Here is a 265,028-nt window from a genome sequence, read left to right as displayed (position 1 = left end):
GTGCCCGATACTGAGTTCATGTACTCGTAAAAATGCTCCGATACCAGGCAGCGTTTGTACACTCGTGTCCAGACAAAGAAACACTGACAACAGAGAGTATAATGGGGATAAAAAAGAAGGCTGTCTATGAAGTAAATGTATCTTATTAGTGGAATATTAAACTAAATATAGTAATACCTATATAGCTGTGGTGCACGAGCTGATAAGAGGAAAACACTTTCTATAAGAGAGAAAGAGCACTTCTGTTGAATGCTCTTGATTGCTGATCGTTCACTCAGCACGTGTCATTTGTATTAAAACTAAATTGTATATGTAAGTAAAACATGAACTGGTACCTGATTTATGTATAACGAGTGATTCCCTACATTATTACAGGAGGTGTCCAAGTCAAGAAGTTCCATGAACGCAAACATCCAAAGTGCATGCCCCGAAAACCAGCGTCTCAGCGCACAAATACTGGATTGAATTGTCTTTCACCGCTCTTGCTTGTACTGACGAATTCAAGTGAACGTAGACCGTATATTCAAGTGGGGTCCGTGCGTTCGGCCTTAAAGGGGCAGCAGTCTTATAAACCTGCTGCTGTTTTAATGTTAAAGCTGCAGTCCGTAGCTTTTTTAAGTTAAAAATAATCCAAAATAATTATATTAAAAAAAAATTATTCTGCCAGTGGTCAAAACTATCTGCTTGCCATAGCTAGATTCAAAACGGTTAGCTTGTAATAATGATTTTAATTCCAGTGGTACTGGTGGGTTTCCGCGGGAAATTCGAGCATGTCTTTGCGTCATTACGTCACACCCGTACACATAAAGAAGGAGTTTCGGCTAGCCGGCTATACTGCGCGTGACGAGATGTTTAGATGTATAGGCTTTTCTCGCAGCACTTTACATAATTAAACTTATGGCATCCAGAAAGATCCAAACAACAATCATCAGTGTCAACTGGAGATTCAGCAGTTATAAAACCCAAAAGACTTCGTACTTCGGATTTAAGGTGGCTAGAGAAAGAGAAAGAAACCGTCTCATGCGAACACAATGGATTTAAACATCGGCGGGGCTTTTGAAAAGTGCGTGAACTCCGTGTTTTGAAGGGGTTCAAAACGGAAGAAGAGACGGCTTTTTTCTGCTGAACAAGTAAGACATTTCAATAGTTCAATCGTGTAACAGTACGTTTTCTTAATTCACACAGTTATGGAGTTTCCTTTGTTGTGCCTTTCTCGTTTTGCTATTATGGAGAATATGAATTCTGAACTACACAGGTAACCATAAAACACATTAAATTTAACATTAGTCACGCAATGCTGATGTTGTTAACATGAACAATTTGAGAACAAAGTAGGCTATAATTTGCACGGTTGCTGTAAATCATGTTGATTAAATCTAACGAAGCTTATCATGTCGAATGCTTTTTCCCCCTTAGTTGGTCAGAACAAAAATGGATGTTACTTACTTGTTCAGAAGACATTTTCTTATGAACATTCTTATGTTGGTCAAACTTTCAAAAAGTGAATCTGTGATTCTGTATGACAGTATCCACACAGCGCGGTGACTGACCGCAGCACTCGCCTCAAAGCACTGTGTTCATCCGCGCTGTTTCATGCCGATTTACAACCCACGTAAAGATGATAATTCCGCGAATCACTGCAGTTACAGATTTCGAACAGAGAGATGGCGACAAAGAGGAAAAGCTACGGACTGCAGCTTTAATCACACAAAGGAATCAATCAATAAAAAACCATCGCACACCTGCAGATAATAGGCATGCCTGATGAAGGTCGTGAGAACGAAACGTTGCTAATAAAGAGTTTTTAAATGCAAGTTCTGATAGTGTGCGGGAGTTTCTCGTTTGCAAATCAAACAAAGGACAAATACATTACTCACTGCTCTTGACTACCTTTAGGCTACCTTTTGTAACTTTACAAAAAGATCCATCTATATTTAATTTATATGCATATGTAATGAATATGCAGTGTTTTTTCACATTTGATTGATTACTGTAGTTTTTGTTGTAGTATCAAAATTGGAATAAAGAATAAATATTTCACTGGTGTCTAAACATTTGTAGCACTGAGCACTGCTGGAGCTGCTCTAAATATGTGCTGTGGTATTAAATGAAAGATAAAATATGATAGAGAAATAGAATGAAGAGTGAAAGTAAAAGAAGCTCATACAATGCATTTTAGCAGTCTTAATTAAGCATGAAAATATTTATTTGATGAACAAATTAAGCCAACTAATATGATTTATTTTATTTTTGTTTCTCTACCAATACATTAAAAAATTACAAATGCAGTGAAAATACAGGCATCGGTTATATGGTATCGGTATCGGCGAGTACCACAAATTAAACTATCAGACTATAAAGTGGTATCGGTGCATCCCTATTTTCAAGATTTATTTATTCTTAAAAGGGCAAAAGCAAAACATTAAACAGCAGCAAAGGATATTTTTAAAAACATTTATCCAAGTAATAATATACATAGTGTTAAGAAATATAGAATGTAGTATATAAATAAACATTGTTTATAAACATTTTATTAGTATTAGTATAGTGTATTGGTTTATAAAGAATGTACAACATTTAGTAAAGGGAAAGTAAAAACAAAAATGAAATTGTTTTAGAGAACTACTTCATTTAACAGATTTTAAACAATTCTGTGAAAAAAATTGTAAACCCCCTACATTAAGAAAACCCTTAGCAGTAATAACTCAAATTATTACAATGTTTTTTCTTAACTTAAGTGATTTGGGCACTGGTCCCTAAGACAACACATGCTTAAGACATTAGTCAATCAGAAGTAAAGAGTCATTTTGAACAAAAAAAAAAACCCCTCTGAATCTCTTTCGTAACTACTGAACAAGTTAGGAAATTGTGAACGTAAAATATGAAAAAAGGAGAATGACGTAAGATCATCTGCTTTTTCTGCCGTTTGCACAATGCCAAACCTCACCACGATGTCATAAAGACGTCAGGCGTAGGCGGTGCCAGGTGGGTGGAATGGCGGAAAGCTTAATGAGGCAATACTTAATGGGCTGTAGTAAGAGAGGCCCATTGAGTAACAGTAGAGCTCTGACCTGTCTGCTTTCAGAATCGCATCCCTCAGCTCTCACAACTCTAAACCAGCGCCTCCAACGCTGAACCTTGTTCCACGAGGTCTCGGAGCTTCACACAGTGACCTCTTTCTGTCTTTCCCCCTCTCTGTAACTCATTGAAGGCCTTGAATTCCTGCTCAGCTGAGTACAGTGTGTTTCCCTTGGGGCTGTACTGGCAGCTTCCATAAAGGAAGACAATGGCTCTACTTTTCCACTACTCTGGCCCTCTTCCTCCTCAACTCTCTACAGAGCCTTCTAGCCACAGCATTTACACTGAGAAGGCAGTTCACTCTCTTTAAACAGCCTTTCTTCTTTTCCTTTTACAATTCTGTGGTTTTGTATTTTATTCCTTTTCAGCAGCTCACAACTATTTTCCCAGTTGCGGTGCAGCCTTTGTTAAACGGTACGGCATGACGGTTAGTTTAATTACTCCTCCAAAAGAGCGAAATCATGCTGTTACTATGAGGACTGTTTTAATTGCAAACATTTGGGTAACAAAACAGCTTGTTTTTAGCATACTGGGCGTCTGAGATATGAAGACTGATTTTGCAGTGTCAGTCTCAAAGTTGCTGACATTTTTATTTGGAGAAGTAATGAGGTAATTAATGGTTAATTAATTTGAGGTGTAAAGTAAGTAGATAAATGAAGCTGTGATGTTGCACTATTAAATTCTATTCTGAAAACCAAGGAATTAACTAAGGAATCATTTTATTTGAAAACGTATTTACTTTTATCTAAAGAATAATTATATGCCGTCAAGTGTTTTTTTCTTCTTCTGTATTTTGGTCTGTATAGCTAGCTGAAGGTGTATATTGAGTTGTTAAAATGTGCTTTGTGTTAGATGAGAGAAGCAGGGATGCACAGAACAGTACTGTGTTCTCTAAATAGTAAACCAAGTTTGCACAGCACATATATATATATATATATATATATATATTTCAAATTAGTAGTACATGTAATAGTATATATCCGGTCATGTGCAAGTATGTAACATCCTGTCTGTGGGAGTTTAGAAACGACTGCTCTGAATTTCTGGCTTTGCACAGCAGTTAATGTTAGTCAGTGTGAGAGTGAATGTGTGATTTCCTCTCACAGTGAAAGTATTCTGCGCTCTCTCTCTCTCTCTCTCCTTACTGAATGATCAGAGGGTCTTCCTCCTCATAGCTGTCCTGGAAAAAGAGGGCAGGGGCACAGGGTCGGGAGTGGCTGAGGTTCAGTGAAGGGCGAGGCATCTTGTTTAAAGGAATGGACGGCAGAGGGGCCACAGTGGCTCGCGCACGGCTCTGAGACTGCCGACCCTGCGACCAAAAATGACAGAACAGGAAAAATGAGAGAGTGAGCAAGAACAAGAAAAAGCATAGAGCCAGATCATGTCAAACTCTCCACCACAGGATTCAAGTTTGCACATTAAACAAAAATTCGTATTCAAGATTCAACCAAAGTAATGACTAAAAATTTCTGTTTGCTAAGAAATTGTAAAGGAAAATGTAATTGTGTTCCACCTTCTCCAAGCCGAGCTTTAAGTGTCATTGTGACTTCTCTGTATACGCTGCTTTAGCAAAATGTCCTGTATTGCACAGAATATTGGTTCAAATCTAATTGAAAGTATTTTTAAACAAAGAACAGTATTATGTAAAAATGATTAAGAAATGCATAGGAAATGTTTCTAGGTCACTAATCAAATAAGTACATTTGCGACATTGATCATGTGACTCTTTGTACTAACAGTCGGATGTTCCTTTTCCACTGAAGCTCAAGATGCTCTTGCATGCTCATCTCAAATCATGCTGGAGAATATAATTCATCAAGCTTGACACAAAACTGATGGAACTAACATGCTTTATTTAGAACATAGGATCCGCTTGTTACATCTATTTTTCAGTGCACTAGAAGAATGACTATATTTTTGTTTTGAATTTGCTAAATATCTTTCTTCTATTTATAATGTGTGACATCACAAAGCGCTTGAGGTTGGAAAATTGGTCATGTTGAGTCGAATTGTGGCCAGATTCAAAATAGGAACCCATTTATTTGTATTGCTCTTTATCTCTCTCATTCTCCCTTTACTCTTTTTGTCTTTCCCCTTTGTGTGGGTGTTTCAGTATTAGGCCAGTGCTTGGTTTCGTTTTTGCTCTCTGGGGCAATACATTTCCCCTTCCAACATCACACACGCAAAGAATTTCTCAATTCAACCATTTGCCATAGTTTATGTCTTCGTTGATAGATGGTTAATAGAAAGATATTTCCTCTCTATTTATTTGCATTTTAGTTTGTTTTCTAAAATGTCAGATTTAGAGCTGAACATGTTGACATTTTAGTTTAAAAGTTGCTGAGGTTGACTGACACACGCCTCTTCTTTACTTTAACCTGATTACATCAAATCTATTTAGGTCAACTTAAGCCAACACTACTGGCACAATATCAGGTTTTATGCCATATCTTGTCATTATGTTTTTATAATGGAGGTATGACAAAACTATTTCCTCTAATTCCCTAGAACATTAACATGTTACTCAATACTCATCATAATAATACGAATAATTCTACAGCTATCAACTCTAACTTACTGTCCAAAACTGTTTAGTTATAGCAAACTGCAGATCAGTAAAATTCTAGAAAACACAGATCTATAAATTTATGTTCTACTCGTTCCTGTGTTGCACATACTGTATCTCAGACATTTTGTTCCATTCTACTCCTCTAACCTGACGCTGTGTGGAGCCCTCTGGTGGTCGACTGGCACCCCTGCGATGGCCTCGGCCCTGGCCTTGTGCTCCAAATGGTTGTGATGTGCGGGTGAGCAAACCTCTAAATCTCAGGTGCAGGTAAAGGTTGGAGTCCAGACAGAGAGGGTTAAAAACAGGGTCCTTCTCAAGCTGCTCTAGGGAGCTCTGGACACAGTGATCACATGATCATCATGGAGGTGTAACATGATTATTTTGTAAAGGGTTAGTAAACTCTCTTAAAGGGAAACAATTCTATTATCATTTACTCTTAAAGTTATTCCAAACCTTTTGTGGAACACAAAATAAGATATTTTGTATGTCTTTTGAACATTGTATACAATAAAAGTCAGTGGTGTCCAATGTTGTTTGGACCCCAACATTCTTCAAAATTTCTTCTTTTAAAGAAAAACAATTCACACATTTGCAGTAAATGATAACAGAATTGTCATTTTTGGATTAACTATCCCTTTAATACTAGTAATTGCACTCATTACAGAATTCACATAACCAGTTGTTAATTCTAAATGACTCAAGTTGAATGTGAGATATTCAGTGTTTTTCAAACAATGTTTGTTCATTATGTCAGGGCTATGCATTAGATGTCTGTCTATGTAATGGCACCTCCACAGTGGCGAGTGCAGGAAGTGGTGGGTCCTCCATTGAGACAGGCAGACAGCAGGGGAGCATCAGTTCTCGTGTCAGCACAGGTTTCAACAGCAGAGAGAGAGAACCAGAGGACTGAAGTACATAGTAGGAGAACACACCAGAACCTGATCCTGACCCTGGCTCTGAGCGTACCAACAGGAACCAGTCACGGGTCTGACAAACAGATTTATATATAGTGTAGCTTTTCTTTTTTTACAAAATTTTAACATCCTTAAAGCTGCAGTCCGTAGCTTTTTTTGGGTTAAAAATTATCCAAAATACAAATTTGAGAAAATACATAACCAGCCAGTGTTCAAAACTATCTGCTTGCCTTAGCTCGATTCAAAGCGGTAAGCTTGTATTAATGTTTTTAATTCCAGTGGTACTGGTGGATTTCCGCGGGAGATTCGAGCATGTCTTTGCGTCATTACGTCACATCTGTACACATAAAGAAGGAGTCTCGGCTAGTAGGCTATATTGCATGTGAGGATGCTGGAGGTGGAGATTTATAGCCTTTTCTTACAGCACTTGATATAATTTAACTTATCAATTTGATGGCGGATCCAGAAAGGTTCAAACGACAATCACCAGTGACAACTGATTCACCCGCTGTAAAATGCAAAAGACTTCGTTCGGACTTCGGAGTGGCTACAGAAAAAAAGACTCTGCAACCGGACCCATGTGAAAACAAGGATACATATCGGAAGGACATTACATGTAGTCACGCAATGCTGACGTTGTTAACATTAACAATTTGAGAACAAAGTATCGTTTGCACGGTTTTGCATGATATAAGCGATTTTTAGATTTAATCATCGCGATTTACTGCAATGTCAGAACCAGAACAAAAGTGGATGTTTCTTACTTGTTCAGATGACATTTTCCGGTGAAAATTATAATGTTGGTCATACTTTCAAAAAAGAATAATCTGTGATTCTGAATGCCAGTATCGACACCAGCGTGGTGACTGACAGCTGCACACTCTCCTCAAACATTGTGTTCATCCGCGCTGTGCCGTGTCAAGGTTGTCGAAGTACAACTCACGTTAAAGTTGATAATTCCGCGAATAACTGCAATTGCAGATTTTGAACAGAGACAAAGAGGAAAAACTGCGGACTGTAGCTTTAAATAACAGATTATCACACAGCTGTGCTCTATGAACGAACACACACACACACACACACTGACTTTAAGTATGTGGCAGAGAGCATGAAATGTCTGGTGGTTTGCTTCTATTTCATCCCAGTCCAGCTGCCAGCATGAGGTTGGTCTGATGACGAGCGGTAGTCCATACAGCACAGACTGACAAACTCCATCGGCATGAAGAACTCTGTCACACACACACACACACACACACACAACAGCTAGATCTAAAGGTGTATATCTTTAAATTATTTTTTTATTATTGATTAGATATTGCTGTATGTTATTGGTATAAATTCAGTTATTATTAGTTTATCTTGTGGAATGTAAACACCTGTTATGTTGTGTGAAATAGTTAATCATTTAAACCTTTTAATCAAAATGCAATATTTATGATTCCTCTTATTTTTTTTAAATGTGTGTATATATATATATATATATATATATATGTGTGTGTGTGTGTGTGTGTGTGTCTGCTTTTATTCCCACCATGGTTACATTTATTTGATCAGAAATACAGTTAAACAGTAATAATATTGTGAAATACTAATATTGTGAAATATTACAATTTCAAATAAATATTTTATATTTTAATTTAATTGAAGACTTTTCCGCAGCCATTTCTCCAGTGTCACACGATCCTTCAGAAATCATTCTAATATGGTTATCTGGTGCTAAATATATATATATATACACTCACCGGCCACTTTATTAGGTACACCTGTCCAACTGCTCGTTAACACTTAATTTCTAAGCAGCCAATCACATGGCGGCAACTCAGTGCATTTAGGCATGTAGACATGGTCAAGACAATCTCCTGCAGTTCAAACCGAGCATCAGTATGGGGAAGAAAGGTGATTTGAGTGACTTTGAACGTGGCATGATTGTTGGTGCCAGAAGGGCTGGTCTGAGTATTTCAGAAACTGCTAATCTACTGGGATTTTCACGCACAACCATCTCTAGGGTTTACAGAGAATGGTCCGAAAAAGAAAAAACATCCAGTGAGCGGCAGTTCTGTGGGCGGAAATGCCTTGTTGATGCCAGAGGTCAGAGGAGAATGGCCAGACTGGTTCGAGCTGATAGAAGGGCAACAGTGACTGAAATAACCACTCGTTACAACCGAGGTATGCAGCAAAGCATTTGTGAAGCCACAACACGCACAACCTTGAGGCGGATGGGCTACAACAGCAGAAGACTCCACCGGGTACCACTCATCTCCACTACAAATAGGAAAAAGAGGCTACAATTTGCAAGAGCTCACCAAAATTGAACAGTTGAAGACTGGAAAAATGTTGCCTGGTCTGATGAGTCTCGATTTCTGTTGAGACATTCAGATGTTAGAGTCAGAATTTGGCGTAAACAGAATGAGAACATGGAACCATCATGCCTTGTTACCACTGTGCAGGCTGGTGGTGGTGGTATAATGGTGTGGGGGATGTTTTCCTGGCACACTTTAGGCCCCTTAGTGCCAATTGGGCATCGTTTAAATGCCACGGCCTACCTGAGCATTGTTTCTGACCATGTCCATCCCTTTATGGCCACCATGTACCCATCCTCTGATGGCTACTTCCACCATGTCACAAAGCTCTAATCATTTCAAATTGGTTTCTTGAACATGACAATGAGTTCACTGTACTAAAATGGCCTCCACAGTCACCAGATCTCAACCCAATAGAGCATCTTTGGGATGTGGTGGAACGGGAGATTCGCATCATGGATGTGCAGCCGACAAATCTGCGGCAACTGTGTGATGCCATCATGTCAATATGGACCAAACTCCCTGAGGAATGCTTCCAGCACCTTGTTGAATCTATGCCACGAAGAATTGAGGCAGTTCTGAAGGCAAAAGGGGGTCCAACCCGTTACTAGCATGGGGTACCTAATAAAGTGGCCGGTGAGTGTATATATATATATATATATATTGTCAATGTTGAAAAAAGTATTTTTAGGTTTATTTGATGAATATAAAGTTCAGAAAAGAACAGCAATTATTTGAAACAAATCGTGTAACATTATAAATGTATTCCTATCACTTTTGACCAATTTAATGCATCCTTACTGAAAAAGAGTATCCATTTCTTAAAAAGTGTAAGCGGAAAGGGAATTATGTAAGTGTACGTCAAATTGGCCCATAATGGCTAGGTGGGGACAAGTGGTATGATTGTATCACAGTGCCCGGAAGAATGACCTCATGTGCATGAAAATCATATGCAAAACACTCAAGGGGAACACAATGTATGACTGTGTTGGAAACAGAGGACTCAAACAGAGCGGTCTCCGTCATATTGACTTTTGCATAGATTTTTTTTATCCTCTTCTCCCACACACAGTCATACTTGTACATTAACTATGTTTCAGAGGCCACATACATACTGAGTTTTTGTGTTCCTATTGAATATATCTGAACATTAATAGCCATCAAAACCACTATTATGGACTTTCCCAGGTATATGATGTATTATATTATGATATAAAACATCACAGCACTCTGAGAGCTCTGTGGCAAAACCCTATTCATAAAAATAAGTTGCGCTAATGGCTAATCTATTGTCATTTGCTTGCAGTTTAGCTCCTAAAACAAAATCTAACTACAGATGAGACTGTACTTGACAACTCGTAGGCGCTGTGGCGAGGGGTTGGCCAGACTCTTGTTTGGGTGCTGGAAATCTTGAGTGCTCTCAGTCTTCACTCCAAGGTCAGGATTGCTGGGAAGCAGGGCTGGACTGAGAAGTCTCTCCTGCATGTCGCACTTCAAACAGACTGCAGAGGGGGACATGAGCAAAAGCAACATCACATACACCTACTAATAAGCAGACACACAATACACAACAGCCTTGCAAAAATATTCATTTTGGAGCTGCGTACAGCAAGAAATAGATTTTCGAATACATATTTTAGTAGATAAACCTACATCTAAATCTGAAATAAATTCTTAAAATTCGTTTATAAACTGTATACCTGGGCTTGGCCTGTTGTTGGCAGGATGTGGTGTAGAACCCTGTGCTGTGAGAGAAGCGGGTAACAACAAGTGCAGTTGTTCTCTGTCTCCACCCTGGTCATGAAGCCACATTTTCAGAGCACTCTCCAAGGCCACAACTGTGCCCTCCACCAGCTGGAGATCCATCTCTGTCCCCAGCATCAGACTTTCTACAGGAGGAAGGAAGGGAAATACATTACACCATTGAATTTATGAGAAAAAAAATAACTAAGATCAAGTTATCCACCTTAGTTTTCAAAACAGAATGAAGCTATTTCCTGTGAATGTGCAAGACTTCTGATTCAGTAGCCTCTATAGGTAGTGCGGTAAACAGTAAAACTATTTGTTTATGATTACAATAATAAATTAAAATAATATAATAACAAATACCAGTTTGCAATATCAAGCAGAATAGCATTATTTTGTACGGCTAAAATAAATGGGAGCAGCTGAGACTGGAAGTTCAAAATGGCTGCATCCACTCTTACGTTTAAAATAAGGTGGATATCACACTCCCGTTTACCTTGATTGATTCAAACTAGTAGCATCATTTTTCAGGGGTTCATAATAAAAAGCCTGTTCAAATCAAACCAGTGTTAATCCATGACCTTTCTCCTTTTTCTTAATTATTAGGGCCCTGTTATGACGTTTGATCCCTGAACTTCATTCTTTAGATAAAACAACAGCTGGCAAATATGGGTGCTTCTCAAATGGAAGGCTGCCTCATGAGACTGTGTCCTTCCAAATCCAGTTCTTCGGAGGCTTGTAGGCGAGAGTCTTCCTCAGCATTAAAAGCTAAAATGAAACAGTGTAGTAATTCCACATGGCTATGTCACATGTTTACTTTTGGAAAAATACTTTGTATCTTTCTATTAATGTAATACAGTGAATGACAACTGCCTATGGTCTTCCAGTAGCTTATATTATTGGCAGTTTAGTGTGTTAAGTGATTAATTTACACAAAAACAAATAATAACATGTATGCCTTCCTCTCATAAAACATTATTTTTGTCTTACAGACAAGCTCAGTGCTGACTCGTTTTCCATCAGTTATTTTTCGTGAATTGGAATTTGTGCAAAAGATTGTGGGTGAATGAAGGACGCAAAGAATGCATCCTTGAAAATGAAGGATGTGAAAGAAAAGCCCTATTCGGACGGGACTAGTTTAACATGGAGAGGTGGGGTAAAGTAATAATTACCAGAGCTTCTCTGTGATTTTAGTCCCGTCTGAATGTGCCATCTCAGTAATCATTACGGACAATGTCAGTAAAGATTACAGCAACTTTTCCCTTTAGTAAAAAGGTCCGGAAAAATTACCTCTACTAATCCCGTGCGAATATAGACCCGCTGTAAATATGTACATAAATATTTTGTCATTTCCTGTTTAAAATTAGTTTTCCGTGGTTTTTCAAGTATGGAGACGCTTAAAAATGCTGGGACAAGTCTGTGGCAAAACTCAAGTGTTTTCCACATACCATTCAGATCAGAAAGAAGATCGAAAGCACTTGTTAGAGGCACGAAACATATTTTAACGTTAGGTAAGTGCCTGTTACCAACACAATCAAATCTGAAGTTAATTAATACATCGTTCGACCGGACATAACTGTTTTATATATATGTATATATATATATATAGGTTATATGTGGTTGCGCACGTGATATCAGGAAGCAACATAATACGCACATGACGACAGCAGGGTGACGGCGATGCGCAAATCGAGTTACCCCTCCCACTTCTGCTAGTTTTACTGAGTTATCGTATCCCGTGCGAATTGGCCATTAATATTACAGACGTCCTAGAGTAAAATTACATTACTCCATCTACCCTTGTAAAGTTAATCCTGTCCGAATAGGGCTAAAGACTGCCTTCCAAGGAACCTTCAAATTGAGATGGCCTTCGGCTGCACTTGATGTAGTAGCCGAGATATACAGCCTTACTAGGACACAGCCTTCACAGCATTTGAGAAGCACCCTATGTCCTGTGAGACCAATGTTGGAGTATTCAAAACAACCAGTAGAGGATGCTGTTAAGCCAATTCTGTATCTCATCAAGAATAAACATTCCAAAGACAGCTTGAAATTTCTCAAAATGTGCTTGTGCTGTGTGATATTTAATCTTGCAAATATTTTCATAATAAATTCTTGCTATGTTAGCTGTTTTATGCTCGGTAAATTTGTGATGTAAACCAGAATCCAGTTACCCCTAGCTAAAACTCTCATTTCTAGTTAAAATGATTGTATAGTATTCAAAGTCTTTGACATTTATGTTAAGTTCAGAAATATAGTTAAATGTCTTAAATATCTTAATTTATTATCTACTCATTCACTATTTTCAACTTTCTTTAGTTAAACATGAGAGGAGACATTTTGAAGAACCAAAGCATTAAAAGGATGCAGCTGTGGTAGATTTTTTCCCCTACGCAACTGACTTCGGTTGAACCGAGTGTCCTTGACACCTGAAAATATTATACTCAGTTAAGTTGCCTCTGAACGCACAGGTTGATGCCTAATAGGCTGGGAGCCAGGTCCACTCCTCAGGAGGTTTTTTGCTACCTTTTTTCACTATTATTTCCTATTATCTTATACCTTGGGCCATCACAAGTTGATAATGACCACCCCCAACTCGGCCCCGTTTGGTCTCACTCTCAGGGGCCAAAAAAACACCCTTTTTGGGAAAAGCTTTTGGCGGAATGATGTAATTGTGAATATTAAGGTACTGCAGCTACATACATGGTCATATAACCCTAATATTTTGCATGGTGTATCCTGACACATTGGGCAAACTAGCAGAAAAAGATTCTGGGTATTGCTGCCTTTTTGCTGTCAAATATCACCCTCAACATACCCCAAAAGACAAAAAAAAATATGTCTGTCCGCCTGACAAATTGTCATTAAAAGTGATCATTTTCAAGCATTTTATTATACATATCACTGCCTAAAAATATACATGAAAAACTTCCCAAGTTTATAAGCTTCAATTTAAGTCTAAGATGACCTTTCTATCTAGAGGATTACAGCTGGTATAACCAAAGTTCTCCACTGTACCTCAAATCAGAGAAAACAGAACTTTCAAGCATTACCATTCCATATGGGATTAAGCATATTTTTTTGCATATGAACAATATTTCTAAAAAGAGTTGAGACTTACTTTTCATGCAATTCACTTCATATAGTATAGCAGTACATGAGTAATGTTATGCACATATTAGATATTGTAAAATGGTCATGTCTGTGCTGATTGGACATAGTTGCAATAGTAGCGACAGATCTTTCCTTCTGTATTGTGGTTGTGACTTGGTTCTATGCATTGGTTATTAATTGGATTTTGAAATGTGGGATTGTGGGCATTGCACTCCAAAGCAGAGGCAGATGGACGTGAGCTTGCAAGGGCAGAGTTTAAGTGGACAAAATGATTGGAGACGTCCAGCATCCGTCAACAGAGAGAAGTCTTTTTCACTGGAAGTTCCACTTATGACATTTTGATTAAACATTACAAGGTCAAATATATATAAATATATATACAGTATATATATATTTTTTATTATTAAACATATGCATGGATGAATTGTTCACAACAAAATCTATAACATGCATTGAGAAATAAATTTAATTTCATGCTGACTTTACATGTAATGTGCTGCAACCGTTAGAGTGGAAACTGAAATGTATGTGAACAATCATGGCCACTCTCTCTGGACTCCGTGTCTATCTAAATTATTTATGTGTTCTCTAGAGTGCTATAGGAGGGTCTTAAGAGGGTAATGGGGTTTCACAGTACATTTTTATTCTTTCATTCCCAAACAAACTCAACTGGGAGAAAACCCTGATAGCTGGAGTAAGAGAAGGAGAAAATGAAATCCATATCAACCGTTGACAATCAATAGGGCACAATTGTACAGTTCTGGTGAACATACATTCTGCACAGAAGGTTAAACTTAAACTCTCTGGGTCAAATAGCACCATTTAAATCAATTAGATACAGTGTATATAAAGTAATTGCTTATTCCTATGCCTCCAAACAAACTGTCAGCCTACATTGGAATCAGTTTCTACGTATCATTGAGTCAAATGTGCACTAATGAGGTGCAGAACAGATTAGGTCAGCAGTTCTTAAATTTAAGTACTGAATAAATACATCCTATTACAGTGCATCTCAGTGCTCATACGCAGTAGATGTGGCCCAGATGGAGAGGGTGAGAAAAACACAAGTGTGAATGGAGAGTGTAAAAGGCCTAGAGTAAAAGGCAAATGACACACATCCCCCGTATCACTTCCTTTTGACACATAAGATTGGATCTCCTGATGCCACTTGTCATAATCCTTTTTTTCATATAAAACTATGCCTTTTTCAATTTCATTACAGTCCTATTCAAATGTGCTGTACTGTTCCTCTTTTCAGATCCTTTCATTCACAAGTTTATAAACTGATTCATGCAGTTGTAAGAGCTCTGCTTAAATCGATGTTTTTGAGAAGTGCTGCTGTGCCTATAAGCTATGCCTTTACCAGTTCTAGGGGGTGCTGTTGTACTGATAGCTTATTTTAATTGATACAGATGGCAAGGGTTTATCAGGCTATATACACTGAGGCAAAAAAAAAAAAAAAGAAGGTAAAATAAAACCACTTTGCAGCTTTGGAAATAAAATCTGAAATGAAGATATGAAACATGTGGTGCCTTATTACATTTTAGAGGCTTAGTTTACTTAAATTATTTTGACAGAAGTGTTAGGATCACAAGTTTAAAAAACAAGCTTGAAGGCTTTACAAAGTATATTTTGCTCTGTAAAGTAGAAACATATGATTTAAAAATTAGAAGAGAGTCAATCATCAATGTAATGCAGACAGGTTTTTATTTTATTTTTTAAATATTTTTTTTTATCAGTTTAAGTAATAGCTTTCAGTGAAGATAACAATCTGTCAGACCATGGACTGGACAACTCATTCATTGGTAAATACTAATGGGAGGTAATTTATCATTTTAAAGCTAAGTGAGATCAGGCAAGTCTTGACTTAACATGCATCATGCCCCAAGTACAGTTAATTAGTCTTTGAGATAATTGAACAAATCACCTTAACTATTAAAGTGTTGGATTTCTTTCAGAAAAGATTATTTCTCTGTGTCCATTATCACAATAAATGATGACAAATGGGAAATGAGTATTAAAGGGTGATGAGTAGCCTCCACCTGTACACACACCTGTTAATATTTTTGATGGAATCATTGCCATACCAGTTATGACTTGCTGTGACCTTTTCCACTGTCAGCACTGAGGGTAATTTCCTGAAATACAGACTGCTGAGTTCAGCCTCTGTACAGGATGGATACTCTTCCAGCTTAGCACAAATGGAAAAACAACATCGAAGATTTAAGTTGAAGCTACTCTTATTCAAGAAAGGGAACACCTCAGACATTTGACACTGCATTGAGGAGAAAAACTATATATATATATATATATATATATATATATATATATATATATATATATATATATATATATATATATATATGTGTGTGTGTGTGTGTTTATATATTTATTAAGCATGTTAAAATACACAGGCAATATATGTGCCAACACACACAAACACATGCACACCAGTTCCCTTCCAGTCGAGAACGTCAGACGTAGTCGACGTCGACTGAATGGGGATCACACCATGGAGCCAATCATCTTCGAGTACTATTGAACGAGACAATGGGAATTGCCGTGCGTGATGACATCACATACGGAAGTGGATGCACGCACTAGTTGCCTTTCGTTTTGGAGCCGAACATTTGATGTCTCTGAAGAGTGCTGTTGTTTACAACGAGCGAGTGTGTCAGTGTTCTTCTGGAAGACTCCCAGTGCTGGTGGTTTCTACAGCGTGAGTGCTAGGGGTGTAACGGTACACAAAAATCATGGTTCGGTACGTACCTCGGTTTTAAAGTCACGGTTCGGTACGTTTTCGATACAGCAAAAAGTAAGAAATGCCAGAGAAATTTCCTATTTGTTAAAAGAAAAAATATTTTTTAAATAAGTTGAGTTTTCCTACATCTTGAAACTTTCAGGTTTATAAATGGGTGTCATCTTTGAAGGATGAACAAATAATGTTTTGGTCATCACATTAAAAATAACATTTAAATATATGAAGAGTTCAGATGCAAAAGCCATTTGAAATTTTCTTTATTTTTATCAAGCTTGTATATTTAAGTTCAGTAATTTCACTTAAATGGCAATGAAGATTACCTATTAATTGTCATTTGAGTGAAATTACTGAACTTAAATATACAAGCTTCATAAAAATGATCATTCTAGAAGAAAATTTCAAATGGCACTTAAAGGCTTTTGCATCTGAACTCTTCATATATTTATTTATATAATATTTGAGTTTTGAAGTGCTGGAAAAAGATGTGTGAAGTACTTGAAAGCATTTCACTATTCCAGCCAAACTGGTTACAGTTATGGTGAATGTTGCTGGTCTGTGGACGTAAAGTATTACTAACTTAGTTCATTCACGGCACAATATTTCTCCTGGTGTCCACGTCAGCGCTGTTTGATCTAATAGAGATCTACGGTTAATAACGGAGAAATGTGAATGCTTCTCACTAGATCTCGCAGCGATGTTATTACTTCAGTGGCGAATTCAAATGTTTTCTTTACTGGATCTCTTAGCGCTGTGTAGTAACAGTGTCGCTTGATCGAGATCGGCTCGCGCTGCACAGATGTTGCTGGTCCGAACTCCGAACTGATAAACGATCCGTGAAGCACATAATGAGTAGCGCAGTTTCGTTCCGCTTTCTTTACGCTTGCCATTTGATGTTGCGCAACGTTGTGGTGGTCACGCCAGCGCAAATTTTGTCGGTAGGAAAAATGGTCCAAGGAATCGTCTGGTTTGAATGCGTACCGAACCGGAAGCCTCGAACCGAAACGGTTCAATACGAATACATGTACCGTTACACCCCTAGTGAGTGCAGAGGTGATCTCAGAGGTGAGCTCTCAACTGCTGTTTTAACAGCAACAAATTTCTAAAGGTTTGTGTGTTGACGGCTGGTTAGAGGGGGGAAAAGTGAGTGCTTCACTGTTTCAGTTCACTGTTTAGTGTTGCCGCGGTCATTCCCCTGTATGCTCCGGCACTGGTGATGGGTCCTATTTCCTGAAAGAGTAACACGGGTGCATTTGCATCTTTTTCCAAGATGTCATCCCTGTGCGTCCCTGTCCTCCACCTCGCTGCCCCACCTCGGGTACGTCTGTGGTTCCCTGGCCCCTGGCACGTTGTGTGTAAGCCTAAAGATGCTTCCTACCGCTCCACCTGGCCCCAAAAATACCAGCAGACTCGGCTTGCGATTGATTTCGCTTGGCTGTCGCCCTGGCTCAGTGATATTTATCACACCTACGTGTTGAGCACTGCTCCTGTCCTGTGTGCGGACGTCGCAGTCCTCCTGGCGAAGGACGCGATGTGGCCTCCCCTCCAGCCGATATGAAGACCTGTTTCTATAAACCCGTACTTCATTGTACCCTAGATATGTGGTGGGTTATGGCCATCTTGGACCTCTGTCAATTGAAACAGGCCCTTTTTCGAAAGCCTCCGTTCAATTACTAACACAGAAATGCATTTTCAAATGCTCCGTCCCCAAGGTTGGCCTGCAGCGTTCGACCTGAAGGACAGTACTTCAGATCTCTATCCTTCCGCTCTCTTTTTCAGTTCAGGAGAAGGACTCGGTCCAACACGTCTCTTCAAGAAGAGTGTGTTCGGCTGGTGCTTGAAGTGAGAAAGGGTCCCACTGAAAGAACTTTCAGAGGGTCCTGGGGCATATGGCAGACCCTGGGGCAGAAGCATATGGCTTCCTCCATGTAAAGACCGCTTCAGCACTAGCTTTATGATAGAGTCCCGAGGTGACCGTGGCAGAGCGGCACGCCCTGTGTGACAACAGATCACCCCGGCCTGCCGCCAATCCCTCAGCCCGTGATCAGACCTTTCGTTTCTCCGGGCCAAGCCGCTCTTAGAACGAGGTCCACTAACACCGACTGAGGGGCCATGTACAAAGGGCATGCTTTAACGGAGGCCTGGGCGACCTCCGACTGCATTGGTATTTGTTACCTCCTTGCAGTTCACCTCGCTTTGAGCCACCGCTGCTCAGCGAGCTGGTACTGGTCTGAAAAGACAACATCGCGACTGTTGCGCTAAGCTTCCCTCGCAACTCAACTCACCGGTCACCTCCTCCTTGGAGTCAGAAGCTTCTGAGGTCGCTTCATTCCACTATTTCTTCCGGCCTGCTCAATCGTGCCGCCAACGAGCCTTACGACAGCTGTGGCCAGGGAGAGTGGAGACTCCATCCCCTGGCGGTCCAACTGGGCAGGGACCACTTCGGGGCCGCACAGTTACATCTGTTTGCCTCCGGACTCGTCCCTCTGCCAGTTGTGTTCCTGTCTGAGCGGACAACCCTTGGACAGACACTGGCTTTCAGCTGACCCCGGGGCTCCACAGAAATGTGTTCCCCAGTGAGCCTTCTAAGAAAGCGGCTATGCGATTCATGACGCTTGGCGCCTGCTCAAGTTCAGTGATTTTTATCACTCAGGTGTTGAGCAGAAATGCTCCTGAAGCTCAGTGAAATTCATCACACTCAGGTGTTGAGCAGACATGCTCCTGAAGCTCAGTGAATTTTATCACACTTAGGTGTTGAGCAGAGCTGCTCATGAAGACCAGTTCAGACCAGTTACGGAAACCACCAGAAGGGAAGGCTGTTTCCAAGCAGAGGCTGGCCCAAGTGGTTGCCTTCATCTTGGTGAGAGAGTTTTCCCAAGGTGCACGTGCCCACCTGGGTGGTGAGCTCCTCCTAAGTGAGGGTATTGCTCCCTCCTAGGCATTGACACAAAGTGCCTCGCTAACAGATGTTAAATAGAGTTGGGGGCTGGGCGACACCCATCATGTTCGCTAGAAAACTAGCATATGTGTCGAACCGTTCACATGAAGCCAGTTTCACTGTAAGCCCGGTTCGTTGTGTCGGCTTGCTGCGCCATTCCCCTCCTATGGACTGGATACGTGCGCAATTCTTGCTCCAGTTGAGTTCCTCGTTTTTTAGCCGAACCCAGTCGAGTTCCTGCATACCCTTCGGCAACGGACGTGGCGGAACGTCCGAAGCCAGGCCTATCACTCGTCCCTTGGCAGAGCCTGCTCTGCCGTCACTGTCCGGTTGAGTCTCCCCCCGTCATAGGCTGGAGCCACCCCAATGACATTCCATATGTTTTACTGCCCGGTCATCCACCCAGTTCATATGTGTATTCTTCACGTTACCTCCCTTCGGGCAGGATGTGGCTTCCGCAGCGTCCCTTCCTTCCATGTACAGGGAACGCTTTCCCAGTGGTCCTGTAGGAACAGCAGTGACTTCCCTGGCCTAAGCCCTGTCCCTTCCCCAGGCTTAAATTGCGGGGGGATCTGGAGGCTTTTGTCTAGGCACTGGAAGGTCGCAGCTTTAGTAGCATTTTCAATGGTTATCCCCATTCAGTCGATGTCGACTACGTCTGACCTTCTCGACTGAAAGGGAAAGTCCTGGTTGCGTATGCAACCCCCTGAAGGAGGGAACGGAGAACGTAGTCCCCTTGTCACTACCGCTGGACCACCGCTGACTCCGAGTTACTCTCAGCTCCTCAGCGAAAAACAAACTAGTGCGTGCATCCACTTCCGTATTTATACCCGCGTCGTGGGGACGGAGTGTGTGATGTCATCACGCACGCCAATTCCCATTGGCTCACTCAATAGTACTCGAAGACGATTGGCTCCCTGGCGTGATCCCCATTCGGTCGACGTCGACTACGTCCTCTGTTCCCTCCTTCAGGGAATGGTGGGTTGCATACGCAACCAGGATGTTTTTTGTATTTCAAAAACAACATTAGATCCAACTGACTTTCAATGTATGAAGAACATTTTATAGAACATCTTAATGTTCCACAGAAGAAAGAAAGTTATACAGGTTTGGAAAGACATGAGGGTGAGTAAATGATGACAATTTTTTGGGTGAACTAACCCTCTAAGGACTATCAGTCGGGTGATTAATAGCCATATTTCTGTTGGTTACAGTCTTGGCATATGTAAAATAACCAACCACAGTTTGCTTTTTATGTGACGTTTATGGGGCAGTCTTTGTAAAAGGTTTCAGGTACCTCACATTCATCATAAAAAAAAATGGCACATCCATAGCCATTTTGAAGATTTAACCCTCTGGGGTCGGCGGTCTCGCCGGCGATACCAGCTCACTTTTTTCCTTATCAGTGCAAAAGAGACTCAAGTTACTCTGTTGATTTTGATCTTACATATAAGTGTTGTACATCATTCGATCCTGTTAAGTTTGTATTTTTTTTGTGGAACCTCACAATAAAAACAAAGTGTTGTGCTTTTCGCCTAATAAAGAAAAATAAACATGATGCGCGTTCTGCGTTCTCTCTGTCAGTGAAGTCCATTCTGAAACGCGTCCGAAAAATGAACTGTAACTCTGCAAATACTCAGTCAAACAGGTATACAGGCACACAGGCATGAAGCCTGAATTATCTTCTTTTAAATGAAGTAATTTATATAAAAAACAAATTTTCTCATTTTATGTAATCTGTACGAAAAGAGAGAGATGATAGTCGTTCTCGTCTCAGGTCATTAAAGTTAATTTGACCACGCCCACGGAGCGCGCGCTCTATTCAAACACAAACGCTCTGAGGCGATCAACGCCCACATCAGCTGGATAACCCACCGAAAGAGACTCATATTTACGACGCTGTGAGGAATAATACTATCTTAATAATAATCCTGGAAAAAATTACCTCAGAACAAGTGCAGGTAGTTTCATTTTGAGGAGCAACGGATCCAGGTGAGGAATAGGTAGGCTACATTCTTTATTTTCAAGTGCTTTGTTCTAATCGCGATATGAAATAGTGTCTGTAAACAAAAAGACTGTTTGAATATGAATCGCATTTTTGTGTGTGAATGAATGAACAGCTTTTACCTAACTATATTGCAATACTGAGATGAGTAAAAATCGACTGAAATATGTTGAAATAAAATATTTTTGTATAAGCAACGTATTAAACTGCAAATTAACATTTATATGTCCTAATAAAAACGATATGTTACATATGAAAGAGAAGATGTAGTTTTTACTGTAAAATACTGCCACATCAAATAAGCTTGTTTGCTAAGATGTTATTATAGTGTTTGTTCATTGTAGGCTATATTCAAACTAATTAATCCGCAACTGTGAAATATGTATGATAAAATGTATACTTTAGTACAGTGGTCACCAACCTTTTCAAGCCTAAGATCACATCCCAAGTCCAAATGTAAACCAAGATCTACCACTTGCAGAAAATTATGAAAAAACAAGGCCACAATGTAGTTCTACTTTGACATTCTTTGTTGCCTGTTAGTCACTAGGAAAATATTTATTTAACTATACAAATAGTATATAACTATACAAACTGTCAACTATAATTCAACATTTTCAACAGTAATATAACATTGTTAAGTATATATCCACAGGCTTATTACTCATATATAAACACAATAATCAGTCAATTACAGGCCTAAGCCAATAATGTACTGTTTCATTTTCCCTTTTAAAACAGGCTATTTCAAATCAAAATGGTAAGTGCAACTAGCATACAAAATATTATGACAACAGTCATCCTTCAATTCTTCAAAAATATTTTCACACAAATTACAGACCTTCTACTATTCATTACCTCAATAATCAATCAATTACAGGCCTAAAACAGTCATGTTGTCATGAACTGCTCGGTGGAAACAGACAGTGGTGATCCAAATGCAGGCTTTATTGAGAGGACAATCCAGAAACAGGTACGAGAGAACAGGCAGAGGTCAAAACCAGGTAAGCAGTCCAGATCAGCAAACATATAATGCAAGGATGAGGCAAACGGGAAGACCAGAAACAGGCAGGGAGTCCAGGAACCGTGAAACTAGGAAACACTAAGGAACTAGGAGACACTAAGGAACTAGGAAAACGCTTAGGATGCAGTGAGACACATACAATACTGAGCAATGAACCAAGGGAAAACTCAGGCTTAAGACAGGTGCGCTAAACAAGATAATCAAACACAGGTGCATGAAATCAACCAAAATCAGTCCAGGGTGAAACCTAAAGGAAACAATAAACTAGGAAGGAGTGCCCCCCAGAGGCTCAAGCGGGCACTCCAGCCGCAGATCGTCACATAACCCCCCCTCTAAGGAGCGGCTTCCAGACGCTCCTAAGAGCTCCGGAGGGAGGTTGACGGGGGATGGGATGGAGGGCCAGGCCCGTGGAGAGGCAGGGGGCCAGGCCCATGGAGAGACCTGGGGCCTGGAGACCAGAGCAGGGCAAGAGACCATGGGTGAGCACACTTGGAAGGGGACCAGGACGGAGCAGACTCGGACGGAGACGAGGGAGGAGCAGACTCAGACGAGGGCGGAGCAGACTCGGAGGGAGACGAGGGCGGAGCAGACTCAGACGAGGGCGGAGCAGACTCGGAGGGAGACGAGGGCAGAGCAGACTCAGATGAGGTCCATGTCAGCATCACCTCCATGGCCCTCACAGAGTACCTACTGCCCCCCCCAAAAAAATACTTGGGGAAATTCACAGGTTCAAGAAAGGCCTCCCGGAGCTTGAAGGGTGCAGGCAGGGCGAGGCGCAGAGACGGGGCCGGCAGGGCGAGGCGCAGAGGCGGGGCCGGCAGGGCAGGGCGTCTGGATACACTCACCGGAGCCTGGCGAGCCGAACGAGTCCTCCTCCTCCTGCGACGGCGAGTCACTGGGCTTGATTCAATCACTTGGTCTGAATCACTCACTTTGCTAGATTCAGCACTGGACGCACTTGACTCGGCGGCACTTAACTCGCTTGATTCGGCGGCACTTGACTCACTGGAAGACTCAGAAGACGATGCACTTGACTCACTGGAAGACTCAGAAAACGATGCACTTGACTCACTGGAAGACTCAGAAGACGATGCACTTGACTCACTGGAAGACTCAGAAGACGATGCACTTGACTCACTGGAAGACTCAGAAGACGATGCACTTGACTCACTGGAAGACTCAGAAGACGATGCACTTGACTCACTGGAAGACTCAGAAGACGATGCACTTGACTCACTGGAAGACTCAGAAGACGATGCACTTGACTCACTGGAAGACTCAGAAGACGATGCACTTGACTCACTGGAAGACTCAGAAGACGATGCACTTGACTCACTGGAAGATTCAGAAGACGATGCACTTGACTCACTGGAAGACTCAGAAGACGATGCACTTGACTCACTGGAAGACTCAGAAGACGATGCACTTGACTCACTGGAAGACTCAGAAGACGATGCACTTGACTCGGGATTCGGTTCACTTGACTCGGGATTCGGTTCACTTGACTCGGGACTCGGTTCATTTGACTCGCTAGACTCGGCGGCACTTGACTCACTTGATTCGGCTGGCACGCGCTCAGACTCAGTAGAAAACTCTTGAGGCAGGAATATAACAGAGCTTACGTGAAGTGTTAGAACGTCGGGATTCACATGTTGCGTGGATACGGCGGACCCTTTACGAAGCGCTGGTTCAACTGGGCTTCCATGTAGCGCAAACTCGGCGGAGCACGTGTGAAGCGCTGATTCACCGGGAGACACTTGATGCGTGGATTCAGTGGGTACCTTGTACAAGGGCAAATCGTCGGATCTTTTGTGAAGGAAAAGTTCCAAAAAATCCACAGTAAAAAGTGAACCGCTCATGGAAAAGGCCAGGTCAATATATTGAGTAAGAGTCCAGCTTGAACTCGGAAACGGTATAGCAGAGCCGAGTGGTTCAGACAGTCCTCCCCGAAAGAACATCATCAAACAGAAATCATTCAAGTAGGACTGACGAGCGAGCTTCAAAAAATCTGTCACAAAAACCTTGAGAGGACGTTCTCCTTGACGGAGGCTTACGATCTGCGCTGTGGGATCCATAACGAGGTCCGTGTTCCTCTCAGCCGCTGGATCAGAATTGGCTCAGTATTCTGTCATGAACTGCTCGGTGGAAACAGACAGTGGTGATCCAAATGCAGGCTTTATTGAGAGGACAATCCAGAAACAGGTACGAGAGAACAGGCAGAGGTCAAAACCAGGTAAGCAGTCCAGATCAGCAAACATATAATGCAAGGATGAGGCAAACGGGAAGACCAGAAACAGGCAGGGAGTCCAGGAACCGTGAAACTAGGAAACACTAAGGAACTAGGAAAACGCTTAGGATGCAGTGAGACACATACAATACTGAGCAATGAACCAAGGGAAAACTCAGGCTTAAGACAGGTGCGCTAAACAAGATAATCAAACACAGGTGCATGAAATCAACCAAAATCAGTCCAGGGTGAAACCTAAAGGAAACAATAAACTAGGAAGGAGTGCCCCCCAGAGGCTCAAGCGGGCACTCCAGCCGCAGATCGTCACACATGTACAGCACTGATTCTCTTTCCCTTTTCCAACAACATAAAACACAGATCTCCTTTTAACAATAGCCAATACAGTGTTTTTCCTGGCTCAAAATGATGGTAAAGGTGGTAAAATCGGAACACTAGGGGAGTCCGGGGGCATGCCCCCCCGTGAGAAAAATTTGTACATTTTAAAGATAAATTCATTAATCTGGTGCACTTTGAGTCACTCGAATCTGTTGTTAAAAATAAATAATAATCCACCCGCCAACCACCCATATTCTTTGATTTAGATATCTGCATCTGATCATCACATTACAATTATTCAATTAAGCATGATAATATGGTAACATATCACACTGAAGTAGGCTGATTTAAAATTAACATTTATTTAAATTAAAAGTTCTTCTTTTGGCAAAATTACATTTCCTTTATAGCCTAAACAGAGGCTTTAGCCTACTCCCTTTAAACTTAAATTGTCAATGTTTCATTTTTGAAAACACTCTTATCGGAATAATTTTTTGTACCTTTATAAAGGCCATTTTCCCCCTAATTTTATTTAATGTACTGGTATGCTCTAAATTTCATTTCAAATTCTTACATTTTATCAATACATTCAATTAAAATAATAAGACAAGGCTGTTACCAATCAAATTTAATAATTTACATTGAAAAATTATAACTGTGTTAAATGAGATGAGATTGTTTTGAATATTTTTTGAATATACAAATAAGGAATGTTGAAAAGAATGATACTTTGAAACTAAACCGCCAGTAGAAGCGGCAGGCGGCCGTCTTAATGAGCGAGTCATTGAGTCATTCATTTAAACGATTCGTTCAAACGGCTGATTGATTCAGAATGAGGCGGTTTAATAATGGGTAACGTTAATTGAATCTTTGACTCGAGCGATTAGGTCAAAACGCTGAATCATTCAGTAATGAATAATGGATGAGTGTTGCTGTGAGATGCGCTGATTCTGTTGTTTGGAACTATTTTCGCTGCTGAAACAGAACAAAAACAGTAATTACGTCTAAAAATGTAAGTAACTTAATTTTAACTATTTGTTTATTGACCTGTTATGAAATCAATATCTTGGTTTCAATTGTGCTTGCATTCAGGAAAACAGCACTCTGGTCGTGTGTAGTCTATAACGTTATATTGTTTCTTAACTATAAATTTGACGTAGGCGGCCGCCTCATAATTGTCTATGCAGGAAAACCCCTGCAGATTTCAAACTAGCAATAGCCTACTCCCTCACCGTTGTGCCATCGTTTCGTTAGCTTGCGTATCGTTAGCTTGAAGAGCTTGATGTGAGCGTAGTGTGAAGTGGCTGAACTGGTTAAAGCGTGAAGCCTTGTTTATACTCGACGCGTCCGCATGAGCCAAAATAGACGTCATTGTAACGGCGCGCGCGCCTCCGCATCCCCTAGACACCATTTACTACACACAGAAGGCTCACACATGGTGCATTTTTAATTAATAAATAATAATGAATACAAATATTAGTGTTTTTTCTCTGATTTTGAAAACTCTTCGCGATCGACTTAAAATGCTTCCAAGATCGACTTGTCGATCGCGATCGACGGGTTGGTGACTCCTGCTTTAGTATATACAAAGAAAGATTACATTTGAAATATAGTTAAAATTTTAATTGTTGTAGTAATTGTAACCTTTTTATTAAAATAGCAAAAATATATGTAGGCTACATATAAATAAATCTTAGGTAAATCTTAAAAGCTCAATATAAGCCTCCTCTTTAAATTATTTGTATTGTGTTTTATTAGTGACACATTTGGGATATATTCCCAAACTTTCTGTCAAAACAGTATGAGAATTAACTGCACAATTACTAGAAATGTTTACATTTGATATTATACAATTTACATTTGATATTATACAATAATTGGAACTGTAAACCAATTTTGTATTATATAGGCATATATATATATATATATATATATATACACACTCACCGGCCACTTTATTAGGTACCCCATGCTAGTAACGGGTTGGACCCCCTTTTGCCTTCAGAACTGCCTAAATTCTTCGTGGCATAGATTCAACAAGGTGCTGGAAGCATTCCTCAGGGAGTTTGGTCCATATTGACATGATGGCATCACACAGTTGCCGCAGATTTGTCGGCTGCACATCCATGATGCGAATCTCCCGTTCCACCACATCCCAAAGATGCTCTATTGGGTTGAGATCTGGTGACTGTGGAGGCCATTTTAGTACAGTGAACTCATTGTCATGTTCAAGAAACCAATTTGAAATGATTAGAGCTTTGTGACATGGTGGAAGTAGCCATCAGAGGATGGGTACATGGTGGCCATAAAGGGATGGACATGGTCAGAAACAATGCTCAGGTAGGCCGTGGCATTTAAACGATGCCCAATTGGCACTAAGGGGCCTAAAGTGTGCCAGGAAAACATCCCCCACACCATTACACCACCACCACCAGCCTGCACAGTGGTAACAAGGCATGATGGTTCCATGTTCTCATTCTGTTTACGCCAAATTCTGACTCTAACATCTGAATGTCTCAACAGAAATCGAGACTCATCAGACCAGGCAACATTTTTCCAGTCTTCAACTGTTCAATTTTGGTGAGCTCTTGCAAATTGTAGCCTCTTTTTCCTATTTGTAGTGGAGATGAGTGGTACCCGGTGGAGTCTTCTGCTGTTGCAGCCCATCCGCCTCAAGGTTGTGCGTGTTGTGGCTTCACAAATGCTTTGCTGCATACCTCGGTTGTAACGAGTGGTTATTTCAGTCACTGTTGCCCTTCTATCAGCTCGAACCAGTCTGGCCATTCTCCTCTGACCTCTGGCATCAACAAGGCATTTCCGCCCACAGAACTGCCGCTCACTGGATGTTTTTTCTTTTTCGGACCATTCTCTGTAAACCCTAGAGATGGTTGTGCGTGAAAATCCCAGTAGATTAGCAGTTTCTGAAATACTCAGACCAGCCCTTCTGGCACCAACAATCATGCCACGTTCAAAGTCACTCAAATCAACTTTCTTCCCCATACTGATGCTCGGTTTGAACTGCAGGAGATTGTCTTGACCATGTCTACATGCCTAAATGCACTGAGTTGCCGCCATGTGATTGGCTGCTTAGAAATTAAGTGTTAACGAGCAGTTGGACAGGTGTACCTAATAAAGTGGCCGGTGAGTGTATATATATATATATATGTTGTCATTGCATTCTTGTGGCTCAGTGACACACCTGAATGAAAGGGTCATTAGTATGCTCCATTATGCGCTCATTATGCGGGCCCATTGTCTTCTCAGGTGTGAATCACAGCAGGTCACACCCCTGCGCATATTGCCTTTCCAAACAAAAAGTGTCATTTTTAAATTTAAACTTATCTATTGTTTTATGTGAATGATAAGGCATGATGATTTTCAGATCATTTTGAAGAAAAAACTCTAGGCGACAACATCCATTAGTCAAAAGTCTTGTGGACACATATTTAGTATGTGTTTTGTGGCCTTATTTCAGAAACTTTAAGTTTTAGTTTTTTCAATAACCACGCATAAACAATATTCTCTCAAAAATACAAACATGTACATTAGTGATCGACCGATATATCGGCCAGCCGATATATCGGGCCGATATTTGCGGTTTTTACGTGTATCGGAATCGGCCGATACGCGGCTGCTGCGTTCGCCGATAGTTTTTTCCCGGCATTATTTATAGACAGGCGTCCACAGGCAGCTCTGTGCTGCTGGAGACGCTGCAGTTCACGTGCAGACCCTGCACTGTCCCTCCCCCACTAGCAGAGTGCAACCTGCGCTTCAAGATAACGGTAACTTTTAAACTTTCAAAGCATCTTTTAACTGTTTGACTGCTGAAATATTGTCAAACACTTTGAAAATGGAAACACGTTGCTCTATAACTGTTATGTGGTTGCAACTATATAGCTAAGCAAGTTTGTGGGTCCAAATGGAAAACGCGAATGACTCGTCTATAAAACTGCTTGCTTGCCATTGTATTTAGGGAGCTGCAAATAGCTGTAGGCTATCCGTTCAGTATGCATTAGGGCTGTCAATGAATATTCTAAATACGAATACCGGTATTTATTCGAATAGTTTAAAAAAACCTGAATTTTGAAGGTGAAAATTAATATTCGAATGTGGAAAAACACGCCCGCGGTAGCAGACTAACGTTACCACAGCACAGCTCGCTCGGAGCGCTCAGTGTCGGTTCTATGTAATGTTACTGTGAAACTTCAATTAATGTATTTGTTTCAATCACTGAATGAAGCCTGCTATATACCTTAAATTGCTTGCACAAAACTCTTGATCAGCACTCAACATTTGTTTGTTGTTGTTCATTTAAACCGGTATGCGCGGAGAGCGTGAGGGTGAGTGCGAGAGAGAGAGAGAGAGAGAGAGAGAGAGAGAGAGAGAGAGAGTGCGCCTGCGAGTCCGGGCGAGCCAGAGTGAGCTCTGCGGTCTTGGCCATTAGTTGATTTACTCGTTTTTTTTTTGTAGTAATACGTTGTCAAATATGTTTAAACTCAAATAAGCTACTTAATACTAGTAGTTATGTCTCTTTGTATTAATTTGTCCTGTTATTGACGTAATGCGCGTCATTGACCAAATGCACGACGATGTTCAAATATGTTTTTTAGAGGGAATATACAAACGCCATTTGAGCAATTTTGACAGCCCTAGTATGCGTACGGTAGCTGTTACGAACACTGGTCATAGGATTAAGTAATACCAACGTTGTTCCGTGCTTTTTGTGGGAGATTTATTCAGCGACCACCTGGCTGAGGTTTGGACGCGTGTGGTGTGTGTCTCCCTCGCCATCGCAGTGATATTAGAGACTAGACATGCTCATTTTATTTTATGTAGAAAAATTTAAACCATGGCAGTAAATAGTTCGTTACTTTTAAAATGAAGTACAGTGTGCACTGTGCACTTTATTATGCTGGTTGCTACTGTGTGCAATAGTGTAATTATTTTATTTATGCTTAAATATTTATTTTCAGCAGTGAACTTTTTTTTGTTCTACCTCATGTTTTTAATATTTGTTAAATATTGTTTATCTACTTGTTCTTGTTCTACCTCACATGTTTTTACTATTTGTTAAATATTGATTTTTTTACTTTAAATAAATGTTACTTTTATTAAATTGAGACCTGTAACATTTGTTAACATCATGTCATTTTTATGATGTAAATTGAGGGAGCAAAATGTATCGGCTCCAAATATCGGCTCAAGAAAATCGGCAGCCCGTATCGGTCATCGGCTAAGGCTGATGGGAAAAAAATCGGTATCGGTATCGGCACTAAAAAATCCATATCGGTCGATCCCTAATGTACATACATGTTGATAACATATTATGGTAGCCCTGTTTGTGCTAAATAGAGTGTAATTACACCTTTGCCAGTAATTTGTTTATAAGCAACTGAAAAAAGCACAAATGTCAGAGTATGTCAAAACATCTCAAGGACCCCAAAAACACCTTGGACCCCAGAGGGTTAAGCCATGTGCACATTTTGAAAGAGAGAGAAGACGGTGCTGAATCACTCTCGCTGTTTGTGAAATTATGTCTCACAGAAAGTTTTCAAATTACTGATTTGATCTGATAATCTGTGTGGATTAATTTGCTCATTAACCAACAACCTGAATAAATGCAATACCCACAATCCCGCTCCGAAATTCAAGCCCTGCTAAGATCTTATTTTTAAGAAATTAATACTTTTATGCAGCATGGATTCATTATATTGATCAAAATTGACAGTAAATACATTTAGATTACAATAGATTTAATTTTTACATAAATGCTATACTTTTTAACTTATAATCCTGGAAAAAAATGTATCACAAATAATTTCTAAAGGATCACTTGACAATGAAGAAGGGAGTAATGGCTGCTGAAAATTCAGCTTTTACATCACATAAATAAATTACATTTTAAAATATATTATAGAAACTGGTTACTTCAAAATCTAATAAAAATTTCACAATATTACTGTTTTTACTTTATTTTTGATATAAATAAATGCATCCTTGGTGAGCGTAAAAGACTTCTATTAAAACATTTAAAATCATACTGCCCCCAAACTTCTGAACGATAGTGTACAGTTTGTATAAAATATATGACAATACTGACAGATACTCAGAAATTTGGGTTAAACAAATCAGTTACTGGCATAAAATGCCTGCTCGGCATGGCATTTTATGCATTTTATAAGCATGGCATTTACTGTACCAAATTTAACAAAGATGTCCCTTTGTTGTGTAACAATTTCATCAATTGTCATTTACATTACAGGTACAGACACATCAAACTGAAAGAGTCAACAAACGGAGCCAAGCATAAAGCCCCTCGCTCTTTCATCTCTACATTAAACAGGTAAGACACAAAATGAAAGACTACAAACTCAAAATAGCTCTCCTGTTTTTAAGAAGAGAGAGAGTCAAAGACAGACCAAGATCAAAAGCACAGAAAGGGAGAGAGAGAACATTTTACTTTTAAATCCTCTACAAACAGAATCATCACCATAGTCTCACATTCTCATGGGAAATGCACACTAAGTGATGAAACGGAGTGTGAGGACAGACCACCGTGCCAGCCAGACGCTCCCGTACACACACACACACCCACACACTCCTACACACATCCATCATCTCATTTCAATGAGCTACATTTTCTCCATTTTGGAAAGGGACAAAACAGAGAGGGAGGCAAATCTAAATGTCCGAAATGCTTCTGTTGCTTTACAAAAAACAAAAATGAGAGTCGCTAGCCTTGGCAAGGCAATATGATAAATTAGGTCTTTCAAATGTTATACTAGCACATAAAAACAACATGCAAGAGAAAACCCCAATTAGTTTCAAGGGCATGCGTTTTTTTAATCTGTCTCTCAGGGCAATGCAAGAACAAAACCTCCATCCTTTGACTACAAATGATTTACAGACATGCTTGTAGTAAGTTTCATATGTAATGTCCTTCTGATGTTTTGGCATGTGGGCAGAGGACACCGATTCTACATGACTTAAGAGAAGAGACAGCAAAAGACTCCTACTGATGAGTCACAGTTAATCTGTCATGGATGAATGGGAATTTATGGATATTCTTTGTTCTGAACATTCGCTGCAGGCAAAATATGTTTTTGACATCATCCTCCTTACCACATTCTGTTTCCTTATATTGCTGGCTTAAGTTAGTGCACCATCCTTCATGCTCACACTTAGGATCTTGTTTTTTATGTGTCTGACATCTTCCTTTCTCCGATTTCTTAATTCTTTTATTGTGCACCTTATTGTTTTTCAGCCCTACATCTTTAATACCCCTTTTTTCCTCCATTTCCCCTTTTCCCAGTTTCATCTACTCTCCTTCGTCTCCACTGCCTCCATTGTTTCTTTCTCACCTTATAAGTGTTTCTGCTCTATGGATTTTGACCTCTAATAATCTAATTTGTCTCACCTATTAATCCCGCATGAACATTTACAGTATTCAAAGCGGCTTATAGTGCATTCACACAAAGTACTGTATGTGTATTCTCTGTGAATCAAACCCTTGACCTTGGCTTTTGAGCTCTAGGAACAGAGGAACATATTCAGGTTTGCGAACTGAATAATACATGAATTAACTAGCCATCTGTAACCTGGGCTTATCCACCTTATTTATAACTTAAGAGCAGGTGCAGCCATTTGTACATTGAATGTGCAATGCTTCCAGTGTCATCCGCTTCCAGTTATTTTAGCTATACAAAAACATACCAGTTTGCAATATCAAGCAGCATAATGGACTTTGTTATTTTAATTTATTATCATATTCATAAACACTCAGTATTTTTTAGTGCAAACAGTTTTACCATATACTGCACTTTGTTATTCTTCTGATTCATTAGGCACTGTAGTTAAATGAGTAGAAGTCTTGCACATTCACAGAAAATAAGGTAGATAAGGAAAGGCTCAGATTGAGAAACTATGGACCAATAGATGAAGCAAAATGCTGTGGATTCAAACAAGCAAATCAGACCTTACTGAAAACTTGTTTCTACAACATGAAACTAACCACTAATGAAGTCAGATGAGGATATCTCTTAAGAAGTATATCTGAGACCAGCCCTGACTGAGAAATGAAAACAACATCGAATCCCTATGGATTGATGAAATTATATTTGATTGATGAAACAGCATGGTGTGTTTCCAGAACTTGGATAAAGTGTTTACATGGCCTCTAAAAGATTACAAGGCTGTCTTTATTTCTCTGCACTGATGGGAAGTTCCGTCAGGATTCTGTAAGCATGTGTGCGTTAGAGAAAATGTGTATGGGAGAGACTGTATCACCTGATATAACTTAAGCCACTCGTATTTAGACTCAAAAGTGACACCAAACACTCCATAGACACAAAAGTGATGACTCACAAAACTCACTAACCGCTACAAACAGCCAGATAGTAAAATATGTAGCATGTAGTATACTATGCAGTATACACAAGATCTAGAGATGGTAGGTGTACATGCACACTAAGAAAATGTAGGCAGCCTTAATTTCACTACTGTTGGTAATGTTTTTGAAAGAAGTCCCTTATGCTCATTAAGGCTGCATTGATTTGATCAAAAATAGCCTACATATTATACAACAGAAAATATTGTGAAATAGTAGGGGTGTAACGGTACACAAAAATCACGGTTCGGTACGTACCTCGGTTTTAAAGTCACGGTTCGGTACGTTTTCGATGCAGCAAAAAGTAAGAAATGCCAGAGAAATTTCCTATTTGTTAAAAGAAAAAATATTTTTTAAATAAGTTGAGTTTTCCTACATCTTGAAACTTTCAGGTTTATAAATGGGTGTCATCTTTGAAGGATGAACAAATAATGTTTTGGTCATCACATTAAAAATAACATTTAAATATATTAAGAGTTCAGATGCAAAAGCCATTTGAAATTTTCTTTATTTTTATCAAGCTTGTAATATTTAAGTTCAGTAATTTCACTTAAATGGCAATGAAGATTACCTATTAATTGTCATTTGAGTGAAATTACTGAACTTAAATATACAAGCTTCATAAAAATGATCATTCTAGAAGAAAATTTCAAATGGCACTTAGAGGCTTTTGCATCTGAACTCTTCATATATTTATTTATATAATATTTAAGTTTTGAAGTGCTGGAAAAAGATGTGTGAAGTACTTGAAAGCATTTCACTATTCCAGCCAAACTGGTTACAGTTATGGTGAATGTTGCTGGTCTGTGGACGTAAAGTATTCCTAACTTAGTTCATTCATCACGGCACAATATTTCTCCTGGTGTCCACGTCAGCGCTGTTTGATCTAATAGAGATCTACGGTTAATAACGGAGAAATGTGAATGCTTCTCACTAGATCTCGCAGCGATGTTATTACTTCAGTGGCGAATTCAAATGTTTTCTTCACTGGATCTCTTAGCGCTGTGTAGTGACAGTGTCGCTTGATCGAGATCGGCTCGCGCTGCACAGATGTTGCTGGTCCGAACTCCGAACTGATAAACGACCCGTGAAGCACATAATGAGTAGCGCAGTTTCGTTCCGCTTTCTTTACGCTTGCCATTTTATGTTGCGCAACGTTGTGGTGGTCATGCCAGCGCGAATTTTGTCGGTAGGAAAAATGGTCCAAGGAATCGTTCGGTTTGTATGCGTACCGAACCGGAAGCCTCGAACCGAAACGGTTCAATACGAATACATGTACCGTTACACCCCTATGAAATAGTATTACCATTTAAAACAATTGTTTCTTATTTTAATATATTGCGAAATGTAATTTATTCCTGTGATGGCAAAGATGATTTTTCAGCAGTATTCAGTGTCACATGATCCTTCAGAAGTCATTCTGAAGGATAAAGAAACATCTCTGATTATAATCAATGTTAAAACAAAAAATTGTGCTACTTAATATTTTTGTGGAAACCATGATACATTTTTTTTCAGGATTCTTTGATAAAAGTTCAACAACATTTATTTGAAATAGACAACTTGTTTGACATTATAAATGTCTTTACTGTCACTTTTGATCAATTTAATGCATCCATGCTGAATATACTACTTTCTTCTTGTGTGTTTTAGAACCTAGTGGTACGATCAGAGAGGGGCACAAAATCAGTTAAGGGGAATTTCGCTTGCACTGTTCTGTGCTGGTGTGGAATGATATTCCCTAAGTCACTTGCAATTTCAAGAAACGATACAGATTTTTCATACCTAATTTTTCTAAGAGGAACTTTTGAATCCTAATGTACTGTACCTCTCAAGTTACTGCCTCCTTAGGATGATCGCTTTGTTGTATTGCTCATTTGCAGTTACTTTGGATAAAAGTATCTCCTAAATGAATAAATGTAAGTGTAAAAAAAGAGATTATGAATTGCTAGGCAATGAATATTTAGCTGCGGTGTGATGAATGATTTAGCATAATTGAAAATGTACAAGATGAAACTGTAAATGAGAAAATTTGCAATGGCAACAGATGGTTGGTGCACACACAGAGAGCTAAGCCTTTCAGCACAATTCACAAATATATATAAAAAAAAAAAAAATTCATTCTGTCTGTTGTCGAGGCCAGTCCAGCCACATGGGGCTAATCTACAGACCTATTTTGCTGTGAGCTTCCTAACAACTGGCAATATATCCCAAAATTCCACCCACTCACACTTTATCTTACCAAACAACAGCCTGAGTGACATTAACATAAGTCCTGCTTTTCACATCAGCATGTTACCCTAATCACGCCATGAAATTACCATGGCAACACTACAGACCCAAAGGAGGGGTGAGTTGGAGAAAGAGAGATGGGCATGGGTGGTACGGCAGGACCCTTCTGCTCCCATGACTCTCCCAAACCACATCGCTAAATCTGTCACTTCTGAAATGAATAAAAACAGGGTTGCAGACTGAGAGGGGGAGAAAACGAGACATGGAATAAATGAGAAAAAGAGTAGTTGAGATGAAGTTTAGGGGGAGATCGAGACAGACACCGAGACAGTCTAGACATGATGTGTCTTCTAGCTGGCCAGTGGTGAAACCATGACTTCAACAGAGTGAAAGACATTGTCTTTTCCATATGTAAAAGAAATATAAAATCTTATTTTTTGGACTAGGTTTGCACAGTAAACAGTTTAACACCGGTATCAATCAAACCATACTTACAAACGAGAATAATTTGCTGCAGTGTTGCACTGAACCTATTTTAACCTAGTGAGAAGCAATTCCTTTTGAGGTGGAGTTGATAATATATGCTTGATAATAATATATATTCTCATAATAATCCTGCATTTTCTGTTTATATCTGGAGAATATACCACAGAAATAAATGCCTAACTGGCCTGCTAAAGATTAATATGGCAGCTGGGAAAAAGACCATCACAAAATATTTGCACAAGAAAAAACTGAGCATGTGTGCACAGTCCACAGCTCTGAAAGACATGCTTTGTAGTGATGTAACAGAAAGTGCATTTCTAAGACTCCCTGATCTATTTTGTTTCTTTTTAAAATTGGATAAAGATAAAGCAATGCACTGTAGCATATTTGTTATGCATTAAAGATGCATTCCTCTTTTTGCAGATTATTCACTTAAACTGCAGTACCATAAAATCAGAGGTCAAGTATCCAGTGGCTCCAACAGTCTCAGAGTGTGTTCATTGAATATACATAAACTTTAATGTTATGGTAATGTAGTCACTTGAGAGAGCAATTGAAATCTCTTCAGCTCAAGAGTTTAACCACATACTGCAACAAGACTCCAGATTGTGGTTACGAGAGCATTCGTCATGATAACAGCAACAATAGCTACAGTTCTCCAGCAAAGGGTATAAAAAAAAAAACAGGGTTGATTTACACAGGGTTGATGAACTGAGATTTATATGCAGCATCTGTCATGGGAAAAATGCAAGTATTGTTATCCAAACTTCCAGAGTAATCTTCTCTTCCAAGTCCTTTGGCATGGCCCACCCTAACTTCTAGGTAATGTCAACACTACGCTCGTCAAAATATTTAATGGGGTCTTAAAGGGTTAGTTCACCCAAAAATGAAAATTCTCCCATTTACTCACCTTTTTTTTTTTGTTCTTCTGTTGAACTAAAAAGATATTTTGAAGAATGTTGGTAATCAAACAGTTGACGGTAGCCACTTACATAGTAGGAAAAAAAACTACTATGGAAGTCAATGGCTACCGTCAACTGTCTGGTTACCTAGATTCTTCAAAATATATTCTTTTGTGTTCAACGGAAGAAAGAAACTCATACAGGTTTGGAACAACATTTGAGTGAACTATCCCTTTAAAGGAGTGTTTGCATTACAAGTAATATATGCATACGGTAAATTTTACCTAAAGAAATAATAATACATGATGATGCTTTACTATTTATGGTGTCCTACTTTATGTGTTAGCCTGGTGATGAGAGGTAGCTGTTTTTTCCAATCAAAAGAAAAGGGTTTTTGTATGAATTTTACACAGGAGTGGCCTCCATTTAGCCACTGAGATTTATTTGATGGAGTGCTGCACAGATGGTTTTTCATCCCACAAATTTTTCCATCTATATATTGGAAATGAAAAATCCTGTCATCATTTATTCACCCTGATGTTATTCCAAACCCGTAAAGACATGCTGGGCAGAATGTTCATGATATTCTTGTCCATGCAGTGAGAAAGGAACTGCTCTCATTTTGATCTATTTCTTTAACCATAATTCAATATGGAAATGGTGCAGAGGAGTTCAGGCTTGTAACTTAAATAATTATAAAGTATGAACACATAAATTAAACATGACAAACAACCATGAACCTGAGAGGTTATTCTGTCACAAATAAGGAAAAACAGCCTAAAACAGACAAAAATATATAAGTCAAAATTAATATATGTTTGTGTTTTTGTTTTGTTAAACAATGATTTATGCGTCACCTCCAAAGCGTCTCAGTGTCTAATAAGTGAATTTGCAAACTTGTTTTCATTCCCTGGTTCCTCATATAATGAGCTATGTGGTTTTACTATGTAGTGCATAGTGAATATATGAACCAGTGATAAACTTTAAAAAAGATGGCTCTAGATTCATTCATCATTGAACATTTTGAATGGAGAATTTGAATACTGATAAGCACTTAAAAAAAAAACAAAAAAAAAAAAACTTGGAAATATTTAAAGAAACATGTATTCTTAGTTACCATGAAATCAAAATTGACTTATTTTTTAATGGAATGTTGCCGTGTTTATTATAAATGATTTATTAGAGAACTGCACGTCATCATTATTTTTTATTTAATTTTATGTGCCCTCGTTATCTTTAACCCTTTCAACCCGAAGTGTACACCAATAAGTAGAATACAACAACCATAATTGTTTCAGGCTTTTACTAAACTAGAGCGAGTTTTTGTACATGAAGCCCCTCAAGACCCAAATCATACGGATGCTGAATTTGACACATTTCCACTTGTAACTTCATGAAACATGCTCCGATTGTGGAAAATGACACATTATAATCGTAAGCATCTGCTGTAAATAATGAGTCCAAACTCATCCCTCAGAACTAAAGATATTCTTCATTGAGTTCTAACACAAAAATCCCACAGACGCACGTAGCCAAACAAGGTAGCTTTGACTTGGCCTTTTCACTCGTATCTTCATGAAACATACATCGATTGTGAAAAGTCGAACATCGTTATTTACAGCAGGAGCTCACGATTAAAAAGAGCCTAAACTTAATATGATCCATTAGATCTAAAGATATTCTTCATGGAGTTCTAACACAAAAAATCCCACAGACGCACGTAGCCAAGTACTGATGAAGCACTCGCGTTGCGTTTTCGCTTGTAACTTCATGACGCATGCACAGAAGGTAGAAAATGGCACATCATTATTTACAGCAGATGCTTACGATTATAATGAGTCCAAACTCATCCCTCAGAACTAAAGATATTCCTCATGGAGTTCTAACACAAAAATCCCACAGACGCACGTAGCCAAGCAAGGTAGCTTTGACTTGGCCTTTTAGCTCGCCTAAATTGTGAAAAATGGCACAAAAATATGCAAAATCAAAAAAAAAAAAATATATATATATATATATTTTTTTTTTTTTTCTGATTTTGCATATTTTCCTTATTTGACATGGATTAACTCAGGAAGGAAATAAGGTAGGAGCAAAACTTTTTGGTGAAGTCCCTCTACATGTGAGCTGCATCTGGATCAAATTTTGTGGTGATTGCATAAAGTTGTCAAAAGTTACATATATACTGTATATATATCAGGGCTCCAGACTGCGACCAAATGGTCGCATTTTGCGACTAAAATTTGAGAGTGTGCGACTGAATTTTACATCCAGTCACCCGGCTGTGAAAGCCCCCTCAATGGGCAAGCGAACTCGTAAATCAAAAACATTGACTTCCCCTCCCCCTCACAATGACATCTCATTCTTGATAATACTATCGCAAAAAAAGGGCAATAATCCCTCCCCGCCAGCATCCCGTCACTCACATGAGACACAGAAATTAGCAAACGACAATGATCCAACGAGCCAATCAATTCCCGATGGACAAAATCAAGTCCCATCCTACATTTTTTCTTGTTCGGGAAGTCGTGTTTACTTTGATATGTCACAAATTCACAATAGGGAAGAAAAGATGATCGCAAGTGTTCACACTGACAGCGATTAAACAGGACCAGAAATCTATTTGAGTTCAAATGCCCCTTTCCTGTCAACATTGCTTAAAATTAAATTAATTTGCCATTTTTTGTCAATCAAATCAATTCCAATAAATTAAATGGTCACTTTAACATGACCAAGATACAAACAGAAACAATCTCAGCCAACTGTACAGTATCTTTCTCTCACACACACAGTCTTATTTCCTTCCACAGGCACACAGTGTCAAAATGTTAATTCTGAGGTCCTCCTCACACTTGAGTTTGTCCGTTGATAGTTAAAAACAGGATGTCAGACAGGGAGGGACGCTAGACCTCAATGTCGGTCTAGCTGCTCACACCTAAATTTGTGGGGCAGCTATATCAAAACAGAGTCAGTGTTTCAGCATATGTGTGTGTATGGGTGAACTGACATAAGGTTCTTATCCCATTAGCTGCTCTCGATCAATAATAAAGCTGGTATGGACTTGATCCAGCAAAACACAATGGACTACATGACCTCAAAGTTCCCTTTACTAGACATATCTGTCGGACTACAACAGCCCAGTCAGATTAGTGAACCGTCTGTGACTACATAGAACAGGGGTGGGCAACTCTGGCCCTCGAGATCCAGGCTGAATCCAGAAAACGCCTCTTAAACCCTCAATCACTATTCCCTATGTTAGTCCACTAATATGATTCACTTGAAGGAGTGAATGAAAACGAGCCGTTCGAACAGCCGTTGAGTGTATATCGGCTGTACACTCGTTATTGCAGTGCAATGTGGGATAGAATGAGTTCACTCTATAAATGTCCACTATGGTTTCGGACACCACTACAAATGGCAGCCCCTTCAAATAATGCCCTATTTAAGGGTATAGGGGGCAATTTCAGATTCAGCCCCACTTTCCTGCAGAGTTTAGCTCCAACCCTAATCAAACACACCTGAACAAGTTAATTATGGTTTTCAGGATTACTAATAACAAAGCCACTGTAGGACAAGCCTTAAAGGTTAGCAAAAAAAAAAAAAAAAACTGTAAAGCTGTAGTACACAAGGAGACTAGAGGCCTTTTTTTTTTTAAAGGATGTCAATGGAGGAGAGGCCTCACTACACTGAATAAACTGCTTCTGTGGGAAAACAACTGAATTGATTTATTGAATTGACAGTCTATCAGCTAATCTTCGAGCTAAATTAATCATAACTAACGTTCCTTTTTCTTGCAGGATTTACATTTATATGCTTTTGAAAACGAATGTCCCCAACAATTAGTTAGTGTGTGTTGAAATAACGGATGCAGATGGACAAGACTAGATGTCTGTCTAAATATATAACCTAATGACTTGAGTAACAAGCTGAAGTAATCAAGAAATCCATATTTGCTTTAACCTAGTAACAGAGAAGGGTTTGCTGAATAACACATATGAAGAAATGATGCAATGAATAATGTGACCTTTGCCTTGCACTATGTTGTACTCTTTTGTTGTGGGGATCCTCTGTGATTGACATGAGGTCCTCCTTGCTGTGATTAAAGTATTTCAAATGCAGGTTAGTGCTCCGCAGCAGGTTAGTGGAACACAAGAGACCTTATTCCCAAGTGATAGTGTTCATAGGGGGCAAGACGTCGTCCAACTCATCTGATGTCGATTAGGAGATGCGCTAGAGCAGGGGTCGGCAACCTATGGCACGCTTGCCAACACTGGCACGCTGAGGGTTAATCGCTGGCACTTGAGAAAAAGTGAGAGAGATGTATGCATTTCATTCAGATAAAGTACCTCGTACCTGCATACAGATCTACATTTTGAGGTAATCATTCCTCATAGTAACACAGCTTGTTATATTAAAGAACAAGTTTGGTATTTTACACTTAAAGCCCTGTTTTAAGATTGTTTCTGATGAAATAGAACGGTTGTCTTGGGACAAAAACTACAATAAAACCTGTTGGAAAGCATATTTTGCAGTGATTTTTGTGTAAGCATATCAGTGAACACCCCAGACCACTCGGTGAGTTTCACGTCTTTGTAAACTAAAGTTTAATGCGTTTTATGAACGATTGTTCCAGTGCACCTATGCAACCATTGTGGAGGTGGGGGGGGTGCAACCACAGAAACCGAAAATTCTCGGGCCAGCAGCATGTGTCCAAATTTTAATCTTAACCATTCTATTTCACCAGAAACGATCTTAAAACAGGGCTTTAAGTGTAAAACACCGAACTTGTCCTTTAAAGGAGCAGTAGGACATCTGGGAAAATGCTAACTTTAGCCTGATAGCACTAAAAGCGTACATCCCACCCTCCCTGCAAATCGCCGTCCAAAGCCACGCCTCAAAGCATGAACGCGCACAGCACAGAAGACCGGAGACAGCGTTACAGCAATACATCATGCGTCATTCACCGGTGAGAAAACTTTATAGTACAGTTAGTAACAGTACTACAATACCAAACATAAACAAATTCTTAAAAATGGAATTTGATGCAAGTTTTCGGTTTGTTTAGCTAGCAAAACTTATTTTTTAATATTTATTGGATGCCAGGGGTTTCACGATGAGAGTCTGGTTGTTGTCCGACATGAATGGCTTGCCTGCCATTCTTGCTCTGTCCGTACAGCATACGTGAACGCGCTGATGACTCATTATGTCTGTGTGAATAGCCAGCTCAGTGGTATGCAAACACACATTGACCGACAGCGAACGCAACGATTGAACGAACATTCTATGGTCCTATGCCTTCCACAGATGACATACATTTATAAAAATACATTTAGACCGCTTAACAGAGTGATTGCTATCAGGATATGAGGAGACTTTCAACCACCATAACAAAAAAAACTTTCTGCAGAGAATCACCTATGGCACCTTTAAGATAGGAGTTATACATACTATTAAAGTGTGACAATTAAACTGCGCAAATCAATAAAAGCACACAGCTTTGACAAACCATTAGCGCGACCACTGCGCATCACACGCACAAGTTACTGACTGACAGCTTACAGCTCGCTGTGCATAGTCAATGCTATACATTTCTGAGATATTCAGTAAAGGGTCCTTATTAAACATTTCACACATCGAAATGAATGTGATGCATCGTGGTAACAGCGTTCATGTCTACCTGGTTGCGTCATGCGTTTTCTCTGATCAGATAACTATCCAATCATGAAAAGACCAAAAGAGGACATTTTTCACATTCCAGATGAAACGACAAAATGCATCTGGTTGTTGAAGCCACAAATGTAAATTTTACTCCTCCTAAAATGGTAAAAACTAAACCTGCGAGAGCGATAGATTACAGCTCCCGGTACCCAGATATGACTATGTGCTGAAGTAGCGCTATCAGTGCAGAGAAGTAGCTGAGCATCTCTTCAGCAAGCCAACGCGCAAACTGCCGCAAATGAAACAATTTCGGCGTCTCATCCTGAAGCTCAACACACAGTCGGCTTCATTAAAAGTAATAAATTATCTTACCTCTCTCTCTCTCTCCAACTGTGGTCTTTGATTTTGATCTTGCTTTCTTTGACGTGAACGCCGTTAAATTTGCCTAAAGCGCAGGAATTGAAGATTAGATTTATATTCGTTTTGCGGAGAAACAGTTACGTTGCCCAGTAAATGGAACAGTTTTAACAAAACGGATGGCTATTTGATCATTTAAAACGAATGAATGACCAGGTGTAAACAGGCCCATTGGAAATCTGTTACTCAGTTTAATTTAAAACTGGAAAAAAATAAGGATTTTGACTAATGTAAAACAAATTAGGACTATTTAAGGTTCTGCACTATTTCTGTTAGCCATTGTGAATATTTAAAATATGTATGTGTATTTATACTGGGGTGGGGTTATGGTACAGTGATAAACTCAGAAACTTAAAAATGTCACGACAAAAAGGTTGCCGACCCCTGCGCTTTAGGATAAATTTGTATGCATCGATTTAGGAGCAGTTTTTAATGGGACACTTTTATGGCACTTGGTATATGAACACAAAATAAATTGTCTAATAGCCTTTTCAAATCATGCCCTGGTCTAAAAAAAAACTTACCGCCATAGGAAATGAATGGGAAATGGGCAAAAAATATAAAAACAGAAAATTTTTGTGTGTACAATCTACAAATGCAGGATGTATCCACGATGCAGAAAAAAAGGGCACAGGGGTGAAGAGGTGAAACTCTCAAGAGTGCAAAACAGACACACCCACTCACACACACATTCACAATTATACTCACACAAATGAACTGGTAGGGCTATTACCATACAGGAAAAACTAGTCAGAAGGCTAAAGTAAGAGCTTAAAATTAGATGAGATTCAGATGGATTAAGCTGTGATAAAGCATTCCTTTTCATTTTGGTTACATTTTTTTTTAATTTTAATGTTAAGTAAGTGTAACAAAATGTTTTCTCTGTATTCAGGTTTGACTTAGGTTTGACTAGTAATTATAATGTAAAAACTTGTACACAAAATAACAAATTTTTTAAAGGGTCACTAAACCCTAAAATAACTTTTTTTAGTTAATGGTCTGTAAGACTGGGGCTTTATTACTGCTGTTCATTGATTTGAGTAAATGTTTTGTCATTTGGGTATAAAGTGTTTTAATTCTACAATATATGGTGTAAAAACCTCTGAGTGCTGCCCTCTTCGAGTTAAACGGTGGCTACTGCAGTTGAATTTTCCTATTTGAAGTTGTTTCCCTGCGTGACGCATGCAGGCTCTGCCAACGGCTCACTACCCATGCCCCTGGCACGAGCTCACCACGCCCTTTGCTAGCATCGTCGGCATCGGGAGTTAAGACCGCAGTTTGAGCCAGCGGCTCGAATTGATAAGGCTCTGGCCCTGTGTCCTCAGACAATTCACCCTCCTCCACTTCAGGTGAAGGTGGGGGAGAAAAGTCCTCTAACTGTCAATCAATCAGTCACTGCGAGTCACTGCGGGTCTCAGGTGCACGCCCCCCACTCAGCCCCGCCCTCAGTTCGTCCCCTCTGGGCTCTGCCCACTTTTCCTGCGTTTTTCAAAGATTGCCAGTGGGTGGAGTTAGGCTCTGACCAGGGGTTGAGTGGCACTTTAAATAAACCTTGACTAAAGGTAGTATACAGTAGAGATGCGCGGATGGGCTATTATTTCATCTGCAACAGCATCACAAAACTCATCATCCGTCCGCCATCCATCCGCACCAACGTTTTTGACCAGTTTTCAAAACCGCACCCGCCCGCCATCCGCTGATTGGGCGATACAAGGCGCTGCTGATGACAGCCACGAGACTAGAAAGCTCTCAGAATATCAGCAGTGAACTCCTCTCCGATCGGCGCGCAGGGACAAAAATAAATAAATAGCCTAAATTAAATGCACTTCGGCAAACCTGACCTTATCTGATAGGGTACTGTACAATATTTTTATTGTAGCCTAATAGAAAACGCATTTTGGCACATAATTTCAACATGCTGCTATTGTATGGGGCGCCAACAATGTTACGTGACAGTTCTCCATTACGGACGCGAACACTCAGAAAGCGGCACTAAAAGACTTTCAAACTTTCACAGAGGCCTCAAAAAAGCACAAAGCCTTTCTTTAAAGCGAATTTCGTTTTGTATTAATTGTATCTTCATTTTAATCCATGTTTCATTAACCAGTTTCCTGGATTTAATAAATAGGCTAAAAAGTAAATAGTCTATCTTGATTGTGTAGGCTATTTTTCATTATAAAATATTAGGCTGTGTATACCGACATGGATCAATTATTAATATTAGATTTCATCTGTCTTTTGTAGGCATAGCTGATGGCGCACCAACGAAAAAGCCTAGGAGTGACTTCGGCGTTTCTTTAATATCGAGGCTCTATAGTTTATTATATGATTGTTAGGCCTGTTGATGGTATAAAATGAATTGCACTGTGCCTGAAAAAGACGCGCTCTCCGCTCTCTTCCCGTGCATTCAAAATTAACGGTAGTCTTCAGAACAGGCTCGTCCCTCGTCAACAGCACTGAACTTAGCTCCAATGTCAATCAACGTCTGGGCCACTTGGGGGAATCCTTTACCAGAAACAATATCGAACGGGCGCATATCAAGAGAGCGCACAACTTATTCCAGGCAACACTTTTCTGACCTTCTATTTCCTTTGTTTTTAATTCTCCTTTTTTGAGTTTGTCACGTACCTCCCTTGCCGGCGTTGCCATCTCTGATAACAACAAGCAGTCTCTGCATAGACTCAAGCTGATGAAAATTAGACTATTTCAAAGTGTGCTCGATTTATTTTTATTTTTTTGGATGTATAGTCAGATAACAATATATAACAATGTATATTTTTCATTTGATTGGTTCAACCGCCCGCCACCCGCCCGAATTTAATAATAAAAAAAAAAATTCGTCCCGTTATCCGCGGTTTATCCGCGGAGTCCGCGGCTGTAACCACCAACCGCGCATCTCTAGTATACAGGCATCTAGTGGTTACACCATAGAATTACATGTTTATCTTTTTTTTTCTCGCCAGATGGCGGTAATCTGCCTTCAAAAATTAGATTTCAATTAATCTGAAATACTGCATTAATTGAAAAACAATAAAAAAAAACTAGAATTGTTTAATTATTTCAATGGGAAAAATGGACCATAATTAATGCATAAATATTAATTAGTCCCATCAAATTCTCTCAAAATACATTTCGTTTTCAGGTGTCCAGTCACTTTTCAACGCGAAGACCACAAGTGTGATTCCTAAATGAGGAGCACCAGAATAATATACTAAAAAAAGAATATACTGTGCAAACAATGTTTATACAGGGATCGACATTAAGCCTTGTCATGTGCTTGTCCTTTGGACAAGTAAATTGGTCATTCACTTGTCCCAGTAAAAAAAGTTGCTTTCCAGAAATGTTCTCTTTTTTTTTGTGGTGTAAATATAATTCACTCTGAAGCAATTTTCTCATCAGTGTTTTATCAGCTTTCACATATTAAAATCTTCATATTTGTGATATTTACCCTGAGGGCATTCCCCTTAACCTTGTTAAATTGACGCTTCATCTTTCAAATGCTTAAATTTGAATTTTCAATTAATTAAATTAGAAACATACACTATAGGGCTGTTACCAATCAAATTAAATCATTTACACTGAAAAATTTAAAGTCCCCGTGAACCGGAAGTTACAAACGACTTTTCTCCAGTGTTGTGACTTATTTCCGAGAGAAACGGAATACTAAATGAGGCAAAATGGTGGGCGTGGCTTTTTTCCCAACTAGCACCTGATTGGATCTAGAAAAGTAGGTGTTTTTATTCAGCCTGTCTACTGTCAGTTAGAGGGGCGTGGTTACGGATGTTAAGCAGACACCCAAACCGTGAAACCTACGTCATCAGGCAAGGTCCTCCAACGCAGAGGGGAGGGGAAATTTCAGATTTTGATTAAAGATCAAAAAAAAATTTGTGTGGATTGACTTGCATGGATGAATTGTTCACCACAAAACGATCAATTTAGGCAAACAAAGTAAGTATGGTCAATTTTGAATTCATGGGGACTTTAAAACGGATTAAATGATGTTATGAGATTGTTTCAAATAATTTTTGAAAATACCAAACAAGTCAGGAAAAAAAAAAAATGTTTAAACATGAAACTAAACCGTCAGTAGTTGGTGGCAAGTGACTGTCTTAATGAGCGAGTCATTCATCCAAACGGCTGATTCATTCAAGAATGAAGTTGTTGTTTATAAATGGGTCATTGAATCTTTGACTCAACCAATTTGTTCAAAAAACACTCAATCATGCAGTAATGAAATACGGCTGAGTGTTGCTGTGAGATGCGCTGGTTCTGAATCTGTGGTGATCTTTGTTTGGAACTATTTTCGCTTTGAAATGGAACAAAAACAGTCAATATTGCGTCTAAAATATAAGTGAGAAAATTTGAAACTAAAGAAAAGACCTAAATAGGTTTGCTCTAGATTTACTCTTTTAAAGAAATAGAGCACTCCACTCTTTCAACACACTCAAGGCACTTAAGTATTCAGCTTAGAGAAGAGGAAAACTGATATATTTAAACTAAACAGGCCTTCTGAATTCCAAAGCTGCCACACACCAACTAGAATTTAAATGAACAATCTTACATTCCTCACTATGCCTCACTATAATGACAGTCTATAAATTATTGTGTTAAGTATGTGCCACCCAGATTTTAGAAGTCATTAAATGAAACCAATACATTATAAAGCAAAGATATTTGGAAAAACTAAATGTAAATGAGATTGCAGATAAGGACACAATCGTTCTTTAAAACCAACTGGTCAACAAGTCGTATAGGCAACTCACTTACTAGTCGATTTACTTTAAAGAAGAGGAGAAAGAGAGATTCCTTAATTTTAAGCAAAGATATAATTTCATGTAGTTTATAAATGTGCAGACATAAACTTGCCTATATTTGAATCATCTTCCCCTGCTGCCCTCCCTTGATTTCTAAATTACTACCTATCAGATCACACAGAGATTTGAATGTTTGGCACTGTTTTTTGAATTGATGTCTGGTTTGCTCTCTCACCCTGGGAATCTCATTTTACACAGTCTGTGGTATGAAATCCTGAGACTTTCAACTGCAAAACCTTAATTAAAGTAATTATGCAGAAAACAAGAGAGGGCTCAGAGATTTGGCAGAAACGTGCACACAGTACAAAGCATCACCCAAAACCCCTTTTGAATTGAGATTTGTTGTTTTATGTAGCCGGTTTTTTTTCTCAATACTGAAAGTATTAAATATGTCTGTTTGATTGTTGACCTCTTCGTTAATCCAATGGTTGGCAGATGTTGTAGAACACAATGACCATATTTGATGAGTATAAAAGCCAATGCTCATCCATTTTCTCACTGACTAAGAATATGTTATGACTAAATATGTCCTCCTACCTTCCTGGTCATCTTCTGAAGATGGTGTCTCAAAGCTACAGGCCAGAGATCTGTCTGAGAGACTCTGCTGTAATGTGATGTGGACCACCAGAAGCCTGCGCAGACTCATCAGATCAGAGTTTTTCAGACCCTGCTCCAGCTGTTTGAGGACTATCTGTCCTGACTGACAGGTTAATACAGTCACCTAGAAAAATGTAAATCCTTCAGTTAGAATCTAGTTGATAAGTCAAAACTCAGCTAAGCAGGCATGTCTGTTTGTAATAATTCACTTTATCAACCCAATTTTTGGTAAATGGATTCAAGATTTCAATAGCCAAAAGAAAGCAATTTTGAGGAAAATATGCTACATTTCTTTCTCTGTAAATCGCAAGTCATGCCAAATTTCTGCTGACATTTCCAAACAATACTCACACAGTGTACCCAAAAGGCTACGAAGCCAATGCCCCTGTTTTTATGATTGTACGGATGAAAGCTGATTGTGGTCATTAGCTGTCTCTCTTGTTGATATAAATTCCAACTCAGAATGTGAGGGAAATAACTCACAAACTACACAGCACAAAAACATCTTCTCTGAGGTTTAATTGTGTGTAGAATATGAGACCATAGAACATATTCAAGGATACAAATAAATCAGTCATCAAAGCTGTGCCCTGTGCCACATAAATAACTTGTACAAATCATTGCTACATGATCTGTTGCATATTTGAACAGAGAGCGTCGCGAAGAGAGTGCTACAATCGCATACATCAAAGCTACTGTCATTTCTCTCTTCCTATGATAGACATCTCTGGCATAATTATAAACAGCTCTGTTGTGTCACAGCAAAGTGAGACCAAATCCATATACACCATATAATCCCATTTAGGGCACAAAAAAATATTCTGTATAATCTGATTAAATGCACTTGTCCTCTGCTGTGCTTCCTGTGGTGGGGCATTAGTGCTGGGTTTTAATGGAGCCTGCTGAGAGGAGAGTGGCTGCTGAGGGCCATGTGGTCTGTGTCAGTGCGCCAACATCTTCATTCAAGGCTAATAGTAGAGGGTAAATGAGCTTTGGATTCATTGGTAGGAAATCTGAATGTGAATGCCTGTGCTTTGAAGAGGTTCAATACAGACGAGACCATTTCTTTACTTGTTATGTGAGGTTTAAACAAAGCAGCGGGGTGAATTACTCTAAAATGAAGCCAGGAAGCAGATGCATAGATCGAAGGGCAGTGAATGTTGATTTGAAGGATAAGTAACCAGGGCAGCAAGACTGATTACTGTATAGGAGATTAAGGCATTTATGGGTGAAAATCAAAAGAACCCATTATTGTGACATTATTTTTAGGACAACTGAGCACATTTCACCCCCAAATTTTCATTAGTGTCAGTCATGGATTAGGTATTTTAACTTTTTAATGATTTTCATTACTGTAATACACAGGGCCCTATGAAATATGTCCCCCAGCCGCCACATCTACTGATTTTTGGGTTAAATGTGACCAAATTGACCTCTTCATGAGATTCCCCCATATTTAATAAGAAATTAAATGTTTTGCTTTACTTACAGATACACAATTGAAAGCAATTTAAGTTTTAGCAGTGGAAGTTCTCACCTCCACACAGTTGCTATTGATGTCCCCATGAGCTGTATGGCACATGTATTGTTTAAACTGCTGCAGGCTGTCCAGCACTGCCTGTTTAAGGAGTGCCCCCCGTTGCCGAACACAGCCCTCCTGAGGCAGAGAACGCAGCTCCTCTACACAGGACAGCAAACGTGTCAGATTTCCCTTAACTTGCTGGTGAAGAGAATGAGATGAATGAATGAAAGGTTGGAAGACATTAGAAGACAGATACTTTTATTTGTCTATTAAACACATAGTACCTACTGCATCTCACCTAGTCAAACATGGATACAAATACACACATACTCATCCTCACCACAAAGGGTAGAAGGCACTCCAGCTGTACACTGATGGCAAACACGCTAAGCAGTGGCACACGAACAGGTCCTGCCAGACTACTGGCCAGAAAAAAGAAATCTTCCAGGGCCTGACACAGAACAGTGCATGTCTCTGACCACCAGGGCGGCGATGCATCTATGATCAACACACGAGAAGGCTGTCTAGTAAAGGATGATGAACTGCATGCCTGGAGGATGGAGGAAGAGCAGGATCTGTTTCTGGCACTCATGGTTCTCCTACATAAGAACATGAATATGGATGTAATTATACTGAACTGAAATCAAATCTGGAAATACCACAAAAAAATTACAATAGGCATTAATATTCATTCACTGATTGCCTAATTTACAAGTTTTCCAGGTCAATTGTCAGTGATGAGCAGTGTATGTGGGTGTTTTGCTTTTTTTTTTTGGTGATCAATCTATCCCCACATGCATAGGTAGAAACCTAAATAAGAGCAGACTAACTTTGTTCATCAAAACCAAGTAACACATGAGATCTAAAAATTGAATCAATTAAGTGTTAGGAAATCCTTCATTAAAGGGATACTTCATCCAAAAATCTAAATTTTGTCATCATTTGCTCACTCTCAGTCTCATGTTGTTCCAAACCTGTATGAGTTTCTTTCTTCCGTTGAACACAAAATAATATATTTTGAAGAATGTATATAACCAGACAGTTGACAGTAGCCATTGACTTCCGTATATATTTTTTCCTACTATGGAAGTCAATGGCTAGCGTCAACCGTTTAACATTCTTCAAAATATTTTATTTTTTGCTCAACAGAAGAAAGAAACTCATACAGGTTTGGAACATATTAGGGTGAGGAAATGTTGACAAAATATTCATTTTTTTGTGAACTATCCCTTTAATTTCTCAATGTGGGAAAAAAGTGAATGATACCTCTAATACAAAGTTACATTTCATGCTGGAACACAAAATGAATACTTCAACAGAACAAAATGTACCGTAATGTCACCGCAATAACTTAAGAGGGAACATTAGAATTAATCACATTCAATATGAACAAAAATGTTCTTCTGAGAAAAGAAGAAAGACTGTGAAAAAAGAGACTCCTTATAAGTTCTTTTTCAAAAGAGGTAAAACACAAAGAGTGATATTGTTAACCATAGCAGGGCAGATGGGGCAAATTGGTTAAATAAGGCAGCAGCTCTCTGCAATCTAAGGACTCATCAATGCTATCCCACTTGACAAGAGAGTTCTTTGAGCGCACTAATGCTGAGCCTCGGGCCTTTCCCGCCGCTTAAGCACGACACAGGCGACAAAAGGCACTTTGTCTGCTCTAAAAACAGCTCCACAGACTCACTGCCCTGAGATGAGCAGCAGATAGTGCTGATGAGAAAGCTGACGAAAGAGCAAAGCAGGTGTTACTTCAGTATTCATGTACAGTTCACTACAAGTAACGTTACTGGCAAGATTCAGTGATACGGTCGGGCGGCTTCGTTTCAATACAGGGCTTCGTTTGTTAAGCACTGTGACGTAAAGTAACAAATAACTTTTTAATTTAAATATGTATAATTATTCATTTTCAAAGGCTGTATGTTGCAAATATTTACCTGTCCTCACTAATGTGACCTACAGTTAACGTAAATCCCGCGCTAGCGAACTTCCAAACTTAGTTAACGTTACTGGAGGCTCCAGAATAAAGGCCTCGTTATTATTCTGATTCGAAGACTGATTAAATTGTCTACAGGTACTTTATATTTACCCTCCACTCGTTTTAGTCCGCGAAATAACTAAACGACGAACGACACGACATAATCCATTTTTACTGTTGGCTTTGTCGCTGAAGCTTGAATCCCCAAATAGCTCTTTTGAGTCGGATGATTCGGATCTTGTAAATTAATGATTCAAAATGGTGTGATTGAATCGGTCCTAGCGGTTCTCAAGTGAATCGGTTCATTCATATCAAGAACTAAACTCATACCATGCGCCTAGGTATATAATATAATATAAAATATAATATAAAATAATATAATATAATATAATATAATATAATATAATAATAGTTTTTATTCCCTTATTTTATTACATTTAAATTTTAAATTTAAATTTACGGACACTTTTAAAATTCTCATCGCCACTCCTCAGGTGCAGTTTCACAACTTCCATGTAATGGGGCAAGTATGAAGGTAAATTATGAAATCTAATCTGTGCTGTTCAGTTTCCTGCATGAATAAAATCAGTGATTTGCACAGGGATGGATGCAGACTCACTTACTGAAGCCTTAAGAGGCTTTAGCTGAAGGCTGTGTTGTGAAATCAGTACTGACACATGAAGACACATCACCTCTTCGTTATAGGGAGGAATCAGCGTGAAACTCCCACATCTGTTCATTGGAGATAAGGGAAAGCAGGCAGAGGCCTCAATCCCAGTAGTGACGTTGTTGCCGAAATTGGCAAAACGGAAATCCAAGCTTTGGAATGCTTGGGGACATTTCATCTCAAAACAGAGTGACTACAAGTTAAGAAGGAAATGGGAACGCAAGCCATTTAAACAGTTTGTTGAGATGTTTTGCATTCTGGGACTTACTTTGCCACTGTAACATGTGAGCAATTACCAGAAACAATTTAACATCTCACTAAGCATTCCAGACGCCTCTCTATAAATCCCACCAGAGCCGAACTCAGGTTCCCATGGCTTTAACCAATGCAATTTTGAAAGCACATATCTCACTTATTCAGAAGAACATCCTCTAGACCCAACAGTGTTTCCAGAGAATTCAAACAATACTCACCTCAACCTGATGACTGCAAAGTCTGAACCTGTTTACAACACATTAAAATAAAAGCTTCATCCATGATATTTGTGTTATTTCCAGTGTTAATTTCTTCTGCAAAACCATTATTATTATGGAACAGGGGATTAAAACGTCATGCTCAAAAGTTACATTACAAAAAGTTAAAAGTTACAAGTAAAAAATTCTTTAAAGAAAGCTAACCTGTTTGTTATAATGAATTTGATTAATGTCTAGGGAGAATAATGTGCAAATCGTGCTTCTTTATGCATAATTATGTTTATAAATTAATATACGATACCGTTGTTGTCTCGATGTAAACCACCAAAATGCGAATTTGTGAAAACACATGAGTATTACAGTACGTGTTCAATCTGTTGGCATGTGTTTCTTTGTAGTGTACAAAGTGACATCGCCAACTATTGGCCCGGCATGCATGATACAGCATTTTTAGTCATTTCTGTGGATCCGTGAACAGGGATCATTTTGACAACATTGTTGTCTGTACACAAAACCTTTCAAAAATGCAAAGGAAAAACGTTTCAGTTTTCATCATTTTTGTTTAAGCGTACCCTTAGTTTGTTTCACATTTTTTCCCTTTGTTCCCAATGTTCCCGCTCTTCATTTGTTTCCATAGCAACCCATTGTGTTCACCTGTGTCTCGTTTAGCCTCGTTGTTTGGCCTGTGTCAGTTATTTGTGTCTTCAATGTTAAAGGCTGGTTTGTTGAGTAGTTCTCCTGTGCCAGGGTGTTTTGTTTTGTTTTATTCAGTTTAATAAGACTGCTGCTAACAGATCCTCTAATACTTGCCTCATTGTGGAACCAATGTGACAATGACATTTACTAACTAATGTAGCTAATCCATATTTATGCGTCACACTTGTATTTACCTTCAACTGTTTATCTTCAACATTTTTTGGCGTTCATTCACATGACTCGTGAAAGTCTCGCTATTTGCCTTTTTTGTGTTTCCATTTTTTGCTGAGCTGTTTGTTCTCTGGTACATAAAAATGCATGCAATGTATGTTTGTTAAACATATAGAGCAGAATTTAATGTACGTCATCAGAGATGATATCACTACTGGTACAGCTGTGAAACCATGATGGGGTCATCATGCACTTTCCTAGTCCCATTTCCCCACTCAGTCATGAACTTAACCCTTCAGTATAAGATTTACTGTTCTTTGACCTCATTTTCTAGCCTACTGGATGGCCTTCTGGGTGATTGCATCAGCTCCAGATTGAGCCTCTCTCTGACAAGGCCATGGCCTTGCCAAATATGTCATTTGGGTACAGATATCTGGGGTGGATTTACACTACACTACTTTTGGCATTTTTTGATATCTTATATAAATAAAAAAATAAAACATATATATATACTTTGGATTCTAAAAGGTGCAGTGTGCTTATGTGCAGCCCTTTTTACTTCATCAATTATTTCTGTGAGAAAATTAGATATTAAGAGACAAAAGTGCATTACATTTTGCTTTAACTATCTGTTATGTAGTTGTGGGGCCTGTTTTTTTCTGAACACATATGGAATACTGCATTAAAATATATCAGATTGTAACCTTGCTGCTTTGAATGGCTCTATATAGAGTGAAAGGAAGCGCTAACAGGACTGCCATACAGCTAGGAAGCTAAAGGGGTTCCCCTCATTATCCTATTCATGAGTCCATTGCATGCTGCTTGATTATGTTGTGAGAGAATGGAGGTGAGAAGGCAGAACCAAAAGGAAAATGGAAAATCTGCACACCTCTACCAATAAAAAAAAAAAGAGTAGGCCTACTTCTGTATGACAAAAGCTTTTGGGACTTGTCTTGTTATATATTGTCTAAATGGAAAAGACATGTAAATACAGTGCTCAAATTTTATCCCGAAATTGCTGTGCTCTGGTTTTCCTTTGTGTTTCTTTTTCAGCCACTCTGTTCACTCCCCTCAGAAATCAAGTGCCTTTGAGAATCAAGGGTCTTCACAATTGCAATTGGTGCAAGTATTTTTTTAAACCTAATCCAGTCCTGTTGTCATGGAAATGGTCCTCTCAAATAGAGCTTTTGAAAAGTCTTGCATGAAAGATGATTTTGAGGGGGTTGGATTTGAGTCGTAATCTTCTCAAAAATGACGGTGATAAAAGGTGTAAAACCGACTGATGATTGGGGCTTTATTTTTGAAATGTGGAATTTGCATGTTCTCACTCAGAATATAAAAGTCTCATTTTCCCCAAAAATTCTTTTCATTTAGTGAGATGGCACTTGAGTTCAGAATGATTTCTGAAATTCTAAAATGTCATTCTGAAATATGTTACTGTACTTTTAAAATTAGTAATTTGAACAATTTGCTCCAATTCGAACAAAATCATATAAATAAGCCAGAAGTTTTGGGAATCTGTTCTGTGGACAAAACTGGAACTTTTCGGCTGTATGGATCAGTGGTATGTCTGGTGGAAAAAGACGAGACGGGGTAGAGACGAGTGAGATTTGTTGACGGGGGGGGGGTCTCGCTCGCGCAAGGTCTCTCGCTCGCTCTACGCGGTTTGGAGCACAATCTCTGTCTCGCATGCACGCTCGCTCTAGATAACGGGAGATTTTTAACGAATTTGCGGTATAACTAGTCGATCACGAGTGGCTCAACAGGTAGATATATAGATAAACTCATCTTCCAGGCATTTGACCGCCCGGGTTGACACTTCAGCGTGAGAAATCGGGAGTGTGGCGTGTGAGCGTGTGAAACCAATCAAATGCGGGTGTCTCACGGCCAATGCGTGAGAGTTGGCAGCTATGCAGAAGTCATTAAAAGTTGCATTTTCAGTTGAATTTGGGGAAACCATGAAACAGTTGTTGTGTTGAGCTATTTCAATTACTTTTGTTTGATTTGCTCATTGCAAACAACTGGAAGTCTGTAAATTTTGCAATGGGGGTTGAATAAAATAAATTCGTTCTAAATGAATACAAATACTGGTTTTATGTGAGGATCTATCCTTTAGAATAGATACAACATCAGTATCGATATTTCAGGATCGACAGCAGCTTTCTGTGATTAATTAATTAGCCAATTAATATCAATTTCCATTGACGTTATTGACCACAGTAACGTTAACAGCACCATAGATTAAAAAGCGCCACAGTCTTCATACACACAAGTATAACGTTAGGCTATAGCAACGTATATTAAATGACAGCACCGTAATACAAATATAGCTTTGACCGACCTGAACGACGCGGGAATTTTGGAGAATGCACTATATCGCTTCTATTTGGTCCGTGGAGAGTTGTTGGCATTGAGGAAATTATTGCCCCCTGCTGGTACTCAACCTTCATTCAACCTTCATTCATGCGTGTCATGTTCACGCCTTGAGGAGGCAAAGCGTGACCCTGACACGCATCCGCTAGTGGACCAGCGTGTGTATTACACGCTTTAGCGTGATACCGGGTTGCAACACACACACACACACACACATATATATATATATATATATATATATATATATATATATATATATATATATATATATATATATATATATATATATATATATATAAAATCTTTGTAATATAATTTTAGTGTTTCACAGAAGAAAGAAAATCCTACAAGTTTGGATAAAAAGAGGATAAAAAGTCAGGTGTTTTGGGGTAAACTATCTATTTAGTACTGTTTCCATGATCTCACTGACATATTGTGCCTTTGTACTTCTACTATCATTACATGAAATTGTGGAAAGATCTTTCGAAGGGTGTGTGATTTTTCCACAGCTGTTTTTCTGGTAACCTGGTTTCTGTAAACAGGGCCAAACCAGTGACCACATGGAACAGCACCCCTGTGGACAGGAAGTGACATGGTTGACACAGGAAGTGTGCTAGTCATTGCTCATGACGTAGACCGATGTGTTTGTTTTTATTCACTGAAATATATTACTTATTTTTCCTCTTAAGAGAAAAACAGAATTGCATCATCAGTTCAGTGTTTTATATGATGTGCTTTTTTTATCTCGACTTTCATTCGTTCTGCTTAAAATCAACCAACAGCTCTGGGGTCCAACGGTTCAATCACTTCGCAAAAAGTGTTGCTTTAATGTTCTCTATAATTCATAGCCTTATCTGCCATGTCTCCTGAGGACTCTAGAAGCCTGTCTCAAGAGATGATAAGAAAATGTTGGCTGGGGAACCTGACCTCTGAAGTCCTTCTTTTGTTCAAACTGTGTTCCTTATTGAAATATAGAGAATGAGAGCAGCAGGGCATGGCTAATGACTAATTTCTTTTCTGAAATAGGGCATGACATGTGTTGAATGCACTGCAGGTTCAAAACACAACGCAAAGCACATTTGAAATAGACATTATGCAAACTAGAGATACGGAATGTGTTCAAAAAAGTCTAAGTGCCTATGATATTCGAGTAGTACTCTTTCTGAATGAAAAAGTAAATCTCTCTTACTCTGTGTGTTTCTCTCTGCTTTCATTTCCCCCACCCTATTTTAAAAGAGTAGCCCTGTTGCTTGAGGTTCAGGAAGCAGGTAGCGGAGATGTGCGGCCTCAGGTCAGGAGGAACAGGAACAGGATGTAAAGTCCTCAAAGTGGACTTTTCCCTCTGTAAAAACAGTGGAAAAGAAGTGAAAATGTACTGCCAGGAACACTAAATGTGCCAAACTAGCACTACTATAGAAGGTTACAGGTTCTTGTTGTAGCTATATGGACAATTTCACTTGAACCATAAAAGACCATTTGAACATCAGAGTGGCCAGTGGACTTAATGTGCATTGTCTAAGATCATCATGAAAAGTTTTATCGTAGGAAGCTAATTAAGCTGAATATAAGGCACTGACAGGTGCCATACACTGACGAAGTGTTCAGTGCACCTCTGTCAGGGTTTCATATGGCAGGCATTTGGGCATTTTAAAATAATATTAAAATTAATTAATATATTAATATTAATTAATATGGGCATTTAATATATATGTAAAATATTGTTGTCACGGTTGTCATTGTTATGCTATATGTTTACTTTTTATTTTCATGGACTTCTAGTTGTTTCTCAGTTACCTGTTCCCTTTGTTCTAGTTTCCCGCAAATCATGGACATTCATTAACGAGCACACCTGTCTGTAGTAAGTTCATCACCATGTTTATTTAAGTTCCTTATTTCCTTTTATTCATTGTCGGGTATTGCTTGTGTATGATTCACAGTTGCATTTGATCTTGTTGGACTACTGCTTTTGTTTTGTGTTAGTCAAGTAAGTATCTTTATTTGAACTTAATCATCATTTTCTTCATCCTTGGTGGGAATACCCATGACATAATATGGATATGAATATATATATATATATATCCTTGAATATATATCAAAAAGAATATGGATATCGCGTCCATCAACTTTGCGCCAAGGGCAGCAAGGAATGTAAAGGTGGGCGTAGTTTAGTGGACTTTGTTGAGGAGTGTTTTGGTGTGGACGATGACATCTGCTTCCTGATGCCCAAGGGGGGCACCGGCTGGAGTTTAGAGGATTACATCAACTTTGCTCTGTGGGTATCCTTTGTCACTGTAGGTAGTAAGAAAAACCTAAGCATGACAGAAGGTCAGACCAAACAAGATGAACACAGCAGGATTTTTCAATTACTCCCCCGAAGATTTTCTCCTCTCCTTTTCACAAGATAAACGGTGTCGTGTTAGCGTCCCCTAAGTTAATAACTAATGATCATTGCGACAGAAGTGAATCATTCAAAACTAACTTTAGCTGGAAAATAACTTTATTCTAGAGCTGCCATAAAGCCAAAACAATCTGTTACTTTAATTTTCTATTATCACTGTAAAGCCGCTTTGGAACAATCTACATTGTTTAAAAGCGCTATATAAATGAAGATGACTTGACTTGACAAGATGGCTGTCCCCTGGAAGACTATGTGAAGGAGTTCCTCAAGCTCTGCCACTTGGTGTCCTGGAGTGTTGGCCAAGATCTGCAAAGCCCGCCAAGGTCCAAAAGGCCGAGCCCATCGCAGACCCAGTGCCTGCAGAGTCTGTCAAGGAATGTGAGCCGGACCCAATGTCCACCCCTTCGGCTCCATTGGGCTCTTCCTTCCCTCTGGCTCCATCATTGTCCTCACTCCCACTGGTTGCACACTGGTCTGCTGAGTCCCATCTCCACCTCAGTCCGACGAGTCTGTGGTTATGCTTCGACCATCCAGTCCATCAGTGTCACCCTGAATCTTTGGCTCCGCCTGTCTCTCCACCTCAGTCAGGCAGGCTCCTGGCTTCACCTGGCTCTTCCCTCCATCAGTTTCGCCTTGGGCCTTCGTCTTGCTGGCACTGCTCTGAATCACTATGGCCCCTCACTCCTGCATTTCCTCCCTGACTCCTCCACTCCCTCCACTCCCCTCACTCCCCTTTGGTCTGTTCTGTCAGCCCTCTCCTGTCATGGCGTCGTGAGCCGCCGTACAGGAGAGAGTAATGTCACGGACTGCATTTCCAATCATCCTCCCTGGCAACTAACCATGTCCACCTGGAACTCATCTAGCCCTCATCTAGCTGGTGCGCTATATAGAGCACACACACTCCCAAAGTCATTGTCTGACCTTGTCTGATGCTACAGACTGCTTAACTTGCTACCTACTTGCTTGATGTTCCTGACTACCTTGCTAGCTATCACTGACTCCAGTCATCCTCCAGTCATCACGTTATCCAAGTTGTCTTCAAGGCATCCTTCCTCTCAATGTTGTTCCCTTGTGTGTATTGTTTTGGATATTGATATTGCTATTTATTGGATATGTTTTATGTTTCATGTTGTACTATTCTTCCGAACACAATTCCTAGTTTATGAAACTGTTCACTAACAATGGTAGTAAAACCAATTCTGATTGTACATGTATCTAGCTTACGCTAAAGCATTACACATTTTACACATCGTCATTTGTTGTCATACATATTTTGGCCGTATCAAACATTAGAGACTGGGCTATATCTTACCGTTTTATCAAGAAAAAAGCCAACTGAGGATCCTGTTTGAGACCAAGAGCAGACCGGAGATCTCTCCATTTGTTGAATGCCTTCCCGAGGTTGACTCTCGTCTTACTCCAACGCCTGTCTGACTCCAATTTGGACCTTTTGGTGGCACTAGACAAAATTTTTCTTTTCTTTACTTTACGTGGAGTTTGCGTTGGGGTTTGGAATGGACTACAAGACCTCTTTGAAGGTCTTCACCTCTTTGAAGGCCTTCACCTCTTTGAATCCATCTTCTACCTTTGACGCACGAGTTGTCTTCGCTGATGCTAAGAATGGCGGCGCCGGCGTATACACAAACCTGCGAGACATAGCCTGGTGAGCGTGAACGCGCATGACGTCACGCCCAGTCTCAAATTCGAGCCCGAATCCCTCTTATAAATTTTACTGTACAGGATAGAAAAACAGGTATTTTTAACATGAAAAATTGCGCAATGCACCTTTAAGGTAATGCCATAAATGCTTGAATATAAAATGCTTGAATGCTATGTGAGTGGAAAGTACCTAAAATACTTGCATTAACAAAACCTAAAATATTTGCAAAAAACAAATGCATTTGGCTTCCTTTGTTTATTAGAGTTAAAACCACAAGTGGAGGTGAAACTAATGAAGGCTATATTGAAAAGGAAAGAAGCTTTAGAATAAGAATAAGACAACAGCATAGGTAACACCAGAAGGACCTCCGGATGATTAAACAGGATTTACAGAGTCTGATACTCCTACAACAGGAAGATTGGATCATACAAGACATAGATGAGTTGATGAATTAAATGGAATTGGAATTTCCAAAAAAGTATAAAAATACTGAGGAGAGAAGCACCCACCTGGTACCCTATCGAAGGACGCTTAACAGCATCTCTAAATTTGCTGATTGGAGTTTGACTAGAGCTTTAGTTTAGCTGATTTTAAGTTTTATTTTATTTTGCATTAACTGCTTTGTTGTAACCAATACAATACTGTAAGTGTCTTTATTGATACAATTGCCTCCTGTGAGACTTTACTTATAACTACAAACTGAGCCTCAAAAAAGAACAACCACAAGGGAGTCTTCTACGTCATTCCTGAAGAACTTCAACCTGTGGGCGGGTACACTACCTGAATAATCATTGGGTTAACGGGTGTAAGATAAAAAGACACAGCGAGTAACAGTATGTGTGTGTTCTCAAGTAAGACAAAGACTCAAAGTTAACAATTCAAGTCTATCGCATCTGCCAACACTCTCAAGTATAATCGCTTACCTGTTTATGCACTGTGTTCTCTTACGAGAGGTTCTCTCGTATTGCGTGAGTTTAGCTTACTCTACGGGTAAAGTTCATCTTTGCTCGAGATATTGAAGCCAAAATTATCCTTAATTTTGAATATATTGTCAACGCAGTGCAGCAGCTGCAGACCTAGAGCAGGCTATCTAGCGTGCTCATTGGCTGCCTTGCGGCAACTGCAGCAGCCTACCAGTGAGCCTGGCGTGACGTCACGCCCAATGGTGGTGCTTCGCGCCCACTACGCGTCACAGCCCGCGCAAGGGGGTGTGGCTTAGTGTATAAAAGCGGGGCTCAGAGGCTGCTTCCCTGATTTTCATCTCTTCAGCGAAGCTCTTCATACCGCTGGATCCGAGAGAAGCCGCCGCCGTCGAATCCAGCGACTGCCAGCAGAGGAAAGCGCCTGAGGAAGCCGGTCGACTTCTCCCCGCCTTCAGCCTTCCGTGCCAGCAACGCTATCCGGCGACAATATCCTTTACTGCTCTTTTCACTGTATTTACTGTGTGTGTGTGTGTGTGTGCTCGCCGCTGCGACACACACTTTACTAAAAGAGCGCGAGCGTTCTTGTAAGAATGCCTCGCACGTCCTGTGGCTCGTGCCGAGCCCCGCTCAGCATCGGAGACCGCCATGTGTTTTGCGCTCTCTGCCTGGGCCCGGACCACGCAGCCCTCGCACATCGGGAGGCTGCGTCCACTGTGAGGAACTATCTATGTCGACCCTGCCGCCTCGTCTAGACCTCTTAACGGCAAAGCTGTCACTCCGCCATCTGCTGGACCGCGCAAGAAGAAACAGAGACTGCCGGAGCCTGATGTGGCACTCAAACGCTCGCCGGAACGACTCCCTCGAGCATTTCTCTCTCCTTTCCCGCCCCCCCTCCCGGACGCGCAGCCGCCGGCTCCCGCCCGCGCTGCCGCCGCCTCAGGGGACAAGGTGCTTGATATGGATGAGGACGCGCCGCTAACAGCTGTTCTAATCGCGGCTAGCTTCTCTATGTACGAGAAAGCTATCCCGCCCCCGCGCCCCAGGCGCATGCGCATCTCACCGGCGGAAAAGGGAAGATTGTTCTAGTCCCGCCGAGGCCGGACTAACCCCTATTTCTCAACATTGCAGCTATGAGCCTGTTATATAACGCCGACACAAAGCTGTGATGACGCTTTCTTATCTGCTCGCGCTAACTTAAGCTTACATTGTTTCCCCTGTGGCTCACTGGTGAAACCCTAAGCTTTCGCGCCAGAGACCCGTGTTCGAATCCCGGCTCTGGCAGCAGATAAAATTTATGCGGCTCTCCTCTCTGAGCTCGCGGACAGTTTTTCTTACGTACAGAAAGCACTGTTTAAAGCCGCGGCCGGACCGCCATCAAACTATCTCGCCATGTCAAGCTTACGCAATAAGCTTACGCAATACTCGTTCCCTCTCTAGAGAGAACCGAGGTTACGTTAGGTAACCGAGTACGTTCCTGCCATGTAAATAAACCTGCTTGTTTGAGTTTTGCCTTAGTTCTTGTAATTGCATCCAAGCCTGAGTGTGACAGGTTTGTTATTGCATGTGTGCAGCAACTCTCTCAAAATGCTTACTGAAAGGGAAACTGCTCTTCAAGTTATAATGCTCTTAAAGAGAGACTACCTTTGCCATAATCTCTTGCTTCTTTTCTTTTTTCCCTATTCTTTTTAAAATGCAGATATCAGCAGATTACCAATGTGGTGCAAATATAATGTGCAACCCTAAATGTTATTCTTGATGTAAGATTTTAATTTTCCTCTCTTATAAAATGATATTTTGAAAGACCAACTCTTAATCGCCATTTCCATGGTATATTCACCCCTGGGAGTAAGCAAAACTGACTGTAAAAGACTCATCATTAGCCATGTGCTTCAGGCAAACATTTATTTCCACAGAAAACAGATGGGCCTCTGTGGTGCTCTGGATCATTGAAAAAATAGTCATGCCTGCAAACTTAAATGTTTTCTTTATGGAAATGAACTTAAAAGCATGCAATAATGACAAACTTCAGAAGTTATGCCCTCACTTCTGTCATGTGCACTTGCAGAAATAAAATGGCAGAGAGAGAGACTGGTACTAAGAATTCTAATGCAGTGTCACATCGCACCGTTCTGCCAGCAAGCTGTGAGGCCTTATGGTTCTTTCAGAGAGATTCATGCTGGTACTGTAGACGTGTCTGGTCAGGCTTGGCTGCACAGATGAGGGAGGCAGTCGAGCTTCCTCTCCTTCCTCCTCCTCTAGTGACTCTCACCGAGACGTCTCCCTGTAAGGGTCTGTCAACTTTACCTGCCCTAGATATATTTAGAGAGGCCTTTTTAATATTGCAGTATTTTTTTCATATAGGCTTAGAGTGGATTTCTTCATTGTATTCAATGTGAAATTGAATGCTGTGTTATTATTCCTCACTCTCTGTGTTTATAGTTACTGAAGTCTTTAATTAATTTCCTGCCTATACCCTGAATACTGAGAGCAGCTAATTCATGAGTATCTGTTTAGTAATCTCTTCCCTTGCACCCTCTTGTAGATCTACAGCAGTGCAGTCATTTGATAGCTATCACAGAGTGGTTATAACTCTAGCAGTGGTTCTCAACTTTTAGGCTCCAAGGCCTCCCTAAGAAAATAGACCCTTTTATGCTGATTTGTCCCTCTGGTATGACTGTTGTAATAAAATAATTAAACTCAAAAATATGATACCAGTTTAATGTTGTACATCTTTATTTTAGTGGTTTATTTTTAGCATTTTAATATATATTATATTCATATAAGACATGTTGGGGGCCCCCCTGGATGTTTTCTGAGGCCCCCTAGTGGGCCCCAGCCCCTGGTTGAGAGCCACTGTTTAAAGGGGTGGTTTATACCACTTTTTTTCAGTCTAAATATACTATAATATCAAATATGAATATGTATATAGACGGTGTGCTATAAAATATCAAATACTTCCAAGGCCAAAATCATTTATGCAGTAGCAAATGCTTCTATTAAAAGGAAAGTTGTTGGCCTTTATGATGTTTAAATAGGCCATTAAAGCTCATGATTTTATTAAATTTTAAAGTAAATGATCAGACTTTACTAAAAATTACAGAACACAATCAATCTTTTAAAACCTTTAAGGTACTTGAATAAAGTATTACAAAATGTATTTATTTATTTATTCAAGACTCGCTTTTCTAACAGATTCAATCCAAACTATTCAATTCAGTGACTTTGGAAGTCATATTTATTTATTCATTTTTAAAATCATATTATTTCAAAAAGCTTTTACTGATGATAACTAAATTCAAGCCACAAACAATACCAAATTAGAAGAGATAGGGAAGCATTATTTTAGCAGGTAATAAGCTAACGTTTTTGTTCAAATCTGTGGCTAGTAAATTAGATCTGGAAAATGGGATGTCCTCATTCAACTAAATGATACAAATTCACAAACTACACATTATCACAGCGATAAGCGCTAGCCTGGTACCTCTCTACAATGTTGTATTATGAGTAATCATCTGACTGACTGCAAGTCAAGGATTCCACAAGAAAAGTGTTACAATTAGCTGTCAAGTTTTAAATAATTAAAGTTATGTAAATGATAACGTTCAATGTATAGGAACACCTACTGTAACCTATCTCACCAGACAACGATTTATCAGGAAAATTTTACAGCAAAACTTTACAGGGGCTTGTTGCTTTGCCCCATTAAAATTGTACTGATAAATAAAAGGGTCTAGCAACGCCCCGGGGTCAATTCACCTATTGCCCAGACCCTATTAGGATGTGCTGCCCTGCTACCCACTGAAACGTCCACTTTTATGCAATGGATCTATTGTTGTAAGCTTGTGGCAATTGTAGTAAATGGATATTGGCATTTGGTTATGTATCATCTTATGCCTTGCCATTACTATTTAAGATAACAATAGCTATTGTCACTTTCTCAGATAAATATTAAGGGTATCATAGCTTATATTAAGCTATTGTCAGGTTTCCCAGGTATTTTTAAATGCCCTCACTGGGCATACATTGTTTGATAGCTCACTAAAGTTGCCAGCGATGATGCACTCAGTCATCTGTGTATTTACAACCCCAAGAGCTGTTCAATCATTTAGCTTCACCCAGTGTCAGCGAGTACATCTCTCTTCTCTTTTTCTTTCTCTCTTTGTCCCTCTTCCTCATTTGTTTTTATATTTATTTTTTTGCTTTAAAGCTTGAGATGTTTATCATGTTGTACTCTAACAATAAAGCATGCAGAGTGACACTTGTAATTGAACTCTTTTAAAGAAAATCTTTAGGAGAATATAGGCGCAAACACTTACCATAATCAAGACTATGGAAACTATTAAATAAGTTTCATAAAATCTAATTTCGGGCTGCCTTAATTCCATTAAATACCCAAATTGATTAAATTTAGCCTATATATTAGTGCCAGAAACAGCAAGAGGGCATTGCATTGCTTGGATCTCTAAGCCCATATGGCCAGGAGCCAGTCTCGCTGACGTGACATCATAGAGTCACAGCAGTGCACAAGCTTTTGTGTCTGTTCTAGCTATACGTCTCCATGGCTTCATTGTCATGTGCTATTATTTGAGTTCTCCCTGTAGGCTTTGGCTTTTTACCATTGAACACTGCACAATGGAACCTGCTGCTAGGACCAGAAATGTATTTTCGTTTTCTCTTTATTTACATTGTTTATTCTGGGTCACATGCATAATCTCTTATTTATACCACAAATTGTGAATACCATGAAATCAACAAATATGTTCAGTTTTTGGTTTGGTTTTACTGTGGATGAAGCTTTACAAGGTGAGAAAACAGCTCAGACCCTCCCTTGCCAATTAAAAAACCTAGGGCCCAGTTTTAGGGTCCTGATGGACATACGGTTTACTCAGCATTGAGTAAGTGGATTAGTTACCTCCCCACTTGGAAAAGTAAAAGGAGGGAAATAGAAATCAGGCCATTAATCCTATTGTATGAGAAGAGGAGTGAAAGAGAGAGGAAGAAAGCACGAAAGAGCGCCTTTGTGTCTCCATCAGATAGAGAAGGTCAGCTTTTCAAGGAAAAAGTGCTGCACTTCACTGTCTCTGCCTATGAGTTACAGAGGATTGGGAATGCTTTTGATAATCAGAGAGAGTGAGAATAAAATTTCCATTATTATGCCTCTATGGGTGGTTCAATTATTTCTTCTCTCCAACAAAGTGTTTTTCAGATTCCCGCTTTCTTTCTGCTGTGATTCAACTACCACAGATGTCCTTCCCTTCGTTTGCTCTCTCAGTTTTCATAAACTTTCATAAAAGCAAAAATGTTCAACGCAATGGGGAGAAGAATTATATCTTAAAATGACTTTAAATGAATGGGACATTTTCCATTGACAGAAATGCTGTATTTATTGTAATGTTGTGGTGATATTGTCATTAATGAGATTAAAATGTATTATATGTATCAAAGCCATCATACTGACCTGATTTTCTATCTCAAAACTTTTTAATCGTGATTTACTCACCCTTGTGTTGTTCTGAGCCCTACTTATTGAAAGTTCAGTGATAATCTTTCCCTTCAGTGATCTGCTAACCGCTGTGATTGGGTTTTTGAGTTGAACTCAAGAATCAAATCAGTCTGACTCATGAACGAATCATTCAGGCATACATTAATCTGGATACATTTGAAAAATTACTTTTTCATTTCAAAATGGTTTTCCAAAATGTACTCGTGCACACTGAAACGTCGGAAAATGCTAAAATCATCTTAATGTGCATGTGTTAAACATAATCAAAGCTGAGATGAGACCACGATCATTTTTTCTGCCACGATCATTTTATTAGCAAAATATTTCACCACTTACTGGTGCGTTCGAGTGAAACTCAATTACAATTCCATGTCTGGTAAAACTCAACTGCCCTCATATTTTGCTGCAGGAATTGTGAGTAAATTTCCAGTCATCTTTGCAGGAATGAAATATGAAGATCAAACAAATTAACATTTATCTTTAGCAACACTAAAAGTGAATATAGCAGGCACATACAGATATATCTATCAGTACATTATTTGTGACATTGGTAAACATGTTACCGGTATCAAATACCTTCATTTTCACAGGCCACACTACAATGCGAAAACTGCATTTTAAAATTTTCGCCAAAACAGAATCTTCAAAAAGCTCAGTTTTCTCAGAAAAAACATTGCCTCGGTGTGGATGGAAGGCCAAAACGTAGAGAAAACCTTTGTTTTTTTAAATTTAGTAGGCCTTTATCTGGATAACTTTATCTGTAGACACAGCCTCAGACTCACTGTATGAAACACATCCACAATACAATTAATTGAAAAAATCTAATTCAACCAAAAAACTAATCAAGGAGAGTAAGAGTGGATGTCAAGATTCAGTAAGTAGTGACTTAATTTTGTATTTGCTACACAAAGTCTGCCTCGAGGCGATTACGATATGGTGCGTTTGCATCCCTTTTTAACTTGATAGCTCCATTCATTAATTGTATGGAAAGAGCAGTTTGGTTTTCAGAATTTTTTTCCTTTTGTATTCCACTGAGGAAAGTCATATTGGGTTTGGAATAACAGGAAAGTGAGACAAAATTATGACACAATTATGGGGTGAATGTTCATTTAAAGTGAGAATCTGGACTGAAGGAATCTGATTGTGACAAAACAAACTTTCATACACAACCATAAATAAAATGTTTTGCTTGGTAACTCTGGTAATGAATATCTGTCATCCTCATATTGTGAATGTAAACATTTATGTAAATCGCGTTGCACAGAATGATGAGTTCCATATCTAATTGTTCCATCTGTGTGTCTTTTTTTACGGATGTTTAGAAGGAAATACACATATTAATCATACAATGTTGATCCACAGCCAGTGCTTTGTCATTATTTTCTATCCGAGACAACAAAATCCATAACTTAGTGATCATTTGAACTCAAATGTCATTATTAATCTGACAAATCCCACCTCTAAGACAATATAATACAGCAATGTCGAGGAAGAGATTTGAAACTATTTGATGGAAAGACTGACCTGATCTTAAATAGATTCTTATTTTATTTTATTGATACTTCTTTTTAGAATGCAAATATTGAAGCTAGTTGTCAACAAGTCCAATACATTCCTCAACAAAACAAAATACATAACATGCAATCACAATGCAAAACGCCTTTAAAATGAATCTCTTTAAAATGAACTTCGAAAACAGGAAACACCTTTCCCGTGCCTGTCAACATACTTTTTTTGTGTGTGTTATGGATTAGGCCACCATATAATCAACTGTCTGTATAGGTCACTCAATATTTTGTGAGTGATGTCCTCGCTCCAGCAGTGAAGCCGCTATCTCTAAACACATTCAGAATGTCTGAAAGCAATAAATGCCAACAGGCTTTTTATCATGTGATCGTTCACAACACCCTGTAGCACTTTACAGATTAGCTCTTTACAGGGAATTTGTCTTTTTGTCAGGGATTTTGTTAAATATTGTATACAGAAATGTAGTTATATTTGACAGAATTGCACTGATGAAAGGGGTATAGGCCTAAACAGAATTTCAAGGTATGACTTTACGATGCTGAGGCATATATTTGGACAAAGTCTAAATTAATTAAACATCACCTTTGTTTAAATGATAATCCTGGATTTACTAGTCTTAATCCAAAATAGAAGTGATCAGTACTGTCTGGATGGCCTAGACTGTCTGTCTTGTCTCATTACTCCTGTTTTTTTTCTTTTTTTTCTTTGCACAAATTAAACTGTTGTTGACATCAAACATATCACCAGTTGATCATTTTTGGCAAAAGGAAAAATAAAGGCTGAAGCAAGAACGATCAGTATAAAAGTATATAAATAGAAATCTTTTAACATTTAATGTGCCATTTATTGTGGTTGTTAGTGGTCACTACTATGGTCCCATTTTCTTTGGCAATCATCCTGTGACATCTCTTAATTTTTCCAATGGGGATTAGAGATCCCTGCTGAGGCAGATCTTAGTTTAAGCTGCATGATCACCAGCAAGACACTTTTACTAGATTTAGTGTGGAATATCTGTCTGGTACCCTAATCTTTGTCTATGATAACAGCTTTACTCAATGTTATCTTTGATGTCCTTAATATTCTGTTAACATGCATAACATTCATTGTTTACATCCCCATTAGCCCTCATGTTCTGTTTGGGGTTTGAGAGACAAACACAAAGAACATCCTTAACATTGAAATATCAAGTTGATTCGTCATGACTTTTCCTAATCCTATTGATTATTCATAATATTTCTACTTGAAAATATGCATCCAATGTCCTCTGTGAAACATTTTACATTTCTTATGTCGGAGAATAAAAGTCAATCTCCAGATGTTTTTATCTGCTATAACAAATAGATTAAAGCTTCAATCATATCTGATGAAGGTTTTGATTAATAAAAGAATTTAAAGGCAAAATAAAGGTTTATCTCAAATACAGGATTAGGTCTTGAGCCCAAACACAAAGAACATACTGTAGCCTACAGTCAATCTAAAATTAATGTTGTTAAAGTAGAACTCAAGAGCTCTTACTGAGCAACTAAAAATGAGGCAGGTTCTCACATATTCAGCCGTTCTGTGTTTTACTCTCACGGTGCTTTGCTTTGATCTGAACCAAGAAGAACAAAGACAAAAATTAGGTCAAGTTGATGGGGAAAGAGGGACATTAGATCTTTGTTTGTATGTAAACATATAGCCTACTGCGGGAAATGGTTTACAGTATTTAACACTACACAGCTGTATAATTTGACCACACACGTCTAAGCCCGGTCACATTTATCATTTGCCAAGTCATTGCTTTGTATAGGCCTACCTTGTATTTTGGAACCAGAATAGGGTTAATTAACATGAACAGAAAAGATCATAATAAAGACAGCTAGCTGGTTGTTGTTGTTGTGCTAATGCTGATATGTCCTTTTATAATGTAGCCTACTTCCAAAAGCGCTAGTCTCTTTTAAAATCTCACTTCTTATTTTATAATTCCTTTAAATACGATCCATCATATCTCACAACATATGCCTTGAGGTCAACATTGCCAAAAATATTCCCCACAGAATCAAGACATCAGCAGCTACCACATGTGCTAATGCAATCATCCCGTCATACTGAGTGGCAGCTTGCTCTCCCAGCCCCACTCACAGCCAGACAGTCTCCATATGATGCCATAGCTACGCAACACCTGATGCCCCCCACCTGTGTATTTGCAATGCCTTTTGTGCGATTCCGCCATTTTGGCTCTGCAGGGGGTGGCCTGCAGTATTGGCTTAGAGCCAACATGGTGGCAGATGGATCGTCTGCTGCTGGCCTTAGGGTCCTAAAGCCTCTTGGATTTGACACATTCAAGGCCAAGCAGCCTCTGGTTAAACATCTCACAGTTTACAGTGTGTACATGCAGTTGCCACGGCAACCAAGAGATCAGCCATGCTGAAGAAAAAGAAACGATTTCTCTACATGTATAAAAATGTTTATACCAGCTGTTAGGATATGAGGGTGGTGGGGTGATGGTTCTCAATTAAACCAGCATCTTTAGTCATTATTTAGAAATTATGATATTGAAGCATAGTGTATTTCTTTATTGATTTTTTTTTTTTTATAGCTTGTCTGGCATCTTAGCCTTATAAGATTATTTTCATGAAATTAACTCAGTCTTGGCTCTCTGAGCTAAAAACATTACTTCAGTTGAATTGCAGTATTGCAGGAGGACTGGCATGAATTGCCATTATTCCTATCGCTGTCTTTCTCCCATTTTTACACTGTCTCTTTTTCCCAAAAAAATGGCATGTTGTTCATGGCAGAAGATAATGAGGCTTTGGGCCCAGTTGATGTCTTTATGATTTCATTGGCTTTTTGTGATTGCTTTTGGCAGAGTAGCTTTGCGCAATGGTGTATAATTGTTTTTGAGTATTGAGTATTTAATTAATACAGATTGGCCCAATTAATTTACTTTCATTGTAACTGCATCACTGTAACCAAGATTTCTTTTTTACAAGGAATATATATAATATACATATACAGTTGTAATTGAAATTATTCACCCCCATTGCAAATCAGGTTTATTGGCAAAATTTACACTTTCAGCTGTTTGCAATGAACAAATTAAACACAAGGAATTGAAATAGCTCAACACAACAAATGTTTCAACTGGTTTCCCCAAATTAAACTGAAAATACAACTTTTAATGACTTCTGCAGTCTCAGAATTATTCAACCCCCTGAATAGAATCCCTTGCAACAGCACAAATCTGCAAAACAGGTACATTTAGCCAATAAACCTGATTTGCAATGGGGGTTGAATAATTTAGATTACAACTGTATTATATATATATATATTTTTAATAGGCCTATATTTGGTAATCAAAAATAGGCCTATATTTGGTAATCAAAATTATGCCCTTAATTTGTACTGAACCCAGAATATTCCTTTAAGCAGTGATGTCCATATTGATGTGATATGATATACGATTTTTGTGGCATGTGGTCAAAGTTATGGTGCTTATACCCATTCACAGTTGATTTTGGTAAACTCATTTAAAAATAATTCCTTACATGATCCTTATTTTTGGAATAGTTCCCATGATCCCAGATGCATCATATTCTATATGTATCCATCATATAGAATTCATCATTAGTACCAGCATAACATCACGCATAAATCAGTAGTTTATTGGATTGGAGTTGCAGAACTGTTTTTGAGGACTAGTTTGGCTTCATTTGACCTGTAATCAGAGAGAATCATGACCAAAGCCGCTTCAGGGAAGGACTAGAGTTTTTTCTGGAGCGTTCTGTCATCTTGTTTGCAGCATTGGGGAGTGTATTTGTGGAAACATGATCCCAAAAGCAGCCATCTGCCCAAATCCCTTCCTTATGGGAAAAAACTTTTTTTTGAAAGTTATTTATTTATTTTTAAAATGTGACGCATAATTATATATTCATAACCCCTATTTATTTCATGCTTGTGCTCTAGTTTACCGGCAATCTTTTGCCACATTCATATTTAAAGATATGGAGTATATCATCCTTCCTTACGACTCAAGACATTGATTCTCTTTGTAGTGAGTGAAAAAGTAAACAACATTTCCCATAAACTTATCCACCCTCTTCTTTGGCATACCTAGCTGTTCTGCCACATGCATATTCATTACTTAAATAGTGGGGGCGCAAACTGAAAGTATAATATCTGCCCTTTGTTGAATTTCTAGATCAGGTCTTTCATGGTGGATTAGTACTAATGACTCATTGTAAAGAGTATGTATGGAGAAAAACTACTGACTGACATCTTGTCTTCTTTAAATGTGCTCCTTAATCTATGCATATCACCTGCTCGTACATATTCATCACTGCTTATAAGGAGACCTGGTTTCTGAGACTGCTTATCAATATGTTTTATGAACATGTCAGATAAAATAACGAATAATACTCTCTCTTATTCTATTAAAACATGTTTTTTTATATAGCCTATATATATATATATATATATATATATATATATATATATATATTAATTTTTATATTTAGTGTGCTTATTCCGAACACTCAGCTATCCCATAAAATTTTACACAAAAGTTCATGTGCTAATTTGTGTTTTGAGCCTCTTATGACCAAAATCTGATATAAACAGCTGCACAAAAATTTCCCATCCTCCCTTTAATTATTGTCACCCTTCCTTCTTTTAAGGTATGCAGATTAGTCATGAATATTCCGGCTTGTTTAGTGAGGGCATGTTTAGTAGTTCCTTAGAGACCTGTAAGACCCTGATGTTTGCTCAGTAATAATCAGACAGTGATTTGTTGGTGGATGATTTGATATTTTCTGTGGCAGTCTAGGCGTGAGATTACTACAATCCCCTTGTCGCACCCCCTACTGTGGATTTCTGTCCTACAAATTATGGTATAAAGAAATAAATGTCTCGGATTTTAAAAGATTGAAGCATTTTATGACTTTACTGAATTCAGTCATGCCCTAATTACTAAGGCATTTTAGTTTCATTTAATCATCTATTACACATTTGTACATTCCATAAACTCGATCAGGGAAAGTAGTAGAATCTAATTTCACTCCGTTTTCTCTGTCTCAAAATGTACTTTTGCTCTCTCATTGTGTTTCCTCTATTTCACTCCATTACCACCTTACTTTCATTGTCTCAGATTCCTTCCATTTTTCTGTCCATCATTGTTATCTAATTGAATTAAATGGGGGTGAAATGTAGAAATGTGCATGAGTGGGCAGCATGTATGGGGAGACTGAAAGAAAGAGAAGGCAGAAGCATGTGCATTAGGTTTAATGGATAAAAGCAAGATTTCTATATGAGAACACACAGTGGAAATGAGTGTATGTGTTCGAGTGTGTCTTTTTTAGGTGTGAGTGTGTCTACCTGTCTGAGTAATTGGCTAATTAGTTTTAATGGAAAGCTCATCTTTATAATTGAGCAAATGGCTCTTTGGTAATGTGCTTATTAAATCAAACAGTCTTCTCAGTAGAAGAACATGCTGCAATACACTAATGATATAAACCAACATTAGAGGTGATGAAGTTGTGTTGGCACAGAATGGCTTGACATTTCTTTGTTTGTGAGTGTGTGGGTGTAAATAGTCCGAGGTTGTCTTTTTTTAAACCCATGTATTTTGACTACTTGTTAAAGTATATCTGACGACAAGTGACTGTCTTTATGTATGATTTATTCAATAATTCACTGAACCGATTCGTTCATGAAGGGCTGCATCTGAAATTGCACTCTCACTTCTGAAGAAGTAATTACTTTCAGACAGTTAAAAAAAAATATGTTCTATACCAGTGGTCTCAAACTCAATTCCTGGAGGGACACAGCCGTGCAAAGTTCAGCTCCAACCCTTATTAAACACACCTGATCCAGCTAATCAGGATCTTCAGAATTACTAGAAACCATAGATATATATACCCAGATCCCACATTCGACCACTAGATATGTCGACACTGCAGAACAGTGGCCCTCCGGCAGCTGAGTTTGAGACCTGAGACTTCTGTTCTATACAGTATGAATGTGTGTGGTATAAAATGAAATCCAGAAGTCCTACATTCCTCATGTTGTCATTGTCATGTGACCCACCAGCAAATGTAAAGGTCTTCACACCAGAAGTGAAATACATATGACTCAGGCTGAAGAAATGTAAATTCACGTCTGTACAGTAGAGGGTGCAGCTCAAACAAACCTTTCAGATGTGCTGCCATTATGGACTGCAGAAGAAGGATGCAGGAGAAGAAAGTTCAACACTCTTAAATCAGCAAAAAAAAAAAAAAAAACGTTATCTTGCTTATTCGTATAATTGAATTGCATTTCACTGTTTTTAATCATTTTAAGGAATAGTAAATCTGTTTTTGTGCAAGCGAGATGAGTAATCGCATGCTCACATTCAGTCTAGAACTATATTATAACCATCATGTTCACACAGCGCACACAACACCTCTGCACCTCACTCCTGATTTCCCTCAACATGGGGACAGGAGAGGTGGCAATAAATGGGGAGAAAAGTGTGGCATGCAGGACCAGGACGAGGGCCATGAGAGAAAGGCACGAGGGCAGTGGTGTGATTGATGATGAGCGACACCTGCGCGCTGCACCAGCCTCGTATCTCACGGAAGAGCAGAAGCATAAAAGGAGGAGCGACGACAGTGAAGGACGAGAGAGGACAGGCCTGGACTTTACGTTGTGTTATGTTTATGCTTTATATATGTGTGTGCGGCAGTCGTCCGTGAGGGGCTGCCGCCTTTACTTTCGTTTTGTGTTTGTTTATTGTTAAAGTTTGTTTGAACGTTTGCCGGTTCCCGCCTCCTTCTTCCCATAACAACTTACTCCGTTACACTGGTGCCGAAACCCGGGAGGAGGGAGGAAAGCGCTGTCAAAGAGCCCTCGCTGCTATGGGGAATCCGCTGTGCCATCGAGCAGGGCTGTGCAGAGGCCGTCCACCGAGGGCTATCCAGCGCCATCGCCAGGCACCGTGGAGAAGATCACTCAGCTGGTGGAGTACCAGATGGCAGTGTGTTTTGGGAACCGGACCAAGATTTTTTTTTCCTCTCTCTCCCCTCTGTCGCTCCTCATGCTTCCGTCTCCCATTCTCTCGCCTCGTCTGTCCTTACCCCCAGGTGCCGCGGCCACTGTGACTGGCCCCTCTGGTGGGGGTTGGGGGGGGGGCTAGAGCGCAGTCTCGAGGGTACCCCCCGGCCTGCGAGGGGCGATGGGGGTATGTGGCAGGGCAAGCAGGACGAGGGCCGTGAGAGAATGGCGCGAGTTTATGCTTCTCGTATCTCACGGAGGAGCTAAGGAAGCATAAAAGGAGGAGCGACGACAGTAAAGGACGAGAGAGGACCAGGCCTGGACTCTACGCTGAAGAAAGAGTGCGTAGAGTGTTTTGTTTATGTTTTATTATAAAATCGTTCATCAGGGGCTGCTGCCTTTATTTTAGTTTTTTGAACGTTGGCTGGTTCCAGCCTCCTTTTTCCCATAACAGCTTACTTCCTTACACAAAGTAACTTGAGTTACTTATTTAAAAAGTAACTCAGATATTTTGTTTTACATTTAAAAGTAATGTGTTACTTTATTAGTTATTTGGAATAAGTAATCTGATTGCATAACTTGCATCACTTGTAATGCGTTACCCCCAATACTGCCTACCAGCATCAGTTGCGTCTCTTTGCTCCCATTCACAAATCCTCTTCCATGGCCTCATGTGATAATAAAGTCTCCGTTAGATGTGCACTTCAGAATCTTGCCAGAAAAGATCTTTTCACTTTCTGTTTTATGAAAACCTTGAATTTGGACATACGTACTCAAATACTGCTTTTCGCCTGCTATATAGTAGAGAATGCATATTTAGACGCAGCCACTGTCTTTATGAATGAGTCAATAAATCCATTCCTCAACTGATTCATTCAAAACATTGAATTATTCAGGAACGAAATACTGTGTGTTGCTTGGAGATGCAATAGTTGCAATAGATGGTTTTAGTTTTGTTTTCTTTGGCAAAATAGACCTACATGTTCATTTCTTATCTAAAATACAACTCCTGACTAATTTTCAGTTGCAAAAGTCCATCAAAGAAAGACCCCAACATTTACTTTATAAATTATTATGTACATTGAGAATATTCCATAATGGTGTCAATTTTTCCTTTAGTTATGTCATTTTTTTAACAATAATTCTGAATAATAGCCTAATATATATGTTCTCCCTTATAATTTTATTGCATAAACTCACAATACATTGAATCTCTTCTTGACATTCTCAGTGATTCCTTTTCTTGTCACGGATGGGGGATGGAAAACATCCATGGTACATGTAACACCATACCATCCCCCTCACCGAGCACCAGCACAGAGCTAGAAAGTCATCGTCTGACATGTCTGTCTACTCAGGGGCAACTAACCAGATTGGCCATTTGGAGATGTGGACCAGAGATAGTGAACAGATATCTCTAGAGATGTTATCACATCACCTGTGTCCTGCTGGTCCAGTTGCCTGAGGTAAAGGAGTGAGTAATACTGTAATAACACGGGTGGAGAAGACCACGGGGTGAATGGCAGGACCGCTTAATGATCTGCAGTTTTGCTGCTGATGACTCAACACGCTCCTTCAGCCAGTCAATGAACAGTGCTGGAGTAATGAGGCAGAGGAAGGTGAGGACTTATTGGAAGTGAGGTGTAAGGTCTGGGGGAGGTTTAGAGGTGGCCAATGTACTGGAATACACACACATACTGATGAAATGGAGAAATATTTGGCTCTGAAAATGTGCGCCCACATTAAAAACTCTATGATTGGTGCATCTGGTTATGGACACATTCATTTGTGTTTTGATGATTTTCTGATTTGCTCTTTTCTTTCCACAACTGTTGATATTCCAGGATTATTATATGCATTGGCTTGCACACTTCTATCCGTGTTCGTACTACAGTATAAACCAGTTTGACCTGGTGCATGCTGGGTTGGCTGGTGCCTGCCAAAGCCATCTTGGACAGCTTTTGGTCACGAAGCATGCTTATGCACTGTCTGTTTTATAGACTTACAGAATATTCTGGGTTCAGTACAAGTTAAGCTTGTTTATAAGCACAAATATTTTTTTTGACTCGTCACTCGTTCTCTTAAAAAAATGAGGTGAGGCACTTATGAAAGTAAATAGGGCCAATTTTGGGAGGATTTAAAAGCAGAAATGTGAAGCTTATCATTAAAAACACCTTAAATGCATTATTCTGTTATGTGTATTATCTGAGCTGTAAAATAGTTTTTGTCATTATGGTCATTTCAGGGGTTTAGGCATTACATTGTCATAGCTATGGCATTGTAGAATTATATATAACTTTACACAATTCGAGGTTTTTAAGTGTATAATGTTAACATGCATACAGTATAGTACACATTTTGTGCTTTTGCAGAGCTCCCTCTATTTTGGAAGACCAACATTCATATATTCCTATATTTTTATTATCACTTATATTTTTGAACTCTGTGAATTGTTATCCTCATAATAAATTACTCATTAAAATGTGCTAAACACTGACCTCAGTGCACTAACACATTATCTGGTAGTTTAATGATACATATGCACACATCTGATTAATGAGGATTTGTATGCTGCACTATCCAGACAAACATTTAGTCCAATTGTGATTTGTCCACTGTTTGCCCTGTTTGTCCTGAGCTGTGCCTGTTTATGTTTTCCTGCAAGGTCATCTCACAGTCCATGACTGATGGGGACTAGCAGACACATAATTAAAGAGCTTGCTAAATGATTTCCATTTAACTGATCACAAAGCAATTCATTCAGTCTGGATTTTATGCCATAAATTCTTGCACACATCCATTGATAGTGACACATATTTTGACATACATTTTTATTTATTTTAAAAGTTAACTCCTATCACACACACACACACACACACACACTCCATAGACATTATACTGTACAAATTGTATATTCTACCCTTAAACCTATATGCTACCCATCACATATGATTTATAAGCTGTTTTCCCCCCAAAAAATCCCAAAAGATTGTGGACATTTTGTATAATATGTAGGCCATACCTGAATCACACACTCTGTACACACACATAATTCCTCCACTTCCCCCCATTAAGATATTACATTGTGGATGTGACCCTTTAGAAATCTCCCAATCTGAGGTCTCTGTAGGGGTCTCTATGTAAACCGCGACACTTCTTTCTTCATGCTCAGGGGACAGCGAGACCTCACTTCAAGGGTTCAGGCCCCACACTGTGTGTTACCCGCTCAGCTCAGGGGAAGAATAATAATGTCCTCCACCAGATAAGTTCCATGACAATCCCTTTAAGGTCTTTTCAACATGTCATAGCTGATTGGTCTTTCTATAAATGACCTTTCAATAAAAGACCTTAGAAGCTGATCAGAGATCAGTTGTTGTATATAATCTGTGATGACGAAGGCATGGGAAGCTGATATGGGAACAGTTATTAAAAGCACGCAGCACATTTGGGCCTCCAGGAATTCACCTATGCCTACTTCTGTTCTTTTGTTTGGTCCATAAAAGAGTTTTTGGAGTTCAGGAAGGTTGAGTGGAACTCATGTCCAGCTATATGAGAGTTTAATAACATAATGCAGGCAGAGTAATTAATTATAGATTGGTTATTTACGCAATAGCAAGAAAACTGGAATGAATAATATAGCCATTGTTAATGACAAGTTAATTTTTTTTTTTTTTTTTACTTTTATTAACATTCACATTTCTATAATTTTACAGAACTGGTAATAACTACTTTTGCGCATATTTAAGCTGTTTTATCACCCAAAACTGACGTCACTATGGAGGATAATGTCATTAATGACCCGACTTTTAAATTCAAAAGATAGGCCTATTACAAATACTAACAGGACGGAAAGTGAAAAAAGAAAAGACATTTGAAATGATTACTAATTAAAGTAATGTTAACAAAATGTTCCTTTAATTAGAGGGGGGGGAAAAATCATGCACATTTATCCTGTAGGCTAAATCAGGATGCTCACCTGTCCAGAGGGGGGCGTCGTGAGGAGTGTCAATAGGCCTAATTATAGCCTAAAAAATACTGCGTATTATGACACTTGCGCATAATGCCGAAACGATCGTTCAAACAAACGGCAATCATCGAGTATGATTTGTTTTTCAGTGAAGGACCTGTATGTTGCTCAAGATATTGCCTCAACAAACCTTTATCTTCAACTTGTTCCTCCGTCACCTTTGACCGCTCGCCGCCTCTTAGCTTCGCTGGCCTTTGTCCTGCTGCCCCGTGAAATCCAGAGAGTGCTGAAGCCCTCAGATGTCGTTGTTCTTGCGCGGATTACAGAGAGGCAGATGGACAGCGGGTCGTGGCCTGCGCAAATCCGCCCTCCCCCGTGCTTTTGTCGGGAATAAGAGTAGATTTATCAAAGCAGCTCCCTCCCCAGCAAACAGGGAACGTTCCCAGAACATTCACTAACGTTCTTTAAAAGTTGTGTAAATGTTAGTACAAAACGTTATTAAAATAATGTTTTCGGAACGTTCATATAACGTTATTAACGTTCTTGTAACGTTGAGAGAAAACGTTCTTAGAACAATGTTCTTGGAACGTCTTTATAACGTTATTTGTGATTGATGAAAGTTCTCATTACGTTGATAGAAAACGTTCTTAGAACAATGTTCTTGGAACGTCTTTATGACGTTATTTGTGATTGATGAAAGTTCTCATATCGTTGATAAAAAAACGTTCTTAGAACAATGTTCTTGGAACGTCTTTATGACGTTTTTTGTGATTGATGAACGTTCTCATTACGTTGATAGAAAACGTTCTTAGAACAATGTTCTTGGAACGTCTTTATGATGTTTTTTGTGATTGATGAACGTTCTCATAACGTTGATAGAAAACGTTCTTAGAACAATGTTCTTGGAACGTCTCTATGACGTTATTTGTGATTGATGAACGTTCTCATTACGTTGATAGAAAACGTTCTTAGAACAATGTTCTTGGAACGTCTTTATGACGTTATTTGTGATTGATGAAAGTTCTCATATCGTTGATAAAAAACGTTCTTAGAACAATGTTCTTGGAACGTCTTTATGACGTTTTTTGTGATTGATGAACGTTCTCATTACGTTGATAGAAAACGTTCTTAGAACAATGTTCTTGGAACGTCTTTATGATGTTTTTTGTGATTGATGAACGTTCTCATTACGTTGATAGAAAACGTTCTTAGAACAATGTTCTTGGAACGTCTTTATGACGTTATTTGTGATTGATGAAAGTTCTCACATCGTTGATAAAAAACGTTCTTAGAACAATGTTCTTGGAACGTCTTTATGACGTTTTTTTGTGATTGATGAACGTTCTCATTACGTTGATAGAAAACGTTTTTAGAACAATGTTCTTGGAACGTCTTTATGATGTTTTTTGTGTTTGATGAACGTTCTCATTACGTTGATAGAAAACGTTCTTAGAACAATGTTCTTGGAACGTCTTTATGATGTTTTTTGTGATTGATGAACGTTCTCATTACGTTGATAGAAAACGTTCTTAGAACAATGTTCTTGGAACGTCTTTATGATGTTTTTTGTGATTGATGAACGTTCTCATTACGTTGATAGAAAACGTTCTTAGAACAATGTTCTTGGAACGTCTTTATGACGTTATTTGTGGTTGATGAAAGTTCTCATAACGTTGATAGAAAACGTTTTTAGAACAATGTTCTTGGAACGTCTTTATGACATTATTTGTGATTGATGAACGTTCTCATTACGTTGATAGAAAACGTTCTTAGAACAATGTTCTTGGAACGTCTTTATGATGTTTTTTGTGATTGATGAACGTTCTCATTACGTTGATAGAAAACGTTCTTAGAACAATGTTCTTGGAACGTCTTTATGATGTTTTTTGTGATTGATGAACGTTCTCATTACGTTGATAGAAAACGTTCTTAGAACAATGTTCTTGGAACGTCTTTATGACGTTATTTTTGATTGATGAACGTTCTCATTACGTTGATAGAAAACGTTCTTAGAACAATGTTCTCGGAACGTCTTTATAACGTTATTTGTGATTGATGAAAGTTCTCATAACGTTGATAGAAAACGTTCTTAGAACAATGTTCTTGGAACGTCTCTATGACGTTATTTGTGGTTGATGAAAGTTCTCATAACGTTGATAGAAAACGTTCTTAGAACAATGTTCTTGGAACGTCTTTATGACGTTATTTGTGGTTGATGAAAGTTCTCATAACGTTGATAGAAAACGTTCTTAGAACAATGTTCTTGGAACGTCTTTATGACGTTATTTGTGGTTGATGAAAGTTCTCATAACGTTGATAGAAAACGTTATTCTCATAACGTTGATAGAAAACGTTATTAGAACAACATTCTCAGAACATACTTATAATGTTATTAGTATTTTCTGAATGTTATATTTAGGCTATCATAAAACGTTCTGGGAACATGTTATTTGCTGAACATTCTCATAATGTTAAGTACACTTGTTAACAAATGTGCGCTTCTTAACATTAGTTTACAATCACTAGATTTGTATAATATGACTAGGCCTATATCCATATAAACATTTTAAACATCACAATAGTTTATAACACCACCCCAATAAACCAGCACTTATATAGCCTATTAATAAATTAATATTAACTAGTGCAAAATGCCGGTGCAAAATCAGTTTTTGTGTGTGTTTTTAGTAATTGTTGTTTTGGTGTGTTTGAGTGCTCATTGTTACAATTACACAGCAGAAGTTCAGTGAGATTTTTAATTGTGTAGAAAGCAAATACTGATCCTGAAATAATGACATAAAATAAATGTGGAAAATTGAACTACACGATGCAGGGAGCAGCTACACAGTGAACTCTGAGAAAACGCTACGCTTGAGCAAAAACTGTTTGTGAATAGGCTACTAAAAATGATGCCTGTGAATGCATTGAATATGTTTTGTTGTAATAGCATTAACAATTAAAAGCTACTATTACGATAACGTTAAGCGCACCAGAATGAAAGATAATATTCAGAAGTAAACAGCATAGCTGACTTACAGATTCAGTTAACATCCACAAATGAATAAGCGCGACGATTCAGGGAGCAGCTATACAGTGAACTCTGAGAAAACGCTTGAGCAAACAGTGTGTGAATTGGTTACTACAAATGATGGCAAAGTGCCCGTGCAAAATCAGTTGTTGATTGTGTTTTTAGTAATTGTTGGTTTGGTGTGTTTGAGTGCTCATTGTTACAATTACACAGTAAAAGTTCAGTGACATTTTTATTTGTGCATGGTATAAGCAAATACAGATACTGACATAATGACATACACATAGTTTTTGTCAGAATGTTTATTTTTAACGATATCTTTTGCATTTCTAATCCAAACAATGTCAAACTTGACACTGCACTTACGCATACCCGTAGCAAGAAACCTGTCAAGTTTGAAATCCATTGGACAAACGGTTCGAGAGATGTGTGGTTAACAGACAGACAGACAGACCTTTCTGTAATTTATAGATATGCTATTCACATTATGTGAAGCACTGTTAAATATATTGAAATACATTTTGAAAATATATTATTTCAAAAATACATTGAACATAAATCTTTTAAATTGTTCCTCATGTTACATCTGTAAATGTGTGTACATATTGTGTATTTTCTTAAAATATATCCATGCCTTATATTAGGGGTGGGGGAAAAAATCGATTCTTAGATGCATCGCGATGCGGATGTGGACGATTCTGAATCGATTCACAATTGTCAAAAATCGATTTTCAAAAAAAAAAAAAAAAAATTTAGATATATATTTATAATAACGTAATATTGACGGAACGCGAAAGACGGAACTCTGAAGCGCGGAAGTGCAGTGGCCGGACCGTCTGTGGCGTGCACATAACAGACGCGGACGCGATGGCTGAGCGCCAAATCCAAACACCCTCCTCGTTAAAAGCTGACGTGTGGAAATATTTTGGCTTCTGAAGTTGAAGGGGGAAAGGAGCTGGACAAGAGCCACACTAGTTGTAAGCTTTGTAGAGTAAAACTAAAATATTTCGGAAACAAGACACATATGAGAAGCCATATGACACGTTTCCAGCCAGAGGAGGAAAAACACTCGGCTGTAACGTTACCGGTCGTTGTTATATTATTAATTTACTACAAATATGCTGCTGCTAGTTCAGACACACATGTATTTTCCTGTTGGTTCTTTGCAATGTTAATAAAATATATTGTACGTTAATTCTTTATGGGTCATTACTTTGTACTTTTAAAGCAAAGTATTTATAGTCACACACACACAAAAAAAAGATTCTGATAATCGATTTAGCATCGAATCGCAGCCCTCTGAATCGTAATCGAATCGAATCGTGAGGTGCCTAGAGATTCCCACCCCTACCTTATATCATGTTTAGTTTTTAATAAATGTTTTTTTGCAATTTTATTTCTACACCACGTTAACCATTTATATAAAGCTATATAATATTATAGCCTATTATAACCTATTATATAAATGACTTTGTGGTAAACATTGTTTTACACTCAATGCCTCATATTCTCATTCCGTTTACAGTTTGGTGATGGCCATGAGCCTATACACTTAATAATGTTAACATCACATTTCAGGATATTTTATCTGATTATCAAATAATTCCCTCGATCAAATCTTCTTTAAATGCAGCGTGACTTCTACATTTTTTAATATGCGCGCGCACTGAACATTCGAGTTGCATTTGAACTGGAGTTACCATGGAAACGGGCGGGAGCTCAACTTTGGCTCAACTGACGACAAGCAGCAACTCCGTCTCTCACTGTTGGTTTCGCTAATTTCAGGTAAGTTTAGTCCCCAAAATTACACAAATAGTACATAAAAATGTTTCAGACACATTCTTTCATGGAAATAACACGCTTCCGTTGAATATTTACTTTACAGAAATGGTTTAGTGTCTTCGGGAAACGTCCGTTAGCATCTCAACTGTTAGGCTAACGGTAAGTTAACTAACTTAGAGGTGACGTTAGGTTGACTAGACTTTAGCTGTAAGTTTAGGCTTTAGGCTTTTAACCTTGATTCGAGGTTTTGTAAAGGTTTTAAATGCCATTTATGCCTAGTATTAACATCAATGTCACGCAACCGCTTAATTCACAGGTAACGTTAAGTTAACGTTAGTTTCAAGTCAGTTGAATCAACGTTTTATATGAATATGCTCTTTTAATTTGACGTTAAGCATACAGCCGCACACACATACGTTACACACAGATGAATAACCTTACTACAAAAAATGTATATTCCTTGTCAAGCTACTTTTTTTTTTTTGATGGAAGTTTTAATTTTCAGGTGTAACGTTAGCTAATCCTTTACAATGTGTTATTGAACCTTTCCATTGTATAACCTTTCTCCATTGAAACAATCTCCATTGTTAAAAGCGCTATATAAATGAAGATGACTTGACTTGACTTGACCTTTGTAAGCTACATTTTAATATTGTGTGGTTTAATATTTATAGTACTCAAAGCACAGCCTAAATAACTTAAGGGTTAACATTTATGGAGTAGCCACACTGTTATTATTAAATGTTTATGAAATAATAAATCACCATTAGTAACATCAGTCAATCTGTTCACTTTACAGACGGGGCATGAAGAGACTGGACCACAGAGACAACCACAGTGCTAGTTTGGCACCCCCACACTACTTATATTTAAGGGTTAGTTCACCCAAAAATGAATATTTTGTCAGTAAGTATACACCCTCATGTTGTTCCAAAGACTTCCATTCATCTTCAGAACACAAATTACGGTAAGATATTTTTCTAGGCAATTTCATTCTGCCAGCCCAGGAAGTTAGTAAAGACATTGTTAAAATAGTCCAATGGCGCTTTTCCACTGCATGATACGGTTCGGCTCGGCACGGCTCGCTTTAGCTCGGTTTGCTTTTCCACTGCAGTTAGTACCACTTCAAAGTGGGTGGGATTATAAAGACTGATCGTTTATAGTTTATCCGCTCCTCGGCAACCAACGAGATGAACGTCTGCACTTCGTCCACTGAACACTATTCAGCTATTTTATTTTTTGGAAGTTTTTTTTTCTTTCTTTTTTCTTCAAGCAAGTAGTTTTAAAACAGGTGCTACAGCGGTGACTGTTACTGGCTATTTAAATCTAGCGGGTTTGATGTCTCGCAAATACAATGACGCTGGTAGTGACGATTCTGTCTGACCAATCAGTGATCTGCAGTGTTTTCACGTCACATTTTAGTATCGGTACAGTATGCTTGGAACCTCAACAGAGGTGGTACCATTTAAAGCGAGCCGTACCATGCAGTGGAAAAGCGCCAAAGCGTGCCGTGCCCTACCATGCAGTGGAAAAGCGCCACAAGTGACTACAGTGGCTCAATCTTAAGTTTATCAAGCGACGACAATAATTTTTGTATGCAAAAATAACAACTTTATTCAACTATTAATTTTCTTATGTGTGGGCCTCTGAGTGAGTTCTCAAAATTGCCGCACTACATCGAGACCCATCTACGTCATCTTCTCAGTTCTCGCTGTCTCGTGAACTCTAGGGCTGGGACGATACACCTATCTCCCGATTCAATACTATCACGATACTTGGGTGCTGATACTGCTGATATTAGGATTTTTTTTTAAGAATTGCGATTCGATATTGCGATTTTTATTTTATTTTTAACACTAGACCATCAGAAAAAGTTAAATCATACACTTATACAGACTGTACAGGCTACATGATGTATAAGATGAGTCATATTTACAAAAACAATTCATCACATCTCTCTGACTTATTTCAGAAGCATCATACGATAGTACTACATTCTCTTAAATAAATGATTCAATAAATACATTTTGTAAGTCACTTGTTAAACAATGTAATCGATAATTATTTTATGCGTTATTTTAAGCTGGTTTAGGGGCCGATCACACCTAAATGCGTTTTTGGCAGTGAGAGGCGCCTTTTTTCAATTGATTCCCTATGGCAGTGCGCGTTCTGTACTCTGTTTATACACCCCAGGCGCCTCGCGTTTAACCGCCGGTTGCGCCTCACGTTTTTGGAGTTAAAAAAAAATCAACTTAGAGCAGTAAATGCGCTGTCCTATGTTTTTTTTCCACTGTCCAATCGAATGAATGGAGAGGCGGGTAGGGATGGCTCGATACCACAATTTTGGCTTCGGTACGATACCAGAACCTAATACCTCGGTATCGATACTAAATCGATACCACAGGTAAAAAAAAAAAACGGTCTCAAAATTTAAGTGACACTTAAAAAACACTGCTTGAAACTCTCCACCAAATGTGAAAAGATGTATCAAAATGTAAAAAAAATAATAATAATTCAGTCAGGGAACATATAGTAGGTTAAATTTTGATTTTGAAAAAAAAAAACCTTGACATTATACATTTAAAATAGGTTAATATCTATAATAATAGATTAACATATAATAATAATAATAATAATAGAATAATGAAATGACATGTAAACCATTAGCTGTCATGCATCAACAGAGAATGATCAACATTTATTGCATTTATTCATCTTGGTTTGATTACTCTTTGGGTTCATATTAATGCATTGCATAAAGTAATGTTAACATGCTAAACATGTATTAGTATATTTAATTTTCTAGGTCATTTAATTACTGATTGATATAGATTAATAAATGCTATAATACTGTTAGGTCAGGTTACCTAATGAATGTTGACAAATGTAGCTTAACTGTAATATTAGTAATATTCATATTAATACAATTCCTCTTGCTCTCTCTCTCTCTCTCTCTCTCTCTCTCTCTCTCTCTCTCTCGCGCCAGAGCGGCACTAATATGCCATTCATTTTACGATCACTTAATACTAAAATTAATATTATTCAAATTTGTATTCTTTATTCATTCAAATTCAATTAATATGTTTGTTTGAAAGTGCAAAAATGATGAGACCTAAACTAATTGGTTCTGGCGTGTCATGCAAGCAGATTTGAGCTTTCGTGTTTACCGTATCATATATAATTGATAAGCTCTTATGTGCGCTGTTCAGTGTTCAATAAAAGTTAAAAGTCTAAATTAAATCAGTTGAATGATGGACTAACCTGTCGATCTCTGAACTCTTTGAACAAGTCAAGATGAGCAACTGATAAGTCAAGTGCTTCGGCAGATTTGATGTGTTGCCTCCCCGTTTGCAGAGTGCTGCATTGAGATCTGTTTCTTTACTTTTCTCATTACTTTTGTAGGCAAAGTAATGCCTTATTTCACTCATACTGCTCTCTCTATTTATTAATTTCGGGCGTGTAGAAAAGAAATTCGAATGAGCTTCGTTTGATCCATCGTCTTCTTCCGTTGTCACCGTTTGCCGGTTTCGCGTGACCCGCGTCAGTTTAGGTAGCGCACTGCCGCCTAGCGGTGAACTTCGAAACAGCAGCGCATTAAATACCGAATTGAACAAAATTATGATATTGTACCGTTTGAAACATAATATATACCGGTATTTTTGCAGTACCGGTATACCGCGCATCCCTAGAGGCGGGTCTTCCGTTGTAGTTTTGAAAGCTACTGTTGCTTTGAACGCCGGAGAGTGCGATGATGGAGGATAAACTTGTGGTGCTCTCGGGGGTTACCAGGAGCTTAACGACTTCACAAATCATAACTACCACAATGTTAACAGAAAGTAAACAAAGTTAATAAAAGGCTGATTTGACGTTTACTTGACTGACAGGACAGCTGTTTCTGTGTTTGCCTACCAACAAAAAATGCAGTTCACTGCTCGTTCGGTTTGATTGGGTCAGTGCTGTCGCCTCGCGTTTTCGAACCGGAAAAACATTAGGTGTGATTGGGGCTTTACTCTATTTTGATCGCTATCATAGACATCAGTGTTTATATTTTTTAAATTTAAACTTTTATCCTAGTACTTCTATTAGGGCTGGGTGATAAAACGATAACAATAATTATCGTGATATAATTTTTCTCGATAAAACGATATCAAGAGGTCGATAAATGTTCGATAATGTGTATGCGCCAAAAGCGGAACGAAACTCATTTGAACCGCGCGCCACACGGACCGTTTATCCGCTCGGCTCAAAGTCCAAATGGCAGCGCAAGCTCACTAGAGCAGACGTGTTTACTCCGTTCGTCTCGCTCAAGAGATCCAGTGAGAAACACTTGAATTCAGCGAAGAACAGTTTAATGTCCAGTTTAAATCAGTTCAAAGGCAGATGAAACACCGCTGACAAACAGGAGAAACACTGTGCGCAACGATATAGTCAGAATCTGAATTGAAACTGAATCCATTTAGCCTAGCATGGATTTACTGTAATGTTAGCCTAGTAATATTAACTGCACCATGAAATGTGGGATATACATATTGAATTGTATGATATTATTAATGTAGACAATGTATTAAATGACTAATGGAATATAATTACAGTATTTAATAATGTATTTAACTGTTAGGCTACTGTTTTTCATACAAATACCATAGAAACCATAAAGTTACATTTTGCCATGATAGTGAGGTGCTATAGGCTGTGGCTTTATCTGTGGTTATCATGATCTAAATGCACGATACTGGATGACCAATGGTTAATTTTAATAAAACTCAAACAGTCAGAATATTACATTTTACCAAATAAAAATGTGGTCCTTAAATAAAAAACAAACAAACAAACATGTTACTGTTTTTGTTAATGAACATAAATTTAACATAGTCGTATTAGCTTGAGTTAGGATGTAGATTTACTGTCAACTAGGGGTGGGGGAAAAAATCGATTCTTAGATGCATCGCGATGCGGATGTGGACGATTCTGAATCGATTCACAATTGTCAAAAATCGATTTTCAAAAAAAAAAAAAAAAAATTTAGATATATATTTATAATAACGTAATATTGACGGAACGCGAAAGACGGAACTCTGAAGCGCGGAAGTGCAGTGGCCGGACCGTCTGTGGCGTGCACATAACAGACGCGGACGCGATGGCTGAGCGCCAAATCCAAACACCCTCCTCGTTAAAAGCTGACGTGTGGAAATATTTTGGCTTCTGAAGTTGAAGGGGGAAAGGAGCTGGACAAGAGCCACACTAGTTGTAAGCTTTGTAGAGTAAAACTAAAATATTTCGGAAACAAGACACATATGAGAAGCCATATGACACGTTTCCAGCCAGAGGAGGAAAAACACTCGGCTGTAACGTTACCGGTCGTTGTTATATTATTAATTTACTACAAATATGCTGCTGCTAGTTCAGACACACATGTATTTTCCTGTTGGTTCTTTGCAATGTTAATAAAATATATTGTACGTTAATTCTTTATGGGTCATTACTTTGTACTTTTAAAGCAAAGTATTTATAGTCACACACACACAAAAAAAAGATTCTGATAATCGATTTAGCATCGAATCGCAGCCCTCTGAATCGTAATCGAATCGAATCGTGAGGTGCCTAGAGATTCCCACCCCTACTGTCAACTCACTGTCAAATATGCATTTCGAGACAAAACATGTAATTTGAATATTGCAGCCTGCACTGCAAACTGCTGAAGAAATATTTTTCTTTTCAGATATTTATTTTGTTAAGGAAAAATGACAAATGTTTGAATGTTCTACCTCAGATTTTTAAAACCACAACGCTCTGGTTTATACAACTTTCACTTAGGAGCAAAAATCTGCCTTTAAACTTGAAAGAAATAAAGATTTGACATTTATCGTGATAATTATCGATATCGACTGATATAAAAAAAAATATCGTTTGTGATAATTTTTTTTGGCCATATCCATAACTTCTATGATAATTTGAACTATTGTATTACAGAAATAATGATACTATTAGGTTGAAAAGACAGTTTGTGAAGCTGTTTCATGACGTCTCTGGGTCAGCACAGCTTTAAAAGTTGCGATATGATTTTGTCAAAGGTTTAATAGACAGACGAAATGGAAACAAATCGCGTGGGTGTTTGAATCGAGATCAAGTTTTTTAAAGATGAATCGTGCAGCTCTATTGTCTTATCTCTCTGTATATGAGTAGCGCAAGGGCTTTTCAATGCATTCAATCTCACGTCGCTTTCACGCGTCCTCTTGAAAGGGATATTACGTTACTCAAAGATAACGACACATTTCATTCTCTGTTGGAACGGAAGTGACTTACTTTGGTCAACCTCGTCTATAAGCAAGGACAAAAATAAATTTAATTTGAATTAATATCGATTCTTTAATAATAATAATAAAAAAAAAATAATAAAAAAAAAAAAACGTGATACCTAGGTAGGGCTGGGTATCGTTACAAAATGTTCGGTACCGATACCGATACCTTGACTTCGATACCGGTTCCTGAACGATACTTTTTTCGATACCAATTTTATGTAACCAGGTTTAACAATATAACATTACCTAATTTTTTTTTCAGTTTGTTGACTTTTTTACACTCATATTTTGAGTATGTAAAAAAGCACCAATGCTAAAGTTTTCTATGTTTCCTAATCATTTAACAACATGTATTCTTTACTTCAATGAGCTCATTGTTTCTGCTTAAACTTAATGCATTAATTAACGATGAAACTGAATGAAAATTAATTGAAATGCATTACACTGTCACCTCTGATAACAGATCACTCTAAATTGTAATTTAGACATGCATTTTCTGTAAAGCTGCTTTGAAACGATATGTATTGTGAAAAATGCTATACAAATAAATGTGAATTAAATTAAATATAGGCTACTGGGGGGCGGGATATATACCTGCACGTGAAGCTTGCAGCAAAGCACTGGCAAAAGTAGCCTAATGATTATGGATGTGGAAACAATAGCAAGGAGATATTTTAATTATTTATTAATGAACAAGTGTTTACTAATGGTGTGTTCACACCGAACGCGAATTTAATTATTTGTGCGAGTAGATTACATACATAGTCAATGCAAAGACGCGAATAGACGCATCATTCGCGCCGGGCGTCGCGAATGACGCGAATTGGGTGACGCGTTTGCCGCGAACGTCTTCCGCGCAAGTTGAAAAATTTGAACTCGAGCTGAAGATTCAAGCGTCGAACTAGACGCGATAGACGCGTATTTGACGCTCTATTCGCGTTCGATGTGAACACCATTACTCTCAAGTGTATTTTGTGCGCTTCAGTGCCTAGATTTACCGTGTTTTGCGGTCTTGGCAGCAATGATCTTGTCGAAAATATTGCATCGCGTGCATCTGGCATCGAGTCTGGCACATGACATAGGTACACTTTGGATCATTTCCACATCTATCTATCTGGGTTGGGACGCACGCTTACACACACACACACACACACACTGCAGCCTCACGTGCGACGAGCCGCGTCTCTGGGCAGCCGCGTAAACTAGTGTTTTTCCGCCACAGCCAATCATGCTGCATGCTTATTGTTTCACTGACATTGACGAGATTAACCACTTAGGTACCGAAATGTGGTACCGAAAAACAAGACATGTTTCGATACTCGGTAGTATCGAGGCAATTCGGTCGGTACCTAAAAAGTACCGAACTCGGTACCCAGCCCTATACCTAGGTGAATCTATTTTTTTCTCCCAGCACTAGTGAAGTCACTCAGAGGCCCATACGGAAGAAAATGAATAGTTGAATAATGTTGTTATTTATTTATTTTTTTTTGTGCACAAAAATGATTGTCGTTGCTTGATAAATTCGCCAGAATGAAATTGCCTAGAAGCCTACGGAGGAGTGAGCCAGCTTTCAGATTTCATCAAAAATATCTTAATTTGTGTTCTGAAGATGAACGAAAGTCTTACGGGGTTGGAATAACATGAGGGTGAGTAATTACTGACAGAATTTTTGGGTGAACTAACCCTTAAAAACGGTTTTCATTTCATTTAAATGTTTATATGAAAATATTTGTTGTTGTTTTTTTAAGCTATAATGTAGCGTTTAAAATGTATGATAATCATGAAATGTTCTACTTTTTGATGTGCTGTAAAAGTGTGTGCTTATAATTCACATGGTTGTGTTAATAAAAAAAAATTAAGTTGAACGAATGGTGCAGAATTTTTTTTCTAACCTTAAAATGTAATTTTAACATGAAAGAAAGTGGACATTTTAATGTTCTTTGATTGTTGTATTGTTAATAACATTTTTGGGGAAAGAACGCTGCAGGAACGTTATGCTTACCTTAAGATAATGTTCCAGCAACGTTATGTCAATGTTCCAGCAATGTTAAGATAATGTTCCATGAACGTTATGCTAACCTTAAGATAACGTTCCATGAACGTTTTGCTAATCTTAAGATAACGTTCCAACAACGTTTTGCTAACCTTAAGATACTGTTCCATGAACGTTATACTAACCTTAAGATAACGTTCCAACAACGTTTTGCTAACCTTAAGATACTGTTCCATGAACGTTTTGCTAACCTTAAGATAACGTTCCAACAACGTTTTGCTAACATTAAGATACTGTTCCATGAACGTTATGCTAACCTTAAGAATGTTTCAGCAATGTTGTGCTTGCTAACGTTCCAGCAACGTTATGCAAACTTTAAAATAATGTTCCAGCAACGTTATGCTAACCTTAAGATAACGTTCCAACAACGTTTTGCCAACATTAAGATACTGTTCCAGCAACGTTATGCTAACCTTAAGAATGTTTCAGCAATGTTGTGCTAACGTTCCAGCAACGTTATGCAAACTTGAAAATAATGTTCCAGCAATGTTATGCTAACGTTCCAACAACGTTATGCTAACGTTCCGGCAACGTTATGTTAACCTTAAGATAACGTTCCAGCAACATCATGCTAACGTTCCAGCAACGTTTTGCTAACATTAAGATACTGTTCCAGCAATGTTAGGCTAACCTTAAGATAACGTTCCAGCAACATTATGCTAACGTTCCAGCAACGTTTTGCTAACATTAAGATACCGTTCCAGCAACGTTAAGCAAACTGGACATTTCAACGTTTTTAGAACATTTCAAACCAACGTTCCCACAACGTTCTTAGAACATAATTTTGTTAGCTGGGTCTATGCCCTTCTGCACGTTCCCGTCGCAACTTGCATTAATCATAAATAGCCTAATAGAAATATGACAGCTCCTCGTGCCATTTAGGCTATCATGGGAGTGGGACATTTTTTATGGTTTAATTTTCAATTTCAATTATTTTAATATATAATGAATAGAAACGGATTAAATTAATTATCTAATTATAAGAATTACTTACTGAGTTTAGGCTATAGAGATTTATATTTTCATGGCTTAGCCTATAGAACCAGTTCCATTTTGTAGTCCGATTCCTGCACACATTTTATTTTAAGTGAATCAATTTTATAAAGAACGAATGCATGAAATAGCTATATCACTTCTTTTTTTCTTTTTCTTTTTCTCAATCGGCTATAAGAACATTGAATTGCATTTTCATGCTGCCCATTAAATAGCCTACACATTTAAAAAATAATTGTATTGGTTTCTGTTTGAAATCTGAGGATTTCATCATTTGGTACAGGCTAACAGACTGCTGAGGGCATCAGCCTACATTCAATATTCGTTTCCCAAGTATTTCAACAAATTCCTTGCGCTTCCTTTGAACTCGAGACGCTTTACCTGTTGTGACGTAGACAATGGGGCGGGACACGGAGAGGACTTGACTGAAGCCTGTGTTGCCTATTAGAGATTACTCAGACGGCTAGAAAGCGAATTCACGCTTATAGTTTTGTTTCTCAGGCGGGTACATTTAGCTCTATGTTGTATATGATTTTGGAATCCCACATTGGACATATTCAGATATCATTTACTCGGACGGGAATATCCGGTGGTCATACGGGACAATTGAATTTGTGTTCAAGCCAGTGCTGGAGGATTTGAACGCCAGGCTTCACGCGCTTCAAGCTTCTGACAGCGAATGTATTTCACATCGGATTAAACTTCGGGAAAGTTAAACATTTTCTCGGAAGCAAGCGGATTTGGTTTCTACTCATATTGTGCGATGCGCTGAATTGTGCAGTGATTATTTCGAGACTCAAAGAAAAAGAGCATCGTGGACGTTTTGAATTTCTGTTCTGTTGCGGACAGCAAGAATGTGCTTACTTAAAATTAGTTAAGTAAATATAGCATCCATATTTTACATATTAACTATTTAATCAATTTAAACTGCGTAGCCAAATCTACAATCTTTCTCGTTATAATGACCTGGAGCTGAGACTCGAAATAGAGGACTGTCTCCGAACTAGTAGAAGAGCGGTTCCTGTTGTTGGAACATGAAGTCAGTTACTGGTCTGTTTGCTTTAACTGTGTTGCTGTGTTACACGATCTCATCCTGGAGCGCCACTATCAACAGCCATGGAGGTGAGTTCAGTTCCATTGATGCAGGAAATAATAATAGCTATTAGAATGACATCACATCTCTCTTTGAAATGTTTGAAACGCAAAGAAGTACTCACATAAAAGGCTGGTTTAAAACTCAAACAGTTAAAGTGTTATTTGACACTTTTGGTGTGTGTTAGCTTTTGCATTTTCCAAAGCAACGAAAAGTCGTGTGAACGTAATAGGCGGGAGGCAGGTGACAACCTGTGCGCGCGCGCACATGGAAGCTATGGAAAAAAAATAACCATGGAAATAAAACACATCAGTGGTATATTTTAATTTGTGGCAGTTGTCGATTCAGCATTATTTGTGTCGTGTGCGTGTTTATGTGTAATCGTAAGCTTTATGCATCTTTAGTGGCTCTGTGCTTCACGAGTCCTAATGATTGACGTATTGATTCATTGATTGATTGATAGATAGATAAAATGTATATAGCCTAGGCTAGAAAATGTCATAAAGCCCATTTTCAAGGGAGAAATACATGTATAAATATGTTTTTGTGTGAGACAAATCATTCCTGGGGACAGATCTTCCCTCCAACATTGTTTTTTTCTGAATTTGTAAAAGTGAATGATGTTTTCACTCGCTTGTTTAACTTTATTTTGCAATACTCTCTCATTCAGCAGATGCAGTCAGACCTGCACATTTAAATGTAGGCTAGCATGAAACAGCAGTTGACAGTTTTGGGCAGACTGCATAATGCATAGGTAGCCTACTAGACAGTGATTTGGGGCTTTCCATAAGCATGCTGGTGCTGAAATTATGTGAAATGCCACTCTGAGGAAAGGAAGATTTAGCTACTTGAAAACACTAAAGCACCCAACTCATCTCCCCTCCTCACCTGAGCACTCTTTGAACAGAAAGTCCATTAACCGACACACTACAAATGACACTAAACTCTGTCACACTGTGCAAGTCTGCTTTAGTGAACTTTTTTTCATCAAGTATATTCTGTCTACAGTTACCGTTATTTCTGACATTTTAATGTGATTTTAGTGTCTTATGTAAAAAAATATTTACACTTGCAATTGGGTTGTTGTATTGAATATCCACACATCACAACATTTTGGGAATGCCACACAGGCAAGCCGAGTGATGTTATACTAAATATCAGAAACTTCATTTGATCCATTAAAGGGTTAGTTCACCCAAAAATTAAAACTATCCCATAAATTACTTCCCCTCAAGCCATCTTGTATGTGACTTACTTCTTTCAGCCAAACACTATCGGAGTTATATTAAAAAATATTCTGCCCAATATCCTTCCAAGCTTTATAATAAGAGTGAATAGTAGGATTTTGAAGCCCAAAAAAGCGCATCCATCTATCATAAAAATAACGGCCGTACGCGAGTCAAATTCAGGCCGAAGAGTGAACTCTGACCCCACGCATGACATATTGACGAACACGGAAGTGCAGAGAGCAAAAAACAACGGTCACGAATTAGAAGTCTAAACCAATCATTTTTAAAGACATGTGTCGGACGAGCTTGAGTTTGTTGCCCAGCCCTATTTGTTTGAACAGCGAGAGGCGTCTATTCTCACCTAAGCTTATTTACGCTACGTCTAAGTCCTACGCCATACGCCGGAACTCAACTCTCTCGTGAACCCGTGGATGGATGTTACTGGAAGCTAGTCAATACAGTTTATAAAGTTATAATTATTGATATTTTTCTTACAAAAACACATCACTTCGCTTTAGAAGGCCTTTATAAACCCCCTGGAGCCGTATGGATTACTTTTATGATGAATGGATTTGCCTTTTTGGGCTTCAAAATCTCAGTTACTATTCCCTCCCATTATAAAGCTGGGAAGAGCCAGGATTTTAATATAACTCAGATTGTGTTTGTCTGAAAGAAGAAAGTCATATACACCCAGGATGGCTTTAGGGTGAGTAAATGATGGGATAATTTTCATTTTTGGGTGAACTAACCCTTTAAATTAGAGAACTGTTGTATGAAATATATCATACGGTGAGACCTGCAGATAGAACATTTTTTATCTGTCTAGTCTCTTATGTTTTTGTAGCTACTGTGGACATAGTGATATGGGTAGCCATGATCATAATACTTATCTTTACTCCTGTGATAATCAAAATGTGTTATACTCTAGTGCAGTCCATGTGCATGACCTCTTTGCCTGAGTAAATCCTTGGCTCATATGGGTACCCTCGAATAGTGGTGTTTCTAATTCTACTCACATGAAAATGATTAGGAGCTCAAACACAATGGTCACCGTTTCACACGTTAAATGTGATGTTGTGAAGCGTGACTGAATCAAAATCTCCTGTTTTGGAAACATGCTTTATACAATGGCGAGCAATTTGTAGAATTCAGGATTTCTATTTAAACGTTCAGGGCTGGTTGTTTGGTGACATGGAATGAGCAGATTCATGCTGGCTTCTTGGCGTTAGTAGAAAAGGAGTCTCAAAACAAACGTCAGAGCAGTAGTTTGAAACATGAAATGGAATGGATAAGGAAACATGGAGGAACAGCAGTAATAAATAAAGGAATATATAAGTAGACAGGTTTAATAAGGTGGATCTTGCGCGTTGGTTTCAGATATTTCTCTTCCACCTACACATGGTCATGACTTTTGCATTCTTCTCACAGCTCACTCCTACAGCGTTATGGGCTTCTGTGCATCAGCAGAAAACCTCACAGACGGTTTCTGCTGCATTCCTAACAGAGCGGCAATGGTTTTTTTGTGTTAAATGTCATAGCTAACGTAAGCACACTGGTGAGAGCTGTATTAATTGCGTGGGATAACAATTTAACTCTGTGTGAAGGGTTTGTGTCCTGCATTTTGCAAATTCTTGAACCTTTTGCATAGTCCCCCATAAATATACCAAATGTTTTCTGTAACACAAGGTGCACGATTTATCTGATCCTATTTTCTTGAACATTGTATTTTGCCAATGTTATTGTTTAGCTATCTGAGAAGGGGAATCTTGGGAATCCCTCTAACTTAATTTCATGTCTTTAGAAACACTTTAAAGTGCAGTGTTGATTAGATTATCTCCTTTCAAGGGTATATTTATGCAAACTTAATAGAATAGAAACAGCACAGCAGGCTAACGGTACACAAGGTCTAATAAAGGTCCTTCCTGGCGTTGGAGGGTAAGACCAGTGTGGCAGACAGCTTGGGTCAAATGTCAAAGGTCGTGCTGCATTTGTGAATAGATTGTCTAGTCTGTTTAAGGATATGAGCTTTGCATAAGCTTTCTTGTTTTTCTCTTACACTCTTCCTCTCAGTCTCATTTATTTAAACCATGTTACAAAATGAATATGAACTGATTAATGATCAGACAGATTACCTAACAACCAAGCCAAGACAACACAAATCCACGGCCTTCTCCTTGTCCCGACCGATTCTCAGACTGGGACACTAAATCCGTCTCTGAGAGAGCCAATACGGCATGTCAGTCTGTTTGCCGTCTGTCTGCTTGACTCTGTAACACAGACCTGGTGTAGATTGTAATGATGAAAAATGTAATGAACAGTGAAGCCATATTTGATGCATGCCTGTGTGCATATAACAAAACATTTTTTTTTGTCCGCTTTACTTTTCTCATGCGTATGTTTGAAAATGGCCAGATTTTCCAGCTATGAAGTATTTGTTTTGTTATTTTAACTCTTTCAGTAAAACCTGAATAAAGTATTTAATTCAGAATTTCATTATTTCGAATTTGACCATTCACGTTTTTTCGATATTCATCTTTATCTTACTCTAAATTCATATTTAATAGTTATAACATTCATAGTCTGTCCTTTTTAGTTAAAGATGCATAGTTTGGTGCAAATTTAAAATGTTTTACACACATACACAAGAAATAAATTGTGTTTTTGTAAAGAGTATGTATGTGTGGGTCACCCCCGTCAATGTGTTTCATCATGTGGAGAGAATCTTCACGCTCATTAGCTGCTTCCTCTGTAGATACGCTAGTAGTGTATTGTAGGTTGGTGATTTAAAGAAAAAAAAAATTGACAATTAGAAATTAGACACACTTTTTGGGCCCTATTTTAACGATCTAAGCGAATGGTCTAAAGCGCACAGCGCAAGTGCACTTAGGGCATGTCCGAATCCACTTTTGCTAGTTGAACGACGGGAAAAAAGGTCGGCTCGCCCGGCGCATGGTCTAAAAGGGTTGTCCCTATTCTCTTAATGAGTAATGGGTGTGGTTTGGGCATAACGTGCAATAGATCAGAGTCTCATCTCCCATTCCCTTTAAAAGCCAGTTGTACTTGCACCATGGCGGATTCGCTATTTACATGGCGGAATTTGCAAGCGGAAAAACTGAACGCTTCTCTGGCGAGTAAATGGATCTGCTTATGCGCGAGGTTAAGACCATATACCTGACAAAGTGTACGTGCGTTGTGGACATGCTCTCTTTAAATAGCAAAAAAAAAGTATATTGCGCCATTGACTTTAGACCAGGTTTCAGTTTGTCAATGGCACAGTCTATTTCAGTTGCCTCAAAATAGCCACACGCCAACAATGCGCCTGAACACACCTCGTTTTCAGACCAGCATGCCCATGGGCGCACAAATGGCCGCAAATGCATTTGCTATTTAAACACCGTGGCGCAGGACGTGAAAATGATAAGAAAGACAGAAGACAGAAAGGCTGAAAAAGACAAAAAATTAACCTCTCATAGTGTCAGTTTAATTTACATAAAAGACGATCATGCAGATCAGTCATAGATGGCAGTGCAGCGTCTAACACCGTTGTGGTATCTGTACTTAAAGTAAACGAACAACAGCAATCCAAAGAACTACTGAATGCATCTTTAAACTAATATGAATGGGACTGTAAAAGCTCTTGAATGCTCATTTTTGCTTTTAAATAGGCCTACATTGTTTGCTCATTATTGTCATATTTTGCTCTTCCCTCCAGTGCCTTTTACTAAATGTGCTGACGCACATATCCTACACAAAGGCTCAGACCCAATAAGACACACGGCACGGCTTCATATAGTGCTTCCAATCCATTAGTGCTCAAGCTAAACAATCAGATCAACTTTCTGCTTCAAAAGTGTTTTGTGTTGCAGGAGGCTCCAAGTAGATCTTAAGACTTGATATATCAGAAATACAAAGACAGATGTCTCTACCAGCCACTCACACACCCTCTGTTCTCTGGCACACATACCCGGTCAATTGTCCCCAACAGAGGATGAGTGGACAGTAATGCAGTGTCCTGACTCATCATCAGTAAGTGCTCAGTGCTCACAGACTCCTATAAGCTTACCGGGATTTCACTAAGTAGGGGATGGTACTAGATCAAAATCCTTGTTGGTCCTGGAACAACTATCAACCAAGCAAAAGAACACCGTTAACAAATGTTGAGGTCCTTGGTATGCTCTGTATTATGACGCAGCAGTTGACATTATTGCTGAATTTTTTATAGCTTATAATCAAATTGCTTCAGAGGAATAACTGATTTGATTTTATCTGCCCCAAGGCTGTGCAATAATGTAGCTACTGGATGTTTATATTAGCAGACCTTTGAGCTTCTTTGTGCCACACCTGGAAATGTAATGACCTGTTTCTGTGGTGAAGTGTGACATACACACACTACTGTATGTGTGTGCTCCCTCTGGGGGAGGTGTGACGGTCCCTACTGTGGAAACCTTCGCTAGAAGAGCTGAGTAAAGGCTGCTGCACCCTCAATAAAACTCACACTGCAGGGTGGTAGGAAACAGCTCTCTGTGTCTCATTAAATGTTTCATGTGCTTATTTTAATGAGTGTCTATCTGTTTTCCTCAGCCTGGATCTGTCTGGTACAAATATGCATTCGGTTGCGGTCTTTGCATTAAACTCTTAGGGTGGGTTCCCACTTGGTAGGTTTGGTTCGATTTAAACAAACTCTGGTGAGATTTCTCTGTTACTGCAAGTGCTTTTGGATAAGTGTGAACGCTTCCATCCGAACCCTGGTGAGATTGCTCTGTTACTGCAAGTGCTTTTGGATAAGTGTGAACGCTGCCATCCGAACCCTGGTGAGATTGCTCTGTTACTGCAAGTGCTTTTGGATAAGTGTGAACGCTGCCATCCGAACCCTGGTGCGCTACAAACAAGCGGACAGATAATCTAAAAAGCTCAGAATGCTCAAGCATACCTGTTTTTTCTCGCCATAGAAGTGATGTTGCATATTACAGTTTGGTACAGGCATCGGTAACATCTCATTGGAGAAGATCTTCATTTGTGTGTAACGGAGGAATTCCTGCCACTGTTTTGACCCCTTTACACATTTATAAGCTCTTTGCAAGTTATCAGCTGGTAAAAATACCATCATATGTACGCACATAAGCACATTTAGCCCAGCATTGTTTTGTATTTTCAGTAAGTTCAAGTTGCCATTGCAAACAAGTATATGCCATAAAAGCAGGTTTTGTTTTGTTTTGTATATTTAGGTTCGGTGTTAAAAATGAGTGTGAATGCTAAGCGAATCAGGATAAATGTATAAATTGGGAGAATCAAGAGAATCAAACTACAAGTGTGATCCACAACCTTACACCGTGTCTACACCAGACACGAGCAATGCGACGCGACAAAAGCACGTAGAACCCATTATAATCTTTGATGCCGTCTACACTGGATGCGGCACGACACAACACGACAAATTCCCGACAGTAAACTGATGCTCCGTTCTATTTCTGATGTACTTCAAGCGCTCACGCTACTTCTGACACAAAGAACAAATGGATTTGCAACAGTCTTTTCCCCCCAGGATTCTTTGATAAATAGAAAGTTCAAAAGAACAGCATTTATCTGAAAAACAAATCTTTTGTAACTTTACAAATGCCTCTTCTGTCACTTTTAATACATTTAATGCATCCTTGCTTCTTTAAAACAAATTCTTACTGATCCCTTGGGAATTGGAATGGTAGTCTTGTATATTTGTCAATGGAACACATTTAAAGGGGGGGTTGAAACACTCAGGTTCAGTCAATCTCATGTTAATCTTGAGTACCTATAGAGTAATATTGCATCCATCATATCTCCAAAAAGTCTTCAGTTTTATTATATTTATAAAATAAAGATAGGCTGTACCGAGTCTTTCCGGAAAAAGCCGAGCGGGTGGAGGCGTGCCGTGTGGGCGGAGCTAACACGCCGATAGACACACACAGATATTTGAAGCAGTTCTACTCACCGCCTGCGGTTCCAACGCAAGACCGTTAAGCTTTAGTGTTGGGACTGCTCCATCCTTGATAACTAAACGATTAGTAAATCCGGCTTCGAACTGGGCCTTGTTTATAAAAAAATCATCCTCGAAATGCATGGAACAAACAAGAACCCTTGCACAACTGTGTTGATGTTCTGGAAAAACAAACTCCATCCACTGGTCCCTTAACGCTTGATTCTTTGGGAATCTGTGCAGTGTTGTCTTGCCTTGGCAACCGAAAACACACTTCTTTGGTGACATATTGCAGCGCAGCCGATGCACAGCGCTTTGATGGGCATAGGTTACGGCTATCGCTCTACAGCTGCGCGCGCGCCCTTCCGAGAGAAGTGTCCTTAGGACCGTGTCCTTAGGAAATTCCGGCGCATCTGACGTCATACTCGAAAAAAACTTTCCAAAACTTGTGACAACCAGGAAGGAGTATTTTGAGAACAGAAATACTCAATCTTTTTAATTTTTGAAACTTTGTCCATGTTTAGCATGGGAATCCAACTCTTTAACAGTGTAAAAAACCCACTATGCATGAGATAGCATTTCACCCCCCCTTTAATGACCTGGTTTCATTGGCCAGTGACTGACTCAGCTCATGAATATCTGATAAGATGTCATGATTGATGAAGAAGGTGCTGTGGGTCAGCGGGAAGGGACAGAGTCAAGAGCTGCTGAGCTCTGCACTGATTGGAAAGTATTGATCTGAGGGAAAGATGGGACATGAACACAGTTCAAGGAATATGCATGTATTGATCTGCTCTTAGATATCATTGAGTTAGTTCTGAATGTCGGCCCTTTCTTTTGGTTGTGTGATGCACTCTCTGGCACACTGTTACTTTTTCACCACCTTTTTTTCTTTAGTCGAGCACTCACCACTCATACTTAAGGATAGTGATTTTTTTAAAAACCCATTAGACTTTACTTTCTTTGTGCCTCCTGTTTCTACTATGGACAGCAAACAAAGGTACATGCAGCGTGTTGGAGAGAAGTGTGGTATTACTAGGGCAGAGTAAAACATTTTTTTTCTTCTGATTAATCACAATGTTCTTTTGAACATTGCCAGTCCCTCTTGCAACGTATGCTACTGCTGAATCTATAGCCTTGATTATGATTGACAGTCTGAGCTACATTGTAAGCTGTAATAAAATACTCTATAAACACACACCTGTGACCTCATTACATCTGTATTACTGTGTCTATGTGTTGCTTTGCAACCATTCTCTTAAACATTGCTAAAGAGCTACATTGCTTGGCCGAATAATTATATCATTAATAAATTATTACATTTTTGTTGCTCTTATTTTATGAAACCTCGACAGTTATATGTAGTAACCGTTTTATCAAAGTATAAGCTCCGTCAAGCCATGGTTTACCATAACTTATTATTGCTTTATCGTACTATATTGAACTAATTTATATCAGTAACCTATAGGACTCTATATTATAGGCTAGGACGTTGAGATCGTCGGATCAAATGTTGTTGGCTTTCCCTTCTTCAATGAAGAAGTCAAAGGGTGAACGAGCTTTTACAGTACTTGCTCCTAAATTGTGGAATAGTATTCCACTTCGGCAGGCTCCAACGCTATAGAGGTTTATAGGTCTCAGTTGGAAACATAACTTTTCAAAAAAGGCTTACATTGAAGGATCACTCTGGTAACCATATAGCGACACTCTGGAAGCAGTGTTGGCTGTGTTGTTTTTGGGGTCTGCTCCAACCATGACTGTGCCAGCTAGGAAACCCGGCAAACCTATTCAAACCCTTAATGGCAGGATGCAGCCTTGAGAGAACAAAGGAAGACTGGAGTTCTCTCTACACGCATGCACACACACATACACACACAAACATGTATACGACCCTCCCCTGTTTCAATCAGAAAAGGCCTGACTAATGGAAATCACTGATTGTGCTGTGGAGGTGAAGGTAGAAGATGTAAAACCCTTGCCTTTCTCTCTTTCATCCCTTTCTTTATTGCTGGCCTCTAATTGGCCACTGGAGGTGGTAATTAAAACAGGATGGCTTGTGAAACACTGAGGAAGGTTATTTTGTCAAATGGAGGTTTTCCCCGACGGGTCTCGTTGCAGGTTGCCTGTTTAGGCCGATCTAGGACCAGACCTTCCAACTCTGAGCCTGAGATCTGATCAGAGCGCAAAGAAAAGCACTAAAGACTCCCTGTCGTGGCCATATGGGGAGAAGTGGATGCTGGGAAGTCCAGACGCAGTCTGAGCTTCTGTGTGGTGGATGCAATATAGGAGGGAAATGAGAAAAAGATGCGGAATGATTTTTTGCATATGTTTCGGGTGGCTGTGCAACAGATGCCACCCTCTTTCTCTCTCATTCTCATCAAGCTAAAAGGTTGAATTATCTCTTTCGAGCGAGCAATAATAAATCTCAGACAAAGAAATGATTTTGATGCATGTCTCTCTGGAGAGATTCTTTCACAAATTGAAATGATTTGGAATAAAGCCAAGCAGGGCAAGGAAAGAGTGTTACAGGAAGCAGCGTGTGTATGTTTCCTGCTCTCTCTCTCTCTCTCTCTCTCTCCACCCTCTGGTGCATGTGTTCCTCTGGTTTTGGTAAAAGCAGCAGCCTAGTAGAAAATCATTACTGCCTTGTTCCATTATGGTAATTCAAGTGTTGTGTTTTTGTAACGTAAAAGGGGTTCTGAGTCGGGCATGATCGCGAGACGCATAGAAAGAGGATGAAACTCTAAAAGCTCACACAGCCTTTGATCTCATGGTTCGACTTAACTGAGTGAAAATATTAACCAGGCTGAAAGCTTTGTGATATGATGAGAGTGACTGGAGTTAAAGAACACAGAGAGAAAACAGAATGGAGGGATGAGGCAGATGAGTGTAACGGAGAAGAATGAGAGTGTCACCAGAAGCGAAGTTCTTTATTATCCACTAATAGGATTGCATCAGAGGGGTCTGTGTCAGTGTGATACACCAAAAAATTTACCAAAAATTATTTCATGTGAATCCCACAAAACCTGTCAAGAACATATTTCACCCCAAATTCAAAAGAAAGAATATGAAATTATATCAAGTAAGTTTATTTTTAGGATCATTAAGATTTTTTTTATTGTGACACATTTTCATGATAATTCTCATTATTGTAATGCAAAACAATCTTATTTTCATTAATGTGAATTTTTGTAACATGAAAAAAAATATATATTTTTAGTATTTTTACTTCATTTAATGTATGCTATATAAATATATTTACATATATAATATATAATACTTTTATTCTAGCAAATGGATCAAAAGTGACAGTAAATGCTTTTTACACTGATACAAAAAAATCTATTATAAAAATAGATGCTGTTCTCTTACTGTTCATCAAAAATGTTACTTGAACACCAACATGTGATGTGACACTGAAGACTGGAGTAATGGCTTCTAAAAGTTATATTTAAACCCTGAAAATTAAATGCATAATTTATTTTAAATTGTTATTTAAATGTCAAATATAGACATTTAAATTGCAATACTGTAATTGTAATATTTTTTCACAATATTGTTTGTGCTGTCAAAAACATTTCTAACTCTTACAGAGCCCAAACTTTTTGAATAATAGTGTAGTAATGATGCATTGAAGAATATAATATCACAGTGTGAACTATTTTAATGCGATTTTCTTGTATTTTAAATGTTCCTTTTATTTGTGGGAACATTTGTGATGTAGACATGTCTTCAAGAATTGCACACAGACAGACCGTTATCTGAGAGATTAAGAGTGTGATTTTGATTTCAGTCACTCTCAGTTTTGATGGAAGGGGAAACTAGCAATGCATCACAGTGAAAATTCAGTTGGTTTGCATGGGGGTGTGCCTTCGATTCTGCATTAATGTTCACAGTCAAATATTCCAGTCAACATGTAGGTCACTAAATAATGCATTGTTTTCCTGGCTACAGTTTAAAGCTCTTACTGATTCATTGGATTTTCGCCTCATTTCTTCTTTTATCATTACACAGACCTATTTTATTTTATTGAGCTTTCAATGACAATGATTCATCCCATAAACCACCTGTTACACATTTTCAACAGCCTGTTTTTGTCTGTCCTCAGTGCACAAAACTAACACGCCGCTTCACTGGTTCAGTGTTTCAGTCAGACGGTCTGTGCTGGCTGGTTAGTCATTTAGTTAGCTTTAGATTTGCATAACAGAAGCTTGAAGGTTCTGTCATTTGTAAATTCAAGAAAAACGTCACTAGACATTTAAATTGAAATGCGTCAAACACTCAAAAGCTTTTGTCCCAGGGAGATAAGTTATACAACTCACTCTCTCTATCACAGTCCCTTTCATCGGGGCTTTCGAAGACAGGAAATGCATTCAGGATGTTCTTTTACAGCAGGAAATTGTTTTAGGTCTCACCTTCTGCCGAAGAGAAAAGGCATGTTGGATATAACTTTTGTACACATTGACATGAATAGTATCAGGCTTCATAAAAATATAATAGTCATAGGACATCTAAGACAAAAGATCATAAGCAGCTTTGCAAACACTCTTAGTCTGAGAGTGTAGGTGTGTTTCTATATAATCATACATTCTTCCAGGTAGACCTTTCTGTAAAAAGCACCCGTTGGTTTAGTTGACCTGTTTCTCTAGTCGACCTCCCTTTAATCCGAGACATGTAAATTGAAGCATAATTCAACCAAATGGAGAATTGTGGCTGCATCCAAAATCTCATACTGTCTGAGTAGGTACCACATTTGATGAGGAACTTACTTTATGACTGTTATAAAGTATGCTCTATAAAGTATAAATGTGTATAGTATGAATGAAATCCGGATGTACTGTATCCATCCGGATACAATTGCGATAGTAAAGTGTCCATCAGATGGGCATTTCGAAACCTTGGCAAAATAGGTGATCTGGGTACTTTTTGTCTACTGTTTTATGAATACCGTGAATTTGGACTTACTATTTTTTTCACATACTATAAAGTAGGGTAGTAGGCAATAGGCATATTCGAATGCTGATTATGTCTTTATTTTGGGGGATGGTCATGAATTTGGTCAAACACTTAATACCACACAGCTTTAAAATAGGGGAGGCCATTGTTGTCACATGAGAATGTTTTGCAATATACTGTATCTGTATCAGAAATAAGGATGTTTTCTCTATCAGTGGTTTTTGTGTGTTTTTTTTAGCAGTGGTTTTGTGTGTTGGTATATTGGTCCAAACCTTCATAAATTATAATTCTTTTTGTGAATTTTATCGTCAAAACTATATGTCAATATCGTAATATTTTTGCTATATAGCAAGTGAACATAACTGAACATAATTCTGCTTATTATATAGTAGGGTAGTAGGCATGTTCAAACCTTTGTTATGGATATGGTCATGAATTCCACATAAAAGATATCTCAGAGAATTGAATGTGGATGTAACTCTGTCAGTTTTGTTCTGTTATAGACTTAAAATTAAGAGATTAATTTTAAACTTTAGCTACTGTAACTGACACTTGCTATCATATTCTACAGAAATACAGACAATTATGTATTTCATTTCATTACTTAGCAAAATGGTAGTTTCCTAGCACAAAGAGATTTTTATTATTCAAAAGGTCTATCAGCGCAATACTCCCACTGTAAAAAAAATCATATTGTTTTTACAGAACATAACTGGCAGCTGTGGTTGCCAGCATGATTCTGTAAAAATGTATAAACTTACAGAGCAACCTGTACATTTTACAGACTGTTATCATTTAAAAAACAAAACAAAAAAAAACAGTAAATCCAACAACCCTTTATGAATTATCAAGGCCAAACTGTTACAAAAAATTGTTTAGTAACTACCATAACTACCTATTTTTTTCAACTAAATTATAAGATGATGACGACTTAATTTTTACACCATTTTACTGTAAAATTACATGAAAGATCTGTTTTTTCATTATATAGTAAGGTAACTTACCGTTAGCTAATTGATGTGCATTGTTACAGTCTTTGAACATGACTTTGTAAACATGACTCTTTCATGAATTGTAGTTGAAAACCATGTTTGCCTAATATTAATAAAGTGAGTGACCCCCTTCAACGTTTGTGACCTCATCACATTGCTAGGACATTAACTGACACAAAGTAACATTCGTTCAATAAACATTAAACCACATGCTAATGGACTGTAACCAGAACACACCATATCCACACAGAGACAGAGGTCGATAGCATCAGTTTATAAATATATAGCAGATCAATTTACAGATGTATAGTGGGTGTCCATACGCATATGTGCGGTCTAAAGTTGAGCATTGGTGTATAAGCTGTGATGATGTCACTCTAAAGATGTACAGTAACATAGAGTCTAAAATAAGAATAAACCAGGTAAAAATTTGATTGTATCGTCTGTTATGACATTTGGTCAAACATTTTAAACAGTGCAGTTTTATTTTAGCCACTAAACGACTAAAGCATATTAGAGTTTTGACCATATATAGTGCTGTTCGAAATGACTGAATGCAGACAATTGTGTTTGTTTTACATGTAGAGTTTCAAAGGCTGTGTTGATAGTGGACACAGGCAGCTGTGTTTTACTTCACTCTCTCTCTCTCATTAGTCTTGAGGGCTCTCAGTGTAAGACGTACGAGCTCATGTCCAGAGGTACCAGGCAGCCATGTCTGACAACAGTCAGCTGAGATTTGTTTCTGTGCTTGTTTGTTTGTTTATGTGTTATAAATATAGACTCTGAAATATAGCACAGCTTGTTTGCTTGAATGTTTTTGTTTGTTTGTTTACATATGACCCACATGTTTGAGAAAGAGCATAGGAGCAAGAATTTAAACTTTAAAATAGATAAGGCTATAGGGCTAGATGTCACATGAGAATGTTGTTGCAATAAATGTCAAAAATGAGGTTTTGACTTAAAAGTCCAGTTATACAAATGTGTTTTCTCTAGCAGTGGTTTTTGTGTTACATTGGTAAACCCACATAAATTATAATTGTTTTGGTCAATTTTACCCTCCAAACTAAAATCTCAATATCATCATAGTTTGATGTATAGATGTTTACTCAGCATCTATACAGCTGTTGAGTAAACAAGTGAACACAGTACAATTAGGAATGAATTTAAGGGGCAATTTTCTTAAGGGGTAATTCACAGCTGCCAAGACTGGCTTTTAATAAATTTACTACATGACTAGGGAAAACCGAGAAAAAGGGCTGTGTCGTTCAATTTAGCCAAAAACTTTGATACCCAAAATGGACTTTGGCGTTGCCCAATTTTAGCGCTACCCCTCTGTTGATCCAACTGTCCATGGGTGAGGATACAAAAATTGGGAAGTTTGATATGTAGTAACAAGGAGAAAGACTTTGTTTATTTATATATACTACTGACATAACAATACAACACTGGTTTAAAATTGGCGATCTTATCCTTTAACTGAAAGGAAATGAAAGGGTATTTTTTAAAGCTGCAGTCCGTAACTTTTGTCGCTCTAGCAGTTAATAAACAGAAATGCATGCGTCTTGCGGAAGAACATTGTAGCCGGTGCTACTTCTCTCTGTTTATGTCTATGTAGTCACGCAGGTACTGGGATACTCCGCAGTGGTACGACCCGTACCAGTCTAAAATAGTCTGAATATAAACACTTATTATAGGTGTACCTTGGTGATTCAGAATAAGACAAAAACACGGTTTGGAAAGTGATTTTTATGATGTAGTCGTTTATAATATAAATTGAGTACATTTTGAACACCAAAAAAAAGCTACGGACTGCAGCTTTAAGTGTCAAATTTTAAACAAATTGTTTAAAATATTACAATTGTATACAATATAATATTTAGATATTTCATTATTATATAATATATTAATAATAATAATTATACAATATATAATATTTTTTTAGTGTATAATATTTATGAACTTACTGCCTAGTATTCTTTATATAATCAAACACAAAAATTATGTTTCTGTACATATCTCGGTTTTGAAGTCACAGTTTGAAATGTATTTTAGAATTAGGTTTGACAAATTGCAGTCCCTTTCTAATCCGCTCCATTACATTCGTTATGTTTACTCTTTGGATTTCCAGGCATCATTTTGTGCTTCATAATTTTTTTTTTGCTGTCACAAAAGTGTAATATTTGTTCAATGAACTGCATCTTTTGTCCCTGAGTAATAACCTGGAAATTGCCTGGAAATGTTTACTTTTATTTTTAATACCTATTTGAACTTTAAGGTCTGTGTTTATGCAAAAATTCAGTTTCAGAAATAAACCCGCTCTGAGAAATATTCACTGAAGTGAAAAGTGGGACAACTATCCCTGGTCTCCCTTACACAAGTTTTCCATGTACACATATGATGACACATGAATGTGCATGAAATTGGTTTCATTTTCAGTGTCAATGTAGAAAAACCAGATGACAACCAGCATTTTTCTGGTCTACCTGTATGTGTGACGTGCATAAATATGTCTTAGTGTTTAAAGGGAGTGTATGCTATAGACAAAACCATTTAATAACCCTGAAGAGTTTATTCATCACATCCTGCCTTTATGACACACACAAAAACTACGGCAATGGCATTTGAAGGAGAAATGCAAGACATAATGAGAGTGAATGAGGCCTGATAGAAGAAGAGAGAGACGGTAAAACTAAAAGAGAGAGAGGTCATATGTTGGTCCGTGGTTAATGCGTTTATCTCAACTATGTTTGTGCTGTCAGATGTGTACCATTGTTTTGTCCAAGGACACTAAGTGGGAAAGTCAGTGCACTGCTGATAAATGTATTCCCTGTGTGTGTGTTTGTTTGTGTGTGTGTGTGTGTGTGTGTTGTACTGAAAGAGCATCTATTCATGCTCCACAGAGAGACACACACTGATGTGAAGTTATCTCCCCTCGAGAGGTCTTTCAGAGAGAGAATAAGAGCAAAAAGAAAGACCTGCAGGAAGAAAACAGGATCTAAACAGGATCGCAGGCACTCCTTCATTTAGATAATCATTAATAATTAATGGATGAGTAAATGAACACACATTCCGCTTACTCTAACCTCGTGAGCAAATATTTTTGAACAGGGCCTTTAAATGTGATTGCAGCAGTTTAACTGGAGAAAAAGCTTGTGTTCCTTGGATTAGAGTGTGTGATAGAGATTAATGCGACCTCCAAACAATGCCACAGTGTGAGTGTGTTTGTGCGCCATTGTTAGTAGTGGAAGTGAGCTTTTGGCTCCACAATATCAGTGTGTGATAAAGAGCAAACAGGAACGCGGCTAAAGTGTAAAAATGACTGCTGCTGCTGAGTATATAAACATACACACACACACACACACACACACACACACACACACACACACACACACACACACACACACACACACACTCACTCACACTCACACACATATATTTAGTAGAGGCCATTTAGAGCATTTCTAGGTCACTCTGCAGTTTGGCCTTGGTCCTTAAATGAGCCCACCATTGTTTTTTGGTGTATTGAGTTGTCTTGAATAGTGATAGACCAAAGTATAGGCCCGGTCAATTAATTATCTATTAAACACAGTCTTGGTGAGTATAAGAGTCAACAACATTAAAAAATCTTACTGACCCCAAACTTCTGAACAGTAGTTAGGGCATAATATAGATATTCTGTTATAAATACTGTGTAAAATGTTTATTTGATTTGAACAGTTATATGACTAATTTGTAATTCTTAAAATGTGCTATGTATATATTGGCATTACATCTGCCATCAGTCACCCGGTGCTCTTGATATCTAGTCAGTCTTGAGTCTTAAGCTAACAAATAAACACATGAAGTGAAATAAATGAAGCACCGTAAACTTGAATAATGCTTCCTACAAACAAAATAGCGATGACCTCACTGTCATTAATCTTGTCATAAAGAGACTGTGGGTGTGAACTGCTCTGCACGCACACACACACACACACACACACACACACACACACACACACACACACACACACACACACACACACACACACACACACACACACACACACACACACACACACACACACACACACACACACACACACACACAAAGCACTGAGACATACACCACTGTTTGTCACCTTCTATTTTTTTAGTTCTTTATTTTTTAGTTATCTCAGTTTTTCCATCACAATAGAACCGGAACTCTAATTTTTGTGGATTCTTTTATTACTGAAATATATATGAAAGGTTTGTGTACATAAATCTCTTCCGCTGGTGAAATATAATATCATATTTGCCGAATAGATGTATTGTGTATTGTAAGCTGCTCATCCTTCATTGGTTTTGTTAGAATCCGGGATCTTGCGAGTTTCTACAACAGAAGTTTAATCCCTGTCTTACCCGTTCACGTTAGTGTGTGTGTGTGTGTGTGTGTGTGTGTGTGTGTGTGTGTGTGTGTGTGTGTGTGTGTGTGTGTGTGTGTGTGTGTGTGTGTGTGTGTGTGTGTGTGTGTGTGTGTGTGTGTGTGTGTGTGTGTGTGTGTGTGTGTGTGTGTGTGTGTGTGTGTGTGTGTGTGTGTGTGTGTGTGTGTGTGTGTGTGTGTGTGTGTGTGTGTGTGTGTGTGTGTGTGTGTGTGTGTGGGGAGGGCAGAGGGGCCGAGACCACCAACACCCCTCATCATGTAATTACAGTAGGGATCAGGTGATTAAGGTCTGGGTTTGGAGGGTAAAGAAGATTAGCAACCAGACTGCAAGGATTACTGTTCATCTTGAAGAGGGCAGGACAAAAATTAGGAAGGGAAGTCTAATACACCCATGGAGTAGAGAGAGAGAGAGAGAGAGAGAGAGAGAGAGAGAGAGAGAGAGAGAGAGAGAGAGAGAGAGAGAGAGAGAGAGAGAGAGAGAGAGAGAGAGAGAGAGAGAGAGAGAGAGAGAGAGAGAGAGAGAGAGAGAGAGAGAGAGAGAGAGAGAGAGAGAGAGAGAGAGAGAGAGAAGAGAGAGAGAGAGAGAGAGAGAGAGAGAGAGAGAGAGAGAGATCAACATTTTTAATAACATTTTAATAACTTAATAACATACTTTACTTAATAACATACTTGTAGTTTTGCACTCACTGATTGTTTCCTCATTTTTGTTTCCTCATTCCCCGCTTTATGCTTAAAGAAATGCATAGTACTTATGCATAGGAATGTGTTTAAAATGATACACACTACCGTTCAGGTTTGGTGTCAGTGAGATGTTTTTAGGGGAAATAAATGACTTTTACATGCATTTGATAAAAAGTAAAGACTTTTACACTGTTACAAAAAAATCTATTTCAAATAAATGCTGTTCTTTTGGACTTTATTCATCAGAGAATCCTGACATTGAAAATTAGGACAACTGTTAAAAATTGAAACTTTGATAATAATAAGGAAAGTTTCTTGATCCCCAATTCAGCATATTTACAGTGTATTTCTGAAGGACCATGTGACACTGAAGACTGGATTCAGCTTTGTCATCACAGGAATACATTTTAATTGCATTAATATATTAATACAATTTTTAAATATATTAAAATAGACAATAGTATGGTAATATTTCACAGTATTATGTATTAAATAAACAAAAATAGTTGTATTAGTGATAGAAAAAGCCATTTGGTCTTCAGTCCATACTGGCTGACATGTTGAGATCATATAACCAAATGAAAACTACTCGCTCTCTCGTCTCAGAAATCCCCCTGTTATTGGAGACTTTCGCTGGTAAAATGAATTAATCATGCTGACATACACCTGCAAATGGGGTATTTCTACAGAAAACCTAATGTGGCTTCCTTGCTAATGGGCTTCATGTGTATATATAGTTACATAGATGTATAATAACCAAGATGAAATTCATATCAGCAATTGAAACAAAACAAGTAATTTCCTAAAGTTACATCTAGAAATAATTCCTGTCTGAAAACTGCTGAAGACGGTGTCTTTTTGAGCTTCTGATCCTCACTTTCAAAGCTTTATTGAAAGAAAAAGACAAAGTGAGACGCTGAAAGAAAGAGGCTGAATGTGAATGATTGTACTTTCCGTTGGTACACAAAAGCATAGGGACATTAGCATTGGGCTGGCAGTAATCCTGGATGCCCTTGGGTACTACGACCAGCCCAGTATGAATACAGAAAAAGGGTGAATTCAGCCTCCACCTGGCCTTTATGACTGGACCATATCAGGCATAAATACCCACAGACCCCTTGCTTTTCCTGTAAATGGACTGATCCGATCAGGCAGAGTGCTGTGACCAAAGGGAAAGTCATTGAGAGGAGGGAGTAGGGGGGTTCCTGTCATACTTTTTCATATTTTGAAATATCGCTGAATAACTCTGTGCTGTTAAAGCACAAATGACTCCTCTCGGATAGCTACAGGTGTGTATTGTCATGTGATTCATCTTCTGACTGACTTTTGTTAGCTGGGTGTGCTGGCAAAACATTGTTTATCTTAATCAGCAGGCGGCACAAAATTGTGTGTGTGTGGCTCAGACAAATGTCATGGAATTACTGATCATTCCCTGATTATACCCTACATTCCCAGCATTTATAGTGTCTCTTTCTTGTGTCCTTTCGTTATTCTCATCCCTGGTCCACATGGAGGGATGCTTATTCATGGTCAACCTGTGTTGCTTTGTTATATAACACACATATACTCATAGGCAGATGGTATTATTTATGCATCTGCCTTTAGCACACAATGTCATCATCGCCCTTGTACGAAATGCACGGAGAATCCACAACTTGCATTCATCCACCCACTAAAACTTGTGTGTGTGAGTGTGTAGTCGAATATTTTGGAAGTTAAATTTAAAGAAATCTTTACATTTAGTCGTTTAGCTCTGATGTGTAAGGCTTAGAGAATGCAGTCAGCTGCTGCTCGTGGGGGTGTTTCTTGTTTTCATTATAAAGAATGAAAAGCCTGCAGACGAGTTACTGAACCTGATTGACCAGTTTTATGGCAAAACATGACACCAGGAAAAGGAGATCAGATGAATGTGCATAAAAGTGCGTTTGTTTTTTTGCTAGGTGAGTGCACCTGCGCATATGACATTTTTTTGATAAATCAATAATACATATCAAAATGTATTCCTTCAAGACGTGAAATCTTACACAGTGACCATACACGTTTTTGAACATTTACTTAACCCCTAATAGTGTGTCAAATTTAGATACTTCACTCAAAAATGAAAAATGTCATAATTTACTTACCCTCATGTTTTTCCAAACCCATAATAATGAAACCTGAGCTATTTATATCCCTCCATTGACAGTCTATTCCAAAAATGATCAAGCTTCAAAAAGTTCATAAAGACATTGTAAAAGTAATATGATCTGAAGGGTATATGCTGCCTTCACATATATGATATGGTATATATATAGTAAATGATAATTCACTATCGGAATTATCGTAAATACAAGTTTCCTAGTTAAAAATTGGACGTGAATGCCCTCTCAAGTCGTATTTACCTCTAGGAAGGTCAGGGATTATTTTGATACCCAAGTTCTCGAGTTGGGCGATCCATAATCTTTAAACATGGCGGTGGTGACAACGATTACTGCTGTGTGACTGGTATTCGTTTTTCCCCACAATGGCTACATCCAAGTATTCAAGTACTTTATTGTCATTGTGTAGCACAATGAAATTACTCTTGTGACAACCAAGGTGCATAAAAAAATAAATAAAAAAATAAAGAGAACAATAAAACAGCACAAGTAGTTAACGATACATACCAAGATACAAATAAATAAATAAATTCAAGATGAAATAGTTCATAAATAATTAGCATAACAGTATAATAAATAAATGCAATATAAAAGCGATATACATCGCATTGTCTTGTCATTGAAGTAGTGCATATTTACATATATGAATAACCATTTGAATTGTATGTGTGTATTGTATGTTTTATACACCGCGAGCTGACGAGATGGTGTGGTGAATGTTTATATGGTTGTCAATGAATGGGACGCGAAATATCATTTTGGCTTTTTCCCAATAAATAGGCAAGAATAAACCTGGTGTCCTCCATTATTCCTGTTCTTTCCAACAACAAAGCACTTGAATGTGACGTTCTCGTAATCACGACATCAGAAATGGGTAGTAGGAAAATTCCGATAGCAAAGTAGATTTCAATTTAGGCTTTTATTCACATATAAACATTGATCAAAACACATACATTGAGCACACCAAATATGGTAAACAGAAGCTCAGCTGTGCTTTCTTGACAAACAAGAACCAGTGAGGTTTGTTCTCATATGTCACGCAAGCACTTTTGAGCTTCCACACGAACCAATGAGATTTGTTCTTGTGCAGCATGAGGTTGAGTAATTAATGACACAATTTAAAATTTGTATAAAATTCTCATAAAATCCATGAACTTCTTTGAATTATAAAAAAAATACAAAACCCACTGTCATGTATTTTAAAGCACACTATTTAAAAAAAAAAAAAAAATCACAAAGCTTTTTGACTATTTATAAAAGAATTGTAATGATATGATTGATTGATTGATTTTATTTGACCACTTAAATATAAAAATATGAAACAGAATGAAACTGTGTCATACATACAGGGTTCCCGCGGGGTCTTAAAAAGCCTTAAAAGCATTGAATTTATTAATTTGGAAATAATACCTTAAAAAGACTTTAAAAAGTCTTGAATTTTGATGTATGGGTCTTAAAAATTGTGCTATGTAACTTCTCCGTATTGTATTTTTCCTCAAAAGTTTCATTTGTCAACCACGATTATTATGATTTTCGATGTTTATTGTTCAGGGGTCTCTCAGCTCCCCATATTCCCAGCATGGAATAAGTAGCTAGCTAATGTTAAAAAACAACTTAACATTGTTCGGCAAACTTTCTTGTGGCCTACTGAAATGTTTTTATTTTTCACACCTGCTTGCCTTATCTTTTACCCATTCCACATTTGAAAAATAAATGAAGACAAGTTCAAGGATTTTGTTTTTCTTTGCTGGTAGGGACGTGAAATAGGTATAAATTTTTTATATAAATGTCTTAAAAATGTCTTAAAAAGACTTGAATTTAACTTGAAGAAACCTGTAGGAACGCTGTAGGCTACATAAAAAAAAAATACAGTCTCTTAATATGCTCTTCAAAATTAAGAGAAAAAAGTGTTTGGATATTTTCAAGTTGACACAAATGTGGAAGAGTGAGGAACTGACTTTGCACATCCTCTAAAAATGACCTTGTTGGTTAACCTGTCGTTTAAAACTAATTCCAAGAATACCTCCTTCAGTTAGTTCTGAGAAACTCATTTGTTTTCAGAAGCCTCTTGGATTGATATTTTGTATCTAATGTAATGACATTCTGATATTGTACTAAAGTATCAAAATGCTTTATGAGGCTACTATATGTCTCATTTAAAGACATTTTGATAAAAATATCTAACTAAATATATTTCTGAATGCTAAGATTATGATCCACTAACACTGAATGGGTAGTTTTTGTGCATCTCAAAAAGCAATTTCTGCAGATCTAGTGTCACCCCCAATCCGCATCTCCCTCAAACCTTCCTGTTAGTCCTCATTTGTGTTTGGCAGTTTTGTCAGCAGTGCTGTTGTATTTGGGAAACCCTGTTATTGTGCTGACAGGCAGCCAGGAAGGAAGAAGCCCCGCCCCTGGCTTCCCACCCACCACCTTGTGAGCCGATGCCATTGAAGGAAAATGCTTTCTAACCTTTTGCTCTACTTTTCCACTGCACACCAGTACATTGAGGAAGGAGAGATGTTTTACACCTAGCCGCTGCTGTTTATGCTAACACATATGGAGATATGCTGTAGATAAGATCTTAAAAGAGAAGTGTATCATTTCTGCATAACTATAGTGTCAATCAAGTTAAGTGTAACCCCGCCCTGTTGCCCAAATCATTGGTCAACTCTATCACTCAGTCACCTGTCAACAAAAGTTTAGATTTCATGAATTTAGTTCACAACTCAGAAAAGGATCAGATCGTGACAAACAGTAATGCTGTATATCGAGATGTGCTACAAAAGCTATTCTTAGGTTATGGTTAGGGTTTATGAACTTAATGAAATCTTTAGAATTGGTGGCGGGTTTGCGCTTAACTTGAAAAATCAGGCGAATGGATTACTCATTGTACATACTACATTAATATACAACATTATGCTGGACAGAACAAAAAAGATACACTTGCCTTTTAAGAAAAGCATTATTCCACTTTAGATCTTAATCAGGTTAAACGCCATATTGAATTAAACACTGATGAAAACAAGGCTGTGAGGGAATGGCGCTCACTATATAAAGGTCCTAGATCACATAATTTTGTTTTACAACTCACAACTTTTAAAACTGTTTCATGGAGTTTCTTCAGAGTTTTTTCAGAAAACGTTTCATCGGGTATGTTGTTAAACAACGGTACAATCTATTAAATGCACTGTACTTCTATCCCTCAGCCTCATTGTCATTGCCGTCAAAAATGTGATATGGCGCTACCCTGACTAAGGTATATTTCTGAAAAGGTTGCATACACCATTGTTTGGCAATTTTTTGCGGCCGAAATCCAATAGGATTCCATGATATCAGGAATTTATGAGGCAAAATATTTTCCAGCACAGATTTGGCAACGGGTTCAAGTTGGTGACATGAATTTGCTGCGTTGACCAACAGAAAGCTGTTTGGTTTGAACGTCACTTCTGTGTGAGCTGTGCTTCATACATCACTACAGTATCTGGCAAGACAATGGACCTTTTTACCCACAAAATGTCTCTAAATTGATGTTTTGTAGCTCATATGAGAATTGTTGTGTATTGGGCTTTTAGCTGATGGAATATGTAGTGCTTTCATTGGTAAGTGCGGCTTGGAAGCACCAAGCACGTCTTTTTCCTTTTTGCATTTTGCTGTGGGCAAATGGAAGGTGTAATGACTGGACAAACATGGGAAGGATGCAGGCGTCCTAGGGCAGGCCAGAGGGGGTGTGAGTTCAATCAGTGCTACACATCTGCTGAGAGTGGTTTGTGCTGAGCTTTGTCAGCGTTCCTTGCTCTCTGTGTCTCTGTTTGAATATAAGTGTGTGGTAAGATAATGGCTTGTCACATAAGATTGATAACAGGATGGGCTGAAAAACATCACTGCATGCATGTTAGAGTATGTGTTGTGTGTATTGTAATGGATTGTGAGAGAAATGCCTTGTATTTGTGGGGGAGGGTGAGGGCTAACTGCAGTCCACGGCGTCATGTCATCGCCTGCAGGCCGGCGCACATCTCCTCCTCTGTAAGTTTAGACCTACTGGCTTTATTGGCTCTTTGCCCACTGAGAATATCATAATGTTCACTGTTGGTTATGGGCACTGTAATTATAGATCTCAAAAATATATATCCACCACACTACTTAAGAGCTCGGCAAAAAGAGAGACACACACACTATACTGTGTGCATGGCCTTACATGCTTCTGGAATCATGCATTTGTTTTGCCCATTTTTGGAGATCATGTTGACCATGTTTACATAGAGTTTTAGATTAAGGTCTATGTTCTGGTTAAGCCTTTATTTGGGTAAAGGTGCTTACATGCCGTACAGCTACTGGAATATTCCTTTATGGGAATATTCCTAATATATGTACCGTAATATACGGTATAAGCGTGTACTGAATAAACTAAGAAATGCACGTTCATTACTGGAGATGCTCTCTTTTGTCATTTATTTGAATTGATTTTAGTTATTCTTCACAATTATTATTCTCATTCATGTCCTCGATAATAGCACACAAGAGTCCAATTAAATCCAATATGTAGGACATGTAAGAGTTTTTTTTATCCTGTCTGTATATTAATTTGTTTTACTTACTTTCTTTTGATTAGAAATCAATATTCTGAACAAGCTCTTTACGTGATCTGAACACAGAGTTCAGAGTTCAGATTAGCACAGGCATATCTTATTCAAATTTCTAGAAACAATGATATTATATTGTTGGCTTATCCCTGGCAATGGGGGTCATGTGTTTACATGAAACATAAATAACTAGAATATGATAATATTCTATTAATCAGAATTTTCATGAGCATAACATGGTCAGTGTTTCTGTCTCTCACTTTTAAGTTCTCTCTCAGTTTGTCAATTTTCTCCTGCAAATCCCTTGTTCTAGATGGATACTCTACAATAGTGAGTCATGTGATCAAGGGTTTTAAGTGGAAGGAAAGCTTTATTGATCGATGGGAAGGATTCCAGAAAACACCCGTCCACACACACACACACACACACACACACAGCTGTAAAGCCTCTGAAGTTTCTCTGTTTACGATGTGCGCTTAAGTGAGGGGAGTTTAGGCTTGGTTCATCTCTCTTTGTTTTGGCCATCCATGAAACCAAAAGCACAGTGTGCAGTTTTTAACCTCAAGATACCATGCAATTTGACAAGAAACATATAAAAAAGTTTTTAAAAAATCTTATTTTTGCACATGAGATAATACAATAAAATTACCAGTATGCCTATACAGTCCAGTGTACATAATAAGTTTTTCCATTGCTGCTGTTATGTGGTTAATATATTTTATCATTGTTTACTAAATGTATTTCACAGTCTTGTTTGCTATCTCCAGCTTTGATGTTTTGGTCTGCGTCATCATGGCTGCAAGGCCAGGATGTTTTTAAGCACAGCTCTTGTTCAAGTGGAGCATGATAATTTCGCTGTAGCTGATAAGGTATCTGCTTAGGCAGTGTGATAATGCTAAGCCTTTCCACTGGCCTAAAGTTCATGCCTAAAAATACTCTTGGGCTAGAAAGACTCTTTAAAATCTGCTCCTCTTCACATTCACATTCACTGTCTCTCATTTGAGGACCATTATGTTAAATTTTTAAGTGTTCCCCGCATCCTATCAGATCTCAGAATAGCTCAACTGCTCAGTCGAAATCATGAAGAAATTCATCTGTCCTTTTCATTAAGACCATCTTCATCCCCTACATCATCAACCTCCTGTGAACCTGAGAGTTCATCCATTTAGAAATAAACCATCTCTCTATTTCAATTATTTATCTTTGCCTCTTTTTTGCACTCTCGTCCCTCAGCCTTTAAAAAGTGTCTAAACTCGTCATTACATAACTGCCGTAGTTTTGTGCTGTGGCTTTTCTGGCTTTTATTTTTTGGATGGACCAAAAATAATAATGAACCTGAACTATTAATCAATGATTTAATGTAAGTATACACCAATATCAAAAGCTGATAATTATTCTGATGTTAAATAGTTGATATTAATAATAAATAGCAGATGTAAAATCACCAAACCTAAAGTATGATTTTCTTTTGTCTGTGAAACTTAAAAGAAGATATTTTGAAGAATGTTGGTAACCAAACTATTCCTCTAAAGATAAACTTTAAATCAGCGTTATATGACGGCAAAGGTAATCTAAATCTGAAAACATGGTAAATGAGCATCTACAATTTATGCTTTATGATAAATAAAAATATAACTGATAGCTGATGATGCCGTTATATCGTGCATCCCGACCCTACTTTAATGTGATTTCCAACACTTCCTCAGCAAACACAAAAACTCAGAACAGTTTCATTCTGACAGATGATGTCATTGTAGAGTATCTGTGTTTTTCGCCTTTTGCAGTGATTTTATATAGTTCTTTTATCCCAAACTGTGAATTAGTTCATAAAAACTGGAATTAAAGACAGAAAACACTATAATCCACTTCATCAAGTCTCCCCTTCATTTAAGAAATTGAACATGCACTCTTGGCTAGTCACACTCTATAAAAACTGTGCTCTGTTGTTTTGACCAATGAAGGGAAAATGAATTAGAATCAAAGCAGCTCTTATTTCATTACGGCCATGCAGTGAAATCGTCTTATAACGGCTCTGCATATTAAAGGCCATTAACAAGACGTGTGGAGTCTATTTATGCTGAATTACCCATTTCAAGAGCTTCATCAAAGGCCGGGATTAATGTTATTTTGAGCCTGAGTTGAATATTGTTTTTGAAGACTTTTAATAACCAGCTCTCCCCAGCTCATTCTCTTTAATAAGCATCTTTTAAAAAGCCAGTCTCGTCTCGTCTCGTCTCGTCTCGTCTCTTCTCTTCTCTTCTCCTCTCGAGGTCTGTAGGTGTGAGTCTCTTTGAACTGTGACAGCGGTACCTTCAGTCAAATCTCTCTCTCATCTGGGGTATGGGGGGGTTCGTGGCAGGACGGGTTTGCCCCAGCACACAGCGCCATGGCCCTGGATTCTCCCTCCCACAGCACGACCTTAGATGGTTGCTGCTCTGAAGAACCAGATCTGACACATACGTTTCGTGCTTGTGAATGTGTTGATGAGAACAGAGGGAATGAATGAGCGGGACTGTTTGAAAGAGAAGAGCGAATGGGCTTTGAGGTTTTTTTAATGAAAGTATTCTCAGACTAAACTCTTGAGCTTTCACAGGTAAATCTTCTGAGTGTAATTTAGCATGCATTTCGTTTGTGAGTGTATGAACTGTCAGTGTCTAAGGTCTAGTATGTGTAAAGGTAATTCGCACAATAACAGGAAGGAGAAAAGCTCCCTCTCAAACAGGCTTGTGAGGCATGTACATTTTGGCGCAAAACCTCCTCATACTTGCTCTTTCATTCCCATCCTTTATTTTAGTGCCAACACATACATATTTACCTTTGCTCTTGTCTTCATAAATATCTTCATCTATTATGCCTGACAATGCATTGGCAGGATGTACAAGAATAAGAAAGCATTCACACTCACATTCACATGTGTACAGAGTTCACTCTTTCTCAGAACTGTGAATACAACGTCAAGTCCTGGAAACGTTTATAGCCTTGTCTGAGTTTTAAAAACCTCCGTCATAGTTTCTCTCTCCGTCTTTCATTTGCATGAATTGGTCATTGCACATGGACTTTTGCATATTGTTTTTTTTATTTTTGTGTTTGACTTGTCAGTGTGTGCGGGCATGTTTTTTTTATATATATGGTCAGAATAAACAAACTGCAGATCTCATAAGCATATGTCAGTTTGACCATCACTCTATTTAAATATGGGTCAAACATTTATGGAAAATTTGTTCTGCTTTGGTTTAAGTGTGATTCTTTAATATTACTCGTGCTATTTCTCATAGAGCTATAAAGTTTTGATTCTTCAAATCATGTGACTTTATATGGAGAGGTATTCTATTATTTTTATTTTTTATAATTAGGAATTGAACTCAAGAATTTGCCTAGGAGATGATGGAAAAAACTCAAATGATGTAGTACACTGTGAGCTTACACTATACACTCTGCGATAGAGTGAATTTTAAAAGGGTAGTGTCATCTCAAATGGAACAACAATTGGAATAAAGGATGTTTCATCAGTCCGCTGATGTCCGTGCAGATTTGTACATTGGGAAACAGCACATGGTCAAAGTATTTGAGTGCTCGAAAGAAAAATGATCCACAAGGTCGTGCGCATGTGCCAAACGAGTCCATCCATGCTCACTATTGTCACGGATTCTCTGTTTTTGGTCAAACATTCTTATTTAAAATATTTTCAGTTCCTTTGTTTCCTGTGTTATAGTTACTGATTTGGTTTCCCTCGGTATACTAATTATGTTCACCTGTCTCTTGATTGGTTCCTTATTTATCCTAGTGTATATAGCCCTCAGTTTCAGTCGTGTTTTGTCTGTTCTTGTTGCATTTTCTTGTGGTTTTCCATTTTGCCGTCATTTATCGATGTGCTCCTGAGTGTTTTGTTTCTTTTATTAAATTTAAACTGCTGCAATTAGATCCTTATCATCTCCTCTCTTTTTTTGACCACAATGTGAGAACTATCATATGTACTTTGAATGGCTTGCACACTCAACTGTGCACCAGGTAGAGCAGAATTCTGAAAATGAATCGTACCCGCACCTTTAGAACACCTTAGAACTGCATAGCAACACCCTGGCAACCCCTAATAATACTGTAGTATATTGGTGGTGAGTTTTGCACAGGCAAGCACCACCTATTTTCTTACTTTCATATTAAAAACTATTTCTTCTGCAGTTTGTGTTGGTTTTTGTGTTTTGCGTCATCTCTATAAATAACTGATCCCTGGTCTGTTTTCTTTGCAGAAACTTTTGTTACTTTTGGGATCAAATGCTTTAAAAATGAGAAATAGGTTCAGTTACTGGATGTTCTGCATGGGTAAACACAAATGGAAATTTGCAGTGCCAAAGATCATGAAGTTGAAATAGGCATGGCTGTGATAAATGGTCGCAGTGTAAGAGAACCGCTGGGCAGGAAAAGCATTTGAGCCTGTGTTATACTTTGAAGGATTAGAAGGCCCTGCCACCGTAAAGATACCATTTCACACATTTTAACTGAGGGAATTAATCTGTTCGCCAAAACTGAGATGAGTCAGCGGTGGTGTATTTGTCTGACTCTGTTTGTGTGTGTGTTTTTTTTTTTTTTTTAAATATCACTGTCTCCCACTCTCTTTCCCTCCCCAGCTGTGACCATTATATTCCCTGGTCTAAATCTCTTTGATGAGACCGGAAAAGCAGGAATTATTCATTGAAGATATGACATGTAGGCGTCCAACATATTCACAGCCTCAAAGTCTATCACTGAGTGTAATGGATAATACATCGTGAAAGAGGGTTTTGTTGAGTGTCAATGAACATGTCCAGGAGCTATTGATCTAAGAAGGCAAACATGAATGTTGTGCGCTGCTTTTTAATGTCGATGCATGCATTACTTGTACTGCAAATGTATGAATATAGACCCACTAGAGTTATGTGTGTTTATATGTGTTTCTAGCTCATAAAGGACAAACTGGGTTTATTTTATAAGGTAGATGTTGTAATCTTAACTGATTTATGACCATGCAACTATAGTCAAAATCCTAGTGCCTAGCTGTTCTAAAATCTACTATGTAGACTACGTTCTCACTCCACTCCCACATGGACCCCTTGGCGTCACTTTTTAATGGACATGGTACCTGGAAAGTCAGTGCTGGAGGGGGTTGGATGGATGATGTGTGTGTGTAGTCATGATGAAAGAACAGATTGGGCCCTGAGTAATAAGACTTTAGGCCAGTATCTGATGACATGGCCGATCTTATGTCTGTGACGCTATAGTTTGCGTGCTCAGCACCTGTGTTCCCTCACACAAAGACTTTTGTGTTTTAGCCTCCCTGAGAAAAAAAACAGCCCGGATATTTTGAATCATGTGATATGAACCCTCCTTTCATAAGGTGGCTTATAAACAACTTGTGACCATTGAGCATCAGCTGATCAAACTAACGCAGACCTCAAATAGTTCACAGTTCAGAGGTGAAGTTACAGTGTTACTGTCTAGATAGCATCCAGATGAAATAGTTGACCCTTTCTGTCATTTTTTACTCACCCTCATGTTGTTCCAAGCCCGTATGGTGTTATTTTTTATTCATAGAACACAGGAAGGAGAAATTTCAAACTCCTACTTTATATTTAATGATAGTTTATTGTGATGATGGCTGTTAAGCTCCAACAAGACAAAAAAATGTTCTTCACACAAAACGACTTGAAATTGTGCACAAGTCATTTGAACAACTTTTATGATGCCTGTTTGTAGAAGGATGGTGACCGTTAGAGCAGGGTTTTCTTTCAGGTAGCAGTTCTACAGCATCTTATTATGAGCTTTCATGCTTTGACTCTCTTTCTGTTTGTGGATGAGTGTACAAGAAAAACCTCAAAACCTCATTTATCTGAAGTGTTTTTCTCAGGGTTCTCTCTCAAGGTCTCTGAACTTTGGTTTTTCCTTTCCACCACCTCTCAAATGTCCTTTATCGTTCAAGTCAAGTCAAGTCACCTTTATTAATACAGCACTTTATACAATGCAAATTGTTTCAGCTTTACATTGATAAACAGGAAAATAAGTCAATGATGCAAACAGAATTCAATTCTGCTGTAAAAGCAGCTCTAAAAAGAGAATAGTAAACAGTCATTATTAAAGTGAAATCAGTTCAGTGTTGATTTATTTCGGTTTAATAACTGTGTAAAGTTCATAATTTATCTAATGAAAACATGTCATTATCCATCTCAGATCAGTTCTCATCCAATATTGTCAATCCAGTGCAGTCAAGTCAATAATATTGCTGAATGTTAAGTATTCCCACTAAGTATAAAGCAAAATGTGATAGAAGCCAAACTCCATCGGTGACAGAATGGAGAGAAACAAGTCAGGTGGACAGTTTCTCTCTCTCTCTCAGTTCTTCTTCGATTTCTATTTCTATACACTTTGACTAACATCCTGATTTCAGAATTGTTCACTGTGTGAGAATAGTTGTCCCCTTCTGTGCTGTTTTGTAGACTTTAATACACATTTACAGCAACTTAATGTAAACTATTCAGCCTGACACTTCCTGACATCCTCAGATGTGATTTGAACATGACAATATAAAATGCTTACATGCTATCGCTGCTATTCTACAGTGGATCTTCAATGGTAACAGCAGGGAAGGGTTAATGTTCCAAGTTAAACACAAATCGCCATGTGCTCCGTGAGGAACTTTCATTTGTATTTTAGTTGTAATTTTACTGACATTCCCTATCACTGTGACCCAGGTCATGTTTTTAGTCTCCTGTGGACTGAATCTGCTCAACCGGAAAAAAAAACAATGTTCTACACCTGCAGATGGCTTATTTGCATTTCATCATAAACCGCCTCATGCTGCGTTAAAGAATGGCTCTCCATTGCGTAAATTTTTTCCACAATCGTGTTTATTTAGTTTGTCTTTCTCTGGCAACTGCTCCAGCAGTAGTGATGCACAAAATATTGTCTTCCTCTCCCTGCTTTTTACTGAAAACAGACAATAAATAATATGAATACTGTTGCGTCTTCCAAAATCTCCTTTTAAGGTCATAAACAGTCAGTCAAAGTATCACTTACTTATCTGAAGGGGTAAAAACAGTTTGGGGATTGTAACATCCTCTTTGTTCTTATTCAGAAGTGTGAGTTGCTGACAAATGCATATCAGGTTTTTTCAGCTTATGAGTTGAACTGGCAACAGAAAACCGAAGTTTGTTAAAACCACACTGAAGATGAATATGTTAAAACATACATGTGGTGGTTTTTAGGAAGTACACAATACACTACTGTTCAAAAGTTTGGGGTCAGTAAGATTAATGCATTAAATTGATGAAAAGTGGCAGTAAAGACTTTTATATCGTTCTACTATGAAAAACATTGGGTCTCATTCACTAAGTATGCGTACACACACATTTGTGTGTGAATTGTGCGGAATGATTTTAAGAACAAATCACGAGTCACCAAAAATTTTGTCATAAAATGTATTCTATGTTTACGAAAAAATATAGGAACAACTGAAAACACATGTAGGAGAGAGTGGGGTAAGATGAGCCAGTGGGTAAGTTGACCCACCCCATTTATCTTGACAACTGTACACTTTTATTTTCATGTGACCATATATTTCGGAACCACCCATCATTTTTGCCTGACTGTGAAAAGGAGCAGACCATGGGAGGAGTGGAAGGCACCTATTTTCCTTAAAAACTGTTTTTGGCTTGTCAAAGTAAGATTTTTAGCATAACGGATGTAATCGCTGTTACATCAAAGCAAATTGGTCCAGCTCTAAAATATTTATGATCTATATTGGCGATTTAGAAATGTATAAAACCATTCAAATCATTTATTAGGCGTAGATTAGGTGGAGATTTTTCGTGAGAAGTTCTCCTGTCCGTACAAATACGAAATAATCCACGCAATTATTAGTGAATGAGACCCATTGTTCTTCTGAACTTTGTTCATCAAAGAAACCTGAAAAAAACTGCAACATGGTTTACACAAAATATTAAGCAGCTGTTTTCAACAATGATCATTAATAAGAAAAGTTACTTAAGCACCAAATTAGCATATTAGCACGATTTCTGAAGGATCATGAAATTCCAATTCCTAAATTCCAATAACATTTCACAATATTACTGTTTTTACTAGGCCTATACAGTGTATATATATATATTAGAGCTGCCCTCAACTAATGATTTTTCTAGTCGACTATTAATTTTCGTTAATTTTTAAGCGATTAGTCGACTAATCGCACGTGTATATTAATAGTCGACTAGAAGAGGCCTAGATGGACTATTTTTTTATTAGTCGGTTAGTCAAAGAAAAATAAGCTATTAGCTTAGAGGGTGGAAGCTATTAGCACGCTTACTGCATTACATGAAGGCACCGGCGTGATAACTTGCATTTAACTTAAAATACTCCGTCATTTTTGGTCTTACATCAAGAGTAGCCTAATACGTCATTCAAAACTGACAAATTTAATATGAGTGAACTCGCAATAACTAAACGTAGTGCTTTGCAAAATAAAGAAAACAATCAGCATGCGCTTTCTGCCGCCTCGTTCTGTTAAAGGCCTTCTGCCTTCTGCTAAAGGCTCATTATTATGATTTGGCTTATTAAGGGGTAGCCCTACTATGCTGCTTCTTTCAAAAAACATTTTTAAAAATCTTAGCGACCCCAAACATTTAGTGCATAGCTTTAAACCAGTATTTTTCCCAACAGACTGACAGCAACTTGACTCATCCCCCCCCGACTCATTCCAGTTTTGTGTGAAATATGCATCAGTCAATTAACAGACTCTGGGAAGTTCATGGACACACAGTACATCTGATGCTGAGACTTACTACTAATCACTATCTTTCCCAGTCCACTTTTTATTTTCCAAAAGTCACTGGTTCCAACTCTCTCTGTTTCTCATCCACACTTGACTTCTCTCCACCAAGCTGTTTCCCTGAAGTACTGGCTTGATTTTGACCTCCTGTGGAGCAAGAAAACAAAAGTTTTTCCTCACAATTTCTGCATTTTGTTTGCAGCCCACAGCAAAGTCCTGCACAGCTTCGCTAATGTCCCTGAGCTTTTTGTCTCTTGAGTGTGAAACTCTAATGAGGAACAGGGATGAGATTCCCAGGAGAGGCGTCCCGCTGGCATTGGATGGGACAGGGATAATAGAGCCAGTCAGGTTTGTGTGAACCCAGACGAGGGAGACGTGGCAGAAAAAGGGAATGAGGAGGTCAGGGGAATCCAATGGTAAAACAGCACAGAACAGACTAGCTTGTGGGTTCGAATAAGAGAAGAACATAGGTAATAGACTCACAGGATGCTCACAAAATGTAAAAAAAAAAAAAAAAAAAAAAGTAAGAGAAAAGTGTTCATGAGAGATGAACATTCAAATTTAGAGGTGACCAGTGATCAAAGCAGTTCAGTTGCTTATATGTTTAGTAATATGAAGACAAAGTAATGTGTTAAAGCTAATGTGTATAACTGTAAGAAAGCCATTCATTCCCTGACTTCTGACGAGTGCAAACACTGCAGCTCTGTGACACTCCGTTTGAGGTTGACATGTCAACTTCTGCCTTGACCAATAGTGGGATTTTCTTTGTTGAAACTTATTCTGCACCGTTTGTGCATATAGGAGATGAATGAAACCTCAAATCATGTGATTTGTTGGGAATTACTATTATAAGAGACTGAACTTCATATGGCAGACAATGAAACTGATGAAAAAATTCTAGCCATTACATCCAGGGTGTTGTTTAAAGGTCAAGACGCTGGGATAGACACCAGCATCCCCACGGCCCTATATTGGACAATGGAGAATGGATGAATGGATTGAAGTAGATTTATGTATGTATGTATGTATGTACTCTAGTGAAAAAAACCTATACCAATTTATTTTATAGTTGGTATACTAAAATTCCATTAACATATTTACTGACATATCACTTGAGACTTACTGATATAAATATAATAATTAGACTTTATTGCACAATGCACATTTCCTAATATTAAGCCTTAATAAACGGATAACTTAAGTGCATTAAGCACAAAATTAGTGGTTCCAATTTAGCAGACTTTAAGTATACCAATTTAGTATACTAAAAGTACAATTGCAGTTGCATTGTATTTATATTAAGTACATAATATGTACATGTATTTGTAGTATACTTGGCATAAAATAAATGTTATTCAAATACATTTTAGTATAGGCCTATTTATTTTTCCCCAGGGTACACTCTTGGAAAAAAGTAGTACAAAAGCTGTCATTGGGACAGTATAATTTAAAAGGGTTCTAATATATACAGTTTAGGTACTAATATGTACACTTTTGGTACCAATATGTACCTTTGAGGTACTTATATGCACTCTTTAGTTACAAAGGTGTACCTTTTGAACTGAGATTTTATTTATTCAGTTTATATATATATATATATATATATATATATATATATATTAGGGCTGTCAAACGATTAATCACGATTAATCGCATCCAAAATAAAAGTTTGTGTTTACATAATATATGTGTGTGTACTGTGTATAATTATTTTGTATATAAATGCACACATGTATGTAAGAAATATATGTTATTTATATATAAAATGTTTATATTTATATAAAATATACATTATATATAGGCTATATTCAGTCTATATACAGTATATACATGCAAATATTTCTTAAATACACATGCATGTGTGGGTATTTATGTATTAAAAATAATTATACACAGTACACACACATATATTATGTAAACACAAACTTTTATTTTGGATGCGATTAATCGCGATTAATCGTTTGACAGCCCTAATTATAAAGCAGTCAAAACAAGTCATTTTTGTATTTTTGCATCTCATGACTCCCGGCCCCGCCCTGCTTGCCACAGTATTGTATGTATATTTTTTTATATATATATATATATATATATCGATTTTTGTCTAGTTATCAACCACCTACAGTTGATAGCACATCCTTCAAATCCCCTAGCAACCACAACACCCTAGCAATGTGACAGGGAGTTTTACTTGGACAAGCACCACTTACATTTCAGAAAATGGGAAAATCAGTTTTTGCAATTCTATTTGGTGCCTCTAACAGCACATAAATTACACATAGTAGCTTTAAAGAGGCACAGATGCACAGACACAATCTTAATCATAACCTTGACTGAACTAGACCTCACCTCACAATTTTTAAGCAAAGACAAATATAGCAGATGCGGTAGATTAAACCTTCCTTGGCCGGAGGTCTCAATGCTCAGCAGACATGAAATAGGCTGGCGTTCTGAAATGAATGTCTGGATGTGATGGTGAATGGGTACACAGCATAACTCACATGAGGTTAGTTTAGCTGGTTGGCGTTTTATGACGTGGGACAAATTAAAATGTGCTTTGTTGAACACACACATGCACGTATTCTGTCAGTTTGCTCTTGTTGATATGTAGCTCCATACAACTCACTGAACAGAAGAACCGTGAAATCCTTGGAAAATTGAACTTAATGGGCAGGCTGTTTCTCTTCCCATGGGTCACACACACACACACACACACACACACACACACACACACACACACACACACACACACACACACACACACACACACACACACACACACACACACACACACACACACACACACACACACACACACACACACACACACACACACACACACTATAATGGACAGAGGGGGTCTGTTCCACTCTCTGTCATTTTTTATGAAATGAAGAACAATGAGTAACTTTGCTAGCTTTTGGGAAGTGATGTGTGTGTGTGTGTGTATTGATGAATCTGCAACCTATAGAAATGCGTCTCTTGTTATTTTATCTCATGGCAAAATTGCATCTAAGTGCTCTGGTAGAGTCTTTCTCTTCCCGTCAAACACATCAACACCCGATTCTTGTTTGAAAATGGGTACCACAAATAGATTCAGACATGTGCAGTAGTTTTGTCCATCAGGCCTGTTGTTGCCTGTCTGAGAAACTCTGACTGGCTGCTTTGTGGCTGTCCTGAACCCAGATCTTCTGGAGGACACAGCATGTGCTTCAAAGATGTTTTGTACCACACACATCAGAAGAAATGAGTCGCAGATGTGACTTAAAGATTTTATTTTAATCATAAAGCTTCTTATGTGTCTGCCTATGTATGTGTGTGTGGTGGGGGGTTATGGTCAGTAAGATTTTAAAAAAAAGAAATAGTTACTTTTATTCAGAAAGTATGCATACCATTTCTGAAAACAGTAAAGTTATAGTACTGTAAAGTTTTTTTTTTTGCAAACAATTTCTATTTCAAATAAATGCCATTCTTTTAAACTTTCTGTTTATCAAAGAATCCTGAAATAAATGTAATTACACAAAAATATTAAGCTGCACTACTTTTTTCAACATATAATTATAAGAAATGTTTCTTGTTTATGTAGGATCATGTGACACTGAAGACTGGCGTAATAGCTGGAGAAAATACATATTTTAGGGAATAAATTACATTTTAAAATATTTTTATTTTTAATTGTAATTATGTAATCGATATTTTTGTAATTACTACAGTATGTACTTAATATGTCATTTTTTAAAAAAACTTATCAAAGAAATGTAGCCTTGGTGAGCTTGACAGACTTGTTTCAAAAACATTTATAAAATCTTACTAACCCTTACTGTTGAATGGTAGTGTACATTTGTAAGAAAGTGTTTTGTTCTCTTTAGAGAAAAACAGAGACATAGTAAGTTGATGTGAATGTGTGTGCGTGTCTGTTATGTCTGACTGGCTCATTCCTCTGGCTTATCAGTGAAGCATGACGTTGTTATGTTCCATCTCAAGGTCTCCAGACATATTCCTGCTTATATTAACTTGCCACAGGTGGGAAATTTGGATTTCATCTTCATTTTGGAAAAAATTCTTTATATAACAGCCTCATAAATCACAGTGATATTACTGAAAACTCAGTCATCCAAGAACTGCCTTTAGATACGCTAATGATCATCAGTAGCTCTCCTGCGTGTGCTGAGTCTCCAGTATTCACCATATGAATGCGGAATCCATCTCTATATGTACCCATGACATTTAGAGCAGATTTTTCACAGCCGTTCACAATTTCAGGTCGTAGTTATATGGATATCAAACAGAGAAAAGTTCTATTGCTCAGAGGTTGCTCTTTCAAATTTAACGTAGAATGTATAGATTTCAGTGCTTCATGTATCAACTTTTCGGTGTTTAGGCCTGTTTACATCAAGAATAACTACCTATATAACATTAACTATATTCGCATCAACATCAATGGACTAAAGCATTATTTTTTCTGTTTAATAAGCTCATGTCCTCTGCCGCTTTAAATGTACAAGCTTTCAAGATCAGGTGGATTCTAATTGTCAATGTATTTATCGTTCATCAGCTCTGAAAATGTTGTAGTTACAGTTATCGTCCTTGGTGTGAATGGCCCTCTTTCTCTTAAAATTCCTTTGGAGAAAAAAACTAGACACAAATGAGACAACTGATGACAAAAGGATACTTAAGTGAGAGTCTCTATTTGTTCTCCGCTTAATGTCACTGTAATTTAGGAGAAACAACTGAGATATGTTAGAGATCCTACTGTGATTTTTCACACATTGCAATGAGTTTTTGGTATGAAATTTGGGTCACACTTTAGTTTACATTCCAATTCTCACTATTAACTATGACATTTGGCACAATAAACTCATAATTACTGCTTATTAATAGTTAGTAAAGTAGTTGTTAAGTTTAGGTATTGGGTATGATTAAGGAATGTAGAACATGTTCATACAGAATAAGGCATCAATATGTGCTTTATAAGTACTAATAAACTGCTAATATCCTAATATGCATGCTAATAAGCAACTAGTGAGAATTGGACCTAAACTAAAGTGTTACCGAAATTCGTTGTGATAAAGATTGAAATTTTATGACAAGTGATAAGTTTAAATAATTGGACTAATGTCAATTTTCTCTCTCTTTTTTTCATGTATCTTGGATTCTTGGATTTCTGAACTAGGTAAGTTAACGTGATTTTGTGTATAAGTGTGTTTGTGTGTGTGTGTGTGTGTGTGTGAGAGAGAGAGAGAGAGAGAGAGAGAGAGAGAGAGAGAGAGAGAGAGAGAGAGAGAGAGAGAGAGAGAGAGAGAGAGAGAGAGAGAGAGAGAGAGAGAGAGAGAGAGAGAGAGAGAGAGAGAGAGAGAGAGAGAGAGAGAGAGAGAGAGAGAGAGAGAGAGAGAGAGAGAGAGAGAGAGAGAGAGAGAGGACAAATGAGAATGCAATAACTTGCATTCACAGGCTAAAAGCAGCGCTCATTAATAATTGATAAATAAATATATATTAGAAAGAGTGATGACAGGAGAGAAGGAAAGTAAAGATAAACTGCTAGAGCGAGAGAGATTTAGAGCTCTTCTTGTTAACAGACTCTGTGGGTTTATTCAGTATAGTTCTGGGAGAGATGATTGTCAAGAGTGTTTTCATTAGTTTAATCCACCGTTGCACTCTGGGGATGGATACGCCAAAGCGATAATGTCTTCTCTCTCCCGTTGAGTTCTTTCTATCTCTCTCTCTCCTCACCATTCTTTTTCTCTTTTTGAGAATTTCACTTTTGTGAGCCATAGTCCCATGAGCCTACATGTCCATTTAGTGAAGTTAGCAAACTTACGCATACTCTGTCTAATTCAATAAAGAGAAGTCAGAGGTCATCTGATCAATGATTAATGTGATTAGACAAGGATGGAGGAGAGAAGAGAGGAGGATGAGGGGAGAGGAAAAGAGTTTTATATAATCTCACTCTTGTGCCAAGTAGAGCACAAGTATCCGGAAATGAGAATTCAGTTTTAGCCAAGTGGCTTTCAGTATGTCATCCAAAGAGTGAACGCAGAGGGAGGCAGATAGAGATAAAGAGAGAGAGACTCAGACAGAGCAGAGGATTTTGGGGAAGGGAGAAGAGAGTTTGGATTCTGAGTCATCACTAAACCATCTGCTATCTGTGTGCGTGCACATTTGTGAAATACTCTCCTCATTGATTTCAAGATGGTGGGCAAAACACATGCAGGTTAATATTTAACCCTGATGGCAGAAACGATTAGAAACCCCACAGGCGCTTTGTGTTTCCTGCTCTTTATGATAGATAGTGATACCCTTCAATGAAATTGACAAAACTAAGTTGAGACAAACATTCTGCATTTCTGATCAAACTTCACTCATAGGTGCACTGTCGGAAAAAAAGATGTTTAGTGTTTTTTTTGTTGAAAAACGAAATGTTTAGTGCTCGTGATGCTCTTTGGATCATCTTCAGTCATAGTGGAGAACATTGTCATCAGGTTTCACACAAATGTGTGGAGTTCATGCAGCTTGAGTGCTTAAGTCATTAAAGTAAATGTGGAAAAAAAACGAATTTTTAACTTTTCATTCGAATTGTTATGGTTATATATATATATATATATATATAATATATAAGTTATTCAATATAAGATACACTATACATATATATTTCTAATCTATTACTTAATAGAATATAATATAATAGACTTAATAGAAGCTTTTTCATGAGTGGTTTCAGATGTTTGTATATACCTCACTGTATGTTTGCATTTAGCAGCATTGTTTCTATCACCTTTGTCTTTTCATATCCAGTTCTTATGTGGTAAATCGCACAATGATAATCCTCAATCGAATATATCCAGCGCTCTGGGCACTGGGGGGAGAGGATGACTTATGAGAGCTGCAGGATGAAAGCTTGTCTTTTGAGACTTTCATGAGAGATTATGCACCACAAATGGCCCATAGTGAATTTAAACGACGAGGCTCAGAAAACCAATTTTTGAAATGTTCACTTCTCTGTGGGGGGAGATGCATGTGATATTATGACTGTCCCAATGGCTTTCTTTACTGCATTCCAATTTGCATACTATCCATACTACATAGGATGCCAGATTTCAGTTAATGTGTCTCAAACTATAACATGTTGAACATCTAAGGGCCTGTTTACACCTGGTCATTTCTCATTTCATGCGTTTTTACTGATCGGATAGCTATCTGATTTGTTAAAAGGCTATCTGCAAAGTACACGTCAGCGAAAGCAACAGTTATGAGCTGCTTTTATTTATTATAAGCTTTGATCTTGCTTTTATACAAGATCAAAGACCTCAATAAGGATAGAGAGAGCGGCATCAGCACTGGTAAGATCATTTAGTCTCACTACTCGAAGATGATTGTGTTTTGAGCGTCTGCGACTTACTTTCTGTTTCATTTGCGGCAGTTTGCACGTTGACTTGCTGAATAGATACAGATCAATTCATCTGCGGTGATGCGTGTTGCGGTAGCGCTGTCATATCTGGCTATAACATGTTATAATAATGTTAGATAACGCTATAACGCTCTCACACGTTCATTTTTTTACATTTTGGGAGGAGTCAAATTTACATATGTGGTTTCAACAACCAGATGCTTTTACACTTGTCCAGTTTCATCTGGAATGCGTCTCCTGAAGTGGTTTGAGCGATCGGAATTAAATCTGTCTCGAAAGCGTATCGGAGGGGATTTACACCTGGTCTTTTCACGGTCGGATAGCTATCCGATCTGAGAAAACGCATGAAGTGACCAGGTGTAAACCTGATTACAGCAGGTGCTCAAATCACAAAAAAAGGGGTCTGTTAAATATGCTATTTATGATATGGTACTAGTGTGTACATATATGACTATGACCAGATACTGAAAAACAGGTTTTTTTTGCATACTCATTTGACATACAACAAACTTGACTGAGTTTATTTCTGTTTCTTATGACATTGAAAATATTGTCAAATTGTGCTCAAATTGCTCCAAAAAAATTATAATAATAGTAATAATGTGACTTGACAGAAACTCCTTCAGTAGCCTACTGTTTAAAACACATCCCAGGATGCACCTCATGACGGTGGTTTAGAGAATTAACAGATCTCTTATCTTGACAAAGGGTGGCAACTTTGATGATTTTCAAATATAAGATTGATTTGAGTTGTTTAACATCTGTTTTAGTCAATACATATTTTTCTTTATTTCCATACAATGTTCCAGTGGAATAATGGAAGTATAGGAATTATGAGGAATTGTGTATTTACTCTATTTATAAAAAATTGGAAATTGGTAGCAATAAAGTATCCAAAGGTTTTGAGAGGTTAGTGTAAGTAAGAGTACATATTTACCATCGTCAGTTCTGTATAGGCCTACTTTTAGCAAGAAGTAGAATTATGCACATTGAGATTCAGCTTCTCTTTTTTTCTCTCCCTTCCCCTGACGTTTCTGTTTTTCTAAATGGAATTGAAAGCACTGTTTAAGAAACTGTCAGTGAGCATTAAGCTTAACGTTTAGTACTGTATCTGCTCTTACATTGATGATTGGAGAAACATTGTAACATTGGAAAGCTGAATCCATGGCAACAACCCTTTGAACTATGAACTCACCCCTTTGAGGAAGACGTGTAGATTGACATGCATGGATCGCTCCATCTGCTGTGTGATCATATCACGTTTTTCTCTTTGGAAATCATCTGTCGTTCCACTCCACCATCTGTATTTAGCAGATAAATGGAAACAGATTGGCAGGTAAATAGATACACAGACAGACGGGCAGACACATGCGTTCAAGACTGACTGAAGATTGTGTTTGGTGCTTCCAGCATTTAGTGAGATTAAAAGCCTATGCACAGTCTTAAGAACCAAGAACGGCTTTAAAACTGACCCGATGACCTAATGACACACTGTGCTTATGGATCAATGTCCTAATCAGGTCATAGAAGAGCCAAGCACTTAGCTTGTTTGTGCTGGATATGTGTCCAGAATCATATAGTGGTGAGGGGATTATGAGATTATGAAAAAGGTTGATGAAGATTCATGCATTACAGATTCTTATAATTTGCATTAGATTAATAATGTGATAGTACGACAAGTCCATTAGTCATTATCACAGTCAAGAGCTCAAGCATCAGTTCAGCTGCTTTAAATAACAATTTTTTTTATGTTTTCATTGGCTCACTGACCTAGAGCTGAATGGAAGTAGATCATATTTTAGCTTTGATTAATATTTTTGGAGATGTACCAGTAGCATTATACTACCATTTGGCTTTGCATACTGTATATAATCGTTGACGAATCATTGGAGAAACATTAGAAACATTATGTTTTTTGGACATGTGATCATAATACCATTGTTATGTGAACATGTACCATAATAATACCACATGTACCATGAAAATACCATATTTTTGGAAATGTATACTGATTAAACTGTTTTCGGACATTTTGCCATTGTTGTTTGGCATGTATCACAACGATACAATGTTTTGTGTTTTTAAAAAGTTACCATGGTAATACTTTCCTTTTTAGATATGTTACCATGGCAATAGCTTGTTTTTTTACATTCATAATATCATTGTTGATGTCAAAATGTCAAACAATTTTTTTATTTTATTTTTTTACTTTTTTTTGTATTCATAATACCATTGTTGCCTGGACATGTAATATAATACCACTTTTTTTGTATCAATGCTTAGTATGGTACCATGGTTTTTGGACATGTACCATGGCACATGATTATAATAACATTGTTGTTTGATATTTTTTAAGCATGTACCATAATAATGCCATTCTATTCTTTGAACTACCTTGGAGAGTACCATGGTATGAAAAAATACCATGATATATATGAAAATGGCAGTTATATTCAATGATGTAAGCATATGATCACTGTCCCATTGTACTCCCACAGTACTCTTCGTAAGGATTAGGCTACACATTTTGACTTCTAAATGAGTACAACCAAGAGGATGGTAGTTGATTTACGTGCACTCATAATAAAATATCAGCTGAAGTGTTTAAACTGAATAGCGGGTAGTTTTTGCACAAAAGATGCACAATGCTTGATGAATTCACTCCAGATGCTTCTAATCTATGGGAAAAAACTGATAATCTGCAAAGATAACTCAGAACTTAAAGAATGATCAAGACTGTGCTAGTTTTTGCTGTTCAAGTGCTTTAAGTTGAGCTTTGGTTCCACTCTTCTCTGTAATCCTCTTGAGCAGGAGCGAATTTAGGGCAAGTGCGATTAGTGACGGCCCCACGCTCTTATCATATTCTCTAAACAGACCAGTATGGAGAGAAATAAGACAAAACAGAAATATAAAAAGCAAAGATTATCAACTAGGGGGGCATTCACCACACAAGGTGCTAAAACAGGTTTCAGGGGGTAGAGATTTCAGTTTGCATTATTAAATGTGTAAAAAAAAACTTCAAATAAAATAAAAAATATTAGGACAAATAGTCAAAAGACTAGATAAAATAAGGAAGATAAAATAAGTTAAGCTACTCGGCAAGTTTGTTTTTCACCAGCACTGTTTTATTGTAAAAGTGAATCATTGTTATATGGCATTTTAAGAATATTAATGATAATCAAATTAAATATGCACTGTAATGTGTTTTCAAAGGAACAGGTTTCTGGTTTGGTTTTGATGAAGGGGTCCTATCTGATTTGATTGTGGGAGTACATTAGACAAAAAGGTCTGGAAACACTGAATACCCAACTCCTTCCTCAAAACTACTTGTCCGCTTGTCAAAATACTGTGTTTGTCGTGTTGTCTGTCTGCTGACTGCTGTCCTCAGTCCTGCTCTAGTCCCGTTTCTTCCCATGTCTAAAGTCTTGTAATCTCAGTTCTCTGGAGGAGCTGCTTACTGTCTCTGTTGAAGACTCTTTCAAAGAGCTTCACTCAAAGCCAAAGCGCTGAGCTTTTGAAGACTCCAGCACTAAGCCAAAGAAAGCATATAGAGTCGATTTTAGCTTTAGCATAGATCAGTGTTTAGTGGCTACTGTTGGTGGAATGTGAAAATACTTTTATGCTGGTGCTGAAAATCCATTGGATTTTGATAATCAATAACAGTTATTACACACCCGGTGTGTTACAAATTAATTTAATATCCAAAATACTATTCTTGTCCTTACATTTGTGATTAAAAAAATTGTGAAACTTCGCAAAATAATCAAACCAAACCAAATTGTGAGCATATTTCAAATGATATAGTATATATTGTGTAAGTTGCCTACGAATCATAATCAAATCAAATTTAAACTTTAAAGCAAATATTAATGAAATATTTAGCAAGGATCCTTATTTTACTTTGTGGATGGTGAACAAGCAAGTTCTTTGTATGTGCATTTGCTATTGTTTCTGTCCACGTGTGATGTTCTCAACACTTGCAAATGACGGAAACCGGAACATAAAAAGTATTTGTGTACATGCTTTACGAAACGAGAAATGTTGAGAACATCTATGTGAAAATTTGTCAGACCGTATGAGTTTACAGTGGACAATACTGGAATAAGTGTTTGTTATAGGCCAATGTTATAGGCAATAACATATCCTTGTGTATTTGTAGAATGTGGTAAATGACAATACATCAGATGGTTTAGAGAACTGGTTCATTTGTCTGGCATTAGCTGCACCGAATGCTGTTACAAAAATAATGATCCCAAACACTCTGTCCATCTGCTATTGGCTGGACAAACGGGCAGTCCTGTCCAGTGATAAACAAACAGAACAATGCTGAATGTGTCACTGAGTCACAGTCCTTACACCCTTCAGGAAGTCAATATACAAAAGGCTTATTTACAGTTTTTTTTTAATAGTTTCTGCACATTAAGCATGGATAAATAATGTAAATAAAATCATACTATAATCACTGTTGTACTTTAATATAGCCTACTACTGTCTGTGCAATTAGTGTGCTAGATGTTACTTTAAATGAAATAAAGCTAATTGACAATGAAAGCATTTGAAGAATGGAAGGATCACTAGAAGACAATGCAACCTTTTAGGCCCAAGACATGCATGCCTGATTTGTGTCTGCTTCTCTCTGCGACTGTCACGCACACACGCTCTGTTGTGAACAGGATGTTGATCAGTGACTGACCTCTACCATCAATCACCAAACACACAATGCAATTCTGTGTAACAATGCGAGCAGTTAGCTAATGTCAAACACACACACACACACACACACACACACACACACACACACACACACACACACACACACACACACACACACACACACACACACACACACACACACACACACACACACACACACACACACACACACACACACACACACACACACACACACACACACACACACACACACAAACACACATACACATACACAGTGGGTTTCCATGTTTTATGGGGACATTCCATAGATGTAATGGTTTTTATTCGGTACTGTATATTCTATCCCCATACACTAAACCTAGCCATAAACCTACCGATCAGAGAAAACAGTCTACTATTTTAGATTTTCAAAAAAGATAATTCTGTATTATTTATAAGCTTGTTACCTCATGGGGACCAAAAAATGTCCCCACAAGGTCAAACTTTACTGGTATTACTATACTTGTATTACGGTACTCTACAAAGGACAATACTCTCTATTAAGTCAAATGTATCTGTTAGTTGCATAAATCTGTGAGGTTGTGCTTATCTATTTCAGGAAGATCAACTTAAAGACCCACTCCGATGAAAATAATGTTTTTCTAGGTGTTAACATGTTCTTGTGGCATTTTTCTTATGTTAGAGGACATATCTTGAGAAAAATAAGCTCAAAGTTGTATTTCTGAGTATTTCTACATTCAAATGGCTGTGAATCAGTAGCGGACGCTAAAATGCCGTTTAAAATAGACTGGAGTTGTGACGTAGTAACTCTACTGGGCGGGGCCACAAGCTCATACTCCCCTCCGCCCCGCCCGCTCAGGTTCTGAGGAGTAGAGAAGACGATGGCGGATCAACACCTATGTGCGGTAGTGGGTTGCAATACTAAGAGGAGAGATAGTGGTATTAGCTTTCATGCTTTACCAAAACATGTTGCTGTGAGAGATAGATGAATTACATTCCTTGGTCACGGCAATGTTAAAAATCACACACCGGTTTGCGGTCAGCACTTCACAGAAGACTGTTTCACCAACTGGCAGGAGAAAAAAATGGGCTTCATCAGTAAATTGTTTTTGAAGCCGGTTGCAGTGCCTTCCATCAAGACTCCATCAACTGGACAGCCTGTGTCTTTACTGGTAAGTTTATTTTTTTTTCTGTCGGGAGCTAGTTGAACGATCCCGCCTGGTCGTCTCCGTGCCAACGGCTCCGCCCACAACGCAGAGGCGAATTGCTAATGAGCTACTGCCGCTCTGCTGAAGCGAAGTCCCAGAAAACGGCACAGGTTTTGTGATTTTGGCTAAAAATGGCATAATCATAATTTAAAGACCACTGGGAATGTTTAAAAATAGCTCAAAAATATGATCGGAGTGGGACTTTAAAGATCAACTAAATTTAACAATGGTTTAACCTAAAAATGATATGTGCGCACAAATGTTACGTAAATTATTGAATGTAATTATACTAAACCTTAAGGCCTGTTCACACCGGGATGAATTTCGCGCACGATATTCGCCGACGTTTAATGTAACTAAACAAAGGGCGCCAATGTGAGTGTGCACACCGACGCGAAAAACGCCACGCGTAAAAGCGTCATTTTTTTAAAAAAACGCTTCGGGTTCGTTTTTTTGGTTTGACGCGTCGCGTCAAAAACTATCCGACCAATGAGATTGGCGCTTTTGCTCACGTGTCTGGAAACACAACTTGGGGACGCTCAAACACAAAGCGGTCTTGCCGAGCACACATACGTAACGGCGAAGAAGATATACGCCAAGTAGCGTCTACACTGCCGGGAAGAAATAAGACGAGGAAGATGCAAGGCAAGATGAATGTAGAGCTGCTGGTCTCGTTGGTGTCGGAACATAAAGAACTATATGACAAACGCGACAGCGACTACAAAATAGGACTATTTCTGTTTTACATTAAGCGCCATCTAATGTCAGGGAATGAATTTGCATGTTCACTCGGCTCATCGTCAGTGAAAATCGCTTGGGTGTGAACACAAAAAAACGTTGAAAAACGCTGGCGAATAATGCGTGCCGATATTCTTCCCGGTGTGTACGGCCCTTTACACTTGTATTTTAATTTATATTGAACTATCCAAAACCATTCCAAACAAACAAAACGGAACACTGTGTGCATGTGCCCTGTTTTTGACATAGCTATTCTTTTGGAAAATGGTTCATATAGACCCTAAATGATCTATTTTTAATTAAAAAAAAGGTTAGAATTAGGTTAGGGTTAGTCTACGTGCTAATTACAATTAACATAACAATAGAATACAACAGAATGTGACCTTCTATTGTCAAACTGTGCAGCAGACACAGCAGCAGCCATACTGTATGTGCAGCTGGTGAACGTCTATCCGCCAGCTGTGTTCTGTTGTTCTGAGTGCGCGTTGAGTTGAAAGAGCAGGTTTGACAGAGATATGAACCATTCGTGACTGATGAGAACTAGAGAAAGGAAGGATCAAAGATGATAATATAATTACTGTATGAACAGCACACACTTTAATGCTATGTCCTCCATAGATTACATATCAGTGTTATGCTGATTGTTCAAAATATGAAATTTAATTGAAACAAAACGGAGATTTTAAACAATGGGAAAAGGGCTGGGAGAGACTGTATATCAGATATTCACGGTATTCAGGGATTTTCCTGACGATTTAAAATTGCACAACATTGCAACTTTTTATTTGGCAATTCCATTTTCTAAATAGTGTCATTAGATTAGTTTTATGATCAATCCTCCGACTTGTGAGAATGAGTGTGTTAAGACAGAGATGTGAAGTGGAAGTTTGAGTTGTTTCAAATTTGAAATGATTAATTTGCATAATCATATTGTATTGTATATATTGTTATATTAGTTCATATAAAGGAATACACACACACACACACACACACACACACCCTAGATATAGTATATATTGTCCAGCCCTAGTTGGAAGTACTGAATGCTCAAGGTTATTGTTCTCATTGATGCAGCTGTTCAAGTTTTTTTTTTCTGTTTAACTTCTGACTCTCAGGTGACTAGAGTGTTTGCAGTTTACTTCCTCTCTTTCTCTATTTGTTAATGTTGGGCCTGAGAAATTCACTCTAAACACTCTAAACAGCCTGACTGTCGAGTCAAGTTAACCCTGAATTTTTTACAGTCTCCCCTCCAGGCCACCTGTCATTACAGATTATGTCAAACAGACCCTTGTGTGTGGTCAAGTCAGACCTCATTTGGAGGTTTTTGCCTAGCTTAGTTAGCATAACTTAGCATTAGGTTAAATAGCCTGATGAAATACCCAATACCTAAACTTAACAACTACCTTACTAACTATTAATAAGCAGCAGTAATTAGGAGTTTATTAAGTTAGTTTAAGCAAAATTCATAGGGAATAGTTAGTTAATAGTGAGTATTAGACCCTAAACTAAATTGTGATTAAAGTTTTATTCAGCAGTGATGCATTAAATTGATCATAAGGGATTTATGTTTAATTTGTATTATTTAAAATATGTATTATTAAAAATATTTAAAAAGATAAATTTATAACATTACAAAAAGATTTCTATTTCAAATAAATGCTGTTCTTTTGAACTTTTTATTCATTAAAAAATCTTGAAAATACATATCACGGTTTACACAAAAATATTAAGCAGCACAGTTGTTTTCAACATTGATAATAATATTAATAAATTTCTTGAGCAGCATGTGACACTAAAGACTGGAGTAATGATGCTGAAATTTGTACTTTGCCATCACAGAAATAAATTACATCTGAAAACATATTCAAATAGAAAAGTTATTTTAAATGTTTATTACATTTCACAATAGTACTGTTTTTACTGTATTTTTAATCAAATAAAAAGCCTCGTTGAGCATAATAGTCTTCTTTCAAAAACATTAAAAAAATCTTACCAACCCCAAACGTTTAAATCAAATTGTACAGAAAATATTAATAAAGACTAGATGAAATGCTACTTCGTAAGTCACAATTCAGTGTCTCGGTTATATCAACATTCAAAACCTTCTGTAAATGATTCTAGTGAACTACACAATCGATTTACAGTCTATAGTTGTTGACAGGTGAGAAGTAACAATAATGTGATCTGACATGAAATGAGAGAGACAGATAGTGAGATAAAGCGAGTGTATATACAACCCACTACAAGACTGTTGTCATAACCTGTCCACAACAATCACACTCAAAGTCTCTAGTAGAGAAGCAAGTTCACAGATACACGCATTTAGTCACATAAACCTAACACTCTGTCGTGATGTGCTATGAAAAAAAAACTCTTGACGTACTGTTAAACCTGAGCTGTATGAATAATCTGCCTTTTAACCTCAGGAAAATAATGATATGTGTGTTTGTTAGTTACTTGAGTGAATGAATACAAAGTATTTCCTGTGACCCAGTGTCAGTTGCATCATTGTTGTCTAAGGAAATCCATGATCAATGATGTAACCAAATACAAGGCCCTTTGTAATGACGCATGAGAGATGATATCTTATAGCTAGCTCAAATTCAAAGCAAAACTTTTTATATGCTCCATTACCTGAGATAACTTGACATGTTTGCTTTTTTTCAGTAAGAGACAGATGAAGTGTTTCTAATGTTTGATTGATGTGCATCTGTTCTATTTCAAACCATCCATCCATATTAAATATCTGTTTCCATTTTAGATTTAGACTAGTGTGTGGTGCAATATTGCTTTCTTCACCGTCTCAATATTTTAATGGATGAGCTAATTGTAACGCCATTGGCTGTGTACAAAGCACACAACAAAGGAGTATCAGACAAAAACAGACTTCATTAAATCCACAATATAGAAACTTAGGAGATTGAAGAAGATTTAGCAAACACAACCACTTTCCGTAAACGAGACAAAACAAAACAGGAAGTATATATACAGAGGGAACTAAACAGGAACAGCTGAACCGAATGATAATGTGTAGTCAGAGAAACTAAGGGACCGTTCGGTATTTATGGAAAGGTCCACTGGAGGAAAATAGGGGAGGGTCATGTCTTTTTATTCTTTGTTGAGGGGAGGGTCATTCAACTTTTTTTAGTCTAGGGGGAGGGTCACCCAACTTTTGTATTCATGAAAACAGCAAAATGTCAAAGTGACTTGTTTGTTGCATATTTTTTCCATGTAGCTCTCTCGGTCTCGGCCCCCGGCCCATCGCTATCAGATGGGTCTGACCCAACAAAAATCCAGTTTGGCGCTGTTTGACAGTGCGCGCGCACTTCAGTACACGCTCAGAAAAAAGTGCATTAGAACAGAACGCCAATGAAATGTTTAACAGTCATAGCTTTAAAGCACGAGCAAATAATTAACTTTTGTGATTGCGAATAAGTGCAGTGTCCTGTGAGTGTAACTCTACCGCTGCATTAACATGTGATATTAATGTACGTTGAGTGTATTGGGACTGAGGCGCCAGAACTGCAGCTGATATAATGTGCGCTGTAGCACGATACTACTTAGTTTCCATTCTTATTGTGTTTCCACAACAATGTTAGTGAGTAAATACTGAAATTGCCACCATAACAGTGGAGTGTGATGTGTAAGACGTAGGGATACCACATTTTTTAATTACTAGTATTATTTGAAGTTAACATAATAAAATACGCAGACCTACCAAAAAACTAGTTGAGGATAAATTCTTTAAAATTGGGCAATTCCAGCGTTATGGACGTGACATATGCAGTCAAAACTTGAAATATAAATTATCAGAAAATGCATTTAATACTGAAACGTCTGTTTATATATCCATACTCCCTTAATAAAGGAGTCCAGACATTAGAAAAATATCAGTCTACACATGCGTTTTATATTTAATATGAGCGAAATACACATGTGACATGACACAACAAATCTTTAACTTTTAGGTGGCAAAATATTTTTTAATAATTCTACGAATTACACTGCGCAAAACAAAAGTAGGCTAATAACCGGATGAAGAAGGGTCGGCCTCCATAGAACATAAAATATTCTTTTTTATATTTTATTTTTCGTGTTCGCATTTATGAGGAAAAAAACAATGTTACGGACGTGACAGTTCTCAGTTACGGACATGACCGCTCTGAAAGCGACTTTAAAACTTTCACAGAGACTTCAGAAAGCACAAAGCCTTTCTTTAAAGTAGCCTAAATTTCGTTTTTTATTAATTGTTTCTTAATTTTAATTAATGTTTCATCAACCAATTGCCTGGATTTAATAAATAAGAAGTAAATATAGTAGAAAATAGATCATCATGACACGAGGCGCCGGCACGTGAACTGGACTCTCGTCTCATAAATGAACCGAAACTCAGCGTATAATGTACTTGCCTCACAGAATTGAGAAATATATAGAAAGCTTGATGTAACTAATGTGTAGTCAGAGAAACTAACAAGAACTCATGCAGACACGACAGAAACTAAACTAAACAGAACATGAGATCAGAATTATATAGCGAGCCATTACCCACGGTGACATCATTTAGAGCCAAGTCTGGTGTGCTGTCCCCACCTTTGCAATAAGTCACACCAGTTTTTATGGTGTACAAAAAAATGCACAAGAGAAAATTTATTGCATTCATTTAGCAAGAAGTATCCCTCCCTTTTCTCTCAATCCATCTCTTTTCCTCTCCCTGACGCTGCTTTTGCTTTATCATTTCATCAAGTCAGCTGCATCTACAGTCTCAACAGTAACCATGAAGCGATCACGAGGAATAAATCATAAATAATGGCTTCAGCGTTTTATTCTCTCTGTTACTCCTGACACAGCAGATGAGCTTCAGAAAATTCCCATTGGGGAAACCACAGTAGGAATCGTCATTTTGGATGATTCAAGGTTGAAGGGCTACCGGAAAATTACACCAGGTGAATGAGTGTGTACTTAGTGTTAGTAATATGTGTTTGTATGAGCAATGAAGGGGTTTTCCTGGTTAGTTTCATTCATATACGTATGTGGAATTTTTAAATAATCATTTACATTGATTAGAAAGCCTACACTGATTATGTATTCATTTTACCTTGGTGAATAAGCAGAGGATAACAACTTCTTCACAAACCAATTTGAAAGTAGCCTAGATATGTATTTTGGAGTTTTGAAAATAAATAAATAGGTAGAGGCTCTTTTTCCTGCCTGGGTTGCGGTATTTAGATGTATCTGTAAAATTCAGTGTTTTAATATTTTTATTTCCATTTCATGTAAATTCAATGTTTGTGCATAAAACAGAGAGCTTTAAACACCACAAACTGCAGAGCTAATTTGTTTAGGTTCTCTCTCTTTCCTTTCAGTGTTTCTCTCTATGATTGACAGATTCAGTTTTAGAGTACATTATTCAGCAGTAGTGAACCCCCCTCCTCCTAAAATGGCAATTCCCAAAATCCCTCAGCAGCCAGAGCCAATCAGAGAGCATTTATGCAGCCCACTCAACACACTGTGTGGCCGTGCAGCATGACAGGGAAAGGGAATGATGGCAATCAATACGATTTTAGGAGTTTGGGCATGAGAAGACAGGAAAGGACAATTTCTTTTTTTTTTTAACAAAGCGTTATGAGGAGAGACCAAACACACCAAACTCACTCTTGCACTCTTCTCCCTTCTTTTTACCCCTATGCTCTCGTTTGTCATTCATGATTAATGTGCTGAGACTGAATGAATGATTAATGACTGGAGGTTGGCTTTGGCTGCTGTATCAGCCTATGACAGTGCAGCACTGGAGCCTTAGTGACAAGATCCATTGCTCTGTATTTTACCATTTCAACTTCCCTTTGGACTGCAAGAGAATTTTGAACATTTGTTCTTGCATCCATTCCTGCTGAGCATTTCTAAATATGTCTTACCTGTCTGTCTCAGTCATTCTCTCTCACACACATACTCCCTCACAGATGAGTGGTCAGACATACTGTTGATTGGCATTTGTTTTGGGGGAATAGGGGGCAGATGGTCTATAGCTCTAGGAACCAACACCACATCGGTATGCGCAGCAGGGGGACCTGGAGGGAGAGGATAGAGTGTGACACAATGACATTTAGCAGGACCTTGCCTGAAGCAAGTGTCTTTGTCTGTTTCCATCTACTGCCTCCATCATTTGCTTTCCGCTTCTCTGTGTCATTCATTGGGAATGACGGCTAGAAAGGATGGAAGAGGGTGGAGTTTGTTTTTGGCAGGTTATGAGGCACAGATTGAAAGAGAGTTGGATGGAAAAAGAGACAATGAGAAGAATATTGAAATTATTACTTAATAAAAGCAGGTCTTTTTATTTATCTATGTTATTACATGTATAATATATATTATTATTATTATTATTATAAAAATGAGTGATCAATATGTTTATTGTGATCATTGTAATAACAATAAATATCAATTTTTAATTATTTTATTGTTAAATTATAATAAAATTAATACTACTGCTGGTGCTACAAGTATTATTATTATTATTGAAAGCAATAATAATACAACAATAATGATAATTATTATAATAATTACTGCTGTTATTAGTATTTTCATTATCAAAATAAATATATTCTTAATTCTTTTGATGTGCAGTCATGTGTACATATATTTAAACTTGTTTTTTCAAATCAGCTTTTATAGCCATAACCATTTTAAACGCATATTTTTGGTGCCACCGCTTGGAATTGTCTCGAATTGGTTTGTTTTATTCCATTTAGATTTACTGTTCTTGTTCTATACACATTATTTTAGCAATAAGTTGACTAAAGTTACAGTCACTGGCAACTTTGGCAGAGTAATAATCAGCATCTATGGGTGCTGCATGGGGTTATGCATACACAGCAAGATATGTTTCAGATCATTGTTACTATATTGTGTATTTTAGCACATTATAGCATGTTAGCACTATGTTGTATAGTGTAATTACAGTTTTTCCTCAATCGATTTGACACATTTCTCCAAATGAATGAAGCTGTTCTCAAACGAATTAACACTGCAAAATAAACACTCTTATTTTGGCCAAACAGTTCAATTTTACTACATAATGTGTACATAACTACACATTTTAATACAGCATTTTACTCTAATAATGCATTTAGCAAAATTAGATACTGACATCAAAACTACAAGTGTGTGTTCTCTGTAAATAAAAAATAAAAACATATTAAACTGTAGATACATAAATACTTGATTTAAAATACATGTTTATCATTAATGCATAGAGTTGCAGTTGTCTTTTCCTAATCAAGTAAAGTTTTTGGTTGGCTGTATGAACTATTGTGAAAACATTTGAGAATTTTGTGCTTAATGTTTTGAGAAAATTATGGATGTGATTTTGTAATTTGTAAAAAAAAAAAAAAAAAAATGAATGAAACACATAATCTGTTTAGGACAATTACAAAGTGTTTAGATCACTGTGTTAACTGTTTTGAGAGCAGCGACATAAGTTTGGAGAAATGTGTCAAATGGATTTAGAAAAACTGTAAGCTAGAACCAATCAGCCCAATCAATCATGCCCTGAACAATCCATTATGTGCGAGAAAATGTCCATATATCTTTGTTTTGTTTGCATTTCAACAGGTTCGCATGAGCAATTCTTCCTTGAATATTACAGCAGTTTTTCTCTGGCTATCAACCACCAAACACAACAATCATACACCTGTCAAACTGTGTGTATGTTAGTCTGAACACTTTGAAGTTGAAGAGCAGGTTTGGTGACTGACTACAAAGTAAAACGCGGAGGAATTCTTCCTACGTCATTGCATAACCTTTTGCATTTGTGTCTGCAGAGGTTCTTACAAATATAGGGTTTTACTGTACATTTCATACAAAAATGGTTGCTTGTTATTGTCAGTCTCATATGTGCAATGTAAGGTGTTGTTAGGTAAAGTGGTGCAGTTAAACAAAGCACATGCTGGTGTACTATCGTGTATTAGTGAGGTATTATATCTGGACATGTTTGGCTTGACAGCTGTCAGATATTAGCTTTAGAAGGAGGTGATTATCTTGCTGTATTAAAGGCTGTTCATCACCTCTTAAGAAGATAGACGCGTGTGCTTGTTTGATATGATGGGGAAAATGATATCCTGTTAGAAGCCTAGAATTTCAAGAGAAATGCCAGTAATCAACCAACTAATGCTAAAGCAAACATTCAGAAAACCTGAACAACCATTTCACAGCATGTATATTATGTAACAGCAGCATCTTCGGGCACATGACCAAAACATTCTTATTGTTTGCTTATTGATCTTATTGTTTGGCCAATGAAAAAAAGATTACAACACCTCTTCGTAAAAATAATCAGTCTCAATGATGGCCTATACGTGGATAATATTCCATTCATTCTTATGTAATATTCCATTCATTCTTATTCATTCAGTCTTGGTTTGAAAAGGTCTTAATACATAGGAATTGTTTTTAGTGTGGGATAGAATTTTGTCCAATTATTTCAGGCCAGAACTACAAAGAATATGTATGCAAATAAAAGAAGAAGAAGAAATGGAGGATGATTGACTGAGATGAGAGTGGTAGAAGAGCGATTACAAGTGATTAAACTAATAACATGTGCTCAGATCTAGAGCCAATGGCTGCAGTCAGTACAAACAAGCACAAATATAAAAGCAAACACATACCAGGTCGCCGATCACAGACAGCCTTTCTGTTTCACATCAAATCTGTGTTTAATGACGTCTCATGAGTTCGGACATTAAACAGATGGGACACAGGATACTAACAGTCTGAACTGCTCAAGAAATGAGCGTTCATTTAATACATAACATTTCTGTTGGTTTCATGGCAAGAACAAACTCGAACAGAGTGTCACTTACTGTAAATCGTCCCTCTAACAATATCACACTACAAGATGAGTGTGATCTGTCCACTTTCCGGGACTTTTCTCTGCTGTCCTCTTTCTTTCGCTGTGTCTATATATATTTCTTTAATCTCTTAAATACACACTTGGTTATGATTAGGGTAATGGAGAAAATGAGTGCTTCACATTTTAAATAAAGAGGAACAGATTAAATGCAGTGCAGTGCATATGCTGTATTAAATTTGCCCAGGGCATCAGATATAGCACATCTTAAACAGCATTAAAATTTCAGAGCCTCAACCCACATGCTAATATACATATCTGAACAGAATTACTCATCCTCGCCGATGCTAAACAGACATTCATATGTGTGTATATGTAAAGGTGTATTCTTGAAAAGAAAGAAAATATCTTCACAGACTTTTCTTGACTTTTCTTCAGGTGTCTTTACTATTTGAGATGAAATCATATTTAGCTTTAAATTTGATCATATCAGTAGGTTTGTGGATGGGCTAGTGTATAGGATGTGGCAAATATCATTATATGAATCTGTGTGTGCATGAATGCAAGGAAGAAAGTGTCTATTTTTATTTTTAATATGTGTGACTTATATGAATTAATTTACTGGAACTTGCTGTGATAATTCTTTTGATATTTAATCCATGCTTCTCTTTTTCCCCCCAGTAGACATTTCTAAGCTGGGTTCCGTTGAATTAAGGAGCACATATAACTTCAGCACCTTCCTGTTGGACCGTGCGTCTGGGATGCTCTACCTTGGTGCGCGTGATGCAATCATTGCCGTGGATACTGCTAACCTATCAAAGAGGAAGTTGGTGAGCTCTCTTTTCTCTTGCAGTGAATGTCACAGCTTGATAATAATGCAAAAGCCAACAGAAAAAGTCTGTGGGCTTTTTATCGAGGAAACCAAAGGGATGCCAACTTCCAGGTTGACCTATAAAAAGTACATAATCCCTGCAGAACACCTTACATATAAATACATTTTCTGTATATACGGTTAATTTACATATACTAATCTTAATTAGTCCGGAGGGGATATTTGCACAATATATTGACTCACTAAACTTTTGTGCATGTGTCATGCTTAACGTCTTTGCAGTCCTACTTAAAGGAGAACTCCGGCGCAAAATGAACCTTTGGTCTAATAAAACATGGGTACCTAGTCGACCGTTCTCTGAGATTTATTTTCATGATAATCGAATGTAAAGAGTTTTATCTCTAAAAACTGTTTAGCGTATAACGCTAGTAATGCGGGCATTTAATAAGTAAAAAGAAATCGCTACTTAATACCACTAACAAGGCTCAAAATAGCCCCACACTAACACAGTAACATAATGAGGGTCCCTACATGCAAAACGAAGCATTGAGAACTTTGTAAGTGTACAGACCGTTTAATAAGAAGATATGTTATAAAGACAGTCCACTTCGTGTATGCAGACAGGAGCCATCTTTGGAAAACAGTCTCAACTAGTCAAACCACGAACGCCATTCATACAGTTCAGAAGTTCACTGAACTTCATACAGTTCAGCTCACTTAGCACGTCGTTCGTGGTTTGACTAGTCGAGACTGTTTTCCAAAGATGGCTCCTGTCTGTATACACGGAGTGGACTGTCTTTATAAAATATCTTCTTATATTTTAAAATAATATCTTAATATCTTCGAACATACCTGACACCATCCAATGCTAGGTTGTTACATTTTCACTTGTTGGACTGCAGAATGCGGCTCCAATCTTCCATACTCTAGTCCTTATATTCTTTGTCAAATGCAAGTTGATTATACACTCTAAAAAATGCTGGGTTGTTTCAACCCATGTTTGGGTCAAATATGGCCAACCCCAACCATTGGGTTTAAAAAAACGTGTCCATATTTGACCCAAACATGGGTTGAAACAACCCAGCATTTTTTAGAGTGTATATATATATATGGACACGAATATATATATATATATATATATATATATATATATATATATATATATATATATATATATATATATATATAAAATATATATAATATAAACACCTTGCATTTGCCAAAGAATATAAGGACTGGAGTATGGAAGATTGGAGTCGCATTCTGCAGTATATTTACTGTTGATAGCTCATGATAGCGAATGTATAACATGTAGCGTAATGTTTACAAATTTAACCTTATTGTCAAGTGTTACCATTTATGCTAATTGTAGATGATAAGAGAGATGGCTGTGTTTGTTTAATTCTAATAAAAAGACATTTATTTGAAGTGGAATATTAAGTTAAATCATTACATAAAATGCTTTGTGCCAAATAACAATATCCAACTGGCCACCGACATACTCGCATATAATCATCATAACAGACAGCCCAACAGGATTCAATACACCGCTTTTCATCAAGCTAAATTAGATGATCTCATCCCTGGTCGCTAGTGCAGCTCTCTAACCAAATTATCCCTCCGCGACGGCACTCCCATTTCCCCCAGCAGTCACCTCTCTCTGTCTCCTGTCATCAGAGTCAAAATTCATCACACACTGTAATGTAGCTTCACGTCCGTTTACCCTCGAGCACACAGAATGTGTTCGAGCCCAGGACATGCTTGCACCATACCTCCATCTGCACTGTTCACTGTCTGGAAGCAAAATTACTCACTTAAGTGTCATGTAATATTAGATAGGCCTATAAGATTAAGGAGAGCTACTGTGGTGAGATCATAGCACTGAAATCATGATAACTCTTTTCCTGTGCTAAAAAGCAATGATCTTGTCCCTAGGCAAAGAGTTTTTAGATTTTTGTGGTTTAAATTTCTCTTTAAAATAGTTTCAGCTTATTGAGAACAAACACAAATTGATTTTAGCCTCATTTCTATGTAAAGGGCAGTGAAATAAAAACGAAATAATTCACTGAATCAACCCAGACAAGGTGGTCAGGTCCTGTATCATAAAGGGGTGTAATTTGCCAAATAAATACATAATTAAATGAACATGAAATATTGATTTGGTCTGAAATTATTTGATTATGTGAGTAGAAAGACCACAGAGTGCTGTGAGAGATGTAAAAATAGCATTGTGTAGAAGCTCAATATACAAAATTCTTACATGGTTCTCTGGAATACAGCATTCTGGGTTCTTGTCTTTTTGTATAATGATGATATTTCTCATAATAGAATTGGTGTATTTGACTGTTGTCTCTGATAACCAGTGTCTACACTGTGCTAGTTTCATGTATCTCACATCACTTCATTATCTCTTTAATTTATATATAATTTCAATATTTCATATTTTCAGGATTTATTTTTTCATATTTGTTATGCGTTTGTGTAAAGAGCAGGAAAACATACAGTCCAATACGGACATAGTCTGACAAACTCTAGAAGTGACAATTGTTTAACTGTAGGTGTGTTCATATTTATCTTTGTTCAGCAAGGTTTACAGGTGAAATCCAGTTATATTGATAGGAATCCACACGATCTGGAATCGGCCATGAAAAGTCTAATGTGACTTCACTTCAACTTTTTTTACTTGAATGTCCCCCGTTGTTCAACACAAAATTTAAAAAAAATATTTTTTATATGATGTCAGTTTACATCTTGGAAAATATGTCACAACAGGTTTACTCAAATTATTTTCTTTTTGTGAGAACTGTTCCTTTTGTGTAAATGACCACAAATGTTATACATTTCGGATTCTGACTAAATGTGTTAATATGTGTGATGGCTAAACAAGTAAATAACATTTACAGGTACTGAATTCCCAATCTCTTGTGTTATAAGCCTCTGCATTTCACAGGCCGAACATGGTTTGCATATTCATGGCTGACATAGTTTCATTTTAACCAGGGAAGAATCTGAAGTACTGATCTCTCTCTCTTTCTCTCTCTCTTTCTCTCTCTCTTTCTCTCTCTCTTTCTCTCTCTCTTTCTCTCTCTTTCTCTCTCTCTCTCTCTCTCTCTCTCTCTCTCTCTCTCTCTCTCTCTCTCTCTCTCTCTCTCTCTCTCTCTCTCTCTCTCTCTCTCTCTCTCTCTCTCTCTCTCTCTCTCTCTCAATATCTATGTAGATTGAATGGAGTGTTCCAGAAGACAGGAGGAAATCTTGTGTTGCTAAGGGGAAAACCGAGGTAAACCCATATGATGTAGCCTTGTGTGTGTGTGTGTGTGTGTGTGTGTGTGTGTGTGTTTTTTAAGTGGGGGGGATGTAAAGAGCTCAATAGCAAGCAAACAAAAAATCTGAATCTTGTGAAAGGGTTGGAGAGCTCCTAATTCCAAAATCCATCATTTGCCTGCTTTGTTTATTTTTTAAAGAATATTCTTAAGGGTGCCCTCAACACTTTTGCTTTGTTTTAACCGACCGATATGGCAGTCATAAAACTTTCCCTGACACCATCACACAAAGGCAAATATTCTCAGTTACGGATGCCACTGTATAAATGCACAAATTAACAGTCAGCATTTTGATTCGTTTGTTCTATGAGTAAAAGTATCCAAAAACAGAGGGGTTAGCAAGAGAAAGCGAGTCTTATTTGAGTACTGAACATAATTTTAAATCTGTTTTCCTAAAGTAATATTCATTTTTTCATGTTTAAACCTTGTTAATAAAAACAATAGTTCAGGCTTTAGTAGGGTTCCCTGTGTGCATGTCATTCTCTCTGTCTTTCTCTCAGCTTAGGGCGGCACATGGAGCAAGTGAGTGTGAGAGAGAGCTAATGAGCTCACTTATTTGTGGTTAGCATTCAGTGCTGTGATGTCGGGGGGAGGAGGGGCCTGTGGATGATTGACAAGTGGGCTGAGGCCCCAGTGGGGGAGGGTCAGAAAGGGTGTGATTAGGCAAACAAAAGGTATGTCATGATAGAATGGAGAAAGAGAGGAAACGGAATAGGAAGATCTGAAAGAGTGAGCATAAGGACCCTGCAGACCTGCGACTGGTCATTTGAATACAATATACAATACATTTGAATATTTTTTTCTCGAAAACATTCACTTTGATTACAACACATGGAAAACTCGAATCGATACAGAATGGTCTCTCATTAATCTTTATTGATGTACTTAATGGTCTGTCTAGTCCTGAAATGGAAACTTTTCGAGTCAAGCCAACTGGTTTTCATTAAAATTTCAGCCTGGTGTATAGGTTCAGGATGCATCTGTGCAAGAAAACCTCATGTGTGCTTTATAAATTGTCCTACTGTGAAATGTCAATCATTACCGAGTAACTGTGCCCTTTAAATGATAGAAGATGGGGGAGGTCTCACTGTAGAAAACGTCTGGGGGTCTCAGATACAGCCCAGTGGGGTTCAGGTTACCAATCACTATTATTGATACAGAAACTCTCTTGTTTTGCTCAGCGACAGTTTCAAAGTCGACCTTGACACATTCACAACTATGTGCATCAGTGCTCTTACTTAGACACATGAATTTTTGGAAATGGTCCAGAATATTGTTTGTAATCTTTGAAAAAGATACATTTATAACACTACTTTAGAATAATAATAATAACAGACCATTAAATAATCAAATAGGTGATTAAAATGAAAGCTGCAAGTGACCTTGTGCTTTGACTGTAATTGGTAGTTAAATCTCAATTAATTAGCTTTACATTTTTAAATTGGTCTTGGTATATTTTTTACATAAAACCTAAAAGCTTATCTATATATATATACACTACCGTTCAAAAGTTTGGGGTCGGTACGATTTTAAATACTTTTAAAATAATTCTCTTCTGCTAACAATGGCTGCGCTTATTTGATTAAAAATACAACAAAAATCAGTTATAGTATTAAATATTATTCCAGTGTAAATCAGCTGTTTTCTGTGTGAATATATAGTAAAGTGTAATTTATTCCTGTGATCAAAGCTGAATTTTCAGCATCACCAGTGTCAGTGTCTTCAGTGTCAAATGATCCTTCACAAATCAGTATAATATGAGGATTTGATGAATAGGAAGTTCAAAAGACTTTTGTAACATTATAAATGTCTTTACTGTCACTTTCGATCAAATTAATTATTCCTTGATAAATAAAAGTATTGATTTCTTTCCTCCAAAAAATTCAAATAAAATTCTCACTGACCCCAAACTTTTGAACGGTAGTGTATATATTATGCAGTCATTAATCCAGTCACACGAGCCTTTAAAAGCCGTTCTATTATGATTATTTGGTGCTCAAGAAACATTTTCCTTATTATTATCAATGTTGAAAACATTTGTGCTTTGATGAATAGAGTTCAAAAGTATTGAATTTATTTCCAATAGGAATCTTTTGTAACCTTATAAATGTCTTTACTGTCAGTTTTGATCAAATTAATGCTTCCTTGCTGAATAAAAGTATCCCCAAAAATGTACTGACCTCAAACTTTTGAACAGTAGTGTTAGTAATATAACAAAAAAACAGAGAATGTTATGAGAATGTTATGTCTCACAATGTCATGTTTTACTCTGCTGCCCCTCACAGGATGACTGCAAGAACTACGTCCGCCTGCTGGAGTTTTTGGAAGATGGACGCATATATGCCTGCGGGACCTTCGCCTTTGATCCCCAGTGTGGTTTTATTGTAAGTGTGCATGTTTCCACAACTACACTGACTCAAGTATCCTCAATCTATTTCATAGGACAGTTAAATAGAAATGTGTCAGTTGATGAAACGTCAACACGTGCAAAATATGGCGGGTATAGATATGCTGTGTGTACGGATTGTGGCAGATGACCTTCAATAAACCTTTTACCCTAGAATGATTGACAGCTTTCAACCTGTGGTATATAACCATAAGTGTGTACCTGTGTTCTCTTCTCTCTCTATTACTCCTTTCTTCATCCCATTTTTGCTCATTTCTTTTAAATTTAAGGACAGACAATTATTACATTTGTCTGTGTTCCTTGCATCATTTAGAACATCTCTTCATTTTCTCTGGAGAAACATGATGATGGTAGCATGATGTTGGAGACCGGGAAGGGGAAATGCCCCTTTGAGCCCAGCCAGCATTACACCGCTGTCATGGCAGGTATGAAACACACGTTTACTATATCTAAATGAGGGGATAATACGCTAGACGTCTATTGTTTTGTACACTGTAAAGCTAATTATATATGCGAACCCAAACCCTAACCCTAAATTAAAACTTATAAATATTCTTATGAATATATTCTCCAATTGAGGATGTGATGATGCTTTCTCTACCCTAAACTTAAACCTCGCAGAAACCTTTCTGGATATTTTAATCATCATCAAGACATTATTTAGTGTATTTATTAAGCAGTTTTACTTCATGAAAAAGAAAAGAAATAAAAACATAAATAAAATGCCTTTTAAAAAAATGTTTTGCTCTTCACCTTCTGCTCTCTCTCTCTCTCTTTCAGGAGGGATCCTTTACACTGCCGCCACAAGTAACTTCCTTGGCACAATGTATGACATTTCCAGGGCAACGGGCATCGAGCAGGAACGCATCCGGACTGAGCAATCAATCAACTGGCTTAGTGGTAAGACACTCATCCATCCATCCATCCATCCATCATTCCAGAGACAAGCATTTACACATTAAAGCCAACATTTTGTTGATTGACCCAGATTGTTTATACTGTAACTACAGTCTTCTTGACTCCTGCTTGTTTCTGAACTCAGATCCAGAGTTTGTCAGTTCTGCCTTCATCCAAGAGGATGAGAAGAACAATCCTTCTGGTGAAGACGACAAAATTTACTTCTTCTTCACTGAGGTGGCTAAAGAGTATGACCTCTACACCAAAGTCAAAGTGCCCAGAGTTGCCAGGGTCTGTAAGGTAGGAACTAGACCTAGTGTGTTTCTTGTCTCTCTAGTCTTTTTCTGGCTTTGCTTGCGATGTCTCAGAGGGATGTTGTACAGTAGTTCTGCTCTCAGTTGATATGTTACGTAATTGTACTGTTCCACTTGAGTTCATATTTCTTCAGTCATAAAGTTCCTCTATTCTTTGCCATCTGTCTGTGTTTCATCACCCATTTTATATCACACCTGATCTATTTTGGTCTCTCGCTCTGTTTTCTAGTCTGATGTAGGTGGTATGAAGACTCTGCAGAGGCGGTGGACGACGTTTCTGAAGGCTCAGCTGGTGTGTGAAGATCGAGCAAGTGGACAGCGATTTAACGTTCTGACTGATGTGTTTACTGTACAGCACCAGCCTGGAGACCCCAGCAGCACACACTTCTATGGCATATTCACCTCACAGTGGTACTTTCATCTGTTTCCCCTCCGACCTGTACTTCTGAGCTGATCTCATCTCTTCAGAATCATTTCCTTTCTTTGCTTTTCATTTCTCTATTGATCTTGTGTGTGTCCTGTTGTGTAGGGAAAGAGAGGAGCTGTCAGCCGTGTGTGTGTACAGTCTGGAGGAGATCACTAAGGTGATGAACGGACCCTTTAAAGAGCTGAAGAAGAGCTGTGAGAACTGGATTAACCCAGAGCCCATTCCAACACCACGACCTGGACAGGTATACAACTGCACCCTTACTACCATACCATATGATATGATATTATACGATACATGTGGTACCAGGCCAGCTGACAGTCTTGCCTGGGCCCGGGACAAGATAATCTTAGATGCCCCCCCCCCCCCACAATTTTTTTTTATTTTTATAAAACACCATATACTTTTACCCAAACTGAATAATAAAAACACGTTTAAATGGGTACATTTTCTATAAATGTCTTCATTTTCTTTTCTGACATAGCCTACTGCAGTTCTTGTTAAAACACACTAGACATGCAAAATCTGTGCATTTTGGGCACTTTTTGTGTGAAATCATATTTATTTTTTGTCCATCAAAAGTGTGCTTTCACTTTTAATTAAGCATGAGCAGCGCAGCAAAAATAGACTCGGATCTGACCCATTATCTGTTCACCGATGATGACAGTGACGCATTTCAGCCGGCTTTTTATTTCTCATCTAGTAAAGTAGTAAAGCTAATGCAAGGGCTAGAAATCAATGAATTCTTTGCTAATACTTCCTCATCATCATGGAGAGCGCAGTTTGCACCGCTTTCTCCTTTCCACAAGCGTTTGCTCTCCCTTGGCGTCTGTCGTTGCTATGCAACAATGAACTTAGGCGCGCCTGTAAAAACGAGCGCGCCGCGTCGCTATTATGAGCTAATATCCAAAATATTCCATATGTGGCTCTTTCCTCCTTTCTTATCAACAAGTGGATTTACAGCCACCACATCAGCAGCCCTATTTTCTCTATTTTCTTCTTCTCTTTTCTTTTCTTTACTTTTCTGATAACCGGACTTGTGCTGTCCGGACATTTTTAGCGCAACGTTAGCCTACTGAACTTCAAATCAAATGACAACATCATATTTTGATCACTGGCCAAACCATTTTTGTTTTGGGGGTGGGGGGGTTCTTGACCACTATTTCAAGGACAATTGGGAAGAAAACAAATAAAAAGCTTTTATGTAACTCAAATATTAGATATTTTTTCCACAAATATGCCTATTTTATTTTATTTTTTTAACAATTATTCCATAATTTAATGAGGGCCCAGTTCTGGGCCCCCCTCCCTACCCTGGGCCCGGGACAACAGACCCGTTTGTCCCCCCCTGTCGGCGGGCCTGGGTGGTACTATATCATACTGTGTTATTTTATTCACAGTACATACATGTAACATATGCTAGTAGTAAGAGCTAATAAGAGCCGTGCAAGTAAACCTCACTCCCCTGGCCTCAAGAGCCGTGTTAGCAAATGACGCTTTAGGCTGCGATCTTTACTAGTCTATTCTATATAGAATATAATATTGTACAATACATAAAGTACAGTACTGTACTATGCTGTTTTATACAATACATACAGTAAATTGCGTTGTTTTATTATACGAAACATAGAGAACAATACTACTCTTCTCTTCCCACCTTATTTTTAATGTAAGAGTGTGCTTGGTCATTTGTAAATTGAATGTTCGGCTTCCGGTGTCATTCGCTTCCAGTTATTTTTAGCTGTACAAAAACGCTTTGTTATGCTGCTTGATATTGCGGACTGGTGTTTCTTACCATATTCTTTTAATGTGTTGTAATTATAAACATGGTGGTTTGTAGCGCAGATAGCTTTACCATTTACCACTTTGTAATTCTTGTAGTTATTTACCTTTAGCGGCTAATGAATCAAAAGTCTCGCACATTCAAAGAAAAATGAAAAATACATCCATGTTGCAATATAAGAGGAATACAATACTGTATTGTACAATCATTCAATTTAAATTCATTAGATGATACAATACATATAGTACAATGCAGTACTATACTATATGCTATTCTTTATCACATAATAAAACATTATATGATACATTATATACATTACTAAGCCATTCTACTCTATGAAATACAGTACAATACTAGTCTATACTGTACTGTGCTATTCTATACTATATAATGCAGTCTTATACAGTACAGTACCATACTATGTAATATTGTGCAATATATACATATAATACAATACAATGCAAAACAATGCTATGCTATATTATAATACAAAAATACATGTAATCTATACATTGTAAGGCTGGAATAAACTATATGATTTTTGCTCAGATTTTTGCCCTGATTTGCAGCCTGGAGGAGTCCGTGATAGTTGCTGAAAGTCATAACCAGTCTGCAGATTTTGGGCAGCCGAAGTAGTGTAGTGTATAATGTAGTGTATGTAGTGTATAATGGGCACGGCCTCAGACTTCATCTATGTTTGATATTTTAAGCCAATTTTAGAACACATATTGTAGTATATGACACACCTAACCTACTATAAAGCCACTTACCGTTCCCGTTGCAATCTGTAAAGGCCATATTTATGTGTGACCACATATACTGTACCAACCCAAGACGCATCCACATGCGTTTAGCTTGATTAGTTTTGTTTGAGCAGTTTCTTCAACAACTGCTGCAGTCAGTTCCTGTACTATACATCCATGTTTTTTTTTAATCTGTCATGCGTCTCCTAGCAAGGAGGCGCATGTTTCTGTGTGAGTTTGATGTGTTTGGAATGATTTGATAGTGGGATAGAATGTGATCCTCAGTATTTTAGTGTATGATGCCATTTTTCTCTGTAACCAATTACAAAGTCAGCAAGTGTATGATATCTAGTGTTTTAAAATCTGTACAGATTTTCAAGTTGTGTAGTGTATTCCAGCCTTTATGTTTATGTATTTGGTAGACACGTCACCGTCCCACAGGTGGGACGTTTGCCATTATATTTTTAAAACAAATAATATCTTAGTAAAAACGTTAAGTAATATTGACTTGTAATAATTAGTAATTTAAGTAATATCATTTGAAAGCTTACAATCTCTAGTTTCCATATTTGGTGACTGATTTTCAAAATAAATTACAGAGGAGACGTAATTTATCAATTTGCAACAAGAATATTTTCATACTCCTAAGGCGTGTTCAGACCTTTATTTTGAAATAGCAATAAACATGAAAAATCATGAAAAAATGGTAGAAACCTCAGTTTGTTTTCATGCCAAGAGTTCAAAAGATAGCATCCTTTCAATTATTTTAGAAAAAAAGGTCTGAATTTTTTTTAAATATAAAGAAAAAAAGAATAAATTCACCATGTGTGGTGTGGCAGCGAGCTATAATGCACATACGTGTTCTTTGAATGTTTCTTAGAGGTTGAATTCATATCAAAATATGCCAAACTTCCCATTCTACTTCTGAATAGGATGTCTACTTCATAAATTATGAAAATTGTGGAAATAATGGTTTAGATCACTCAAAACAAATATGGAAATGGAGGTGCCCTTATATGGGCAGTAATGGAGTCTGGTTGTGACCTAGTGAAAAAGTTTGGTACTGCGCCCAAACAAAATCTTACTGAAAGCTCATTTTTTTAAGATATCAATCTAAAATTTTAAACACAACTTGTTCAGATTTTTGGCTTTGATTTTTCTGCAGTTTTAGAGTAGCCTAAGTTTTGAAAATATATATTTCATATAAAATATGAATAATTCATTTTTTTACATTGTACATTTCCATAAACTCAAACTTCTATAACTTTTTTTCTGTTTCACTTTCTTCATTTATTTAACTTCTACAAAAATCTGCCAAATGTCTTCTTTAAAACAAGACCAACCTTACGTCTATATTCCAAAGCATTCTTGAATTACAACCATTTAAGTTCGAAATGTGCATTTTCATGTCTATTAAAAAAAGGGGGGGTGACACTTAACAGGTTAATCCAAAGTAACTAGCAGTATACAAGTTATATATATTATTAGTATTTGTGTTCACAAGGGATAATGAACCCCTTGCTAGCGTCATGTTTCACTCAGTATCATTACTGTCGGCTTTAAATCTTTAATAATCCATTTCCTCTCTTCTTTGATCACTCAGTGTTTGAATAGTGCTCTGAAAGAGCAGGGCTTTGAGTCCTCCCTGAAGCTGCCTGATAAAGTGCTGACGTTCACGCGTGATCACCCGCTCATGGAGAACAGTGTGGTGGCGGCACCATTAATGATCAGAAATGGCATCACATACACTAAACTTGCCGTTACCTTAATAACGCCCTCCAGTGACACGAAGCAACAAACGGCCACTGTTTTGCACCTTGGAACAGGTAAGAGAGATTAAACAGTTGAGTAATTTACTGTCATCCGAGTGTGGATCGAAATGCTTGATTCAGTTTAATAATGTGTGGTTTATATACATGTGTGTGTATTTATAGATCATGGAGAGCTACACAAAGTCGCTGTAGTTGGTCCAAATGCAACTCTTATTGAAGAAGTCGCCCTGTTTTCTGCACAGGAGCCAGTGAATAACATATTGCTATACAAAGTAATAACATGCAGTTTTTATATTGTTTTATTGTAGTTTTTTGTGCTATAAAACAATAGTGCATCTTTAACTTAAAGACGAGTGAATGCATTGACCCTCTGTGTCTCTGCTGTAGGATGAGGCTCTGGTGGGCTCTCCTCTCTCTCTGGTGAAGGTACCCATAGTGGGTTGTTCTCTATACTCTACCTGCGAGGTGTGTGCACGTGCCCGAGGCCTTGGCTGCGTATGGAGGAATAAAGAGGGAGCTTGTGCTATGGCGAAGTATGCCACACACAAACACATATTCACATAAAGACATATGAGGAGACACAGAAGCAGTTGGCTTTTTCTTTGTTCGTTTTCCTTCTCCCTTGTTCGTCACATAGTTACATTTATGTTTCAGGCCGGGTGAAGTGGTAGAATCAGAAGATTTGGTCAGGCAATGCAATAAAGGTGAAGGTAAGTTTGACTGTCTGTCACTGTGGCAACAAAGACAATAATTTCATCTCAGTGTGTATAAATGAACTAGAAATACTTTTTCAGTACGGTAAATACACTTGAGCAGGCTAAATGGAGTAAAAGCAGAAATGACTCCTAGAAAAATGTGCAAAATGTATTTTAAGAAATACAAACCAAATATACACACAGTTTTATAAGAAATGTTTTATTTAATGTATGTTCATCTCTCCATTCTTAAAGAATAGTTTGCATTTGTGTATAGTCTATACACCACATTCTCCACACCATTACCTTTTGTTGCTTTGAAATTATATTGAATTACTATTATTATTATTATTATTGAATGACATTAATGATTGTGAAAAGTTTTGAACCAATTAAATAGAATTGGAATGAAAATGTAATATTGGATTCAATATATATATACACTGAATAATGGCTGGTAATAGCTTTGCCATGGCAGAAATAAATTAAATTTTTTAAATAGAAAACAGTTATTTTAAATTGTAATAATATTTCACAATTTTTATAGTTTTTATTGTATTTTTGATCAGATAAATGCAGCCTTGGTGAAAATATATATATATAGAGAGAGATAGAGAGGAAGGGGGGCAATAAAAACTAATTGTGACCTAATCATCTGTGTCCCACTTTTTCTCTGTAACTATAGGTCTTTGTTCCCCACCTGTAATTGAAATGCGTGTGGAAGAGGGTCTGCGCGTCCTGCTTTCGTGTGTGCAGGTGTCTCCTCGTCCTTGCCGCTGGGAGAATCCCTCTGGCAGTCACACCCGCCGCCACAACTATGACCTGGAGGTGCAGGTCACAGCGCAGAGCCTGGGCACATACACGTGCCTATGTGATGAAGTGGGCAGAGATCAGCCACCCTGTCGCAAAGCCGTGTACCAACTGACCCTTGAAAAGCCCAGCATGGGGGGGAACGTAGCCATTGCGGGTGGCCGACACTTCCTGGCCTCGCACATCATTTTTTTCGTCATAGGTTTTGTATTGGGTGTCATCCTGTTGTTTCTAATTTACAAACGGCAAGGTGGCATGAGAGGGGGCGGGCACTCATCGTCCACATTGGAAAAAGGGCGGGACTTGCTTCCTTCAACAGACACGCCGCAGTCTCCATGCAGCGACAGTCTGTTGTCGGAGGCTGTTCCGTTAACAGAGAAAAGGAACGGGACGCTGAACGGACACAGTATGCACCCGGGTGGGCACAACGGCAGGCATATTTACACCAACACAAGTGGACTGAAACTACAGGAGTCAGCTGTGAACCTGGCAGAGGAGCTGGATGGCCGAGAAAGGGCGGGGCCAGACGGAGAGGAGGAGGGACTAGGGGACGTGCTTAGTGAGATGGAGGAGGAGTTTTCTAAAATCCCTTGCCTAAGAGGAGCACCACTGGCAAAGTGCGAAGAAAGCTCGATATGATGACCGGCACACATGTGATCTTTGAAACTAAACTCTGTGAAAGGCTCACAAACACAGACGGAGGGCTGGAGGAGAAGAGGAAAGCAGACAATCAAAAAAAAACTGATACACATTCCAAATATACGAACAACAATGCGCAGTTACACAAAGAAGCACATACACGACTGACTCCTCTACTACTCCATTACATCACCATCCAGTCCTGTGTACATAACATGCTGTGTAGATCTGTGTCTATCCTACTGTTTTTGCATGTGTTTGATCAGACGCATGGGCGGAACCACGAGCGGGCGTTTCTTATAGCACTTTTGTGTACCATCCTCAAAGCCATGCGCACACACACGGACATACAGTACACGGACTTTGCATCTGTGTGTGTGTAAGTCTGTAGTTGCTTGGTCTGTTTCCTCTTTAAGGATTCAAATGTCCAAAAGCAGACCAGAGCAGTGCAAAGCCGTGAAGAATCTACTCATCCTGGGCCGGTTACTGAAGTAAAATGATTTGATTTGTCACCAAAAGGGCTCTGTGACTGATGCTTCACAGCAGCAAATAATGACTGAATGATGGAGATACTGGAAACTTTATGCCTTATAGATAAAGAGGTACTGTGGCCTATGGCATGGCTGGATTATAGGGTCTTTGCCAGGGAAAGGGGCACAAAGGGGCCCTCGGAGCATTCAGTACGAGCTGATTCCATGGGCCCCTTGGTGAAGGATATATGGAAATAATGTCTAAAATGGACCACCAAAGAGAGTGTGCCCTCATGGGACCTTGATCTGGTCCTGACCTAATAGTGCCCAAGTCTTAATGGAGAGAGAAAATGAGTAACAAGGCTATTTAGCAATCTTCTCTCATAGGAGAGAGCATGTCGAACCTGTGAACTGAGAGCAGATGGTGAGAATTGGACTTTATTTGTCCACTACAAAGTAAACCAACCACATGTTCTGTGGTGTCAAACCACTGCCATCCGTATAGGGACCAGATGTAGCATGTTCTGTTCATAATAATCTGCACAGACGAAGGACCACAAGACGATGGTGATGATGTCGCTTTAAATCGTTTAGCATGAAATTGTCAAAACGGAAATGAAGTGTGAAGGAAATGTTTGATTGTTTTGAGTTTCCCTTTAAGGACAGAGAATGTGCCGTTTGAAGGTATATTTATCCCCACTAAAGTGCATGAGACAAAGTAGCCATGAATACAAAGCTACAGAATATGATCAGGGGCTACGGCGTTACCTAAAGCACTCCTAGTACAAAGAGTGTTCAATAAATGTAGCCATAATTAATGATACCTGTTGCAGGAGTGTGTAAATATCTGTGAATATAAAAGAAAATGTGAGAAAGGTCTTTTAAACGTGTTTTTATTCTCTCTTTTCACCACTAGAGGGGGTTTAGTCCCTCTGCCATCTTAAATGTTGGACCACATTTAAATGCCATATCCTGCCATTTTCCAGTAGAATAACTTGGATCTACATTATACGTTCTCCATTTATTTATTTTGTAAATCTTTGTAAAACAAATATTTGTAACATTATGTCAAGCAAAGTGAAGGTAACACTCTGGATTATGTACAATATATCTTGTCTTCTGAATAGATCTCTTTGTCAGCGCTCAATAAAATAATAAAAACAGGTACATTTAACCCCATAAATTTCTCTTTCACAAAATCCTCATCTTCTCTTGAGTTTAAGGTGATAGTTTAACAAGCCTTCACCCTCTTAATGACCCGTAATAAATATGCTGTAGTTAGACTTGTCCGCAATGGTTTTATGTTAATATTCATTAAAAAAAAAAACTAAAAAAAACATCAGTTAGTGTTACATGCTCTTTGTTTGTTTATTCTGAATAAATAAATATGTTAATTGATGTACAGATATGTTGTATTCTAAGTTTCTATTTTTATAATTTATATATGATGAAGATAAATGTACATTTGTGTTTGAAACATTTATTGAAGGTGTTTGTGTGTGAACGGCTGTATGTGTGAATGCCTTGTGATGCTCTTTGGAATAAAATAAAATAAAAACTACCTCTCAAGGTGGTGTTTTTTTTATCCTTTTCAACAATTAAATGCTATATTAACACAAAAAAAAGATTGATATTGTTTGTAGAATAGCCAGCTGTTTATTTAATTTAAACATCCCATCATATTTCATTTTAATTAAACAGATTATTTGCTAGTTTAGCTCTGTAATAAGTGTGCAAATTTAAAAGTGACAGCGTTTAAGTCATTTGAGTTTATGCAATGCTTCACAGTCATCAGTTTATAAAAAATAAAAAAATGAATTGCATAAGAACTTTTTCTTTCTACAAAATTCACATAGGAATAGAGGAAAGAGTACATTTTAAAAATGCCTATGGTCTCAAAGAGAATGGGTTGATGAATATGAAAAAATAATAATAATGATTTTCCTGATTTACCTCATTTGAATGAACAAAAAGGTTGATCACGAAAGCCATCAGACTGAACAACTGTGAATAAATAGGCCTACTTATAACACTTCAACACTACTAATACTTCAAGTTCAATTTTTAAGTACTGTATTCTAATATGAATGTACTAGTATACATGTAAGTGTACTGTTTCAATACTACTTGGGACTAAATTGGCCCACTTTTTAGTGTAACAGTAGTAAACTTTGAGTACAAAACTAGTTTACAATTACAACTAGGTTTTTCGTTTTACTGCAAATGCACTATAAGTCAATTTAGCCTATAGGCCTATACTGATCATTTATTAGTCAAAGTAAACAGGGTGGAAACAGGGACATGCAGAATATATATAGAAAAAAAAATGATTTTGAGGTAAAAAAGTAAAAATGTGTAGCCAACTAAATTGCAGATACATTTTTTTACTTTTATTAGATGAATAGTTTCTTAGGCAATATGTGATGCATTGGCTGACAGGGGTGGGGTGGGTTGTAACACTTATTTAAAACATGTTACATCCCCTTACATACTAAGAATATTACTAAGAATGTTCTTGATTTTGATGTTTTTAAAGAATAGCGTAGGAAAGGAACACTGACAGAGGTGTCTCTGCCAGTGTTTTAAATAAAGTGGTTTGCATGGAGCAATTTAACAACTCATAGCCAAAGAAGGTTTGGGTGAAATGCGCCCTATGCAGTTTCTGGGCCCATCAAGCCTGCACTCCACGGTTACCAGCATCATTCATCTGTCAGCACTGTGACTCTGATTAAGAATAGACACACAGTCACACACACATTGACATGGTATTTTTTGTTAGACTTAAAGATGTACAAAGATGTTCTTTAATCTGGTACATTGTAGTGGTGTTTATTAATACCGTTAAGTTTTTTTAGTAGATTATTTTATCACACAGACATTTTTTTTGTTAGACCTAAAGATGTTATTTAATTAGGTACATTGTAGTAGCCTCGTGTTAAGTAGTGTGTTCTAGTAGACAAATTTAAACACACACACACACACACACACAGGAGTCAAACAGAGTAGAGAGGGAGAGAGAGAGATTGTTCTTTTATTTCAATAAATCTGTTTTTGAACAATATCATATGGTATGGCATCCATTTTTACTTTTTTTTTGTCTATTGTTACTAACTTACCCCAGCATGTGTTACAACCTACTCTGGTAGTAGTGGGGTAGGTTGTAACAAAGGAACACCACGTATTTGACATCAACTCACGAGGTCTGTGATATTCTTGTAGAGGGTTGAATTGGTCCAACAAATGTGGGTAGTTTGTATGAAAGTTTGAGAACTCAAGCTAAAAAATTCAGCGAGTTAGGCGCTGAAGCAAAACTTGTTACAACCATTCCCGGTGTCCCTACAATTGCTTAAATTTAGCTAATTTCTGGCCAATGATAACATTTAAAAGCTTAGTGTTTAGCCTTTTTGGGGCTTGGGCTTTTTCTTTCTTTCTTCTTCTGCAGTGTTCTTTTTTTGCCTGGCTAAGTGCAATTTCTGAGAAGTAGGCCTACATAAAAAGTAGACTGAAAGCAGGCATAGGGCCTACTATCTTGTATTTAGTCTAAAATATGTAGTCTATAATATCATGGCTACTTGAACAAGCTTATTTTTTTGTAAGGGTTATCAGACTACAAGAGACAATAAGAGAAACTATATAAGTATGTGGATGCTTTTCGGGTTATTCAGTATCGGGGCTGCTGTCAGCTGACTAACTGTTTTCAGATGTTCTTGAAGAACTCGATTTCGTAACGGGGAGGGACCTATTCATTTCAAAACAGAAGAGATAAAGCGTGGAGACAGTAAAGTTATTTTAAAACATCGCAAGTATTTTCGCAAGAATTTAGGCTGCCGCTTTAGGGGATCAGCAAAATGGCAGGTACGTTTATTTTCATATTTCTGCGAGTTATTTTTTCGCTTCACTTTGTTAGGAATGCTCCTGGAATTCATCCAAAAAGGACGGTTAGATGGTTTCCTCTACCTCTATAAAATTCACAGATTTATAGATGTATTTATGCTACTGAATTGAATCAAAACTAAATGAGTGTGGCGATTTAAGCTTTATCTTCGTGTTTATAAATGTGTGTATTAATCACTTTAATCATGAAACTGTCGTGTACAGATGAACCGCAGATAGAGTCAGGAGAAGATCGGAACCACGGAGAGATTTTGGACATCCGCTTTCAGAAAAACACCAATCATAAACAGAAATACCTGGAGGCTGAACCCAAAATACTAGGAGTAGGCCTACGTGTATACTTAACTTTACCACTGATAAACCTTTTATTCATGGATGTGAAGAATGATACAGGATAACTGTAGTAAACTTTTTTTGAGTAAGATTATCATTTTATAATGGTTTAGTGGAACAACAATTGCAAATTTGTGGTCATTGTGTTTTTTGTTTTGTGTTTTTACAGTACAACTGTCAGGCTTAAAAATGTTTTAATATAGCCTAATACAGCATGGTTAATTTTCGTAATTGTTTTTGTGGTTTATTACAGGTAACGCAGATTGCGTTGGCTGTGTTTTTAACATCTGTGACCTTGGTGTTACATGTAGATATCATATTTATATGGACAGGGAGTGGCATTATTACCTCCATGACTGTAAGTAGGCCTACACTTCACATTTAACAGAATCATTTCGTTTCGTTTATTTTTCCAATATATAAAAACCCTGTAGTCCCAGTTAGCCATTTGTTAGCAGCCTTCTTTTTCAAGGTAGGCCTAATAGGATTTTTCAGCAAAAATGTACAGGTAAAACTGTTCTGAAATGCAAAAAAAAATTAATTAAACAGCAAAAAAGTAACATGCTGTTATTGACACAATGCGGTTTTGGAGGGCCTCAAAGTGTACCCTGGACATGGTTTTGCTGAACATGGGATGTTATAAAGGAAACTGTGCCTTTCCAAATCCAATACAGCAGATCAGTCAGTCAGTAAAACTATTTTGAAACAAGGTCAACCTGAAAATGTGAAATAAGTGAGAAAAGTCAAGGGCTACAATTGGAATGTTTTCTATGGACACCATATATAATATGTCCTTGTCTTTCCCTTTTGTAGATAATTATCGCTGGAAGTCTGGCTATAGCTGCACAGAATCTTCATCTCCCAACTGTAAGTTTTCAGATCATAACGTTTTGCCAGACACATAAAAAAAACGTGTAGGCCTATTTGTCATAAGCAATTTTATTTAATTAAATAAGGAAAAATAAACTTTTGGTCACCAAGCATGCATAATTCCCTTGTTTTGGTGCATACAATAGCACTGTGTTTGCATTGTTTTATTTTCCCCAGCTGAAGGCCTGTTTAGGAATGCAGGTCGTGGCCGTTTTGGGCTGTGTGATCTGCCTTTTCTTGCACCTTAGTGATCCTTCCCATGCCTTATTATTTCATTGTTGGTCTAAAGAAGAATCCTCAAACCCAATATGTACACATTTAAAAGTAAGTAACAGCTAAATGTTAGTTCTCTTAATCCATGCTGATTTTTGAATTAGGTTAGTTTCCTAACTGATGAACTTTACTGTGAAGCTGCTTTGAAACAATCTGTATTGTATAATAAAGATCTTTTGACCCACAGATTGAAATTGACAATTACCTAGCATTACAAAAGCTGGTGTTGGCAGTCCATATTGCCCTTTCTGCCACTTTAGCTGCGTACTGCTGCAAGGTCATTCAGTGCTGCTCTCCCGTGTCTAGTGTGGTAAGACCCTGTGAAAACTCAAACTAGATCATGTTGTAAGATGCTGTTTTGAAAGATATGAAAACTCACTCATTGCGTTTTTACTTTTTTTCAGCCGGTAATCACGGTTAACAGACCTGCAGATCCTAGGTGAGGACAGTTTCACTGATAAGACCTTCAGAGCCTGGAGAAATATATATCCACAACATATAACCACTGTTTGTTCAACATGTGTATCAGAATTGAATGATAAGTTTTATGCATTTCAGGTATCTGTGAACAGTGTTGGGGATAAGTAACGCATTACAAGCAACTTGAGTTACGAAATCAGATTACCTTATTCAAGGAACTAGTAAAGTAGTGCATTACTTTTACATTAACAAAATACTATCTGAGTTACTTTTCAAAGAAGCTACGCAAGTTACTTTGTTTTACCATTTATTGACTGACACTTCTCCTGTCCTCATGTTGAGAGAAATCGGGAGTGAGGTGCAGAGGCATTGTGTGCGCTGTGTGAACATGATGGTTTTGTAGTCTAAATATAAGCAGGCATCATCTACTCATCTCACTTGCACAAAAGCAGATTCAGTTTTCCTCAAAATGAATAAAAACAGTGAAATGCAAACTGGCAGTAATTAAATGTTCAATAATACAAATATACTTTATGTGTTTAATCTTACTTTATTGCAATCCATAATGGCAGCACATCTGAAAGGTTTGTTTGAGCTGTACCCTCTACTGTACAGGCGTGAATTTGCATTTGCACTTTTGGTGTGAAATGGTCTTTATATTTGCCAAAGCTGTTTTTTTTATTATTATTAAAAAACAAACAAGCAAGAAAGCCCCGCACAGATGAGAAAAAGTAACTCAAAAGCAGGGGCGTAGAATTTAGTAGGGACGCTAGGGACGTGTCCCTACCAATATCCAGTGACACTGATATATCCATAGCATTAATTTCGATCAAAACTTAAAATATATTTAAATATTGATGTCCCCGTCCCCTCCAATTTCAAAATCAAACCCACGCCACTGCTCAAAAGTAATGTAACACATTGCTTTCCATGAAAAGTAACTCAGTACAATTAGTTATTTTGTAGGAAGCAATGCAATTATTCTTTTTAACCTTCACTAACAATTACTGTGAAATTACACTCAATATTTTATGAAACATATTTAGTTTAACATGTTTCCTAAAATTCCATCACTTTTTATAATTTAATTTAACTTTCTTTTAAATTCAGTATGAAATGTTTATTTTATACCCAACATATATAAAATCCTTTGAATTGAATCAACTTGTCAATTGAATGTACAGACAGATATCATTGAATTGTTATTGCTCCAGTGATGCCTTTATAATCTATATTGTGGGCACCATTGTTGACTTTAGTGCGTTTATGTCCCACCAATGGCACTGATCATCAGTATTACAAAAATTTTAATAATTGTGAGAACTGTTAAGACTGCTTTCAGACATTCTCCTTGTCTGCACAGGTAATCCCGCTTCAAACTCGCTATTATAACTACTCGATAATAAAAAGCTACTGAGCTGCAGTTTACACATTTCATTCTTCAGCCTTTATTCATTGCATCAATAATCATCCTCACAGCTTATAGATTCTTACCAATGCTCATCTGTTTCCATCTTGTATAACCATAAAACTAAAACATTTGTTTGAGTGATAATTCAACATTGCAACCAAGGAATAGGGAGAAAATAATGACACACACACACAATGATTTATTGTCCAATAAATATAACCACACATGATTTCAGATAAAAAAATAAACACATTTTAAAACTTCATGACTGAGCTTACACACAATGCTGTAACAATTATTATTGCTGAATTAAAATGTTTTATTTCATATTTTAAAATATGTCTGAAGATCCTTTTATTTCAAAAGGTCAACTGAGTTAAATGCATCATCTCATTCTGTGAATCCTTGTTAATTCCACATTTCTTAGAATGTACAGATGCCTTGACCTTAATGAGCTGTCATTATCCAGTCCAATGATTACTTCTCAAAATGCAGAAAAGGCTGTATCACATTTTCTTCACAACTGTAGTTCATCTGTCCAATGATTCTGTTTAAAAGAATAAAGAACAATTAGTGAGTTACATCAGTTCTTTAACTTGTCTCACTAAAAGCTGCAGCTTTCACTTCACTCCAAGTACAGTTTTTAATACCTTTAGCTGTCATGCATCACTATCTATATCTGACATCTCTATAAAATAACTGAAAATATGCTTGTAATAATAGTTCGTGGCCACATTCCTTTAATAGTGAATTAAAGGAATGGTTCACTTAAAAATGAAAATTCTGTCATAATTTACTCACCCTCAAGTTGTTTCGAACCTGTATGAATTTATTTTTTCTACAAAGTAAGATATTTTAAAGAATGTCGGTAACCAAGCAGTTGATGGACCCCATTGACTTCCATAGTAGGAAAAAAAAGACTATGGAAGTCAATGGGGTCCATCAACTGCTTGGTTTACCGACATTCTTCAAAATATATTCTTTTGTGTTCAGCAGAAAAAATAAATTCATACAGGCTTGAAACAACTTGAGGGTGAGTAAATTATGACAGAATTTTCATTTTTAAGTGAACTATTCCTTTAATACACTCTGATACCATATTAAAGCTGACCTGAGATGAGGACGAGGTAATTTCTTCCAAATCACCATAACAGCCGTTTTTATGGCGTATTAAACTCCCCCACAGCACAGAGTGATGACAGCCAGGACACTTTCCCTCGACAGGAAGTAGGTGGGAAGAGTCTGCCTTCAGAAACTGTTTAGCCAGGCAAATCAGATGACAAACCATATGACAGGAAGGGTGGAAACAAGAAAGTCTATCCACAGCCTGAAATCACCAGAAAAAGAAAAAAAAAGGATTGAGACAGTTATTCCTGCAACATTTTGGGCTGGTTTCTTTAAAACCACTTTGAAAGCAGAGTGAAACTAACCTTAACAAATACCCCACACAACACACACCGCTCCACCTGTCTCTCCTCTTGCTCCTCACACTTGTGCTGCGGTTTCCTCTTAGCACGAACACAGCCAAACGCTAGAGGAATGTGCAGAGGAGGCTGCAGCACAGGGGCAAAATCCATCCGGTACTCCTGCTTTAGCCAGCGCACAGTGAGGGGGAGTCGATTCCATGGCGCCACCCGAAGCATGTTTGACACCACACGCCAGTGGAACTGCAAACTGGACTCTTTACGGCTGCGCCGGGCAACATGGGACAGGCGACGAGAGGTGTGCGGATGCTGCCAAGCCCACTCAAACTAGCAGAGGAAAGATGATGGTTATTACTATAATGTGTCTGGATGTTTTACTGTTCAATTTGTCGTTTTCACTAAATTATTTTCATTACTCTTATACAATTATATGAATCAATCTGTTTGGACAATTTTTGTATTATTATTATTATTATTATGGTAACACTTTACAATAAGGTTCATAAGTTAACAAACTAATAATGAACTGCACTTATACAGTATTTATTAATCTTTGTTAATGTTAATTTCAATATTTACTAATACTTTATTAAAATCTTGAACTAACATGAACAAATAATGAACAGCTGGATTTTTATTAACTAACGTTAACAAAGATTAACAAATACCGTCACAAATGTATAGCTCATTGTTAGTTCATGTTAGTTACTAAATAAACGAATGTTAACTAATGAACCTTATTGTAAAGTGTTACCATTATTATTAATGCCACACTACCTAACTTTCGGCCCTTTGCCCTGTATAAACATAGTTTTGGTTGTTCTTCAACTGTGCTCCTCAGATGAATGTGGTTCGAGGCACCAGTGTACACACATCGATACAAATCATCTTATCAGAGCGGGTTTTAAATGATTAATTATCAATTTCTCTGGTTCGTTGTGACAACCAACTTTTAACTTCACGCAACCCACAGCTACTTTTCTGGCTCTGTCCGAGATGGAACACTTTATGTTTAATCTAGTCATTTTTGCTTATTGATATGGTTGAATTGAATCATCTATGGTCAGCAGCAAAGACAATAAAGTAAGATTAAATACATAAAGTATATTTGTATTATTTAGCCATTTTTGCGCACAATAAGTGACCTTGATGTACACTTTTGCCGAGGTGGCACTGATGTGAGCTCCGCAGCAGATTTCTACCCAACAGTCAAAGCACCATTACGTCACGAAAGTATGGACTCAAGAGTTGTGTCCGAAAATGTGACTGCTAAAAAAGTATGTCCTATATAGTATGAATGTAAACCACATTTACATCACCCGCCATGTTGCCCTTATCATGTGACTGACAGTCAGTTGCGTCGCTTCACTGAGGGGTGGTGATGGCGCAGTGGATAAGACACATGCCTTTGGTGTGAGAGACCCGGGTTCGAATCCACTGTGAGACACCAATGTGTCCCTGAGCAAGACACTTAACCCCTAGTTGCTCCAGAGGCGTGCGACCTCTGACATATATAGCAATTGTAAGTCGCTTTGGATAAAAGCGTCAGCTAAATGAATAAATGTAAATGTCACTGCCATTCATAAATCCTCTCCCGTGGCCTCATGGGATTGTAAAGTGCCCATCATATGCACACTTCAGAATCTCGTTGGAAACAGTAGGTCATTGGTACTTTTTGCATGGTCTTTTATGAGTACTTTGAATTCTGACATTCTTCTTTTGTCTCATACTGTTTTGGATGCAGCCAAGGTAAAAAAATGTTTTATTGTTTCTTTAGCTGATTAAGCTTGTGTTTGTGTGTTGGTGGGAAAGATCCACACTACGGAGCCGAGTTGGCGGTAACGCACAAATAAGCTGGATGTAAACCGCCGTTAAACAAGATAAAACGGGTGTGGACTCGGAACAAGAATGCGAAGGCTTAGGTTTTAATTTTGGACAGGGCCTTTCTGTCTACAGATATTACTCTGGCTGCATTTGTAGTCAAGAATGTACTTATTTTAAATAAGTACTTAAATTTCCAGCGCTAAAAAAGTATGTTCTCTATAGTATGAAGAATGTGTATTTTGTGAATGCAATCCGGACGTACTACATTCGCCATGTTGTCACTGACATGTGACCTATCAGCGTCAACGTCACTTCACTGTCATTCACAAATCCTCTCCCGTGGCCTCATGAGATAGTAAAGTGTCTATCATTCATATGCACACTTCAGAATCTCGCTGGAGGTAGTAGGTTAGTAGGTTATCCGGCCGGTACTTTTTGCCGACTCTTTTATGAGTACTGTGAATTCGGACATACTTCTTTTGTCACATACTGTTTTTCGCCTACTACATAGTATGTGATTGCGGAAGTATGTGATTGCGGACACAGCCTAGAATGCATGTATGCAATTTCCCGCAACATCAGTCCAAAGCACTTTAAACATATTAATCTTTATTATAGAGTATTTGGGTAAGGTAAAGGCTTGGTATGGAATAATTTTTCCCTGCACTCTCTAGTTAATAACATTGCTTTTGTCAAAAAGGTACATAGTGTAGCTTGTTTAAAGTAAGCATACAGAAGAGAATTTGGTACAAAGGGGAAATGAGAGACAAGATATAACACATAAACAGAATAGTATATTTACCCGAAGAGCTGCAATATCAGATGGAAAGCCATGGATGATAAGAACCATCTCCCTTAAAATGAATTAAAAAAACGTACATTTACTACAACAGAACCAGATCTACAGATCTCTGTTTAGAGATCTGGTCTTAATATGTTCGCCATGTGAAATGTTGAGCTGATATCTCACCACGGTCCTCTGCCACTGGTTCTCTTGGCTCCTCCGCGCTGCCGTCCTGCATTGTGTTGACCGATACGGCGCTCTGGGTTCACAGTGAAGCCAATATATATTCTACCCTTGAATTTCGGGTTAGTACAGTACAGCATATACACGCCATAGAAACTCTCCACCTCTACCACCATCCTGTTTTCTACAGTAGCTCAAACACCTTTGCAGAGAGAGGGCTAGTAACGCAGAGACTTTTCTTTCCAACTTATACATGTCATCTTTTACAGCACCTTTCAAGAGTTCCTTATCTCAAGCGATATAACTATATCCTATAATCCAACCTTCTTATTTAAAATCAATAAATATGGCATCATATTAAAGACTAAAAACGGAGTGCCTGTTCTTTTTCTTCTCTACTTGAATCATCAAAACATTCATATGTTTTGGTTTTGTGGCTCTTTCGTTTCAAACTAGCCCGTTAAAGATGTCCGTGTATGGCCTGACCAAATATACGATGCAGGAGTCACTTGTTAAACGAATAAAATATTAAGTTGAATGTGTGGTTATTCTTCACTTTATTAACAAGTAAAGATTTGACCTTCTGTATTGATTTAATTTGGTTTGATCATCTTCCAATATAATTATTTGGCTTTTCCGATCAAGCAAATGTAGAGAACACCAATAACAGCAAGGACCCCAAATTCGTGGCTTTGATTGGCCAGTTTGCATGCCTCTGGTAAACACTTCGATAAATCGATTGGTCATTTATTTTTAGGAGGCGTGGCCTCTGTAACATTCCAAGCCAAAATGGGTGTATTTATTACTAAGCTCCTCCTTTCTAAGGCATACCGGTAGTTACTGCATTTAGAAGCAGTGTTGCCAACTTAGCGCCTTTGTCGCTATTTTTAGCGACTTTTCAGACCCCTTCAGCGACATTTTTTCAAAAAAGCGACTAGCGACAATTTTAGCGACTTCTTGGACAAACCTCAGTAACCTCCAAATGTTGCCAGTACTGTCCTGCGAGCGCGAGGTCTTGCTTTCTCCCTGTCGTCACTCTCTCTAGCTGCGTCTCCCCTGTTCAGTGACTGGCTGAGAGGAGCGCACGGCCGCTGACAGACGCGAATGAGCAGTGTTTTTCTTCTTCTTCTTCTTGTTGTTTAATGGCGATTAACTCCTAAGGAGCATTATCGCCACCTACTGTGCTGGATGGAAAAAAGAGCAGTGTTTTTCCACGGACTTATCACTTATATGCTTTTCTTTTGTTTTATTTTTAAAGAATTTAGTTTGACCATTTTATTTTTATTTATTTTCTTGTGCTTATTACTTGTAACACTCACTATCACAGAGGTTAGTTCATCCGGTTCCCTAACTCTCTCAATTCAGATAATGTTCCACATACATAGGCCTATAAAAAATGTAATAATTCACTACTTGTTGTCTGACAACAACAAAAATAGGAAATGAGAACAGCTTTATTCGACATTCGGCTATATTATATTAAATAGAGCATTCATTTAGAGAGAAAATGCACTAGGCTGACAGAACGCAAGTCCGACGCGATGACGTAATTAATATGCTAATTGACGTATGACGTCATCTAGCGACATTTAGCGACTTTTAGGGAAGGCCTTAGCTACTTTCCTTTGAAAATAGTTGGCAACACTGTTTAGAAGACATCGACGCTGTCTACTGTAACTTACGTTGACACCATTAACCTTTATTAAAACGTCGTCGTCACCAAAGCTTATACTTTATCCCAGGAAATATGTCAGTCACCCCAGATCTGATTCGTGAAAAACTGATTGCGGAGATTGGTGCGATACACGTGGTATGTAACGTTAATAATAACTGCACAGCCAGATGAAGCTGGAATCAGAATGAATTACAGATCATACAATGTACATGTGCGATGTAAAACAGGCAGCGGGTGCTTTTTCACATTTCAACAGTAAATTAACGAAAATACGTAAACTCCTTTTTTCTTTCAGGATGTAGAAGACACGTCTCCCAATAGATGTGCTGCCAGTTTTAAAGTTCTTGTTGTATCCCCTCAGTTTGAAGGAAAAGCATTGTTGCAGAGACACAGGTGAGGCTACTACTTCTGCTCACGATTCCTTTGGACTAGAGCATCATTCATCCATAGAAAATACAAAAGACTGAAACCACAAGTAAAAATGCTTCTATTTTTCTCCTTTCTTAGTAGTGTTCATTTTTAATGTTCGCGTTATAATCTTAATTTCATTTTGAAATCTGAAAATAAAATGTCCCCCCCATTCGCTTTAATGACAGCAGAACTCCAGCTGCATGAACTACACAAGTTTGTGTAGCCTATAACCTGATGATCATGATTTGAGAATGATCCAAAGAGCATCTTGTGCTTCAGTGGACGAACGTGTGACTGTTTGTTCACATGATCAATGTCACAAATGTACATACATGATATTAGTAACTCAGAGGTACAGAATCTTATTCCTTTTATAATACTGTAACTTATGTTTGTTTTAATCGAAATCCTCCTGCTTTATAGTCAATTTTATTCATTAAAGCTCATCTCTTTTTTTCACCAAAATGTATGATATATTCCTGAGTAAAAATCCATGATCCATGAATATGCATATTAGTCCCTGCCTCCACTCAGAATTCCTGATCCACTCGGTCAACATTATCGTAGTAAATGCTGCACAATGGCAAGTAGAAATACTGGTTTAATTCAGCCATAAATGTTTGAACCAGAAACTGATTCAGAAGAAGGGAAAGAGTTAATTATACAGGCTCGAATACAAGTTGATGTATCAGAATGGTAATGCGTTTTATGTATGAATTCATGTATCACTCTCTACAACGTTGGACACATAACGGTAATTAATTAAAAAAAAAAAATACTGCAGTTTTAAGGAGAAAATACTCAGAAATGTTGTTGACTTATGAATGTGCACATGATTTGTTTAAAGTATATTAAAAACACCACATTAGACATAAACAACATTTAAAACTTGATTTTTACCACAGGGAGTCTTTACATTTTTGATCCCAGATTTTCAGTGTGGTTTTTGGACCTCTCTTTACGAATTAATATAAAAAGTTAAATGTGTGCACATGATTAATGCCTGTTTCATTTATTAATGAACAAAAATGTCTAATCACTATGTGAATTTCATCTCTCAAGTTAAAGGTGCAGTACGTGATTTCTGAGAAACATTGTTGAACACGACCCAAACAAACACATTTCATTGCTCCACCCCCAAAATGCATAAACATGCAATACAAGAGTGGATGTCTCTTTATAGTAACTGAAGTAAATAATAATGAGAAATAAAGCGAAGATAAGGAACGACAATGAAGGACAAAAAAATAACAAACAGTACAAGCAAGAGTTTGCTGTTAGTCGCCAGCAGCACACCAGCTCTAGACAAATAATTACACTCAAAACTGTCCTGTTACCAGGAGTGGCCCCTACTAAGGATTTTCATTGTCGAATCAGAATCGTCAAGTCTTGCCTGTAGTCGACTAATAGTCGAATCGTGTGTGGGGTTGGGGAGGGACTTTAACATTTTAAAGCCGCGATGTACAGAACATCCCACAAAGATATAGAAGAAAATGTATAAAAACATTTCGGATCAATAAAACTAAGAAATAACAAATAACTGCAGAAAGGCCACACTGCAGACATGATTTGCATTTCACATGCAAATCAAATTAAATCGGCTAAATTGCCTGTGCGAGCAGGCTCTAAGTAGCCTACAACGCAAAACATCGATATGTACCGAAAAATAATCAATTAATTTACAGAATTAAATTAGAACAGAATATACCTTTACAATAAAAAAAGACAAAACAAAATAAGTCAGAATCAAGTCCCAAAATGCAGAACAAATGTGTGCAAAATGCCTAAAGTGCAGGTGAACGTATTCAAAACACAAGCCACAATTAGTTAAATTAGATAACCCTGAGTTAAATAAAAGAAAAATAAAAGAAATGATTGAAATAACGAAAGTATAGCCAGAATGGTCAACTTTGTCTTTTTAACTGCAGAAACAACAATTAAACGCTAAACTGGAGTGGCAGTATTTTTTAGCTAAACCTGTTCACAGCGCCCACAAATCAAATTAGAACCGGCTGAAATGTTTTGAAATTACTTGTACCTTACCTGATCGATAGAAAAATCCAGTTTTTCACTCTGCCTGTGTTTGTTTGAGTCTTTTCAAATTGTGTGCATGTTTTGGTATGCTCTGGATCGGCATATATGACTGTATGTTCCAGGTCCTGCCAATATCCACCAAACTTCCTTTTGTGTACATAGAAAAAGTCTGAGTTCAGCTCATGAAAAATGGGGGCAAAAACAAAAGTGTTACGTTTATAATTTTGTTCAGTGTAGTATGGTTTCTTAATAAGGTATGTACTGTGTACATGCATTAAGCCACGTAAAAGTGCCCTTTAACGTTTTAAAAGTTTTTTTTTTTTCACGTTTGAATGTCCCAAGGAAAACCAACTTGTTAACGTTGGCCGGCAGAAGTGTGATCATGTGATCATTTTCCTGATGCTAAATCCAGCCTTGGAGAATGTTTTTTCTGATTGTGTGCATCCACACTTTAGATTTTCTTATCCCAGACATTGTTAAACATTTAAATCCCTACCGCCAAGATGCTGATCTGTCAGTCAAGGATCATGGAAAGTGAAACTTAAATCTGTCATGGGGTGTTTGGATTTATTCACGCACAGTAAAAATATTTATTAAAAGATTCTTTTTTTGTGTACATTTTTATTTACAGCATTATCATAATAGGCGGTATATTACCGTATTGACAGAAAACCAGTAGTTAGATGTTAAATCAGACATTGAGTATCCCCATATAGCCAAAATCGTGAAACATGGCAAAACCAATGTTACTCGCGTATAGAGCAGAAACAACGAAAACCTCGGCGTCCGTTTTCAGGCCACCCCGTTTAGCTCTCTCCAGCACTGAAAAACTTTTCTAATATTAACGCTGGTCCTAAAGCTCTTACATGATCATAACCTTTCTTTTCCCAGTGACCTTTTTTTCTTTTGTAATGTCTCTCAGCCATCTCTCTTTCTACAGTCTTTCTTCAAATCTCCCTCTTGCTCACTCTCTCTCCTCCCCCATCATGAGTGTTTACACCCCTACTGCTGATCGGCTACAAGTGTATTCTGGTGCTCGGTTCGATCCACTTTCAACAGTGTTCCTCAGAAATCACTTACTGCACCTTTTACAGTAAGTTATTTGCAGTGCAGTCAATTTAACACAATATAGAAGGGCAGTTGCATAAGAAAGATCAGTTAATGTTGACATTTGTTGATAATATTAACATAAATAAATGTGGCCCTTGTTATTTAATCACTCATTTTATTACATTTTATTGATATGCGGCAAGCAGGTTGCATTTCATATCAGTAGTGGATATTGCCATTTAAAGCTGCAGTCTGCAGTTTTTCCACTTTGTCGCCATCTCTGTTTGAAATCTGAAATTGCAGTTATTCGCGAATTATTAACTCTATGTGAGTTGTAGTTCGACACCGCACAGCGCGGATGAACACAATGTTTGAGGAGAGTGTGCAGCTGTCAATCACCGCGCCGGTGTGGATACTGGCATTCAGAATCACAGATTATTCTTTTTGGAAGTATGACCAACATAATAATTTTCACCGGAAAATGTCATCTGAACAAGTAAGAAACATCCACTTTTGTTCTGGTTCTGACATTGCAGTAAATCGCGCTGATTAAATCTAACAATCGCTTATCATATCACGCAAAACCGTGCAAATTATACTTTGTTCTCAAATTGTCAATGTTAACAACGTCAGCATTGCATGACTACATGTAATGTCCTTCCGATATGTATCCTTGTTTTCGCATGGGTCCGGTTGCAGTCTCTTTTTTTCTGTAGCCACGCCGAAGTCCGAACGAAGTCTATTGCATTTTACAGCGGGTGAATCTGTTGTCACTGGTGATTGTCGTTTGAACCTTTCTGGATCCGCCATCAAATTGATAAGTTTAATTATATCAAGTGCTGTGAGAAAAGGCTATAAATCTCCACATCCACCATCCTCACATGCAAACTAGCTTATACTAGCCGAGACTCCTTCTTTATGTGTACAGATGTGACGTAATGACGCAAAGACATGCTCGAATCTCCCGCGGAAATCCACCAGTACCACTGGACTTAAAAACATTATTACAAGCTTACCGCTTTGAATCGAGCTAAGGCAAGCAGATAGTTTTGAACACTGGCTGGTTATGTATTTTCTCAAATATGTATTTTGGATTTTTTTTAACCCCAAAAAAGCTACGGACTGCAGCTTTAAGAAAACAATTGGGATGTTGTTTCAGCCAAGTACGGGACACCTGAAAATGGAAATAAAAATGGTTTGATGGAATCAATGATGCTGTCAGTGGAGAGTGTTGTGCAAAGGTCATGTGTCCCAGCTGTCTGAGAGTGCCTCAGACACGGACGCAGATGTGCAGGCTTAGCAGAATGATCTGGGTCTTTTTACAGGACCAAGTCATGTGGAAGAGTATTGTCTTTAGAGAGGATGGATCTGTGAAGGCAAGCTGTGAGGAACAGGCATGCTGGGATCAATAGACTTACTGACCTCATGTGATGTTTTTATAAATGTCTGTGTTTATGTTTGTTGTTAGGCTGGTGAATAATTGCCTTGCCGAGGAGCTGAAAGAGATCCATGCATTCGAGCAGAAAACGTTGACACCAGAGCAGTGGGAGAAACAGAAACCACAATGACACGTACAGACACGCTCAAAACTCATTCACGGAGCCATCAAATAAAACAGCAGGGACTTTTTTATTTGTTGATACTTCCATTATTCCCCTCAAAGTAGAATCATACCAATGTAATGGAAATCAGTTGATTTGTATTTATAAAGTGATTAGGCTATGCTTCAAATTTTTGTCACTAATGCAAAACATTATGTGCTATACAAGGGATCTTTGAAATGTAGTTTGCTGACAATAAAGAACATTTCTGAACAGAATTTGTAGGTAGTTGTCAGTTTGTTAATGTGTGATGACATATTTTCAGAGTGAAAGCTGCTAAAGGCTTAGACCTTTAAGGATGGCTCATACAGAATGTTTTGATTTAGAAAATATGGCCACCAACAAAACAATCAATACTGTTAATTTCACTTTGCTTTTGAAATAATCAAAATAAATTTTCCTAATCCCTTAGTATCTGATTTTTCCCCCTGATTAGCTTTAATGACAGTAGAACTTCAGCTGCATGAACTCCACAATTTTGTCTAGCCTGTAACCTGATGATCATGATTTAAGAATGATCCAAAGAGCATCTTGAGCTCATATGATCAATGTACATATGATATTAGTAACTGAGATAGAATCTTATTTTTGGTTTGATTTAATTGAAATTCTAAACGTTGTGGACTTTTTATAAGTTACATTTCTATCATTTCTGTCTTTTTGGAGTGAAAGATGCCAAAGGTTTAAACTTTAAAGGATTGCTCAGACAGAATGTTTTGATACAGAAAATATGGCCACCAATTTCACTTTGTTCAGAAACCCATAATATACTATATATGTAATAAAAGTTCACTTTGAAAGCTCTGAAATCTAAAAACTATATTAGTCTGTTTTGATTCTTTACCTCAGTTCAGCTGGAATTTACCAAAGTAACACATTTATCCTGTCAGAACATAAATGAATGCTGACCACGGCTGGCAAACAATATTTTCAACTTACAACCGATATTTTAGTATGTTCCTCACACAAAGACACATACTTGTAGGTGCATGTCCCCATCAACTTTCACTGTATCAAAAATGACAGCATGAACATTTTTCAAAACTTCTCCTTTTTTGTCCCACAGAGCAAAGTAAATAATTTGAGTGTAAAATAACGTGAGGGTGAGGAAATGACAGCTTTTTAACTTTTTGTTGAACTATCCCGAGGCTCCCTGTTCTCCAGATTTTATAAGTTGGACAAATACCATTGAGAACCAAGGACAAATTTTGATTATTGCAACGAATAACCTTTGAGGCTCATGGTAACGAAGTCTTACAGTACCAAGGCAATTAATGCACACTTTAAGTGCTTTCCAAACATAAAAATATGCTTTGGTTATTATGGAAACCTGTCATTGATTCAGGAATAGACATAACCTTTTATGTTCAGACGGATAACGTGTGATTAATGACAGCATTGCAAGAGCAAATGTTTTATTCATGAAGCTAAAAGCATGTACGATTTGTGCTGAAGCTGAGGGGCAGACGGGCCTCCTGCTGTCTGATATAAAGACAACAGACTACAGCAGGCGTTCAGTGCACTTTCTCACACAGTCTGCTCGCACTTACATGTGTCTGACAGTAAAATTACAGTGAAATCAGTATTTAACATGCTGTTCTGTCACTATACAAGCACAGAAAAGAAATCTCGTTGCATGACAATAAAAGTGAAACAAATGTGACTGCTCATTAGCATGTGCAAGTTTGTCGTTGAAAATTTATTTTACATGCAAAATTTCACTCAAAGCCACTTTGTAACTTTGTCACTGCAATGTGAAAGAGCCATTTCTTTTAATCACAAGATCTCAAAATATCAGCACTTCACACCATTTACACACACAAAATGGTTTAAAAGTTGTCACAATGGTGGCTGGCTCCCTTTTAATGGGTACATACTATTTCGGTACTATAAATTTGAGGTAATAATACGTACCTTTAAGATACCAGAATGCATTACACCATTTTTTTCTCTCTCTATGTAAGAGTGAGGTAATAACATACATGGGAAACTGGAAATGTATTTTGTAAGGTGCATGCTATTGGAAGGAAAACTGGAAAACTGAAATTGGTTATGAAAGACCAACATTCAGATCGTGACAGGCGGACCTGCATAGCTGGCAGAATTCAGAAGCGTTCATTGAGTTTGCAGTCAGTCTGAAATATGTGAGATAAACCGTGTGACTCTTTTGTTGTCGTTTGGGTCTGTAGCGTCTGATGTCCAGGCCATGAATCACACTGAGACAACTAGTCTCTAGCCAGTGTCTAAACACTGATGATTTCATAAAGGTACCAAGGGCACCACCAGTTACATTCTGCAGCAGATACACAATAGATTTAAATTCATAATAAAATCTAGTCTTTGCGATTTTTTTTTTACAGAAATGCACAGGCACTCACAAACTGAGAAAATCGACACTGCGCTAAATAAAAGTGAATTAACAAAATAAATGCGCATACACATCTTTTACCTTTTCTCATGGTTTAGGTACTCCCACAATATCTCACCAGCTGTTCAGTCAGAGGTCCGATCTAGAAAGCGCTCTCGGTCTAAAGCACAGACAGTATGGCATTCCTCTCAAATCCGGGTAAAGGATTTTTAAGCCAAACTCGGTCTGGCACCAGTCTGACTGTTTTGGGGAAAGTTACTTTTAAATGTAATGCGTTACAATATTATGTTACTTTCTAAACAAGTAACTAATTGCGCTACTTAATGACTTTTTATGTTTTTTTTAATGATATTAAAAAAAGTTTCATTTTTGGAAAATGTAAAGGCCCTTTAACACCAAAAGTGAAATGAACAATAAGCCTCAGGCTGAAGGAAATGCAAATGCATGCCTGTACAGTGAAGAGGGCAGAGCTGAAACAAATCTTTCAGCCGTGCTGAAGAAGAACTGCAAAAGAATAGGACGCAGAAGAAAAAGGTTCAACACTTCATGGAAACACAAATGTGATGTGCATCTAAAGTCATTTTTGCTGTTGGCATGGTTAAATTGGATCATTGAAGGTCAGCAGCAAAGACACTGGGTAATAAAGTAAGATTCAATACATAAAGTATATTTGTGTAATTTAATTATTGCAGGTTTTCGTAATATTCTGAGTTTGCATTTCACTGTTTTTAAGCATTTTGAGGAATAGTGAATCTGTTAAAGTACAACATCATGTTTACACAGTGCACCTCACTCCTGATTTCTCTCACCATGGGACAGGAGAGTTATCATATATACTGTATATATAATATACGCCTCCACATCAATGGTACCTTCACACATATGCAAGTCACCCATGCCATTTACATGGATGCATCCCCATACCATGACAGATGTTTGCTTTTGCACCTGCCATGAAAGTCTGGATGGTCCTTTTCATCTTTGGGACTGAGAACTCGAATTCAGTTTTCCCAAAAAAGTACTCCTGCATATATACATATATACAGTGTTGGGAAGTAACTAGTTACATGTAACTGAGTTACGCAATTTAATTAACAAATAAATGTAACTACAATCAGGGACAGTTACTGAGAAAGAAATGTGTAATTAAATGACCGTTACTTATACATCTACATCTGAATATTTTCTGTAAAAAGTTAGGATATGTTGAATAATATAAATTTGTTGCTTTGCCTGTTTTTGATTTGCACAATGCCTCCTGCCATTTAAAGGCTGTTTAGTAAAGCGATGCTAAACGATGCTTTTGATTATTTCTCGTTTGATTTTGCAGCTCACCACGTTTGCCAATTAGTTGCCACTATGGCGAGTGATAAAAATGAGTACCAATGTCGGAAATAAGAAAAGTAATCAAAAAGTAATGCAATGTAATCCGTTACATTACTTTAATAAGGTAATTGAATAGTTACACTACTTATTACATTTTAAATAGGGTAACTTGTAATCTGTGACCTATTTCTAAAGTAACCTTCCAACACTGTGTATATATATATATATATATATATATATTAGGGCTGTCAAATGATTAATCGTGATTAATCACATCCAAAATAAAAGTTTTTTTTTACATAATATATGTGGGTGCACTGTGTATAATTATTATATATATATAAATACACACACATGCTTGTATATATTTAAGAAATATTTTCATGTATATACTGTATATAGATTTATATATAATTTATATTATATATAAATATTTTATATATAAATACTATTTTTTTCTTAAATATACATGCATGTGTGTGTATTTATATATATATAAAATAATTATACACAGTGAACCCACATATATTATGTAAAAAAACCTTTTATTTTGGATGTGTTTAATCACGATTAATCATTTGACAGCCCTAATATATATATATATATATATATATATATATATATATATAGAGAGAGAGAGAGAGAGAGAGAGAGAGAGAGAGAGAGAGAGAGAGAGAGAGAGAGAGAGAGAAAAATATAGCCTAAATATAACTATGTAATATTTTACTTTACTCGTTACTTGAAAAAAGTAATCTGACTACATGACTCATGTTAGTTGATATGCGTTACCCTAAACACTGCCAGTGACCTACTGACCACTGGATTCATAAGAATTGTGGGCATTTGGACAGGTTGAAAGCACAACTAAGAAAATAAAATGTGTTCTCTACCCTGGTTCCTCTTCTGTGTCATGACGCAGCAGCTTTTTACTGGTGGGTGTGATGGTACATGTCACAGTCACACATGCTCTCACCTACAACCGAGCAATTCTATATTTAAAAAAATAACATTTCATAATTTAATAATCAGTGTAAGTGACAGTGTAAAGCTGATAAATTAATAAAATAATCATGAGCAAACTAAAATAGAATTTGAACTTAATTTTCAGAAGTGACTAATACTATTGTAAAAGAACCAAGCAAGATACAGTGAATGTGAGTTCCAGTCTATCTTGGATTGTGGAGATGAATGGAAGGAAGATCTGAGTTAAAAAGGCACAGAGGAGGAGAGGAAGGCTTACATGTGACTCAACAGGATAGCGGATTCCTGTCACTAATATTTCAAATGTTCAATATTTCTTTACCACATTTTCCTGTGGTATGTGATTTTTGAAAGACAACTCTTATGCATACTATAGCTGCATTTATTTGATAAGAGAAATACAGTAATATTAGGAAATATTATTACAATTTAAAAATGTGATTTATTCCTGTGATTTAAAGCTGAATTTCCAGTACCCCTTCAGTGTCTTCAAGTCTTCAGTGTCACATTCTGATGTGCTGATTTGGTGCTCAATAAATATTTCTTATTATCAGGGTTGTGAAAACCATGATAATTCTTTTAAGAAAATTCAAAAGAACAGCATTTATTTGAAACAGAAATCTTTACTGTCACTTTTGATCAATTTAATTTATTTTTCAAAAATCTTACTGACCCCAAACTTTTGAACAAGAGTATATGTTCAATATTTTAAATGCTATTTTATAAAACATATTTTTGCATTCATATTTATCAAGCACAATTTTAAATGTTAAAAGATAAAAAATAAATGATGAGGATTCATAAAATTCGTATGATTATTTTAACATTTTAATTTAGAAATGACTTTTGACAACTAAATGTTTCAAATGCATTTTAAAAATTACAAGCCTAAAAATATACTGGCGTCTAATACCCAGCCTAGTTGTAATACCATAACATTTCTAATAGGCCTTTCAAATACAGTGCAGTTCATGGTTATGAAGGTGTTTATTTCACATTATTTAGACAAAGATCAGATCACATTTCAAAATCCAGGTAAATTAGGTAAAAATCCAGATAAAAAAATTACAACATTTCCACACAAACACACAACTTTATTATAGCTGTTGATGTTTCACGGTCTATAACTCAAAAATATCAAATTCACAGCAAGGTCCAACAGAACAACTAGGGGAGAGCGGGGCACAACCTAACACCTTTTGACTTTCTCAGTTTGTGTAAATACACTTGGGGTTCAGAGAATGTATTTTTTCCCCACATTAATTTCCCACGTCTAGTACAATTATGTGTTTTTTTTGTTTTATTAATACAGTGTATACTTTTTTCGTAATATACCCTAAAAGAATGCAAGTGAAATGTGACATGCCCCATAGGTGGGACATGTTGTAACATGTGAGGGGCACATTGTAACATGACCATATGACAGCTTAAAATGTTTTCTGATCTAAATAAAAAAAAAAATAGACAAACTAAAATATTGTATCAATAAAATACAATTATTAACTTCAAATAAAATAATGCCATTTTTTAATAATTAAAAATAATCCATTTTTTTAGTTTGACAACAAACACACCGGAAAACAGCTATACAACAGTAAAAAAAAAAAAAAAAAAAAAATTATTTCTGAACATTGACTCAGTCTTTGTTTACCTTTTTCTCATGATTTCTCAATAGAATTCATAAAAGTATAGAATAGAATAGCTTAGTTCTAATAGGGGCACATTGTAACACAGTGTTACAACGTGCCCCTGCAACTGGGATTTAAACCCTGCTAGTGTCTTCTGCTGGTTAGCGAAGCATTGAAGAACTATCTCAACTGTTAAATAACAGATTTAAGATTGAAATAATATCAGATTTGTCTGTATTTTAGAGCATTTTTTTCTCTATATAGTGTTGATATGGCAACTAGTAATTAATACACTAAGTTTCATCATGCTAGCATGTGTGGGAACTGGGAAGTTTTAAACCATGTGTGTTACACCTAGCCCCGCTCTCCCCTACAGATGGTTCCGAGTTGTTGAGAACCTCAAACCTGACTGAACACGACAACAAGCTTTCTATCAAAACTGACCAACGAAATCATTTTATACGCGTGATGTTTCAAAGACAGTATTAGGATGGTGTGATTTCTGGTGGTAGCGCAGACCTCCACAGTTTCTAAAACTCTTCCCACACTCTTCACACACATACGGCTTTTCCCCGGTGTGAATGCGGAAGTGCCGCGTCAGTGCCCCCGAGTGCCGAAACCGGACCCCGCACAATGAACAACTATACGGACGCTCACCAGTGTGTATCCTTAAATGAGTCTTCAGGTTCTCCAGGCGATTGAAGTCTCGGCTGCACATGCTGCAGTGATACGGGCTGCACCCTGGAGGGAAAAGCTGCTGCTTTCTCGGCCGGGTTGCGACAGTGCCTTCTTCCACATTCATTAATATGGTTCTGTGATTCTGAACGGCATGATAACACAGATCATTTGAACTGTGTAATACACGGCTACATAATTTACAAATATACAGGCTGGAATGGATGTTTGTCCTCACCTGCTCATTACAGTTTTGCGTTGACTGCGTGAGGGATGTCCTGTCGTCTTCTGATAGGTAGAGGTTGTGAAACGGGGTGGAGACTAGAGAGACGCAGCCACTGGATGGCAAATTGATCTTTGAGGAGCCTGAGGAAATAAAACATAAATCACTGACACTATTTCAGCACAGCGGAACACTTTTATTGATAAACCATTACCTTGACTGTGGCTGGGTTCTTGATCCAAAGGATCTGTCTCCTTCTGTGGCTTCTCTGGAGCAGGCTTCCAGTCTTCTAGCAGTTTTGGCGGAACTAAAGTCATTCTGTTGTGCACAAACTCCTCATTACAAGTTGAGTCAAAACTATAGTCTGGACTAGAATAAGGAGAACCACATCCAGAGCTGCTATTCAGTGCAAGTTCTTCTGGATCTGACTTTTCACTTTTCACCTTAACTTGCTCAATTGCAGGCTGAAATGATACGCCTTGATCGCTTGGATGTACATCTTGTATGAGATCTATGCTGAGCTCCTTTTGGTCTGATGTATCTTGCTCTGTGAAGACATAAGTGATGACAAAAGTAAAAACAAAAAAAATGTATATATATATATATATATATATATATTTAGTACCGATCAAAAGTTTGGAAACATTACTATTTTTAGAGTACTATTTTGGAGTAATGATGCTGAAAATTCAGCTTTGAATCACATATATAAATTATATTTTAAAGTATATTAAAATAGAAAACGATTATTTTAAAGTGTAATAATATTCCACAATTTTACTGTATTTTTGATTAAAATATGAGCACAAGAAACTTCTTTCAAAAACTGACTTATTTCAGAAAATGGACTTCATTCTCTTGACTTTCCATCATGCTGTAAAAGGGTCTAAATATGACTTGGTTGTCTACAACTGTGATTACTGTCAGTATCTAATCACATGATTTCTGTTTTTCATTTTGAGATAGGCTACTCAAGTTAAACGCACCATGTATAGGTGTTGTGTTAATTTCTTGTGATCGTACACGACCATCATGATGAGATATTTCGTCAAAAGATCCTTTCATCAGCCCTTCACTCTCATCCACATATGCATGCACTTCATCGTGTTTCTGCGGTGTATCCTCTCGCAGACTGTACGAGCTGCTCTGATTTGATTCCCCATGATTGAGATGCTGTGTTGGTAATGTGAGATGGTTGTTCTCCCGCTGTTTCTCGCTGTTATCCAGAAGTCTGCTGAACTCATTGATCGCGATCTCAAGCGCCACCTCAAATGCCCTGCGCAGCGCCGTCTCGAGCGCGGCCTCCACACATCTGGACACTAGTGATATCGGCTCCCTTCCGCTGATTTTCACACGAGCATTCATTTTACAAAAACACACCGTGTCTCACGCATAGGTCTCACTGTCCAGCCCTTCAGAATGCTTATAATGCGGACGCCGTCAGAGTCATTTCCATTTCAAGTGTTGCAGGAAGCTACTGAACAAAACAGACTGACGGCAGGAAATGCTTCAAAATAAAAGTCAATAAACCTTACTGTCTATGCAATAAACTCATAGAGCTTGATCTTGTCCTCAACATGATAATATTTTTTACTAATGTACGCTTTGATAAAATAAAATATATTCTGTTCATTTTCACCTTCATTTTGTTTTATTTAATTAACATTTAGTGTTGTAACGGAATTTAACTATTTTCTCTGAGAGGATATGCTTTATTCTTCAAAACATATCATCAATCTCAGTTGTATCTTCTATTCATTGTGTGATTTTCAGTTTTTGCAAGCAATTTTGTTACTACACGGTTTAAAACTGAGTAGACTGCTAGTTTGGGACGAAATGCTGGTTTTTAGTTATTGATAAATGTATATTTTTAGTGGATAATTTTTATTTTATTTTTGATGCTTTTAAAACATGCGATTTTTCATGTTAGGTTAATTTTATGTTGGATAATAGTTCACCAAACGTATCGAATCTTTCATAGAAGTCTCCCAAGAAATGTAGTTGTCAATTTTATTTTGATTAATTAATTTTATTTTATTTACTTTAGGTTTTATTTTATTATGACAGTAGTAGTGGCTATCCGTAGATAAATAAAGCGTTGTCTCCAAAGACTGTAAGGTTTTCTCACATTTAGACCGCACTCGTGCAATTTTGACAGTTCAGTGGCGCTGCCCAATGAAAAAAGCTTTGCGGCTTCCGTACAATCACAGTCCAGGAAGAGCTCCAATCTTTCGATCTTTGAAACCAACGCCAAACCCTCGACACCCAACTAAGACATCACCGTGTGAGAAAATCAGTAAGTGTTACTTTGAATCGGTAGTCCGATGTCATATTCCGTTTCGCAGGTTGTGCCTTTGATCTTTATTCAGCTGTGTATCATCCTCGTGGGCATCACTCATCATGAGCCACTGCCAGGACATGTTTACTAACAGTGAATGACTATATGATGTGTATACATAAATAGAACAGGAATGCCCTAAAAATAGAAACACGTTTACATGAGTTATTTTTATTAGCTTGGACGGTTTATGAAATGAACTGATTTGTTCTTAAACTATGGCTGTTCTCCTAATATCAAGAGAACTGTCAGCCCAGATCTGCTGTAAAATGCAGAGACATTCTGTTTTATGAGAAATCACAGCTATGTAATCGTTTGGCTTTATTTATTTTGTTTTTCATGTGCCTATTAGAACTGCTAAAAAAAATTCTGTTTAATCACATGGGCGTATGCATGAACAAAGCAAGTGCAGTCCAGTAGGTGTCTCATGTGACCCTCATTCATCATCACCTTTACTGAAAATCTCAAAATGCTGTAATTTATTCTTGAACAAACAGTTTCGGGATAACCTTTGATAGAAACTCCAGATAGAAAATATAGGCCTAATGCATATATATGGACTAAAATGATTTTTTTTTTTTTTTTTTTTTTTTTTTTTTTGTCTAGGGTGAGTTTCCATAAACAAACAACTATCCAGCTTTTGTTTTGTGTGTTCCAGGTTGTCATGGATAGGACCACCGTGATGCTGCTGGTTTCTGTGGACTGACACCATTAAAGTAATACTACTCTGATTCATGTACTGTAAGCTTCATCCATCCACTTCCTTCATATGCAAGTTTTTATATTAACAAATCTTCTGTAGCACCTTATTTAATTGGCTCTAGGCTACAGTCTGTTAAATAAAGGTACAGGGTCGAAAAATAATCCAAAGCACAAAAATAAAACAATACAAATATTACAAAACATGACAACAAAAAAGTCTATAAATCACTAGTTTTTCTAAAAAGACACTTTCCAACTGCGACAACAGTGGTTAAAGTTGCACCGTGAGGCAGCTTATTTCAAGTCAATTTTATGTATATTGCGCTTTATACAATATAGATTGTTAAAAGCAGTTTTACAGGGATAAACAGGAAAAATAATGTTTCAATGATGCAAACAGAGTTCAATTCTGCTGTAAAGAAGTTTTAAAAGAAAATAGTGTCTTTGTTCAGCTGAGGTCAGCTCAGTGTTGGTTCAGTTCCGTTTCGTTTGTTGTAGACATGAGAGTTAATGGGTTTTTGCTTGTGTCACATGATCATGGTGGGGGGTCACGGGATTACGTTGAAATGGGAATATTAGTCACCTGTTCACTGATTGAAGATAGGAAGAGGAAGTGAGCAGGGAGAATGTATTCTTTGTTGACCACAAAACCTCATACCGTCAAGAAATATCAGTCTGTACAATAAGGAAAAGAAATCAAAAGTACTTTTTGCCTCACCAATATTTTATTTTTGTGTCACAAATGCATAGAGTCCCTGTCTCAGTCTCTCTGCGGCCTTTAGCAAGGACAGAGTAGCCACTATACCGTTCAATAACTGTAAATATCATCAAATATGAAATGAGTTCAATTCAACTATAAAGCAGCTCTGTAGAAAACTGCGATGTCATCGTCCAGCTCAAGCCAGTTCTCATCAGTACAGTGTCAGTACAGTCAAATCAATAATATTGCTGAACATTACATGTCCCCAACTAAGCAAGCCAGAGGTGACAGTGGCAAGGAACTCCATCGGTGACAGAATGAAAAATAAAACCTTGGGAGAAACCAGGCTCAGTCGGGGGACCAGATCTACTTTGGCCAAATTAACCAACATGGTGTGGTTATGATTCCAGGCCGCGTCACAAATCAGATTGTGGATTGATATCATTCAGAATGTTTAATCCAGTTCCTTCCTTAAGAAATTGGTGAGGAGGAGTCTCTCTTGCCCCTGAGCCCACTGAGTTTAACAGACCCATGCTGTGGGTTTGGCCGGGGTGTAATTGATAATTAATGGGGAACCGTCGTGTAAGAGGAGGCAATTCCTCCATTGTGCTGTGATTTGACTGTTCACAGTCACATGATAAATTCCACCTCTTGTTTTCGTGCACGTTTCGCGAATCAGACTGAATGAACAAAATCATCTGAAATGACTTGAAAATACGATCTGCGAGGGTTTTTTAGTGAGCAGACAACTTTAGTAGATACCTTTTTGGAGATTAAAGGTACATCTTCATGTCCGACTATCATGACACCTGCAGTGTTTACTTTGATGACTGATGATCTGAAAACAAGTTATTATAACTATTAAAAAGAACAGCTAAACATTAGTTCACAAATAAAATAGATTTCACAGACAAGGTTTAAGCTAGTCCCAGAATAAAATGCATGTTTTAGCTGGTTTAACTGAAAGCAACTTGCACTGACATATCTTAAAATATCTCGGTGGCATTGTTTTGTCTCAAGAAGCACACCAGTAATGTTTTTTTCTAAGACACATTTATAAAAACTACTTAAATGCCCTAGTTGTACTAAGGCCTAATCCTGGCTTAATATAAGCCCTGGCTGTGGAACTGGGCCATTATTTTGGAACAAATGTAAAAATGCTTAAAAGACACTAACTTGATGAGAATATACTTGTTTTTAATAAATAGAACATTAATTGCATTGTTAAATTGTTAATCCAAAATAGTGACTGTTTTTTTTTCCGGGGAAGGTTAATAGTTTAAGTAATGTTATTTATTTAACCTGTAAAATGTGTCAAAATGGAAACCTGTAAAATGTGTTAACTTTTAGCACAATGCACACCGCTGTAAAGGTGTCATACCATCCATACAAAAAAAAAAAAAAAAAAAAAATCAGCTGTAAGTTAATACTTTATTTTTTAACAGACCAATATGTTGGTTAAGAACATTTGTGAAAGTGCTTCTATTTAATTATTTATTTTTATAATTAAAGATATTATCTGGATGATAATAATACGAAGAGCATATTTGATACTTTTCAGAATGTCATGTATTTGGTATGTCTCTCGAGCTGCATAAACTCCACAGGTTTGTGAGAAACCTGATGGTCATGTTCTCCAGCATGGTTGGAAATGATCCAAAAAGCAATGGAAGCAAGAACATATGACCAACTGTACAAAGCGCCACACGACTTTGCGACTTTTCTTTCTTTGTAATGACCATTTAATTGTTTTTATACTTTTAATGTACTTCTGGTAATAAATTAGATTTTGATTTTCAAATATTGTATTATTATAGAAGATTTTAGAATGTTTTTAACCCCGCTGTATGCTTGCTCCATTTGAATTCAATTGATGTGCTTTGTGAAGACGTTCTTATACAAGCTGGTTCATTTTTCATATCCTATTTTGGCCATGGACAAGTCAATATGTTCCATATTAAATGGTACTTTTGGCCAACATTGATCCAAACTCTGCTTTCTGTTTACGATCAGGAGCTGCTTCAGTTATCCTGGCACATACGCTATCCGGAAGGATGAAGCTGCGACTGCATTTTGTGGTGGACCCCATGGGCTGGTTCTGCATGAGCATGGTGCTGTTTGTCTGGTTCTATAACAGCTTCATCATTCCCAAACTGGTGCTGTTGCCACACTATGCGGAGGGACATATACCCACTACGCTTGTGGTCTGTAAGTGCTCTCACCCTGTTCTATTGATAACAGCCCCTATTAAGTGTTGTAATCAGTAGTTCAGTTTCACTGAAATCTCTGGTTTCTGAAAAAATCTGGTTTGTGCAGGTCATAAGGAAAAGCTACAAATGAGTCAGTTAAAACCTGAATTCCTCTTAGATTAGAGAAGAGCAATTGACATAATGAGGTCACGTTCACCATGAGAGTAAGTAGAGTAGCAGGACAGGTTTATGCATAACAAGTTTTTTTTTTTTCTACCACTGAGAACTAATAACAAACCTGACACTCTGTGAACGAAGAATGGGGCTAAATATTTAAGCAAACACTAGCCCAGGGCTGTTCAACTCTGGCCCTCAAAATCCGCTTTCCTTCTCCAAGCCTGATCAAATTTACATATCTGTTGCTTTCCAGTAATCCTGAAGATCTTGATTAGCTTGTTCAGGTGTGTTTGTTCAGGGTTGGAGCTAAACATTGAAGGAAAGTGGATCTCGAGGGCCGGAGTTGCCCACCCCTGCACTAGACTTTAAGCATGCTAAATATCTATGGACACTTCAACGGTCGTAATATGACATCACACTCTGCAGCGTCTTTTTAAATAACATTATTCAATGTATGATACATCCTAAATTTAAAAATATGCAATCTACTGCAACGTACAAAGTGTGCATTCTTTTAATTCAGTTAAGAGGTCACGTCGTGAAACACTGATCTTCTGTTGGTCACACCTCTTCGAGTGATACAAATTCACCGGTCAGAGTTCACTAAACTTAAACTTTGGAACGCACTAAAATTGAGATTTCATTTCCTGTCCTCTGCATTTTGCATGCGTAGAAATGCAAGTCAATGAATGAAAAGGTGTAGTGTTCAAAAGTTTGGGGTCGGTAAAATCCCCAAGGTTGCACCAAGGAAGCATTTATTTAATCAAAAATACAGTAAAATAAGAGTTTTAATATATTTTATAATGGTATTTTTTCCTGTTATGGCAAGGCTTAATTTCCAGCAGCCATTACTCTAGTCTTCACTCTTCTAATATGCTGGTTGTGTGCTCGAGAAACATTTCTTATTATTATCAATGTTAAAAGTGTTTGTGCTGCCTAATATTTCTGTGGAAATATCTTCTTCTTTTTCTTTTTTCAGGATTCTTTAAATTCTTTTGTAACAAAACCAAAATTAGATCGCTTCATCCTTAGGTGTGCTATCAATAAAACCACATTTGTCTGTACATTAAGTGGTTTGGGTGAATTCATTGGAGAAGTTTTAAGTTTTCATTAACATGTTAAAAATAGCAATGTAATAAAAATCTCACTACGTGTCTCCTTGACACCAATTCATGTCTAGTTATAGTGACTTTTGTGATAAATGTGAAATTTCTCTCTTCTATTTCTCCAGGTTACTATCTAGCATCACTGCTGTGTGTCTCAGCATTATTCAGGGCTTCCACCGCCGACCCCGGAAAACTTGCTCAGGACCCCAAAATTCCACTTGGAGGTATGAGACAAACAATGCTCACCTATACTTTCTGTTTTGTTTTTCTCTAACACAGCATAGCTATTCTTGTATTCTAGTACATAGTTTTGTTTCACACATGTTGAAGGATTTATTAATAAGTGGCCTTAAAACTCTTCACCTTGGAGTTCAGAATGCATTAATCGAATATTAATATAGAACTTTGCTCTTTCCATTCTTCATGAAGTTCAACTAACTAACCAGATGAGGGCAGTATACCTCAGTGTTCAGTGACTGTCTTAATACCTTCACTTAATGCTAGACCATTTTCAGAATGTTACAGTAATGTCCAAGTGACCCAATGAACTGTCTTTGGTACACTTTTGAATATTTTTTAATTATCTTTTATTTTTGGCGTTTAGGGATCTGTTGGTTTCTGTAGACACTGAGATATTAGGTGATACAGTGTATTTTGAGTATGGAAGTGTATGAAATACCTCCCGAATTAATTTTGCTCCTATAAATAGCTGTTATGTTTCAGTACATAAGTGAAATCGAACGTTTGTTACTTTGCTACGCTTGATGATATATACTAGCTAGTTAATGGTTTAGCATGTCTGTGTTATTTAGCTGCAAGTACACTTGACTTTACAGAACACACCCTTTTCATAATGTTCATCTGGATTGAAAATGTATTATGATGTAATAATCAGTAATTGGTTCTAAATTATATAAATTTATTATATAATTATGTTATGAATTAGATTTTAATTGGCTGATTATGCTGTATGATATACATGACGCTACAAAACTAAATGTTGTTTTTAAAGTAAACTAACACATGATGGACATTTTTCTCAGTTACACCTAGAAGTAAATATCCACTTTTTTTCTGAACGAGCCTGCTGCATTTTAAATTATGGGTGGCACGCTTGATTCGGAGAACTTCCACTCAAAAAGACTGAAACAATCATTTCAGGTAATAAGGCTGCACTACAAACAATCTTTATCAGTCAGCTTGACTGAATAAGCTGTACATTTTCTGTCCTGCTCTATTTTCATCCATCAGGAAAATAACATAATGCTTGATATTTTAATGTGACATAAATATCACAAAAATGTCTGTGACAAAAGATTTTAGTCCACTAGTTGTGTTCTGTTCCTCTTGATTAGTATTGATTATCCTCTTTTTTCTTTATGTTCTGCTGTATTAATATGAAAAAGATAACAGACATTGTGACAGATCTGCTCTCCTGTTTTTTGTCCCCAAATCTCTTTTCTCGCATCTCTTTCCCGGTTTTTCAAATGGTGCTTTAAAACATATTTTTTTCTCCTTTTCTCCTTAAATGAGTAATCGGTATTTCTAAAGCTTGGAAATGCAACATTTATCTGTCAAAATGGGGGGGGAAAGACTTTGAAATACCCATCAATGGTTCAGTTAATGATGGAACATTTTTGGAGCAGGTGCATTTTTTGGTGCAATATGCTGCTAAAAGACTCGTCTGAGCTTTTGAGGTTATTCATGGTTTGCTGATAGTAATTTGTTAATACATTTACATTTGAAAGTTTCCTTTTGATGTTTGATGGTTTGGTAATGAGGAGAATGTCACCTCATTATACCCAGTTTTTGCTGATTATTATTATTGCATTAATAGAGCCAACCTTTAAACAAGTTTATTGGCAGTTGCTGATTGTTGATAGTTTAATGGAGGTTACTCCCATAATTTGCACAAAGCGTCATGGAGCGTAGGAAAAAGGTGGAGCAAATAATTATATATATATATATATATATATATATATACACACACTCACCTAAAGGATTATTAGGAACACCTGTTCAATTTCTCATTAATGCAATTATCTAATCAACCAATCACATGGCAGTTGCTTCAATGCATTTAGGGGTGTGATCCTGGTCAAGACAATCTCCTGAACTCCAACCTGAATGTCAGAATGGGAAAGAAAGATGATTTAAGCAATTTTGAGCGTGGCATGGTTGTTGGTGCCAGACGGGCCGGTCTGAGTATTTCACAATCTGCTCAGTTACTGGGATTTTCACGCACAACCATTTCTAGGGTTTACAAAGAATGGTGTGAAAAGGGAAAAACATCCAGTATGCGGCAGTCCTGTGGGCGAAAATGCCTTGTTGATGCTAGAGGTCAGAGGAGAATGGGCCGACTGATTCAAGCTGATAGAAGAGCAACTTTGACTGAAATAACCACTCGTTACAACCGAGGTATGCAGCAAAGCATTTGTGAAGCCACAACACGCACAACCTTGAGGCGGATGGGCTACAACAGCAGAAGACCCCACCGGGTACCACTCACCTCCACTACAAATAGGAAAAAGAGGCTACAATTTGCAAGAGCTTACCAAAATTGGACAGTTGAAGACTGGAAAAATGTTGCCTGGTCTGATGAGTCTCGATTTCTGTTGAGACATTCAGATGGTAGAGTCACAATTTGGCGTAAACAGAATGAGAACATGGATCCATCATGCCTTGTTACCACTGTGCAGGCTGGTGGTGGTTTTGGTGTAATGGTGTGGGGGATGTTTTCTTGGCACACTTTAGGCCCCTTAGTGCCAATTGGGCATCGTTTAAATGCCACGGCCTACCTGAGCATTGTTTCTGACCATGTCCATCCCTTTATAGCCACCATGTACCCATCCTCTGATGGCTACTTCCAGCAGGATAATGCACCATGTCACAAAGCTTGAATCATTTCAAATTGGTTTCTTGAACATGACAATGAGTTCACTGTACTAAAATGGCCCCCACAGTCACCAGATCTCAACCCAATAGAGCATCTTTGGGATGTGGTGGAACAGGAGCTTCGTGCCCTGGATGTGCATCCCACAAATCTCCATCAACTGCAAGATGCTATCCTATCAATATGGGCCAACATTTCTAAAGAATGCTTTCAGCACCTTGTTGAATCAATGCCACGTAGAATTAAGGCAGTTCTGAAGGCGAAAGGGGGTCAACCACAGTATTAGTATGGTGTTCCTAATAATCCTTTAGGTGAGTGTATGTGTATATATATGAGGTGTGTAGGTTTACATGAAGTATGCTAACTCGAACTTCTGGGAAAAATCCTCGGTTTTAAAAAACGCAGAACGGAGTACGTTTACACAACAACGGTATGCTTAAAATGGAGAAGTTTTTCCTTTGAATTTTCCTCGTTCAGACGACACCATTGTCAAAACGACCCCCATTCACACGGATCCGCGAAAACGACTTAAAGCGCTGTATTCTGCTGCCAGGCCATTATATGGTGATGAAACGCTGTAGAGATTGTAACCCGTAATACGCATGTGCATGACGTCTTCAGCCCCTCGGTATTGACTTTGCTTTTAGATATTGCGAGACCTGGGGGATTAGAAATGTTGTAAAAGAAATGGTGTTTTTATTACTGAACAGGTGAGTAAGATATGTAATTGAACAGAATACATTGCCATATTTAACTCTCTAACGGAGTTCATTGTAAAGCATTATCTCGAAGGGTCATATTCATCCGCACATTCACGCAGAGCCAAAGCACAACCAAAACAATGTTCTGCTGCGAAATGCATGTAGTTGTTTTTTTTTTACCGCTAGAGGGCACAGAGTACCTTTAATTATTCTAGCAGTTTTGTTTTTGCACTCAAATTCACCTATTTAGTGCAACACTATCACATGGATGAGTTTTTTTCTAGATCTCTGTCATTTGTCCTGCTCTAACCTTTACCAGTCACCACATGCTGTTAGATTTTCTTAAAGGATTTGTTAGTGGCAGTTTGCCGAAAGATTAATTAGACTCAGCTAGGACTCTGATACTATGAACAGCTTGTCGCTAAGCTAGTTATCACTGAATGGCCGGTCTTAGCAAGTCATGCCTTAGATTACCTGATATCAGCTTGGCTTAATGATGTTAAAGACAACCTTCAGAAGAGTTGTCTGACTTATCTGGGGGGGCATTTGAGGTTGTATTAGGCAGAAAAAAAAATGTAATGAGCAATTATAATTATAACAACATTCTATTTTGCTTGGTATTGATACAATATGTAGATGTGCTGCAAATGTGGCCACTCTTTCTTCATATCAAGATTATGTCCCTTTGGTTATTTTATGCTGGGAAACAAACCGGACTGTTATGTACAGTGGAGGAAATAAGTTTTCAACAAGTTTTTTTATTAAACACCTTTCCAATGCAGCAATTCACATGGTATTACCTCAAGAAATCTACGTAGATCAAGAACACATTACAATCCATAAAACAAGTTATATTTAATAAAGTGAAATGACACAAGAAAAAAGTATTGAACATATTGAGGGAACGTTTACACGACAACGATATGCTTAAAACGGAGACGTTTCTCCTTTGAGTTTTCCGCGTTCAGACGACACCATTGTCAAAACGATTTTATTTTCTTGAGTTAATACAAATGTCATCATTTTTTTTTAATGTTGACGTGTTGAATACTTATTTCCCCCACTGTATCTTGGTTAAGTGGATTGAAATACACTTAGCCATGCAACTAGTGAAATCTGTTAACTTAACAGTCATTTATGTAAACGTGTGACCCCAATTTTTTGGCATGCCACATATCTTATTTCTGTAAGGACATTTTTGTCCCCACATTAAAGATTTTGGGGTATTTGCTCCTGTTACTTTCGGACCATTCCTTTCATGACGTAATAGTGATTTTGGAAAAGGTGAAAGTGTATAGTCACAAATTACATCATAGTGATTTTGAAACATTATTCTGGATATTTATTGGATCATCTATTGTGATATTAATGATTGTATAACCCAAAATCCAAAGTATTTAGACTTTTAGTAGATTAGATTTCATAATGTATATCCCCTTTGAGGCATAATAAGCGTAGAATATATAGAAATCATAATATTGGAATAGGCTCCACTAAGTCCAGAATGATTTCAGAACGTCATGTCCTCTGAGGACATCATGTCTTGATGAAATAAGTTTGGTATTAAAAGTATAGAACAATAAATATAATGTTTTTGTTGTAATGTTTAGCGTCCTGCTCTTGTACATCTTCTCTCTTGCCTGTTTCTTCATTTTCTTTCCTTCCCTTTTTTTTTATTATTCAGTAAAGTTGAGAAAATAAAATGTCTCTCTGAATACCACTAGATGGCAATGAATACCTTTTTTGTGTGTTTTTTGTTTTTTGCCAAAGTTAGAATTACAGTTTGCTTTGTACGGGTTTCAACACTGAAAAGTGGATGATTTAGTGATTTTGTTTTAGGTTTTGTTTGCCTTGTCATTTCAGAGAGAGACGACTGGGAACTGTGCAATAAATGCAACATGATGAGACCAAAGAGGTCACACCACTGCAGCCGCTGCGGCCACTGTGTCCGTCGCATGGACCACCACTGTCCCTGGTAAAACTTTTACAAGAAATACAAATAATAAAGTCAATTCACTTCTACCAGCTTTTGTTTGAGACATGGGAGTCTTTTAAAAAAGTTCAGTATCTATATCTTATCCATGTATTTTGTACATAAATTGTCCAATAAATTAGTTTTCAACTGTTTAACATTGAGAAAAAAAAAAGAGGTAATTTTATACGGTACTCTAAGGCTTGTTATGTCTATGTGAGACGTGCTGAGATCTTTACGATGGTTTAGGATCCAAACTGAAATCTGGCATGTTGACCTAAGGTCACAGTATAACCTTAAAGGACCCTGTACCCCAGACAGCTTTACATTCCTGGTGGGTTTTGTATGGAGGAAGTTTAATGAAGTCTCTGTAGAGGGGTAAAACAGAGGGAGAGGCGATATCGAGTGACCAGAGAAGCCCGTGTTAAGTCCAGCTCTACAGTACAGCTGAAGAAGGCTGCTGTCTGTCTGGACTCAGCAAATCGTGACTCCCTGTCATCGCCTGTAATGGCCGAGGGAAGCGGAGGGAAAAAAAAACGAGGCCATATCGTTTTCCGTCTTCGTTTGACTAACAGTTCAACCTTGCCTTGCTCTCCTCTCTCTCTTTTGGCCTTCTCTGCCCGCTTTCTCAACTCTCTTCTCTTGTGTTCCTTGTGCTTCTTCATGTGCTTTGACTTGTCTTAAAATGCAAGAGAATAGCATTAATGTCAGACAGAGACCGCAACCTAAAACACATTGATGGCTGTATGGTTTCTTTTGCATTTACATATTTATGCCAAATCAATATTTTTCTAACTTAAATCAATTTTATTTAATTAGTCTTTATTTAATTGATCATTATTAGGTTGGATTGGTGCTAAAGGCACACCTTATGGAAAATCCGCTGTTTACTCATCGTATATGATTTGAAAATGTATTGAAAATTGACCATGCAACACATTTTATGCAGATACTTTAGCTAAAATAATGTTAAAGTTAATGCTTGTTCAAAACAATCTCTTTAACCATATTCTTTTCTGATAAATAAAGTTGATATACTTTTATTTAATAAATAGTCATTAAAATATCTAGAAAAATTTGATTAAATAAAATATAAGTCTGAAAGACTATTACACTGCTTTAAAGGAGATCCCCAAATGATTTAATATGGTTTACAGTAGGAACAATAAATATTTTATTTTATGATATGATATTTAATATAAATATTTTTTTAAATATGATGGTTTCAAAATGAATATAGTGATTATCTCTAAGGTGGACATCCAACTTAAATTATATTGACCATTTTAATCTAACACTTTCATGTCAGCCAGTTTTTTATTATCCCATCAATGATTCAATTCAATTCACATTTATTTGTATAGCGTTTTCACAATACATATTTCAAAGCAGCTTTACAGAATATACATGTTTTTACATTTAAGTGTAATCTGTTATTAGATGACTGTGTCAAAGTAATGTCCATATAGACTTTATATTGTTGCGTGTGATTCTGTTTCCAAGTGCATAGTGAAGCACGGATGTTTAGAGAAGTGATGCGGTTGTGAATTTTTATGCCTATTAGTATCATGACGTTTAGTTTAACTACATGTTATGATCAAACTGTATTAAAAGAAATGTCGTTAGCAAGCTGACTCACTGGGATTTGGAATAGAGCTTGTTTATTTTAGTTTAGGTATTCAAATAAATATTAATACATATAACATATTAATTTGCACTTCTTATAATACCTCTCTCTCTCTCTCTCTCTCTCTCTCTCTCTCTCTCTCTCTCTCTCTCTCTCTCTCTCTCTCTCTCTCTCTCTCTCTCTCTCTCTCTCTCTCTCTCTCTCTCTCTCTCTCTCTCTCTCTCTCTCTCTCTCTCTCTCTCTCTCTCTCTCTCTCTCTCTCTCTCTCTCTCTCTCTGTGCAGGATTAATAACTGTGTTGGGGAGGATAACCACTGGCTCTTTTTGCAGCTGTGTTTTTACACTCAGGTTCTGAGTCTTTACACTCTGGTGCTGGACTTTTGCCAGTACTACTACTTCCAGCCCCTGTCCTCGGTGGACCGGGTAAGACCATCTTACATTTTACACTCCTACATTTATACTGTCCCGAGTACTTTAAGTCTGCCACTGTAAGGGTTTAAATCATTGAATAACTATTTTAAAGCTCAGTTGTAAGTCATAATTTCCCTCCAATTCAGTGTGCACATTATTTTAGGCAAACACAGTTCAGTAAATATGAGCCGTAATCAATATGGGGTAAGGTACACTAAAAATATTAATTAATTACTAGTAGCTACTAATTACATCTTCAACAGTGTAGTTAATTACTGTGCTAATTACTCTCTCTCTAAAAAGTATTGCAGTACTTATAACTACTTTCTAAATTACCATAGCAACCATGACCATTTGAATGACATTCTACTCTTTTAATTCTTTCAAATATATTAGATAAAATTGCATAAATTATTTTTGAACTGACCAAAGTATTTAAAGGGAGACAGTTACATTAAAAACATACATTTTAACATTAGATGTTAAATCCACCATTGTTTTAGAATATAGTCTATACAATATTTATTGCAATTATATCAGAAGTAATTGTAATTAAATTACAGACAAATTAAGAGTAATCCCTTACTTTTTTTCAACGGAAAAATTATTAAGTACTTAGTAATTGCATTACACCCAACACTGGTGTAATATGGTAAAACACCACACAAATTCATTAACAAGCAATAAATTTTTTAGTACAATGGCAGTACTATGACAGTGATGGTTATAGCATACTTTTTGTAAATCTTGATTTTTGGCAACAACAAAAAAACTATATATATATATATATATATATATTTTTTTTTTTTTGTCAAAAATCTTTTGGCTGATTAAATAAAATTCGACTGATCGAATTTAAAAAAAATCATTTTGATATTGTTTCCAGTTCATTTGTCGTATAGATAGTTAAGTCAAGTACATTGCATTGTGGAATACAGCTCATTATGCATTACATTTTGTCAAATGCATATTTGCATATTGTTATGAAGAACTATTAAATGTAGTATGCTATTTTTCATTTAGCTGTCTTTATTATTCTGTGGTTTAGTAGAATCTTTTCAATGGAGGCAGATGATTTAGCACTGGATTTGCACCTCTTAACTGAGATTAGGGACCTGCAGGTGGCATCAGCATTACTGTTAAGTACTGAATAAGCTTTGAATGCGAGACACTGAATTTAACACCAGTTGTATTTGCATGCGATGATCGTTTGTACTGGTCTTATGCCATATCACTTCACCCAAAACACACCTGCAAACAGCAATTTCCCAAAGTTTAAGCCTTTATGGTTTTATTGCATATTTTATTGCTGCTTTCAAATAATGTTATTTGCTCTGTAATATTTTTACACTGACTGATTAAAAAAAATCCTGATAAGAAATTCTTGATGATTGCATAGTTGTTCCACAGAAAACAATTTCTTAAAAAACAAAGCAAAACAAAACAACCCTGTGACCCTGTGCCCTTTGGACCGATTAATCGCATCCAAAATAAAAGTTTGTGTTTACATAATATATGTGTGTGTACTGTGTATAATTATTTTGCATATATAAATACACACATATGCATGTATATATTTAAGAAATATTTGCATGTATTTACTGTATATATATATATATTTCTACATAATTTATATTATATAAATATTTGATATATTAATAACACATTTTTATTAAATATATACATGCATGTGTGTGTATTTTATATATATTTAAAATAATTATACACAGTACACACACATATATTATGTAAACACAAACTTTTATTTTGGATGCGATTCATTATTTAGTCTTATGGTCTGGTCTTGTCTTTTAAAGTTATGGTCTGATGATTGGTGGCTTTAGGGGTAGTGGGTGATAAATACAATTTCACAATTTTGAGAATCAAAATTAAATTAGTTTAAATTAAATAAAATTATACATTTATTTTAAGAACATAGTGTTCTTTGATCAATTTTAGAGTAGAAATGTTGTTATTTTAAAAACTAATAGCAGGTGAAGTTGTGGGACTTGTTTTCTCCCATGTCTCAAAGAGTCAGGAATATAGTGCTGTAATTTTCCGTCAGAGCATTTAAATTCACAGGAGCATCATTCCAACTTGAATGCAGCTGAACAGCTGAGCCATCATGGCAATGCTAGACTGCCTGTAAATAAAAGCCCATAACGCTCAATTTCCTGTTTTTGTTTATTCTGTGGAGCATTGTGTGTGAGTAAACAGACGCAGCTGAGAAGCGAGAGATGCTGTATAGACACAGAAACAGCTGTATGGAAGAGATAGTGACGTTATCTTTCCTATAAGAAGCAAAGTATTGTGGATTTTGAGTATTTGTGTGTTTGCTGTAATAGTCACAGATAAGCCTTTAGCGAAAAAAAACAAGCAGTGTCACATCACTTTCCATAACGGCCTGAGGTGCAAAAATGTGTAGCATAGAAATTTGACATGGGAATGGTCTGATTTGTCCATGAGAGTTTATTGCATGTGTGTAAAATGTTTGTCTCTCTCTCAGGCGGAGTTTGCAGTACGTCATGAGTTGGCTCTTCTACGTGGGTCCTGTTTCATGGGGCTGATTATGTTTGGTGGAATGAGCAGCCTTTTCTACACACAAGTCAAAGGAATCCTCGCAGTGAGTACATAAATTAGTTTAACTGTGCAGGTTTAAAGGGGTCATATGATGGTTCTAAAAAGAACATTATTTTCTGTATTTGGTTTAATTCAATGTGTTTACGTGGTTTTAGGTTAAAAAAGTCACAATTATTTTACACATACTGTACATTATTGTTGCTCCTCTATGCCCCGCCTTTCTGAAACGTGTCGATTTTCACAAAGCTCATTGTTCTGAAAAGCGCGGAGTGCTCTGATTGGCCAGCAATCCAGTGCATTGTGATTGGCCCAAAAACCATAAGCGTGTGACGGAAATGTCACGCCCCTTACCATATTTGGAACATCAGCTCCCAAAGCAATAATGTCAGGTGATAATAATGTCGGTACTACCTTATCAATTCGAGCCCGAATCATTCTGAACCGGAAAATGCAGATGACCAAGCTATTTAAACATAAAACTATGTCTGCATTTGTGATCGTAGAAACGACAAGCAAGCGCTACTCTATACTGCTCAAAACTCACGTTTGAATAGTCAGTAGCAAATTCTTAAAATATGAAAACATACTTACAGACTGTGTAGTGCCAGAATGTACATGCAAATATTGAATTGCCCCACTTTTTAGAATCAGCCTTTGTGCACAGCCGGCCTTGTACTCTCGCAGGTTCTGGAAACAGTCCTCCGAAAAAATGCGCAGCACACAGTCGAAAATTTTAGTTGTACTGTTCTGGAACAGTGTTGTAAATAAAGCATAAGCACTGTTTTCTAATTGTATCCTCTTTTGGAAGGCCAAACGCTCGTTTTGGGAGGGTCGATTCAGCATGTAGAATTGGTGTCGGTGAGAGAGAGAACTCTGATTGGCTGCTCAGCTTAGTGAATGAGTCGGTGCAGTGCAATATATTTGTAGAAATAGACATTTGTCTCATAAACACGCAGGCGCATATCGCATGTGATAGTTGACAGTTGGCTGTCGCGAGGCGACAACACAGTCGGCTTTCATCATCGCTAGTTCTTTGGCGTCGGTTTCATGTGTCCCTACTCTTAAGCTTAAGACACACTCTTCTTCATTAAAAGTAGTGAGACTAAATTATCTTACCATACATACTGATACAGCTTTCTCTCCTATTGCGGTCTTTGATCTTGAGTTTAGTTGATGATAAATAAAATGCAGCTCATATCTGTTGCTTTCGCTGACGTGAACTCTGGTAAATTTGCATATAGCACAGGAATTGAAGATCGAATTTATATTTGTTTTGCTGAGACTTTAAATGGTCAAGTGTAAATGGAAGACATTTAACAAAACAGACAATTATCCAATCAGTAAAAATGCATGAAGTGACCAGGTGTAAACATGCCTTAAGATAAAACACATCATGGAATCACATAATAATGACAAGTAATGACATGAGATATGAACGTTTTACATTTACATTACAATTATTATTAGTCCACTTTAAACATTGTACTAACTATAAGTAACTACATGTCACAAGCAACTACATGTCATCTAACTCTCATTAGAGTATTAATAGACTGTTAGTTTAGGGTTAGGGTCAGTACAGTAAGTTGGCATGTACCTGCAAAGTTACTTAGTTCAATAAAATGTCTAAAGTGGACTATCGAAATAAAGTGTTACCTAATTATATTCCATTCATGATATTTTATTAAAATAAAATATCAGCTATCCAATATTTTCTTACAAAGGCTCAGTTAAATCCAGAGGTTTGGGAGTGTGGGAGACACATTTTGAATATCATCAACCTCTCTTCAAAATACAATACGCTTTTAAATGATTTTTCAAGATAAATACATATGGCGTATATTGAAAGCATAACAACTGAATATTAAACCAGTCAAAACAGCATTTTTAAACAATTGCACTTAAAATTTGAACTAAAATTTAGTTTAAACCATGTATGATTGAAATAGTTTGAGCTGCTGGGGGTGCTTTATTGGTCATTTTGTGTTTCTGTTAAAAAAGATAATATAGATAATAACAATTATGACGTCCAAGGTTAGGAATACGCTAAAAGTTACTTAAAGGGATAGTTCACTTTGAAATTTATTTTTGTTATGTTTTAGCTTACCTCAAGGGCATCCATCTTGAGGTAAGCTAAAACATACCAAAAATTAATTTCAAAGTGAACTATCCCTTTATGTAACTTTTAGCTAGGTGTCTTTAGTAGGTGTCTTTCAAAGTGAACTATCCCTTTAAGTAAGTTTTAGCTAGGTGTCTTTAGGAGGTGTCTTTGTTTCCGCAGTAGTTTCAATTTTGATATTTTTAGGTCAAACCGTTCTTGTCTGTCAGTCATATAATGCAGGTCTATGGTCACTTCCTCAAAGAGCATGCACAGAGAAGTCCAAATTAAACATGATTTAATGACTCGTAAATGTAAGTACACATTTATGGCCTAAGACACGAAACGAGCAGTTTGTGTGAGAAAACGAACAGTATTTATATCGTTTTTACCTCTTGTAAACACAGCCACGTCCAAGTGATCTGAGGGCGCGGGCGCTTCGGTCTTTTCCGGCAAGCGCCGGAAGTGATCTCTCGCGCGTGTACGTCACTCATACAATTGTTTTATTTATTTATTTATTTTTTATTGTTTTCTTTTACGACGGTTTAAAATATCCCGGATAAGCGCAAATTAGTACCATTTTAATTAGCCGTCTTACCTACAATCTCTGTTCTGTGTAAAAATGAGTGACGTACACGCGCGAGAGATCGTCAGATCACTTGGACGTGGCTGTGTTTACAAGACTATCCCTTTAAATGTAAAATGTGTTCTCCATTTAACAACATTAACTTTACAATAGTGAAAAACGACTTCCCTTTTTGGTTACATCTTCCCTCAGGTATATTGCATTTTTTCTTGCGTGGCTGGATGTTGGGCTCATGAACCCTAATTGAGTTGTCTGCATTTGCCCGAACTGATTTGCTGAAATCAATACAATGTTAGGAAAGGGAATTGCCGCTAATGCGTCCCGCTCGCTGTGAAGCAGGAAAGACTAGCCGGCAGAGGATTCGGCTTGGTCTTAAAGCATTCCGCGAACGGATATGTTCTCAAACAATGATTTGTCCGAAAAGATCCCTTAAGAGTTTGACATACATTATGGTCCCTCATATTCTGGTGAGCATACGTGAGCATACGCATAATCCCTTTAAAAGGTGGTCAGACGCTGTATCTCTGTGTATACACTATAGTATATTACTGAGTCCTTCAATCTCTTCTTCTACTTCCTTTATGTCCTCCATCCTTTCTCTGTTGATTAGGCCTGAAACATGGCTGTGATTGGGGCAAGCGGGATAATCACGTTTGACTCTTATCCTTTAATTGATGACTTCATGTGATGCAAAAGAGGATTAGCAGTGTCCTAGTTAAATTCGGCAAAAAAGTGCAGCCCTTTAAAAAGCATACACCTCCCCTTAATCTTATTCTCTGGTTCCCAGTCATGATCACTTGACCCCCACGCGTCCACCATATGCTGTGGAAATGATTCAAAGAACACATCCCACTTCACATCCTATCCTCCGTCGTTTGAGTAGTGTCTTCCGTCTTCTCATTACAAATTTCCAACCGTTAACTAAGTTTAAGATAGCAATTTACACTTGTTATGGGTCAGTTTACCCAACTGTAACCTTTCTCCAAACCCTTTGGACAACCGTGTCTTCCTCCACAGGCTCAATTGCACAAGCCTGAAAATGTAATCCTGTTATCCTTAATTATTACACAAGCTGATGTCCAGCCGTTCTTTTAGATGACCTTTGACGTTTACCCATTCTTGCAGGAGACTTCCTTTGACAGCGCTAATCTAACCTGTGTTGCTAAAAGCCCATGTTAAGCTGTCTTATCTTGTGTCCTGTACTGCCCTTAAGCCTTCTCGTTATCCAAAGGCCAGGAAAGTCCTGATGCTTTAACGCACAAGCTACTCTTTCACCCCGCTATCCCATGTTGTGATGTCTTGGAAGATTTAGCGGCTGACAGGGTGGTTGTTCATAGCCCCGTGCCAGTCATAGCAACTGTGGAAGCAGACTTAACCATTGATCCCTGCAAAGATCTTTTCCTCACGCATGCTCTCTGAGGGCAGCTCAGTTCGGCCTGAAGTGCAGCCACGTCGGATTGGCATGACGCTTGCTGCTCCGGGCCAAGAGTGTGTCCTCTAGCGGTTCACAATGTGAATCTGACTTATGAAGAGTCATTGACTTCAGCAATTCAAGTCAGGATTTTTACATAACCTCTAATGGTTAACGGAGCCCTTTTTTATTTATTTGTCTTGTGGATCGCACACAAAGCACAGATTGTTCTAAAAAAGCCACTGTCAATCACACGTCCACCATTTTTCACACAAACAGGCTCTTCAGTCTCGCCTCTGTTAATCCCACCTTATTTACATATTCAGTCTGTTTTTTTTTTTGTCTCTTTGCCGCGTCTCTTCACCTGGCAAGCAGGGGGGATTTTAGCATCCCTATGCATGCGGTCCCATTGTCCGCAGGCAGATGCCCTTTTGCCCCTGTGCCAACTTGGCAAGGTGAGGAGGGCACCAAGGGAGTGTTGCTGCTGTCAGCTTCACTGTCTCTCTTTTGTCTCAGTGTATTCTGTAGTGGTTTTCACTCCCAGCGTGGGAAAGATCAAAAACCGATCCAATTCACCCCCTTGCATCCACTGGCTCGCTGTCATAAATCATTTCATGAATTGTCATTGTATTGTCTCGTACATTCATAAGAAATAACTTGCTCATAGTTCATTGCTGATACTAAGCAATATCCTTCACTTTTTCCACGGCAGGACACAACGACCATAGAGAAGATGTCGCACTTATTGGAAGACATGTAAGTATCAAAACTTGCAGTATCATTTCAGTCATTTAACAATAATGTAATGCCGTCTAAACCCTCATTACATGGAGATCAGGGCTACTTGTTACAGCTCAACTGTAAAAAATCTTCCTGGCCTCAAACCCAAAACCTTAAAGACTTTTATTCAGCAAAGAAGCATTACATTAATCAAAAGTGTCAATATAAATAAATGTTATATCGTTACAAAAGATTTCCGTAACACAGTTTAGGGTCCAATTCTCACTATTAACTAGTTGCTTATTAGCATGCATAAACGGTAGCTAGGATATTGGGTGTTTATTAGTACTTTTAAAATGCCTTATTCTGCTGCATGACCATATTCTACATCCCTTAATCATACCCAATACCTAAACTTAACAACTACTTTACTAACTATTTATAAGCAGTAATTCGATATAATTCGTAGTACAAATATTATTTGAGTATCAGCATATTAAAATGATTTCTGAAGGATCAGGACACTGAAAAATGAAGTAATGGCTGCTAAAATAGAAAACTGTTATTTTAAATTGTAATCCACCCATCAACTAAATGTTGATTTGGTGATCTTAAGAGAATTTGTTCAAAAACATTACTGACCTTGAACATTTGAACAGTACACTTGTTTCAAAAAGAAAATTCAGAATTAGTTTTTCTTCTGATTTAGTCTTCTAGTCTTAATTGTTTTGTATTTCATAATTGTTTTACTATTTAACTGAAAACCTCTAATATGCCAATTAATAGCAGGTTCCATAATGTAATGTGACAACATGCCCCACTATTGGCCACAATGGATCGGTTTGTGTTCTATAAACCATATCTTTCTTCCACTACCATAACTTTAATAACTTTTTCTATCTAAGATGTTTAGGTTATGTGTCTATATAGAAATTAATTTTCAAAACGTAAACCTACAATGACTAATATTCACTTGAGTAAAATGTGTGACAACTAGCCCCAGTCTCTCCTAAAGCTCTTAGCTTCTCTCTATAGTTCATATTTCAAGGGTGATATTATTTCACATCAACTTATGATGCATACTTTAATTTATTCCGCTCTCCCAGTGGACCGCGGCGGTCGTGGCAGCAAGCAATGGCTGAGGTGTTTGGCACTCGCTGGAAGATCCTGTGGTTCCTGCCGTTCAGGAGCAGACAGCCTCTAAGGCTCAACCTGACCTCACGCTCTCATGTGTAGACAGACAGACAGAGACACACACACATCTCTCCAGTGGGAAAGGTTACCCTCTGACCCCAGCGCCCCCCCACCCCCTCTCCCCGCCCCCTTGTGTTCAGCAAAACACTCTCTACAATAGATTGGTATCTCTACTGGATCACACTTCTTCAGGTTCTATATGAAAATAATCTGATATATATCTATTCATATAGAATGAAGTTGAAGTTGGAAATAACAGTGTCAAATATGTAGTCTTTTTCTGTTTTGACTGCGCATGCTGGGTCAGGGTTTCAGGGTACTGAAACAGGATTACAAGGGAATAGTTGATTGTGAGGCTTTGTTGTCTCCAGGGTAACCCTTATTTGTTGAGCCCTCTGCCCAGTCCTCTCTCCCAGGTCTGGATCACGTGAGCACTTGTCATGGGAGTGGGCGGAGATTGTCTGGTTTTATGGCACTGAGGGTTGATGGCTCTCGAGGTGAGTCATGACCTCTGGCATGGGTGAAAGACACTGCTGAAGTTTCGTTTAACAACGCTCACATACACACGTTCACAGACACGGTTTACGATACCTTTTACTATAACGCACATAATTACGCATTCCTCTGCACCAAGCACTGCTAATGCCTCTGCTAAGCGTTTGACTACTATAACTGTATTTGATCGTTTTTTTTTGTTTGTTTTTTCATTGTTAATGTTTTTGTGCCTTTTAAAATCCATATGTTTTTAACTCATTTGTGTCTTATTAAACATTTATTTTTATATCAAGTCACAGTGGAAATGTGCTGCATTTTTTTTTAGGAGAAATTAAACTAATAATAATAAGAATTTAATAATTATTATAATAATAATAGCCAATGATACAATATTTGTCCATATTTGAAAATTACATTTTAAACGACACATCAAAAAAAAGTTAAAATGTTCTAAATTAAATTCACTTATGTAAAAGACGTAATTCACTAAAAAGGATTAAACATGATTTATACTTTTATTTTTGGCCGGATTTTACTGAAGGTTATTGCACAAGACTATAAATGCATAACTTTGCATAAATTACCTTGTAACATTTGTACATGTTCCAAATCCAAACCCTGAAATCAAGTAGCAAATCCCCAATTGTCTGAAGTGCCTCTAAACATGCAGTTCTAATAAAATAACTTACTATCCGTTAGGTGAACAAATACACTACTGTGACTTTTTTTGGTTCACAGTTTCCTGAAAACACCGTAATGATCCGCAGGTACATCTGGGGTAAACACATTTATACTGACAAGCCAATCCAGATTAAACAGTTAAACAATATTTTCCACACATTTTCTTTTGTCATGGTAGCTCTGATGGTGATTGGTAGCCCTTTCTATCTTAAATCTAGCTCTAGTTGAGATCCCATTCGAAAAGTTAGATTGAGAATATGAATTTAATTTAAAACAAGCTCAAATGCACCACTATCATAACCTGAAGTAGTTACATTTTGTCAACAGAAGAGAATCTCTTTGAAATGATTTTGTCCCGCATTACACTCCACACAAATAATGTTATACATCAGCTCTTTGTTTTTTGTTACAGCATTTAGAAGCTGAAAACATTTACTTAATACAAGAGGTACCTACTTGAATATGTATTGTGAATATCATGCTTTTTAACTTTTTATTTATCTTTTCCTGTTGTTTGTTATTTTTTCAGTACATTTTGTGTCTTGTGATTTTACGGTAGGGGGTCATATTATTGGTTATTAAAAACTGCTGAGTTTCTTCTATTTTAGAATTTCTGAGCACTGTAGCCGTTTCTTAAATTTTATTAAGATTTAAATTTAAGTATTTAAATATTCTTTTTTTTTTTTTTTTTTTTGCTGTCAATCCAATGTTGTGAATTGTGTAAATCTTTTCATCACTACCCAACTGTCACAATGGGGGAAGATATTGTGCAGGGGCTACTGGATTGATTCCATTACTTGATTCATATGACATTTATTTAATATTTAACATTTCAGAACAACTGAATTATATTAACATCATATCAATTATTAAGAGAGCTTATAAAAGTGCAGTACTCACTGTAGCTTCATGTTTATAGGCTGTGTGTGTGTGTGTGTGTGTGTGTATGTGCGTGCGTGCGTGTATGTGTCCATTGTGAAGCAATAAGACCTGCTAGAATTTATTCACTATTATAGCAGATATTAGTATTGTGAGTGCAGATATTTCACTGAACATTATTTTATTTTAATACACTATTCATAAATATTATAATATAAGCAACCAGTAATCGCTGTCCTGTTGAGGATGACGACCATATTCAGGTTTATGATTGAATTGTGTCAGTTATGGAGTTTGTTTATCTGCTTATTTTTTGTGGAGTCATTCATAACGTTTATTTTGTATGGGTCATGGGAGTTTAAAGCATATCAAATTATTTATGAAAGCATTTTTTAAAATAAATGGTGTTCTTTTACTTGATGTGCAGTTATTTTGGTTTGTGCTTTTTATCATATAAAAGTAAAACACTTTTCACACTCTTACTAGTTTATTTAATTTATCCACTAACAATGTCTAACAGTTTAAATAAATGATTCCGATACCTGTACAGTATATCATGAACAACTGTAATTTCCACCACATCTAATATTATGTTTTGTTTAATAATATTTGGTGAAACATTTTTCTGGAATAAAATTGCACATTCCTTCATCTTAATAACAAACACACAGACACAGACATAGTATTTGTCAGTCACTGTAGTTACTTCGCATCTTATAACATTTGGTGAAATATTTTATTGGAATAAAATTGTATATTCCTTCGTCACACACACACACTACACTGTATGAAAACAAATAATAGTTGTTACAGTAACTCTAATTTTGACAAAACGAATGACTAACTCTAATTTCAGTACTATATATATATATATATATATATTAGTGCTGGGCAACGATTAATCGCATCCAAAACAAAAGTTCGTCTTTACATAATATGTGTGTGTACTGTATACTTATTTTGTATATATATAAATACACACATGCATGTATATATTTAATAAATATGTGCATGTATATACTGTGTATATATATTAGGGCTGTCAAATGATTAATCGTGATTAATCACATCCAAAAAAAAAGATTTTTTTTACATAATATATGTGGGTGCACTGTGTATAATTATTTTGTATATACACTCACCGGCCACTTTATTAGGTACCCCATGCTAGTAACGGGTTGGACCCCCTTTTGCCTTCAGAACTGCCTCAATTCTTCGTGGCATAGATTCAACAAGGTGGTGGAAGCATTCCTCAGGGAGTTTGGTCCATATTGACATGATGGCATCACACAGTTGCCGCAGATTTGTCGGCTGCACATCCATGATGCGAATCTCCCGTTCCACCACATCCCAAAGATGCTCTATTGGGTTGAGATCTGGTGACTGTGGAGGCCATTTTAGTACAGTGAACTCATTGTCATGTTCAAGAAACCAATTTGAAATGATTAGAGCTTTGTGACATGGTGGAAGTAGCCATCAGAGGATGGGTACATGGTGGCCATAAAGGGATGGACATGGTCAGAAACAATGCTCAGGTAGGCCGTGGCATTTAAACGATGCCCAATTGGCACTAAGGGGCCTAAAGTGTGCCAGGAAAACATCCCCCACACCATTACACCACCACCACCAGCCTGCACAGTGGTAACAAGGCATGATGGTTCCATGTTCTCATTCTGTTTACGCCAAATTCTGACTCTAACATCTGAATGTCTCAACAGAAATCGAGACTCATCAGACCAGGCAACATTTTTCCAGTCTTCAACTGTTCAATTTTGGTGAGCTCTTGCAAATTGTAGCCTCTTTTTCCTATTTGTAGTGGAGATGAGTGGTACCCGGTGGAGTCTTCTGCTGTTGTAGCCCATCCGCCTCAAGGTTGTGCGTGTTGTGGCTTCACAAATGCTTTGCTGCATACCTCGGTTGTAACGAGTGGTTATTTCAGTCACTGTTGCCCTTCTATCAGCTCGAACCAGTCTGGCCATTCTCCTCTGACCTCTGGCATCAACAAGGCATTTCCGCCCACAGAACTGCCGCTCACTGGATGTTTTTTCTTTTTCAGACCATTCTCTGTAAACCCTAGAGATGGTTGTGCGTGAAAATCCCAGTAGATTAGCAGTTTCTGAAATACTCAGACCAGCCCTTCTGGCACCAACAATCATGCCACGTTCAAAGTCACTCAAATCAACTTTCTTCCCCATACTGATGCTCGGTTTGAACTGCAGGAGATTGTCTTGACCATGTCTACATGCCTAAATGCACTGAGTTGCCGCCATGTGATTGGCTGCTTAGAAATTAAGTGTTAACGAGCAGTTGGACAGGTGTACCTAATAAAGTGACTGTGGAGGCCATTTTAGTACAGTGAACTCATTGTCATGTTCAAGAAACCAATTTGAAATGATTAGAGCTTTGTGACATGGTGGAAGTAGCCATCAGAGGATGGGTACATGGTGGCCATAAAGGGATGGACATGGTCAGAAACAATGCTCAGGTAGGCCGTGGCATTTAAACGATGCCCAATTGGCACTAAGGGGCCTAAAGTGTGCCAGGAAAACATCCCCCACACCATTACACCACCACCACCAGCCTGCACAGTGGTAACAAGGCATGATGGTTCCATGTTCTCATTCTGTTTACGCCAAATTCTGACTCTAACATCTGAATGTCTCAACAGAAATCGAGACTCATCAGACCAGGCAACATTTTTCCAGTCTTCAACTGTTCAATTTTGGTGAGCTCTTGCAAATTGTAGCCTCTTTTTCCTATTTGTAGTGGAGATGAGTGGTACCCGGTGGAGTCTTCTGCTGTTGTAGCCCATCCGCCTCAAGGTTGTGCGTGTTGTGGCTTCACAAATGCTTTGCTGCATACCTCGGTTGTAACGAGTGGTTAACGAGAGGCCACTTTATTAGGTACACCTGTCCAACTGCTCGTTAACACTTAATTTCTAAGCAGCCAATCACATGGCGGCAACTCAGTGCATTTAGGCATGTAGACATGGTCAAGACAATCTCCTGCAGTTCAAACCGAGCATCAGTATGGGGAAGAAAGTTGATTTGAGTGACTTTGAACGTGGCATGATTGTTGGTGCCAGAAGGGCTGGTCTGAGTATTTCAGAAACTGCTAATCTACTGGGATTTTCACGCACAACCATCTCTAGGGTTTACAGAGAATGGTCCGAAAAAGAAAAAACATCCAGTGAGCGGCAGTTCTGTGGGCGGAAATGCCTTGTTGATGCCAGAGGTCAGAGGAGAATGGCCAGACTGGTTCGAGCTGATAGAAGGGCAACAGTGACTGAAATAACCACTCGTTACAACCGAGGTATGCAGCAAAGCATTTGTGAAGCCACAACACGCACAACCTTGAGGCGGATGGGCTACAACAGCAGAAGACTCCACCGGGTACCACTCATCTCCACTACAAATAGGAAAAAGAGGCTACAATTTGCAAGAGCTCACCAAAATTGAACAGTTGAAGACTGGAAAAATGTTGCCTGGTCTGATGAGTCTCGATTTCTGTTGAGACATTCAGATGTTAGAGTCAGAATTTGGCGTAAACAGAATGAGAACATGGAACCATCATGCCTTGTTACCACTGTGCAGGCTGGTGGTGGTGGTGTAATGGTGTGGGGGATGTTTTCCTGGCACACTTTAGGCCCCTTAGTGCCAATTGGGCATCGTTTAAATGCCACGGCCTACCTGAGCATTGTTTCTGACCATGTCCATCCCTTTATGGCCACCATGTACCCATCCTCTGATGGCTACTTCCACCATGTCACAAAGCTCTAATCATTTCAAATTGGTTTCTTGAACATGACAATGAGTTCACTGTACTAAAATGGCCTCCACAGTCACCAGATCTCAACCCAATAGAGCATCTTTGGGATGTGGTGGAACGGGAGATTCGCATCATGGATGTGCAGCCGACAAATCTGCGGCAACTGTGTGATGCCATCATGTCAATATGGACCAAACTCCCTGAGGAATGCTTCCAGCACCTTGTTGAATCTATGCCACGAAGAATTGAGGCAGTTCTGAAGGCAAAAGGGGGTCCAACCCGTTACTAGCATGGGGTACCTAATAAAGTGGCCGGTGAGTGTGTATGTATATATATATATATATATATAAAGCAATATTATTGTAAATTGTCACAACTGTCTGCCAATTTTTTTTAAGTGTGTTATAATTTATTTTCACCCAATATGTATTGAAATGGTTTGTTTATGATATCCTCAGTTTTAAACGTAATAATTCATATATTTAAAATAAAAGATTTACATAGTTTTGGTATTGGACCAGGCTTAAAAAAAAAATATTTTACAAATTTGGAGTTTTAAGAAAAATCACCCCTTGGGATATAAAAGTAGCTAAAGTTGAAGAAATACCCTTATATGAAAAAAATTATGATGATAATTTCGTAATAATTCAATTCTTCAAACTGTTTTCTATGTTGAGCTCATTCAGGACGAACAGGACACTGACACTCCGAGATCTGGAATACTGATCAGTATTACCTCAACGTCCCATCACAGAAGGGCAAAGGTCCACCCTTCATTTGTTTCCCTTTAATAGAGAGTTTCTCCTCAATGTGAAATCCTCCCATCTGCTGAGGAATTTTGGCCGTCAATCTTCCGTGTTAATTATTTTCATATGCTTACACAAATAAAGCTTGACTCATCCTTCCCTGAACAACCTCTTCACCTTACAGCTCATTTGAAACCTGTGCACTCATCTTTTACTACTCATTTTCAGATTTCATCCATTGTTGTCATATTTGGTAATATTTCATCCAGTTTTAAGAGTCCATTAAATGCCTTTCCATTTCAACTTTGTAATGAAGTTTTATTAACTAAGTTCGGGAGGAGCACGTTCAGATAATTAACACGAGTGGACAGCAATCAGCAATCAATGATAAAAGGGTACATATAGACTCAACAGTCTTACCTCGATCCATTGACAGTTTGCAGCATCCCCCCTCCACCCCTTCTCCACACTCCTAGTTCTCCACACTCCTAGTTCAAAAAATCACTTACATACGGGGGGAGTACTCTGGGTTCGGGCTGAATTCCGAGCTCGCAGCCCTCCCTCCGGACAGCACGCCAAATACGCATTAAATCTTATTTCCTCAAATTATATGTAAGTGTGAACTCGTGAAGTGAACCATTGTTCTTTCATTAAAGAATTGCATTTATGTGCATGTACGTGTTTGAGTGTTCCCGTTAACCAGATCCGCACCCACATGCTGACCGCCTGGACAGAATTAACCTGACTCCGCCAGATGGATCTGCGAGTGAAACCTTGAAAGCTCGCGAGATCAGGATGGTCTCACGAGGCTAGGACAGAATAGCTTTGTAACGGCAGATTTATTATGTTGAAACACCACGGTTTCTTGTTTGCCTTTTGCGTCAAAAGCTTTTCCTCAGACAGTTAAACATTTAGCTCTGAGGCCTGTGAATGAGATTACAGCAATTGTCATTTGAACACATTGGTCTACTTTATCTAATGATTGACATGATCTGAGTTGTCAGCTAGTTCCTCACCTGTCCTAAAGCTGTTTATAGCAAAGAAAATCCTTAAGCCTTAAAGAAAACAATGAGCACTCTCTGTAGTCTCTCTGAGTAGGAAAATATTACGGTAATCTGTATATTGGTCCACTTTCCACCTTGAAAAATACTTTACAAGGAGCACCTGTTTATTATCTTTGCCTTGGTTGGAGATAATTTAAATAGTTCTATATCTACAAAATAACCCTTTATTTGGGCATTTGAAGGTTTTGTTAGGGGTGTGTTGTTTTGGCAAGATTGTGTTGCTGGTGGCTGTGGTGCTTTGCCTCTCAGCAGCCCTCTATGTGCCTGGCCAGCTGCCCAATGCCCTCTCTGCCTGCCTCTGTGTCTCATGCCCTGGTGTGTGCCAGGGTCTCTCTGGTGATAGGCACTGTTCCACACACGGTCACAGTGACGGTTAAGTGCCAGTTTGGGGTCCAGTTGGAGGCCCTGGCAACACAGATGTACTGATAGCCAATATCTCTCTAACCAGTGGTTGAAAAGCACAGAAGGTCTGGTGGATTAGATCTGTGTTCTCAAGAGCTTTGACATCACAGCATTACCATAATATTTGCTTTTGCTTCCAATGAACATTTTTTTTTATTGGGACATTTTATTGTTTTGGTGATACTAAGCGTCTTTAATGAGTAATTTATAGGCTAATATATTATTCTCAAATAGGTAAGTATTCTCAATAGGTACATATACCTATATAGCTATAGTATACCTAATATATAACTATAGTAAATGTACATTGAAATATGGAGGCATGAAAATGTGAATAACAGATTAATGTTTGTATAATCGTTTGTATGATGTTAATGTTATTAATAAAAAATATTAGTTCAAAAATATTGGCCCAGTTTCATAGACAGGGCTTAAATTAAGCCAGGATTAGGCTCAATTAGGGCATTTAAGTAGCTTTAATAAACATGCCTTAGAAAAAAAACATTACTGGTGTGCATCTTGAGACAAAACAATGGCACTGACATATTTTAAGATATGTCAGTGCAAGTTGCTTTCAGTTGAAGACTACTTCAGTTACAGACTGGTACTACAATGAATGGCATAAATTGGAACCCGTCTTCCAAATAAAAGGGAAAATCACCATAGTCACGGTCTTTGCGTGAAACTTGCACTCTGCTTTTTCTCTTCGCTGCACATTCACATTGGAATATACAGTTTTTCAGCATTATTGGAAGATATGAAATATGATATGTGTTTATGATACAATTAATGTTGGATCTTGTTTTATTGTTCCCAGAAAGTCTGTGTGATCTGGGAGGTGGTGAACCTGAAGATGACAGGACACATGAAATGGTGTAGTCTGTGGCTTTAGGAAATCAACTTAATAGTTTTATAGTTGTGACTGCATTCATTTGAAATATTCCTACTTCCCTAACATATAGTATGTGAAAAAAATTACATTTTTCGAATGACCTATTGCTTCAGCCAAGTTGCTGGAGTGTACATTCAATGGACACTTTACTATTGGCAAAAACATTAAATATATGCAAAGAGTTGATATTTACAGTGTTGACTCTTCTGCTTCATAAACTGCAATTCACTCTGGTATTCTGGATACCGGCTTCTGGGCTAAATCCTCATTGATGGCGATCCATTCTTGCCTTATTAGTGTTCAGAGTTGATCACAGTTTGTGGACTTCTGCTTCTCCGCTCACCATTGAGGATTGACCACAGGTTCTCCATGGGATTAAGATCCTGGAGTTACCTGACCACAGATAAAAAAAATTAAATGTTTTTGACTAAAATGTCATTTAGTTTTATTTTAGTAATCTGAATTGTTTTAGTTTTAGCCTGGTTTAGTCAAATAAATCTACAATAGATTTAGTAGACTACAATCTAACAGTCCGTTAAACACACGCGAGGTCTGTGAAATTGAATTACCAGAAATTACTGTACTGTACACAGAATATTCCGCTCGCACTCCCAGCATTGCAAGCATAGTGACTATATCTACTTCTGAAACAGACTTGTGTGGTGGATTTGGTGGTTGACACTGGGTCCTCCTCTATGTATATATCCTGGCCTACATCACTTATGCATGCCATTTCAGTACGGATGTGCTGTCACAACCTGCAGCCAGGCTGGTGACATATTCAAAATTTGTCAATGATCTTTTCAATGATTTCAATGTCGCATATCTACATCTGATCGTTTTTTTTAAGGCAGCATAGATGTATCCTTCGCTGCCTCTGATATCCCACAATCCAGTGTGTTCCATTCTCTGACAGTTGAGCTAAAAATTTAATATGGCGTCTGTTAGTTGCGGTTGGAGGTCAGTTTGTGTATAAATATACATTTTTGACCAGCTTTTTCAACTCTTGATGTTATTTGCAGAGATAATGTAAAATTCGCTTAGTTATGACCAAAGCTCTCTCTATTCATAAGCAAATGCTGCCTGCTAAGTCATTGTCTGATAGAGCAGCGAGCTGTCTAAGCTTTCGGACGCATCCAGAAAGTTCAGCAACAGTGCTTATCATGATATAGAAAATAACTCCCTTTGGAGTGACTTTGTGCCTTGTAACTTTGCAGACCTTTTTCCGGTTCACAGCAACATTACACACAAGAAAATAAATGTACTATATTTTAGTTCAATAATATATATTTAATATTTGAGGAGATTTTATGGTAGTAAATATTATATAATAATTATAATCCATTCATGACCATTTAAACTCCACCTTTGGTTGAACACAACCTTTGTTTGAACTCTGCCTTTGGTTGATTAGTTTGCCAATGCCGGTTCCAAGCCCAGGTAAAGGAAGAGGGTTGAGTGTGCTGGGGTTGGCAACCCCACCCCATAAAAACAGTCTCTCGCCACTTAAATAACTAGTGAATCTAAATGTACTCAATGATCTAAATGTGCAAGAATGCTATGACAGTGGAGAAGAAAAGCCCCTTTGGGGGGGCCATCCGATGCCACATGAGAGGCTTATTCTTTGACTCAAAAAATATTATGAAAATTGGAACATGGATTGTGCAAACCTTTTTCCAAACCAGCAAGCTTGCGCAACTTCTCCACGAATTCAACAAATACGAAATGGACGTCCTCAGCGTTAACGAAGTTAGATGGACGAGGCTGCGGTAAAATCATCAGACTATCATCAATTTCGGCCACAACTCTTACCAAATGCATGGCATCGCCTTTAAGCCAGTGTCCGACCGAATAGGAACAGTTCATTTACAAGCCCGACACGTAAAGATCACCGTGGTCCAGGTATATGCACCAATTGAAGACGCAGATGACACGGCCAAGGACACCTTTTACGATCAACTGCAGAAAGAAATCGACAGTGTCCCATGTCACGACCTCCTCCTGCTGGTAGGAGACTTCAACGCCCTGATCAGCGGCAACCGACAAGGTTTAAAATGAAACATCGGGCACTTTGGTTCGGCAACAGTAAAAAATGATAACGGCATCAGTCTCTCCACTTTCTGCGTCGCGAATGATCTGTGTGTGGAAAATACATTCTTCAACCACAATGATTCCATTTAGGCTACCAGCTAACATCAGCATTAAAGGAGCTGTATGTAAGAAATGTATTTCAATTAATCATAAAATGGCCCTGAAATGTCAATAGACATTAAGAAATCATGTACATTTCAAATACTTATATCACTGACAACAGTAGTCTGGCCAGGATATTGTCATTTAAAAAGTGCAGTTGCAGCCCTCAACTGATGTTGATGTTGTCATGTTGTGTTTTGGTCTGATGCTCCACCCTCCACCTATCTACCAATCACGAAGTCAGTAGTGTTGCGGCATCCGGGTTGCCAGCTCTGCTGTAGTTACCACAGCTGCAGCTCGTCACGTTCCTGCTGGATCCTGCAGCCGATCTGGCAACCTCGAATCAGGGAGGAGGGGGAGGGTATACACCACTCTACAGCAATTTGACAGTGATTGCAGTACTAGTTTTGGCCACAATCTTACATACAGCTCCTTTAAAGACTTTTAAAATCATTTTAGCTCAAAAACACACTTTCATATTTGAATACCTTCTGTTTGTGATCCGATGTGGATTCTGATTCTGCAAAAGTCTATGCGCGCTAACAATTACCATAGTAAACATGGTAAATATGACCGCTTAAAGAAATCAGACAAATCATACAGGCTATCCCAATCATTGTGGCGAGCGGGACGAGGTCGAGGGACGTGAGGGAACGGCGCGAGGCCAGTGGCGTGATTAATGATGAACGACACCTGTGAGACGCACCGGTCTCGTATCTCTCACAGTCGTCGCTCCTCGTTTATGCATCCGCTCCTCCATGAGAGATACGAGACCGGTACGTCTCACAGGTGTCTTTCATCATTAATCACGCCACCGGCCTCACGCCGTTCTCTCACATCCCTCGACCTCGTCCTGCTCGCCACAATCATGTTTTTATTTTATCTGTCAGTACGTCTCGTCTCTTTATACAAGACCGTCTTATATCCATATTTAGCTCTGCATATGTCATAAAATAAAAGCAACTCCGGTTTTTCGAGAGCTTCCTCTGTTTCTCTGAAATAAATTATAACTGTATTGGGGGAGAGTGTTAAAGCTCCTCTCGGGTCGTGTTTTTGGTGGCATATTTGTAGAAATTATCATTCTTTCTATATGTGATGTAAACATATGTCCTGTGACTACAAATAAACAGAAACAGATGACCTGTTAGAGGAAAATAGAGACACCAGCCACCATAGTCACATGTTTGTCGGGAGCCAGAGCGCCTGACATCAAAGCAAATTTAAAAGTGCTGGCTAATCCTAATTGTAAATTCTCTATGTCGGCACTAATGATGTTCGACTTCGCCTGTCGGAGATCACTAAAATTAACGTTAAAGAGGTGTGTGAACCCGCAAGTACGATGTGAGGCACTGTAATTTGCACTGGCCCCCTTCCTGTTCACCGGCGTGATGAGATACTTAGTAGATTGTCCACACTCAATGATGGCTGTCTAAGTGGTGTCTGCAAAATAATATAGAATTCATAGAAATTTGGAAAAGTTTTTGGGGCAGACCTGACTTGTTGAAAAGAGATGGTATTCATCCCTCCTGGGATGGTGCTGCTCTTCTCTCTAGAAATATGGCACATAGTCTTAGAGCTCAAACATGAATTGGGGCTCAGGTCAGGAAGCAGACAGACTGGCTAAACCGACCGTCTGCTAGCTGACTCACGTCACTGAGGTTAGATAAATCCCATCACATAGAGACTCCTTCACCTAGATATCATCATATAGAGACTGTGTCTGTTCCCCGAATTAAGAAATACAAAAAACTCCCAAACCCATTTAAGGGTAAAAATATAATTGATGTTCAATAAATAAAAAACAGATATAATACAGATGAACAAATGATAAAGCTCAGGTTGCTGAATATTCGATCCCTTACTTCAAAAGCACTTATTGTTAATGATATGATTACAGATTATAACCTAGATGTGCTGTGTTTGACAGAATCTTGGCTAAAACCAGACGATTACATTACTTTAAATGCAAGCAATTCAGCTGCAAGCAAAATCCGAACAAAATTGCTTAAAAATAACATTATCGCAGCTTACCTTGATAAATGAAACAGTGTAATTACCTGTAACAATGTTTGGTGGTCAGTCCTCCTCCTCAAAATCACCATCCTCACCATCATCAAGAACTACAAGTTCATTGTTAAACAGCTCCTCTTCATCTTCCTCCTCCTGAGGTGCATTGCGCCGGTTCTCCCGGCTCTGCTGTCGGACCTGATGGAGCGCCTCCCGTCCAGCGGCGCAAGGCTGTCCCTCCCTGAAGCAGAGGATGAGGTCATCTTCGCTCCCGTCAGTTTTCACAGACAGTCCACAAACTTTGAAAGACTTTTTGATCATATCCACGTCCAGTTTGTCCTAGGCGGCAACCACCCAGTCCACAAGCAGGCATTGGGCGGGGACTTTAAGATACCTCCAGCTGTGTACTCCTTATCTGCATCCCCTGCCATCCACTGATCGTAGGCATCGTGCAGGCTCGCCTTGAAGGGTTGGTTCCACATCACATCGGGGGCTTGGATATATTTAGTGCAGCCTCCCGGCATCACCACTGTTGTGATATTATAGCCACATTTTAGTTCCTCTTTCGTGGCGGCACTGATGTGGAGTCCCACGCCAGCAGCCGCTGGGTGAAGTTGAATTTTCCCACCACAGACTTCAGCCAGTCTGCCGTGAGAGTATCATTCATCCAGCCATTCACAGAAGTGGCGATTACTGCACTGGAGATCTGCTGCTGCATCGCCTTCACTTCACGAATAGCCCCTTTAAAAACGATATAAGGCTTCAGTTTGGTGCCGTCGGCCTTGCCAGCGAGGACAACAGTAAGATGGCTTTTCTCGTGTCCTGTGGTTTTTACAGCCACACTCTTTGCTCCTCATGAGTCAACAGTAGTGGGGGACACCAAATCAAACCCCATATAAAACCCAATGATGTCCTTCTCTAAAATCTTTTTAGAACTGACAGCCTTGCTAACATACTCAACATACGAAACAAGTTTCTCAGTTAGTAGATCTGGGTCTGGGTCTTTCTGGGCCATGGTGGTGCGACGTCGAAGTGAGAAACCATTGCGCTGTAGAAATCTTTGTAGCCAACCTCTGCTAGCCACAAACAAATCTCCTCAATCACTCACGGAATTGTAGATCTCCAACGCTTTATTTTGTATCATTTGTCTTGATCGGTTGTGTTTGTCCCGCATGGAGTAGATCCAGTCTGGCAGCTTTGTTTCTAGCTCCAGGCTAACTTTTTTCCTCCCACCTCCAGCTAGCCGTGCTCTGCTCTTGTCGGCTAATCTTGTCAGCTCATCCTTCTGTTTTTTCCAGTATCGACTTCTCCTGGGGTCAATGTCGAAATGTCTCGCAGCTTTTTCACCCGAGTTTTCCTCCGCTTTGTTTAAACTTTAAATCAAATTTGCGTCTGGGTGTCATACTCCTCAAGTTCGTTTTCAATAAAGTTGTTGAAAAGTCCGTCACTAGCACTAAATGAGACCCGTGTTACATCCAATGTAGCTACTGCCATCTACTGGCACCTGTACATTACGATGAACTTGAATGCACATTATATGAAAGGTACTTAGGAGATTATCCACACTAATTTTTCCCCGGCCTTAATTTAAGACCGGCCTTTATTTGTCCGTGTTGACCATGCCCCCAGCCACTATCAGAGGCCTGGCGTTTAATTGACTACCAGTTTTTATTTGAGGAATTACGGTATAATTATTTTGAAGTGTTGGTGCTTAATGTAACACTATCTAGTGTAAATGATAAATCACGTTTGAGATTTGGGCTGGCTACTGTATACAGGCCACCAGGGCACCATACAGACTTTATCAAAGAATTTGCTGATTTTCTATCAGTGTTAGTACTGGCTGCAGATAAAGTCCTAATTGTTTGTGATTTTAATATACATGTAGATAACAAAAAAGATGCATTGGGATTGGCATTTAAAGACATTCTGAACTCTATTGGAGTTAGACAACACTTGTCAGGACCTACTCATTCTCGTAATCATACTCTAGATCTAAAATTATCACATGGAATCAATGTTGATGCCATTGAAATTCTGCAGCAGAGCGATGACATCACATATCATTATCTAGTCTCGTGTATACTCAATCTAGCCAATAATATTCCTGATCAGTTTCATCTCCTCAGCATCCCAGATAGCTTAGAAGAACTCGAAATTGCGACAGAAACTTCCTCTCTCTCTTTTCCATCTTCCATCTTTTCCAGCACTTTAGACACAGTTGCTCCTATGCGCTTAAAGAAGATTAAAGAAAATAGTCCAACGCCGTGGTACAACGAGCACACTCAGGCCCTTAAGAGAGCAGCCAGAAAAATGGAGCGCAATTGGAAGAAAACAAAACTAGAGTTTTTTTTTCCGCATTTTATGGAAAGAGAGCACGATTGCGTACAGAGAGGCCTAAAAAACTGCTGGATCTGCTTATTTTTCAACCCTATTAGAAGAAAACAAACAAAACCCTAGGTATTTATTTGAAACAGTGGCTAAATCAACGAAAAATAAAGCTTCAACCCCAGACATTTTCAAGCAGCATAGCAGTAATGACTTTATGAACTTCTTTACTTACAAGATTGATAATATCAGGGAGAAAATTATAATTATGCAACCATCTACTACAGTATCGCATCAGGCAGTGCATTGTAGTCTCCCTGAGGAAAAATTCGATTGATTCATTGCTATAGGAGAGGAAGAATTTTCTAATCTTGATTCTCTTCTTTTATCATTAGTTCATCTTTGTCATTAGGATACGGACCAAAAATGTTTAAGCTGGCTATGATTAAACCGCTTGTTAAAAAAACGCAGAATTAGTTAATTACAGGCCGATCTCGAATCTACCTTTTCTGTCAAAGATATTAGAAAAGGCAGTATCCTCACAACTATGTTCCTTTTTAGAAAGAAATGGTATGTGCGAGGATTTCCAGTCAGGATTTAGAACGTACCATAGTACTGAGACAGCGCTCATTAGAGTCACAAATGATTTGCTTTTATCATCCGATCATAGTTGTATCTCTCTATTAGTGTGACTCGATCTTAGTGCTGCATTTGATACTATTGACCACAACATTCTTTTAAATAGACTCGAAAATGATGTTGGCATTAGTGGAATTGCATTAGCATGGTTTAAATCATACTTATCTGACCGTTATCAGTTTGTAGAAGTAAATGAAGAGATGTCTTATCGATCACAAGTTCAGTATGGAGTACCACAAGGCTCAGTACTAGGACCGTTGCTGTTCACTCTGTACATCCTACCCTCGGGAGATATCATTAGGAAGCATGGCATTAGTTTTCACTGTTATGCTGATGATACTCAGCTCTATATTTCTTCACGCCCTGAAGAAACTTACCAATTCACAAAATTAACGGAATGCATAGCTGATATAAAAAACTGGATGACTAGTAATTTCCTACCACTTAAAGCTTCAGTCCGCAGTTTTTCCCCTTTGTCGCCATCTCTGTTCGAAATCTGCAATTGCAGTTATTCGCGGAATTATAAACTTTACGTGAGTTGTACCTCGGCACGGCACAGCGCGGATGAATCCAATGTTTTGAGGAGAATGTACAGCTGTCAGTCTCCGCGCCGGTGTGGATACTGTCATTCAGAATCACAGATTCTACTTTTTGGAAGTATGACCAGCATAAGAATTTTCACCCTAAATTGTCATCTGAACAAGTAAGTAACATCCACGTTTGTTCTGACCAACTAAGGGAAAAAAAGCATTGCAGTAAATCACGCTGATTAAATCTAACGATCGCTTATGATATCACGTCAAACTGTGCAAATTATACTTTGTTGTCAAATCGTTAATGTCAACATCATCAGCATTGCGTGACTACATTTAAAGCCCTTCAGATATTTAGGGGTTCAAGCACGAGGTGCTGAAATCCTTTTGTTATTGTCCTTGTTTTCGCTTGGGCCGGTTGCAGTCTCTTTTTCCAAACTCTCAGTCCAAAGTCTTTTGCATTTTACAATGGGTGAATCTCCAATTGTCACTGGTGATTATCGTTTGAACCTTTCTGGATCCGCCATCAAATTAATAAGTTTAATTATATCAATTGCTGTGAGAGGCAGTGAGTATGGGAAATGTAGTTTGTGAGGAAGTGATCATAGTCTATTGTGGAGCGCCCTCTGGTGGCTCTCGAGGGCACTCCAGCTGGTGATCGTTACAACCACGGGGCGCCTTTTAAGGATAAGCATGGGAAGCCACTCTAGACCAATGAAGCGCAAAATAGATGGTGGGTTGAACACTTTTAAGGGACAGTTAACCAACCGGCCCCCGAGAGGATCCTCCAACTAGACCAGTGTTACTCATTGCACGGCTGGCGAGCCTCCTGCGGCTCGCCAAGCTTTAATTTGTGGCTCGCATGGCGGTAAATAATACAGTGATATGATCATGCAGTCAATACAGATATTTAATAAAAACATTAAAAACAAGTAGGGCTATAACATAACATTAAACATTAAATGTAACATTAAAAAACTCAGATTGAAAACCAAAACTGAAAGGATGACGTATGATGTGTGGAACGAGCTGTTGTTCCTGTCGAATAAAGTGTCATATAAATGAGTGTCCCGTAAATTCTCCTTTCACTCAGCGTCTGTGAAGTGGAGCAGGACAACGTCCCACCAGTCCTTGTTTTGGATTCTCATCCACAGACGACTGGTTTTGGGCACGGGGAGGGGCATTTTTACTGTGTGATAAATATAAGCAGCACGACACATGGTTCATATGTTCATTGTCTCCAAATTATGACCAGAAATGGATACATATTAAGTCTACTGTTTAAAACAAATAAAGAACCAATGTAGGTGAATGATAGAGAAATCACCTTGTCTCAGTTACAAATTTGACTGGTAAATCATAAAGAATGATTTTTTCCGCACTTTTGTATTAATTGCATTGCATATTATATGTTCAAGGATTACAGATTGATAAGCAGACATGGTATTTATGACTGGATGTAACTCTTGATACTTTGCGGTTAAAGTGGCTCTCCTACTGACTTTGTCCTATCAGTGTGTCTCTCATGAAAAAAAAATAGTGAAGATCACTGAACTAGACGAATTTGCACTAATAGAATATCTACCAGTCGCTTATGGATCCGAAGTCATGGTGGTGGTGGTGGTGTGTACGCTTAAAAATGGGCATGGATGAGATTGCTGCTGAGATGCTTAAAAATGGAGGGCGGGAGCTAATGCTAGCACTTACTGATCTGGTCAATGCCTGTTAGGTGGATGCAAAAGTCCCTGAAGTCTGGCAGAAAGGGAATGATTGTTAGCCTGCCTAAGAAAGGCAACTTGGTGACTGTAACAACTGGCCTGGCATCACTCTACTCTTGGTGCCTGGGAAGGTCCTTTGCTCCGTCTTGCCCCAGAATTCCAGCTGCTGCATCCGAACAGACGTCGAAGAGACAGAATCATTCATCCTCAAAACTGGGGTGTGACATGGATGATTTCTAATCTCCATTCCTGTTTCTGCTTAGAGATTTCATGTCTCATCCCGATTCCCAAGAAAAAAACACCCAGGGAGCCGGGCGACTATAGACCAGTAGCACTGACATCACACCTCATGAAGACCTTCGAACGGCTGCTGCTCCGTGTCCTCAGACCCCAGGTTCACCACGCACAAGATCCACTGCAGTTTGGATACCAGGAGAAGATGGGGGTGGAGGATGCCATCCTCTATCTGCTTAACAGGGCCTACTCACATCTAGACAAGGAGAAGGGAGCTGTGAGAATATCGTTTTTTGATTTCTCCAGCGCCTTTGATACCATACGGCCGCTCCTGTTGAGTGACAAGCTGATAGAGATGAGGGTGGATCCACTCCTGGTGACATGGATTACGGACTACCTCACAGACAGACCACAGTACGTCAGACTGAAGGGCTGGACATCAGACACTGTGGTCAGTAGTACTGGAGTGCCACAGGGGACCGTGCTCTCTCCTGTCCTCTTCACTTTGTACACATCTAACTTTCAATACAACTCCGGGCTCTGCCACGTACAGAAATACTCAGATGATACTGCGATAGTTGGCTGTATTAAGGATGGACAGGAGGGGGAGTACAGGAGCCTGGTTGAGGACTTCGTGAGGTGGTGCAGGATCAACCATCTACAGCTGAACCCCTCCAAAACAAAGGAGATAGTGGTGGACTTCAGAAGGAAGAAACCACATCTACAGCCTGTGTCCATCGATGGGGTTGATGTGGAGGTGGTCAGGACCTACAAATATCTGGGGCTGCAAATGGATGACAAGCTGGACTGGACAGCAAATATGGACACTCTGTTCAGGAAAGGGCAGAGCCGTCTGTACTTCTTGAGAAGGCTGAGGTCTTTCAACATCTGCAAAAAACTCCTGCTGATGTTCTACCAGTCTGTAGTGGCCAGCGTCCTCTTTTATGCTGTAGTTTGTTGGGGAGGAAACAGCAAGAAGAGAGACGTCAGTCGACTGGACAGACTGGTAAGAAGAGCTGGCTCAGTAGTAGGCTCAGAGCTGGACTCTCTGGCGATAGTGGCAGAAAAAAGGACCCTGGACAAACTGCTGTCCATACTGGACAATGCCAACCACCCTATGTACAACATCTTCGCCAGGCAGAGGAGTGTGTTCAGTGGCAGACTGCTGTCTCAGCCCAGCTCCACCAACAGACTTAAAAACACTTTTGTCCCACTGGCCATCAGACTGTACAACAGGGAGGATAATAGATAATTGGACAATTTTTCTACCTCCAGCTGTACTTCCATCTGTATCTGTATGGTTTACCTACATCTCCACTCCATTAGCACTATTTACTGTTTTTGCACTGCTTACTGTGACTACGGTGTTATAAGGTAATTGTTTTTTAATTGTATTTTATAGGTTTTAATGTATGTATATTTCTATGTATGTTTTTGTTTTTGTATGTTACTGGATATACCTAAATTTCCCTCGGGATAAATAAAGTATTAATCAATCAATCAATCAATCAATCAATCAATCAATCAATTTCATCATGCGGCGAGCTGTGGACCAGGCAGACCTCGGATTATCATGGTCTGTCATGCATCGCCTTGCAGACCTCGACTTCGCCGACAATATTGCCCTCATCTGCCGAACGCAGAAGATGCTCTTTGATATGACCGATAGCCTGCAAGAAGAGGCCTCGGGAGTTGGATTGCAAATAAACACCTCAAAGACCAAGATTATGTGTATTGGATACACATGTTTGAATATACCAATCCGCATTGGACAACTACCAATTAAAGAAGTCAAAAACTTCATCTATCTGGGAAGTGTCATGGCCAGTGATGGAGATGTGGAACGCAATGTGGTCTCTCGAATCGGAAAGGCTTTTGCAGTTTATCAGCAGCTCTGCCCCATCTGGCGCATCAATTCCATCAGCCTAAAGATTAAGCTTCGCCTCTACAATGCTATCATTATTCTGACGGCGACATATGCATGTGAGACTTGGAAAATGACAGAAAGTATTACACGTCGACTCAATGTCTTCACCGCATTATAAGTATATCTTACCGCAATCAAACATTTAGAACGACAAAGTTTACTGCTGAACATCGACACAGCCCCTCGCTGACATGGTCACTGAACGCCTGTTCTGGTTTGGTGCCCATATACAGTAAAAACCGACAATGTGCTTACCAAGGACAGCCATGATGTGGACGCCTAGGCAAGGAAAGTGGAAGCGAGGCTGCCCGAACCTGGTGCAGCACATTCATTCAAGATCTGCAAGCTATCTGTCTCAAGAGATGCAATAAATGATGCTTTCAATACATCAAACACATATACATATAAAACAAATACCTCGTTGGCTGCTTGTTATGAAAAGAGGTCCTTGCATTTTATAAAAACTTCTTTACTGTCCCCTTTTGACTTGAGACAACACTTATTTTAAACTTAAATTAAACTTTTAGAGCCCTGTTAGGCGTCCACTCATCAGTCCATCGGGGGGCGACGCATTTAGTCATTTCCCGCTAAAGTGACACATTCTCGCACCTTACATTTAAAGAGCCACAAATGAATTTACATAACATTACATTGCAATGCACATTTTTACATTGTACCTCTTATAGATGAATGCATGAAATTATAGATTTAATTATAAATGAATTAATTATGAAACAAATGCACAGAACATGAAGGTATTGAACAACCGTTCAGGCGGCCACACCAAAGGGCATCCGGTCACGAAGCGAAGACTGTCCCACTGGATAGTGGACGCGATTGCGTTGGCCTACGCTTCGATGGGCCTACAATGCCCCATCGGAGTTAAAGCACACTCCACCAGAGGCATGGCCTCATCCTGGGAATGGTCCAGCGGAGTGTCCATTGGCGACATTTGTCCTCGGCTGGTCCTCGCCGTCCACATTCGCCAGATTCTATAACCTGGATGTCCCTGCGCTACAAGCTCAGGTCCTGCCTGTGTAAGCTGGGCATTGACCTCTAGGTGAGCTCAACCCGCTAGAGTTCATGCGACTCCAACATGTAGTCCGAGTCCCTTGTCTTTGGGCTTATTTGGGCACCCCTGGGCCCTTATTCATACGCTCTTGGCCAGGACCCCAGAACGATTGTCGCTCGGAAGTTCCAAGCACGGTGCGATTGGACTTGGTTCCCATTGCGTCTAGTGACGCAGTACAAGTGAACCGTATCGATAGTGAAGGTACTCAGTTACTAACATAGCCTCGGTTCCCTGAGATAACGGAATGAGTACTGCATCAACAGCCGTGCTTTCATGCTGCACGACTCAGCGTTCGTCGCTTCAGTTGTGTAGCGTCTGGACCAATTAGACACACATATTTTTCATTATATTTAATGAATAATCCAGCAAACTCACTCTCCCAACAGTCTGTGAAACTTCCCCCAAAAACTAACATCCCAAATCAAGCTAACACACTGGCAGAACTCTGTGTCCTGTTACAGGACACAGTAAGACTGATAAGTTTTACGACCAAAAGGAATGTGCAGGGAATTGTGACTCACTTAATTCTTTCTGAGAAGGAGAAATTAACCCTTTTAATCCTATATATTCTATATGAATGTAGCAGGGTGAAGTGTACCCGTGTTAGTCATTGGCCAGTGTCATGTAAAAACATTGAACCTTTCAGCAGTCTGGTGTCATGGTATAAAATGGGGAGGTTTTTGTCACTTGGGATGCGTTGACACTCGTACTGCCCCTTTACGGAAGTGCCATTTTTGAATGGGATAGTATCTGGAGTGCCGTCTCTGCGTTGTGCTGCTGTGCATAGGCTGCCCCTGGCTTTGAGGTTGGTACGGTTGCTTTGAGGATGTTTTTTTGTCAATGGAATGTTTGTTTACTATCTTGAGTCTTTGTGTAGCTCGTCAACGAACAAACAACTGCATGTTATGGTCAGCGACCGTGCATAGTACCACGTTGTGAACATCTCCCGGTATGAATGAGAGCCATTCGCGTGGTTTGTCTCTTTTTTATAGGGGCCAAGCACCGAAGTTGCGGGCACCTATTATTATTTCTTCTTCTTCTTTTTCTTCTTCTTCTTCTTCTTCTTCTTCTTCTTCTTCTTCTTCTTCTTCTTCTTCTTCTTCTTCTTCTTCTTCTTCGGTGTCTATGGCAGCCCATAGAACCGTTTCCGGGAAAGTTATGAAATTTGCCACACAGATAGAGGGACAGTCTGAACTCTCACCATAGCAATTTTGGAGTCTCTAAATCAATCCCACTAGCGCCACCAACTGTCCAAAGATTCACTCATGTTTATGCTAATAACTTTAGAACCGTAAGGGCTAGAAACAAAATTCTTTTTTTCCACTGATTCCTGAGCTCAAGCCGATTCGATTGCACCATATGACGTCATTTTCCGCCATTTTGAATTCTCCGAAAAACTTACTTTTTCGAAATCCTCCTAGACGGTTTGTACCAAAATTTAACCAGATCATATTCAGGCAGTGCTGACAAAAAGTTATTTAATTCAAGTTGATTCGTCAAACCGTTCTCGAAAACCGCGCAAACTAATTTGACGTAGCGCTTGCGAAAACAGACGTAAGGCTCTATCTCCGCAACGCTTTATCGTATTCAGACCAAACTTGGTACATGTCATCACAAGCATGACCTGAGGCTACATGCTGCGTTTCGGCGCAGCGCCACCTACTGGTCCGGAGATATGAAAAATGGATATTTTTGCTCGTAACCTCTGAACGGTTTGTCCAAAAATCATAAAAGTGGTCTCGTTAGATTCAGGGCATCATGCCGAGTCGACTGATATCCAATTTTCCCAGATCGGCCATTTTGGCTGTCGGCCATTTTGAATTATGTGCTAAAATGCTGTATTTTTTTAACGCATGAACGAATTTTTACGAAACTCGGTATGGGTCATCAGTACGATGCCCTGAAGGAGCCTGAGAAGTTTCGAAACAGTGCCACCTAGTGGTGAAATTTAATTTTCAAATGCTTATAACTCTGGGTGTGGTTGACTTATTTTCACGGGACTCCATCTCGTTGGGTTCGTGAATCCTTGCCGAGTCCACAGATACCAAACATGCTAAGTTTCGTCTTACGATTTGTGTAGCGTTGTGATTTAGCGCGTAAAAAACATTTGCCGATATCTTCGAAACCGTTAGTCCGATCGAGACGAAACCACCGTCTGAAAACATAGGTTGCTGGCTATACACCAATGCCCAAATGCCAAAATATTGATAATAAGGGGTAGTAAAATTCAATCAAAGTCACGTGTCAGTCATTTTTGACGTGTTTTTTCATATAAATGTCTATAACTCCGAAGCGAATTGAGATATTTTAACCAAATTTGGCACACACATGTATGGGCTCAGTCTGAGTAAACATGAAACAAATTGTGGGATTTTGCCTCTTGGTGGCGCTATAATAGAACAAAACATGAAATTCCCATTGACTTCAATACAGTTTTGTGATGTATACTGCTATACTTAACAAATGCATTGCTGTAACATTATGAAACTCAGAATTTGCCACCAACACCATCCCCTGAAGGTACTCAAAAGATTTCGAGTTAGCGCCACGTGTTGGTCAAAAGTTTAATTAAATTTCCAAAAATGCTAATAACTTTTGAATAAATATGCCTATTGTAATGACACTGGTCTTAATAGATTCCTTGGGTCATGCCGAGAACATAGATACCAAGTTATTTGGACGATTTTCCTGTCCGCCATCTTGATTTTCATTGAATACCTACTTTTTCAAACTCCTCCTAGGCCGTTTGTCCGATTTTCACCAAATTCGAATCATATCATCTCCAGACCGTGCTGAATAAAAGTTATGGATTTCGTGTTGATAGACGAAACCGTTTTCTGATACTGCAGCAGCATATTTGAGGCATGTGGCCAAAAGGACTATTCAGGCTTTATATCTGCAATGCCTCGACATATCGACACCAAACTTTGTATGTGTCATTGTCACCTCACTCTGACCACGCCACATCAATTTCGTAACTGCGCCAGCTACTGGTCGAAAGTGATAATCCATTAAATCATACTTTTAGTTAACTCTCTGGGGTCGGCGGTCTCGCCGGCGATACCAGCTCACTTTTTTCCTTATCAGTGCAAAAGAGACTCAAATTACTCTGTTAATTTTGATCTTACATATAAGTGTTGTACATCATTCGATCCTGTTAAGTTTGTATTTTTTTGTGGAACCTCATAATAAAAAAAAGTGTTGTGCTTTTCGCCTAATAAAGAAAAATAAACATGATGCGCGTTCTGCGTTCTCTCTGTCAGTGAAGTCCATTCTGAAACGCGTCCGAAAAATCATCTGTAACTCTGCAAATACTCAGTCAAACAGGTATACAGGCACACAGGCATGAAGCCTGAATTATCTTCTTTTAAATTAAGTAATTTATATATAAAAAAAAATTTCTCATTTTATGTAATCTGTACGAAAAGAGAGAGATGATAGTCGTTCTCGTCTCAGCTCATTAAAGTTAATTTGACCACGCCCACGGAGCGCGCGCTCTATTCAAACACAAATGCTCTGAGGCGATCCACGCCCACATCGGCTGGATAACCCACCGAAAGAGACTCAGATTTACGACGCTGTGAGGAATAATAGTACTATCTTAATAATAATCCTGGAAAAAATTACCTCAGAAGTAGGCTACAGGTTGTTTCATTTGGAGGAGCAACGGATCCAGCCGAGGAAATAGGTACATTCTTTATTTTCAAGTGCTTTGTGCTAATCGCGATATGAAATAGTGTCTGTAAACAAAAAGACTGTTTAAATCGCGTTTTTGTGTGTGAATGAATGAACAGCTTTTACCTAACTATATTCCAATACTGAGATGAGTAAAAATCGACTGAAATATGTTGAAATAAAATATTTTTGTATAAGCAACGTATTAAACTGCAAATTAACATTTATATGTCCTAATCATAAAAACGATATGTTACATATGAAAGACAAGATGTCGTTTTTACTGTAAAATACTGCCACATCAAATAAGCTTGTTTGCTAAGATGTTATTATAGTGTTTGTTCGATTGTAAGCTATATTCAAACTAATTAATCCGCAACTGTGAAATATGTATGATAAAATGTATACTTTAGTATATAATACAAAGAAAGATTACATTTGAAATATAGTTAAAAATTTAATTGTTGTTGTAATTGTAACCTTTTTATTAAAATAGCAAAAATATATGTAGGCTACATATAAATAAATCTTAGGTAAATCTTAAAAGCTCAATATAAGCCTCCTCTTTAAATTATTTGTATTGTGTTTTATTAGTGACACATTTGGGATACATTCCCAAACTTTCTGTAAAAACAGTATGATAATTAACTGCACAATTACTAGAATTTTTTACATTTGATATTATACAATTTGCAAGCACAATTTGAAAAATAAATAAATAATTGGAACTGTAAACCAATTTTGTATTATATAGGCATATATATATATATATATATTGTCATTGCATTCTTGTGGCTCAGTGACACACCTGAATGAAAGGGTCATTAGTATGCAGCCCCATTATGCACTCATTATGCGGGCCCATTGTCTTCTCAGGTGTGAATCACAGCAGGTCACACCCCTGCGCATATTGCCTTTCCAAACAAAAAGTGTCATTTTTAAATTTAAACCAATCTATTGTTTTATGTGAATGATAAGGCAGGATGATTTTCAGATCATTTTGAAGAAAAAACTCTAGGCGACAACATCCATTAGTCAAAAGTCTTGTGGACAGATATTTAGTATGTGTTTTGTGGCCTTATTTCAGAAACTTTAAGTTTTAGTTTTTTCAATAACCACGCATAAACAATATTCTCTCAAAAATACAAAAATGTACATACATGTTGATAACACATTATGGTAGCCCTGTGTGTGCTAAATAGAGTGCAATTACACCTTTGCCAGTAATATGTTTATAAGCAACAGAAAAAAGCACAAATGTCAGAGTATGTCAAAACATCTCAAGGACCCCAAAAACACCTTGGACCCCAGAGGGTTAATGTATATGATTTTTCAGCCATTTGACCAAAATTCTCTTAAAATGTCTTTAATTGCTCCTTGCTGCAGTTGATCTGCCACTCCCACCCATGATGGCATATGTTGCCGCTTCTTTCGCTTTGCCCCGGTAATGGCTGCTTGCAGCTATATTGTTTTATTAGTAATTCTTCTGTTTTATGTTTGACAGGTTGAGTGACACGATCAAGGGTTTCATCTGTATTACGGGACGAGATGGGCGGCTTTTGATGTAACGCACTGCTGCCTTGCCTGGGCTTATTCCGGTCATTGTCGTTTGTGGAGTGAACTTTGTGTGTGTTTCTGTAACAGCGGGCCCGGAAGATTGCTCGCCGCAGAGTGAGAACAAAAGTAGTCGTGGCTATTTTCTGGTTGGCTTGCCCGTCGAGGGTGCGGGCGATCGTGGCCTTAGTTTGTTTCATTTTCTTATTTTCGTTTCTTGTTTTGCCGTGAATTGTAATTGATATTTGCCTTTTTGTCTTGTGCTAATTTTTGCTTGTATTGTATGTAATGTAATTTATTTTTGTAGGTTTAAACTTATTTTGAGTTACAAGGTGAGATTGATTTGAATATTGTCTTTGTATATATTTTTTTCCATGTTTGTGAACTGTTGACTTTTTCTTTATTTGGGGCTGGTTAGTACCAGCTAATCAGTGTTTAGTGTTTGTCCTTTTCTCCTATAATTGGAGTGGTGGGGGAAGTGTATAGAGGAGGGGTTTAGCTGCTGTTCACCTTGAGTGCCGTGCTCCTTTGAATTGACCTCACCAGAGTGTGTGTGTGTGGGTATTAAAGGGATACTTCACCTCTGGAAAGATGAATGTGTATTTAAAATGGGTCATTTATGTAGAAGAAATGTGAAATTATTTTTGAATTTGGAGCTTTCTAGACTGAGAAAAGCCAGAAAATGTATTTTTGGCTTATGTGGATGAAAGACAACAACTCCCAGAATGCACTTGCGTGAAGCGTAGTCAGGCAGTGAATGCCCTAGGAGGCCACGCCTACCGGTAACGGAGCGCAGTAGTTAAACAACCAGTCTAGGCTACTAGTGAGTCTCCGTGATGAGTCTGCCCGAAAATGTGTTTCGAGATCGCCCAAAATGTCCGGGATTCGGCTTTTGCGTTCTACAGTCACCATTCATTATGTTTACTGTGGCGAGCAGGACAAGGGTAGGGCCGCGGGAGAACGGCGCGAGGCCGGTGGTGTGATTACCGATGAGCGACACCTGTGAGACGCACCGGTCTCGTATCTCTCACGGAGGAGCGGGAATTTTCTTAGCAATATTAAAACGCACATCAACCGATCACTGAATGTAGTGTTCATGTAAACACTACATTCAGATTCACCAATGGAATGAATTAAGTTAGGTTGAAACAAAAGGTGTGCATGTAAACAATGAATGGCGACTGCAGAAAGCAAAAGCTGAATCCCGGACACCGACGGCCGGACATGTCCGGGAAAAAGAGGATGGTAACCCCTACTACTCAGCTTTCTCCACAGAACAAGAGCCTGCTAGCTTAGCTTCCAAAAAAAAGATGGCTGACACTATGTGTACATTCTGTGAGTGAGATCCCACCCTCTATGGGCGGGTTGAGAACATGCGGAACAGCCCCTACTACTGACTGTAGTCTTTAGCCTCTGGCCAAAAAATCCTCCGATGACGCAAAATGACAATTTTTGCGTCATCTGAGGATTTTTTCCAGACAAAAAATACATGAATCTCTCGTCTCAGGGGGATATGAGGGTGGAAAGCATGGTAATTCGAAAATACTACAGGTTTTCTACTAATACAAAGCTTAATGCTAAATCCTGAAGTATCCCTTTAAGCGTGGTGTGTAAATTTAGGGTCACAGCAGGCCATCTCCCTCCCTTAAACTTTCTTTTGTATTTGTTTGTTTTTGTATTTATTATTTTTTTATATTGAAGTTTTCTAAAGTGTTTCTCTTGTTTTTCATTTCTTTCTTACATGTGAATATTACACCCTCAAGATATTAATGTATTGATGGTTTTAAACTTTTGTAAACCATGCTCATCATTGGTACTCCCTGGCCAATGTCTCTCTGCTCACCCATTTTCAGTAACAAACCTGTGCGCCCCCTGTTCTGGGGCTGGTAGTTCCCGGTATATACCGGGTGGCGTAGTCGAACGTTAGTATAATTATTGGTGCTTCTTACAGTTCCTGCAGTTGTCTGCAAACTCATCATTTGTATGCGACGTGTGCCTTGTCAACGACAATGGAGACGAGGTTGTCTTGGTATAGGGTTGATGCTAACATAGCTCGTCATTTTTGATTGAGAATCCAGGATTCGGGGCTACTAAAAATAAGGCTGAAATTCCCCTCCATGATTTCTCGATCATTGTGCACGCCAAGCTGTGCATCACACAGACCGAGTTTTGCTGCCTCCTTAACCTGATCCTCCATGAGTGCAACCAAGGGGGACATAATCACAACTATCGCCTTGCCGGCCTTTGGCCTCCCCAGTTTCTCGCTGACGATCGGTAATAGTTGATAAATTAAACTTTCCCAAAACCTGTCGGGAGTAAGGCCACAACATCACCTCCATTCAAAATGTTTAACAAACACTCTTCTTGTTCGGGCTTCAGTTTGCAAATGCCGGGAATATTATCCACAACAAAGCGAACTCCATCCCGTGTCTCCATATCCGCGGTCGTTTTCGATTTCCCTAACCTAAAATACAATCTTAAACTCGGCGCTTAGCGTCTACGTCACGGCTCTCAGCCCTCTGTTCGTTGATTGGCCGGCTGTTTTCAGGCCGGAGGAAAACTGAGAGATAGGTCGCTATCTCAGACTGAGTACAGAAGCGAACTGAAATTGAGCGGAAGTACGAAGTCTGACGTAGTCAGGCTATGACTTGCATACTATGGTTAACCAAAATCATATGTGTAGCATGTTTAGTCTCTATAAACTCCAATCTTTGTCCCCCATTTGTTAATTTACATTACATTTTGCTAACTTTATGACGCATTAGTATTATAAGAATATTGAAGATTCTTATCGTAAACACCCAATGAAATGAAACATTCAAATGCCCTGCTAGGACACAAAGGATCATAAAAACTCCCTCCAAAGGGACAGCTTCGTATTGGCTCACACACCTCCAGAGGGTGTGACATCTTCACGCTTTAAAAATCACTGATCACAAGATTAGCTCTCTTAGCCTCGTAGCCTCTTAGCCTCTTACTCTCTTGGTCCTTCCTGAGAAGTCCTAATGTGAATATGATGCTGAACTAGAAGTCCCCCAAAGACCCCCAAGCTTGCGCCAGGCTGCGGCCTTGTCTTTCCATTCAACAAAGATCCTCTGACTCCCACTGGTTCTCTCTCATCAAGACCACATCAAGGTCAACTGGAGCCTCAACAAATTGCATCAGGACAGTTTAATTCAAATGGGCGAGACATGCAAGTATCGAACTTAGTCTCATTATTTGATACATTAAGTATCCTTACCCCTTTTTAAGAAGGGCGTGTTAGAACTAAACTGATGGTTTGCTCAGTCTGTTGATCTGCCGAACTTCAAACAATGCTATAACTTCTTGCTTTCCTGTATTCTGTTTGAACAAGTTTGTGTCTGTGGCTGGAGCAAAGCGACAACGGTCAGGGGTTTGAAGGTTCATCAAGGGAAAATGAAATGCTTGAGGGAGAAGGGACAAGAGCCTCGCATTGATCAGTACTTCTTACGAAGTCAGTCAAGTCAGTCGAATGAAATCCAGCGACAGGAAGCAAACCACAGCTCGCAGGATATCAGCACCCCTGTCATAGAGGAGAGGAGGGCTTGCACAGTTAGTGATGAACATATTCATACTTGTGAACCCGGTCAGACTAAACAGCATAAGAGAGAAAAGAACCTCAACGGGCATAGGCCTGGAGTTAGATGGCCAAGAGCTTTTGAGAAAACTGCATGGGACACTGTAAACACAGATCTATGCTTTGCATTGGAAAGATTAACTGGTACAGTTGAAAAGAAGCTGGATAAATTTGGGGACATCATTTACGCATATGGAAGTGAGAGGTTTGGTGTGGAAAAAAGGAAGGAAAAAGTACAGACTACTCCTGGAATGTCTAGACGGCAGCAGAAAATTGAAGGGTTAGTTAGAGAAAGGAGACAGCTGAGGAAGCAATGGAAAAGAGCAGAAGAAAGTCAGAAGGAGGGACCCAATCTCTTACAAAGGGCCATAAAAGATAAGCTGGCAACATTACGCAGAGCTGAGCGTCTACGGAAACGCTACAAAAAGAAGGAACGTGCGAGGGCTAATTTCTATAAAGACCCATTCAAATTCGTAAAGAAGTTATTCACCAGGGAGAAGAATGGCACTTTAAAAGCATCTAGGGTTGAGCTAGAGAGATATTTGGAGGAAACGCATACAGATGCAAAAAGGCATGAGCCTATGTCAATTCCATCAGACATACCACCTATCAACCCACCAGAATACCAAATGGAGGTCTGTGCACCTAAGTGGAAAGAGGTAGAGCAGGCTGTGAGAAAGGCAAGGGCTTCATCATCTCCAGGGCCTAATGGAGTTACGTACAGAGTGTACAAGAGTGCTTCAGGAGTTCTGCGAATTCTGTGGAAATTGATAAAAGTGGCATGGGAAAAACAGGTTGTACCTAGAGCATGGCGCAGAGCAGGTGGAGTCTTTATACCTAAAGAAAAAGATGCTACAAGCATCAGTCAGTTTCGTCCTATTTCACTATTAAACGTTAAAGGTAAGATTTTCTTCAGCGTTATTGCCCAGAAATTGTCCACCTACCTATTAAAGAATGGCTTCATTGACACTTCAGTTCAAAAAGCGGGCATTCCAGGGTTCTCAGGATGCTTAGAACACAACAATGTTATCTGGCAACGAATTCAGTCAGCTAAAAAGGAGAGGAAGGAGCTCCATGTGACATTCCTGGATTTGGCTAATGCATATGGTTCAGTGCCACATGAGCTTCTTTGGGCAGCATTTGATTTTTTCAGAGTACCAATGTCAATAACAAATTTAGTTAAAGCCTATTTTGGAGATTTGCCATTTAGTTTCTCAACTCCAAAATTCAGCACCGCATGGCAATGCTTCGAGGTTGGAATAATGGCAGGATGCACCATTTCTCCACTGGCTTTTACCATGGCAATGGAAGTAATCATTAGGGCATCAAGATGGGTAGTAGGAGGAGAGCGCTTGGCTTCTGGGATGCGACTACCACCAATCAGAGCATACATGGATGATATGACAACCATGACTACAACAGTAGCCTGCACTAATCGGTTATTGGGGAAGTTAACAGATAATATTGAATGGGCACGAATGCAATTTAAGCCCTCTAAATCAAGGAGCATCTCGATAGTTAACCCTTTAGGCGCCAGAGTTTTTTTCCTAAAACGTTCGATATTGACATCTCAATTTCAAAAGGCTATATCTTAAAAGTGATAAAAGATAGAGACTTTCTGTAAATTAGAGAAATATTAAGGATGACCCAAAGTTTATGTAGGGATTACATTTTTCCATCTAATTTGCATATTATGACGTCATATGGTGGCGGCAATCTTGGATTATAGAATTTTCATGAAAAGTCACGTTTTAATGATAAAATGCAGCACTTCTTTCCCCCCAAAATATCCATCACCTTCTGTATGTTATATTGCACAATACTGAATGCTCAGGTCTATAGTAAGTAGTAAACAAACTGTGTAAATTATTACTAATAAATGGTAGAAACAAACCGAATGCATGTAGTGGTTGCCTTTTGCTGTAGAGATTTTCCATTTACTAAATACAGTAGACACTCTGATTCCATGTATGGGGCACATATATATTATTCATATGACATACAAACACAAGTAGACAAGACCTGTTTAGTTCAAACGCTCACTCGCACAGATCATGAGTGAGATGATACGAGTAGCGCGGCCAGATCTGCCTCGCGCGCGCGCGCCGAGTGTGCACAGCTCGGACTACTGTCATTGTCATTGCAACTCCCCACCCTGCCTCCATGTTGTCTCCTAACTGTCCTATGAATACTTCGACCTCGTCTTACATACCCAGTGGCATTAGACAAAGTCTCACCACAATACTGTCGCCGCGATTGCGGAGAGGATCTGATAACATGGCTCACTCGCACACTAGCTCCGCTTTTGATCTCACTGATTCAATGCGCTCTAACTCGAACATTTTGTATAGAAACATGACGTTTTTTTGATTCGGGGATGAAGTATGACATGTCTGCCATCCAGTGGAGGGGAGGTCGAACGAAATTTGACACCCAATTTGACAAAATCGGCCGTTTTATTCAGTGCCTCATCTTGTCGAGTAAACTCGACCGTGGCGCCTAGAGGGTTAAAGGAAAGGTAGTAGATAAAACATTCTTCATTAATGGTGAGGCAATACCAACAGTTTCTGAGAAGCCAGTGAAGAGTCTTGGGAGATGGTACGATGGGGATCTAAAGGACACAGTTCGAGTGGGAGAAGTTAAACGACAAGCAGTGGAAGGGTTGAAGAGCATAAACAGCTGTGCTCTACCAGGCAAACTAAAACTCTGGTGCTTTCAGTTTGGTCTACTGCCAAGGTTGCTGTGGCCACTGGCTGTGTACGAGGTTTCTTTGACAACAGTGGATAAGCTGGAAGCGTTAATAAGTTCATACATCAGGAAATGGTTGGGAGTTCCACACTGCCTCAGCAGAGTGGGACTTTATAGTAAAGGAATATTGCAGCTGCCAGTCTCTGCATTAACCGAGGAGTTTAAGTGTGCCAAGGTCAGACTGGAAATGACCTTAGTAGAGTCACGCGACAAATGTGTAAGGGCCCTGTGTTAAAAACTGGCAGAAAGTGGTCAGCAAAGAAATCTGTAGTAGAGGCAAAGGCTGACCTTCAAATTGGGGATATCGTGGGACAGGTACAGCATGGAAGAGGGGGTTTTGGGCTCAGTTTAGCTCCTCCTAAATGGCACAAGGCAGGCCCAGCTCAAAGGAGGAAGCTGGTAGTCAACGAGGTGCGAAAGCAGGAGGAGAGGATGAGGTGTATAAAGGCCATTTACCAGGCCAAGCAGGGAGAGTGGATGAGATGGGAGAGTGTGGAACAATGCAAAATGGGCTGGCAAGACCTTTGGTCAATGGAAGAGAGTAGGATCAGTTTCCTTATTAGGTCAACATATGATGTTCTCCCATCACCGCAGAACCTAAACCTCTGGGTAGGAGAGGATCCCTCTTGTTCTTTGTGTTCATCACCTGCCACATTAAGTCACATTTTGACAGGATGTAAGGTGGTTCTTAGCCAAGGTCGGTTTACTTGGCGCCATGACCAAGTATTGCGATGTTTGGCTTTAGCATTGGAAGGCAAGCGTAGTATGACCAATAAGTTGCCCCCTGTTCTAGCAAAACATTACACGCAGAAGACAATATTCCTCCGCCCAGGCGAGCAACCACCAAGAAAAGGTGCTAACACCAATTCTCGCCCAGGACAACTGGAAGCTGCTAGGGACTGGAAGATGCTGGCTGATCTTATTTTTCCACCTGAGATTGCCACCACTAACCTACGACCAGATATTGTTTTGTGGTCTGGATCAGCACGCATTGTTCAACTGATAGAGTTAACAGTGCCATGGGAGGATGCGGTAGATGAGGTATATGAGAGGAAGAAACTGCGGTATGCTCATCTGGCCGCTGAAGCAGAACAGCGAGGATGGAGAGTCCAGGTTTATCCAGTGGAAGTGGGTTGTCGAGGTTTTGTGGCACACTCTACAACCCGGTTCCTCAGAGACGTCGGATTCAGTGGCCAAGAGTTGCGTCGCACAGTAAAGAACTTATCTGAAGCAGCAGAAAGGAGCAGCAACTGGCTGTGGTTGAGACGGAAAGATTCTAGCTGGCTGTGTACAGGCCGCCACGCTACGGTTTCGTAGAATTCTTGAAAACTTGAAGAGTCTGTTGGTTTATTTGTATAGGTTGTATAGTATTTACAGTCATTATGTTCCTGTGTATATTGCGTGAATGACGGGTGGTTGGGCAGATATTGTGTTTTTGCGGTAGGTGGTATGCCATACGGAACCGTTGCCACTGAAACTGCATATGAACGCACCAGTGGGGCTCGACAGCCTTAGTCAAACGGGTTGGTGCGTATGGTTGGGTTGCGGAGAGATTGTGGTTAGGTCTCAGCAGCAGGAGGGATGTAGAGGTCAGTAAGCTGGGCTGAGTTGAGTGGGGGACGGAGGGGGGTGATTCTGGGACGCCAGAGTCACTGTCGAGCCCTCTTGAGGTGTCGTGGGCTAGTCGACGAAACACTGAGGACAGAAGGTGCCCACTTGAAGACCCTAGAGATGTCCCCTACTCGGCTCAATCCAGACGGTTATCGTGCTGGTCCACTAGGGAGACCACACTGTAGTTGCAGCCGTCGTGTGTGCTGACGCGCCAAGTACACTGCAGCCGTTAACGCCGGACAGAAGGGGAGTCACACCACCATATGGAAAGAAGCGTAAATGGGTGAAGCATAGGTTACTGTAAAGCTACGTCTTAGTGTTGCTTATCTTGGCGAAAGCAGAGTACAAATCAGCATGAAGTTTTAACATCTACTCTCGTGTAATGGAAATCAACTCTCTTTCCCTTGGTAAACTGTATGCATGTATGTATGTGTATGTTAGAGTAGTTTAAATGTTTAGTCTAGTTAATAAAATCTTGTTCATGTCACACGTAAAGTTGTCCGTGTCTCAAGCTCATACTGTATCTGGAGTCACTAATCATAGATCTTGACTACTTGCTCTTAGTAGTACTTAGTAAGAAAGACATTTCCCATGCCTTGGAAATGTACATTTCTATTAATCAATTAATAACCAATATTGAGTGTTCACAGGATGAACCGAGTAATTGGTTGTAATGTTAATGTAGCTACATCAAGTTAACCCGATTAACTGATCCAAATATTCATGATCAACAATTATAACAAGTTATGATTGATTATCAATATTTCATAGAGCTAATTTGCCACAGTTGAATTAACCTGATTCTCTTTGGCAGAATCCTCGCTTATGTAGAGGGATAGCCCCGCCCATTTCGGCGGGCTTTCTCTCCATAGGTTTGTCCTTAGCCACTGGCTCGTGCAGTTTCACTGCGTTATTCTATAATCTTCAGTAATCTGAGAAAAAGGGAACCTAAGGGAACCGAGATTACATTAATAACAGAGTACAATTTCTTCTGACGGTACACACAAAGGGTTTTTTTATTTTAACACTAAAATGTTAGATATGCATATATACAGTAGCCTAACTATTACACACCTTTTGGACCATCAGTGAGAGCAACGGTACCGCAGCATGAGTGTAGCATATACTCCATTTCTAGATGTTAAACGTTTTTAAATCTGATAACTCCAAAAAGCAACGAAATTGTCAGACATCCATTTAGCGCATGTTCACAGAGGAAAACAACTGAAAAACAGCACTGATTGTTCTCTTGATACTGTCTGTTTGTTTTACTGACTGAGAATTCAGATGATTCAGTGAGAGAGCAGTCCAAACGAATGGAAAGGGATTCAGACCAATCAGACCGTTTGACCAATTCATCATTTAGAACATAATTTAAGCGTCAAACATTCATGTGCGCTTCACGGCTGTTAAAAAAGCGAAGCAAACTTTTTTATTGAATATCCATCAACAGCAACAGCAGACCCCCGTCACTATAGCAAAACAGTGCTGGATGTAATTTCTATGGGCCCAGTGTTTGCTTTCTGCCTCTAAACATTACAAATCGCTTTATAAATGAATTGCTTTATATAAATAAAAATTTAACTGCAGGAAGTGAATGTAAAAACTGACGAGCTTTCGCCGCATATTATCTCAGACAACGAGAGATAAATCCTATTTCAACATAAGCTGATAACGGTAGGCCTATATAACTGTCTTAATTTATTTTCTTAACATTTCTCGTGTGGCCCATATAGTGAAAAAATAGTTAGTATTTCGTGTTAAACAAGTTGTTTTTGCCGCTCTCAACCCTTTCATGCATGAATTATGACAACCTCAGTCAGGTTTTTTTTTCTTGTGTTTATATTGCTCTTAGGGCATGAATTGTTTTACGCATATTTTTCAAAGAGATTTTCAGATGTCCACTTGCATACTTCAGATGACAGTATGCATTTATGGTTTTAACTGAAGAAATAATGTATTAAACATAATATAGTAACAACACAGAAATATTGTGTGTATTTAACAAACCAATGAATAAAATTAAATAAAATCATGTGGAAAATATTAAATATATATATAAAAAAATAGTATGAGTATAGTATAGTAATAGTATGAATTGTAGCTGAAATAAAGCTATTGATGTTTTTTGATCTAGTGAGTAGAGTAATGCATTAAAAGTAATGTGCATTACACAATCAGACTACTTTTTGATGTTACGAGTAAAGTAATACATTTCAAGTAACACACATTACGTAATCAGATTACTTTTTGATGTTACATGTAAAGTAATGCATTACAATAACGTGCATTATGTAATCAGATTACTTTTTTGATGTAACGAGTAAAGTAATGCATTACAAGTAACGTACATTACTTTTTTATCCATCCATCATCCATCTTCTTCCGCTTTTCCGGGGCTGGGTCGCGGGGGCAGCAGTCTAAGCAGAGACGCCCAGACTTCCCGAGGCGTTCCCTGGCCAGCCGGTAGACATAATCCCTCTAGCGCAACCTAGGTCTTCCCCGGTGGGATGCGCCCGGAACACCTCCCCGGGAAGGCGTCCAGGAGGCATCCGGAACAGATGCCCGAGCCACCTCAGCTGGCCCCTCTCGATGTGGTGGAGCAGCGGCTCTACTCTGAGCTCCTCCCGAGTGACCGAGCTCCTCACCCTATCTCTAAGAGAGCGCACAGCCACCCTGCGGAGAAAGCTCAGTTCAGCCGCCTGTATCCGGGATCTTGTCCTTTCGGTCATCACCCACAGCTCATGACAATAGGTGAGAGTAGGAACGTAGATCGACTGGTAAATCGAGAGCTTCGCCTTGCAGCTCAGCTCCTTCTTCACCACGACAGGCCGGTACATCGACCGCGTTACTGCAGAAGCTGCACGATCCGTCTGTCAATCTCTCGTTCCATCCTTCCCTCACTCGTGAACAAGACCCCCAGATACTTGAACTCCTCCACTTGAGGCAGGAACTCTCCACCAACCTGAAGCAGGCAAGCCAGTTTCCGTGTCCAGAGATAGGGTCGTCGGGGGCCCCCGCATTCGACTGCAGCCAGATCCACTATGCACCGGCCCCTTACGGTCCCTCCTGCAGGTGGTGAGCCCACGGGAGGCCACGGTAGGGCGGCCACACGTCACTCATTCGGGCTGAGCCCAGCCGGACCCCATGGGGGGAGGCCCGGCCACCAGGCGCTCGAATGCAAGCCCCAACCCCGGGCCTGGGTCCAGGGTGAGCCCCCAGCTGCGCCATGCTGGGCGACGTCTTGGTCCTTGATTGTTACTTTTTTAATGTTAATGCAAATTACATTCTAATAACACAAATACTTTTACAGTCAAAAAAGTTACTGCAGATGAAGTATTTAAAAAAATTACAGTCACAGTAATAGTATGAATTGTAGCTGAAAAATAGCTATTGATGCATGATGTCCAATGTAGTGGATAGACGAATAACCAGAATTTCCTCCCAATCTAAAATCAATTCCTTGGAAAATTTTACTGTGAAATGACTCATTAGATATTGCTTGATGCTACAACATTTTACCTGCAAGAGTCTCCTAGGATAGAAGGAATTAATGGATACTCTGGAGCAACTTGGCATTTCTGACTGGCCATCGACAAAAATCGACATACAACGGCTTGCCGTTTGGTGGCAATGTATAGGATGATGCACTAGGGTCTTTAAAACCCTAACTATGCCATTAAAACCCATGCATATGCAAGAAAATGCTTTTTGAATAGATGTCCACTGTAGTGACCTGTAGTGATGCGTGAAAAGGTTAATTTTCATTAATGTTTGCTTGGACATATTATAGATTGTTAATCATTTTAATTATAGGCCTATAATTCATTTCATAATAGACAAAATTTTTAAATAATTTACAATGAGGAGTTAGCTAATCTATCTATTCTTTTATTATCCTCGCAGCATGTCGGTTATGCAGTGATGCGCTGTGAAATTATTGCGGGGCAAATGTATCGTAATATCAATTTAACAATAAAAGTAGGCCTACCCTAATAAGAATAGTAATAATTTAATACATAAATTGGAAATAAATCCTCTTGATATCGACAGCTGATACTTTTGATGATATCTCTGGATACACGATATTATGGTCTATCAGCGCACGGGGGTTTATCGCGCATATTTCACACATATAGTGTGAGCAGACAAGTTGCAGCGCGCCAATTGGACCGTATAGTGTCAGCACATAAATCGTGAACTTTGGCTTTACATCGCATGAGATCTACTCGTAGAGTTGGTAATCTTGCTGGAATCGCACAGTGTATGCCCGCCTTAAGGAACACCGAAATTAATTGGGTTTAATGCTGGAATTATGCAGCATTTGGAACTATTGTTTGCCTCATGACACACACTATGGGAGTGTTTCAACTGTTTTTCAATGGCTCTGTAACGGTCACCAGCTGGAGTGCCCTTGAGAGCCACCAGAGGGCACTCCACATCAGACTATTGTCATTCCCTCACAAACTTTTCATCCATTATCACATTCACCTGTATCTCATTATCTTGTTTAGCTCACCCCATATAAGCCTGGTTCACCCTATCACTCACTGCGAAATTTTGTTTAGTGTTACACTGCAATTCCGAGAATTCTCCCTGGTTTCATGTCTCTTGGTTCTGTTCCATGGATTACTCTTTTGCCTGTGTTCCCTACCTTGTTGTGTTTGTTATTGTTTGGACTGATTACCTGGTGTTTATGACCTTTGTTTTCGACTACGATTGTGGATTACCCTTTCCCATTAAATATTCAACAATATTATTGATCTGCCTTACTTCAGGTGGACGATGACGCAATTTTCTTCTAGAAACAAACTTGTTTTATTTTCATGTTATCACTGTGAAGCTGCTTTGATACAATCTGTATTGTAAAAAGCGCTATATAAATAAAGACTTTCAAATAAATTTGGATCCTCAACCTTCGTGTCTCGGAGCAGTTCCTAACAGAAAAACCAGCAGTACGACTAATCCGTTTACAGCAAGGTAACAAACCACTCGAGGACCACAACCGAGATTTCCTAGACCTTGCGCATTTCACCAACTTTCCTGATTTTGCCCTTATTGGCTTTTTTTGTTATGGACTCAATGAGTTCTATCAAACAAGTCTCATCCGTGATGGTCCTCGAGGTTCACTCATCGAATTTATGGACTATGCTCTGTTGTTGGCTGGTTCCTCCTTCACTGTTGGGGAGGTTGAGGACTCTTCCTCTAAACTTTCTTTTGGGGGGTGCACCATGCATCAAGCTTCAATGGCCACCGAGCTTGGCCCACCATGGTCACCAGCATCTCCAGCCAAAATGGTCGCTAGTCCTGTGTCTCCAGTGCATAGAGTGTAAAAAAAGATGGACAACGCCCCTTCGCTCTCTTCCATTGGTCAGAAGTGAAGCCGCCAGTGTCCCGATATGGCGCTGACATCTTGGAACTTGAGTCTGCGCAGTAGCGATCTCGGGACCAGACCTGCGCAGTAGTGAGCAGGAAGTAAAGCCGCGAAATCAAGGCCCCGCCCTCACTCTCGCAGAATCAATCGCACTTGCACTTTTTTAAAATTAATTATAGAAATTTAGATTTTAAATTTAAAGCTCCAATCTCCTCAGTCCTCCGAAGATCCCGAAAAAAAAGTCTGTTGGTGCTTCAGTGACTACTTCGCTCAGAGAACCTGTCAATCACAGCTGTCAATCATGATGTCACACCACCGCATCAAATAACTAAATAAAAACAAACTTATTTTAACCCTCTGGGGACCAAGAACGCACCCGTGCGTTTTGGCAGTTTTTTTTCACATAGCAGCAACATAGACTTAAAATACTCCGTCATTTATGGTCATATAAATAAAATCAATACATGATTATAAACTATAGAGGGTTTTCTTTTTTTGTGTACACTCACATTAACATCAAAACCTTTTTTTTTTTTTTTTAATAAATAAAATAAACAGGGTGCGCTTTCAGCTCACTCTGTCTCCGCAAAACTCTTTCTGAAACATGTCTGAAAAATGAACTGAAACTCAGCTAATACTTATCACACAAACATGAAACATACGTCTAAAGAACGCTTTAAATTTCTACTTTTAAATAAAACAATTCACATTTAAAACAAATATTCTCCTGCAATGTAATCTGTATGAAACTAAAGAGAAGTACAGTTTCTCCTGTCTCAGCTCATTATCGTTAATTTGTTCACACCCACTCGCAGAGCGCGCTATTCATAAGATAATGTGTTGAGGCCATATGCAAAATAGATAAACGCCCCCAGGCAAATGCTGTAAACTCTGTAAACACACTAGATTTTTTAGTCAGATTAAGATTCGTCTTGCGCGCGCCTATGAGGAATAATCCTGGGACATTTACCACAGAAGTGCTGGTTTATTTTCACTTCGAAGAGGAGCAACAGATTCAGCTGAGAAGTGTAAAGTGTTTTATGCTTGTGCTTTGTTCTAGTCGCGATATAGAATAACGTTAGTGTCTGTAAACGGACAAATAGCATACTGTTTAAATGTGAATCATGTTTCTGTGTGAGTGTGTGTGAATGAATGAATGAATGAACGCACAGATACTCACTGTTACAGACGAAATAAAAGACAACATTTCGTTGACTAGTTTTGGATAAAGTTTTTCAAATCAAATAAGCTTCAAATAAGCTTCAAAATAAAGACATCAAATAAGCTTTTGTTAGGAGTTTCTGGGGATAGAAGTGTCCAGACGTATGCACCCTGTATTTTAAAGAAGAACATTTAATTATTTGCGATACATTATTCATTTACAAAGAATTGAGGGACATTCATGTCCCTAAAGGTTGGAGTTTTCCTCATTTTTTTAATTAAGGCATTAAGATTTTTTATTCCTCTTTTTAGTCAACTTTAGCATGGGTGTGTTCACTTATTCTAAGCAGTGTGTGTGTGTGTGTGTGTGTGTGTGTGTGTGTGTGTGTGTGTATATAATTAAAAAGCAATTTTAACCAGAAAAATCTACAATGCATGCCCAAAGTCGTGCAGCCATATAGTTTCTCTTGATATCAGCATGTTCACAGGAGACTGTACATAAACATAGTAAAATGAAAAATCAAAGACCTTGGAAATGTACTATGTTTCAGGGATGGGACCAGTGGCGTAACTATCGGTAAGCAGGGTACGCGGTTACTTACGGGCCCGGACCAATCAGGGGCCCGCTTGACTGGAAGATATTGATTGACAGCCGGGGCCCCCTATCGCATATTACTACTTTTAGTTTGATCGCATTTTACTTTATCACGATTTTGTTTTAAATAAATAATGACAACATATTTTACAGATCATTAAATACATGTGTGAAACGAACAATCATGGATTTTGGTGTAATTTGTTTTGAGCTGGGACTGGGGAATCCCCGGGTCGGCTGTTTAACGTTACACGCGCGCGCCACTTCATGCGTTTTCACAGATCGGATAGCTACTGATTTATCAAAACGATTCAATTTACAGCTGGTCACATAAATGTGTTTTTGCAAAACAGATATAAATCCGATCTTCAATTTCCGCGCTATATGCAGATTTAATAGAGTTCACGTCACCGAAAGCAACAGTTAAGCTGCATTTTATTGATCATCAGCTAAAATTTCTAAATCGAAGACCGCAATTAGAGAGAGCGGCAACAGTACTGGTAAGATCATTTCGTTTCTTTACTTTTAATGAAGATGATTGTGTGTTAAGCGAGCGTCTGCGACTTACTTTCACTTTGATTTGCGATAGTTTGTGCGTTGGCTTGATGAATAGATGCTCATCTGCGGTGATGCGTGTTGTTGCAGAAGCGTCGTCATATCTGACTATGACATATAGCCTATAACACGCTCTCACACGTTTATTTTTTTAGCATTTTTAGAGGAGTAAAATTGACATATGTGGTTTCAACAACCAGATGCATTTACACTTGTCCAGTGTCGTCTGGAATGCGGCCCAGACCACCTCCTGAAGTGGTTTGAGCGACCGGATTCAAATCCGTCTCGAATGCGTTTCGAAGGGAATTTACACCTGGTCTTTTCACGATCGGATAGCTATACGATCACAGAAAAAGCATGAAGTGGCCAGGTGTAAACAGTTCCTTGCGTATTGCATGCAAAAGCCTACTCGTGGACATTGCGTCATCACGTGTTGTAGTAGGGGGCCCGCGTTGATAATCCTGCATAAGGGCCCGGTGTTGGCTCGTTACGCCACTGGATGGGACAATGCTGTGTGACTGTGCAAGCCTCTGTCTTTAGATCAGTGTGTTTACTAATGTGCTTTTTTGTCCTTTGTTGTGTATCTTTGGATTAGTTTGTGTTGTAAATAAATCCAAACAATCTAAAAGCCATTCTTTTTTTTTTTAAATCTCCTCATTCTTTGTGCAAGGCTCCTCATAATGATATGGCCTGATAGCACCTAATAGGGCCATTATGGGAGGATCTTTGTCTTTCTCAGGTGTGAAATGCCATACATATTAATGAGAGATCACGCCTCCTCGCATAAAGCTTTCTCAAACAAAACACGTCATACACATTCTAAAAGACTTTATTGACTTATCTGAATGAGTAGTCAGGATGATTCTCACATAGTTTTGGAGCAAATATTCTAGACTATGTGATACAATTTTCAAAAGTCTTGTGAAGAAATAATCAATATGTGTTTTGTGGCCTTATTTCAGAAACTTTTTTTAAAAGTTTTTCAATAACCATGCATAAATAATATTCTCTCAAAAATACAAACATGTACATACATGTTGCTCACATATTATGGTAGCCCTGTTTGTGCTATATAGAGTGAATTTACACCTTTGCCATTAACATGTTTATAAATAACTGAAAAAAGCACAAATGTCAGTGCATGTCAAAACATCCCAAGGGCCCCAAAAACCCCTTGGTCCCCAGAGGGTTAAAAACAAACACTTGAACTTACATCAGCGTGATAAAAACTACAGTAAATGACAGAAACCATCTTTGGAAAAACGATATTTGAAGTGTAATTTAATTGTTTAGTTGGTCTCACGTGCCGTTGAATAACATGGGGAGGCGGGGTTTATGACCTATACTAAGACCAGCCACCGGACGGGCGATCAAGACGTTTTGGCTTCACTTTTCAGGGCTTGTGCGGCACGCTTGCTCCAGTGTCTTCCCGTCCTGAGGTTTCTACACCAGAGCCTGAGCTTTTTCACGTCATGCCTGCCGAGCCTGAGCTTCTTCACGTCATGCCTGCCGAGCCTGAGCTTCTTCACGTCATGCCTGCTGAGTCTGAGCTTCTTCACGTCATGCCGCGCCTGAGTCAGCTCCGGAAGATACAGCACTCATCATAGTCGCCATGGCTATTTTGACTGTGTGGGCAGCACACACATCGGCTCCAGCCCATGAGCCCTTGGCCAAGATGGCCGCCGCCGTTCCAGTGCCTCGTCCCAAAATGGCCGCCGCCGCCATTCCAGGGTCTCGTCCCAAGATGGCCGCCACCATTCCAGAATCTCGTCCCAAGATGGCCGCCGCCACGCCTGTGTCTTCGGACAAGATGGCAGCCTCTACGCATGTGTCTTCGGTCAAGATGGCAGCCTCTACGCCTGTGTCTTTGGACAAGATGGCAGCCTCTACGCCTGTGTCTTTCGGACAAGATGGCTGCCTCTGCTCCTGACCAGCAGGCGCCTCCCTGGCCCCCTGAAGCATCGGATCCGCCCTGGCCCCTTGCACTGTCGGCGGCGCCCTGGTCCCCTGCACGGCCTGCTCCGCCCTGGACGCATGCTTTACCCTGGACGCCTGCCCGACCTGCTCTGCCCTGGACGCCTGCTCAGCCTGCTCCGCCTTAGTCTCCAGGTCCTCTTACGCTCTACGGGCCTGGCCCTCCACCCCACCCCCGGGTCCGCCTCAGCTCAACCTCCCTACTGGACAATTTTAGGAGCATCTGGAAGCCACTCCTTTGAGGGGGGGCTATGTAATGGTTACCAGCTGGAGTGCCCTTGAGAGCCACCAGAGGGCACTCCACATCAGATTATTGTCATTCCCTCACAAACTACATTTCCCAAAACTCACTGCCCGGACTTTTCATCCATTATCACATTCATCTGTATCTCATTATCTTGTTTAGCTCACCCCATATAAGCCTGGTTCACCCTATCACTCACTGCGAAGTTTTGTTTAGTGTTACACTGCAATTCCGAGGATTCTCCCTGGTTTCATGTCTCTTGGTTTTTGGATTTCTTGCCTGTTCTGTGGATTACTCTTTTGCCCGTGTTGCCTGCCTTGTTGTGTTTGGACTGATTACCCGGTGTTTATGACCTTTGCCTGTTTTCGACTACGATTGTGGATTACCCTTTCAATAAAACTGCATTTGGATCCTCAACATTTGTGTCTCGGAGCAGTTCGTGACAGGCTCTGTGTTGGATTAAATTTCAAGCCATTTGGAACACCACTCAACCAATCAGATTTTAAGACCAAAACATGCTGTTGTAGCTATATTTTAAATTCTCAAATTTGAAGTTAAAACATATTATATTTATCAGTATTATAATTCATCCTTAATGCCTGGTAATTTTGTTGCCAACTGTTTGTCAGGATATTCAGCAATGCAGGGTCTCTGGCTACCATGGAAGTTTGTTGCCATGGAAATGCACTGTGTGTTTCCTGTTTGTCGTTGTCCTTTCCTTTCAGGGCTCAGTGTTACACCAAAAACTCAGTTACCTGAGTCACGAATGGGAGACTTCTGCTTCCAACTGCTCTCCACAGATCACCTGATAGCCAAGACTCAATTTGCAGAGTTTAATCCTGTGAAGAATTTACCTGTAACGTCTAATGAGATGTTTTGAAATGGGTTTTGTGCCCTAAACAAAGAGCAAAACAATGTTCAGTTAGAGAAGTTAGGTCTTACTTTCTGTAGGTACTTTGTTTAGTTTACTAAGGGGCCATTTGCCCCTTTTTGCATATAAACATGCTTACGACACTCCCACATTCAACAATTTCTGGCAAGCTCCCCAATGATTTTCTTCTCTTAGAATGATAAACGTATTGATAGGTTGCTGGTCCTAAGACTAAAGTCATCCCTTTGTCTGCTGGGCAGAAAGGAGAGACTTCAGGGAGGATAAACTTAGTTCAGATGAGAGGAAAGGCAAGCCTTTTATCTTGGGCAGGCACTGTATTTTACACAATGTCCCTCCAGTGTAACCTAACAAAGGGCTCCTTATGTACTTCCTCTAGGCTGGCAGGTCTAATACTGCGGCACAGGGGACGGTTGCGAGGAGACGTCTTTTAGAGAGGCTTTGGATGGTGTGTCGGATAAAGAACAATTCATTGAATCAGCGAAATGTGTGTGTGTGTGTGTGTGTGTGTTGTGCCCTGCTGAAAGGTGGTGTCTGGGCCAGTAAAAACTAGCTCTACTCCGTCCTTTGCCCACCTTGTTTGAACCTCTGCCTGAAGCAGTCGTTTTCACTTCCTGTGCAATTTGATCAGTTTCTGGTTAATTTAGGTCAAAATAAGCATAATTAGTTGAATGCAATGCTTTTGTTTTATTTTTCACAATAATTTGATGATTTTTTCCAGGACTCTTCATATAATAGGAGAATTATTTAGTCATTGTGCTCAATGATTCAATGTCAAGGCCTTTAATTTAACTAATCTGTATCTTAACCCCTTATCCTAGTGGTTGTTCAGTTGCTTCCATTAACTCATGTTGAACTTTGGCATTGCCCCAGAAGGTCCCACGCCCACTCGCTCCCACCCTCTCTCTCTCTCTCCCTGCCACGGTTGGATGCCTCCTGCCCTGATGCTGTCCATTCCCAGTAGGGGCCTCTGTTGATTGGCCCGGCGTGTGTCCTGCACTGTGTGGTGGTGTGAATGACGGCCCCTGTCAGCTGTGACTGGCTCCCCGGCGTTCGGCATTCTTCACTTGAGTGACAGCAGATAGTACCTCCCTTGAATTATCCTAAAAGATTGCCTGTGTGATGGCAGGACCACCTCATCCCAGAGAGAAAAAACATCTTGGCTGGGACTCTTTAATGTCGCTCTCTCACTGAGAAACTGAGTCATGACCTCTGAGCAAGTGTTCGCATGTGTCGCTCCTCTCAGCCAAAATTAATCATTGGACATATTGAATTTATAACTCCACTGGAATCAAATCGCTTTTCATTAGGGTCTTTTATAGGAAGCTGTTTGTTTTCTCCTTTTATTATCCAAAGCCACTTTGATACGTATTATCAGTTCATGCAATCCCTGTGAATCAAACCCATCCCCTTGCTGTTGCTAGTGCCATGCTCAACTATTTGAGAGCTACAGAAATATTCTCTTTGTTTTTTTGGTCTACTGAAATTTACTATAAATTATATTTGCAAATAACTTTAATGTATTTTTTTACGTATATCTTTTTCTATCTCAGGGAAATATTTTAAGAAATAAAGCCAAAACTCTGCATGAATAGGCGATACCGAAATTTAAATGATTATATTATTTAAGAACTGACTCTTAAATTACACTTAGGTTTAAGTCTCTCCATTGTCCTGAAGCAGGCATCATTTCTTCTGTGGAGCAACAGGTGGTCATTTGTGAACAAATTAGACTAGGTTTTGTAATTACTTCTTTTTTTAGCCAAGATTACTCCATGACTGTCAATCATTGTCTGTTCTGGCATTAATTACTGTTTATTAATGTCCTGTTTTGTTCTGAAAAAAAAATGGCGCCAATTACAGTCAATCACTGTTCATTGCTTAAAAAAAAGTAAAACCAATCTAAATTAATGTATTTGAATGGTGTATATTGAAGGTATATCGTATTTATGCTGAATTGTAATTTTCTGCTTGCCCATGTGTCTGGCCTACTAAGTAAACTGGCCTAATTTAACAAATGGCCACCTGTTATTGTTCTAGGAGTGGACATCTGGTTAAACAAAAGAGGGAATTATGGAAATAAAACTTAAAACCTAATAGGGTGTCTAGAGGAGTGATATTTGGGATGATATCTCTTTTACACATCTATATGATTTAAGGTATTATAATTTCAATGTGTCTTGGACAAGGATTAAGAAGCATCTCTGGACATTTGTAATCATCAATTAGTAACAGACAAGTGCTCTTTTTTCCTAATTGCCTGACAGCCCAACCCATATGGGTCAACATTAACTAGTCTGTACATAAATACAATTTAAATGACCCTCAGCCATGACTGCTGTATTTGCTACATGTGAAATTTGACTACAATTAGCTACACATGACATTTTTAGAAGCATTATGAGGTTACATCCTGAATTCATAATAATATTTATAAATATATATATATATATTTGATATATAAATATATTTAAATAAATACATCAATTGACAAAAATACTTAATTATGTATGTCTTGCAACTGTTACGATTTGTAAGTAATAGCACATACACAGAGAGTCTAGCAGGTGTTCACATGACTTGGATCAATTCAACAGTCTTCACTTTCCGGCCTCTCGAATTATTGATTTGCCTATTGATTTTTTCATGTAAATCTTACAAACACTTGACTGAAAGAAAGTAGAAATCCAATTAAAAATAGTCTGAAAAGGTAATCCTAATCCAATCAAGGCTAGAAAATGTATTGATCTGCAGAGTCAAAATCAATACTGCACACGGGAGGGATATTCAAGTGAAATGTCAAGAGAATGTTTTAGCATATTCAGAAAACAGTGAAAGCATCTCACAATATTTGATAAAGTATGGAGTTGTTCTTGGTTTTCTTTCAGTTAGCATTTATAGATCAATAACCTTGTACTTTGGTTTATTATTATTTAGCAAATTATTTTAATTATTTGACTAATGCTTACATTGGATGATTATATATGGAACAGAATGTATTTAAGATGACCCCTGAAATCCAAAGTGTAAGAAAACAGAATAATCTCTTTGGGACCCTGTGTGGAAATGTGGGAAAGGTTTCGGAAATGAATGGAAATACACAACGCAAAAAGCGAGGAGGATAAACAACACTCTAGGTATTCTTCTGGCCATGGTGCTTCTGAAATGCCACCTCGGCCCCTGAATGCCAGACGCGCTGTGCCCTGACTCGCGGGACGTTCTCACACAATCCCACAATTCACGTGGAGGGAAGCAGCTGCAGGCGGGAACATTCTGTGAGGAGGTGGAGGTTGGGAATGCACTGCCGAGGGAAAAAGGTCTGGATAGGTTACAAAGAGAGTCCCAAACATGGAACAAAGCTGGCATTCAGCGTTAAACCCCACTACTCACTGCCGAGTGTCAGGTTGATGCGTAATTCTGCAAATGTCAAAAGCACGATTTGTTTGCATGTATGTGTATTAAACATAATTCTGAAGGAGTGGGATGTGAGCATGCTTTACAAGCCTCAAACATGAGGTTGTTGTGCTTGGGGAGGAACTGTTAACCAGTGGCTCTAGCACATCCATTGGATGACACTTGCATCTTTCTGCCTTCCAATGCAAGAGAATCCTTATAATTGGTTAATGTCATCAAAGCCTGCTTTGCATTGCTTTAAACAGCCAAAGCTGTGCTAATGCTATTAATGCAAGCCAGTTATTACGTGCTAGCTGATGTCTTTGCACTTGCTTCTAGGAAATTCTGATTGCTTGAATGTTTTAAAACCTTCTAGAATCAAATCAGCTCTCACATCTGTGTGCCTCTTCAGCAGTCCAGAATCTGCTGTTGGTTTTACATGGCATCTATATACTGCATGTTAGATGTTTATAGAGTTGTCCATTATTATTATCATTGCTAGCACAATTTGAATCTGTAAATAAATTAACTTTGTGTCTCGTGTTGCTCAAAGATCAGGTTTAAAATTGAATGTGTTCTTTCTGTTCTGATTCATCATGTTCATTTGAGGACATTTTATTCATGAACTAAAAAGCATCCAGAGTGGACTTTCTAATAAAGGTTCTAGCAAATATATATATTTAAGGAAGTATCTCAAGATTCATCCCTCCACGTTGCATCAGACTGCTAATTCTTAAAACTCTCATCAACTGTCGAAAATGTAACAAAAATATAAATAAGATCAGTGCCATGTAGTGTTTTCTATTATAAATTAGAACTTGGTTTCAGTAATTATTTTATCTCCACTCAATGTAATGAGAAAAAAAAACACGTTTGTGGTGTCATAACAAAACTGAACTCTGTTAACTGACTTTGAGTTCAAATTATTTTTGACTTTCTTTACATGCTAATGCAATGTTCAGTGATACTTGAGA

At 38.3% G+C, this 265,028-nt stretch overlaps 6 protein-coding genes across 9 annotated transcripts; 3 read left to right on the top strand and 3 right to left on the bottom strand.

Moving 5' to 3' along the window:
- Window positions 1-4,022: 4,022 nt before the first annotated feature.
- On the bottom strand, window positions 4,023-50,612 carry m1ap (meiosis 1 associated protein). Its single transcript, XM_056244410.1, has 9 exons — window positions 50,361-50,612; window positions 50,036-50,218; window positions 48,439-48,622; window positions 10,562-10,750; window positions 10,210-10,363; window positions 7,649-7,790; window positions 6,437-6,634; window positions 5,795-5,980; window positions 4,023-4,387 (listed from the first exon to the last, which is right to left on the bottom strand). The coding sequence occupies exons 1-9, from the start codon at window positions 50,610-50,612 to the stop codon at window positions 4,220-4,222; spliced, it is 1,656 nt and encodes a 551-aa protein (XP_056100385.1). The 3' UTR covers window positions 4,023-4,219.
- Window positions 50,613-93,930: 43,318 nt separating this feature from the next.
- sema4f (sema domain, immunoglobulin domain (Ig), transmembrane domain (TM) and short cytoplasmic domain, (semaphorin) 4F) lies at window positions 93,931-166,105 on the top strand. 2 transcript variants are annotated; one of them, XM_056244392.1, is made up of 14 exons: window positions 93,931-94,644; window positions 151,889-152,034; window positions 155,254-155,313; window positions 157,642-157,740; window positions 158,077-158,188; window positions 158,544-158,663; window positions 158,806-158,960; window positions 159,204-159,385; window positions 159,504-159,645; window positions 163,531-163,753; window positions 163,862-163,971; window positions 164,087-164,232; window positions 164,354-164,409; window positions 165,080-166,105. In XM_056244392.1, exons 1-14 carry the CDS (start codon window positions 94,557-94,559, stop codon window positions 165,841-165,843), a joined length of 2,403 nt encoding a protein of 800 aa, XP_056100367.1. In that variant the 5' UTR covers window positions 93,931-94,556; the 3' UTR covers window positions 165,844-166,105. The 2 variants fall into 2 exon arrangements, with proteins under 2 accessions (XP_056100367.1, XP_056100366.1); XM_056244391.1 differs by having other exon boundaries at window positions 151,886-152,034.
- A 7,593-nt stretch (window positions 166,106-173,698) lies between these two features.
- Window positions 173,699-177,988, bottom strand: slx1b (SLX1 homolog B, structure-specific endonuclease subunit). Its single transcript, XM_056244408.1, has 5 exons — window positions 177,733-177,988; window positions 177,565-177,616; window positions 174,945-175,265; window positions 174,626-174,841; window positions 173,699-174,061 (listed from the first exon to the last, which is right to left on the bottom strand). Exons 1-5 carry the CDS (start codon window positions 177,903-177,905, stop codon window positions 174,032-174,034), a joined length of 792 nt encoding a protein of 263 aa, XP_056100383.1. The 5' UTR covers window positions 177,906-177,988; the 3' UTR covers window positions 173,699-174,031.
- Window positions 177,989-179,382: 1,394 nt separating this feature from the next.
- On the top strand, window positions 179,383-184,718 carry zgc:112271 (uncharacterized protein LOC553698 homolog). Its single transcript, XM_056244409.1, has 3 exons — window positions 179,383-179,539; window positions 179,700-179,797; window positions 184,368-184,718. Exons 1-3 carry the CDS (start codon window positions 179,477-179,479, stop codon window positions 184,465-184,467), a joined length of 261 nt encoding a protein of 86 aa, XP_056100384.1. The 5' UTR covers window positions 179,383-179,476; the 3' UTR covers window positions 184,468-184,718.
- A 6,416-nt stretch (window positions 184,719-191,134) lies between these two features.
- LOC130078745 (zinc finger protein ZFP2-like) lies at window positions 191,135-193,138 on the bottom strand. Its single transcript, XM_056244401.1, has 4 exons — window positions 192,688-193,138; window positions 191,916-192,248; window positions 191,717-191,844; window positions 191,135-191,623 (listed from the first exon to the last, which is right to left on the bottom strand). Exons 1-4 carry the CDS (start codon window positions 193,064-193,066, stop codon window positions 191,261-191,263), a joined length of 1,203 nt encoding a protein of 400 aa, XP_056100376.1. The 5' UTR covers window positions 193,067-193,138; the 3' UTR covers window positions 191,135-191,260.
- Window positions 193,139-193,867: 729 nt separating this feature from the next.
- zdhhc21 (zinc finger DHHC-type palmitoyltransferase 21) lies at window positions 193,868-215,221 on the top strand. Of its 3 annotated transcripts, none has more exons than XM_056244407.1 (9): window positions 193,868-193,997; window positions 194,698-194,755; window positions 197,455-197,649; window positions 199,039-199,137; window positions 204,371-204,482; window positions 206,390-206,528; window positions 209,023-209,139; window positions 213,904-213,947; window positions 215,018-215,221. In XM_056244407.1, the coding sequence occupies exons 3-9, from the start codon at window positions 197,496-197,498 to the stop codon at window positions 215,145-215,147; spliced, it is 795 nt and encodes a 264-aa protein (XP_056100382.1). In that variant the 5' UTR covers window positions 193,868-193,997; window positions 194,698-194,755; window positions 197,455-197,495; the 3' UTR covers window positions 215,148-215,221. The 3 variants fall into 3 exon arrangements, with proteins under 3 accessions (XP_056100382.1, XP_056100381.1, XP_056100379.1); XM_056244406.1 differs by having other exon boundaries at window positions 194,698-194,775; XM_056244404.1 differs by having other exon boundaries at window positions 194,698-194,780.
- Window positions 215,222-265,028: the final 49,807 nt, after the last annotated feature.

The sequence above is a fragment of the Rhinichthys klamathensis genome, unplaced genomic scaffold (genome assembly GCF_029890125.1).
Source record: "Rhinichthys klamathensis goyatoka isolate OS25496 unplaced genomic scaffold, OSU_Roscu_1.1 h1tg000973l_1, whole genome shotgun sequence".
Classification (NCBI taxonomy): domain Eukaryota; kingdom Metazoa; phylum Chordata; class Actinopteri; order Cypriniformes; family Leuciscidae; genus Rhinichthys; species Rhinichthys klamathensis.
Note: the sequence above shows the minus strand (reverse complement) of the source record. Positions and strands in the feature narration are given on the sequence as shown.

What these genes read in the sequence shown, in the direction of transcription:
- m1ap (XM_056244410.1), bottom strand. Translation starts at nt 50,612, where the DNA reads ATGAGTGCCAGAAACAGATCCTGCTCTTCCTCCATCCTCCAGGCATGC. An exon ending in TTCAGAAGATGACCAGGAAG is followed by an intron (nt 10,751 to 48,438) that starts GTAGGAGGACAT and finishes TTCCTCCTGTAG; the next exon opens with AAAGTCTGATGCTGGGGACA. An exon ending in AGGGCTCCACACAGCGTCAG is followed by an intron (nt 4,388 to 5,794) that starts GTTAGAGGAGTA and finishes TTTTGGTCGCAG; the next exon opens with GGTCGGCAGTCTCAGAGCCG.
- sema4f (XM_056244391.1), top strand. Translation starts at nt 94,557, where the DNA reads ATGAAGTCAGTTACTGGTCTGTTTGCTTTAACTGTGTTGCTGTGTTAC. An exon ending in TTACACCGCTGTCATGGCAG is followed by an intron (nt 158,189 to 158,543) that starts GTATGAAACACA and finishes TCTCTCTTTCAG; the next exon opens with GAGGGATCCTTTACACTGCC. An exon ending in CAACACCACGACCTGGACAG is followed by an intron (nt 159,646 to 163,530) that starts GTATACAACTGC and finishes TTGATCACTCAG; the next exon opens with TGTTTGAATAGTGCTCTGAA.
- slx1b (XM_056244408.1), bottom strand. Translation starts at nt 177,905, where the DNA reads ATGGTGGTAGAGGTGGAGAGTTTCTATGGCGTGTATATGCTGTACTGT. An exon ending in ACCAGTGGCAGAGGACCGTG is followed by an intron (nt 177,617 to 177,732) that starts GTGAGATATCAG and finishes ATTCATTTTAAG; the next exon opens with GGAGATGGTTCTTATCATCC. An exon ending in TTACCTCGTCCTCATCTCAG is followed by an intron (nt 174,062 to 174,625) that starts GTCAGCTTTAAT and finishes TCTTTTAAACAG; the next exon opens with AATCATTGGACAGATGAACT.
- zgc:112271 (XM_056244409.1), top strand. Translation starts at nt 179,477, where the DNA reads ATGTCAGTCACCCCAGATCTGATTCGTGAAAAACTGATTGCGGAGATT. An exon ending in AGATTGGTGCGATACACGTG is followed by an intron (nt 179,540 to 179,699) that starts GTATGTAACGTT and finishes TTTTTCTTTCAG; the next exon opens with GATGTAGAAGACACGTCTCC. An exon ending in GCATTGTTGCAGAGACACAG is followed by an intron (nt 179,798 to 184,367) that starts GTGAGGCTACTA and finishes GTTTGTTGTTAG; the next exon opens with GCTGGTGAATAATTGCCTTG.
- LOC130078745 (XM_056244401.1), bottom strand. Translation starts at nt 193,066, where the DNA reads ATGAATGCTCGTGTGAAAATCAGCGGAAGGGAGCCGATATCACTAGTG. An exon ending in TAACACAACACCTATACATG is followed by an intron (nt 192,249 to 192,687) that starts GTGCGTTTAACT and finishes ATGTCTTCACAG; the next exon opens with AGCAAGATACATCAGACCAA. An exon ending in CGCAAAACTGTAATGAGCAG is followed by an intron (nt 191,624 to 191,716) that starts GTGAGGACAAAC and finishes CATGCCGTTCAG; the next exon opens with AATCACAGAACCATATTAAT.
- zdhhc21 (XM_056244407.1), top strand. Translation starts at nt 197,496, where the DNA reads ATGAAGCTGCGACTGCATTTTGTGGTGGACCCCATGGGCTGGTTCTGC. An exon ending in CCCTGTCCTCGGTGGACCGG is followed by an intron (nt 206,529 to 209,022) that starts GTAAGACCATCT and finishes TCTCTCTCTCAG; the next exon opens with GCGGAGTTTGCAGTACGTCA. An exon ending in AAGTCAAAGGAATCCTCGCA is followed by an intron (nt 209,140 to 213,903) that starts GTGAGTACATAA and finishes TTTCCACGGCAG; the next exon opens with GACACAACGACCATAGAGAA.